Raw genomic sequence first — 217,201 nt, 5'->3', positions numbered from 1 at the left:
TTAAAAAAAAACAAATAGGGTTGGTCAAAAAATTTAATATTCAGCAAAACTATGAAAACATTTTTACTGTTTTAAGTAGTAAAGAATAAACATTTAAAAAAAGAAAACGAAAAAAGGTATTGTAATTTTATGGCAAAAAAGGTGTTCAAAAGATCTTTGGAAGCCTGCGAAAGCAGTTCAAGCAAACCAATATTTTCGGACCAACGCTCAACTTAATCTATACTTACCTATCCGTCTTTCCCATTTCCTAGCGCCCTCCATGTTACAATAATTCTACGTGTGAGTGCCGGAAAAAACATTATATAATCAGTACACAAATAATATTCTGCGAGTAAAGAGCTTTTCTTTTATCAAAATCTTTCATCAAGTGAGCTGTGCCAGCGTCTACTTAGACCGCCAACTCCATACAAGTTGTGACAGCGTCTCACTACAGCCAGTTTCACCGGCCAGGTTCCAGCACTCATCACGCCTCATCATCAGCAGGTTAGTGGAGTTGCGCAACCTCCCTTCTTAACAATACAGTCCAATTACTAAATTTTCCTCCTCCTCAGACAAGGTATTCTTCACACCTCGTCCACTCCTCAACAAAATCTACGTATATTTTTCATATTTTGTGACTTTTATAACCTATTTAGTACTAAAATTGGTTGACACGCTGGAGTTTTAATATTAAACTTTGAAATTTAACTCTTTTCTGCTAAATTAATGGCATAAAATTGCTTGTTCGTTTATTCAAAAGTAATAAACTAAAATTATTGTGCTGGGAGGGGGTACATATTTTACATACGTTCATTTTTCCAAGTGAGTGAGACTGCTTTCATAATTGAAAGCATTTACGCACACCTCTGATACATACATATATATTATTCTTGCTCACAAAAAATAATAAATAATAATCGTTGAGTACCCCTGCGATCACCATAACTGATTTCCATATATCTGCCATGACCAGCGAACCTTTGTTCCATTAGGCACCAAATGACGTCACAGCCTTTCCTTGTAGAGACTTTAACAGGATCATATTGATGAACAACTTTTATGAACACGTTTATTTTTCTATCAAAACGGACAGAGGTACGGAGTTTTGAAAAAGCTTTTGATAAAATGAATTGCTTTTAAATCGAATAATTCTAGAGTATTAAAAAAACAATAAAGATATAAGAGCTTAAAACGTTTTAAAAATATTGTTACAAAGTAAGGAGTTGAACTCAAAACAAGTTGGAAAATTATGAAAACATCACAGTAATCATAAATGCTAACAAAAAAAAACCAGATTAAAAAACGCAAAGACTTATGCAGGACAATCAAAAATACTAAACAATGGCTTTAAATACCTCACTGACTTATTATTATTCTTGGAGGTGGGAGTCAGCGCTGTCCAAGCTTTTGGCGTCACTGCAACCTGTAAAGATCTATTGTGACGGAACTCCGTGAATAGTCCTCGCCCTCCAAGCCTAAGTCTATAAAGAGCCTGGCTACTGTGTGAAAGGCGAGAGTTGTCATTTTGCTCAATCTCCTCTTCCAAGCCCAAATACGTAAAGTATCGGGCTATTAGGTAGGGAACAAGCTCCTTAATATTCTCAAACCAGTAGTCCCTCGAAGATGAGGTTTATGAGACAATGACTTACATAAATACTTGAAAAACTATTCTTCTTCTTCCAAGTCGGTCCCTCAATGCTGAGGATTGTGATCACCATGAACACTTATTTATTTATTTATTTATTTATTTATTTATTTATTTATTTACGGACAAAGTCCATTATAAACATTACAATTAAAAGAAATTTTTACAAAGGAATAAAAAAATATAAGGAACAGAAATAAGCAGCAAAGACAGATGATAGATTTTTTAGATTAAGTAAAAAGCATAGGCTAACTATACAGATTCTTTAGCTGATTTGTAAAGAAAGACATCCTTACACCATAATAATCAAGATCTTGATGATCGTTCACCCGCCTGATCATTCTGGGCAAAGGCGACTGTGCACCATAATTGGTCCTGTAGTGACCGAGGAAAAGCATTTCATTATTTCTTAGTCTACGGGTGGGAACGTTAAAAAGAATCTTTTGCAAAATTTCAGGGGCATCAATGAGACAGTTCATAATTTTATACATGCAGATTATATCTGCAATGCATCTGCGTTTTTCAAGACTTGATATGCTTAAAAACCTCTCCATATCAGAATATGAATAGTCTCCTCTTTCCAATCCCATCTTCCATGCAATTTTTCTTATAAAACGATGTTGAACTGATTCAAGGCGCTTGATATGAACAGCATAATGAGGGGACCAGATTACAGATGCATATTCAAGAATAGGGCGAACTAAAGAGCAATAAAGTGATTTAAGTGTAAGCATACTTTGGAAATCAGACGTAGTTCTATTAATAAAGCCTAAAATTTTTAAGGATCTGTTTACTATATTATCAAAGTGTTCCAGAAAAGTTAGTTTATTATCTAGGATCACTCCAAGATCTCTTATAGAGGTGACAATCGAAAGAACTTGGCCATTAAGTTTATAATCAAAAATAAAAGGATGTTTACATTTATGGTATGAAATAATTTTGCATTTATCGATGTTAAGTTCCATGTTATTAGTTTTGCACCAAGTATGAAATGCATTTATGTCTTCTTGGAGTCTGACACAGTCATCAATATTTTTAATTAGCTTAAGTATCTTGTTATCGTCAGCAAAAAGCCAGAATTTTGTAAAAGAAAAAACATTAGCAGCATCATTAACAAACAGATTAAATAGAAGAGGGGCCAAGTGGGCACCCTGTGGTACACCAGAAGTTACTAGGAAGCTATTTGATATGAAGTTATTGATTTTTACACTTTGTTTTCTATGTGAGAGGTAGGATTTTAAAAACGATAAAAAGGGATCTCTAATGCCTACAGCACGAAGTTTAGCACATAAAATGTTGTGATCAACTTTGTCAAAGGCCTTGGAGAAGTCTGTATACAGTACATCAGCTTGAAGATTATTCTCGAACGCTGTAAAAATAGTATCAGTAAAAGAAAGCAAATTGGTCGTCGTTGATTTGGCTGTCCTAAATCCATGCTGCTCCTCAATCAGCACATTTTTAAATATAGGTGTTATTTTTTTGTAATAATTGATTCGAATAGTTTAGGTACAGGAGATATCATTGAAATGGGTCTATAGTTAGTTACGTTAGATTTATCACCAGATTTGAATATCGGTCTTATTATAGAAATTTTCCAAATATCAGGAAATACACTCGTTGTTAAAGACATATTAAACAGTAAAGACAGAGGCTTGGCAAGACTAGATTTACAATTTGATAGTAGTATTTCAGGAATACCATCTGGACCAATACATTTACCATTACCAAGTTTACTTAGAGCGATTCTGACATCCTCAGCTGACACTTCACAATTATTCAGGTCTACAGTATTAGTATAGCTAAATAAGGAATTAACATTGGAAGAATTATTAACATATACTGAAGAAAAATGCGTTGCAAAAAGATTAGCTATGTCGGTACCATTAGATGCGTGTTTATCTTTAAGAAACATACTTATTGGCAGATCGTTATTGAAACGCTTATTAGAAACAAAACTCCAAAACTTTTTGGGATTTATGGACAACATTGTTACAGTTTCATTGATGTATGATCTATAACAATTGGATGATTCAGACTTCGCAAGTTCTCTTAGTTGAGAAAATTGTTGATAAAATTTGAGATTCCCAGTTTGTTTATAAAGTTTGTGGATCCTTTTCTTTTTCAAAATCAGAGTCTTTAAATCAGAGCTAAACCATTTTGGAAACTTAGGTTGAATAAAATTTCCTTTTGGGATAAATTGTTCCATCCCAATTGCGACTTTATCATTAAATAAGATGACTGCATCATTTATATGAGAATTGCTTAGAATACTGTTCCAATCAATTTCTGAAAGATATTGACTGAGGCCAGCATAATCACCATCTTTAAATTTAAGATACAATGAGTCATTAGGTTTGAGTAAGTTATTAGAAAATGAATGGCAAATATCTCCAGAAAGTGGAGGGTGATGTTTATCGACTGGTAATAATGGATCAATGGATTCAATGACAGTAGAATTAGAATTATTGCTAAAGATTAGATCAAGGCAATAGTTTGAGCAGTTAAGTATAGAATTCAATTGGAACATGTTTAAATATGAGAAAATGTTAACAATTAGAGAAGCATTTACAGATATGGGGTTTGCCACATTAACGCCTTCATTGTCGTTGATCCAAGTTACTTTAGGCAAGTTATAGTTATAGTTAGTTACTTCTGATTAGTCTATTCCACTCCAGTCTGTCCTCAGCCCGACGAACTGACTCATCAAATTTTATCCAACTTTATTTGGTCAGTCCATCTATATGGGATTCTACTTCGGCTTCTCCTACTTTCAACTCGGCCAGACATTATTGCCTTTTCTAGATTGTCTGGCTCACGTCTAGCAATATGCCCAAAAAAATACAGTATCCTTCTCAAACATACCACTGATAGACGATTTGTAATATGGAGCTCTTCCAGTATCGATGCATTTGTCCTTCTGGCTGTCCAAGGCACACGCGGCAGCCTTCTTCAACACCACATTTCGAATGCATCGATCCTCTTCCACTTGTAGGCACGCATAGTCCACGTTTCAGCCCCATATAGGAAAACGGAGAATTCCTCTAGTCTAGTAGTAGGCAAAACTTGCATATCTTTCTTTATCATGTTGAATCTATGGAAATCTCTATTCTTCCCAAAATCATTAATATTTTTATGTACATACATCAAGTTTTCATAACTAAATTGACATGTGACTGTCAATATATTGATTTTTTTAAACAAATCTTAGCGATTTTCTGGGATTCACATTGTAAATTGCTCGGACAGCTCTCTTCTGCAGCAAAAAGACAGAATCAATATCTGCAGCACTTTCCTACAGTAGAATACCGTAAGACATAACGCTGTGTGTGGCATGTCTTTCATTATCTAATACCAACTAAAGACATTTCAAAAAAGCTAAATAATTCAATGTAAATGAACTTTTTCAACTAGAATCTGTAAAATTTGTTAATTGATTAATCAAACATTCATAACCAAATATGTTCATTTTATAAGTTTTGTAAAAGGCAATTTTGCGGTATAGGTTGATAAAATAATATTCATAGATTAACCACTGATGTAATTGTCGACAAAGAAATGAAAATTGGAAAAATTGTTATAAACACGGACACAATACGAGAATATCACGAACAATATACTAAAACGAAAAAAGAACAATCGAGACTAATAAGCGGGAAATGAAATTATACGATTAACTACCAGACAAATTAAAAAAAATACTTAGGCAGGCTTTACAAAAGATGTTTAAAATATTATCATTTGAGTATGGAAAAAATAAAAATATTTTGTCAAACGAATGTATTGGGTGTTGATATAAGCTGTGTCCATTTTCTTCGAAATGAAGAGAAAATAAGGGCGCAACAAAAAAAAAAACTAAAAATGAGTCAATAATGCATATCATTTCCACCACAAACTGCGCTAATATCAAGTTAGGCTGCCTGCCTATAACAAATAATAATAAAAATAAAATTGCGAACATCTTTGGAAGTTTTATTTCCTCGGTTGAACGCGAACAGAAGGAGCGATCAAAAATGCTTACTTTTATCTACTTGGCATTGCATTTTGAATATTTGTAATCAAATAAAAAAAAATAAAAAAAACAAACACAATATCTTCAGGAGCAGAATATTTTCTTTCGAATGACCTATAACCTTTACCATTGTATTTGTACAGCTTATTCTTAAATTTGGAAAAAATGGACTAATCTTATGTTAGCACCTAATAAAAATCCGTAATGGTTTATAAATTAGTTTTAAATAAATAAACAAAAAAATGAGCTGGGATTTTGAAAAGTAGACTGATTTTCGTTTTCATCTAGAAAATTTCAATATTTTCAGATATATGTCACACAAAAATAAATTTGGCGCGTATATCATCACTCCACCTCACAATTTAATATGAAAGTTAGGTGGAATTTCTCAATAGATGTCACGAATTGCTATTTTTCTATGATATTACTCACCTGCGATAGCAATTAACCTGATTGTGTCAGGAATAGCTATTCCGCATCTATATCGGGTACCCTTGGCCCGTTTCTTCATTATCCAGCTCTAGGGCAAAACGTTGCAACCGACAAATTTATCCAATTGATTGATTTAGTTTCAGTATAGTGTCACAGCGGCATTTATTTAAAAAAATAAAGTTGACGAAATCATATTTATATATAGCATTGATGGCTAAAGTTTTAACCGCTACGGGTGACCTGCTTTTGAAATTTTTGGCAGCGTTCTAAATTTAAAGCCAAAAATAAGTTTCAATAAAAAAAATAATTTCATAATACCTTTGCAAATTAAATATCAAGTTATTTTAATGAAAGCAAAAAATGATGACTTCACATCTGAAAAAAATAAAGATAATAAAACAAGATTATCTTTTATTTTGGTCTTGTTAACAAAAACAATATGCTAATTAGCGTTGAAATTTGAACATTTTAATTATTATTACATAAGGGCACGCTGGAAACGTAGTATTGCATATTTTCAGCAAGCTTATCATAATTTGGTTCATAGCCTCTTAAAGTTATTCGTTAACATGCTGCCAAATAGTCATCTGTCAAACGGTACCGATGTTTTATATTTATTGCATCTATCATTATTGCATAGCTATGTGACCGAAGAACTGCAGCATACGTTAGCAGCATATGGCCGATAGGCTAACTTTTATAGTGAGTTCTTCCAGTATAGAGACATTTGTTCTTCTGGCTGTCCATGGTATTCTCAGCATTCGACGCCAACACCACATCTTGAAGGCATCTATTTTCTCCTGCTCACGTGCTCTAATTGTCCACGCTTCTGCGCCATACAAGAATATTGGGAACACAAGCGTAGGCACTATAAATATTTTAGTTTTTTTCGAGATGCCCCGATCTTGCCAAATTTTGGTCAGTCGAGTCGTGGCATTTTTTGCTATTAGGATACGTCTTTTAATTTCTAAAGTGCATGCACCGCCTTCAGAGATGGATGAGCCTAAATAAACAAAATCTTAAACTTTTTCCACTAATCACCTACATTTAAAAAGACAAACATCGCAACAGAGCTAAAGAAAAGAATTTTAATTAAAAAAAAAAAATATTTCTGAGAATAACAACAGAAACTTTTGGGGGCAGAAGATAAGAGAAACGAACGTCACGCATGGAGCAACGAGCGAGTGACAGTCTGGTAGTTCACGTGAGGAGGCTAGCACGTGTGTACACGAGTACGCACCGTGCGCCGCCTCGCCGAAGCGAGTCGGTTCCAACACTGCCACGAGGCATAACTAATAACTTCGTTTCTAACTATTGTAATTTAGAGTTAAAAAACTAACTTCGTAATTAAAAAGTGGCTTGATACAACCCCTGGTATGTCCTTAGCGTAAGAGCCCAAAGATCAATAAGTAAAAACTGGTACATAAATTCAGTTAAAGTTTTTTTACAAATATAAGTGTGCGTGTGCATGTATACGTGTGTGTAATTATACATGCGTGCGCACGCATGCTCATTTGCATGCATATGCATATGCAATAATTTATAAAAAATGTTTAATATACCTTCATTAATTTTTAGAAATATATGTGTATTTTGTACTAAAATTATTAATTTTGTATCCCACAGCAAGCACAATAAGTTGCTTCTTTTTTGGTGTGGTATTCCGTTTCGTTTTTTGTTTTTGTACTTTTGCTTTATTACGTATTTTTTTTTGTTAACATGTTGTAACTTTATATTAAATTAAATAAAAAATATTTAAAAAATAAATAGTAAACGGCGTAACACACTAAGGAAAAATGTAAAATATTATACAAGAAAGCAAAAGGAGAGCACTGTAAGACGGTTGAATAAAATATGAAATAAAAGGAATAACGATTTTCATAAACGTTTTCAAAATAAACATTGTGATATACCCATTTTTTTTATTTTGAGGGCTATTTTTAAGTTGTAAATAACTCGCTATGAGAAAAAGGGAATTAAGTTGGGGAAGAGTGGGAATCGAGCCACGGACTTTTGAGCCGTGAGTCCAAGACATTAGCCACGGGACCACAACCCGACTCTCGATAGTATAATTGACCAATTCGGAGTTTATTTATGATAAATAACACAGCCACATTTTAAAGTACATGAATTAACTATACACAGATAATTATTTTCTTTCCAAGTGTTTCAAAAAGTTTTTAATTGAAGTTATGAAACTTCGTATTAATAAAATAACTAAATTGGAACAGTGTAAGGTGTAATTGAAATTTTGAAATGTATCAACTGAAATGAAAGAATTTTTCAGAAATGTGAGTACCAAGAGAAAAACTTCATGTATCGTGAGATCACCTCACTGGAGGGATGGTACTGTGAGATTCATAGTGCATTAAATATTAATAATAATAATATCACCTGAAATTAAGACCAACGACCGATGAAGATCATCATTTTATATTCAAATATAAAATGATGATCTTATTATTATGATGATCGTTTTAATACGATTCATAATATTCTGCAAGACATAAAAGCAACGTCTTGCAGTACATTCACGCCATGGAGATATGAAGAATAAAGGAACATAGCCTGCAAGCCTGGAGGATTAATGTAACTCCAACTGCTTGGACCTTCATTCTTCCAAATGCTTAGTTAAAAGTTAAAACCTCTATCTATCGTTCCTCAAATAATCGTTTTCCCGGATGTGTCGTTTATTTCTTCCAACTCCGAAATAATTTCATATAAAACTTACAAAAATTGATCGCATTGATCGTTTCTCTATCCACCATTTTACCGCATTCATCGTTTGAATTACGATGCGTATTTGACATATTTTCATATTTTGTGTATGTTCTAATGCGTAGAACGTTCGAAAGAGAAAGAGAGATAAAATGACAATTAGAACAAGTTAATGTTTCTGAAGATGATTAGCTAAGACTCGATACACAGACGAATTTCAACAATTTTGTTACATTTGACGACAATATCCCAACGTGTGGGATAGAAACTATCGAAAGCTCGTGTGACGCGAGGTTAATGGAGACAGCTGAAGAGGTCGATATTGATGAAGAGGAACCGCCGCCGCCGCCTGTACCTTCATTTTCAGAAGCATGCACTATCTTCGAAAGATAAAAAACATTCTACTACTTACATTCAACAACTGATGCCGAAAAAAATATTATTTGCAAAGCCGAAAATACAGTGTTGACTTACGGGAATATAACATTAAAAAACAAACGTCGATAAAATATTATTTCCAATGCAATAAACTTTAATATTTTGTTTGTTTTTGTTCTGCTTTCTAATTTTATTTAAATACATTTATTTACACCTGAAACTTGTATCTTTTTTAGAATTTGAACCTGTCGATGGTAATTATCTCCTTGTGTATTGACCTCTTATTCCCGCATTCATTGTTTTCCCGCATTTATAGTTTTTTTCAATAAGTCTCTTTAAAAACGACAGATAGAGGTTTCACTGTATTACATTTAGTCCCAAAATAAAAAAAATACCTACTTACTATGTGCTCAAAGGTCAAAACCTCCAACGCTCATAATCTGTAAAGGATCTAGGTGTCTTCCATGATAGTAAATTACTTTTCGACGCCCATGTTGTCAGCATCATGAAAAAGTTATCGCGTGCGCTTGGCTTTCTTATGTGTAACTCTACGTCGTTCACCATGGCAAAGTCACTCAAATCCCTTAACTGTACATTAATGCGAAGCAATCTGGAATATGAATCACAAATAAGGGAATCCCATGTACAATGTGCAGATATCCCGCATTGAAAATATTCAAAAGAAATTCGTACAGTATATGTTTTTCCGGTTGAAACTTGAGTTTAAACCCGAACAATTTATTAAAATATGTAAAAAAACATAACTTATTACCTCTGCAAAAACGTCGTGAAATAGCTGATACAATTTGTCTATTAAAAACTTCTTCTGGTTTGGTCCTAAACTACTATGCAAACTCTCTATTAATGTTCCTTCCAAAGTGCTAAGGAATAATCTTATTTTCCACATTCTTCTTGTTTCATTTAATTAGAGGCAAAATTCATATTTATGGCCAACTTTTAATAATTTTAATGTTTTATCGAAATCACTTAACATGAATTGATTTGCAAATAATCATAACGACGTGCGGCGTTTGCTTTTGAAATAATATGTAGTGTTTTTTCTTTTCTTTTTGATTTACATTAGATTACAGTTTATTTTATGTTCGAGAACATTTTTTAACTTACTGCGATGTTACTTGTGAAAACCTGTAATTGGCTTATTTGTAATCTGTTTTGTTTTATATTCTAGATAAATATAGCTGTTGGTCATCAAAATAAAGAATAAAAATAAAAAGAAAATATTTTTTTTTTTTTTAAAAAACAAAAAATAAATAAAAAAAGAGACCAGAGGACGTGGTAACGTCCAGTCAGCCCGAGCAGTTAGCCCAAAGAGTCAACTCAACGCAGTCTCTCAGTTCCAGCATGTAGTTCAAGTGTAGCTTGTTCAACTTTATATCACCGTAACAGTCGGGTGACGTAATTAAATTCACATTTATTCACCATGTAATGTAATGCGTGTGCATCAAACAGCAACCTCTTGTCTTCTGTTAATCTTTAACTAGGGCAGGAGCTCCAACAACCCTCAACTACCAAAATCCTTCCAATGTTGCGATAGATTCCGGTTTTCTGGAAGCCAACTCACCAATCAAGACAACTCACCGAATAGAACTAGTGATGTCACACATGAAGTAATAAAAAAATACAAAACATTAAAAAGTCGTCGCGATTTCAATCGGTCGGATACATAAAAATATTTGTCATAATTTGAATAATTTTTTGACTAAGTTTAATTTGTCTTTTGAAATAAAAAAAAAAAAAAAAACACCGATTTTCCTCATTAATTAAAACAGTTTAATATAAAATCGAGATTTTTTTCAAATCTTATCTTAATAAAAAGTTTAAAATGCCTTTAAAATAACATTATTTGCATAAATATAGTTTATTAAAGAGTGATTTCGAATGTTTTTTAAGCCTCTGTTAATTTGTTAGTGCCGGCCGGTGAACTACGTAAACATTTTGTAAGCCCACGAACAGGCTATGACTTTGTGGGGTTTTTTTATTTCCTATTTTTAATGTTAATATGTTTTTCATTGCTAATATTATCTTTTATTTTTTGAATACTTTGTTTTACCTCTTATGTATATTTACATATTACAACAGAGATGAGGATCATTTAAGAGAAGGTAATATAGCAGTCTAAGCATCGACAGTATGACCTGTCAATGGCTGGTTTAAGTGGCCACTTTACACAATGTGTAACATTCACCATTCTATCAATATTTGAACATCTATATTCCTTCAATTCTTTCATCTGTTGATGTTTGTTAAGTTAAAGAGCTGAAACCTTTATTTATGCGGGTGAGATTCATCTAATTGAATTATTTCACCTACATACTAGGCAACGCCTGAAAATGTTATTTTTTCAATTTCTATACTTCTTCATGGACCAGGTGGATTTATCAACAATATTTTGAGTTTGTCCAAATTTTTGTTGACAAGGATTTATATTGAAAAAAAAAAAAAAAAAAATACGTTATGTGTGGTCAGAAGACTCACTATAACATATTAAATTCAAAACGGTCTATCACGCGCGCATAAGCAATGTTTATTTAATATTTGAATGAGCTGTACTTATATTTTTAATATTTATTAAAAATATACATTGATAATTGTAACATACAATGCTTTAGCCAGACAGCTGAATATTTTGTGACACTAAATTGGCTCGAGCCACAGATCAAAAACGCAGACAATGTTTGCCTAACAAAAACAAGATTTATTTTTGAGGTTTCAGAATATCTAAGTTAAAGATTAAGAGTCGTAAAGTAATTTATTGCTTTTTTTATGTACAAAATTTGACGCCAACGCCTTTAAGCCAAGAAAAAGGAAAAATCACAATTTTTCGTTGGTTCGGTTATATCTTGATCTCCTAAAAACAAGTAAACTTCATAACTTAATTCAGAACAAAGAAATGTATTTTCGTATTGCTAAGAATAATATATATCTAATTTATGCACATAACATTTGTTCGCAATATGCGATCCGATCATTAGAAAAAAGGCCCTTATACTCCATTCAAATATAACCTTTACATGTCATTTTATCTCGGTCTTTGCTTTTTTGTTCGAGCGATTTGTTTTGTTCACATTTTTATAAAATTACTAATTTTGTTTGAAATGTGAGAGAGCGTGGCAAATAAATGGAATTTTGTTCGATATCGAGGAGACTTGAATTTGGATACGCCGCCACAAATTAAGAATAAGAATTGGAATTTTTTTTAGCATTTTCCTTAACACAATTTACTATATAATTTGATAGAATCACACTTACAACGAAAATTAGTTTTTTTTAATTAACAAAAACAGTAACATTGTTAATGTATTATTTTAAACAGGAATGTGAATTTTGCTGTGACGTTTGTATCCCATTAAAAATTATTTAAACTTTATTACCCACCTAAACAATGGAGGCGGATACTATTTAAAAATGATATTTTTTCCAAACAATTATCTAATTCCCTACTATCAAACATTATACCTGCATTTTAAATAACTAATGATACAGGAACATTGTTAAAAAACCACAAACACAAAGTCCATAAATATAATAAATCTGGAATATAGCAATTAAATTGTAATGATTGCGATTCAATTTTCATTGGGAAAATTAAAAGAAACTTTAATATTATAGTAAAATCACTCAAGGTGCTAATAAGGTAACGAGCTATTTGTATCTATCTACCTGTTTCTAATTAACCTAAATTTGTTCAGCGCAGTTAGTATGGTGATATGTAACTCCAGTTGTACACGTGGGTACTGAAATTCTGACACAAAACTTGTAGGAAACGAGTCTAAGTAAGAGCGATGCGTGACTAAAGTGGCCCACGGGGAAATCTATGTTGTGTTTTATCAGGAAAACTTCAACAATCTAAGGATTACAACAATACACACGTAAAGGAAGCCAGATGCAATATTTTACTGTCCTTTGACTATCACTTGAAGCGTAAAACTGATCGCGTTACTTCTAGTAATGGATAGTAGAGATAATAAATCACACAAATAGTGCTAAAAGTTATTCATATTAATAATGTAAAATACGTAATTAACCTGTTAATATTCCATTTTTTATTTTAAAGAATCATGAACATATTTAGTCATGGAGTTACAAAAAGAGATCCCAGCAGCAGGCTTGGCTTGTACGAGGTTTTTCTGTGATTTAAATTATTTAATACCAAAATCACGTACGACTTTTGCCTAGAATATATTTTTTTGTGGTATCAAGAGTTTTCAATGTCCCGGACGAACATATTAAGTTCTCCAAAACGAAAACCATTTTCAGGACAAGTGAACTTATTTGTTTTTTCTTTTTAGAAAAGAGATCATTTCAGGAGACTGCTGCGAGACATTTAATAGTTTTAATTATCATAGTACTATTAATCGTGTCTAGATGTTTATTAAAATTCATGTTCATGTAATAATTTTAATTAAAATTTGATATTTTTATTTATTCAAAAAATGCGCGTTTTAAAATATACTAAGTTTCAACAATAAAATCTTATATTATCTCTAATTATAAAGATATTTTTATATTTTTGACACTTGTGCAATAATATTTATACACATGTCCACCCTCATTCCAATATACCAACCACTCACCCACACTCTCACACACACACACTCACACAAACACACTAGTATGTATTGTAGGTGTATGTCATGTATTTCTGTGAATATCTGTCATTGGTTTTATTCTCTGTATATTTTATTTGTTATATTTTTTAAAATGTATTACTGTTGATATTCCCAATAAATAATATTATTACAACAAAAAATAATAACGTATCCTTAACTCAATAAAGCTAAGAGCCCTGTGTTGAGTTGGGATACAACGAAATAGAAAGTGGAAGCATGCATATTATTAAAAAGTACTCCAAATAAAAAATTATTGCATAAATATAAATTTCAATAAACATCTTGACAACACGCCAAATAGTACTATAATATATAAATATATGCAATGTTTCGCAGCAGTCTTCTGTAATGGTCTCTTCCTTTAGACAAGGTCCAAACTTTTCCTAAAAATGACTTTCATTTTGAAGACCTTAATATGTTTTTACAAGACATTGAACACTATTGGAGTCACAGAAGACAAGTTTCTAGGAAATTTGTAATATTCTTTAATAATATGCATCACTCAACTTGGAAGGCTCTTAGCCTCATAGAGTTAGGGATACATTTTTTTTGTGAGATCTTCACCTGAATAAATAAATACATACCATTGGATGACTGTAATTGGTTTTGAAATTTTATTTTTTATTATTATTTTTGATGATGTACAGCATGTTTCAGAGAGATTCAATAAGTATTGATTTGTGTTTGATTAAAAATTAGGAAAATTTGAATTCTGTAGGTAAATAATTATGTTCATAATACAATCTTTTTATTCTCCTGAAAAGTTGAATTTTTGCTCTTATACGATTATGACCGCCCATCAAAGGTATTATTTTGTATATTTCGCATTGTGCTTGTGAACATATTGTTCTGCCTGCACACGCGAGGGAGAGGATTATTGTATCCTGTTTTCGAGGAAAATTTCTGGAATACGTAGTCCTGTAAGCATGTAAATTTACGTTCTTAATGAGGGCCGAATCAAGTTTGTAATAGGGAAATATTTTTTAAACATGTTTTTTTCGAAAATTATAAATTGATAAGGGTCTATGAAATACTGCCGAAAAAGATTTTTTTTTTACTTATTAGTGGCATGAAAAATATTTTTTATTTATAATTTTGAATTCCAGCAAAAACAGTTAATTGCATTGGCCAAGTCCTTAACACGCCAAGAATTAGTTTAATTTTAACGTCGCGTTTTCGTTAAGTATTTTATTAAAAAAATTATGAATAAAAACATTTTTCCCCTAGATTCATATTAATTTTGAAAATTCAATATATTTTTCCAAACAAATTTCACTTATTTTTATCGGGAGACGTTGTTTGTTAAATTCCACTATTAAAAACAACAAAATAACAAATAAAACGACTTATAAAGTAAACCCTAATATAATATTACTAAGTTTTACAGGGAAAAGAATATACCTATCTTTGTTAACTTTCTCATCCTTCTTACTTTCCACGGCACGTTTCTGCCATCTATCTCTTAACACCTCCTCGATTGTTTTGATTGCGAGAAGTTGGGTAGATAAATTGATATTGTAGTCGGGAAGTTTTATGGCCTCTCATGATTAGATTAGAATTGGATCCTATAAAGAATGTATTCGCATTTTCTGTAGAAAAAAGGTAGTCATAAACGTAAAATTTAATTTTTAGATTGACTTACGACTTTAACAATAAATCAAACACTAAAAAAAAGAATCTAGTGCCCAATGTTGCCTGATCTGCTTTTGTTTTAAGGACTGCGCAGAAGATGAATCACGAATTTCCTGTACGTAAACAAAAAAAAAACATCTTTAATACTAATTACCTAATACGCAAGTTTTTAATCTAAAAAAGATTACATAAATAAGATGCTTACACAAACGAAGAACGACTTATTGGAATTGACCATGTGAAATATTTGGGACTAACAATTGACTCGGACAACTTACACCAATAATTTAATTACCAAAATAGCAAGATTATCAAATCTTTGTTCAAACTTTTTTACAAAATCGTAAATTTTTTTTTTAAAAAGCCAATGTCAAATCTTAAATATGTTATATTTTATGCAACAACTATGGAGAACAGGAAACCAAAATGAAATAAACAGACTACAATGACAGCAAAATAAAAAAAAAGTCTAGTTTTATACCTTCCTTATCTAAAAATCTCTTTGAAAAAATTGAACAATTAAATGTTTATGAACTTTCAAATAGAATCTTTAAGTTTATTCATAAGTAAACCACTGATATCGTTGTATACAAAGAACTAAAACTTGAAAAAAATTGTTGTAAACATGTCCATAATACAAGAATATCAGAAAAATATCGCATACAACATTTCAAAACGAGACAAGGACAGTCAGACAAATAAATTAAGCACTGAAATTATACAATTAATTACCAGACAAAACTAAACAAAAGACTCAGATAAACTTTTCTAAAGGTGTATGAAATATTTTAGACCGCTGGTAAACCACGTGAAAACACGGGACCGGGACACAACGCGTGGTTATATAATCACGTGTTTATACGGCTCCGGGATACAAAATGTTAATATCTTCTCGTACAACAGAATATGAATAAAAAGTAATAGTTTTTGTAAAATGAATGTAATAATGTAAGAGTTAATAAATACATTTCAAATAAATAAAACAAAAAATACAGATTGCTGAAAATACAATATGACCTTAATTCACCACTCAAAAGTAAAGAGAACACTACGGCAACTACTCTATATAAAAAACATATTTAACTTATTAAAAAAAATAGTAGATCCGGAGACTTTACGAAAGTATCAGAACAATTCAATAAACAAAATTTTATTTTACAGAGACAAATTGAAATTAAACATGAAAAGATAACTGTTACGAAACGTGTTAAAAATACTATCATAAACAAAAGAGTATGAATTTAAAAATAAAAAAAATTTTTTGTTCACGTAATGTTAAAATCCGTAAGAGTTTTAAAAATTATTTTCCGATACAAAATACAGAAAACGCCAATTTTGGACTTGTACCGTTATGATCGTAGTAGTGCAAAATGAAAGAGTACGTAATATTATTTTTAAATAAATAATTAACAAAATTTTTTAATCTCGAGAAACACACTTTTAAAAAAATAATTATTAAGTCCATTTTTAGATTGGTTTCATAAATTGTAGCATAAACATAATAATATAAAAAATGAAAAAAGAGAATGGGATACAACTTATAGTTATAGAAAAATATAATTTTTTTCTTGCTACAAATAGCGTTGCCTACTCTATCGACTTTTCGGTAGATCTACCGATTTCGGAAGTAATCTACCGATCTAACGACATCGATAGAAATTCTACCGATTTTTAATCATTTTAAACAATTGGTATTTTTTGTGACATCGGCAACCCCCTGCCTCCGATTATTTTTTGTGAAACCGTTGTAGCTGAAAATGTCTTGAGAAAATTCACAGAATGTGATTTTTCAACCCGCCGTGGGTGGATCAAATGTCTAAACCATTACACCACGGAGGCCACATTATAAATATGAAATTAAACTGACATTAGAATACAGAACACCAATGTCGTTCGTTTTATATTATTTAAAGTAATTATTTTATTCAGTTTGTCTTACTATTTTTACGATGAGATTTCATATTTTTTTAATGTACGGTATAAGTATTTTATTTATGAGATCATTTCAGGGGTTTACAAAACAAACATTCTGTGAGATTTACATTATTCCACTGTGTTTACTCTTCCTTTGGGACATATAAATTGAGAAAGAAATATAGCTTCCGCTGTAAGCCACAAGCCTCTTCACTATTTGTCTCCGATTTCATATTTAAAAGCTGTAGCGACCGTCTCAGTCAGAAAAGTTTAACGGACTATTTGTCTTAGCTTTTTCCCGTCAACTTTTTATATTTGCGACTTTGAAACTTAGGTCACATACGAGTATCATGCCAGATATTCGGAAAACGTCACATACTCAAGTCAGATTGGTTTATGAGGTCAGCATACACTATTTTTCCTCATTTTAAGTCGTAGAATATAATAAAGGCATGTATGATTTTAATTTTTATTACGTCGTAATAAAATGGGAGTATAATTTAAGCTGTTCGTAAAACATAATAATAGACATGTAATCCAATTTTTTAAAACTTAATATTAATGTTATGTTTTTATACTTTATCCCTAATTAGATATTTTTAATGCTAAATTTTGTAATTAAAAATAAAAATTTTGAAAATACTCTAAAATGAATCATCTGTCTATGTGTAAATTAAAAAAAGGAATGTATCTTTAAATAAGTTTATTTTACTATGGTTAGTAAATTTCAAAATAGTTAACCATTTTTATTAGTTGGAATTTAGGAGACAGATTTTGGACATGATTTATCTTTATAAAATAATTCAGTGTAATGTTGATTCTACATTTTGTTAAAATAATGTACCCTGAATGTCCCCAGTCGGCGACTAAGATCGTACACAACATTTTATCTTCCAACCTTCAATAATAATATGGCGCACTTAAATGCATTATTGCGTATGTTAAGATTGTATAATAACGTAGAAAGTAATGCTGATATTGGTATCTTTAACGATACATATAATAATTATAGGAAAACTGTAAAGCAATTTATAAAATTAAATAGTCACTCATGTTAGTTAGGTAAAATAATTTGTAATAACCTGTTAGTAATAATTTATTGTAACAACTTTTATAACAATCATAGAATTCAATTAAGCTAGCTTATTAAAAAAAATCAATAATAAACTTTTTTTCTTTATTTGTGCATGCTGTATTCACACATAAATCTTAAATAACAATTTGTAATTATTATACCAATGTCAAATGTATTGTTTATTGTTTGTAAACCTTAATAAATAAAAAAAATATTACAAAAATCCCTCTCCTCCACTTCTCATCATCAATCTTCTTACAGCGCTCTTCTTTTCTTTCCTTATTTAATATTATTTTGTTTTTTCCTTTATTGTGTAATATGTTCTATCATGATATTAGTGAAAAACTTATTTTGAGTTTTTTTTTTCGTTTTTTAAAATTAATATTTCTTGTCAATCATGTCGGAAATCGAACCCGAGACTTCTTGCATGGTAGTCAAATACGCTGACAACAACACCACGAGGCCGACATAAATACCATAATAAAAAAAGCAGATTTATAATAGTATAATGATTCTAACTGTTCGTTAAACTTAATGCATTGTGCTTTTTTTACCTAAAACAAAAAGTCAGGTATGATTGTAATTTTTCATAAAAATTAATAGAGCCTACGTATGCATGATTAAAATATTTCGAAAAACCTAAAAAAAAGGTATTATGATTCTAATTTTTCGTAAACATCAATAGTACGAAAGTATGATTTTCTTTTCTTAAAATTTATATTGGCATGTACTCTATGTTTTTTCTAAAAATTATTGGACATGTATAATTCAAATATATACTTATTATAAATAAATTAATAACTAATTATCTTATTACAATAGTAGTGTTTGATTCGAATTCAAATACTCAGTTACATTTTTTTTAACCAGTCTAACTATATCAAAATACATATGAAACCGGTTATTGGGCTACAGCAGGAAGTAGATTGAAATAGATTAGTATCGACTGAATCGAAATTGACTGAATGAACACTTCATGATGAATCATTTTTAAATAAAAACTTTTAATTGGCATAATCAAGCTAATATTATTTTTATTTAAAAAAACATCAAATAAAAAAAACAAAATAAAATATTTTCATTATTATTTTAAAACAATTATTCAATAAAAAATGTACCTCCTTAAAAAACATCATACGATGTTTGCTTTTAATCTTTAAATGACAACAGTAGGGTAAATGTTAAATGAAAAATATTAATTTAGTAGTAATAAATCCTTGAATTTATTATGTGTAAAATTTGTAGTTTCTAACTGGTATATTGGATAAAATATTTTTAAAATGCTGAAAAAGAATATGTCTTTTTCCGAGGGAAGAAAAACGCTGAATAATCATTAAATTAACATGAAAGCGGACAATGTTTTGAATGTAATAATAAATTGAACGCTTGGGATTAAGGGATAATTTTAGAACGCAGCGTAGCCTACTTTAGCTGTGGTTCTTAAACAATGAAAGCATCCGCCCTCCCCGAAACTGTTTATAAAGAGTGTATTTCTCTCCGAAGCGTATTTTCTCAGGTTTGCACATTCAATATCTATTTTAATTTTATTTGCTTACGTAGCAGAAAATATTTAGTATTGATTACTATCGAACGTCGAAAAAGATAGAATTTTTTTAAACTTTAATTGTACCAGTCACAGCAGTAAATTTGTGATAAATCAAATCAATTCACTCTATTCAAGTTTTTCCGTATGACAAAAAAAGGAAATTGTGTAATGTAGTTTCAAATCAGGATTACAATCATACTTCTCTGATCCCACTTCGAAAGGAAGAAAAACGTTATATTATAATAAACATGTTATGTAAACACTAAAAATAAGCAACTGATCAAAACCCTAGGCAAATTATGTGGAAAGGTGTATAGATCATTCAACACCCACTCAAATAACGAAAAACAAAGAATTCAATACTAGAAAAACCTTACCATAGTCCTTAAAACGATGCTTTGAAACAATAGCGAAAGTCTAATTAATTTTAGTTTTTTCTTTGCATGTGGACAATATTTCTTTCAGTTTTCTCCTGTCTAGCTTCGAAAATATTGATATCAAATTACCACCCGTGTAAGGAAAAAACTACTTGATTTATTCGGTCTACGTGTAGTATTAAGTAAACATGATAAAAATAAAACAGGAGAGTATTCATTAGTTACGTAAACCTTGACGATGAAGCTTGTTTGCTTTGAAACCGGTCAGTGGAAAAAAAAATTAAAAAATTAATGGTTAAAAACAAAGTTGTTTTATTTATTTTATTAAATAAAAAATGACTTAAATGAAAGAACATGGAGAAGTTTCATTTTAAAAAGCTCTAAAAAATAGCATTCCCCTGATAAATAATTGTCGGTCTCGTGGTGTAATGGTCAGCGCATTTGCCTACCATGCAAGAGGTCTCGGGTTCTATTCCCGACATGGTTGATACAATATATTATTTACACTAGAATATTTCATAGTTCCTGAACTGCCTTACCTTTATGTAACAAAAATGATCAAGATACGCTGCGATTAGTGTACCAATGCAGTGCCCTATGCACCATTAGGTACGGAAAGGGAATGATGATGATGAATAATTATCAAACATACTTTCAGAACAACCCATGGTTTTATTAAAAATGAACCAATGCTGTCACTTTCAACCTCTTATCCTCTTTCTTTCCCGAACCCACACCCTCTCACCCACTCTCTTATACACCACTTAATATTATTAACCTACTGTTAAAAACAAAGTTGTTTTATTTATTTTATTATAATGAATAACCACAAAGTTAGTGCTTCAAATATGAACTTTACATTTTATATTTAATTAAAGTGCCAAAATATTTGAGAACCACTGAGCCAATGGAGACATTTTTACAGCTTACAAGGAAAAGGTGGGAAGTGAGGTGTAGGGAGTTGAAAAGATGAATAAATGTCCCCTAGAAGTGATTTCCATTAACTAGGAACAAAACGTGCGAGAGCTTACGTAAATTTATTTAAAACGGCAAAAAATGTTTGTTATGTTGAATAAATGAAATATATTATAAAAATAAAAAATCGAATTTTTCTTCGCTCCGTTAAATATTTTCCGCGGTCGAGCCAATGAACAATACAGATTTATGTGAGTCATACAAAAAGATCATAGTACAAGTGTTTTAGATAAAATACCGACTCTTAGAACAAAATCCTGAAACTAGAAATGGAGTGAAGATTTATCCACCGCGCCGTGTGGTGCAGGGGTTGGTGCTTTCGCCTACCATGCTTGAAATTAACACAGTTTGAATGGCGAGATCCGTTTTTAATGTAAGGCTTAGATAAACATTATCGATAAAATCAAGAAAAAAGGGCTGCGTTGGTTTGGACATGTAGAGCGAATGGCGAGCGAAATAACGGCCAAAAGGATTTACGATGCGAATGTAGACGGATGAAGAAAACGGGGAAGGTAGAAAAAAGTATCAGAATAATTTGCATAATTGCATTTAACAGTATGAAAGCTGTCTGGAAATCGGATATTCACTGAGTGAAAACCAAATGCCGCCTATATAACGTCTGCATAACATTTATTTTCCTATACAGATGCGAATCGTGGCACCTCACTAGGGCTGAAAATAACAAATTTCTGAGTTTAGAGAATAGGTGTCTCAGAAGAATCTTGGGTGTGCGGTGGTTTGACTTTGTGAGGAATGAAGTAATAAAGGAACGGACGCAGCAAACTTTGATGACAACTGTCGTCAAGCAAAGACGATGTGGTTGGCTTGGTTATATACTGCGGATGCCTCCTGAAAGCCTTAACCACGCTTGCCTGCTTTGCAAGGCATCAAGTTTATGTCAGAATTACAGGACGAAAACCTGACTTGGGAGGACGCAAAGGAGTTGACAGCTAATAGAGATACATAAAGGCTCTTTGTGGATATTGAATGCTTCAACTAAGGAGTGGACATGGTATGTCGATAATAATTTTGAGCATAAGAATATAGATGAATTCAGATTAAACGAGTTTTGTAAGCGAAGATATAGTGATTTGGTGTTCTATTCGCGTGATGGTGTGTATGTTTGTAGTTTTAACTGCCATTTGACGTTTGAATACGTCTTTTATACTAATAAGCCCTTTTATCACTTAGGGGCTTAACTTCTCACATTGTCTAAAGGACATGAGGCCTCATCCCCTTATGCCGACCAGGGCAAGTCCTACTATCAAATAGTCTCGGAGAAAGCAGAAATATATCTCGATTTGTCTGCAGGATCATAAAAGCCCTTTTACAAGATGAAGTATGGAAAGTTTTAGTGTTAGAAAAGTCCTTTGCAGGACTTGAATAATGACGGGAAAATGAACAATTTTCTTTTGTTTGAAAGCTGTTTTCTATTATATTACACGATTAAAACTTTGTTTTAGTTTTGAAAGCAAAAAACATGGTCTGTTGGCTTTTAAGAATATTATGTAGGGTGAAACTTGAAAGTGTCATATAAATAATGTAGCCTTAGGAAACTATTTTCACAATTTCATAGAAACAAAGTAGTTTCGGTAGAATATTACATATCATAGATCTAAAAATTAGTTAAATTGTTTGACCTGATCGGGATTATGCCAAATTGTTTGATTTATAGTCAGCCTCGTGGCGTAATGGTCAGTGCGTTTGCCTACTATGCGAAAGGTCTGGGGTTCGATTTCCAACATGGTTGATGTGAAATATTTTTTTTATCATCATCATCTTACCTTCATGCAACAAAAAATGATTAAGATACGCTTATAATGATAATGATGTTTAATTTATTGATATTTTTGGATAATTTCATTTGTACGTTATCAAGTAAACATCATCATCACATAAGACGAATCAGATTAAGAGTAAGGAAATCATACGATTTAGCTATTTTTAAAAGCTGTTCGAAAGATTCAAATAAACATCCCTTACATCAAAAGAATGTTTTTTTAAGTTATATCTGTAATGTTTTACATAACCAAAATATAATTGCTTTTCGAGCGGGAAATTACTCCTTTTGAATTATGACAAAACCTTTGTATATTGATTATTGTATAAAGACTGTAAGCATATTACAACTTATTACAAAGATGAAGAACATTTAAGATAAGGTAATATAGAAGTCTAGGCATCTACAGGGCTTTCGACCTGACATTGGCTGGTTAAAGTGACCATTTTACACACTGTGTAACATTCACCATTCTGCCAATATTTGAACATCTATGTTCCTTCAATTCTTTCGTCTGTTGATGTTTGTGAAGATAAAGAGCTGAAACCTTTATTTATGTGGGTGAGGGGTATTAATGACCTTCTTTTAAATGTTCTTCATCTCTGTTGTAATATGTTAATGTTGACAGCTCCCCAGGGAGTTGAATCAAGTCCTTGTCTACACAAATTTGGACAAGCTCAAAATATTTTTGACAAAGACTTATTATCATAGTAAAATTTGTTCAATGATTTTTTCCAACAATCGAAAACAAAATATGTATTTATAAAATTGTGTTTTTAATGCTTTACTACGTAACATTTACTTTATGGATTTTTATTGTTTATAAATAAAAAATCCCCTCACTGTATGGGTGGCTCCGAGACTTAGCACTAAAAAAACAAATGACACAATTTAGAAACATGCACTAATAAATATTTAACTCACCTCTATTAACAACATATTGATAGTACTAATATACATTAATTACACTCACGTAAAACGAGAAAATGTACATATGAATAAATAAACGTCATGCATGTTTTCAACAGGAAAGAGAGAATTTAAGGAGAGGAAGACAGGAGTGTTTTTGAATTGTTTATCCTTCTTTGATTTTAATATTACGAAATGTATGAAATGATACAATAAATGAAACATTTTAAAATATAAGTCAATAAAAAATTTCGAGGAATAAAAATAATATTTTCAGTGTATATTTTTAGTTAGTTACCTTAATTAAGTTCACTCTTTAAAAAACTTCATAGTTCCTTTTATAGTTTCAGGAGCATACTCGATCGATCAACTGACAAAATTATTTTTTTACAGATTCATTTGTCATTTTTTTTTTTTTCAATAAAAAAAAAAAATAATTATTGTTTTTTTACAATAAACATAAGTGATAAAACAGAGTATTCAAAAAATAAATACATGGCAATGAAATACATATTAATAGTAAACAAAAAATTCCACAAAGGCATGGCCTGTTCGTTGGTATAAAAGAAAATGATAATGAATTTTTGCTCCTATAATAAATAATGGACAGTTAAAATTTTTGTCTAACATAAGAAAAAAACGTAAAATATTCTGTAAAAGATTTAAGGCATTTTTTTTATAGTAATTAAAAAAAGGAAATAAAAAATATTAAAATAAAAAACACAAAAATATTCTTTATTATTAAAGGGCAACAAAATAAATCATGGAAAAAAAGAGTTCATATCTTTAGTTTGAATCCAGGAAAGTGCATGTTTTTTAAAAGAAGGAAAATTTTGAAAGTTTAAAATCAATAAAATATAATCAGTAAAAAAAGAAAAAAAAAATTTGGGCTAAAAAAATATGCATGTCTCTGTACGAGCATCGTTTTAATGAATAAGCTTCGATAGTTTTAATAGTTTTTGCAATTTCTTTTAACACTTTCTAGTAAGATACGCAGTTTGATTTTTAAAAAAAGATATTTGTAAATACTTTACACAATTTTTATTTGTACTTCAATTTTCATTTTTTCCCCTTCAAAATGATCACCTTCGGACATGATTCACTTATTTCAGTGGTTTTTCTAACCATCAAAACATTTCTGGAACACATTTTTTGCGAAATCCTTTAAATCGTCGTCATTCATAGTCCTCTTCATCTCTGAGAACAGGAAAAGGCGCAGAGAGTCAAGTCCAGTGAATAAAGTAGCTGGAAATCAATACCGTCTGGATTTTTGTAAAAAAAAACGCGAACAAGCCACTAGGCATGAGTTGAAATTGATTTTCAAAATGAATTTTTAAAAATAATCTTGAAAATTCACCTTTCACGTTGGTTTGTCTGTCAAAAACCAACTACGATTCAGAATCACCTAAAATGCAGAAATTAATTATAAACATTTGTACCAATTTAGATAAAATTTGTCATTTTTTTAATTCGATCGATCCATCTTCAATAATAAAGCTTTCCGTAAAATTGTTTTACTGTAGAACATAAATACTTGTATTTTAAGCGTTATGGTTTAGTTTAACAACTTTATGAGTGAAAAGTTTACGACTTTAAAATATAACTTCAATTAGTATAAACATTTGTTCCTAGTCTTCATTACACATCACAAATTAATATGAAAGTGATTTCGCAGTATTGCACATCGTAAATAATAATCTGACATAGTTCCTTTGAGCCAGAACACATGTCACATGGTGTCCTGTTATAAAATTTATCAGAAATAGTTCATTAATATGCCACCGACCTCAGTTGCTAGAGAGTACGCTAAAATAGATTAGTTAATGTTACATTTAGCAGTGAAAATATCATAATGTTTTGACGTACCCGCCGAAAGCTATTGCGGAATTAATACACGTAATGAAGTTACAGTAGCTAATACGGAATTCATACAAACAAATTTTTCACGAATAAAAAAAAAAAAGCAATGATTTCTTTATTAATATTTTAAGTACGTCTAGGTCTAAGCAGATAAATCACAATTTATGTTCAAAGCATTAATTTTGTGGTCAGACATTTAAAATAAATCTTAGTCGATTTTAATATTTAATCGGGTTGTGGTCCTGTGGCTAGTGTCTCGGACTCACGGACCAAAGTTTTGTGGTTCGAATCCCAATTTACCCCAACTTGATTCTATTTTCTAATAGTGAGTTATTTACAACTCGTTGAAAATGGCCCCCGAAATAAAATATTAAGGTTAATCATAAGAACGCAAATATTTCTTTACAAAAAAAAAAATCGCCAACCGACTTTTTATGTCTACTGGTTTCGAGACCCGTCCCTTCGTATTGTAAACTACGGTGACGGTAAAGGTGGAAGTGTATTTTAGTATTTGCATGTTGGTGTAGTGTGTGTCCGGACGAAGAGACGGGAGTCTTTATTCATTTGGACACGGGCAATAACTACGAAAAATACTAGATTTTATATTAAAGAGGCAATACGGTGACAGAGAAATTTTATGAATTGGTATTTTTTATAGTTTTTCAGACGACTGTACGTCGGACTGATTATGCCTAGCTAAAATGGAAAAAAATGAAGTTTTGTTGTCCCGTTTTTCCCAACGTTGGCTGATGCAGCAAACTTCCGCCGTCACCACCAAAGTACTTTCGAAACGACCCCAAGTTTTACCGGACACGGAGCTATGAGAAGTTACCTATACAGGTTTAAATTAAGGAATGATGACTATTGTCCATGAGATGATATTTCTTCGCAGAGTATCGAACATCTGTCATTTCAGTGCCCATTTTTCAGTTAACAACGCCATAATCTTGAAGCTGAATGCATGAAAGATGGAATATCTTTAACAGATATCCAGACTGTCGTTAAAAGTAGTTATCACGCGCCATTGGACTCATAAAGGTAATAAACCAAAATCAGTGATAAAACATCCCGTTTCCAAGACAAACGAAAATGTTTTTTTCCGAGTACCTTAGCCTTGTACATGACAGGTAAGGCTTATTAATAAAGGGGTCCAAATATATATATATAAAAAAATAGATTAAACCAATTGCTTCGTAAGTATTTCAGTCAGATAAAACTTACCGACGTCAATAGGGAATGATGATGTTCGGACATAGATAATGGTGAATGATTCAAGTGTTTAAATGTCACATGACTTTCTCATTGATGGTTTCGAGAACACAGAAAAAGTTTCATCGTTTACCGTACATGAGCGAGTATGAATACTATCCATGGTAGTTTCCATCATTGTTCCTTTTAGGTATGCTTAGCATCACAAGTTTGCGGGCCCAGAAGGAGCATTGCCTCGCTTATGATGGCTTTTAAACTTCCAAACGGGTTTATTTATAATCCCAACATTTTAGAGCGCATAAAATTATATGTACCGAGCAGCACATACCATTTGTTTTTCCGAAATGCAGGACAAATTTACCGTTGTTGATGCCTGTGGGGAGAATGATTGGTCTGTTGAACAACCTACCCAAAGTGGTGGATCTTTTCCTTGCTTGGATGACCAGTTTCAGACTCTTCCTCTCTAACTAAATCAATGTCTATTGGTGACTTATTTGTTTTTTTTTACTATGGTTTTTATGGACTTTATGTTGGACCTTAATAATCTATTAATTTATTTTATTCATTTATTTAATGCACACAATACACAATTTGATCAAAGCACAATTATTTTTTTTTATGTTCTGACTTGTTCGAAAATTCCATGTTAAAACGAGACTCTTCTTTATAAATCAAAACATTTAAAAACGTATAAAACAAAGTAATTAAAACAACAAACAAAATCATTAAAAAAATATACAAGATAAAATTTTACACATGTCAAGAAATGGAATGCAGACAGTTATTTAATAAAACATGGCAATATGTAATAAATAATTAATAATTACTTTATAATTCAATTCGGTAATCAATTGATCGTAAAAATAAATTTAAAAAAAAACAATAAAACGATAATAGGAACACATCAATATGGAAAAGTATGTAATTTAATAAACAGAATAATGAATAATGAATGATGATAATGATAAAATTTATAAATAAACTTATCAATGAAACTTCTTGGTTTAGTTTTACTTTTTATTATTTTGACCAACGAGCGCTTTCGCCTAAGTAGGCATCTTCAAGACTGGTAGTGACAAGAGTGGTGGTCAAAATAATAAAAAGTAAAACTAAACCAAGAAGTTTCATTGATAAGTTTATTTATAAATTTTATCATTATCATTAACTATGGAGTTTTATCAAGAAATATCAACAAAAAACATCAATATTATTAATAATGAATAATTTTATTTATTTATTTATTTTATTTAATTTGGGAAACCAACAGTTCTACATACATATTTTTAGTAAGCAAACAGATATAGTGTATAAACTCAGAACTAATAACAGATTTTCACAAAGTATACAAAATTAGTAAATAATATAAATTACATATTAAATTAATACATATAAGTTTATACAAATAAAAATGTTATTTTCATGTACTCGTAAATATTTTTCTATAATCAAAGAATTTTTTTTTAAGAACAGTAAGTTATTGTAAATTATGCTTCAATTAGCAATAATATTTGTACCTTGTAGTTGGTAGTACTGCCGTATTGTACATTTTAAATTTATATTACCTTACCTTCTCAAAAATATTTCTCCATCTGTATTTACGAGTATATGACGATTTTGAATAATAATTATCTATTAACTTAAAAAATAAAACTGTGTTTTGTCAATAGGAGAGGAAAATAATGAAATTCCTGACGTCTGAATGGCAATGTACGACACGAGCCATTCTCGCAATAGTCTGGACCTACCGACGAAGAAGTTTAATTTCGGATTTCGGACAATTAAATTTAGACTTGTTCAGGCGTCCCAACGCGTCACGCCTTCGTTAAACTTACACCCGCCTTACAATGTTATAAAAGCGAGATGCACAATAACACGCAGACTCACAAAAAAGTTAAGAAATAAAACAGCGTGCCGAAAAACCACGCGTGCAAAACGAAAACCATTTTTTACAACGTCATTTTTACTGTCACAAAATATTGCGTTTAGTCAAAATTACGACTGATCTTCCCCATACAAGTAACGGGAAAAATCGCAACTAAAGTAACGCTACTAGTAACAATGTATTTATAAGTCATTTTGAATCGATTTATTTTGAGTTTTTTGCGGAGTTTTTTTTACGTGGTGGTTACTCGGTTTCAGTCGCGAAAGAGCGGTTAGGTCATTAAGACGAATGAAAACAGCGTCTCGCCTACATCAAGAAACATCGATATGAAGTCGACGGGGACCTACATTCTAGATCTAAGGTGTTCTGATTTTAAATTTTCAAAAAGTTTAAAAAATCGCGTGTTCGAAATTAGAATTTCTAAACGTTTGAACTTCTTCAGTGTTGCGAGTGTAAAAATTTGAAAGGAAAAAGTTTGTGCAGAAAACATGTGGTGCATAAAGTTGAACGCGGCTCAAAAGTTTGTTGCACTTTTGGAAATTGACGCCAAGTTTGGTGAAGTTAGTTGCTGAATAAGAATGTTCATACCCAAAACTGTTTTCGTTGAAAAGCGATTTGAAATTCAAATATTTAGTTGCTACTGTCAAATTAGTGGTTTTTGCTCACGTGTCAACAAATCATCGCAGATGAATACTTTCGGGACCTCTAAAACATTAATTTTTAATATTTAAATCTCAGAATAATTTGAGTCCACTAAATTTGAATATTTTTTTTTTTTTAAACAAAAAATCTGACTATTATTTTTTGTTATTTAGGATCTTTCAAACTAATATCATGATTGAGTTAACAAAAAGTCCTTACAGTATATTTACTATTATTCAAGCCGGGATTCTCACTTAAATAAGAAATTCAATATATTATGCTTGTCGTGTACATAGGTTATAATTATGGGAAAAATTAAAGGTTAAGTGAACGGCCATGATAGGAATTTAAGGTTTTAAAAGTAAGCAAATATTGACGCTGTGAAAATGAAGGTTTATACATTTAGATAATTACTTTGGTAATTCTATGAGTGCTTTGAAAACAGAAAAATACGAAAAATTGTTTTATGGCTTCGGTGCTTAATTTTAAAATAAAGAATATTAAATACAAACAAAAATAACATTTGCTGTTTTGAATTAATATTTTTGTTGTTTTTTAAAAAAAAATTAACGAAATTAGTAGATTTAAATCAATATTAGATTTTGATATTGAAATGAAAATATCGAGTTCTACAAATAAAAAAAAGTTACACTTTGAAAGTAATATTCAAACTTCTTTTACCAGGCTGTCTTTTACTGTCGGCCTCGTGATGTAATGGTCAGCGCGTTTGCCTACATGTAAGGGGTCTCGAGGTTGATAACCGGCATGGTTGAAATATTTATTTAAAAAGGGTGTTTTCGCATGAAAATTTTTCATAGTCCCTGGACTGGTACCTTAAGAGTAAGACTGATCTTCGTGTAACAAAAATGATCAAGATACGCTGCGATTAGATTATCAATACAGTGCCCTATGCACCATTATGTGAGGAAAGGGAATGAAGATGATGATGATTTATCAGGACTTAAACAATGTCAGTAGTCACGATAAAAAAAAAAAATAACTAACAAAAAATGATCAACTTTTTTTAATAAAAATATTTAGCTATTAGAATTCAGTTAGGTGTAAGAAAAACCACTTAAATTGAGTAAAAAACTTTTACTTGACCAATTGCTTACATTTTTATTAGATAAAAAAACGCATAACAACATTCAAATCATTCAATTTATTCGTTACGTTTATGTATATTTGTGTTCTGTCTGTGTCCAGGCGGATTAAGAATACAGTTTTTGAGTCAATGGCTGCACTCACGTAAAAATCTTGAAAAGGAAAATCAAGTGGCGAAAAGTTCACCTTATAGTAGATGTCGCATTCGTATAACATGCTTGAGGTCCCGGGTTTGATTCCAAGGAAGTCAGCATGTTGCATTCAGTTTAAAATGTGGTTTTGCACTGAATTATTTCATCGTCTTTGGACTAAAATAAAGACCCATCACCTTACCTTACTGCAATAGTTGATCGAGATACGGTGCATTTAATATATAAATGCAGTGCCCTATGTACCATTAGGTGCGGATAAGGGTTTTATGATGATGATTGTGTACATTGCAAAACACATATTACAAGGCATACATGAAGTTCAAACAAAATAACAATATAATTTGAATGTGGAAAAGGTAAAATATATTTGGTAAATTATACTTTAAAAAATCTGTCTTCTCTGAACTTTTTTTCAGTAACATGAAAGATGTCAATATCTGAAGAGATACGGTTGAGTAAATACATTGCTCTGGACAATAAATATGTATGTATCAATATTGTCAAGTTCGAAATATTTTGACAACAAATGCGTGATGATATGTTCTTTAAAAGTTAATTTGGAAGCAGGATACAGATAGGCTTATAAGTTCATAAAATAGAACACATCGTTTTATTCCGTCTCGTAGTGTAGTGGTGAGCGCATTCGTCTACCATGCTTGAGGTCCCAGGTTCGATTCCTGCAAAAATGGACCTAAAATATTGGTTTATTAACATACATATTTAGTTAAAGATGCACCACTGGAACCGAAAAGGGGAACAATAATGAATAAAACACAGGAAAAATACTACTACGGTTTTTTACTAACTAGATAAAAATCAAGATTTAAATTTAAAAAATAAAGTAAATTAACTTTTTGAACGACAATCTTTATCGAAATTCATTATACATTTAAAATAAGAACACTTTTTTTAAACCACTTATTAATTATTTAATTACCGACTGCTTTCAGAGCTAGATGTACTCTTTTATAGAGGTATAATTAAAAGTTGAATATAAATCCCATTTCATAATTTTAACAGTGTCTATATATGGAGGTTATAAATCAGATCTTTTTGTCAAGTAGTATTTTGTGTTTGTGGACGCGCTGAGATCAAGTGCAAATAAACGAATTTCTACGCATCTACTCGACTCGTGTCTTTATAGACATAATTTGTTACCTTCAAGACACTGTTAAAATAAAAATATTTCATTGGTAACAGATGTTCTCTTAGGGTTATTTTTACAAACTCTTTACACGGACGATTGAATAAGCAAAGCTTTTTGGATAATTTACATCATGTGAGATAAAATATATGATGAATATTACAATTTATGTTAGAGGAAAGCTTTACCAGTGGTTGATTACAAGCCATCGATCTATCTTCAATGATTTTGAAACAGGAATGAATTACAAACAGATTCGGCGAGCTTCCATAATGTAATGGGAAAGTTCAGTGTTTTTTAATTATTTATTTATTTATTTGTTATTTATTTATTTTTGCACCACAACAGGCCAGGAGGCCTACTTACAGTGGTGAATTACATCACAGAACACCCAGGCTTGAGAAAAATCAGGGTACATGGATTTTTTTTATCACAACAGGCCAGAAGGCCCGGCCCAATAACAGTAGTGAATTAAATCAAAGTACACCCAGATTTGAGCGAAATTGCATTTAATTTTTGTGTTCTCAACGGGAATCGAACCCGGAACCTTTCATGTGTGAGTCAAGTGTCTTGACCACTACACCATGGAGGCCGCCAATTATTATTTGATTTAATTTGAATTTTTTGTATCTTTACTAATTAATAGACTATGGAACTAAAACATTTTTTTTTAAATTTTGTTTTAATGTATAGTACGAGTATTATAAATAAATAACTAATTTCTGAAATAACTCCGCGTGCGTGACGTCAGAGGTTCTTTTCTATCAGTTCTTTCAATTGGTTTGTTAACAATAAGCAAATCGGATATCCTTCACAGGTCTTATTTCATTGGTTGGTTCATATGAACCAGTGACGTCGTTCAAAGTAGTGCGTTTTTATTAAAATATTCTTGATTGTTTTTTGCGTTCATTTTCACGAAACTTTGCTGTACAATTTAATGCTCTCATTTTTCTGGGCGCAAGAAAAGATTTTTTGTGTCCAATTTCTCGTAGGGCGTAAGTTCCTTATTGTACTACCATAATAGTAACCTTCCACAACTTATTTGCAAAGGACGCCGTAAGTAAACTATTTTAATAATTAAGGCAAGGTAACTGTAGATGTCTACTAAGAAAATATTGCGTTTAAAACGTTATCATCACCATCTTCTCCCTAACCACATCCAGTGGTGCATAGGGCACTACAAAATATGTCAGTTTGACATAAAACACTTTTAAAATATTGACATCGTGAACATTATACACGAAATTGAACTGGGGAACAAACAAAGCGATGACATAAAAGTCACTAAAATGCTGACATACACAATTATAATTACAGACAACTCTACCCCATAAAAAGCAAGAACAAATACAGGAGAGTAAAACATACTATACTACTATAGTACAATAGACTTTTACTCTACAATGACTAACTTGACTAATTTAAAAAAAAGTATATATTGGGGACAAATTTTTAATGAACAAAAAAATTCATGATGACTTTACTAATCCAATGAGACATAAAATGACTTGACCATTTAATACATTTTGTTTTAATTTAACGGATTTTCACAAAAAAAGTATTTTTTTTAAATTTCAACCTTTTAACATTTATAATTTTTTAATTTGAAATATATTTCAAGTATTCGAAATATTTTTTATTTATTTTTCTCTCCGTTCATTTATTTTCAAATGTTTGCAATATTACTACTTTATATTGCTATTGCATCTAGTATTCGTGTTTATGTATAGATAAAATATATTTTATTTTAATTCGTGATTAGTATACAATTAATATGATTTACTGTGGAATATGTGGAGAGACTTTTTACAATTTTTAAATTAATTTATAATTTTTTTCCAAACAAATAAGATAAAATAAATATAAAAAAACAATCTTTTTTAAAAACAATCTTTACAAAATCCTTAATGTTTTATTTTATCATTTTAAATAGTGACTAATTTTTGTGAAGATAAAGTGATTTATTTACATTTACTAAATGTTAAAGTGACACGAAAAATGACAAGCTGATTGCTAAGTGATAATATATTGTTAAGTGCTTTTTTCGTCTGGAAGTAAAATTATTCCGAGGAGCGTCTCTCTCAAAGGTATGTTAATTTGTTAAGGTAATTAATATTTATGTTATCATCCAAACACAAACGCCATTACTTATTTTATATGTGTCGCAATAGGCCAAATTGCTTGTTTATGAAAAAGGAATTTCATTTCATGAGAAAACGCGGTCCGACTTTTCTTCATACAAACACATTCCCATATTTTCTCTTTGGATCATGACCCTAGAGCAGCTGTTTCCAACCTTTTACCATGAGCGCCTCCCCCAACATCCCTTTAAAATCTTTTTGCCCACGTCATCATTTTTAATTTTAAGTCAATTAAACCAACGATTAAAATAATAATACGCTTGTTAATTTTAAATAAAATTATCAGTTTACAAAAGTTTGTCATTAAAATGATTGAAAGCACTGGGACTGCACTTTTGGTTCCTTGACTTCATAGTTTGTTACGTGAGTAGTTGATGGGATTGAGTGGTTTGTGGATGGATGGACCGCCAGAGGACGAAGGTCCACCTATCCTACTCATCCTGTGATCTCCCAACATTGATGTTTGTTATTCTCCTCGTCTCTATGACCATGGGTAACTACGGTTGCTATGGGAATTTTTTTCTCCATATTCATAGCAACCAACATCAACAATTACACATTTTTTCTCTCCTTGATAACTTCTGCCAACTACCGCTTGTTCATAATTTTATCTGCTCGTCCTATAATCATCTGCCGGCATCCGCACACTTTTACATTATCTGACCGCCGCTCCACCATAGTCATCTTTATATTTTGCAAATAACTATAGTGAAAGTGACGTGTTCACCAAAATAGGAAAAAAAAACTACCCAGAACTACTGGAAATATCATCCGGATTCCTGTCTCTGATTCCCTTTCCTGTCTTTCTAAAGGTAGGGTTTTTGTCTGCTAAAGTTTGTTTAGCCGCATACCGTTCTTTTCCGCATTTCCATCTCCACGCAACGCATGTTTTATTTTCCTGCAAAAATTAACACAAATCAGCGATTTAGTCAAATAATAGCAACACAAAATTATAATCGCCACCCTAATAGTAATCAGTACATAGCGGAGTTAATTTTCAATATGTAGTATATTTCGTTATTTTGTCATTATTCTCTACAAAATTAATAAACCACGTTCACAAAGATAAGCTTGTATAAACAAAGCTTTACGAGAGTCTCGCCAGCAGTATGAGATTTCTGGTATTTGGATATAAGCAGTGAAAGTTTATAAAATGTGGCGATGGGACTACACCGTGTGTAGCGCACAATGGAATTGATAAATTTAAAACGCCAGTATGTCCTCAAGAATTTATTATTATTTATTATTATTATTTATTATTATTTTTTTTATTTTTTTTTATTCAGAAAACATACAGGCATACATAATAAGTATTAAAAACATCAATTTTTTAACATAAAAATACCAATTAAGCTTTAATAAATTATGCAAAAGATGTAAACATTAAATGTGACAAAAAAATAATAAATAAGAAATATATGTGAGAAAAGAATAATTGTCAACATTTACGTTTTCTACTATATTCACGTGAACCTACTAGGTTCTGAATTGAAACATGGTTTTTTGACAGTGTTTTTATTGTAAAAATGACGATATGTTTTAATTTAAATAGTAGTGAAATGATCAAATATTTTTTCACTACATTTGTAGAACACATACCAAAAATAAATTTGGGTAGAAATACTGGCGTTTGATATTTATCAACTCAATTGCAGTACTACAGTACGTTGAAGTGAGAAACACGCACACTTTTTACTGTGTGGACACCACAAACGTGTTTTAATGCTTTTTACAGTGTGTTTTGTGTTATCGGGCACACTCGTACGATTATAGTCTTTGCGCAGTGTGGCAAATGAAGATGGCCCCACGGTGTAAATTCATAGTACCAATTAAGATTTTTTTGTGCGATAATAAATAATAATAACATTATGATGGATGATATTGGAGGAGGCAATTTGACGGCAAATTTTGCAGATACATTGTAAATTACGACTTGTGTACCTACATCAAAATAATTTAAAATCCATAAAATCAAAATGCATTAAAAATTATTAGTAATATTATCACGTAATACAAAAAATACGAGCATAAGATTTTATAATGAAATTCAAATCTATTTTTAAACGATACCTAGAGGTTACGGTAGAATTACTGATTGCCACAATTAACGACTCTCTACAACTTCATACGGTTAACAACATACTGAAGCTAACTTCATACAACACGATTTTAGTTACTAAAACACCCGCTAGGCGGTCTCTAGGTACCATTATGTGTATACCGGACTCTGAAGCCAACTTCACACAATACAATTTTACTTATTAAAACACCCGCCAGGTAGCGCTAAACATTATACGTTTGTAGGGCACAACTGTCCGCAACAAATGAGTGTGCGTGATGAAGTGCGTGCGCACATTTTAAATTGTGTGATTTTCCATCACTAATAAAATGCTTCAACAAATTAAACAGTTGATGGCCCGAAGGTTCCAACAGTACGTATTGTTCTGAATTTGTTTTGTTTCTTGGCTTTCCATCACCAAATATTCTAGGAAGTAAAATTTATAAAACTATGGTGCATGTAAATAAAAAAAATATTTGTCCTTGCTACGCGAACGATGAATGCTCGATAATTCAGCGACACATCTGCACAGGAAAGAGCACGAAAATAGAACTCATAACAAGGAAGACAGAGACGCTGTTCTGTGGCGGGTGTCATGTTAAACACATTCAGTCGGTTAATGACAGTGATAGGGGCACACGCGCGTAATATGAGCGGCGTATTTATGATATTTAATTTATTTTGTTTTAACATAGCTAAATTATATGTTTATTTGTATACATTATGGAAAAGGAATTATTAAACAGTATGTCCGTCCGTACATTCCGTCTTTTACCAGTGGTAACACGACGTTACATTACCGCACGCAAGGGAATTATTTACCAGTCATTTAAGAGTTAAATACTTCATATTATTTGAGATATAAGTCCCAACTCCACGGGACTAAAAGAAGTTTGCCCCACAAATCGAAAGAACGTAAATATTACTTTGTTTTTAACAAAAAAATAATCATAAAGTTCATACAACAATGTTTTGAGTATATTTAGATTTTTTTGACAACGCAGTTTTCGACAGTCAAAATATTTCTGGTTAAAAATAAATAGAATTTAATTAATTAAATTTAATTAAACTAAATTTGAAAAATTAAAGTGTTTCAGGCGTTGATTAAAAGGTGAAATAATTTAGCCAGATAAATATTATCCACATAAATAAAGGTTTAAGCTCTTCTTCTTTACAAAAGTAAACATATGGAAGAGTTGAAGAAATGTGGACGTTTAAACAATTTCTGAATGTTGAATATTACATAATCTGTATAATGGTAATTTCAACCAGCCAATGATAGGTATTAAGACCTGTAAATTCCTTGATTTCCATGTACCTTTATCATAAATGTTATCCCTATCTGTAGCAATAATCTTTTATAATGTTTTAAAGAGGTTGGTTTGAAATTTAACAAATAAAATAATTAAAATTATTACATTACCTATTTGGAACTTTGACCTAAGGGTTCACATTGGTATCTAAATAGATAAAAGCCTAATAAATGAGATATCTACCATCTGGGTACATAAAATTGAGAAATCTGCTGAAGTCTTGAAGAAAGCGATAAAATATTTACGATCTTCATAATTCCATTTAATAATAATGTGTTGGTAGGCACTATTTTTATGTTCTTCACCACTAGATAAATCTCTGTTACTTTGACCCTAATAGAAAAAAATCATTATTTATAGGAAAATTCATTTAACCCAATCATCTAACTATATTAACATAATTAATTATTTGACAGACACAGATAAAGCGTCACAACAGTACCAATTAAATAATAATTAATGGTTTTCCGCCATTCCAAATATGCTTCGTCACCATTATTTTTGTGTACCCAAATACTAATATATTAAGAATAATTTTATAGTAAAGTAATAAAGTGAAATATGAAAATTAAATTTGAAAATATGTGTAAACATAACCTTTTTCGTTCTTGTATGATTTTATCCAAAAATAATTAATTTATATATTTAATTTTGTTGTGTAATAGAACACATATATACACTGTGTATTAATGTTACGAGTATAGATTTAAATTTTTCAATTAATCAGTTTTATCTTCATTCTAAAAAACAGAGATTTTTTATGGAAAATTAAAAAAAATATATAATAGATAAATAAACAAATGTGGGTAAAATAAATTAATCTAACGTAAAAATACACCAATAAAAACAATATTTTGAGCTCGTCCTAATGTTTGTAGACATGCTGGACTTCCTGCCCAGGAAATTATTTAGATATGGGATTTTTGCAACAGGGAGGGATTTTTTTTTGTTGAGATAGTAATATATTTATCTATGCATTTACCGAGCTTATGAACTGTCATTGGCAGGTTTAATTGACCATTTTACACACTTTGTAACATTCGCCATCCACATGATAAAGGATTCAGCTCTTTTACTTCACAAAAGTCAACAGGTGAAAGAGTTGAGGAAATGTGGATGTTTGTACAAAGGCAGAATGGTGAATGTTAAAAAGTGTGGAAAATAGCCACATTAACCAGCCAATGATAGGTCATAAGCCATGTAAATGCCTTGACTTCCATATTCTCTTCTCAAAAATACTTTCCCACTCTGTTGCAACAAATTTAGAGTCAGGTTGTGGCCCCGTGGCTAGCGTTGCGGACTCATGGATCAGAGGTCCGAGGTTTGAGCCCCACTCTACCCCAACTTGATTTCAATTTTCTAATAGTGAATTATTTACAACTCTTTGAAAATGGCCACCAAAATTGAAATATTTGGGCAAATTATAAGAGCAATGTTTGATTATGTCCAAATGCTTGCAGACTGGCTGGAAACAAACATTGTTGAATTACTACCTGGTAAAAGAAGAAGTATAAAAATTGAAAAATTGTTTTCAGGCGTTGCCTAGTAGGTGATTTGGTTCAGCCGGATGAATCTCACCCACGTGATAAAGGTTTCAGCTCTTTTACTTCACAAAAGTCAACAGATGGAAGAGTTGAGGAAATGTGGATGTTCAAACATGGGCAGAATGATGAATGTTACACAGTGTGTAAAGTGGCCACTTAAACCAGCCAATGACAGGTCATAAGCCCTGTAGATGCCTAGACTTCTATATTACCTTCTCTTAAATGTTCTTCATCTCTGTTATGGCCACTTAAATCAGCGAATGACCGAGCAAGTCATAAGCCCTGTAAATGCATAGACATATTTATTTTTTATTTAACTTTTTAAATTTGTGTATTGGCGGGGGCTTATTGCAAAATGGAAATTTCTTCCAACCAACCAATAAAATAAAAGTTTTATTTTTATAGTTCAAGTAACAAAACATATTTAATAGAAAAAAAAGTGAAAGATAAAAAAAAGAACAAAATGTATAAATTATCTTTAATCAAAACTATTACTCAATGGGTAAAAGGAAAAAAAGGAAACAGAAAAGGACGAGAGATTAAGGAAGAGAAAGGAAAGAAAAATTCTCTTCTCAAAAATGTTTTCGGTCTGTTGCAATAAATTAAGATCTAAAAAACTACCTAGGGAGAAAATTTAGCCTGTCTACAAACATTAAGACGTACTCAAAGCATTGTTGTATTTAATTTAGTTCAAATTATAGCGTTAAATAAGAAAAGCTCGCTTAATAAAAATAAAGTCAACAGATGGAAGAGTTGAGGAAATGTGGATGTTCAAACATGGGCAGAATGGTGAATGTTACACAGTGTGTAAAGTGACCACTTAAACCAGCCAATGACAGGTCATAAGCCCTGTAAATGCCTAGACTTCCATATTCCCTTCTCAATTTTTCCCTCTCTGTTGAAATAAATTTAAATTATAAGAGCTCTAATATTAAAAAAAAAAAAAAAAAAAATTAAATACCAATAAAAAGTTTTATAAGCACAACAAAATGTACAAAATAACACAAGTTCATATTATGAAATATATAAGCTCGTTTGAGTATGTTTTGTGTGGTTCGGCTTGTTCAAACTTTGAGACTGAATTTAAACATTCATAATGCAAGAACTTTAGCTCATTTTATGTTTTTACGGTGAAAATTCGCCTGCATTCTAAGCTACATCCGCGTCCATTCGCCAGACATTACCTGAAGTTGAATTATTAGTTGAAATTCGTATCCACGTACATTGTGCTACGTTTTACTGCAAACATTAAACTCGACTAAGAAGCTTACGCGCAGAGTTTGTTTAATGATTTTCCTAAAATTAGAAGCTTTGTTTAAGTTTCAGACAATTGGTTTCAGTTAAATCCTTCCGAACAAATATAATTGGAAGCAGAGAATGCAATACATCGATTTTCCTTCGAAGAATTATACTTTCAGAAACCAAGCGAGTTCGATTCCCGTCAATTCCAAGAAAAAAATAACAGAAATAATTTTAGTAAACGGAGTTAGTAAATTTTTTAACATGTATTTTAATATTATTATATACACAAATGAACTATGTGATCTTAAAGTACAAGGAGAAATATTTTCATATGCTAATGACACTGCTATTATTGTTTATAATAAAACACGGGAGTCAATCTTAAATAAAATGACAAAAAAATTACCATAGTTAATAATTGGCTTGATACAAATTTACTTAGTTTAAATCAAGAAAAAAAAACGTATATTTGCCTTTTCAAATCTCAAACAAAAGTGGCCATTCACAGAATTGGTCAATTAAAATCCATTATTTAAAATGTAATATAGATATTTGTAATACGTGCTACAAAAAAGGTTCAGGGAAAGGCTGTAAATATTTGGGTATACACAAATATTAAAGTCTAAAATGGGAAAAATATATAGCTAAACTAACAGACAAACTGAGATATTTATCTTATGTTTTCAAAAGGCTGAAAAATGTTTTAACCATAGAAAAATTAAAAATGGTACGTAAGACTTTAACTCAGTCTTCAATAATATGTGGTATAATAGGATGGGGAGAAGTCTCGGACGCGCATAGTCGCTCAGTAGAAATTGCACAGAAAAATATAAAAAATGGCCCACGCTCAGACGCTGAAGTTTTTGTGGGCATTTTTTCCAAATTAAACTATAGCTTAGTTAAATAGTAAATAAAATTCTATGTATATGAAAATATGTATGAAAAAAAAACCGCTTGCTCATGCTTGACGCATGCTCTGAACAAAAAAAATGGTTTTCGTCCGAAAATTACATTTTTTTCTACATCAATAACATCTTGTGTCCATTTTTTGTATTTCTGTGCCCAATTTAATAACGTGACTTTTTATAATAGTTTTGCTATCTAATTGAAATTTTTCAATAAATTATGAATGTTACCTGAATTTTAAATTTTTTTAGACAAAGTTTTTTATCTATGTTTACCGATGTCAGCACCACTAAATATTTTAATTATGAAATAACGTTGAGCTAAATTACGTTGAGATAAAAATGACAGTAAAAATTAATTTCTCAAATTCAATCTACTTGTGATCCTGTGGCTAGTATCGTGGACTCATCGATCAAAAGTACGAGGTTCGCGTTCTGCTCGACCAGAACTTGATTCCCATTTTTTAATAGTGAGTTATTTATAACTCGTCGAAAAAGGCTACCGAATTTGAAATATTTTGGTAAATCGTCAGAAGCCAAATGCATCATTTTATACAAAAATAAAATTAAACAAAGTAAAAGGAGCTATATGAAGAAATATCCACAAATTAATTACTTGAAATTTTCTCTGCTTTAAAGACTGCACACTATTAAAAGGGTAAGTTCAAAGAAATCTTAACTTCCAGAACGGAAATGAGGGGTTTCAGGAAAGAATGCAAAGCCAAATGAATCATTTTTCTTTAATTAATTGACGGGGTTCGCAACGCTTACTCTAAGATATTCAGAAAGATTTTTACGACTGCGCGAGACACATTTTATTTTATTTTTTAATACTAACAGCTGCTTTAATTTGACAAAAATGTATCCGAAAATAGAGTACTAAAATTACATAATAGATCGTTGTTTCCAGTGCAAAAAAAAAACAAAAAATTTATGTTTTAGTTTTGTTTTCAATATTTTTAAGTTTTAAATATTTTTTTTTTTTGAGTGGTAATTTATTTACCAATTTTTTGGCAATGTAACTTATAGAACACTTAAAATATGATTTCATTATTTCTCATGAACTAAAAATCACGAGTAAAATGTGACCACTTACTCACTGTGCAACATTCATCAGACAACCACATTTCCTCAACTTTTCAATCTGTGGACTTTTGCGCAGTCTAAGAGCTGAAACCTTTATTTGAAATATTTATCAAACTGAACCATTTTACCTACTAGACAACGCCTGAAAAAAAATTTTCAATTTGTATACTTTTACACCAGTTTATTTAATCAACAATGTTATGAATATATTCAAATGCTTACAGACAGGCAGGATATGTAATGACATGTCATCATAAGCCAAAAAAATTATTAGACATCCATGTACATATACATTTGTAAAGCTATATTCATGTACCCATATTATATTTTTAAAAATTTCATTGCTTTCTCTTCACTTTTTTTCTAGTTTTTGTATATTTTTGTTAACATATATAATATGTTTTTGGGATTCTTATTTTTCTCTTTAAAAAAAAACATTTTTTCTTTTAAACTTAGTTATTGGAACTTTGTATTTTTGTTTTGTTCAATGTTATTATGATTAATGATAAACCTACCTGTCCCTTTTTATAAAATAACCTTTAAAAAAATAATTTACAAAACGATTTTCGTACTTTTTATTTTTTATATTCCTTTAGATGATTTTTTATTTGCACGTATGATTTTTTTTTCTCGCTTATCTTCTGTTTATTTATTATTTGAAGTGTTTATTTCTACCCAACATATATTTTTTGTAAAGTAAAAGGCACGACGTGCCGTGTTAATTAATAAAAAAATTAATATAGATCTAGACAACTACCAACGGAGAAAATCCAGCCTTCCTGCAAACATTTGGACATACTTAAAATATTTTTAATGAAAATTAAATTTAAATTTACCTCCCTTTTTTGACTTTTACATAAACGTATGTTTTTGTTATTTTGGTAGACATAATAAGTTTTTCTTTTTGCCAACGGTAAAACAAATGAAAATAATAACATCTCCGTTTTAGTGCTGTCGTGAATATACATGTTTGTTTAAGAAACGAACAGGTGTCTCGGTCGTAAATGAAATTCTAAATATCTGCAAATCAGTATTTTGGCCATGTTTCGCTTGCCAGAAACCGAGAAGTCATTAGGTTACTTTAATTTCGTTCTGTTTACAAACTTGCGCCTGACTAATTTAATAATGTTTCGAGTGCTTTTCCGAAATATTTTCATAATTTTAAATAACATCATTCGAATTGTGTAAAAATAACTGACTTTTTGTATTTTGTATTTTACTAACCTATACTTAAAAAACATTATTCCCCTGTAACACTTAATGGTGCATAGGGCTCTGCATTGGTACAAAAATCGCAACGTATTTTGATCTTTTTTGTAAGATAATCAGTCTTACGATCGAGGTGCCAGTCCAGGGCCCCGATTATGATGGGAAACTAAGGACGCCATACCTTCACCATGGTAGTATACTTGAAGATTACGAAGACACACTACCGACCCCCCACCTTCGAGTAGGTATATCAATATATAACAAGGGGAAGCGTACGCCACGGCACACATATCATCCCCGCTTAAGGAAAGTTGTCACTGGTTTGTACGTGTCCTGTAAGAACTCTCTGGGGGTATACCTATAAAGTAAAAAAAAAGATTTAAAAAATAAGATAAAAAATAACTAGAAAGCACAAAAAACTTTCCAAAGTTTGTTACGTTTTAGCAATATTTTGTGTTTGTCCAAATTTTTGTAGACCTGATTCAACAATTTCGAAACAGGCAATTTCTTCCAACCAACCAATAAAATAATAGTTTGATATTTAACATTCAAGTTACAGAACATTTTCAATAGAAAATAAAGATTAAAAAGCCAAAGTTATATAAAAAGAGAAATAAACGTATTTTTTAAATAAATTACCTTAAATCAATACTATTACTCAATGGGAAATAGGATAACAAAGGAAACAGGAAAGGAGGAGAGATTAAGGAAGAGAGAGGAGATATTTTTTCAGACGTGATTTAAACAGATATACTGTAGTAACATCTTTGATGGTGGATGGGAGATGATTCCACAGTAGAGCCGCATGGACACTATATGAGTTAAAGAAAAAAAAGGAATTGTGAATGGGTATTAAGAGAATGCCTTGAGAATAAGTACGAAGAGGTGTATACCATGAACTAATAAGTGTTGAAATTTTTCACGCAGGTATAAAGGAGCGTTAGGACTATGAAGTACATTGAACAGAAGTGAGAGGGAGTGATAGTCTCTCCGCTGCCTAATTTTGAGCTATTTCAGTTGCCTACGATAATCAGAAATGCGGTCATATTTCTTAGTCTAGTTTGCCTAGTTTGAACATTAATGTTTATGTCTTTGTCTATAAAAATTTGCACACATTCAATTTTTTTTACTAAACTAACTTGTCTAAGAAAAGGTGTAAAAATAAAAATGTATTTTCAGGCGTTGCCTAGTAGGTGAAAAATTCTGTCACATAAATCTTACAAGCTTAATAAAGTTTTTGGCTCCAACAGTTCTAAGTTCACAAAAATTAACAAATAAAAAAAAAAAAATGTTTAAACATAGGCAAATGGTAAGTGTTACACAATGTGTAAAGTGGTCACTTAAATCAACCAATAACAGGTTATACATAAGCCCTGTAAATGCCAGGACACCACTTCTCTAGAATGTTTTCCAGCCCTGCAATATGTTAATCTTAATAACTCTTTTGGGGGTGAAATCCAGTTTTTTTCTACAATCACTAGGACAAACTTAAAATATTGTTCATAATATCAACGTCTATTGACCATACTTCGAAAAAATATAGATTTCATAACACAAATTTAACCAACAAATATTTTGTTTAATAGTAAATAACAGAGTTAGTGAAATAAAATTGTTAAAATACAACTTTCGTTATTTATTTTTCTATATTTTATTCATTACATATAAATCTATCCGGAGCCAATTACAATAGTTATAATAAGAAATAAACATTATGTACAAGACTGAAAAAAAGAACATAAAACTATGTAGCAAAGACAAATAAGGGCAATTAAATAAAAGTATTCAATATATTCATAAACACGATCAACATATAAGACTTTGAACAAACCCATGTCAATCCATTTTCATCCCACACTGTGTTAATGAAGATGAGATCTACGAAAAGCCGAAAGATCTATTCTGAATAATTTGTGCGACGAATTGACTAATCTACGCACTCTGAAAATAGAAGCATAAAAACAAAAAAATATCTTAGAAGATTTAATACATAGCAAATTTTGACTCCCGGTGACACGGTTGGGAACATTAAAATAAATTAATTGTAACAGAGATGAGACATTACTTATAGCATTAAGTATTTTGAAAATGCATATAAAGTCCATCTCTATTTTACGTTTCTCCAATGAAGACAGATTGCTTATAATGAGGTAGTTCAGTGATGCGGAAAATTTGTTTTAAAAATTGTTTTCTCTTATACGGAGTAAAAATGAAAGCATTTTTCCAAGCCAAGTTATAAAATATTTATGAATAAAATTTCTAAAAAATGACCTACTTTGAAAGATTATTGGTTCACATGAACCCTTTTAGGTAAAAACCAATCAATTAAAGCGTATTTATGTGTCGTAATGGATTTTCCAGTTTCTGGGAAAAATGCCCTTTACAAAAATTATAATATATAGATATTTGATTTAATTAACGCAAACAATACTTTTTATCAAAAATAAAGAAACAATATTCAAGCCTTAAAATTATAAATCAAAATTAAAATAAGTTGAAAACAATTTAAAAATAAATATAAAATCATATTAAATAATAAAATACTTTAGAGGATTAATAACACAAACTCATAAAGCACTGTTTCATAAAAAACGCACACAAAACTTTTTTTTCACAAGACTTTTCTCCAGATTTAGAAATAAAATCAAACTTAAAAATTGAATAATACGTTCCATAAGAACAATACTCTACACTTAATATATCCAATACGTGGAAATAACTATTGCCGAATTCCTGGAGTCTATTTACGGCATTACAAGTATACACTGTCCGTGAATTGTTACTATTAAATGGTAGCACCTGACTAGTAATTCTTTCAGGCACTCTAAAATTGATGAGAGATAACAGTTTTGGGCAATCCCAAATTGAATTCACAATTTTGAATAAATTTCAAAAGTCTTTATTTTTCTTTTTCGTGTTATTAGTGTATTAGTGTGTTTTGACAGGTACCAGGTTCTCCTATTAAATGTCTTAAAAAATTACCGGCTAGAACTCGAGACGTCACGGGAGGAGTAATTTAAAAATTATAAAACACTAAAAAATCGTAGAAATGATAATATGATACGTAAAATTGAAAAAAGAAATTTGCTTAGCTTGACAAATAAAAAATACCACAGAAATTACTCACTGTAAAAATTCTAACTTCGTTATAATTTGAATCGCCTCAAAGTTCATTAGCAAAAAGCGTTATAAAAAATCTCAAGTCATAAATTTTAATCAACTTCGCAAAACAAACGAGCACCGACCCTATTCACTGTGTTTTCCCGTTGGCAAGTCGTAAAACTAACGTTTATTGGTTATATTACTGTTACAAGTGAAATGATACAGAATCGATAATGATCGTGCTTGCGTATATAATTATTTATGTTTCCGACCGAAGCTTGCGGGTGCATTATTGATCGTTCATTTCGCTACTCAGACAAGTTATAAAAAAGCATTTCTAGCGAAACTAAATTTTCGGACGTAATCTGAATCTTTTCAATTGATTTTAATGTCACCTTATTATCAAAAAGTCCGCATCTTGATTGTTAAAAATAAGTATTAACAAATATTTCAAAAAATATGGAAAATTAGTGTGTGCATTTTTTTAAAAACTTTTTAAAAATGTACATAGGTTCTTTGTTTCTGGTCCCGACTAGCTTAGAAATTCCTGTGTTTAAGAAGGACCTTCTTCTCCATGTATTCTTTTCATTTCATTAAATGATGCTTTAAAAAGTTCAAATAATAATAATAGAAGCGAAAAATTCAAAATAGATATAAATTATAAAACTTACAGGTAAAAATAAAAATTTAAGCGTAAATAAGTAAATAAATTATTAAAAATTAAGAAATAAAACAAAAGTATAAATTAGAAAACATACCGATAATAATTAAATCTAAACAAAAATTAAAATTAGAAACTTTACCAATAATAATAAAATTTAAAGCATAAATACGAATTAGAAAATTTACCACTTATAATTAAAAGTATAAATTTAAATGCTTATAGTAATAAGAAAATTAAAACAAATAATATAAACTTCAAAACATAAAAAGTAAAAATATAGTCAGTACGTATAAATAAAAATAATAAGGAGATATTTGACAATTAAAATCAACACAACTTTTAGTCATAAAAATTATTTACAGGATATGAATTCTCTTCTTATATAATTTCATTTAATGAAGTAGCTCAGTACTTTAGGAAATTGGATATTTATTTATTTATTCCATTGTGTTAACAAACAGTGTGTACAAAATATATGGACTATTTATTTATATATTAGTGTAGGACACCCATACACATACCAAAAAATTGTTCACACTTAAGACAGTAATTTAAATTTTGCTAAATATAACAAATGTAAAAGATAAAAAACGTGTAAATAATAGTAATCATTATTATTCCCTTTCCGCACCTTATTATAGGGCACTTCATCGCTACACCAACCGCAGCGTATTTTGATCATTTTTGATACATAAAGATAAGATGATTACTCCTACGCTTCAGGTACCAGTCCAGGGACTATGAAATATTCCGGTGTAAAAACACCCTTTTAAATAAATATTTTATCTCAACCACGTCGGGAATCGAACCCGAGACCTCTCGCATGGTAGGCAAACGCGTTGACCATTACACCACGAGGCTGACAAAACTCGCTTGAGTTATGATACCTTTATTGCTATTTTATTTTAAATATTGTACGATCGTTATAATACTCGTTCGTTAATTTGGCAAACATTCATAACGCATAAATTTTTGCATTTCACAATTTGAGTAGTGAATCAGGGAAGGGAGAAAATATTTAAAAACAGCATATTCAAATTACGTTTTGATTATTTGATTTCACCAATACGTAAAAAAACATTTTTTTTTCATCAAAAATCTAGTAACTTTAATTTAAATTTAAAATTTTATAAACTGCAAATCAAATTGAATTCAACTCTACTGATTGCATTGCCTCTTTCCTTACTTTTGGCAAATGATATGAAGGGTTATAACTGATATTGTCGTTCTTCCTCATGACTTAGTTACAATTTCTTACATGCATAGTAAGAAAAACTGTTTAATTTACTTTTAAATTCCAGTTACAAAAATCCTAATCTGTTATGGTATTATTTTTTTATTTCATCTCTATTGAAAAAATATCTAGTACTGCTAGATTGGTTTCACCGTAGCTCTAAATCTTTATTATAAAACCGAAATTGTTACGACGATATTAAACTACCATAATGGAATGGCGCAGTAAGAAAAAAAAAAGGTTTTTATTTTTTATTATATCTGCACATGTAAATTTGAAATATAGAGATTTCAGTTTATTGTACTGGACGATTGATTTACCTAGGAAAATATTTACTAATTGATTCAATAAAAGTTTTTATGTATCTGCTTAATATTACAATTGTAAAAATAAGTCATGTTTGAAAGTTTATCTTTCTCATGTAAATAATAAATAAGCTATTCAAAAGGCCTCGTTAATCATTGAATATAAATATTTGGTCATACATCAACTATTTGTTTTGAAATTACTACAATACATACTTAAGTTGTATTAATCTAATTATTATGTTCAAATTATAAAATACAATTAACACTCGCTGCATTATGTTTTTTGTTTGAATCATTTTAGATCTGATAATTAAGGTACCAACAAATGACATGATAATGTTTGATTATGTCCAAATGCTTGCAGACTGGCTGGTAAACCAGCCAATGACTTCCATATTCCCTTATTTAAAGTATTTTTTATCCCTGTTGTAATTTGTTAATACATTTTAATGTTTTTTTAGTAAAAAGATGTACAGATTTATTAATAGTCTGATTGTCTCGAACTGATTTTATCGTGTCTTGGTAGGAGGCTTTAATAAAGAAAAAAAACTGTTTAAAAAACAACAATGCCGAATGTCCCATTAAACTTCTAATTTACAGCTCTTGCAATATTAAATTACGTTGATATTGTTAACTAATTAGCTAATTGACGAATAACAATTTGTAACTGATATAAGTTCCCTATTTACTGAACAAAGCTCTCAGTAAAGCTTTACGATTGATATTTTATAGACTGCAGATTCTAGAACCAATTTTAGAAAACGTGCCCCCGTCACACGGAACACGATCTTTGCAGATCCCTTGGGATGTCGACTGCAGGGCGAGCGAATGTTTTATATATATAGGGATATATATATGTTTTTCTACATAGGGGTATACACACGAGAGTAGGTGATGTAAGGCTTTCCTCAGAATTTCCGCAACGTTTTAAAAGAGAAACCTTTCTGACGTCAAAGCAAAATAACAGAGCGGCGAATGAATGAAATTCTAAAACATTGTTTTAGATTTCTTTAGTCAGGGAAATGACGTAAATTAACAGTGAATTTTGGAATATTTTATTAAATAGTAGTAACTTTTTAACAGATCATCTACTTTTTTTTCATGTTATACGTTATACAATAAAATCGAAAAAAAAACTCAAATAATAACAAAAAAATAATACCATGGACAAAAAAAGAAGGTAAAACAATGCCTTCATATACCTGATACCGTTTTATGGAGCGAGAGTTTTCCTATCGGTTATTTTTTAGTTAGAAGGAATAATTGCGTTCTTATGATTTATCCCCATATTTTATTTTGAGAACCCATTTTCAACAAGTTGTAAATAACTTAGAAAATGGGAATAAAGTTGAAATATAGAAGGGTTTGAACCACAGACTTTTATTGCGCAAGTGCGAGACACTAGCCACAGGACCACAATCCGATTCGGTTTTGGTAAAAAAGATATGTTGTCTAAATCGATGATTTTATTTCGACGAATTTCAATTTCATCGACCTCGATTTTTATAGGTTTGATCAGAAATAAAAAGTTTATATTATTTAAACAGAATATAATTTATATTTAAATTGAAAACGTATATTTATTTTTAAGTTTCCCATTACGTAAAAGAGAAAACAATTCTTGTTAACATTTTGGGGAGTGACGTCTTATAATAATGTGTTAATTTTATTTCATATTTTATTTTATTTATTCATACAAATGCCAACAAATGACCGAAAAAATATAATAATAACGTATCTCAAACTTCATTTATTTTTTATTAGTAAATATTTTTAGTTCAAAATACAACTTACAGAATAAACGGTGTGTTCAATCAGTGCTACATAAAAAAAAATATTAATATAATTTTTGACTTCTATCTTAAATATGTTGTATTCCTGCCTGTACTTTTCATTTTCATTTCATTAAAGAAAAACTTTCCTTAATTTAACGCCTCTGCTTTTATTGCCCCTTTCACTGAGTATAGCAAATAATATAGAAGGCTTACATCGGATTTTGTCATTCTTCTTCATGACCCAATTGCAACTACATGAACAGTTACAAAAACTATTTGATTCACGTGACGTAAGTCAAAATAATGGTAAAAAAAGATATAAGATAAATTAATTAAACAAATATCTCCCTTTATTTCAAAAAAATGTTTAATTTGAGTAAAGAGGTACATGTCACTATTAACACATGTTGCAGAGGAGCCATCTAAAGTTTCTTAGTGGTTTATTTCTTAAACACTCAATTTTAGGTGCTATCTTAGAAAAAACTTTAAATGCGTAAGCTTAAGGATGAAATACGTGGAGCAGTACAAGTTTTTTTTAACGTAATATGTTATTATTATAATTTATTTTCTATTAGATGCTTCATTACTGCTCCCCTTCTGTTATTTTTAAATGACTTAAAATATGTATATTTACATATATGTGTATTTTTTCCCCCCGAAAATGTTTTTTTTTGGCATTTGACCGTGTTTTTTATTCTTATTTATTTAAATTATTATTTTTTTACTACTTTTAGTATTTTTATTTCATTTTGAATATAGTTTCCACTTATGTAAATACTGATTTAATACTTTTAAAATATTAACATTAATTAAAATTAAAATTAAAATAAAAGTACCTATTTACACTGATTTTAATTAAAATGATTTAAAACTACTTTAAGTGTTGATTTTTTCCCGTATAATATTATTGTTCTTGAAAAAATACCAATAATTAATTGATATCCTTAGCATGCAAAATGGAAACATCACTAGTTCATTATTGTTAAGTATTCTTTTGTATGCTTTAAAACTATGTTATTGTACTATTATTGTATAGTTGTTGTGTTACCTGAATAAAAAAATACAAAGATAGATGGACAATATTTTAAATAATCCCACTTCGCCTGTTTATCTAAGAAAGCTCTTCCAACCTCTATCTCTTCGTACTAGTAACAAAAGAACTCTTTCAATACTCTTTCATCGCTTGAATTTTCTTGCCTCCTCTTTTACATCAGTAGCTGCTCGATTGTGAAATAATCTACCCACTTATATTAGAATGGCTTCTTTATTTACATTAAAGTCAATATTGAAACGTTGCCATCTAAATATTTAAGTTTTTTCCTTTATTCTTCTTCTTTCCTTCCCTTACCCTCTCCTCTTTTCATAGTATAGTGTTAATTTATATTTTTTAAATAATTTTTTAGTTAATTTTTATTTTTTTATTTTTTTTAATGATAAAATATGTCCATGTACTTGCAATTTTCTCACACGGAGCGGTTTGAGTAGGTAGAAAAAAATTGCCCTAAGGCAATATGCCCGCCCTTATATGTACATATATATATTGTTTATGTATATAATGTGTTAAGCTATAAAATAAATAAATACTAAAAAAGTCTATTGTGTTTCATCTCATATTTGGTTTTTATATGTTGTTAAAAACAATTATTGTACAAGTTACATATATTAATTTACATTACATTGTCTTGGCATTTTACGACGTTAACCAATTTTATTATTTAAATATTGTAATAAATATTTTTTTTCCTAATTTTTATCTCCTTATACAATTCTCCATATACCTTTTTGAGTGGAACTGCGCACCTTCTTCATTTTCTAAATTTTAGTGACATGTGTCTTTTTACCTTAATGCCAATGAAATATGTCATTATGTATTTCACGCCAAGAAAATTAAAACCGTGAAAAGCATTTACCGCCCTGAAAATTCCGCCGGGAAAAAGCGATAAAACGTCATTATTGATCCGGTGATGACCGAGGAACAGTATTTTCCTTTGTGGGTGTCTAAGCCTTATTTTTTATAAATGTCAGGGACATTAAAAAAAGCTGTTTAAAATTGAAAAATGCAAATAAAATATTAAATTTAAAGTTCGGAATTTATTATTGAATGTGTCATTGACAGGTTTAAGTAGCCAGGTTATAAGCCTTGTAAATGCCGAGACTTCTATATTCCCTTCCCAAAATATTTTCCTTCGGTTTTGCGACAAATTCATATCTAAATAACTCCCTTGTGAGAAAATCCAACTTATCTACAATCATTTGCACATACTAAAAACATTGTTGGTTAAACTAACCGGTAAAAGAAGTACAAAAATTAGAAAATTGTTTTCAGGCGTTACCTAGAAAATGGATTGACTCAGCTAGATGGACCTCACAAGCATGATAACGTTTTCAGCTCTTTTACTTCACTAAAGTCAACGGATGGAAGAGTTGAGGAAATGTGTGTGTTTAAAAATAGGAATATTACACAGTGTCTAAAGTGGCCACTTAAACCAGCCAATGATTGGTCATAAGCCCTGTTCAGGCTTTCAAATTTCCATCTTCAAATGTTTTCCCTCTCTTTTGCAACAAATTTACATCTGAGTTCTAAATAACTTTCTATATAGGATATCCATCATGTCTACAAACATTTGAACATGCTCAAAACATTGTTTCTATTGGTGTTTCTTCACGTCAGATTGTTTTATTTTACCCGCATTTATTTATTTACCTATAGAAAAGGTTTTTATTTTTTTGTTTAAAAACTGTTTTTTAGGATGACGATAAAACTCACAAATTTAAACATTTTAATGTTTATACCCGTTTTATTAATACACAGTCTTTTAAAAATAAATGAAAAAACATTTTCCGTCCAAATAAATCTTTCAGTGCATGCATTTTTACCATACGGAGCAGTTTTTTAATTTGACTAGCCAACGTGTAATCCGTCTTATTCAGCTAATCCAAGAATTCCAACCTGTCTACAAACATTTTGACATACTCAAAACCTTGTTGATTAAATTTATAGTTTAGAATTATCATAATCATAATTTGTATATCCCCACCATTATTCTTTAACTCATATAATGCCCATGCCGCTCGAATGTGGAATCATCTCCCATCCACCATCGAAGGTTACTACAGTATCTCTGTTTAAATCACGTCTAAAAAAACATTTCCTTTCTCTTCCTTAATCTCTCCTCCATTCCTCTTTCTTTTTTTCCCCTTTTTCATTGAGTAATGGTATCGGTTTAAGGTAATTTATAAACAAATAAATTTATTTCTCTTTTTAAATATATTTAGCTTTTTTATATTTATTTGCAATTGCAATTTATGTATTAACTTGAACTATTAAAATAAAATTTTTGTTTTATTGGTTGGTTGGAAGAAATTGCCATTAGGCAATAAGCCCGCTAATGTACAATTAACATTATGTACAAAAAGTTAAATAAATGATTACATGTTTACACTAGATGCAGCACTAACCACTTGTCATTAAGGTTTTTGCACTTTCTTGATCGGTATTTGGTGGTTATTAGTATTTTATGCACAGCGGTAAGTAAATGTGAAGCAGCGTAAAACGGCGCGACACACAACTTTGAATTCACGGTAAACAGTCTTAGACAGTTAGTCTTTTTTACCACTGCGTGTTTTGCACGGCAATGTCGATACGGTATGACGTGACAACGCTCTCTGCTCCCCTTTCCGCTCTCCTTGGCGTTCGTTGATTTTAAGAACACAATTCGAACCTAACGTTGTATGACATACCATTTTTATTTATTTACATCTCAGTGATCTGCAACCAGTTGTTAATAAGGCACTGCATTGACACTAGAGTTTCAGCTAATCTTGATATTTTTTACTGCTTGGAACGTAAAGTGATTAGACTTACGCTTTTGGTACCGGTGGATGAACAATTAATTATCAAAATTAAGAACAAAAAATCCTATGACACGAAAAGAAATGATGACTTTTTTTATTTTATTTATTAAACTTTTTGTACATAATGATATTTGTACATTGGCGGGCTTATTGCCAAATGGCAGTTTCTTCCAACCAACTAATAAAATAAAAGTTTTTTTTTATAATTCAAGTTACCGAACATATTCAATAGAAAAAAAATATTAAAAAGCTAAAGATATATAAAAATAGAAATAAACGTACTTGTTTGTAAATTACCTTAAATCAAAACTATTACTAAATGAGAAAAAGGAAAAAAAGAGGAAAAAGGAAATAAGGAGAAATTTAAAAAAAACTTCAAAACTTTTAAAGACTAAATAAAATTAAAAAACTTTTCGTTGATATTTAAAAAAAAAAAATGAATTAAAAAAAAATAACTGTCTTTATTATTAGTATTTGAAGCATTAACTTTGTGGTCAAACATTTAACTAAATGTTATATTTGTATTTAACCAATTATCGATTTTTCTATGTTTACCAGTTTCGAGACGTACTCGTCAAATTTACATATATATATATTTAAAAAATATGTTTGCAATTAATCAAACTAACATGCAAAACCCACTATACGCCTTCAAAATTGTTTCACAAACATATTTAATATATATATATAAATTAATATATAAATATGACGAAAATACGGGTACGTCTCGAAACCGGTATACATAGAAAAGTCGGTAAGTGGTTATATACAAATATTTAATTACGTTAAGTAACTGTTTCTTTTCAAGCTTAGTTGAAAAAAATAGGGAAAATAGATCTACCTATTTTATAGCGGACGGAAACCCCTGACCGAGTACAGGGTGGCCAATAAATAATTCCCGGGGCGAGATGACTTATGCATTTTTTAACAGCGCGCTCAGCGCACTGGCGTTTTATTGCAGCCCACAGAGAATCCGTTACATCCGCCTCATTCATAATACCAGAGAACGAACGCGAACGTCAAAAGTAATATGTCCTAACCTATATCATCTTCCGGTACCTTTTCTTTGGTACATCCTGTAGTTAAGAATTAATTCCATTTGAATGAAAAAAAAATCGGTCTTTTTATCAGCTGAATATCCTTAAGATAAATATTTAATTAACAGAAACGGAGAACCTCACGAAGAAAATAATCATTCTAAATATTTATAAGGATTTTCATAAAAAAAAAAAAAAAATGATTTCTTATGCTTTATGTTTAATAAATATTTTCTGTAGAGACAAACGAGGTTGTAAACTAAGTAATTTATTTAAAGATGTATAAATCAAAGCATTTGAGTTGCTCCAAATTTATCATACCATTATTTGCGCTAAGATCCGTTGAAAAACAGTATAAAAGATGCCATTACAGTAAGTGATATCGTTTTTACGAGAAAATTTGTAGCCAAAAGTCATAACTTCAAATTTCAAAGTAAATCTTTTCGGTACTAAGGCAAAAAATGATTTGTTTAGGCGTAAAGAAAAATATTTTCCCTTTAAGTAAAATTGCTGTTTGTTTTACTCAAAATGTAACATAAATAAGTTAAACTTACAGAGAAAAGCGAAAAATAAAACTTGAAACTTTTTATGTAGAAGGTGAGTGTTCCAAAACAAGACGCAAGACTTTTCCGGGGGTAGTTTTAATTAACTAATTATACTTAAAAAGATTTCAAAGGAAATTAAAAAGCAAAAAATGTGATAACAGTCACTACAATTAAGGCGTTAAAATAATTTTCCCTCGTCATCATTCCCTTATCCGCAGATAATTATTAATAGGAAACTGTATTAGTATTTTAATATTCGCGTATCTTAATATTTTTTTAAAATTTTTATTTGTAAATTATATTGCACAAAGTATTTTACAAGTATTATACGTAGAATTACATTCTCAAGAGTTACAACAACTTAATTTGAGGCATAAATAATATTAACATTTAGAAAATAATACATTTTAAGAACAACAAAGAAACAAAGCAAGTTTAGCACCTATATAACTAAATATAGCACAATATATATACGCCAAAAACTTTTTCTTACACAAGCAGAATAAATATATATAAAACTCTTTTAAGAATAAAAAAAAGTAGTGAATCTACTAAGAGAGATGAGGTCATTAACGTCACATGCCATGCAGATGATGCTTCCATAGTGATGATGAGAACATATTCATCTTAGTTAGTAAACATCTGGATGCCTAAGAAGTGTCGTATAGTACAATAAACACATGATTATTGGAAATATAATTCGGACAAACAAAACGTGTGTCAGACCAAATCATGGTGTATTCAACAAAGGCGAGGATAGATAGGGAGAAAATAAAAAATACAAAAAAGCAAGTAGAAAAACTTAATAGAAAAACTAAATAAAAAAAACATATAACTGCTCAGAACGTCAGAGATGAAAGTACCAAAGGCCATCGCAGGGAAACTTAAAAGAGGCAGAATCTAGAGTCAAGAAGTTAGATGGAATTACGATACCCAGCGCATAGTAAATAGATTATGGAGAGACTACAGTAATAACTCCATTAATGGACAGCTTCAAAATCCCCAATACTATTGCCTACGAAATCCCGGCCGTTTGCTGTGTGCCCAGAAGACCACCACGAAGAGGGAAGAACAGCTAAACGCAAAGCCTCAGGAGTTAGCTACTAGCTGATACCAAATTAATCGATCTTAACCGAGAAGAAGAAGAAGAAGGTTAAGCTTTCAGAAATAATTTTTACTCAGATCTTCCAATAAAAGGTTTAGGTAGAAGTTCTTAAGAGTCACGATTTGCAATTTACGCATTTTATTTTCTTTCATTTTGGTCGGTAGTTTATTATACAGCGTTCGAGAGAGATATTCTCTAAGGACTTTTTACTAAACTTGGTCCATTACTTGCCTCCAAACCTGACTTGGGATGCACAGGAGCTAGCAGCCGACGGAGATGACTGAAAGATCTTCGTGGATACCATATGCTCCAACTAGGGAGTGAACATGGAATAATGATGATGATTGTCTGATTTATGTTGAATTTGAGTTTCTTCACTTAAACTCCGTTATCAAATTTAAAATTTCATTAAATGCGGTTATGTAAAAATATTCAAAAAAATGTTTCTTAATTAGCGTTTTGGGAGTAAGCCTTGGTTTAAAAGTTATTAGGAGTATTTTATTATATTAACCAACAAAATAGCAATTTCTTCCACAAATTGAGCGTGGAAACATCACATTTCGCGTTAATTCCTTTAGTAAATAACGTTAATCTGGTCTGAGAGTATGTCCCAACGTGACAAAGTCGGTCGTTTTCTCATATTAAGCAGGCGTTTCAAGAAATATCTCCCAGCCTACGCGTTTGTTCTACAAACGACATATTTTATTTTAGTTTTAGTTTTTTTTTAACCAGAGTCGAAGGAACGCGTCAACGTCATATTTTCCTGAGCAAAAAAAATACAACAACGAGTCATTTTTATGAGATTATCGTTTACATAAATACCAAAGTATTTTTTTTTTATTAATTGCCCATCATGTCATACAAAAAAACAGAAATGTAATTCAACAGTATTTTGTGTACGTCCAAATTTTTTTAGACAACGAATAGATCTTATCTCCTAAGGAGTTATGAAGATTTATATATTACAATAGAAATGGCAACTTCCTTCAATAAAACGAGATCGGTCTCTGTTTATTTGTGTTTAAATAATTTTATTATTTATCAACACAAATACTTATTTATTTATTTTATTTTTTGGAGATTTTTGTACCTATGACATAAAAAATAAGTAGGAATATACTAACAACCAATTAAAAAAGTCTTTATTAAAAAAGTATATCTATTACTATATATTATATATTAGAAAAGAATTAACGTAATTGAATGTGTGCATGTTTGAATGAATGGGGAAGGATGCGCGTGTATGGGTGCGTAAGTATAAAAAAAAAAATTAATTTAAATTTTGTATTTATATTGAAAACGGTACAAGAAAGAGCTTTGTAAGAAGTTTGATTAATTTTTAAAAAAAGAAAATAGTTTATTGCAAACCTTTTTGAAAAAAAAATAGTTAAGTAATGTTATAATCGTAATTTTTTAAAGTATGGTTAATACACTTACAACATTTTAATTTTAAACAACGAAAACCCAACAAGCCACATAAAGCAACTAGTTAGTATAAATTTTACCTAAATTTTTAAAAACAGTAAATTTATAAATGTATTTAACAGCTGGAAATCTTTCCGAGTCTAATCTTAATGATATACATTTAAATAAACAAATTACAACAGGGATGAAGAATACCATAAATAAGCGAAAATGGAAGTCTAGGAATTTACAGGGTTTATGGCCTGTCGTTGGCTGGTTTAAGTGGTCACTTTACACACTGTGTAACATTCACGGTTTTGCTTATGTTTGAACATTCATATTTCTTCAACTCTTCTATTTGTTGATTTTAGTAAAGCATAGAAGAATTGAAGAAATATGGATGTTCAAACGTAGACAAAATGGCAAATGTTACGCAGTGTGTAAAGTGGCCACTTAAACCAGCCAATGACAGGTCACAAGCCTCATATATGCCTAGACTTCAATTTACCCATATTTAAGGTATTCTCCATCCCTGTTGTAATAAGCTAATGACTTCCGAGGGAGTGAAATCCAGTCTTTTGTCTACAAACATTTAAACAAATTCAAATATTGTAAAATAAATCAACGTTTTAAAATTATTATTTTTTATTTAAGATTGAAATATATACAAAATATTCGCACAAAAATGAGTTTTATATCTAATTCGATCTCTCTTATTTTGCTCTTGTTACATGAAAAGTTAAATTTTAGTTCTTTTGGCCATAAATTAAAAATGCCCAGAACAAAACAATTAATAGTTTAAAATTATTTTATTTATTTATTTTTATTTAATGCACAAAATACACAATTTTACATAGACACAATAATATGTTTTTTTATGTCCCGACTTGTTAGAAAATTCCGTGTTAAGTCGGGACTCTTCGATATATAAATCAAAAATATTTATTTACGTATTTAAACAAAATACAGGTAATCAAAACAATATGCAAAATAATCAAAATAATAATAGAAAAATAAACAAAATAATAGTAGAAAAATAAAAATAATAAAAAACTATAATACACGTCGAAAATGGAATCAAAAGTTATATAATAATACGTATGACAGAGATGACATACACATATACGATATACGTATATGGATAATAATGAAAACAGCATCGATGTTATGCATTTATTCCCAAAGCAATCTCACACAGTGGTCTCTACCCCTTGATACAATCCAATTATGGATCTTCATCTGAAATATAGACATTGTTTTGGAGAACTTAATATGTTCATCCAAGACGTTGAACACTCTTGGAGCTATATGTGAAAAGTGTCTCCGAGCAAACATCGTTCGCATTCTCGGTATTAAGAAGTTTATGTTTAGGCATTCTGTTGGGAGTTGGGACCTCCTTCCGTAGTCGCCTGACCAGAAAATTGACAATACATTCTTGATATAGATTTGATGAGTTAAATTAGTAGTTTAAAAACCACATTTATTACATATTCTTGCTACTACTAAACCGTTATTATACGTGAATCGTTTATTTTTATTTTTATTTTTTTAAATTTAATTTTATTTTTATTTTGCACCACAACAGGCCAGGAGGCCCAATTACAGTGGTGAATTACATCACAGAACACCCAGGCTTGAGAAAAATCCCATTTTAATTTTTGTGTTCTCACCGGGAATCGAACCCAGAACCTTCCGTGCGTGAGTCAAGCGTCTTGACTACTACACTACGGAGGCCGCCTTTATGTTTGTGATAGATTCAGGAGGAATTTTGAAATTATTATTATTATATTATCGACTGTCTATAAAGAAAAACCGATATTGTGTACCAAAATGAGTATATTTCTATAAACATTTAAATAATCTTTGTCTGTAACTTATAATTGAACACGTTTAGAAGAAAACATTGTATGGATATTCTGCTTTTCACACAGAAAACTTAATTTAACTTTGTAGATACAATTGAAAATAAGTGTTTATATTCCATTGTAATTGGGGCCCTTGTGGGTAAAATCCCAAACTTTTCTAAAACGTTATTGATTTCCATTTGCCATTGGTTTTTTATGAGTTTATTTCTTAAAGTTTTTTGGCTGTAGCATTTATTTTACATTTTATAAGTTTCATTTGGCCGACCTGATTACTCCGCATTTTCTCTCAAATTAAAGGGTAGTGACATTGAAAAGGTGGACAAATCTAAATACCTCGGCAGCATTTTAACAGAGACCTTTATTTCAGATATAGAAATTCATTGCAGAATTGAGACAACAAGAGCTGCTTTTAATAAAATGATATCCCTCTTTTGCAATGCCAATCCTTACTTGAAAATAAGGCAAAGATTGGTAAAATGTTATGTGTGGTCTATATTGTTGTATGGCTGTGAAACTTGGACTCTGAAGGTGAACACGATGAACAAGCTAGAGGATTTTGAGATTTGGTTGCATCGCAGAATGCTTAAGATATTTTAGACAGACCTGATTACGAACTTAGAACTTGAGTCAATCTAGAACGAACAAGAGTGATTGCTAACATTGGGGATACCTGACAGGGCACCACGAGAAGAAAAAGAAGTCCCAAACAATAATTTTATATTTACCTATTCGTAAGGAGTTAAAATAGGTTAATGAGCAGTTAAAAATTGAGTTTTAGTGTTCATCCTTATGATTATAAAGAAGCGAAGTATTGAATAATTAAGAATGAGTGCCGTCGAATTGTAATCTTTCACTCTAATGTGTAGTAAAACTACGTACGATAAAATGTCGAGATCCGTGCATTTTATAAGCCCGAAATCAGAATTTAAATCAATCAAGAAGTTCTGCATTAATTTGAATACTTTAAGCAAATGGACAGAGAAAAAACGGCTAAAAGGGGGAAAGTTTTAATATATTTTGTTTATTTTTTCTTTATTTTTTACTTTGCATTTTACAATAGGCAAAAATACAAGTTATTCATATCAAATATGCTACCTTATAAACAGTAAAAAAAATCCCATTAAGGCATGGCCTGTGTGTAGGTGCATATTTAATTTTAAATTTCAATCAAGGCCACAGGAAAAATATGACAGATATGCAAATAAAAAAATAGTGGTAATTTTAGAAAACATTTTTTTTGTCCAGTAAAAATGAGAAAATTGTAGTAAAAGTAAATGTTCTTCATTCAAAAGAGATGCTATTTGAATTTAGTTTTTTGATCTAAATTTCAACCAGAATTTAAATCGAAAAAAAATCAAATAATTATTCTATAAAATATTGTTTTTATGAAACGCATTGAACAGTTGTTATGGAGCTATAAAAAAGAAGTGTCTTTGCCTGAGTCTAATTTTGTAATAAGAGATTTCAATGAAACTGATCAATCTTTGAATCGACCTATGAAAAATTTTAGGAAATAAATGTTGGCGCTTAAAAACAGTTTTTATAAGGATAAACATGATACAAAAGAGACGCAGAAAATTTCAGAGAAGGAAAAAAGTATTTATGTATAAAAAAATCTAATTTTTAAATAAATTGAATTGAGACATTTTTTTTTTAAAACAAATTTTATGAGTATATTCATATTATAATGCATTTTCAAAACAAGTTGTATAAAATAATAAACTCACGTGGAGTCTTACTACACAAAGCGACTTGTTATTTTAAGTCAAGTCTTATTTATTCCAAGAAAAAGTAAATAAAAGGGCACATTTTTTATCATGTTACCAAATAAAATGCCTGCCTTAATTTAGCTTATTTAACGTCACGTTACCCGGTTAGTAGTTCTGAGAGACGCAGACGTGATCTTTATGAAAAAAAAACTATTTCAAATATATGAGTGAACGTTCACCCGGTCACGTCTTGAAGGTGGCGAATGCTCGGTAGTAATTTCTTCTAGAAAATTAATCTAAACACACGTGGTCTTATTGGTAATATTTCCTACACAAATAATAAGAAAATAACGAATAATATTTTTGCTCGTAAGTGAACGTCACACGATAAGAGAAACATCGTTCTATGAAATTCGTAAACTAGGAAAAAAAAATGTTTTTAACATTTATTTCGTGCCTGTGCAGATGAAAAATACAGTTCTGTGTGTGAAATATAACTAGAACCCTGGACGAGCGTTTCCGACTCGATGACTACTCTCAGGTGACAATCCTGAAAAAGGATATCAAACGGTTATAAGTCGGCCTCATATCGAAGTGTTTGGCGCATTCGCCTACAATTCTTGAGGTGCCGGGTTCCTTGCAATATTTCACTGTCTCTGGACTGGTTTTTGAAGTGTAAAACTGATCACCTTGTACACAATGATCTAACAATAATGATCTAGATTGGAGTGCCAATACTATTCCCGATATACCACTGTCTGCAGATAGGGAAATGATTCATGTTCGTAAAATGGAATATCTCCGCAACGGACATAGACTTGGAAAGCGGCTGAGTGACGTAAGGGTAGTGGTTTGTGTAAGGGATGCTTGTTCAAAACATTAAAAAACTTTATTAAATTTGAAAAAAGTTTACAGTGAGGAATGTTCCTCTAAAGTTTCGCGGTCTGGCCCTGAAGCACCGTTAACACACCACAAAATTCGAATGTTTCAAAAGCAATGCATTTAATTTTTATTGTTGAGTAAATTTGCTCAAAGAAGTTTTGATTAATTTTCAGTAACTTGAACATTTTCAGCTTCAAAATGAATGACGGGCGTCAAATTAAGGATTAGTTGAATTTATAAACGTTCGTATTATATTGTTTTCAAGTCATTTACTACCCCCAACAATGAGCACTGTTCTTCAGTTTAGAGCCGCAGCCGCAATTGAGCTTTATTATAAACTTTATTTCACTTCACAACCAAAGTTTGCAGATGGAGCCTTCAATAAGTAGTTACATCGTTATATTTTCTTCAAAATCCAGTGATAAATTAATTTAAGATGAAAGACACTGTTGATCGCAAATCAGAATAATGTTCAAAAAACTCACAAATCGTATAAATAAAAAGATAGATATTGAAAGTACAGTCAGGAATACAAAATATTAAAGAAAAAAGTGAAATATCTATCTATAATTCTTCTTTATGTAACACTGATTTAAACCATCGTTTATTTCTTTTTTGTAATTTATTTGTGTTATCCTAAAAATATTATTAATTAAAATAAAAGAAACTATTGTATGACGTCACAACTAATTGGGACATTATGTACACACTAATTGTTTATTTCTTTTACGTAATGGGAAACGTTAATGTAAATATATGTATGTGATTAATGTTAAAATTTGTATTTAGTTGTAATATTGTATTTTTATTTGTTATTAATAAATATATAAAAAATAAAATGCTGTGCGTTTTTAACGATCATGACAGTATCGAAAAATTGTTTCGTTAAACGCTTAAGAATATTTTATAATCGACTGTTATTTTAAAACCTTCATCCGGGTGTTTTTTAAGCGTCATACAACCTTTAATTTATATAGAAGCAAACATTTGTAGAAATAAATATTTTTGCTAACAATTTATTGAATATGTCCAAATGTTTGTAGACATGCTAAGTTTCCTTCCTGGGAAGTCATAAAGATCTAAATTTATTAAAACTCAAAGAAAAGGCATTTTTGAGAATGGAATATAAAAGTCTAGGCATTTATAGCGCTTATGAACTATCATTGGTGAATTTAAGTGTTCACTTTAAACAGTGTGTAACAGTCATCATTCTGCTTATGTTTAAAAATCAACACTTTAAAAAAAAAAGACTTTATGATGTTTAAACATAGGCGAGTGGTGAATGTTACAGAGTCTGTTAAGTGGTCACTTAAACAAGGCTATGATATGTCACAAGCCTTAAAAATGCCTTTTCAAAAATGTTTTTCTTTTTGTTGGAATAAATTCAGATCCTAACAATCTGGATTTTATCCCTAATCTCTAGGGATAAAATCCAGATTGTTAACAAACATTATTTGGTCATACTTAAAACACTGGTATACTTTTAAATTAATTTTTTAACTTTAATTTTAACTTTTAAACAAGTTCCATTAATGTTTTTTTTCTTTCTCTTTTTTGTACTTTCATTGATAACCTCACGTATCATTATTATATATAATATGGAAACTTTACTGGTCCATTAGAGTTAAGTCTGACTGTGTAAAATATAAAACTATGTAACTGTACTGAATGTTTCCTGCATAAAAACAAAAAAAAAAGAAGAAGCATAAAATTGATAAGTATTTTCAGGCGTTACCTAGAAGGTGTAATAATTCAGTCAGATGAATTTTACCACATATATAAAGGTTTCAACTGTTTTACTTCACAAAAGTTCACCTCATAGTGTAAAAACATTTAAGTTTGTAAGTGAAAATTCTTGATGGAAGTTCATTGTAATTTATTATATAAATAAAACACGAGTGATACTTTAATCCACAAATTTGGAATATCCAGTGACCGGTTTTATCGCTTTCGCGACATCTTTGAAACTGGTATCTTTATTAAAAAGTTAAAAGTTAAATTTATACAGAACAGAGGTAAGGATACATAATTCAAAGTTATATGTAAGTAAATTAAATAAAGTTATTTTTATCTTAAGGATCATTATCAACAAATTTTCTATGGGTTAACTAATGAATTGATATAATGCTATTTTAATGAGTTTAAGTATTTTATTTTATTTTTGGTGTCTCATCCTTCGTGAGTGTGGTTTTGTAAATAATGATTTCTGAAAAACAAAGGGTAAAAAGTCATTAGTAAAATTATATTACAATGGGTAAAGTAATGGAGAATGCACATGTGTTATCTGTTCATAAAGTGATTCTAATAAACCCGACGTTAAAGTTTCACTCGTGTTTTATTTATATAATAAATCATAGTGTAAAGATCGGCGCGTTTGCCTATCATGCAAGAGGTATCAGGCTTGATTCCCGAAATGGTTGACTTGAAATATTTACCCTAGAATATTTCATAATTCCTCGTCTGGCAACTGAATCGTATGACTGATCATCTTATCTTCATGTAGAAAAATGATTAAGACACGCTCGATTGGTGTAGCAATGTGGTGCGATATGCATCAACAGATGGCAGAGTTGAGGAAATGTGAATTTTTTAACTTAGTCCAGACTCCCATATTCCTTTTTCATAAATGCCCCTCTCTGTCACGATAAATTGTTTAAATGAATACAGCGCATTCTGATGGTCCAATTTTTGGCCACTTTTCAATTTAATTGTTGTATTATAGAAATCATACAGTTTTGAACAACATACGAGGTACAAGATAACAATTAAAAGAAAATATGTAATTTACAGATTTCACATACATATGTACATGTATATATTATTAGTACTGACATTTTAAAACAATTCGTTAGATGTAGGTAGTATATGTAAAAAAAATAAGCAAAAGATACATTAAGGATCTCTAAAAGATCGGATGAAACTATTGTTTTTACCGTCTAATATATCAATGTCACTAAAACTGCCATTGCGACTAGTCTGTATTCTTGGAAGAGTGCTGTTTTTCATGTAATTAGTCTGTGAGCTCGTAATATATATATATATATATAGTTGGGTAATTTATATAGTGTCATTTTTGTGAAAATCACCTGAAAGGCGATTTACAATAAATAAACACCCCAGCACGTCTCGCAGCTACAGAGCACATGAACAGTTAGAAATTTAGCCCCCATTTACACATTTTAAATATTGACAAATAAATTTAGTGTACTATTGATATTCAATATGAATAATAAAAAGTGGTATGATTACAACACGTCTTGCAGCTACTAAGCGCATAGACGATTGGAATTCTAGACCCCATTTACAAAATTTTGGTATTTTATAGTTGATATACGAAAGCTAGATAACCAATCATCGTGCAGTTACTTAATAAATAGAAATACCGAGTGTACACTCCGAGCTATCCACGCACACACATGAACGCACATATAAAACATACACAAACATATACATTACATGCGGCACATATACATAGCATAAACCACTCACGATGCACATTCAGCAACTATCCCAAACAATCGACTCCATGAAGAAATTTTCTGTATAAATGCAACGTGCAGTTAAAAATGTCTACATCAATACTGAGTCCATTATAATTTCTACAGGTACGTCTAATGAATGAATTCGAGGTGTAATTGTTTTTACAAGTTGGTACTCAAAAAAGGGAATTGAATCTGGCATAGCGAAGAGGTCAACGGAAACCAATATTTTGTAAAAGATACGGCGAATCAATTATATTATTGAGAATTTTGAAAAGAAAAATTACATTACATGTAGGCGCCTTTTTTGAAGTGATTCTGTATTTAAATTGATCAAAGATGCGCCATAATAATTTTTAATGTTGCCAAAACGATATTCTAGGCTCCTTATAAATTTCGTTTGAATGTTTTCAATTTGATAAATATATATATATATTATACTGAGGGGACCATACTAATGAAGCGAATTCGAGTTGACTACGCACATAAGTATAGTGAAGAAGTGTGAATGTATTTGGTGGTGAGAATGGCTTAGAGATTCGTAAGATAAACCCTAGAAATCTATACGCCTTATCTACTATTGTACAGTCGTAGCTATGTGCCGCTTGAAAAAGCTGTGTCCTTTCATAGTTTACGCTTTTACGCGATTTCTTAACTGAGTACGAGGATAGTTTTAATCGCATTCCATAACCTCTGTTTATACCGTCGAAATGTTTGTAAATAACTGCGATATATTACAAATCCTACGTATATATATGTCTTCACCAGCTGGGGTTTCGTGGAAGGGTCAGAGAGGCTCCTAGAGTTAGGAGAAGGCTATCAAGGTTCTGCTTCCTTTTGTAAACATACCAATATGAGATTGGATTTTCAGCTTATGCCTACACTAAAAACAAGGTCAAACTACACTGGATGCCGCTTAAGAACTCCATGTTCAATTGTCATATATTAACCCTAATTTCAGTGCTATTATGTGAAAAAAATTCATTCTTGACATTAAATACGTACAGTAAATATGTTCAATTAAAAATATAGTCTTTGTTTTCGGGTATTTTTTAATCAAGATAAGGTTCCGCTAAAAACGGGTAGATGAATTGGCGGCCTCCGCGGCGTAGTGGTCAAGACGATTGACTCATAAACGGAAGGTTCCGGGTTCGATTCCCGCGAGATCATTAAAAAAATATTTTTCTCAAAGTGTTCTGTGCTGTAATTCACCACTGTGATTGGGCCTCCTGGCATGTTGTGGTGAAAAAAAAAGTGAAAAATTGATTCACAAATTTGATGAAAAAAAAGCCAAGACAATGAGTCTTCCAAGCTATCATATTTTCAATTTAAATAAAGTAGAGCAAAAATAAATTGGAACCCCTGGTCTACACAAAAAACATCAACCCTGATGATGGATGCTGTAACGCGATCCGAAATTTCGGATAAGAGTGCGAACAACGCACGGCATGATAACCCAAAAAACTCAGTATTAAAAAAAATATTTTTTTAGAATATACAAGCGTTGTTCGAGCAAAAGGCGATCGTATTAATTTGAGTATTGTTACAAAGCACAAATGTACAAAAAAAGTTATGTTTGACAAGAGACAGCATTTCCAACCAAAAATTCTATCTTTACAAAAAAGCACTTGTTTCATTTATTATTTTTTCATTAAAAATATAAAAAAACTCAAACAAGTAAAAAAGCTCTATCCATTAAAAGTTGGTTTCATGTTTTAGTAAAATATCTTTCTGCCTCACGTTACGTCGTAGTTTTTTTCCGCTGAAATATTTTACTGTCATTTTTAGGCATTTACAAAATTTTAATACTTATTTTTCCTTAATTAAACAAATACAAATCCCAATTCCGACACGATTCGTTAAGAACGTTAAATAAAAAAAAGGAGATGGTCTGTAATAATAATTTGTTTGGTGAAATTAAATAAGATTAATGGACTTGGTTGTCATGGCTACAAACTCCCGTGAGCTTTAAGCACGCTTAAGTAATGTGTCAGGTTTTCTAGTCCTGGACGTCCACTGCATAATGTTTGTTGGCAGTTCATGTCTAAACTACGAGACGCGTTCATGTCTAAACTACAAATATAGTTTAAAGCGATTTGTCGACATTGCAATATTCTCCACAGGCAAAAAATACATGAAACTCTTTACAGGAGTTAACGTCTAATTGAATAGATACTTTACAAAAGCGTAAACTGTGGCGTTTCGATTCGTGGATAATTTTTTTCCTTGCATCTTTTTCAAATATTTGCTCGCGTATCCGTAATTTGCCAGCTCTTTTTTTTTTTTTAAATAATAGAGGGCAATGTAATATTTGCTTAAATTGGGATGAATTTACTACGGATATTTGTTGATATCCTATTATACGAGGGTTGTGTAAAAAAAAAGGTTCTCAATTTTTTTTCAGGTTTAAGGCATTTAATTTTTAACTGAAAAATACATTATTAGAAAGCTTAATTTCTTAACTATTTTTCAACATAACCACCGGATTTTCCAACGCATTTTTGTTGAAGACTAATCCACTTTTGGAATCCAGCTTCAAAGAAGTCCGCCGCCAGTCCGTGGAGGAATTTGGTGACCGTCCTGTTTGTTGAGTTAATGACTCGAGGAACCACAATAAATTGAGAAAATTATTGCCAGACCTTGAAAAAACTCAGAAGAGCCATCCAAAATCACCGGAGAAGAAGACTGACAAAAGGCGTTAGACTGCACCACGACAATGCACGCCTGCTCGTCTCTCGCCAAACCGAGAATTTAGCCGAAAATTTTGGCTGGGATCTCGTTGAACAGGCTCCCTACAACCCTGATCTTGCACCGAATGACTTTCACTTGTTTTCAAAATTAAAGCAACACTTGGGTGGACAACGTTTCAAGACTGATAAAAGAATGCAGGAAGCGGTCACCAAATTCCTTCACGGACTGGCGGCGGATTTTTTTGAAGCTGGATTCCAAAAGTGGATGTGTTGAAAAATCTGATGATTATGTTGAAAAATAGTTAAGAAATTAAGCTTTGCAATGATTTTTTTTTCGGTTCAAATAAAAAATGCCTTGAACCTGAAAAAAAATTGAGAACCTTATTTTTTATACAACCCTCGTATAATAGGACTTTTGGCTTAATTTGAACGTATGAGCATGGATGACACATTACAGTAAATAACCATAGGAAAACATAAACAGTTACATTTTTATACATCTCATGAATATATTTCTGTAGAATAAACATGATTGTCTTTTAAAATTTTAACACTCCGGTAATTAATTACAAGAAATGAATTATTTAACAATGAATGTTTTTGGATTTATTATAATCATATGGTTAGTGAATAAACAAAATTGTTTTAAAAGAAATTTATGGCGTAGCCGTAACACTGTAATAAAAACAAGGATGTTTTTGTTGAGTGACGTTAGCAGGCGCTATTCTGAGGCGACTTAGCGGTGTTACAAAATTGAACAGTGACAACTTAATAAAAACATTCTGATTTTTATTACAGTATCTTGGCTTCGCCATAAATTTCTTATAAAAGAATTTTGTATATTAACTAACCACATTGTCATAAAAAGTCCCAAAACATTGATGAAAAGGGTCTTAAAAATCTTTAAAATTATACTGTTTATTCCTTTTAAAATATGAATCAAAGCTTATTATGTTTGTTTTTCGTTATGTCTACTTTAATTATCATCATTCCCTTTCCGCACCTAACGGTGCGTAGGGCACTGCATTGGTACACCAATCGCAGCGTATCTTGATCATTATTGTTACATGAAGGTGAGGTGATCATTCTTACACTTCAGGTACCAGTCTAGGGATTATGAAATATTCTAGTGTAAAAACACCCATTTAAATAAAATTTCATATCAGCCATGACGGGAATCGAATCCGAGACCTCTTGCATGGTAGCCAAATGCGCAGACCATTACATCACGAGACCGACATTGTCATGTCTGGTATATTTTGTCATATCCAGTCATCCTTATTCGTTCAACATAATAATTTTTTAGACGTAAGTGTCAACGGCAACTTTTTGTATAAATTAACAGTTAATTGTTAAGCAGTGCGCTTAATCCAGGAATTTACTCTGATGACGGGTGTCAACTTTTGAAACGAGTGAATTCCACAAAATATATTGGCGTTATCATGGATAGCAATATGCGATGGGAGGCTTAGGTTCAGTCACTGGCTTCTACGTTGAGGAGACTGTTTGGTCTATTCAGCTTTCACAAAGACATTCTGAATATTGGCACTCTCAGAAGTAGCATGTTTCAATCCTCTGCAACCTGTGGAATAGTTAGCTAGAGGGATCATACGGCATCTACCTTAGAGTTTTACATAATTTCAAAGGAATTACTGCTAAGATTCAAAGTCGGGCGTCCCTTTAATAATCCTTCAAAGCAGTTGTTCCAGTGCAAAAAGGAACTGTATTCAAGACAACTTTACCTAAGAAAAGAATTGACACAAATGTGGCCAAACAATAGGGAAAGGTTTTAAAAAAATGTTTGCACGAGATTTTCCCACTGCATAAAATATGTTAAGCCCAAAATCCCCACGTTTTTTGCTCAGATGCACTTCCTATTATTGTTGTGCTATGTTGTTTACGTATATTATTATTTTCAACTCAACACAGGACTTGGATCTCATGAGTTGGGACTTCTGCCTCTGTAAATATATTTTTAAAAATGTTTATGGATGTGTTTGAAATATATAAGATATGGTTTTTATAATAGTTTTTTTTTCTGTACCTACGTAGAAAAGTTAAAACTCCCCTATTTTAACATGTAATTAAACAAACATTAACATTTTAATTTCAATAGTGCCAACTTTCATTTAAAATTATTCCACTGAAAACGGAATCTGAAGATAGCTATTAAATTTATGCTAATCTATTAAATATTCATATTGTGATTGTAAAAGTAATAAAAAGTCCGGACTTAAAGGGAAAAAAAGATGGCTGAAAAATTATTTGACGGTCAAGAAAATGGATGCAAATTCGATTTAATTAAAAACGCATAGTAAGAACATTAATTTAATTTTCATTATTCCCTTTCGGCAGCTAATGGTGCATCGAGCACTGCATTGATACAATAATCGCAGCGTTACTTTATCATTTTTTGTTACATGAAAGTAAGATGATCGGTCCTACGTTTAAGATGCCAGTCCTGGGACTATGAAATATTCCAGTGTAAAAATACCTTTTTAAATTAATATTTTATCTCAACCATGTCGGGAATGGGCCTGAGACCCCTTGCATGGTAGATAAACGTGCTGCAATTTTTGACATGGCTGGCATGAAATATTTGTTTAAAACATGTATTTTTACACTAGAAAATTTCATAGTCTTCATGTAACAAAAATGATAAAGATACACTGTTATTGGTGTACCAATGTAGTACCCTATGCATTTTAAGTGCGAAAAGGGAATGTTCATGAAAACAACATATTATTTTGGTCAAAAACTAAAAAACTTTATTTAAAAAAAATCAATGTCATAAACCGTATTTTTAATTGAATTAAACTGTACTGCCTTATTGCCTATTTAACTTTATGTTTAAAAAAATATGTAGAAGTCTTATGTCAGATATTGTCAATAAGGTATATAAATCAATTGTCATTCTTCCTCGTGACCAAATTCCAATTACATATACGAAAAGAACACTTGCAAAAATTGATTAATATACTTGAATAATAATAATATCTAATAATCTACGTAGTTACAAAAATCTAAGTTATTATGGTATTCAATAAAATTCTAGCAATATCAATTTAGATTACATGTTATTCAGCCAGGAAAAAGCATTTTTTTCCTGTCACATAATATGTATGTCCCCACATTAGTAGTCGGACGCCAAAAAAACTTTTGGCTAATTATGCCAAAGTTAAAGAATATTTCAAAGTTTGAAAACTGTTCGTGGCATTGATTGGCGTGGCCATTTTTAAAAGTTTTTTTTCTAGCGAAAATAATAACTTTTCCGTTATTACCATCCACTTAGTATTGGAATATTTGTATCATTTTATTAAATTATAATAAATCGTTGTTTTTTTATTTTTTTATTTATTTTTAAAAAATATTTACAAAATAGTCTTAAATCAAAGTCCTGCTGAGTTCCATACATACAACTCGTCAGCAGGTTCTTATAAATTACATCGATAATTTACACTTAACCTACATTAACAATAATTTTACTTGAAAAAGATTACATATTACATTATGAAAAATTAAAAACTATCACCATTACAAAAAACTTTTTTCTAATAACCATAATTTGAGCAAACGTCTCACTCCTGTATTTAACTCAGTATTTTTAATATTGTTTGGTGACATTTTAAATATTTTAGGGTATACTGTATTGCAGTGTCATTTTGCCATATTTATTCCAATATCTAGGAACAGCTAGCCCTTTCATGCTAGTTAACCTGGTGTTATAATCATGTACCAACTTGTGTTTATACTCGGAGTGCGACGCATGCTGACAAATTAATTTGTACATATCACTCATTATTCTAGAGAACACATTCCGCTTAACATATTACAATAGAGATCGAAATTATTTTTAAATGGCCACATTACACACTATATTCTGCCCATGTTTAACATCTAGACTTTTTCAATTTTTCCGTCAGTTGATTTTTGTGAAGTTAAATAAAAAAAACGGATGAGGGTGAGATTTATCAAAATTATTTCACCTACATACTAGACAACGCTTGAAAACATGTTATATTTTGTATGCTTCTTTTTGGACCAGTTAGTTTCATCAACAATATTTTCAGTTTGTCCGAATGTTTAAATACAAAATATTAAATTTCACCCCCTGGGAGTTTTAAGAATAAACATTTCACGTTTACCTGGACAGAAATCATAATTAACGAGGGCGTCCATCAATACATTACGATGTGAATATATCTCCACCCGATTTCCTTTATCTTTATATATATATATTTAACTAAAATGATACTCACTTATAGATTTAAAAACTACTCTTACTCAAATGAAAGACATAACCCCCACAATACATCACAAACAAATAATATTTTTATTATTTATTTATTTTTTCATATTTTTTGCTTACAAACCATAATTAATAATAAAAATAATAAGACCTCACTGAAGTTTCCCGTGCCAAGGACACTTAACAATATTCCGGTTTAAAATTACATTTGAAAATAAACAAAGAAGACTCACTTTAAAAACAGAGATAATTAACAAATATTTAGGCAATTTTAAAAACAAGTACATCTTTATTATTTATATTACAAAACACACATTAAAAATAACTAAAACCTAACATAAGCTATACACTTGTGGAGCAGTTGATTCAATATTGGTATGGGCAAATGAGACAATCCATTTTACTTTTACCTAGCTTGACTATCCATTTTTTTATAGCCTTTTTAAACATTTTCTCGTTACTTATTGTTTTAATAGATAGTGGAAGTAGGTAATAGATTTTAATTGAACAATACTCAAAATCCCTTTGTCAGAAAGTGGTATTAGTATGTATTTGTTTAAGTTGTCTATGTGTTGAGGATCTAGTGATTATATTATTTGTATGTTATGTATTGTGGGGGGGTTATGTCTTTCATTTGAATAAGAGTAGTTTTTGAATCTATAAGTGAGTATTGTTTTAGTTAGTTATATACATATAAAAAATATATATAAATATAAATACATGTATTTGTATGAATAAATAAAATAAAAAAAATAAAAAAAAATAATAATAAAAATAACTAATTACTCCTGATTTGAACTCATACCACAAAAATGATGTAATGAAGATTTCTCTATCTAGAAATTCCTAAAACTTTTGTTTGTTATTACATTTATCCTTTGAGGATCTAATACCAATACGGAATAAAGGATTTATAGCGTAGTTAATACCGTTTTGAGTAATTAAACAGCCTACAAAAGCGTTTTAAGAAATGTATACAATGTCATGTGTTCATGACGAAGGTACTAGTCCTGAATCTGCTTACCAGTAGATTCATTTGCGATTTGTGGAATTTCTTTATATTCCTCCCAACTTCTAATACAAAAAGGATGGAATTTATTCCAAGCCTGAATCCACGTTAGAAAGACATACTTAAGGTTCTGGGGAAATTTGGCTTTGGATTTATATTGTATTATATTACCGAAGGCAGAAATATTTTCGAAAATTTAAAATAACTTCTTTGAGCAAAATATTTTGCTGTAAAATGTAGAATTCAACTGTTTCTTTTGAAATGCTGGGAATGTACGGACAATTTTAAAATACAAGTATTATTTTATACATTTATTAGATTTATATAAGCGTCACTTTACAGTAGTGGGTCAAAGGGTGTCACGGAACAGACCGTAATATAAAGGTTGCATATATATTTATTAAAATATCCTTTTAAGTTATTTTATATCTCAGATGGGGAGGAATTACTTTGGCAGAGTTAATAATACTTAACCCTTAAAGATTTTCAAACCTTGCCAATTCTGAATAGGTTGACCGCGGTGTAAAAATATAAATATATTATAATTTATTCTTTACATTATTTACTTGAAATTTTGAACTGAACATAGAGGCACCAGGTAATAAAGCAACAATGTAATAGATGTCTGATTTCAAGTCTGAGAGATGCGTTTAATATAAAAACGTAGACGATATTAGTATAGATTCAAGGCAAGGGAACATTTCAACAAAATATTTCCGTATTACAACAGAGATGAAGAATGCTTTAGAGAAGGTAATATAGAAGTCTAGGCATCTACAGGGCTAATGTGCTACCTGTCATTGGCTGGTTAAGGTGGTCACTTTATACACTTTGTAACATTCACCATTCTGGCCATATTCGAAAATTTAAATTCCTTCACTTCTTTCATATGTTGATGTTTGTGAAGTTCAAGAGCTGAAACCTTTATTTAAACGGGTGAGATTCATCTAATTGAATTATTTAACCTTCTAGGCAACGCCTTGGAACATTTAATTCTTATTTATAAAAAATTAAATACTTCTTCATAGACAAGGTGATTTATCAACAATATTTTGAATTTGTCCAAATTTTTGTAGACAACGACCGAATTCAACTCAACTTAAACCAGCCAAAGACACGTCATGAACCCTGTAGATGCCTAGACTTTTATATTATCTTGTCTTAAATGTTCTTTATCTCTGTTGTGATATGTGAAGACACTATTAAGTTATTGGATATTTCAGATGGGAAAAAAATACTTTAGCAGAATTTACAAAACATCACCCCTTCAACCCAAATGTTCATACACGAATTTAAATTTATTTGTTACTCTCGTACATATAGAAATTCTATATATTTTCACAGGAATTAATTCAGGCCTGAAAGGGATAACAGAAGAGAACAATTATATCAATTGAATTTTTTTTTTTGTGAATTGAATAATTTAATTTGGACTTTTTTTTAAAACTGTACTGAACTGAGTACTGAATATTATTCAACAGTATATATTGAGAACGGTAGTGGTTACACACATAAAGAGAGACATTTACCCAAGCGTCAACCACAACCATAATACAAGATACTCTAATAGGGATCTGATACTAAGTGAAGGGGTCAACACTGTTCTGGCATTGAGACAACACTATAACGTAGGCAAAAAAAAAAAACGGTCCATAACCTTTTGCCAGAATCGTGGAAAGACGGGAGTGTTGTCAAGTTACGGAAGGTGTTGACCTCGCTCTTTCATGACATTGGTCGTAGGGAGTCAGAAAAGTTGATGCATGCCACGGATTGGAGAACCTTACTGGATGTCAAAAATAAGGAATAATTTAAAAAAATATATTTATAGATGACAACCATGAAGTTTCGCATAAATAAATTGTCTATGTTTTTATGAATGTATGTATGTGTATGCGCATGGGTGTATGTACATGTGTGTGTATGTACATGTGTATATATGTGTATATTTATATATTTGTGTATGTCTGTATGTATATGAATCAAAATGTGTATCCGAATAAGTTTATATTTTGTTTGTCTGTGCTCTATATTAATTTGTTAACTATTATAATATATTAAAATGTAATTGCCTAGCTTGAAACGGGGTATGTACCCTTGTTAGCTGGGCAAAGTGAACATGGAATTGTATTTTGATAAAGAGTGTAAATAAATAAAATTTTAAAAAAATAAATTAATAAAATAAATTTAAAACTTTGAATGGTAAAATGATGAAGTATTTAAAATTAAATTGCTACTTAGCAGATTATTTAAAAAAAATGCTTAATTGCTTATTGAATTTACTGAACAAGTTTTATTTTTTATTTTTATGATGATTTTAATCAGAAAAAAACTCTTACACAACATGTTCATAAATAGTTCAATGCTTTTAACAAACTAAAATATATTTTTATGTTTAAACGATTAATTTTATAGACTCAAGGAATGCTTCTAAAGCTTCGTGTATATTTATAATATTTCTTCTCAGTATAAGCGGATGTAGTTGTCAACTAATATTTTTTTAAATAAATGTTTATTATAAATGACGTAAAAATACTCTTTGAAGTAAGCTAATATATTTGATGATTATAAAATATTTTTTGTATTTATTCACTTAGTTAAGTGATTGTGTAAAGACTACAAACTTTTATATCTGTAAAATTGCGAAATATTTCAAATAAAATTCGGATTTTTTAAATAGGGTAAGGTATCCAAAATATTATGTCGACCTCGTTGTGTAATGGTCAGCGCGTTTGCCTACTATGCAAAAGGTTTCGAGTTCGATTCGCTTCATGTTTGAAATGTAATATTGATTGAAAATGGTGTTTTTACACTAGAATATTTCAAAGGACTGGTACCTGAAGCGTAATAAGACTGATCATCTTGCCTTTATGTAACAAAAATGATCAAGATACGATGCGATTGGTGTACCAATTCAGTGCCCTGTGTACCATTAGGAGTGGAAAGGGATTGATGATGATTCAAAAGAAAACACTTTGGAATTATTTTGGAGACCTTACCAAATTTTAATATGGAATAGCACCAATCATCTGCATACAGAATATACATAATTTTGATCTTTATAAGTGAAGAATAATTTATTAGCATATTTAAAGATATCATATTCCGATGACTTCAATTAAATTTTTTTTTTTTTTTTAAATAACATATATATTACAAAAATATATTCAATACGTACATAATATAAAAAAGAAGAAAAAATACACAAAAGAGACTCATGTCAAAGTAGTAGGAGAATCCTGCTCCGGAAAACCCCTTCGGACATATGGAACAGCTCAATATCCAGAGCGATGTTGTTCAGCATAGCGGTAGCCCTTCCAACAGGCATAAACATAAGCAGGTTGGTCCTGAATATCGGAATATGAAACAATCTATGCTGACGCTGTCTTAGGTAATCATCTGGAACGTTTGTGTTTAGTAACAAAAAAAATCAGCAAATTTTAAATATATAGCAAAAACAATAAAATAGATAACTGGTTTATCGAAATGCTTGTTTTTGGGTATCAATCGTTTTAATTCTTGTACTTAATTACGAAAAACTTTTACTAACGAATTTCAAACAACGGTTTTCCGCTTTCTTGAAAGGGGGAAGTCAGAATGTCAAACAGGTAAACAAAGCATCTTAATTTAATTACTTAAGCATGGGAGTTTCTCAGGGTAATGTTTATCTCAATTTCTATTTGTATTCGTATGAAGACGGTGATTTTTCAATTCTTATGATCTTCAGATTTATTTAAATAGTTATGTATATTTTATAATACATACAGTTTTTTGTTTACTTTGCCCAGTTAACAAGGAAACATACCCCGTTTTAAGCTAGGCAATTACATTTAAATACAGAATAATAATTTACAAGTTAATAGAAAGAACAGATAAATTAAATATAAACAATATATAAAACAAAATATAAACTTACTCGTTGACACATATTAAAACATATATATTTACATGTAAACATAAATAAATAAATACGCATACTATACCAATGCACATACATACACATACATACGTAAAAGAAAAACAATTTATTTAATATATGTGAAACTTCATGATAACCATGTTTTTTTTTTAATTATTCTTTATTTTCGTATTTTATTTTTAACATCCGGTTAGAATCTCCAATCCGCGGCATTCACCAACCTCTCTGACTCCCTACGACTAATGTCACGAAAGAGCGAGGTTAACACCTTCCTCAACTTGACAACAATCCCGCTTTTCCACAATTCTGGCACAGAGTTATGGACATTCTTGTTAACATAATAATGCTTCCTTGTTTACTTCCATTCTGATAAAAAATGCTGTTGAAATGCTATACTCTCATCCTTATTCAATTTCTCGATGGTATAAAGATAACGGTATATCGATCAAGCAATCAAATCTAACATGATTATAATTTTCATCTAAAGACAAATCTAACTTCTGAATTTCCCTACCATTCCTCCTCTGGAAATCGACAATATAAAAATTAGTTACAAATATCAATCTGTTTTGCTTTAGTTGAAAGATATTACTTAAAGTGTTATTCACAAGCTCGGTAACGTAATTGCATTATTAAAAATACTCCACAAATATTTCACGTATGTGTATATTTTAAATTGGTTTATTTTTAAACTCAGTAAATATTATAAACTTAGTGAATACAGAATAAAGATTAATAATTAAAGTGATTTTAAAAAACCACCAACATTCCCAACAAAAGATTTATTTCGCATTTTTAATGTTCCATTAATTGACAAAATATTTTTAAAAAAAATTACAAATCTACAAAGATAATCAAACCAAAAAAAAATATGTATGTTAAGTTATTCACGTAGACGCCAATTTTATATTAATTTGACAAAATTTTACACTTAACATTTTGAAAAAAGTTATGTATATCTGGGAATAAATTTCTATAACAATTTGCCTGACGAAATAAAAGTTATCGACGTCTTTACAAAATTCAAACTAAAGGTAAAAATATTTATTGTAAAGTTTATATTTGAAGCACTTACTTTGTGGTTATTCATTATTATAGAATAAATAGAACAACTTTGTTTTTAACCACTAATTTTTATTTTTCACCGACCGGTTTCAAAGCAAACAAGCTTCTTTGTCAAGGTTTACGTAACTAATGAATTGATTCCTGTTTATTTTATTTCTATCATGTTCACTAAATACTACACGTGGACCCAATAAATCAAGTGGTTTTTTCTTACACGGGTGGTAATTTGATATCTTTATTTTCGAAGTAAGCCAGGAGAGGACTAAAAGAAATATTGTTAATTTGGTTTATTATGAATAGCTTTTTTAATTTCTAAATTTCTAAGTTGTCTAATTTTAATATTTTATTTTTAACATGAAGTACTTTAAATCCAGTGTCTTTATTGAAGTTATGATTATTTTCTATGAGATGATTTGCGAATTCAGAAAAATTATTATTATTTAAGCATCTTAAGGGTCTTGTTTGATTTGAAACCGGTCAATAAAAAATAAAAATTAGTGGTTAAAAACAAAGTTGTTCTATTCATTTTATTGTAAAAATATTTGTTTATAAACCTGCTCTATTAAATGCTGCATTTTCACATTTAAGTTTTTTATTTTAAAATTAAGGAATTATGTTTTTTAATGTTTTTTTTCGATTCAATGTTTTTTCTATAGTACTTGAAGTTTTTTGCTAAGTAACTTGAAAACCTTATTTTATAATTTTCTTCACCATGTTATAGTATGTATGTGTGTGAGTGTATATGTGCGTGTGAGTGAGTGTGCGTGAGCGTGTATAAATGTGTATAATTATACATGATGCACACGCATGCGCATTTGCATGCAAATGTATATGAACTTATGTATAAAACAAAATGTTTCATATATCTTCATTTATTTTCGAAAATATATGTGTATTTTGTACTTAAATTATTAATATTGTAATCCCACAGCAAGCACAAGAGCAAGAGCTTGCCTTTTTTTTAGTATGGTATTTCATTTCGTTTTTTGTTTCTGTACTTTTGGTTTATTATGTATTTGTTTTTGTCAACATTTTGTAACTTTATTCAGAACTACAAATTTAACACAAAAGCAAATGAAACTATTTTGTTGTAATGAAACCTTTTGTGAAAACTGACTATGTAAGCACCGTAAATAATAAACAAATGGTAATTTTAATGTGTTTTCAGAAATAAAACCAGCTGATGGTGATTTGTAGATACTATTAGCAAAATTAAATGCATTAATTTCGCACAAACGTGTGCATACAAACGTAGTCCACATTTTACCAACGAGTTAGTGAATGCACTAGATGTTAGGTATTATTATCCGTTATTGCTAATAGATCTGTCGAAATTAATGAGTACGTAAACAATTCCTCATTTGGTTTGTGGAGTTATTAACTGATTTACTGTCGAAATTAAGTAAAACGTAATTCTATAATATTTGGGCAGTGGTCAAATCTTAAATGCTCAAAAATAAAAATTTGTTATTTTAAAATTTAGGTCAGTTTTACACATTGTATATAAATATAGACAATAGATCTTGTTTACTACACACCAAAATAAAACAGGGACGAGTTTGAGTTTGAGTATCGTCTATTGTCTTGTTAACCTTAATAATAAGTTAAGGAATGCTATCTATGTATAGTTTTTTATATTTTACTTTTTGTGCTGTTACATGTTCACTTAATTGCCATACTTACTAGTTCTTTGCTCAATGTATTATTATTGCGTTTTTAAAAATGATTTTTTATTATTAACTTTTTAAAATCATTCTTATGTTGTTGAAATTCCATTTGTAGATGCGTTTTGAAGCTGCAAGACTTTTTGTGATGTTAGCTATCATATTATGTAAATGTTATCAACTATCAAATATCTAAATTTAGTAAATGGGGTCTAGAATTTCAACCATCCATGCGCTCAGGAGCTGCAAGACTTGTTGTTATCTTAATTCTAATTTATAAATTTGCTTTTTATTTCGTTTTTAAAATTTCACTTAAACTCTAAACTTAATTGTCAAATAATAATTTAAAAATAAAAATGTAAATAGGGGCTAGATTTTTTATTGTCCATGCGCTCTGTAGCTGCAAGACGTGTTGGGATATTTATTTATTGTACAGCGCCCTTGAGGTGATTTTCACAAAAATGGCGAGTATCAAGTTGCGGCGTCTTTCTTCCACACTCATTTAGGGCAGGACCAAATATTTTGATTCGGTCTGTCTTCTTTTTTTCATTCATCCTTCTTCTCTAGTAAAACTGTCAATGCATATCTATTAAATTTATATTAAAAATAATGCTTCAAAAAAAAATCGCACTTTTCCCTCTTTCCAATTGTTCCAAGAAGCTAAACTTTTAGACCTAAGACAAATAAATGTTTTCAATGTTTAAAATATATATTTAAGAACCAAAATTTATTTACAAGCAATTCAAATAGATCAAGTCAAAGAAGGAATCGTGTGTGAGAAATACCGCATTTAAAACGAGGCTCTCACAGAGACATGCATATTTTATTGGGCCAAAAATTTTTAATTCTTTTTTTACTGATAATATTTTAATGATTCAAAACTTTTAAAAAGTTCATTCTTTTAAAAACATGCACTATCCTGGATTCAAAACATAAGATATGAACTCTTTTTTTTATGATTTATTTTGCTGCCCTTTAATAATAAGGAAATTTTTTGTGTTTCCTTTTTTAATTACTTTAAAAAAAGAAATGCCATGTAATCTTTTACATAATATTTTACATTTTCTTTCTTTTGTGACACAAAAATTATAACTGTCTATTATTTATTATAGGAGCAAAAATTCAATAACATTTTCTTGTATACCCACGAACAGGCCATGCTTTTGTGGGATTTTTTTGTTTACTATTTTTACTTTTAATATGTATTTCATTGCTATGTAATTATGCTTTATTTTTTGAATACTCTGTTTTATCACTTTTGTTTATTGTAAAAAAACCAACAAAAAAAAATACATATTTAATTGTCATTCTCCTTTCTTTATGATCCACGTTTATGTGCCGTACAAAAATATTGATAACGCTTACGTCATAAATAAATGAGCATTGCTAGTTTTTATATTTTGGATAATTCGTTCATCTTCTTCTTCTTCTTATCAGCCCGTTTCTCTCCACTGCTGGATATAGGCCTCTTCCTAATTTTTCCATGTTTTTCTGTCCTAGGCACTCTGTTTCCATCCATGGCCCACGACTTCGACGACGTCGTCAGTCCATCTTCTTTGTTGTCTCCCTACTTTCGTAGGGTCTCTTTCTCTTGTCTAGTATTTTGGGGGTCCACCTATCGACTTCTTGTCTCGCCACATGACCCGTCCACTGCCATTTTTGTCTTTCCACTCTTTCTGCGATATCATTCACCCCTGTACGGCGTCTTATCTCCTCATTCCTTATTCGGTCTCTTAAGGAGACGCCCAACATTTTTCTTTCCATAGATCGCTGAGTGCACTTTATTTTGTGAACACGGCCAAACCAAAACCCCCCTAGATTTTGTTTACTCAACTTAATTAATAATTTTACTTAATAAGTTAAGTAAACAAAAGTATTTTATATTATTATTAAGCTTGGTCTAAGCTATTTTGATCTCACCTAACCTCACTCAACAAAATAAAGCAACTATTATTTCCGGCTTAAAATTTAAGAAGCTAAACGACGCTCAGCCCTTTTGCTTAATTTAACGCATTACAACAGAGATGAAGAACATTTTACAGAAAAGTATGTTGAAGTCTAGGTATCTACAGGGTTTATGACCTGTCGTTGGCTGGTTTAAGTGGCCACTTTACACACTGTGTAACCTGCACCGTTAGGCCAATATTTGAACATTTTTATTCCTTCGATTCTTCCATCTGTTGACGTTTGTGATGTTAAAGAGCTGAAACCTTTATTGTTGCGGGTGAGATAATTATGTTTGAGTAATTTCACAATTTTTATCCTTCTTCTTGGACCAGGTGGATTTATCAACAATGTTTTTCGTCTCGTTTATAATATGTTATTATTAACAGCTCCTTGGGGGGTTAAATCCAGTAACTTATGCCATTATTATAAAAATTGCATACATGTTTGATTTTTGATTTAGTTCGTAACAACATGCACCTTGTAACAAGTTGCCTCTATGTGGGGCACATTGTAACATTTTTAATATATTGTTTTAAATCCTGTAATTATTTTTGTGGACTTTGTATGAACACATAAAAATTGTTTTATCATATTTTAATATATGCACATTAAGATATAATCAATATGATGAGTCTCAAAATAAACAGTTGTCAGATATTCAACTTTTTATGTTTTTGTAACAACTAACCCCCTCTTCCCCTACTTTCGTTAAACGTCGCTTTCCACATTTTGGTTAAGCGTCCGCGCGTCCGTTAGCCATGATTGAACGCCATTATTTTATGAACAGCCTAGCCGGAGCTGAGTGGCTGATGTAACTATTTGGCGGCTGTATAAATAAACCGAGTATTAATATCTGTTTTAAATTTGTACGAGTAATCTCTACACATAACAAAAGATGAATGAAAAATGAGTTCTGATAACGTTCGGAATCCTCTGTAGTTCGTCTTTGTGAACGCGTGGAAAGTAACAAGACGAGTCTTAGTATTATTTGTTTGTTTGCGCAGGTACGGGTAGTGCGACACCCCCGTTAATCTTATTAACTCCCTTTGTCTATAGAGCTCAGTAATGTTTATTGAGGGTTAAATTAATTACTACATATTCAAAATAGGAAAGCCCCCAAATATCTCCACGCTGAAAATGTTCATCCAGTGTACACACGTTACGTACCTAGTACCATTATTTACTAAACATGAGTTGAAACGTCGAGTTGCGGCATGCGCCCCTTGTAACGAACTATCCCAGTTTTTGTTTTTAATTATTTTAAATACCCTTAAAAAATTATTTTATTATAGCCAAATAATATGAAAAGGATCTCACTTTACTCTACAAAATTATTAACAGTCTAACTGATTCGTCCCAGCTCCTAAATAAAATTCAAATTAACTGTCCATCACGTGCCCTACGAAATCATCTAGCCTTTCGAATATCTAGCGTCAATACGAACTATTGTCAGAATTTGTTTTCAAATAGATTGTGTTCCACTTTTAACAGCTTTTTTAAAAGCTTTTGAAAGCTTTTGAATAAAACTCCCGTTGATCCTTTTTTCTCTTAAATTACTTCACATTTCATACATTAATTTTGATAATTTTTATCAAGTTTTTCTACTGAAATTTGTATTACTGCGAAAATCGCCTTACTGAAATTTTATCAACTACCTTTGGTTTAAAATCTTCTCATTATATTGCTTTTTCAAATTTTAAATATTACTTGCTATACCTGTTATCCTTTCTTTTTTCTCTGCTGCATTGACATGTTTTTATACTTTTAAACTACTTTTAATTACTTATATTGTATTTGTATATGAGATCAATATATTGCTGCTCTTACTATGTGTCATTAATTTTGAAGATGTTTTTTAAATTGACTTAAATTTATTGACTTATATTTCACTTAACGATTCTTCTCATCGTTTCTTTGAATCCCTTAAAATATGTACGTGTATATTTATGTTTTTCCTTTTTAAAAAAAAAGTTATTATTTTATTTTATTTTTACATCTCTTTTAATACTTAACTTTTACTAATTTTCTTCATTTCTAACTTTAATTTTAATTTTTAAACCACTTTTGTTTTTGTTTATTTTCCTTCTCTTTTTTGTACTTCAATTAATAACCTGACATATAATTATTATCTAATAAGAAAACTTCACTGGTCCATTAGAGTTAAGTTTAACTGTGTAAAATATAAAACTATGTAACTGTAATGAATGTTTCTTAAATAAAAGAAAAAAAAATATAATAATAATAATAATATTCAAACTACTTTGTTTATATTTAAATTTGTTGCAACAGAGAGAAAAAATATTTTTGAGAAGGGAATATAGGAGTCTAGGCATTTACAGGGCTTATGACCGGTCATTGGCTGGTTTAAGTGGCCACTTTACACACTGTGTAACATTCACCGTTTTGCCTATGTTTGAACATCCACATTTCCTCAACTCTTCATTCAGCTGACTTTTGTGAAGTAAAAGAGCCGAAACCTTTATCATATGGGTGAGATTCATCCGGCTGAACCAATTCACCTACTAGGCAACGCCTGAAAACAATTTTCCAATTTTTTATACTTCTTCTTTTACCAGGTAGTTAATTCAACAATGTTTTGAGTGTGTTTTGAGCTGAATGTTAAATTTGAACAGCTCCTTGGGGAGAAAATTCAACCAGTCTGCAAGCATTTGGACATACTCAAAACTTTGTTGTCTTTTGTTTATGATCATATTTTCAACATCTTTTGTTAAGGTTGTCTGAGTCTTTTGTTTAGTTTTGCCTGGTAGTTTATTGTACGATTTCAGTCCCTTATTTATTAGTCTGGATTGTCTTTGTCTCATTTTAAAATGTAGTGTGTGATATTGTTCTGATATTTTCGCTATGAGTCCGTGTTTATTTTCATTTTTATTTTTTTTTATTCTTTGTCTACAATAACATTATAAGCTAATTAATTCGCTTCCCACATTTGATGGTGCATAGGGCACTGCTTTGATACACCATATTTTAGTCATTTTTGTAACATGAAGGTAAGATGACCAGTCTTACGTTCCGGGTGCAAGTCTAGAGACTATGAAATATTCTAGTACAAAAACACTTTTAAAAATAAATACATTATTTTCACCACGTCAGGAATCAAACACGAGACCTCTTGTATAGTAGGCAAACGCACTGACTACTACGCACATAGTACGCGCCAATCACAAAACTACGAGTTGGACGTTTCTTCACTCGATTTTCTTTTCCAGGATTTTCAGCCGTCGAGTTAATAACACTCGTTAAGGATTCTGGTTCGATTTCACACGCACAAGTGTGTTCTCAACCCGCCGCCTGTGCGGTAAACGGCACGTATTACGTTGCTGCCATATGATTGTAGCGGGCATGAAGTGTGACTTCAAAGTGACGTGACGCCAACTACGAGGCATTTTGTATGTGCTCATTTTTAACATCTTTAACGAAAACTAGTTTTTTATTCATTAATAATTAAAGTGATTAAAATAGTAAAAATCTGCTATTAATATTCAAAGTTATTCCTAGTCCGTGAAAATTCTATATTTATTTTATGATCAAAAATTTAAATTCCCATATAATTGCAAAATACCACCAAAATAATGACGTCGAACAACATCAAAATTTAATGGTGATATTGATTGCGTCATTTTAAATACATTTCTTAATGTCTTACGAATAAAGTATATTTTTTTTTATGTTCAATGGAAGAATTAAAGAACACGAATGTTTTAACGTGATAACAAACCTATTGATGACATATTACTAGCACTGTAAACGCCCATAGTTTGTTCATTCATATTCCTTTTTCGAAAATACTCTCTATCACCTATCACGTTTATATCAATATTACATGTTATTTTCCTCTATTTTTAAATAAATATGTGTGAAATAGAACGAGTACCCTGGACGCGCGTAGTTGACCCGATGGGTGACTTTGGGGTAAAAATCCAGGAAACGGAAATTAAGTGGAGATAGGTCCACCCAGTTTAGCGGTTGGCGCGTTTGCTTAACATTCTTGAGGTCCTGGCTTCAATTTCTAAACGGGTGGATGTGAAACATTATACATTGCAATATTTCAATGTTCCTGGACTGGCAACTGAGGTGCAGGACTGATAACCTTACCTTCCATGTAACAAAAATAATCTCGATGCACTGCAATTGAAGTTCTAATACAGTATTTTATATATATACAGTATTTCCTCTACAGTATTTTTATATACAGTATTTCCTCAGAAAAATTGGTCGCAGAGAGTCTGAGGGGTTGATGGTGGCTGTTAGATTGCCAACACATGTTTTAATTTGAATTGTTAATTTATAGTTTTAGTTTTTTACTGATCTAATTTTTTAAGATCCTTATGACTTTTAATTTGTTTTTACAATGTATTTTTTTTAATTACTTCTTTTACTTTATTTTTTTTATACGTTTTTTTTCCCTTTTTGCTATGTTTTTTTAAATACGCTTTCCGCTTTACATGTGCATTAATTTTTTTTTACAATGACTTTAAATGTGTTTCATACCATGTATTCTGTTTTTATTTTGCATTTTACTGAGTTTTAAAATATTTTTATAAACATATTTATATATTTTTAACGTTTTTTACTGTGTTTTCACTACATTTATGACTTCGTTTTTACTATGACTTTACTACATTTTTTTCCATGTTTTAACTCCATTTTTCACATTGTTTTTCACTTTGTCCTCTATCTTTGTAACTGTTTCTATATATTGACTATTTTTTAAAATATTTTTTTGACTGTCTTAGAACGAGGTAAATAACCCTAATTAGGCAGTCAAATCACTTTGTATAAATTATAATTTTGTGCATGTAATACAATATAATAATAATAAGTATCTAAGGTACTTGTGGGCGCGGATAGAGAAATTATAATCATGATGAAAGTTATATTGCAAATACGTTCACACGTGTATTATGAACGAGCAAAATTTAATTATTCATGTGTCGATAATAGGAGTCAACAAAGATGTTGAATAAAATATATGTACATTGTGCCTTATTATGTATATTCATGTATATGGGTTAAATGAGGTTATCCACATTCCTCTAAAATTGTTGTATCACTCTGAATTGATATGTTTATATTATTTGTGAAGATGATTCAATGTAACAAAATTCACGCGGTTGAAGAAATTCCGTAATTAATCAATTAGTCTGAGAGGTGTAAATTCGATTAAAAGCATTTAACAGTAATAATGAGGTTCGCGACTAATTTTCAATGAGGAAGTTCAGTGGTTTTTTAATTTTTTGTTATTTGAATATTATTAAACTAAGTAAAAAAAATATTTTTTATTTTTTATTAGCGCTTCGATTTTTTAAAGTTTTGTATTTCTAAAATAACTCCGCATGTAACGTCAGAGGTTCATTTCCGCTTATTCTCATTTAGTTCTTCCCATTGGTCCAGAAGTCATTCAAAGTAGTGCGTTTTTATTAAAATATTTTTTTATTATTTATCATTTTCTAGAAACTTTGCACTACAATTTAGTGCTCTAATTTTTACCCCGCGCAAGAAAACATTTTCGTATCCAATTTTCCGTAGGGCTGAAGTTCCTCGTTGACTTGGGTTAACAACTTTGGTCTTGCCCAATGCTGAGCGCCGTTGTCGCCTGCAGTTCAATCACAATGGCACGACAATGGTCGGTAATTACCGACGCGACAAAATTTCGCACCGTGATGTTTTACATTTTTAAAAAATATTTATAATATAAAAAATACATAGGTGTAAAGTTTTAATCCACTTTTATTTATTATTTTTAGCAGATACCGAGTTTTATTGTGACCGTCATTGTCAGACTGGTGGGAGACTAAACAAATTTCTATGTTATATACAAGTGCAAGCAGGGGTTGTAAATCATGATTTTATAAAGGCAAAAAGGTCCATAACCTTTTGCCAGAATCGTGGAAAGACGGGAGTGTTGTCAAGTTAAGGTGTTGACCTCGCTCTTTCGTGACATTGGTCGTAGGGAGTCAGAAAAGTTGATGCATGCCACGGATTGGAGAATCTTACTGGATGTCAAAAATAAAATATAAAAAATAAGGAATAATTAAAAAAATATATATTTATAGATGACAACCATGAAGTTTCGCATAATTAAATTGTCTATGTTTTTATGAATGTATGTATGTGTATGCACATTGGTGTATGTACGTGTGTGTGTATGTACATGTGTATATATGTGTATATTTATATGTATGTGTGTATATATGTGTGTATATATGTGTATGTCTGTATGTATATGAATCAAAATGTGTATCCGAATAAGTTTATATTTTGTTTGTCTGTGCTCTCTATTAATTTGATAACTATTATAATATATTAAAATGTAATTGCCTATCTTGGAACGGGGTATGTACCCTTGTTAGCTGGGCAAAGTGAACATGGAATTGTATTTTGATAAAGAGTGTGAATAAATAAATAAATAAATATAATTATGAGAATACAAGAGTTTAAATTAAAATAATGTACATAGGTATTAAGTAACAAAAATTGTTCAAATTAAAATTCTGTTTGAATGTTTATAATGAAATCAGATGTAAATTGAATAATTTTACGTAGTCTTATTATAAAAATGTAAATGAATTATATGTTTTTGAATTTTATTAAAACTATAACAGGGGCTGCTGGTTGGTAAATCCTTCGAAAGTCATACAAAATTATCAATAAAAGTGGAATAAAACGATATACGTATTCAAGAATGTTTTAGTGTGTCCAAATGCTTGCAGACTGTCTGGATTTTCTGCCTAGGGAGTTATTCGTGTTTAAATTTATTTCAACAGAGAGGGAATATATTTTTGACAAGGGAATACGGACGTCTAGGCATTTACAGGGCTTATGACCTGTTATTGGCTGTTTTAGTTTCCATTCTCAAAAAAAAAAATCCCTCTCTGTTGAAATAAATTTAAATCTATATTCGTATTTTTATTATTATAATGAAAATTCAGTTTCACCAAAAAATGTCAGTAGAAAAACTTAATCTATTTTGTTTTATTCACGTGAGTACAAATAAATATATTTAACAAAAATATAATAATTACGTATACCTTACCTTATCAAGCCAAGAGCCCTGTGTTGAGTTGAAATACAACATAATGGAAAGTGGAAGCATGTACATTATTGAATAATAGCAAAAAGGAATATTAAAAATTATTACACAAACATATTTTCATAAACATCTAGACAACACGCTAAATAGTAAATAAATTTACGGAATATCATGCAGCAGTCTCCTGTGATTGTCTCTTCCCTTAGACAAAATCCAAACTTGTACACTTCTTCTGAAAACGGTTTTCATTTTGGAGTTGGATTCATCCAGGACATTGAACACTCTTGGAGCCTTAAAAGAGAAATTCCTCAACAAAAGAAGCACGTGTTTTTGGTATTAAATAATTCAAATTACAGGTAAACCTCGTACGATCATTCGACTGGGATCTATTCATGTAACCGCGTGATCAAAAATGTGTCACTGACTTTTAAAAAAAAATTTGTCTAATATCTAGTATGTACTTTCATGAATTAAAACAATGTCTTAGATGGAAAAGTGGGGGGATATCGAAGCATCACTTAAAATAATAATTTTTAAACATTTATTAGAGGGTTCATTGTTGATTGCTTTAGTGATTCCTTAGAAACATCAATTAAACTTTATCAATCGAGATTATTGACGAACCAAAAAACTTCTTAACTTTTCGACCAATGTTTCGAACATGTTGGTAAGAAACTTCCGATTTAAATCAGGTTGTGGTCCCGTGGTGGTTTTGTGGACTCACGGATCAAAGGTCTGATTTTCACATTTCTAACTACCTCAATGCCGTTCCCTTTTTTCTAACATGGTAACTTCTTAAAAAATAAAATTACATGCGATGTCCGATCACGATGTTAGATTTCTCAAGCAGGACTTTCGTTTTTTGAACGAGAATTTTAGTTAGTTTAATATATTGAAATAATTAGTTCCTTACCAAATTTGGCAGTTAATTCCCAAAATGGCGTGGGGGGTGATTTACCACCGCTAACGCCAACGCCATCCGCAACCCCGTCTGGTGGGATGTTGCGGGGATATAGCCGATGTGGTTGTCAGGATGCGGGTTGGGGCAGAATCACAGATAAATTACACATCAATCACATCTTGTACTGGCACACTCACCCTTGTAACACTTCTCGGCAGCAGGTGCCATGATAGGGGTGGAGGCACCGGTATTAGAACCACCTAAAGAAAAAAATACAATTATTATTCCGGGTTGTTGTTCCGTGGAAATGCAATTGACTTGATCAAAGATCTGATACATAAATACCGTTAAACAATTATTCGTAAAGTGTCATTATCGCAATTATCATCTCAAAGGCACAGTACAATAAAAAAAAATCCCTAAATTTTGTTGAGTTTGGATCCTAGTTCGATATTTCCAAGAATGATCGATTTCAATAATAAGTTATACCTAGATTACATCATATCTTGCAGCTACAGAGCATATGGACGCTAAGAAATTAAGACCTAATTTAAGTGCATTGTTTTTTAAATTGCCTATGAAATGTAACAGTTCTTTTTCACATTTAGGGCTGTATTCTTTTTCTGCCCGCACAAACAGAAATAATGATGTACTTGGTTCTAGTAAAAATGATTTTTGAGCGAAATCATAAAGATATTAGTTATAAACTAACCTGACAAATAATCACAAAATATAAAACTGATAAAATGTAATTATGGTTTTATAATATTTACAACAATAAATAATGTAGTAAATGCATTATACATACAGAAAATAACAAAATAAATTAATTTAAAAGCACTTACCTAGCGTAAAATCTGCAAATAACGTAATATTGTGGAGCACAAAGAAAAACAAATGTCTCGAAATGTCACTGGTATTGTTACAAAACGCTGCAAGTTCAAGGAATTGTGTGGTTTGCATCATTTTATTTATTTGTTTATTTATTTGACATTTTATATACATATACAATATATATACAAATAAGGGCGGGCATATTCCCTTAGGCGATTTCTTCCTACCTACCCAAACCGTTCAGTTTGAGAAAATTATAAATACATGGACATATTGAATCTTACAATTTTATACACAAATTAAAAGCAAGGATAACAAAAACATATATATTTTTTAAAAAAATAACACTATACTATGAAGAGAGGAGAGGGGATAGGAAGGAAAAAAGAAGGATAGAGGAACAATTTAAATATTTCGATAGTGACATTTCAATTTTGACTTAAATGTAAATAAAGATAGGGCGTCTCTAACATTAGTGGGTTGATTATTCCACAGTCGAGAGGCTACTACTGTGAAAGAGGAGGCAAGAAAATTAGAGTAATGACAGGGTATTAAAAGGGTTCTCTCGTTACTAGAACGAAGAGATAGTCCGTGTTGTGAAAGAGGTTGGATGAGCTCTCTCAGATAAACAAGCGAAGTGGGATTATTCAAAATATTGTGAAGAAGTGATAGAATGTGAATGTTTCTTCTATGCCTGATACTGAGCCAGTGTTGTTGCGTGCGATACTCGGTTATGTGGTCAAATTTGCGAAAATTAAAGATATAACGAATTCAAATATTCTGCAATCGTTCTAACTTATCTAGCAATTCAGAGTTAGCATCTGGATAACATACATCCCCGTAGTCAAGTCGTCGTTTATATGTCATAAGAAAAAAAATTGAAATTGGCTTCTTAATCTTGAATTTTTATATGAATGTTTAATAAATAATGTGTTAAAATTTGGTTTTTACTTAAATATATTTTCCTTGATATATTTGTTATTCTAATTATTTTTTTATAATTTTTTGATTAAGTGGATACAGTTTAACTAATGCTCCTTATTTGATTGTTGTTGTTTATGTAAATATATTCATTTTATAGTAGTAATAATATTTATATACTATTCGGTAAACTTCACCAACAAGCCACAAAAAGTGGCTTGATGAGGTTTTTGTATTTATTAGGTGTATTTCTTTGTATGTATCTTCATTTTTAATGAGGTGTAATTATACAATTAAATAAAATATAAAATAAACTAGAATCGTGAAATCCACTTTAAAAATAAACTAACCATCACGCCGTTTCCCCGTAGGGATAGGCAGATGATAAAACAACACTTCACTCTGTCTACATTTATACATCTTCTCACGCATGAACGCCGCTTATTACTACTTTTGACATATCCATTTAAATTGGTTTTAAATTATAAATCCGCCAGCGTCCGTTACTGTGACGTAACCGGGGTTGCAAACTGCATTTAATTAATGACAATCATAGCAACTAGTATGAATATAACAACAGATTTTTTTATTACCTTTAAATAAACCTTCACATATAGGGAACACATTGTATCACATATTTAGGTTTATTATATTGTAAAGGGCATCACCAATAAGCCGTGAAGTTGGCAGAGCCGAGCATTGATTTGGCCTGCAACGCGTAATCCGATGCAACGTCAGCTCGGACAAGTTATTAAACGTCGTGCTTTGGAACATTCATATTTCATCTTGGCATTTCGTGTCGCCCGTCCATCAGCTCCTCGCCAGGGTTCACTTTTGTAAATTCCTTCTGTACAAAACTTTAAGGATGTAATTCGTGTGTATCTACTCAGTAAATAACTTTAATTGTTATCCATCTTTCTTATTTAACCTTAAATCAATTCACGCGCACCCATCCATACAATATAGTTTTATTAGACGCTACAAACGCCCAGTTGCATTCTTCCGGCAGCACTACTGATTGGTCAAAATTCGTTACCGTTCACATCGCGAAATCTGAGCAATGGGATCACACGCATAGCGGTATGATTGCAGCAAATAACGAGACGATAAAAGGCGAGTTTCTGGCGCCCCCAAACCAGAACCAAACATCTAATCGAAGGTAACCCCGATATAAAATTTCACCAAAGAAGGCAACGGAAAACCACTCTGCTCATCTTTTCCCGGGAATCAATACGGCGAGTACATCAATAAGCAGTCGTCCTGGATGCAAAATATAAGAGTAGCGCAGAACGAAAATGATTTTGCTGCAGTGGTCGCCAACGTTGGGGAGACTCGAGAAGGCACCGAAAGAAGAAAAAGATAATTTTAAATAAAACATTTTGTCCATCCGAATTTCCAAAAATGATAAATTATCGAGTATCTAGAGACAAATATGTAAAACATTCATTTGAGGGAAAGATTTGTAATCTAATTAGATTACTCAGCAAGATATATATAATTTTAATGAGATAAACAGGGACAGAGATTATCAGGACATCGTTTCCTAACCTCAGGTTACCACATAGTGACTCGAGGGAGTTTTTCTATATTGTATAATAAAGGTTTACATATTTTTAACGTCACTATGGTTGGTCAGCGCGTTTGCCTACCAAGCAAGAGGTCTCGGGTTCGATTACCGACATGGTTGATATAAAATATTTATTCCAAAAGGTGTTTTCGAACCAGAATATTTCATAGTTCCTGGACTGGTACCTGAAGCGAACGACTGATATTACCAGCATGTAACTAAAAAAATTAAATCAAGATACGCTGCGATTAGTGTACCATTCAGTGGGAAAAGTCACTTCCGATTAAAAAAAAACCTTTTACACCTCACTAATAAAATTCTTTATAAATACAAAAGACTAAAAATTTGCAGAACTGATACGTGATATTGAGAATTATTATGCCGTAAACTTATCAAATATCACATTTAAATCTTGCGTGCGTTTGAAAAAAAATATTATTTGAAAATGTAAGCCCCCGCGCGTTTGTTCTATATTGGAAATGTAATATGAGAAAAAATTCCAGTGGAATTTATTGGAATCATTATTTAACACGATGTCATTTGGACCGTTTCACACGGTTAATTTTACGACTGAAGGAAATAAAACTCACATGATCATTACACATCGGTAAATTTGGAATAAATTGTACGGATTTCAAAATCGTTGATCAATTTTTACATACATAATTCCACGCGAGTTACATTTTTTTAAATGAAATGAGGCGCGCTAAATGTTTAGTAAACTTAACGATTTAAACTAAGCTAAAACTAACTTATCATTATCATCATCATTTTTTAAAAAAATATACATAAAAATGTTGTAACTTTCAATTACATTGTATTCCAACTCAACACAGAGAATTTGGTGTAATGGATTTTGGGACGCGCTACTATTTTGTGTAATATATGTACTTTTGATGACAAACTATTATTAAATAGTTTATCGGGGCAAAATACATTTTATATTTAGTTTTTTTATTTAATTTAATTTTTTCAATTCATTTTTTTGTCGTTTTACAATAAACATAAGTGATAAAACAGAGTATTAAAAAAATAAAGCATAATTACATAGCAATGAAATACATATTAATAGTAAAAAAAGTAAACAAAAAATCCCACAAAGGCATGGCCTGCTTGTGGGTATACAAGAAAATGTTAATGAATTTTTGCTCCTTTAATAAATAATGGACAGTTATAATATTTTTGCGTAACATAAAAAAAAAAAAAATATTATGTAAAAGATAATATGGTATTTTTCTATAGTAATGAAAAAAGGAAATAAAAAATATTTAAAAAAACACAAAAATATTCCTTATTATTAAAGGGCAACAAAATAAATCACAAAAAAAAGAGTTCATATTTTTAGTTTGAATCTAGGATAGTGCATGTTTTTTAAAAGAAGGAACATTTTGAAAGTTTGGAGTCAATGAAATAATATCAGAAAAAAAAATAATTAAAAATTTTTGAGCCTATAAAATATGCATGTCTCTGTGCGAGCCTCGTTTTACAATGTGGTATTTCTAACACACGATTCCTTCTTTGACTTTTGACCATTTGAATTGCTTGTAAATAAATTTTGATTTTTAAATATATATTTTAAACGTTGAAAACAATATATTTGTATTAGATCTAAAAGTTTAGCTTCTTGGAACAATTGGAAAGAGGGAAAAGTGCGAGTTTTGCGAAGCATAGTTTTTAATATAAATTTTTGAACAGTTTCTAATGGTATAATATGATTGTTGTAAGTTCCCCCCATTTAATTATTCCATAGGAAAACGATGACTGTACAAATGGAAAATAAACCATTTTAATCGTATTTAGCTGGGCGTAAAAACTTAGTCTTTTGAACACACACATTAACACATTTCGTTATAATGTATTAATATTGTAATAATGTGTATATTTTATTGAATAAAGACTATGAATACTAAAAAACGTGATTTTTGTTGCTTAAATATAATTGCTGAAATATTTTTTGTATCATTATTGTTTATTTTATGGATTGATGCAAGAGGTCTCGGGTTCAATTTCCGACATCGTTGATATGTAATATTTATTTTAAAGGGTGTTTTCATATTTTCTGAACTGATACCTAAAATGTGAGACTCTTTTTCCGTTTAGAATAAATGACCAGAATCTTATGCGGGCTTCAAAGGTTAGATCTGGGAATCACTTTTGTGAGATTCCTGACATTTCATGATCAGATCAAAACAGTTTGTAGTAGTTCGTTGAAGATGTTAGGATTCGTCTTGCGTACTGTCAGGGTTTTTGAACTCAAATTTAACTAATTTATAAACTTTTCAATTTTTTTCTATAAATTAAATAACAAACATTTCTGTTTTTTCCGCAGATCGATCGAAACAGCATATTGTGAGAGAATAAAAAAGGAAATCGCTTCAGGATAACTTCTAAAGCTACACATATTTTTTTCGTAAGTAACTTAACTTTTAATATGAGCGCTTATAAGAATTATGTCCATTTTTTTAAAATTAAAAAATGAGCACAAAAAGTTTTAAAAATATCTTTCTCGCTACATTTCTTTCATGATTTGTTCATTCGTTTTATTTTAACGTTTTGTATTGCAAAGAAAAACTCAAGTAATGCTTAGTTAGTAAAAGTCATGATGGTGAGTTAGTAAAAGTCATGATAATGAGTTAGTAACCCCAAAACCGGTCTACGTTTCACTAAAAATCAAAGTAGTAATTACAATTTTTAAAATAAATACTAACAGAATGGTTGTCTTATAATTTATATTTTTTCATGGTCTTTATTCAATAAAATATACAAATAATTACAATATTTGTACATTATTAAGATAACAAAGTATTAAAATATATTTTGTCCCGATAAACTATTCATTAATATAATATTTCATTTTGTCCAAATGTTTGGACAAAAGACTGGATTTCACCCCCTCGGGAGTCATGAGGGTTAACAAATTACAATCTTAGGTCATAAGCATTTTAAATGCCTAGACTTCCATATTCCCTTATAAAAGGTATTCTCCATCCCTGTTGTAATTTGCTATTCATTAATAGTTTGTCATCGGGTGCTCAGACATAAGTTTTAATTCATAATCAAATAAAAAGAGTACGACTTAATACTGTATACGAATAAAATTATAAAAAAATATAATTTTGTTTTGATGCTTTGAAAAATATTATTAAGAAGAAAAAAAACTCAACAAAACCAGATAAAAATAGTCTTTAATTATTTTTTATTTTTTTTAAGTACGAAAGTAGAGTAAAATAATACAATTAAAATAAAAGAAGAGCAATTTACTTGAATATATTTTAAATATATAAAAAAAAAATACATAAATAAATAGTGTGTGCTCATAAATTTAATCAAATCGAGATAAAAAATAAAACAAAGTAAATCAAAAATTTCACGTCTACAGGAAAAAAAAATAATGAGAAAATTAAAAGTACCTATTAAAATTAAGATCGAAAAAATGTAAATAAAATAAGAACGAAATAAAAGAAAAGGTTAACCTAATAAAATAACAAAAATATATTTAATTGTATAAAATTGTAAAATTTTATTAAATTTTATTAATTTACGTTATGTACGGGTACCAAAATAATTCGAATGCTTAGTGCGTTGGAATGGAAAACGAACGAAAATATAGGGATAAAGTAGAACGATAAATCAAGAGCTCGATTCGGGAAGTTATGTATGAGACTAATGCATATATCGACATAGTGATACATCGGCATAGTTAAACTTAATCCTTAGCCATTTTGTCAGATTCACACAGCTCTGAAATGGTCGCTAGCAATAAAATCGAGATATTGCCTTCAACATGTTTGAATGCATTGCTTTGGAAAATGCACACAAAACTAATAAAAAAATCACGATTTTTTGTTGTTTAGATGATTTATCGTATAAAACTATTTATCTCAAAGATCAAAACCTAATACCATGGGGAAATTACTGTTTCCAGGTAACTTCAAAATCAAGAATTTCTACTTGACCACTAAAACACGTTTTAGTTTTATTTTCTTCTAAGAATGCTACAAATAGGTAGGTCGTGATGCATCAAAAAAATATGATGATGATTTGAATGCATGGCTTATTTATTTGTTGCGTTCATGGAGAAATATGCACAAATAAACATTTTTTTACGCAGACTTGAATAAGTGTTTGAATTAATATAAAGTTCCTTACTCAAATAGAGTTTGACAAAATGAACGCGAACTCTATTAATTCAGAAGAAATATAAATTAATAATTAAAATAACAACGGAGACAGAAAATTTACGTTTACGTTACGACAGAGCGTTTGCCTACCAAGCAAGAGGTCTCGAGCTCGATTTCCGACATGGTTGACATGAAGTATTTATTTGAAAAGGTGTTTTTACACTAGAATATTTGATAGTCCCTGGACTGGTACCTGAAGCGCAAGTTTTTTCCTTTTTTTATAATTGCAAATAATTTGTTCATTGCTTTTGAAATATGCAAGGTTTTATCGAATATATTTATCTTGAAGTTATATTCAGTTGACTTAAACCTTTTTTATTACCATAGATAACAATACTAAAAGTAAAAGCAGAAAAATAATAAAAAAATAAAAATTACACTTGAAATATTACATAAACAAATAATAAAAAATAGAAAACAAAAAAAGTAATCAAAAGTAGCTAAATAATATTTAAAAGCGCAAGATTGATCATCCTCCCTTCACGTAACAAAATGATTAAGATACCAATAGCAGTCCCCTATGCACCATTAGGTGCATAGAGGAAATGGATGATGACGATTATAAACAATCCAAACGTGAATCTTTTTTCCTGTGGGTCGCCTCAAAAGAAAACTAAATTTTGTTTTCCACGCGGACTGCAATAAATTAAAATCCCCGTTATAGATCACCATTAAGGCTTATTTCCACAACCCCATCATAACTTAATGTAAGGGATTTCCTGATCCCTGATCCAACACATTTCCATCGCATTACCGTTATCCCCAGGTAGTTGAATTACCGAATATGTCAGAATACATCCTTCTTGCAATTAATGGGGGTCAAAGAGAGGAACCTTATTACGCCACGCTTGATAAATTAAACATGAAAAATAAATGTTTTCTGCATTGCGCATTTACTATATTTTATATATATATTGTCTTAAGTAATTACAAAAATACATTTGGAAAATATAAGGTTGATTTTAGTAGAAAAACTATTTTTTTGATATTTCTCGGCAAAACTGTTTTTTTTATTTAAACAAATAATGCGCATTGTACAATGTAAAGTATTCTCAGTACTTTTTTACGGCGTTGAAACGTGGACACTCACCCAAAACACTTAAAAAACGCTTGGATAAAATCGTTTCTTGTATTATATTTTATATCTAATAAATTTGTGTATTACTTGTGAAAAACTTTAACTCGGTATTTGATATGATCTATTTTTTAAACCTATTTATTTATAAATTTTATGCTGTTTTTTGAAGTAAAAAATACTTTTAATTTATGTATAACCTAAATTACCGTTTTATTTTTTGTGAAAATAATAATTCAATTATTAAAATAACTGCAACCGACTACTCTTTTAGAGATAACGTCTTTGTCGCTAAGGGTGATTATGGTAAATCACAATAATAGCCATGTATTGTAGTAACGGTATGAAAGGGTCCCGTTCTCGCTATGTAAGGCGCAGGCTGTAAGCATTTCCCCTACAAATGCATTCACACAACTTGTAGCGCACGGGACTGTAAGCTTTAGTGACTTTGTACAATATGGAGACTTAGGGTTGCAGCTACAATAAATTTATTAAATTCATTAATTTTTTCTGAAAACAAAATATTTTCAGTAACTAAAATAATACAAGAATAGTGAACCGCTTCTAGTAATATTATGTCAATCTATTGATAATTACAGAAATATTAGTTTTTTAACCCACTAATTAAAATATTTATTTTTATAAGAAAATTTTTTCTCTAGTTTTTTAATAAATAATCTTTTTTTTTTAAACGTGCTTTAAGAAAATGTTTTTCAAACAGTTTTAATAAATAACAAAGTCATAATTTTAAAGAAAAAAATGTTTTTGTGGGCGAATTAAATATTATTCATGTATTCTTAAAAAGCTCTTCATTTTGCTTTGCGCCTTTCGTATTTTCATTATTTTTATAATAGTTTGTAGGTAAAAAAGTTTTTTTAAAAATATTTAACATAAATTTATCTTATTAATAACTCTCGTTTAACCGACATTATAAAACATAAGTATTTACAACGAAATATTAAATTAATGTAGTTATTTCTCTATGAAATTAGGCTCTGTTTAAAGTTTTCGGGGAAAATGGGAATGTAACTGTATTATTTTGATAATTGTTATTTTATTCATATTCTATGTTTTGTTCTTGAATCATAAAGTTACATAATACAAAACAGTTTAACAATAAACAGACTTCATTAATAATTAAACAACGCGTGTAGAGTGGCACATTGGTGGAATAAAAATATATGAACTTTTAGTAATAACTAGTAAAATAAACACAACCTTCTGTAATATTCTACTAGAAAGTAGGACAAGCAAATATAAAATCATATATTAATTTATTCTAAAAATAAAGTTCTGTTCGGAATAGAACCAGAACTTTGCTCGAGTGTTTTTGACTCAATGGCTAGTCGAGCAAGAGTTTAAGAGTTTTATTTCATTTTTATTTATCATTTATATCAGCCAATGGGTTTTATCATGACCAGCATCGTCAGACAGAATGCCGGTAAAAATAAAAAAATAATAGTTGAATATTGTATTTTAAGAATAAAATTGTATTCACTCGATTTTATATTTCAAGACTCTTGCATAAAAGTAGCAATGCAGTTTTAATCAAGAAATTAAAAACTCAATATACTGAAAAGTGAAGATAATTTTGTCTTGTTGTGTAGTGGTAGGCGCGTTTAATTACAATGCTTCCGAAGCGGCACTGTATTCCTTCGCTCTCATATAGAGAAACTAGAATAATAATAATGTACTGACCACGTGTATTTAAATAATAAAAAAAAACAAAACAGCAGTTAAGAAAATAATAAAACAAAATTTTAAAGTTTCTACGTTTGTGATTTTTGCAGTTTGATTGTAAAAAAATATAATATTTTCACATTTTTTTTTTTTTATGATAGTAAATAAATATGTGAAATAGAAAAAAGACACTAGTCAATAAATAGTTTTGGTTAAGGGATGGGTGCTTTTATTCTAATGCTTAAGGTTGTGATTTCTGCTAGAAATAAAATATTGGTTCTTAGAGTAGTTTTTCAACTTCACTGCATTATCAACAATATTTTGAGTTTGTCCAAATTTTTGTAGACGAGGACTAGATTCAACTTCCTGGGGAGCTGTTAACATTCACATATTACAACAGAGATGAAGAACATTTTAATGAAGGTAATATAGAAGTCTAGGCATCTACAGGGCTTATGACCTGTCATTGGCTGGTTTAAGTGGCTACTTTACACACTGTGTAACATTCACCATTTTGCCCATATTTGAACATCTATATTTCTTCAACTCTTTCATCGGTTGATGTTTGTGAAGTTAAAGAGCTGAAACCTTTATTTATGCGAGCTACTTTCTTTAAAATGTTTTTCATCTCTGTTGTAATATGTAAATGTTAACAGCTCTCCAGGGAGTTCAATTCAGTCCTTATCTTCTAAAATTTGGACAAACTCAAAATATTGTTAATAAATCCACCTGGTCCATGAAGAAGTATAGAAATCGAAAAAGTAAACTAGTATGTAGGTGAAATATTTCAATTAGATGAATCTCACTCGCATAAATAAAGGTCTCAGCTCTTTAACTTCACAAAGATCAACAGATGAAATAATTGAAGGAACATAGATTTTCGAAGAAGATAACATTCACTAGATATGTGTCAAAGTAGTTGTGTTTATAATTTTACAAAAACTTGTACTTTGATGAAATTCCTGAATTAAAAAAAAATAAAAATATGGACAGAACGGTGAATGTTACACAGTGTGTAAAGTGGCCACTCAAACCAGCCAACGACAGGTCATAAATCCTGTAGATGCCTAGACTTCTATATTACCCTCTTTAAAATGTTCTTTTCTGAATGATTTTTTTTTATAATGGGCTCTCTTGCTGTTTCGGTATTTTTAGGTCGTTATTGAATAAAATTTACACAGCCTTAAGCCCTGATATTGTTCATGGTATGTATGAATAACAGGAAACCTACACGCGGACTACTGCTGGTAGGAAAACCATTCACCTATTCTGTATTCAGTCGCCGAACATGTCTGGAATGGTAAATGATGAGCGCCTGGCAGTATGCAATCGGCGTGACGCGCGGTACACGACCTTATTAGTCGACTCCTAAAATTTATTCGAATGATTTTATTTAACCTATTAATTTAAAGACTAATGCAGGTTTTTGATTAATTCGATTTATTTTTTTAAACCGATTCAGTCATACAAAATTTAACAATACATCAAGAAACTAGTACAGTTTTTTAAAAATATAATTAAGCCTCTATTTTCATTATATACATGACGACAATAAATTTTTTTTTTGAAAGAAATTCTTCCTTACTCATAGGCCTTTTTTTAGAATACAGAATAAAAGCATTATAATAAGAAGAAAATCAAATATATTAATTATCAATTATGATAAAATTATAAATAAACTTATCAAAGAAACTTCTTGGTTTAGTTATACTTTTTATTATTTTGACCAACGAGCGCTTTTGCCTAAGTAGGCATCTTTAAGACCAGTCTTGTAGGCATCTTCAAGACCAGTTTTGAAGATGCCTACTAGGCGAAAGCGCTTGTTGGTCAAAATAATAAAAAGTATAAATAAACCAAGATGTTTCAGTGAAAAGTTTATTTATAATTTTATCATAATCATTGACAACGGAGTTTTATCAAGAAATATCAACAAAAAACATCAATATTACATTAATTATCGTTTCTCTATTTGCACTCAGTGGTACACAGATCACTGCATAGGTACTCCGAGTGCAGGGTTCCTAAATAATTATGAATACTTTAAGGTTAACTAGATGGCTAAGGTATATGTATGTATTGGCGGCCCCCGTGGTGTAGTGGTCAAGACGCTTGACTCACGCACGGAAGGTTCCGGGTTCGATTCCCGGTGAGAACACTAAAATAAAAAATGTGATTTTTCTCAAGCCTGGATGCTCTGTGATGTAATTCACCACTGTAGTTAGGCCCCCTGGCCTGTTGTGGTGCAAAAAAAAATGTAAAAAAAAAAAAATGTAATGTAAAAAATGTAAATGGGTCTTTTTTTCTTCAAAACGAGCGATTTTACGTGTTTATATAAATATATGTTTATTTAAATATTGTATTATTTTTATTACGGTGTACCTTGCACCGTTTAAAATTTTTTTTGTAAAAAAAAGAAAAATTTGCGTTTTTACGATTCACCCAAATACGAGTATTTCCATTTTGGAGCCCCTTTTCAGAGATTTGTAAATAATTCGTAATTTAAAAATAGGAATCAAATTGTAGTTGTGTGGGATTCGTACCTTGGATCCATGGGTCCGCGCCACTAGAAATCGGCCGTAGGAAACACTTTTATCTCGCGTATTTTGTATGTAAATTCACGAGATAAAAGTGTTTTCTACGGCCGCAAAAGCGGTTCAGAACAGCATCGCTGTTTCGTTTCATATTTGTATCCGTTTTTTACAGGTGATTAAGTCAAATATAAAACTTATATTTTAGCACCATTGATGGCAAATTGCTTGAAAAGCGGTTTATCGGGACTTATACGTGTTTACATGTTTTTGAAATAAAAACTGAAAAATCAATTTTACGCTTGAGTACCAGATAAACAATAAAATAGGGCCAAAATATTGTCCAAGCTAACCAAATGCATTAACCAAAGCACTGCAAAGCGAATCAACTTTGAAATTTAAATTCACTTGTTATAAAATGTTTTAAAACAACTACTGTCAGTATACAAATCTAGCAAGCTGTCTTACGGCACGTACATATTTGCAATTGAGCTAATAAAAACACACTTTTAAACTATGAATACTGACATTTGTCACGTATTCTTTTATTTAATATATCATGTCTTTAAAAAAATTCACTTTATTTTATTTACGATAAATAGACATGTTTCACAAAAATGTCAAATGGATCTTTTTTTCAGTTTTTTGTTAGAATATGTCCATAATCACCGTCATTCTCATACATTCATCCATACCTTAAGGCTTTTAAGGCACCGTATTGTTACTAAACATCAGTTGCAGCGTATTTAACAGTAATTCATTTATTTATATTTAAATAAATAAAATTTGTGGGTGTAATTTTTTTACTAATGCTAGAAATTATAAGTATATAACCACTTACTTTAGACTTTTTATATCTACCGATTTCGAGACGTACAGGTCTTTTCGTCAGAACCCCACACCAACGTGCAAATTCTAAAATACACCTTTACCATCATCGTTGTACATTCTAATATTGATGAAAAAATACATAAATTACACGCAGAGTAAAAGGAGATGCCAACATCACTGTGTCCGAACATGCACCAAAAAAATAAACTAAAAATATTCAGTGATGTTTAGGAGAATGAGTTGGGGTAGGGTTTGAAAGGGGTGGGGCTGTGAGAATAAAAGTAACACGATCGTTTCAAAACCAGAGTCTCGACAAAAAAGTAGGGTATATACTAATATTTACTAAAATTAGTTAATAATTGATTTCTTTATATGAAACAAACATTAAAATACCATATAGATACTAAAACAAAAAACCTTTTATTCTCATTTTCCTACTTGCAACCAGTGATGCATAAAGTACTTCATCGGCACTCCAATCGCAGCGTATAAAGATAGTTTTTGTTACATTAATGGAAAGGTGATCAGTCTTACATTACAAAACAAATATTTATATTTGAACCTGCCAGGCGTTGAGCTTGAGACCTGAAAATAAAGCAAATGCACCAACCAAAACGCCACAAGGCCGACTTACCCCAGCTAGATATTTTTTTCAATTTTTTTTATGTAAGTCACCAAGTTCAAAACGTTCGTCCAGGTTTTTTATTTCTTTCACACACAGAATTGTATTCTTCATCCGCATAGAAATGGAATTATTAATTAAAAAAAATATTATTGGTAATAATATCTTTAAAAAAAATGCTAACTTATTTAAAGAGAGCCGAAAAAGACTTTCCAAGAACTCAAAAACTTTCAATATTGGGAGAATTAAACGTAGCCTCAAATTTAAAATACACAAAGACCATGAATTGTTGCATTCATACAAAACTTCTGATAGATAATCTATTATCTTAGTTTGCTCCTTAGTTGTGACATTTCTAAGGTAGATTGAGAATAAATTCAACATACAGAAATCGAACGATTTTGTTATTTTTTATATTATAACGAAATTCATTGCTATCCTAAGAGGAGAGGTAAATGTTTCAGAGTCCCAGAATCACGGCAACTCAGAACTATCTGAACCACATAGGTGAAGTTTAATGAGCAGTAGAATGAAATTTGGATGCTTGGTCTATCGCATATTTTTGTGGGATAGCAATGTGGTTAAGAAGTTTGATTTGATATAAACTTATTGCATATATGTTTAAGTTAAGAAATAATGTAACCTTTTTTTCTGAAAAAATACATTACGTTACATCGCCTCATTGACTATGTGATGATTCGTTTTTTGATTAATTTATTCACCTAGTTCAAAATATTTACACAGTTTGAAAATAAATTCAATGATTTTCTTATTTTCAAATATCTGTAAACAAATGTTAGTTATTAAGCTGAAAAACTGAAAATAAAAGTACTAACAAACTCAACAGGCAAATATAAAGGAAACATGTAAATAATTACAAGTTGTATACCCATTCACGGTTTATTTTATAATTAAAGTACTATTTTATAAAGCTACGGATATTTCATTTGGACAAAATAACTTTTCCAAGAAAATGAAAATTCAGAACACAAAGGACGCTATAATCCGAGGCGTTAATTTAAGCGTTGGAATAAAGACACATTTAAATTCTCGTTAGGAACAAATTATTCTGGTATCTCAACTCGAATTTGTGATCAAATTAGCACGAGGAAAAAAATAACACAACGAAAGCGAAAGGGACGAAAAACTTCCGCCATTAAAGTTAGACGCCGAAAATAATATTCTAAGCATTTCATAGCGACGCCGACTCCGCGCCGACGCCTGTAAACTTGGAAACAGTTATGAAAGTATGAAAGCCTACTAAATTGTTATCACCACCGGATTACACGTTCCAGCATGAAGGCTTTAAATTTTAATAATCAACCTTTTCTCTTTATTGCCTTAACAAAGGTTTTTGTGAAAGCTTGCTCGAGTTAATTTCGTTCGTTTCAGAGCCATTAAGACTTGCACATAAACGTGGATTTCACTAATGAATCTAAAGGAAAAATGGTCACGTGTCTTGATCGGTGGAGACTGATAAATGATTCTACGAGCTGCAGTAACATAAATGCAAAGCCATTGTGCATTTTGGGGTATTTATCACTGCATTACATTATCCAAAGCACCCCGTTACCGAACATTACTGCAAGTAAATAATCACAAAACTTAAGAAATTTAAAAGCTTAAATTATTTTTATCTAACTAAATTATAAAATAAACATTATTCTAAATTCTTCAAGAAAATAATTATAAAATACGGTATATTTCAAAAGAGGTGCTAGTGTGAAAAATTACTTTTTTTTCTAAATCAAAAGCAAAATTAGTAATGGTTCTGTTTAATTTCTTATAGCTGTAATAAGCATAAATGAAGGTACTATTTGCAAACCCAATAAAATCCATCTTTCTTATCTTTCTTTATTTTTAGCAAATCTAAAAAACTGGTATTATAATAGCTTCAATTTGTTTTTGTATTTAATTTTTTATTATAACTATTTTATCTTTAATATTCAACAAGGGATGAAATATTTATGATTATGCTAAGAAACAATAGTAAAACAAGAAATTTATTTTAAAGACTGCCAACATTACAATACACCCAATAATTTAAAGTTCCACAATGTTTTGAGTATGTCCAAATGATTGCAGACTGGTTGGATCCTCTTCCTTGGGAGTAGTTCATATTCAAATTTGTTTCAAAAGAGAGGGAAAACATTTTTGAGATAGAAGTATGGGAGTCTAGGCATTTACAGGGCTTACAACCTGTCATTAGCTGGTTTAAGTGGCCACTTTACACACTATGTTACATTCACCATTCTGCCTTTGTTTGAACATCCACGTTTCCTCAACTCTTCCATCTGTTGACTTATCCGGCTGAAAACAATTTTCCAATTTTAGGCGTTACCTGGTAGTTGAATTGTTTCAGCCGGATGAATCTCACCCGCATGATAAAGGTTTCAGCTCTTTTACTTCACAAAAGTCAACAGATGGAGGAGTTGAGAAAACGTGGATCTTTAAACATAGGCAGAATGGTGAATGTTACACAGTGTGTAAAGTGGCTACTTAAACAAGCCATTGACAGTTCATAAGCCCTGTAGATGCCTAGACTTCTATATCACCGTCTCTGAAATGTTCTTCATCTCTGTTGTAATATGTTAATATCATGTATATGTGAGAACGAATAAATTGTAAGCGATTGTTAATACCCTGGCTTAACATTAGATAGAACTTTTAACTCCGAAAAATACCTCAATATTTTTTGCACGAATCGTGAAGTGTGTAGTAGAAAGCTTTACGAGGTGTAGAAAATACTACTTTTTCAATTGCTTAAGTAAGTTGACATAAGTCTTGCAGAATCAATTCTTTCATACGGAATTCTGTCTTGGGAAGGAATTTTCGAAACAAACGTCTATTGAATATACAATCTTCAGAAAAAACTCCACAAGATAATAGTAAAATATAGTAGTATTAAAAAAAACAAAATAAGAGTATCATTGAAATCAACTGAAAAACAATACATATAAATATATAAACATAATTGAAATGACAATTGAGATATGTTTTCTAGAAACTCACTCAATACTATAGTAAAAAATATAAGAAATAGGAGCAATAAATCATATATTTGAAGTGATGAAATCAAAAACATTAGCAAATTAGATGATACAATCCTATGAAGCATTGTAGGTTACTTTCAGTAAAGCAACTATACCACTATAAGCTGATAATTAAGTTTTTTGATGAGGAAAAAACCTTGCTCTGTCACCAACATCAAACAAGAGTGATTTCAGCCATGAAGCTGGTAGCGTCTAAAGCACAAAGTTCTTTGGAAGCAGAACAACAGAATTTATATTACCAAGACTGTTTTATAAGCTTCCCGCTCAGGTAAAGAACTCCACTAGCTTGGAACAAAGAACCAGACTATTCAAGAACTTCCTCATCGAAAATCAAAAATTTTAAATGATAAAATGTCTGAACGTTATTTCTCCTTTTTTAATAATTCACAGTATTATTTTTACATTATTAAGTACTCATGGTTTTAATTTAAAAAATACATGTTTTTTTTTTTAATGTGTATCATTCAGTATTTAGCAGCGTAAGATACAAGTAAAGGGTTTGATCTTGTGCGGTAAATTGACAACAAATGGAAGGCCAAAATTTATTTATTAATTTATTTATTCATTCAAAATACACTAGTTTAAATATTAATGAACTTATTAAGGCTTTTTAGGCTATGCCCGTGTCAAGCCATAATAAATAACAATAACAATACAAAGTAAAATAATTTAGATCCAATTATAATGACATAGAATAACAATCTAGAAAAAAAAGAAAAATGTAATAAATAATAAAATTCCAAAGAATACAATGCAAAAAAGATAATCAGAAATAATTTTTAAAATATTTATTATACAAACTAAGAATCACAGATAATCAAATATACAAAATAATGGTATCATTATAATCAACAAAATAATAGTAAAATATAGAAGTATTAAAAAAATCAAATAAGAGTATCATTGAAATCAACAGAAAAACAATACATATATATAAAAACATAATTGAAATGACAATTGAGATATGTCTTCTAGAAACTCATTCAATACTATAGTAAAAAATATAAGAAATAGAAGCAATAAATCATATGCTTAATAATAGTACGTACTAAATTGGACTATACAAAAATACATAATGAAAAAAACATAAAATTATCAAGATATATAAAAAGCAAATAAAAGTAAAAGCATAGAAGGAAAGCAGATTTGTAAATTTTTGCTAATCTCGAACTTTGAAAAATTTTTACAACCTCAAATATTGAAATCGCCAATATTTTTCTATATTGTATTTGTTTACGAAGTAAATCAGAAAACAAAAACTAATTTTACTCAATACTCAAATGTGAACGCGATTAAATGTATGCAATATTATAAGGTAATGTGAAATGTTCTTAGTGAAGATTCTTTTAAAATTAATTTGAGAACATCTACAGATAAAATAAATAAACAGAATGAAATTTTCCAAGTATGCATCTGACAAGGGTCGAATAACAACAACAACTCCCATAACAGTAATAGTTTTAACTATGAAAATAAACTCATTTCTCAAAATAATAGGATAATACCTGCCTGTTTTCAGTTTGTTATTTGAGGCAGCCATTGTTCAATTGAACAAATTAAATTTTAACATTAATTAGCTTCTTAACAATCACTGTGTTCGCTTTTGAAAGCGAATGCCTAGACTTGAGTTAGAGAGTTGGCCAATTTCATAGCTCTGTTTTCATTATTTAAACCCGAGTCAATAAATCTCTTCAAAGTTCATTAAAATCCCCGTAACTGCACGGTGCAGCATTTGTTTAGAGCAATTAATGTTCTAATTAGCCAAAGCAATAAATTCACGAAACGAACAATGTTTGCACTCATGTCATATTATATTGCAGGAACGAAAAAATGTGAATTCAGTAGATTATTGTAAATATTCGTGACATGTCTCCGAATGAATAAAAATAAAATATTTTTTTATTTTTTTATCAATATTCCTACAGAGATGAGGTAGAATTTGATACTGTACTAGGACTGTACTGTACTGTAGGAATATTGATAAAAAAATATATACCTACTTCCCCTCGGGAGAAATCCAGATTTGTGTATGTACAAAAATACACATATCAAAAAAATAATGTTGTGAAAAATAAAATAGTTATGTTTTGAGGATAGTTAACATTGAGTAGGTAAGAAAAAATTGAATAAAGACAAAATGCCTACCCTTATATGTTTATTTATTTATTTATACTTTTACATTGTTTGTATTCTTTTTTTTATACAGAATGTTCCCTCACTGGGGTATCCCGTGCCGAGGAAAGCAGTTAACAAAATGTGAAACATGCTTTAAATTAGCTATTTAACAAAGTTAACTAAATGTTATTAATCCAATTAACATAATTAACAATAAAAAACTAAAATAATCACAAAAAACATAACCAGTTTATATAGACCAATAGAACAAATTTCATAAACAGAACACACATTTTACCTATTTAGCTTGAACCACTCATCGATCCGTGTGCAAACCCCCTCCACTATTAATTTCTTAATGGCAATTTTATATTGTCAGAACTTACTAATTGTTCTTATGGATAATAGATGTAGATTGTACACTTTAACTGAGTAGTAGAAGTAGTAATATAAATTAAATATGTACATATATAAAGCGTTAAACAAATAAATAAATAAACATTGCACTGAAACATTATTTTTTTAATGGTTACCTTTGTAACAACTAAACATCGCACGGAAGTCGGAACCTGTCAACAGAGGGCTGCTGTCAAAATATTAAAAAACGAAAAACATCACAAAGCCCTCTGCCGACAAGTTAAATTAGTCCTTTTAATGCTCCATCACAATATGGACTATCTCTTTGTTCTAGTAAATAGAGAACCCTTTAAATGCCCTTTCACCGTTCTAATTTTCTTGCCTCCCTATCACAACACGGACTCTCTACGTTCTAGTAACTAAAGAACCCTTTTAATACTCTTTCACCGCTCTAATTTTCTTGCCTCATTTTTCACAGTAGTAGCCACTGACTTGTAGAATAATCTACCCACTAATGTTAGAGACGCCTCTTCTTTATTGAAATTGAAATTGAAATGTCACTTTCTAAATTTTTTAGATGTTCCTTTCTCCTTCCCATCCCTTCGCTCTATTCATAGTGTATTGTAAATTTTTAGTTAAGTTTTGTTTTAAATTAAGTATAAAACTATGAAATTCTGTATAATTCAATAAAATATACCTAGTACTTATTTTCTCAAACTGAACGGTTTGGGTAGATAGGAAGAAATTGCCTTAAGGCAATATACCTGCCCTTATATGTGTATCAATTGTTTTTGTTTATAAAGTGTTCAATAAATAAATGACCTCAACTTATTGCAACAGAGAAGGAAAACATTTTTGGGAAGGGAATACCTATGGAAGTCTAGGCATTTACAGTACTTATAACCTATCATTAGCTGGTCTTAGTGGGCATTTTACACACTATGTAAACTCATACAATTTTGCTTTTTTAAAATGAATGTTTTTTTTTAATCGCGCAATAATAAAAAAATGAGAATAACAAAAATGAGACATAAACGATAATTTTAAAGGGTTTTCAATAAAAAAAATTACTTAAAAGTTTAAAACTAAAATATAATTATTATTAATTACTATTAAAACGGCAGAATACGCCATTTTAAATTAAGACTAAACTAAGGTATCTAGGTTCTCATATAAAGACAAAGTATTGAACTAAAATATGTTGCAATAATTTGATGATAAAAAATTAAACATGAAAGTGGCCGAGGCGAAATCTTACTTTTTTTGTTTTTGAAAAGAAATTCAAGCATTTTAAATCCCATACATTTTTGTGACCTTTTCCTGATTTTCGACGTAAAATTATGTCCTTGGTATACTTAATAATAAAAGTAGAAAAATGACAAAACTGGATGACAGATCACACACTGAGTCTAATGAGAGAAAGAGCAGAAAATAAAGATGATCGTGCGAGATATCATGACCTAAAAATACTAATTAAATCAGAAATAAAAAAAGCTAAAGAACGCTGGCTGTGAGGAAATGGAATTATTGGAGAAAAGACAAGATAATTTTAATTTGCATAAGCAAATAAAGGAAATGGCAGAAATCACAAGACAACCGATGACGGCAAAACTTTTAAATGAACGGATTAACTTAATAATTAACAAAGAGAATCAGGCTTAAGTTTTGAAAGCATACTCAAACAACATTATTTGTGATAATAGATTCGTAATCAATATCTCTGAGGAACAAAATGGTCCAAGTATGATTTAAGAAGAATTAAAAAAGGCAATTTTACAAGTAAAACGTGGCAAAGCAACAAGTCCAAACCTTAAAGAGGGAACCATTTTAAAACACTTGGATTCATTTGACTCAGGACAGATAACAACAGAATGATTAATATCAAAATTCAAAACTCTGATTAAAAAACAAAAAGTCATGTTACGATTACAGATTCAATTTTTTTTTTTTTTTTTTTAATATATTTGGACCCCTGTATTTAGTAGCCTTACGTGTCATGTACAAGGCTAAGGTACTCGGAAAAAAAAAGTTTTTGTTTGTCTTGGAAATGGAATGTTCGATCACTGATTTTGGTTTATTACCTTTATGAGTCCAATCACCATTGTTGCAAAGTTCAAGAACAATGGCGCGTGATAACTACTTTTTACTACAGTGTGGATATCTGTTAAGGATATTCCATCTTGAAAAGCTGGATGAAAAATATGTACAGATTCATTAGTTTAATGAGTCACGCTCTTAAGGTATTTTTATAAATCTTGGAGAACAGGTTCTAGAAAATGATTGATATTAGATGAAAGGTGATGATTAATAAACGAGATGCAACATGATTTTCGCAGTGGTTTTGGCACAACGGAGGCCTTTTTTTCTATTCAAATGCTGACTAAAAAATGTTTTTACCAACAAAGAGATGTCTTTATATGTTTAATTGACTTTGAGAAGGCATTCGATTATGTAACACACGATAAATTGCTAGACTTTCTTAACAAAAATGGGCTGGATGAAAAATATATAAAATTAATCTAAAACCTCCATTGGAATCAAACTGAACACGTCCGTGTAAATGACATTAAAACTGATAACATGCATATTATGAAAGGTGTGGCAGGTTTGGATACTTTTGTCATTTGTATTTTGAAAGACCTTGCAAGACGTTGAGATAGAAATAAAAGTTAATGGTAAATTAATCAATAGTATAAGATACACTGCTTTTACGTAGATACATTTAGTGTGGTTATTTCGTGGGTACGTAGTTTATTAGCTTTTTCATATTTTTCTGATGGTTACTTTTATTAATGATCTTCAATTTTCGCATCTGAAGGATATATTTATAATCTTAGACGAAAAACTAACAAGAGAAATAGCTGTTCATCATTATTAATTACGCACCTTGAGAAGATAAAACGATTCTAACAAATCACCCTCTCTGAAATTGATAAATGGCACATATTTTTATCAACATTCTTTTCATAGATAGAAAATCATAATTAACTCAAGAATTATTACATTATCAACAAATCAAAAAAAAAATTTTCGTATGTAATTAAAATATGGTAACTTTTTTAAGCATTTACTTTGTGGTCAAATATATAATTAATTTTATTAAATCTTTATAAATAACCAGATACAGAATTTTCTATGATTACCGGTTTCGAGATGTAATCGTTTTATCGTCAGGACATTTATAAAAATATATATTGAACAAAAAAAAATATTTGTGTTAAATAAATATTTAGATTTTGGGGCCATTTTCAACGAGTTGTAAATAACTCATTATTAAAAAATGGGAATCAAGTAAGAGTAGAGTAGGGTTCGAACCTTGGACCTCTGATCCGTGAGTTCACAACACTTGCCACGCTATCACAACCCGATCCATTCACATGAATTAAACCAACATGTAAATCGCAGTATATACTTTCATTTTCGTAGTTTCACATAAATATTAAGTCAACTTGGTGATTTTAATACTTAAAATTTTACACCAACATGCACTAATTGAAATTTTAAAAAACCATATATTATTGTGAATTTTGGTGTAACCTTCTTATAGAATGTGTCCCACCAGCACGTTGGTTTAATATTCTTGTGTACTCAATGACCTGATCAGGAGACGGGTACGTCTCGTTGCCGGTAGATATATAAAAAGTAAGTAAGTGGTTATTTACTAGTGATGAAACAGATAGTGGTGTGGCCGGATACCGGATATCGAATATCCTGCAAGTCCGTAAGCCAAATAGACGGATACCCGGCATATTGTCCAAAAAAACAATAAAAACACCCCATTACCCGAATTTCTCTCATAGTTAAAAACAAAAGTTTAAATGTCCATAAAATAAAAAGCTTTAAAAATATTTTTTATGATCACTTTTCAATCAATGAATTGCATATGAATACGGTTGAACAGATTATAAATTGAACTAATATTACGGTTTTTGATAATTTCCCCACTTGCGCTTTATTTTTTTAAGAAAATATATTTTTATTAAAAAAAACATTTTTGAAAAACATATTTTATTTGCTAGTCAGATTCATTTTTTGAGTGTTTACCTAACACTGATAAACACTTTTATAAAAAAAGTTAATTTTTCAAATAATTATTAATTATTGGTGCCGATTTCGTGATTTTTTTGCAATTAAATGAATTTTGAGTATCCGCTGGACAATAAGCTGCTACCAGGTATACGGCCGGATTTTAAGCTACTATCCGGTATCCGTCCGGATAGTAAAATTAGGCCGGATGCCGTATGTTTACCGGATATCCGTTTCATCTCTACTATTTAAACATATCAAATAAAACTTCTATAATTTCAAGATAAAACAATATATTCATTTGGGAAATAAATTTTTGGGAGACTGAAGATTTGAAATATTTTTGAGAAAAAGCATTTGTTTCGACTCAAAAGAATGATCTCAACTATTTTTCGAATAATTTCAAATTAAGAAGGGCCTGTGAAATACAATCGAGTATGTTTATTTTTTTAAATTTCCGCGTAAACGGTTTATTGCATTTGCCACGCGTCACATTCCGGCTAAATTTTGAACTTTGTTTGAGACCGTTCAAATTTCAATAGAACATCGTCACGAATCTTGACGTCACAATTGTCAAGGCCAAACATGTCGCGTATTTGTGAAGACACATTTCTTAACAATTTTGTTTCAAACATTTCTACACAATATCCTTATATATTTATGTATTTATTATTTTACGTTGTTTGTATTCTTTTTTTATAAAGAATAATGTTCCCTCACTAGGGTGTCCCGTGCCGAGGGAAACATTTGACAAAATGTGAAACATGCCTAAGATTAGATATTTAATAAAGTTAACATAATAATAACAATTAAAAAAACGTAATTAATCCAATTAAAATAATTATCATTAAAATAATAAACAAAATCAACTAAAATAACCATAAAAAACATCACCAATTTATAAAGACCAATAGACCAAATTTCATAAACAGTACTCACATTTTAGCTATTTGGCTTGATCCACTCATAGATCCGTATAAAACCCGCCTCCACTATCCATTTCTTAATAGCAATTTTATATTGTGAGAACTTACTAATTGTCCTTATGGACAATGGAAGTAGATTGTACCCTTTAACCAAGTAGTGGGCCAATCCTCGTTGACCGAAGGTTGTATTTATTTTTTAATTTTTTTCCAGTATCAGGATGGAGTATAGATCACTAGAAGTGACTCTTGTATTTGTAACGGAAGGTAGAGAATAATGTTAACGTGCGTGTAGTAACAAAGCTTTTACATTAAGTTGTTTGATAGGTTTTACATTAAGATTTTCAAATTACCCGAAGGAGCCAGTTCTGATTGGGACTCTTAAGATAATTTTTATTCAAGCTTTTGATTTTGTACAGTAAACTTTTCTTAATACATTTCACATATTTTTGTTGGAATTTCCACACAACCATTTGTATTGTGTATGTATTTTATGAGACTGTTTTCACAAAAATATTACTAAGTTTAACTTTTAATTGCATTTTATATTTAAATTGCAATTAGAGTTAAACCTATTTTTTAAAACGGTGAATAATATTATTATTTATAATCATTTTAAGCGAGCAGCTTAAAGCTGATATGCTTAAATTTATTTGAACGAAAGTTAGCTGTTGTGTTAGTTAGTTAACAATACTTTAATTTCCGTGAGAATGGATTATCTTATTTATGATCAATTTAAAAAGCAACCAGTATAATGGATTTGTACTGTACAAGTAACAGTTTGGACTGTATTCCACAATCCTGTAGCAAGGGGTAGGTGTTGGCCGTGTCTCGCTGCCGTCGTCGCTCTCGGGGTCGTAAATCCCGAAAGTTATGTAGTCTCGAAATTCCTCTCAAGTCCGGTGTCACTGCGTAGGTCGGTGGAAGATACTGGTTCGTAGTCCTGGGGTGAAGCGATGGTCAAGTCCAAGGTGTAGATCCAGTAGTAGAGCGGGAGGTCGGGCGGGGTGACGAAATGAAACGATCAGACTAACTTGATGTCTCGAGGCGAACTCAATATTTATTCTTTAAAATGTACACATTATATAGGGCGTGTTGCGGGCTCCCGCTACCTGCGTCCGAACCGGCGTTAGGCCAATACGGGAGTGGGGGGGGAAATACCGCTCCCACAATACCCGGCCGGCGCGCCTCCCCCAAAGTGCATATAGGGAGGTGCCGGCGCTCGGCCCGGTCACTTCGCTGGGAGCCGCCGCACGCGCCACATCAATTACAAATGCCTTTTTTAAGGCAGTCCTTAGTCTTTATACAAATAAAAATATGCATGTTAGAGCAATAACGCGTCAAACGTCTAGATTCAGGCCCTTTTTAGGGCCTGTAACACAAATTCCTGCTCTATAGTACCCCGGTATCGCTAAAGTCAGACCCGAAAGTGGAATATTCATCCTTTATTGTGGGTCCAACATTTAGCCTACAGATACCGGGGGCCCTAACTATATTATTGCATTTTCATTTACATATTTAACCGTCCGTTACAGGATTGTATGAGTGATAAAATTAATAACCCTAATGTGCTAAAATAAATTTCAGGCGGATGAAAAATACAATCACTTTAACTTGTTTTATAAAACGGAATTTGCTGAAAGCATTTTGCGGTGCTATATTCAATTGTAGATGAGTAAATCATAGTAGTGGCAAAAGGGGTTAAATGGAACCGAAAATACTATCATCTCCCATTAACCAATATAGTGTTAATGTGCCAGTAGTATTTATACATTAGGAGCAACGAAACATATAATTTGACTTGAATAATCATTAAGGGCCTAGTTGCCCAAAAAAGGAACGTGTATGTAGTTTTTTTCCGTTTTTGTACTGATATTATTATTTTTTATTTGACACAAGTGGACCCGACAGACGTTGTCCTGCCCAAACGTTAACTTGCCTAGTTGAACTGGTTGAACTGGTTGAACAACATTTTTTTCGTAATTAATTACACACGTTTTTATTTTAAACTTTTTAAGCTTTTTATTTATACGTAATAAGGGTTTGTTTTTTGTTTTATCTCCACGTGAGATTAGCTAAGAGGTCTTATCATGCTCAAATCAAAATCGTGCAAAAATCACTACTCTAGTGCCACAATCTATGGAGAAAATACGTGAAAGCGTGTTGATGAAGAAAAGTCGGATAGCATCTTACCCTGAGCCCTCTAAAATTATGACACCCAACCCATGCCTAACGCGAATTTAGTATTTTTTTTATCGTCAGCCGTGTTTTGACGTGACCTTGACATTTAATTCGAAACCAAAAGAAAAGAAAGAACTAAGATAGACCAGGTCTTGTCTTGAGGTAGTATTTTTTAATTTTTTTTTTTGTTGAAGCTTTAATTTTATTTCGTTGTATTTTATTTCATTTGTACCTGTATTTAGTATTAAGAAATGTATTTACCATTGTTGAAATTGACTATATAAGTCCGTCAATAAATAAATCATGATAAAATAAAAATGACTGTATCGTGAAAACGTGCAAAAACTTTCCAGATAAAAGCAAAACTAATTTTCATTATACGTAGGTACCTAAGTACTTGTTAATGATTGAATTCCAAAATTTAACATTTTTAATATTCAAATATTGGATTAAATTACAAAGGAAGGTACTTTGGTACTTGTTTGTGGTTTAATTCCAAAACGTGAAATAATATTTTTTTAAATAAAGAATTATTTTTGCAAATGTCAAACTATGCGCTACTTATCGGCAGTGGTGCATTCTGTGTAAGAATCCGTTTTTCAAAAATGACTCAAATGTCTGATAAATTTTTTCAAACATTACCTAAATCTGTTAAAAATATGTGAACATGTAGAAATTAAGAAATTGTTAGGAAATTAATCAATTTAGTATCCATTGAAAATAATTAATGTTTGTAAACGTTAAAATATTCAAATACTTTATTATTATTTCGTATGTTTACTTGAAGACTACAAAAAAAAATGTGGTAATTTTTTTTTTTACGAAATCTCGGTCTCGGTATAAATGATCTCCGATTGAATCACTAGACTAAAATTGCATTTCTATCACCTTTGTAAAGCTTTCAGGGAGCTTTTTCCTGTCACGAGGTGCAAGTGAATAGCTCATTTTTGCCACTGAAGTCTGAAAAAATCCAATTTTGCCTGATATTTCAATTAAATAAAAAAAAATATTTTAACGGCACCTACACAATTAAACGCATTTATGGGTATTTAAAAATGCGTCAGGTCACTAGCTATACAAATGCCATGACTTTTATATTCGTTCTCAAAATGTCCACTATCCCGGTTAAAAATTGTTAATACTATAACGCCTTTTAAAGGATTAAATCAAGTCTTTTATGACGACATATTTAAAATCTTGTTGATTGATAATCAATGGAAAAAAAACATGTAAAAATTAAATAAAAACTTATAAATATGTGATATACTGATTTTTACCTGCAATGAAATTCCTTTCTGTACTTAGATGGATGATGAATACAGTTATGTGCGTAAAATACAGTCAAAACCCTGGACTAATTTCTTCGACTCGATTACCGCTCTCAGGTGAAAATCCTGAATAAAAAATCGATTTGAGATAAATCTACTCCGTGTTGTCATTGGCGCGTTTGCCTTTCATTCTTTAAGTCCTTGGTTCGATTTTTGGTAAAGTGTATGTAACATATTGGTTTTCAATGTTGTTAAAATTACATAAAATATTGAATTATTCCTGGTCTAGCACCTGAAGCGTAAGGCTGATCGCTTTATTTTCATTAAAAAATTTATTTATTTATTTAGTTTACAAATGCAGTGCCCTAAGCAACTCTTAGTGCTGAAAGGGAAATGATAAAATAGAGAAATTAAATTTAAATATTTAACACGTTTCATTGAGAAGTTTTTTGTGCAACGACAAGCTTGTTTAAAAAAGTGTCTTTACTTTCGAAAAAGTCTGACGGTGTATCATAATTCATCCTTCGGGAGTTTTAATTATCCTTCGCTAGTTCCCTAAGAGACTGTTCAACACCTCGTCTGGATAAAATTACAATTTGAATATCGATTCCCTTTATCAAGTAAAACAAATATTAAAATAGATTGGGTTTTAATTATCCCGTTGATATTAACAAGGTTGACATAAAAGGGTTTATAAAATACTGTATCGCCGATTTCAATATTTATTAATACATTAAGAGCTATGTATATCTATACATATAAAAGACAATGTTTGAATGGTTGTCCTGAATGGACTAAATAACTACTGTACCGATTTACGTGCGGTTTTCAGATAAATGGTACATCTTTGCCACAAGAAGGTTTACAGCTCATAAAATCTTTAATTCATTAAGTACAAAAAAGTAAGGAGCGTAAATGATTTTTTTATCCATCACCAGGGTTGAATTTGCCGAGAATGCGTGTACAAAAAAAATGGGTGGATGTTATTTTTTTTGTGTATAAAAAGAGTTTGTTTTATCTGGGAGGCATCTGAAAGACAGTGATAAAAAACAATGTTCAAACACCTATTTATCAAAATTCTCACAATTTATCTTAACCAAAAAACAAAAATAATAATGTGCACGTACATATCTTATATTGACTATATACTATAATTGATACCAAACTTTCGATTGTGTTTATTTCATCTATTTAGCAAGAACTAAAATTTAGCAATAGCAATGCATTGTCGGGTTTAGTTCATTATTTAAACATATATACACTCTCAGAGTTTTTACGCGCTTCAGTTAAAGACTTGCCAATTCGTTCTTGCATAGAAAAAAAACGTCGCAAAATTTTGGTTTGTTTTTTTTTTTTTAATTTTTTTTCGTTTTTATGATTAATTAATTGATTAATTAATTTTTATGACTAAATATTTAAATTTTGGATCCGTTTTCTACTAAAAAATAACTCACTCTTATAAAATGGGAATCAAGTTAGTCTACGTACGATACTACTGTAAACTACGAAGTGTAGGTACAAACATGCCCGACTTTATATAAGGCTGAGAAAAGCATTTTCGAAAAGATCAAGAAAGGAGTTCTGAATTGGTTTGGACATGTAGAGCGAATGGGCAGCGAAAAAATGGCTAAAAGGATTTGCGATGTGAATGTTGAAATCGAGGAAATCCGAAAAATACATCCAAACCAAACCAGACCAAATCCAACAAACAATTATTGAAGACCGGCATGTCAGAAATTGGAATTATCGGCGGCGCGCATGAGAAGATGTATAAATGTAGATGAGAAAATGTTTAAATGTAGATGAGAAGATGTATAAATGTAGATCTGTGTGCTAAGACAGCGTAATATGGCGTTCTATCCTCGTTCCCTACCCTTACAGAGGAACGGCATGATAGTTTGTTTGTTTGTTCATGTATAAGTATTTGCTTTATATATTTTTAGCTTTGTAATTTCCACATACGACCAAATATTACTTTTTATTAAGTCATTGCGCTCGACTTTCGGTCGGTTTTTTTTTGAGTTTTTTCTTTTATTTATGTATCTTTTTCTTTCGGTTGTAATTCTCAAAATACTTAAGTATATTAATGTTATGACGCCAACGGATTGACGAACTTGCTTAGAACATACTTTGGATAACGTAAGTAATATTTCTAAAGGCAATAAAATTGAATATACCTGTTTTTACCTGTCGGTGGAGTAGCTTAAAGCACTCAATACGGAAACTACATAGTATAATAATTATAACAGTTATATATTATACTTTACAGTATGCAAGCTTGTGGTTGATGCAGCTGGCTGCACCTAACGCATAACTAAAGGTTCCATTACGCCTCAAATTACCCTTATAATATGATAGTGCCATAACGTGGTTGTTCTGAATCAGAATTTAATTAAAATTCTCATCATTTTACACGAAGTCTGCTTAAGTGCTCTGTAAAAAGCCAACAAATCTGAAACACGCAGTGAAAGATGTTTGTAGTAATTGAATAATTCACTTTGACCGCAGGGTTCGCCAGCCGTACCTTGGTTCAAAATATTACTTATTTTATTTTAATCTGTGAATAATGAGTATGAAAAATTATTGTTAGCGAGCGTTTATTTGACGGTTATCCAGTGTGTTAACGTCAAACGGACTGTTTTCAATCATTTTTTTTTTCATTTCGGTATCCTTAAAAAAAAACTATTTTGTTAATTAACAGTATGTTTTTTTAATGAAGGGCCGTTTACATGTAAATAAAACAATAAATATGACAATATTGTATTTTTCAGCTTCGTGAAAGGCCTCGACCGATCGGGGCAGAACGCTGGGATAAACATTCCAATACAAAATGTGAATTATGACTATTTATTAACACTGCTTAACCTAACAACACTTTCTGAAATAAGAACTATTAATGATCTCACTGTACTGTATAAAATTGTAAACTCTCTTTTTGACGCACCAAATTACTTGAATTGATTAATTTTAGAGTACCCGCTGTCAACACTAAGAGTACTTTATTGTTTCATTGCTCCAGTACTTCTTCCAACCAACAAAACAATTCATTGATACCGAGACTGCATAGGTTAGGTAACACTTATGGAACGGCTGCAGGCATTCTGTCCAATTCTTTACTATCTTATAAGTCCACAATATAAAGTTTATTTGTAGCTGCTCGTCAAACTATTATTGACAATTCCACAAATTAAAAAAATACTTACTTGTTTATTTTTATTACCATATACTTGTTTTTTATATTTTACTATTATATCAAATTGCATTGTAGTATTGGCAAATACGCATTTCATAGATACATATTTTTATTTCTTATTTTTTCGTGATAATATATGCTTGCTTGTTTATTAATTTAACTGAAAAATGTATTTCTTGCTTACCGTAACACTTATTTATTTATTGTTTGCTTTACATAATTTATTTCATAAGTTAATATCTTTGCATTTTTTGTTTATATGCTAACTGTTTTTTCTTGCATACTTTTGTTATTATTGTTTTTTTTTTTTTACTATGTAAAACTTTTTATTATATCCTTTTTAACTAATTTCACTTATTTTTCATGTGTTTATTATTTATAATGTTAGCTTTTTTTTTATTTCTTTTTTTTGTAAATGTCTTTTGGGCGTTAATGAACAAAATAAATAACACGAAAATACAGTTCACACGTGAGCGCTGTAAAAATAAATACACTACAGCGTTTAACACTTTGTATCCCGGAGCCGTGTAAACACGTGATTATAATCACGCGCTGTGTCCTGGTCCCGTGTTTTCACGTGGTTTACCAGCGGTCTAAAAAAGTGCATTTTATTGAAATCTACTGATTTTTATTAGAACTTTTTCACTGCTGGTAAACACGTCAAAACACGGGACCGGGACACAACGCGTGGTTATTATAATCACGTGTTTACACAGCTCCGGGATACAAAGCACAAAGCACGAAAAAAGTGGGCCCTGTATATGTGCGAACATTTCAATGCGCAAAGTGGCTATCTATTAAGGCTAATGTTGGCAAAGCTATCATACAAAAATGACTTATTTAATTGTTTTAAATAAATATGAGAAGTTAGAATTGATATAACCTAATATTTTCATAACTATGACAAGTTAAAGAAACCCTTCACAAAGAATGAAATTTCACAAAAATGGGCCGGGCACATGGTAAATTCTATGTGTATTCGGCCGGTACTCAATGTGTTAATACGAGCGAGTTCAAGAAAAATGATATTTATTTGATGTCAAGATGTATTGGAACTGTCAAAAGCTGAACTAAATAATCAAATGATAATTATAATAATCAATCACCGCCTTAACATTTTGCTATTTCTCTCTCTCTATTTTGTATATTAAATCTTCTTTGTATATTCTGACATGTAATATGCGAGAGCGACATTAAGGAGCAAATCGCTATCATCACAAAGTACTATCCATGCGTGTTCACACGAGGACAATGCTGGCGGCCACGTGCGGAGGGGGAGTGTAATTATTACTTCACCGAGAGAGCCGATGCCGATGTTTCGGAACAATGATTTATCCTACAAATTGCTGTTTACACATGGACAATGGTCGGGTCCAGGGATCAAACAATATTGTGTTGTCCAAGTGAAAACTGCCTTTAGAGGTCGTAATAACCAGTAATTATATATTATTTTTTAAGTTTGTAAGTGAAAATTCTTGGTGGAAGTTCATTGTAATTTATTAAATAAATAAAAGACAAGTGATACTTTAATCCACAAATTTGAAATATCCAGTGACCGGTTTCATCGCTTTCGCGACATCTTCGAGACTGGTATCTTTATTAAGTAGTTCAATGTTTTTATACTAAACAGAGGTAAAAAGAGAGAATTCAAAATTGTATGAAAGTAAATTAAATAAAGTTATTTTTATCTTAAGGATCATTATCAAATTTTTTTTGGGGTTTACTAGTGAATTGATATAATGCTTTTTTAATGAGTTTGAGTATTTAATTTACTCTCACATAATATTTAATTATCTATTCTTACCTCTGTTTTGTATTAATACATTGAACTCCTTAATAAAAGTAAGGAATCATTTTTAAAAATATATTTATAGATGGCAACCATGAAGTTTCGCATAAATAAATTGTCTGTTTTATGAATGTATGTATGTGTATGCGCTTGGGTGTATGTGTGTGTGTATATATGTGTGTATGTTTATATTTATATATATTTTTATATATATATATATAAATATATTTGTATATATGTATGTGTATATATGTGTATGTGTGTATGTATATGTATCAAAATGTGGATACGAATAAGTTTGTATTTTATTTGTCTGTGCTCCCTATTAATTTGTTAACTTTTTTCATATATTAGAATGTAATTGCCTAGATTGAAACGGGGTATGTACCCTTGTTAGCTGGGCAAAGTGAACGTAAAATTGTATTTTGATAAAATATGTAAATAAATAAATAAATATACCAGTCTCGAAGATGTCGCGAAAGTGATGAAACCGGTCACTGGATATTCCAAATTTGTGGATTAAAGTATCACTCGTCTTTTATTTATATAATAAATTATATATTATGTCTAGTCTTTTAATTAAGAATAGGCAGTAGGATAATGACCACGCGTGAGTTTGCTGTTTTATAGGATGCACAAAAACACGTTTTTCGTAGATAGATGTGTCAACAACACCTCAAATGACCCGCCGTCTATCCAGTTCCTATGTTTATGTCAGACTTAATTTCTAAAGATTAAGTTTGCTGTCAGCAGTTCTTCTCTCGTTTCAGACCACACAATTGGATATGCAAGTCGTGCACGGCAAAATTAATGAAATTTAAAATGAAAATAAATCAACTTCGTTTTTGACCGCAAACGTTTATTTTTATTTTTTTACCGACCGGTTTTGAACCTACTAAAGCTTCCATTTCAAGGTATACTTCACCAATGAATATTATCAACAAAAAAATTTAACAGTGCCATAGCATTATATCTACCCTATGCGGTATAATAAGTTAAGTCTTTTTGTCATGTAGTGTTTTGTTTCTGTATAGTCAAGAGGTGTGGGGTGCAGACCTCGACACTCGTCCAGGACTCTGGTTTTATTTCACACACATAACTGCATTATTCAAATGCCTGGACACATAAACAAATCGTTCTACCTCCCATGAAACGAAAATGATCTAGATACGCTACAATTGCAGTATTAATGCAATGCCCTAAACACCACTTATTTTGTTCAGGAAAATCATGAACACGGTTAAACAACAATATTTTGAGTATTTCCAAATGTTAACCGACAGGCTGGATTTTCTCCGTAGAGAGTTATTTTGATTTTTATAGAAATTTGTTGAAACAGAGAGGTAATAACCCTTTTAAGTGCTTAGACTTCCATATTCCCTTCTTAAAAATATTTTCCCTGACTGTTACGACAAATTTAGATGTAAATAACTCTCTTGTAACAAAATCCAGCATGTCTGCAAACATTATACTTTACTATACTACATACATTTTTATTTTTCTTCTTATACCAGTTAGTGAATTCAACAATGCTGCAAGTAAGTCTGAATATTTTATTTATAAACAAATAAATAAAATATTAAGACAAACTTGAAAGATTGTTGTATTAACTAACTGCCATAAAAAAGTATAAGAAATGGAAAACGGTTTTCAGGCGTTGCCCAGTAGGTGAATTGGTTAAACTGAATAAATCTCACCAACACGATAAAGGTTTCAGCTCAATTACTTCACAAAAGTCAACAAATAGAAGAGTTAAAAAAATGTTTTACACAGAATTATAAAACAGAAAAAGGTATGGTTTTGCTAGATCATAAGATACGCCCGTACGCCTACAAAAATATATTTATTTATTCAAAACAAACATATTTTATTTTTGTTTTCATTGCGAATTAAGATGCTTTCACCATTTTTCTTAGCCGTCATTACGCTCACCCACATTCTAAGCCTTCTGATGACATTAGCTTTGCGAGTCTTGAAAGATGATGCCCGCATTAATATGAATTAGCGCTATAAACTTCTATTCAAGCTCACTCGGGAGGATGAAGATAGATTATGTCTCCACCTTTACTTGCCACAGTAGCCAGCACTAACAACCCTTACCCGTAAATTTAAATAACTTTTTTATCTTTTACAGTACTTATGATAAAAGAGACAGCCTTGCTTATAAATTATACTTACTAGGTTTAACGCATGAAGCTTATTCTCGTCGTTAGAATCCTGCAAAAAATACAAAAGTAATTTGTATATACTCGTAGATCGTCGGAGTTATGACGTTTAAGAGCTGCTCATACGCCTAAATATTATTTTTGAATTCACACAGTCAAAAACTTTTTTAAAAAGTCAACAGTTAGTTATAGTTTACAGCAAAACAATGGGTCGTAGGTGTTAAAGTGGAGAAGCCCTAAAGTAGCGACAAGCGTCCGTTACACGTCTGCTGTTAAACCAAAAACCGAACAAAAAAAATGCAACACTTTTGTTCCATGCAAAAGAGCAAAATGGCATCTCTAGAGCTGTGGCACATTACCACTCTGAGCGTAGATCAATTAAGGTAAACCCTTTCACTAGCTGTTAAAATGTTTTCGTATGGTCCGTCCCAGTGCGATAATTTCAGGTCACCCAAATTTAAGCTACGTTTTTTAGCATTTGTAATTAAGGGCAGCCTCTGTGGTGTAATGGCTAAGACCCCTGGCTCACGCACGAAAGATTCCAGGTTCAATTCACGGTGAGAAAACAAAAAAAATGTGATTTTCCTCAAACCTGGGCCCTTCAGGCTTGTTGTGGCGGGGAAAAATTATGTTTTCTTTGACATTTATGTACTCTTCTATAGAGGTATTTATGTTTATGAAGGTTTTGAAATATTTCCACCCAAAAAAAGGTTTTTTCTGCGCTTACTATATTGATTTGAATAGTTTTTCCAATCATTTGTTTACTGTTAAACTTGTTTCCAATCTTATAATTTTCTATGGAAATAACACACTTACATAACGTGAAGAAAGAATGTTGCAATTTTTTATAAAAATATAAATAAGATATCTCATTAATGTTTTTACAAGAATATTATTATTATTTATGACTTTTAACGAATAAATGTATTTATTTGACATCTCCGTTTCATGTTCTATACTATAACAATACCCAGATATCTAATTTCATTGCGTTTTTGTACAAATTCGTACAAATAAATTTACCTTTTTTAAATATTTTTTTATACAGTATTGCAATATCAAAACTCGAAGGGAAATCATAGCAGTTTATTGAAAATATTACAAAAAAAGTTTTATTGCTACTTTACATCAAATCGTTTTTTTTTATGAATGTATTTTATAAGCATTTTCTTTGATTCCTTCCCAAACAGGGCAGTTTTATCAAAATATGATGTAACGTAATAAATAAAATTTGATATGAAAATTTTATTAGCACAAATAATAATAGACCTAAAACGGTTCATATGCTAAAATTAAACGTTTCACAATGATTAGTGTGATTTAATATGCTCATTTTCTCTGTTGGATTAGCCAAATACTTATTTACCAACAAAAATGCTTTTCCCACTTAGGAGCAGCGTTAGCGTCTTAATAGTTTTTTTTAGGTGATGTGCAGTTCAAATAATGCTTTTCAGAGATTAATAAAAAAATAAATGAGTTTTACTTTTTTTTGCGTTATTAATGATTGTGTTGATTCTTTTTTTATTCTTTGACTTAGGCAAATAAACATTTGTTAAAAAATAACTTTTTTAAATTCTTGATGGAATTCCATTGTTATGATATAATACAGTTAATCATTACATATAAGTTATTTTTTTTTTTCAAAACGATTCAATAATTTGCCCTACTTGTTCCATTGAAATACTGCGTATTGTATCTCTTCCAACTAATTTTTAAATGTACCTACACCTAAGATAATATTTAGTTTTATTTAAATTATCTTTACACTATAATATTCATCAGTCTGAAGATGCCCACTAGACGATGAAAGTGCTTATTGGTCAAACAGTGTAAGTGTGCCAAGTATTTTTAAATAAGCTACTTATATGTAAATATAAGTTATTTCATCATTAAAATATACTTTAACAATTATTTTTAATTTGATAGATCGTTTCGTATCTCTTAAGTTTAATACAACAGATTAAGACATATATTACTGAAGAAAGTTTTTATGAATAAAACTAACGCTTTTGTAGTATGGTAATTCGAAATATACATCAATAACTTTCACCTTTTCTTTAACCTACCTATCCTTAACCTTACTGACAGAGGGGCTTGGAGGCTCTTTATGACTATGGAGCGGACATGAAATGATTATGATAATTAAAAAAATCACGAAGTTCAATACATATTCTTTATCAAATTTATTAGCTGTGGAGTTTTATTAAGAAACTAGCGGACCCGTCAGACGTTGTCCTGCCCGAACGTTGGCTTCCCTGCTATTAGCTTGGAAAAATACTTTTCATTGAAAAATAGGTACTTAACTACTTGTTTGTAATTAAATTCCAAGACTTAAAATTGATAATTTTAACGATGTTTGATTATGTCCAAATGCTTGCAAACTGGTTGGATTTTCTCCCTTTTTTGTGTACAAAAAAGTTTATTTTTGAATGTTTACAAACAGCATTTGTTTTTTGTGAATCTAAATCGGATTCTTTCCTTAAATTCCTTAAAATTATTACTTATTTGTTTCTTTTTATTGGATTTTTGATAGCACTAAAATAATATCAAATTCAAAACATTTGAAAAAATCGTATTCCTACATAAGTACACACCTTTGTTGGTGAGACGACCGGAGTTTGACGTTTGCAAAAAAATGCTATATTTGAAAAAACATTTATTTTATGTTTAGGAATTCAACTATAAATCTAGGTACCTACTTAAATAAAATATTTAAATTCATTTCAACAGAGAAAGAAAACATTTTTGAGAAGGGAATACGGAAGTCCAGGCATTTACAGGATAAAAGAAACAAATGAGTAATAATAATAAGGAATTTAAGGAAAAAATCTGATTTAGATTCACAAGAAACAAATGCTGTTTGTAAACATTCAAAAACAAACTTTTTTCATAAAAAAAACAACATCTTTCCATTTTTTTGCAAATGTATTCTCCTCGAATGCAACCCTGGTAGATCGATGAATTAAACATTTATGTTCCTCACTACCTTTTTACATATTCGATTGAATATTTTAATATCTTTAAACACGCACTGTGCAAAGATCTGTGTTTCTCTGAAAACCGCACGTAAATCGGTTAAGCCGTTTAGGAGAAGTATGGTGACATCACACGTACAGAGAAATTATAAATGTAAAAGATATAAATTATACAACAAATATTAAAAATATATATTCATATTTATTGTGGATAACTTATATAGCGCCATTTTCGTAATAAAATACCTCAAGGCATATGTATTCTGTTTTGTAAACATCGTATTGTTTGTATTTATGTACATAATATTATATTATGTAGTATTGCATATTTGTAAAAGCCAAATAATGGTATAAGGACTTGCTTGTTACATGACTGTGTAGTATTTGTTAGTTCTCTGCGGGCCCAAGTCTGGTACACGTTCGATTGATTAGATTAATTATTGGTATATCCAGATACATTATGTACGCAAATAACCCATCAGACAATATTGTTTTAGTGCGGACAGTATAAATACACCGAAGTAAAACTCTAAATGGTATTCATTATTGTTAAAACATTATTTGTCACAGATTTTGATTTAAAAAAATCATTTTAATTACTTGACTAAGTTTTAATCGTATTTTATTTTATTTGACTATCAAGCGCTTTCGCCTAAATATGGGTCTCTAAGACTCATAAACAGTTAACAACATTTTTAACTTTTCCACAATATTTTACAAGTCTTTGGGGAATAATAAAATCAGATAGGTTTGTATTTTTCACATTCTAATACCAATCAATGTTTTTAATTTTACGTGTTTGACGACTTTTTCAAAAATACAAAAAGGGAAAAAAAGATAGTTTAAAATATATTTATTTGACATTCTACGCCACGATTTACATATTACGAAGAAAAAAAAGTTTTTAAATAGGTTTTTTACTATCTTGAACAATTTTCAGTTCAACAATATTTTGAGTTCGTCCAAATTTTTGTAGACAATGACTGGATTCAACTCCCTGGGGAGATGTTTATATTAACATATCACAACAGAGATGAAGAACATTTAAGAGAAGGTAATACAAAAGTCTAGGCATCTACAGGACTAATGACCTGTCATTGGCTAGTTTAAGTGGCCACTTTACACACTGTGACACATTCACCATTCTGTCCATATTCGAACTTTTGAAGGAATTTTGAATTTCTGATGAAGATATGTTAAATAGGGCTTTTAAAAAAAATTGGAATTACGCTTAAAATATTTCAATATTTACAGCGGATTATTAAAAATTTTATATTATTTATAATTATCATGTGTGAACATGATGTAAACAAGTCTCCATTCATAATTTTAGGGTTTGAAAACGAGTAAATACAAAATGGATCGCAGTTGGCGTCACGTCACATTTACGTCATAATTCAGGCACGCATGGTACGCTCCTAACAAACATTGCAAATAAGTATGGCGCGGTAACGTAATAGGTGTCGTTTTTTCCATAGTGCGCAAAACGTCTCGCTTTTAGGAAATTCAATATATGTGTTGAAACCATTGTCGAAAATTCATTCGACCTCGCACGTAAAAAATAATAACACCGTTTTCATCCTATTTATTTTCACATTTAAAAATAATATTTTTAAAACTTGTAACCTCATTGCGTAAGTTAACAAAATAAGCAGCGTTACTAGAAAAATGTATAGTAAATAAACAAATAATAAACTCGTGAATTCGGAAATGCCTCTCCCCTTTTCATCCTTTTTAATCATCTTTCCCGCCATAAATCTCCGGAGCGCAGCTGAGATTATCGGTGTTCTCAGTTTGAAATTATTTAACCGACTTAAGCTCCCCGCGGGTGAGTTAATGTGGAATTTCGTGATTAATAAGATAATTCTTTAAAATTAGAAATTCTTACCGCGGCGTAAGGATTTAATGCGCACAGATAAGTCCGCCATTTTTTATTGGAAGTGAAGCATGCTTCGCGTGGCGGGAATTGTCGGACGCTGATTTTATTACCCCCCTGTCTGTAGCCCTTGATTCTTTACATAAATTTCAAAAAATGACGAACTTACTACTTTGCTAATTTTTTTAAAAATGTTTAATTATTTTTAAAAAATGTTGACAAAATAAGTATAAAATTGCAAATGGTTTGTACATACATATTTAATGATAACGTTTCTACATCTTTAATATAGTGCAAACTCGCATTTAGTTCGTTGTACATTTTTGGTATTCTGGATCGTAAATCTTATACTTATTTTGACTCGTACGAAGATTCTTCTTCCTTTCATAGTTTAACTTTCCTTACTAAACGTAGAAGTCTTTCTGATCTGTCTTTCCTCTTTAAAATTTTAATCAATTTTATCTATAACCCATATTCCTTTGAGCGTATTTCAATAAACTGTCGCGTAAAGTCAACACGACAAATATATTTTTTTTATAGTCCGTTGCTCAGAAAAAAAATATGTATAAAACTCGTTTATTTATCCTTGCTGCTCCAAATATAACTTACTTTGTTCCCATTTAGATATTTTAAATATTAAATTTTGTGACTTAAAAAAATTTTTTGAAACTCTGTAAAATTATTTATTTTTTATTTATTTATTTCACCTTTTGTACATTATGTAAATTGAACATTGGCGGGTTTATTGCCAAACGGCAATTTCTTCCAACTAACTAAAAAATATTAGTTTTATTTTTATTATTCAGGCTAAAACATATTCAATAGAAAATTATGATAAAAAAAGCTTAAGATAGTTAAAAATAGAAATAAATCTATTTGCGTATAAATTACCTTAAATCAATACCAATACTCAATGAAAAAAAGGAAATCAGAGGAAACAGGAAAGGAGGAGAGATTAAGGAAGAGAAAGATGTTTCTTCAGACGTGATTTAAACAGAGATACTGTAGTAATATCCTGATGGTGGATGGGAGATGATTCCACAGTCAAGTCGCATGGACACTATATGAGTAAGAGAAGAAAGAGGATTGAGGAATTGTGGATGGGTATTAAGAGAGTGCCTTGAGAATTAGAACGAAAATTAAACATTTGGCAGTGTAAAATACGCTTATGTTCCTTTAATTGTATTCAGGTAATTATCATATAAAATTTTTGAATCGGTCTATTTTACTATGAAAATCCATCTTCTCTCCTCTACTCTATTTCCTCATCCCTTCTTGCTCTTTTTTCTCTTGTCTTATAAATTATATTATTTTTTCTCTTTATTGTATAACATGTTCTCCCATTATATTTGTGAAAAACTCTAAACTGGATGTATGAACTATATTGTACATGCTTATATGACAACTGTTGTTTTTCCTAAATAAATAAATAAAAATAAATGTTTTTATTTTGCAAATTAAAAAAAAAAACATTATTTAGTTGCCAGAATTCCGATTGTCCATACGTTTTATAGCGGCAAGACATTCGGTATTTTAAGCTTCCATATGCAAATGTTATCAACTTTTAAATTACCTAACTTTTAATTAAAAACATAATTTCAGTATCTTGAAATGTTTTTGAGTAAGCTAAATTTCACTCCCCATGGGTAGTCAAGATTCAAGATTTACATTATTTATTGTAACAGACACAAATAGTTTTTGAGAGGGTGATATTATTTTTGTTGCAATAAATGTCAAGCTTAAAGTATTTTGGATATTTGTTGTACTAATTTTGTGATTCATTGTTATATTTTAGAGATATATACTCGTACATATAAAATGACATTTTCAAATAAATAACATCTACAATGTTATTCTGCTGCACCACTTAAAACAATACGGTTAGTGACATTCAGTGTTCAATGTCGCCATATTATAATGGAGAAATGAAAACGCCATTTTGAGGTCTTTTAACAATAAATATAAAACATAATCCAATAAAAAAGCCAAGTTATGAAAATAAGTTAAATGCCGCGGAAACAGATTAGTTAAAGTTATTTAGCGGAAAGTCGTTATTGTTATGTTATACAATAGCGGTAGAGATGACGGAAAAGATTGTGGCAGGGTTAAAACGACCTTTAAGTTAGTAAACTATATTCAGCTAACGTTAAAAAGTTAAAAAACAATACTCAATAATTAAATACTGATTATTTGTATAAACCACATTAATTTAGGGAATTCAGAACACAGGAATTCCTGACGATGAGGTAATAACCTCGAAACCGGTCGAAGTATAACTCTAAATTAAAGTGGTTTATACAAATTTATAAACATGTAAGTGTAAAATGTCATATCTCAAAGTGAAAAATGTTTTCAACAATAATAAAATACCGATTTATTCAGACGAATCTCACATCAATAAAGATTAAACAATGTTTCAGTATGTCCAAATGCTTGCAGACTGGCTGGATTTCCTTCCTAGTTTTACTCTTTTACTTCACAAAAGTCAACAGATGGAAGAGTTGAGGACTTGTGGATGTGGACTCAAACATGGGCAGAATAGTGAATGTTACACAGTGTGTAAAGTGGCCACTTAAACCAGCCAATGACAGGTCATAAGCCCTGTAAATACCTAGACTTCCATATTTCCTTTTCAAAAATGTTTTTCCTCTCTGTTGAAATTAATTTAAATAAAGATTTAAGCAATTTAATTTTTTAAAACCAACAAATTGAATCTAAGAAACGTGGATGTTCAAACATAGGTAAAATGGTAAATGTTACACAGTGTGTAAAGTGGCCACATAAACCAACCATTGACAGGTCATAGGCCCTATTAATTCCAAGACTTCCATATTTTTATTTCTTTAAGGTTCTTCATCTTCGTTTAAATATGTAATTTTTTGGATAGGTATGTGGTATTTTTATCTATTTATTTTAATGGCGACTTGGTTTCTACGTTTGCACAGAGAAAAAACACGTTTTTTATGTCACTACTGTTTGTCATAAATCAACAAAACGCAGCACATTATAATTATTATATTACATAGTAAATTACAAAATAAAACAAAAAAAAATTTCATTCACCATTTTGTCTATCTTTGAATTTGCTCAATCCTTTTAATTATTCCTCTTTTGACTTTTAAAAAGTTACGTAGTTGAAACATTCATTGATGTGGTTGGTACTTATCTGACTGAATTATTTTACACAATCGGCACTCAAACCAGCGAATGAGAGGTCATATGCCCTGTAAATGCCTAGATTTTTTATACATTATATTCCCTTCTCGAACCTTTTTTTCCTTCATAGTTAAAAAAAAATGGCTGTTTGGTCGGCAAAACTTCATTGGTACTAGACTGGCACCTGAAGCGTATGACTGACCACTTAACCGTTAAACTACTGTTAACAAAAAGGCGGACTGTAAATGAAAAACGAATTTCATTCAGTTTTGTGATGGGGAAATATTTGAGGAAGGGATAGGAACATGGAATGGATACCTACATTTAATACGATGTGAATGTTCTTCAATTTAGGGCACTGGATGACTAAATGCACTATAAAAAGTAACAATGTTTTCAACGACGCGCGACGAATCCAACCACTTTTTTTTGCAATTTTTCGTGAAGTAAAAAATGTTGTTTGTTTTCGTTCTAAATCCGAATCTTCTAATTTTGAATTTCTTCTATCTTGATGTTAAGTAGGTACCATAAGGATGGGTCAAGGGAAGGATGGGAAAGAAAGGTAATCGGCCAGGAACAGTATCGATAAATGCTGTTATTTCCTTAACAACTACAGATTTTGAAATTATGCAGCATTTGGTTTACTAATGCACCACGGGATGTGAAAGGGGTATGATGATGATGAAGTTGGAATAAATCTCAATAATTTATTTACGTAAATTTAATTTAATAGTTTGGGTGTCAATAAAAGTTTTGTCCTTTTTTTCCAAATTCAAAAATTTGCACCAAAAGTTAAAATAATGTTAAAAATTATATGTCATTTAAAATAAATTTTGTGGTTCTTCAAGATGTTGTATTTGTTTAAACGATATGTGCATTTTTTTTTTATTGCAAGCCTTCAAAATCGAATGTCAAGTAAGCGAAAGTGAGCATTTTCAAAACCTTCTTTTGTTCGCGTTTAATCAAGGGAACACATGTTAAACGTACAGACGAGCCGTCTTTTTATTTGTCGTATACTTTTCATACACTGCGAAAATGTCGCGAGCAGTTTTGACCGCTTTATTCCCTCGATTGAACGCGATCAAAAAAAGGTGTCAAAAATGTTTACTTTCGTCTACTTGACAATCGATTTTGAATGTTTGTTATCAATAAAATAATTACAATATAAAAACCAAAAGAATACATTGATTTCGTTCCAAATGACGTATAATCTTCACTATTTTGTTTTATTTTTGGAGCTCAATTTTAAAATGGACACAAGTTATATTAATTGCATGAATATATTAATGCTTTTAATTTTTTGAGCATTTTTAATTTTACATTTGAAACACAAAAAAAATGTCTTAAAACTATTTTTAACGTAGACATAAAACATCCTTTAGGCAGGTGATAAGTGTCTAGATTTGCTTTCATAATATTAATACCTGCGTATGTGTATGATAAATAAAACCACTTTGTTTCCAGTATTAAATTTGATGTCCATATGACTTCTTTCATACAACATCAAGGCAAGATATTTTTACTTCTTTATGCATTTCAACACAACATAAGCGCACATTAAAGTGCGAAGTGATGTTTAATTTTCAGCATTTACTGAATAATGAATTTTATTTTTTTAACCTTATAATGCCCAATGTAGACGATTTGCTACATACCGATAATCGGCGTACAAAAGTAATTTTAAATATGTTTATCACTCGACGACTAGTTTATTATATTGTATACTTGTACTGTACATACTAGCTTTTATAATTCATTTTAAAAAGTTGCCACCAGGGTAATTTTTTTCTTTTTATAGAAATTTGAAACACAAAGTCAGTTACACGTATTTTGTTAAAAGTGTAATTTAGCTAAAGTTTAACGAGTGATTTCTTTGTTTTTTTTTTTAGATTTGAAGTTATAATTGTTTCCGCAATTTTCATTATTATTTTATTTTTATTTTTATTTATTTCTTAAGTTAGCTTATATTAAAACTAATATAAACTATTATGTACATTTACATCATCTATATATATTTACATTTCCTTACAGTAACTTATACATTTATTTTTAAATTCTTTCAGACACTTTTCATTCTTCATACATTCAGGCATCTCATCATACATTTTCAAACCCATTTTAAGATGTTCAGAAAAATAATTATTTCTTATTTTCTTTACATTCTCTTATTTTTCAACCTTTTAGTGCCCTATGTAGCATACTTTCCACATAAACTAACATATGAAATTACTGAAAAAAAAACTTCTTTTTAAAATTATTTTTCCCAGCATTTGCATAAAAAAAACAAACATAAAAATATGATTTTAGTAAGAATTAGAAAAATTAGGCATTGAAGGGTTAACTGTTGTGTGGTTTTGGTGTAAAACGAGTTTACATAGTACAGAGTATTTGATATATCTCTCTCATTTATTTAAATGGTGAAATTGAATTTTTTGCAATCTTCAAAGAAACATTTTCATACCGGTTTTGGAAAGCAAAATTTGAATAAATATGCTGGATTTTAATTTATTCGTATTTGGCAAAAAATAATACGAATAAAAGTGATGCCAATACCACAATTAATCTTTTTTACTGTATGTTTTTTTCTTATACGACAATAGATATTATAACAAAGAAGACAGAGACGCTGTTCTGTGGCTGTGAAAGACTTAAAAATAAAAAATGAAACTCGTTCAATCAGTCGGTTATTGGCAGTTAGCGGAAGTGGACGCTAGTTGTACGACCAGCGTATTTATGATTTTTAATTTATTTTGCTAAAATAGGCCAAAATAATATATATTTTTTTTATAAATTATGGAAGAAGAATTATTTGACAGTGTGTCTATATGTTGTTTTTTTTTAAATGTCTAAATTTCAGAAAATGCTGTCATTTGCTTGAGAGATAACACGTTGTTACATCACTGCGTGTTAAGGAAAACTAGAAAGAGAAATAGACGACTCCAATCAGTGACCTTGTTCTGAAAAACAATTCGTTTCGTATCGAATGAGAGGGAACAAGAGCGAAATACGATTTTGATTGCGTTAGAGTGAGATGGATATATGTATATAACGAACGAACGATCTTACGAAACGAAATTGTGACAGAATTCACTACACTGCAGATTCACTACACTCTAAAATACTACTTTATAAAGTTTACTACATAAAATCTTCTTATAAAGTATTACATAAAGTCCACTTATAAGAAAACATTCTGTAAATTATTGTTAAAAACAAAAAGATGACAAAAAAATACAACAAAATATTTTAAACATTATATGTGATGTTTTTGTGTTTCTGTGTTAAATTAAATTAAACACAGAAACAATCATGAGACAGATCTGAAGATAATTATTATGATAAATGAAGAGATTGGATCGAAGGATTTGTAGCGACTTTGGTGGAATTAATTATACTGGTGAGGAAAGTTTACGAAAAAAAACAAATCAAATTTTAATAAGAACATTCATTTTGGGATAAATTTCTATCAAAATCTAGGCGAGTTTTATATTACATAAAACTAGTCCAAAGCAACAGTGAAATAACTCTGAAAAACATTTTTTTTTATTAATTAAAAGAAAACAACAGCCATTAGAACAAAAAGATAAATATTTATAAATAAACCAAAATTATAGGCTAATTTTAGTTTTCTATTCAATGTCAAAAAAAGAAGAAAAAAAGCGTACATTTAAATAGCCACTCCGCATTATTCCACACGTAAAAAACAAATAAAATATTACAGTAATAATGAAAAAAAAAAAAAAAAAAGAAGTCTGGGCATCTACAGGGCTTATGACCTGTCAATGGCTGGTTTAAGTGGCCACTTTACACATTGTGTAACATTCACCATTCTGACCATATTCGAACATCTATATTCCTTCAGTTCTTTCATCTGTTGATGTTTGTGAAGTTAAAGAGCTGAAACCTTTATTTATGCCGGTAAGATTCATCTAATTGATTTATTTCACCTACATACTAGGCAACGCTTGAAAATGTTATTTTTTCAATTTCTATACTTCTTCATGGACCAGGTCATAAGCCCTTTAGATGCCTAGACTTCTATATACCTTCTCTTAAAAGTTCTTCATCTCTGTTGTAATACGTTAACATAAACAGCTCCTCAGGGAGTTGAATCCAGTCCTTGTCTACAAAAATTTAGACAAACTCAAAATATTGTTGAGGAATGTTTTATATTACTAAATTTCGTTTTGTCATCAATGAAATAAATAAAGTAATTCTATCTTGGAGGAACGTATCAAATTATATTTATTAATTGTATTTTATATTGGTTATATTGTAATAGAAGCGTAGAATCGTGAATAAGTGTGTCTGTCAAGGGCATTGATATTTTTCAAGTCTCTGAGGGAGTTTATCAACAGAAGATTAAAATATTCTCAATATTATATGTTTAGAAGTTATGCTTGAAGATGCATGGGAGCTCCTACATATATTGAATATACTGAAAGAGTAACTACGGAAACTTTTTACTGGAATAAATAATTGAAAGTGTACCTAACGGTGCTACAACTTAAACGCAGTTATTGTCAAGTGTTCACTTTACTTCCTAGTAGGATATAAGGTTGTATACTTTCTTAATTGCGCAATAGTTTTGTTTTACATCACAACATGCCAGGAGACTTAACTGCATTGGTAGATTACAGAAAAATATACCCAAATATTAGAAAAATCCCATTTAAACTTTGTGTTCTCACCGCAAACCGAAACCGGAACTTTCCATGCGAGAGTCAAATGTCAAGTCATTACACCACAGAGGTCGCGGCACGTTAAAAAATGTAAAAAAAACATGTACTAATACCACTTGTTTTAACAAATACAGTTTTTTTTCAATAGGCATTTTCAGACTGGTTTGAATATTGTCTTTAATTCTTCCATCTAGTAATTTTGGTGAAGTAAAATGCATAAAAACCATTATTGATATCGAAGAGATTTTTCTGTATTATTTCATTTATGTTCTAGGCGGCATCTGAGAATATTTATTTGTGTTCTATTGCAATTTCAGTCGCAATCAACTCCCTAGGTGGTAAAATCCAGAACTTGTCCAAAAATATTTCTTTTTTCTTCTTGCGGTGCCTTGTCAGGTCCCCCCGACGTTGGCGATCACTCAAGCGAAAGCATCTCGGTCCTGCGCTACTCTTGTATTCTACAGCCAGGACAACTGCTTATTGGATGTACTAGTCACAGTGATTCCTGGGAAAAGATGACCAGAGTGGTTTCTCGTTGCCTTCTCTGGTGAATTTTTCTGTCGGAGTTACCTTCCCTTAGCTGGTTTGTTCTGGTTTGGAGTCGCCAGAAACTCGCCTTTCATCCTCTCGTTATCTGCTGTGATCACACCGTTATGAGTGTGATCCCATTGCCCAGGGTTTGCGACGTGGACGCTTACGAGTAGGACTAGTCAGTAGTGTTGCCGGTGGAATGCAACTGGGCGTCCGGAGCATTTTATAGAATCACACCCTCCAGCAAAATGTGACTCACTGCAACCCTATTGACAGTTTGAACCCCTAATAAACATTTGGATATACTAAAAATATTTTTTAATACCCTCCTAAGGTGATAAGGCCCAACTGATTCTCTATCTTATAGATGGTCTTCTAAGCGGACGCTGCCTAGATGAGATTTTATTGACTGCAGCGTAAACCCACCTGGTATTGCTCAACCTGCCTACATGGTTCCTCCAGTATTTTCGTCTGAATCTGCTTCATCGCACGATATCCTTCGTTTTACACATATCCTTAATTGTAGTACCTATTCTGGATTCAGTCATGGAGCGCTTTTCCTATAAAGAGATTTTAAAACCTTCATTTCAGCAGTTCTGAGTAGCTCCTTGATACGATCAGTGGCAGTTTGAGCTTCCACAGCATACGTCATGATGGGTCTCACACGTATTTTGTATATTCTAACCTTGCTATCGATATGCATATCCTTATTTCCCCATATTAAATTTTTCAGATACTCCTACGATGCTTTGTTAACATGTTTTCGGACTTCAGAGTACAAATCGCTTTGAATTGAGATTTTTACTTTCTGAACACAAAAGCGGGAGAAGAAAACGCATTTTTAACATTTTCCTCACAAAGCATCCAAAAACTACACATGATTCGAGCTGGGAGACCAAAACTCTCTAGCACCTACTAGCATATAGCGTCACGAAAGTAAATAGCTGGAAGTGTTTATGATCGTGCAATAATGTATTATTGCTTTCACGCACAAATATTTTACTCATTCGTGTATTTTATTCATTTTCGTTAGTTTGCCGAATGCTTATGTACATAAAATGAAATGGACCCTTGTTTTATTTGCGTCTTTTTTTGTTTAAATATTAAAAATAGATTTGAAAATTTAAAAACAAAAACAGGGAAATGCTTATTTCTGTATTATTTATCGAACCAAAGGGTGGTATTTGAATCCCCCATAGACCAATTTTATTTCGATAACTCAAGTATTATTAAAGTTATTTGCCCTATATTTTTTGTAATCATGAAAATAAAAGAAAGAAGCGTTTTCCTGTTTTTGTTTAAAAATATTCAAATTAAAAAAAAACCTAAATAAAACAAGGGTCAATTTAACATTATGTACATAAGCATTTGGCAAACAAACAAAAATGAATAAAATACACGAATGAGTAAAATATGTGTACGCGAAAACATGAATTAATTATTGCACGGTCATAAACACTTCCAACGTTTTTTCTCCTGATGACATATACAAGTAGGCGCTGGGGTATTTTGGTCCCCCCGTTCGAATCATGTGTAATTTTTGAATGCTTAGTGACGTAAAGGTAAATTAACAAAATAAATAAAATAAATATGAAAATAAATACATACATAATTAAAAATATATTTTTTAACGTGAAATTATGTAAATTAAAAACACCTTTTATTTAATAGGTTGTTTGGAAGAAATTGCCATTTTGCAATAAGGCAATAATGGTACGGCCAATAATTGACAATAATACGTATGTGTGTCTAAAAAATAAAATGAATAAACATGTCCACAATTAAATTATAAAATTATTCACAATTTTTTTTTTTATTGCTTTATTTTGGATTCCATTATTATATTGTTATTAAAAACATCATTGTCTTAAAGGTAAGATTAATTAAATTCCAATGTAGAAACTTATCAAAAAAAAATTTTAAAAATAATTAATGAAATATGAAATAGCAGAATAAATTATCGTTAACTTGCCCGTTACTAGTTACTCGTTACCCTTTTGCGAATAATACTGAGTCAGCCTTTTTGTAACAAATTGCGTATTTTTAGAAGACCCACAACTTGTGAAAATTTATTAAAAACCTCGGGATAAGGGTTCCTTGAAAATCTCATATTTTTGGCCGGAATTTATCACCTATCCATTAAAAAGCGAAAGTAATTATGTTTTCATGATAACAAAACAATTCGTTTTGATTTAATTTTGATATATTGTTATCGTTTATTTTCCTCTTTCTCATTAATAATAATCTTCCTACCCTTTTCTCGTTCCCTATCACCTTTTGCCGTTGATACGATTTTCACTTTAATCTAAACATGAACATCTTTTGAAAATAAAAATGGCGCCGTGGTACTGTCGTTAAGACGCTTGAATTACGCACGGGAAATTCGGATTCGATTATTGTGGAGATCACAAAAGTGAGCAGTGTTCTTTTTTTAAATTATAAGAGGTGTTTTAAATTCATTTATTATAAAGAAACAAATAGTCGACAATGATACGAAAACATTAAAAAAAATACAGTTTAAAGACAGACCAGCGAAGTTTCTAAATAAGAATTATAAATATAATTAAATTCTGTTACAACAAAAGGGTGTGTATTTGTATGAGAGTAAGTGAAGATGTGTGTTAATGTGTATTTGTGTGGGAATAAGTGTTCAGTAAGTGTATTATGCTTTGTTTTCAAACAAATGAATATATTTATTAAACCACTTTTTGACTAACGAGATTATCAAGTCAACCTATGTCGGGAATCGATCCTGCGACCTCTTGTAAGGTAGGCAAACGCGCTGACCACTACACCACGAAGCCAACGTTATAATTTGAGGTATTTTATACGTTGCAAAATAAAAATTTTTGATGGTAGATAAATCAACAATACATCGAACGACGCGATGTCCGTCCGACTTCAATATTAAAAGACTGAATTTTTATTTGGTTTTTTTAGGGTTTATTCAAATCAAGGTTCATTAAAAAAATCAAGTCACCTCCTTAAATAAAATTATAAAACGTTCGATAAGTTTCAAGGAATTCTTGATAAAAAATATACTTAATAGTTTCACGTAATTAAAAAAAAAACTTTTCAACCGGCAGTTTATGACTTTTTAATTAAAACTTTAATTAAGGAGATTAGTACTAGCGTAAAATCAAAATATAATAATAAAATTTGCTTAATAATTTATTAATAATAGTATGTTGAACAGGAAAGTTTTGGAAATAAATAAATTATGATTTAAGCAATACATAAATGTACTTAAAACATGAGCCCGATGGACCAAATGCTCTAGCTAGTTGAGAAATAATAGTCTGTATAGTCTTAACTTTCGTTTTCTAGCGTACCTTCGCATATTTACATTATTTAAAATATAACATAGATGTTCGTAAATATTTGTATATAAATACTTATCGACATTTTAATGTACACTGGTTTCGAGATGTACACGCCCCTTGATGAGAACACTTATTATAACAACAATATTTTGAGTTTGTCCAAATTTTTGTCGACAAGGACTGGATTCAACTCCCTGGGGAGCTGTTTATATTAACATTTTACAACAGAGGTGAAGAACATTTAAGATAAGATAATATAGAAGTCTAGGCGTAGATTGGGATTTGCATGTTTGTGTAATTAGTGTCCTGACGAAATGATGAGAATGTCTCTTAACAGATAGACATATAAACGTCAGTAAGTGTTTGTGTATAAATGGGAAAGAATATTTATTAAAAAATTTCTAACAATTTAATAAAATATCTTTAAATTTGGACATAAATGATTTCGGAATCTTGCCGACGCGAAGTTTCCTCCAAGGTAAACCTTATATTCCCCACAATGTATGATGGCAGTTGTTCTCCTTGACAAATCCAATATTCTTCCAGCGAACCTTATAAGTTTGCGCGGGAAATAGGTCACTCGGGAAAGATGCACATGGCACACAATTGCTTGCACTGCGCTATTGGTGGCGTGTCATCGCGAGAAATGACGTCACAGTCTATTCAAATTTATTGAAAGAAACTTTATTCCATTTTTCAAATCACCATGAAAGAAAAATGGAATGAACTTATAACTGGTTGAAAGATTTATTTTATTTTTATTTGATTTGTTGTACATTTGATTTATTTTTAAAATTGGTTATAAACATATTTCGTCTTATAAGAGTAACATATCCTCCATTTTAGTTAGGAAATAATATTTTAGGGTTAGTTAATCAGTAAAAAATAGAAAAAAATAATTTCATAACATATATACTAGAGATGGACAATTCGGTTATTTAAAAGGAATAGCAGTAACAGTTACTATTGCACAAAGCAAACTGTTTAACAAAACTATTTCTAAGTAACAGTTTGCAGTAAAGTAAGCAAAAATTTAGTAAAAGCAACCGCTAGAACAGTAACACAAAATTTTATTTAAATGTTACTTGTTATGAGCCATGGTACTCTAAACTGTTATTTAAGAAACAATGAAAACTGTTTTTAGAAACCATTTTATCTAAACAATTTTTTTTCATGGCCATGGATCAGAGTGGGGAAGTTAGCCATAGTTTCATCACACGCATCTTAAAATCTGTTTTTTTAGAATCAATTTATTTTAATAGCTTAAAACGGTTTCAGATATTTTAAATGAATAACTGTTTTAAAATAACAGTTTAAATGTTTGTGACACTGTTTTAGTTAAACAATATTTTGAATATGTCCAAATGCTTGCAGACTGGCTGGATTTTCTCCCTAGGCAGTTGTTAATATTTAAATTTGTTGCAACAGAGAGGGAAAACATTTTTGAGAAGGGAATATGGGAGTTTAGGCATTACCAGGGCATATGACCTGTCATTGAGTGGTTAAGGTGGCCACTTTACACACTGCGTAACATTCACCAGTATGCCTATGTTTGGACATCCACATTGTGAAGTAAAAGAGCTGAAATCTTTATCGTGTTGGTGAGATTCATCCGCCTGAACCAATTCACCTACTAGGCAACGCCTGAAAACAATTTTCAGATTTTGTGTACTTCTTTTTTTACCAGGAAGTTTTTTAGTTATTTTGTTTATTTTTACCTCAACGGTTCAAAGAACCCTATACAAAAAAATGATTTACAGAAACAATCACAGTAGTGCACAGCAAACATTTAGTACATAGTATGAAATAATAGAATAATTCAAACTAAAAAAATTAGTGAACATGAACGAAAAAATTTAGTATCCAAATATTTAAATTGTTCCTTTATCCATTTTCATTCCTTCTCATTCCCTCTTCTCTCTTCATAGTATAGTGAATTTTTTTTTAATGTATTTATAAGTTTTTCAAACTGAACGGTTTGGGTAGGTAGGAAGAAATTGCCTTAAGCAAATATGCCCGCCCTTATATGTATATATATATATATAGTAAATATATATAAAGTGTCAAATAAATAAACATTGATACAAAAAACAAAAAGTAAAAAAGAAACATCAGATGTCTAAATAAAAGAGAAGAAGAGATTTATAGAAGAAAAAGTTATTTTTTTTTATTACTATCTTTAAATTACACACATAAACAAGAAACATGTAAATTATTAAGAATAAACATCAGCAGATAAAAGAATTGAAGGAATTTAGATGTTCAAATATGGGAAGAATGGTGAATGTTACGCAGTGTGTAAAGTGGCCACTTAAACCAGCCATTTACAGGTCATAAGCCCTGTAGATGCCAAGACTTCTGTATTACCGTCTCTTAAATATTCTTCATCTCTGTTGTAATGTGTTAACAAACATTAAATAAAAATTGCAAGACGTAATTGTATGTAAAAAAAATGCAGGCGATTTAGGTAGCAATAATTGGCAACGTAATATATGTATATCTTACGCTCCTAACAAAGCTTGTTTCAAATGTAAAACATCCCCTTTCCAGCCGTATAAAGAAACAGCAATAATTTGTTCAGTAAGTTAGTAGGTACTTTGTGTTTGAACCGTTTGGATCTTCGCCAAATATCTTCCACGTTGCCGCCAAACCTACTTTTTGCTAATTTATTTTCGATTTTTATTCGCGCCTTTTCTTGGGAGGCAGTGCTGCCAACCTTGCGCCGTAATTGCGCCAATTTATTGTCCGTAGTTACGTGGATTCTCGCCATATTCAGGAAGGTGTTTTCTTACATTTACCTCAAGAAATCCAACCTCTTGATGCCTACCTTTATTCTCCCCCTACTCAAAAAACATTTAATATCGAATAAAAAAATAGTTTTTATTAACTGGATAATATTATGTTATATTACAATTTAAACCATTGTGGTCAAATATAAATGATAGTAAATTTCTTAACAGTAATTCTTCCAAGAGTTCTAATTCAAAACTCATAAATATCAAAGTAAAAATGCCGCAGCAATCACAATAAATTGCAGTTAATAGTTGTATAACCAGCAACAAAATTTGTTCACTAACTGTCCTTGAATCCGATATTTTATGGCTTAAAAATTTAACGTATTTTTCTCAAAATGTCCTCAAAAATGCTTATTTAAATAAGAATGTTGATGATGGCAAATTACTAAAGTGTATTCAAGTAATTTGATTGCATGACTTGAATCTAACACTTTAACTTGACATATAAAAAAATCACTTGATCTGATAAAAACGGACAACGCACAAATAACTATTTTTCTAAAAATGATATTTTTTGACTCGGAACACTTTGAAAAATCACTTTTCATATGTATATAATCACTTACTGAATTTTCCATGCTTACCGGTTATAAAACATACCCGTTTCTTCGTCAGGACATTAACTAACATGCATATCCCACTATACACCTTCACCACAGTAGTTGCATAAAATAACGTCCTTGTAGGTAGCATGCTATTAGAAGCAATATCAAAGTGCACTGGTTGTGGTAAAAAAAAAATTGTGTTGTGAGAACATCGGTTGAAAAAAATGTGACTAGAAAAGGAAAGGTGGAGTTTGAATTTACTATCGATAGGGTGACGACAATATTTAAATACAGTTTAATGGGCCTTTAAGCGCGTTAGTTTTATATTTTATGCAACTACAACCTAAACGGTGAAGCTGTATAATGGGCCCTGCATGTTAGTGTAAAAAAAGTCCTGACGAAGAAACGTGTACGTCTCGAAACCGACACAGATAGACAAGTCGGTAAGTGGTTATACATAAATATTTGTTAACATTTATTTATTAAATCGAGTTGAATCCTTTATTTAATCAGGTTGTGGTCTAGTGGCTAGAGTTGCGGACTCACGGATCAGAGGTCTGAGGTTAGAACTTCACTGAACCTAAATATAAATATTTATAACTCGTTGAAAATGATCCTCGAAATTGAAAAATTTGGGTTAATTATAAGAATGGAAATATTTATTTTTATTTTTAAAAAATATTTTTTTTTAACATGTGCGCCCTGTAAATATATCAAAGACACGTGTATTTACATTAACAAATTTTATGCTTATTTTAACCGGGTTGTGGTCCCGTGGTAGTATTATGGACTCACGGGCCAAAGGTCCGAGGTTCAAATCCCACTCTTTCACAACTTGATTTCCATTTTTCCAGCACAAGTTATTTACGACTTTTAGAAAATGATCTGAAAATTTAAACATTTGAATAAATATTAAGAACTCATATGTTTCTCCTTTTTCGAATAAAAAAAAAATATTGAATAAAATCTTAATAAATAGACAGAATTAATGTAAGGTAACTTTTAATCATCATTTATTGAATATGGTCCAACCAGGATGTGAACAATATTCACAATAATAAGTTCCTAGGAAAATTGAGTTACCAAAAGTTTTATACATATTTTACAAACTTATAAGGGCCTTTAATTATCATTTTGTTTTTTTAATCGGTAGCTGCTTTTTCGATTTTGTACTGATTTTAATTAATACTAATTAACGCTTACTGGAGATAAGTATTAGACACAATAAAAATTACAATACAAAATAAACAAATTATTTGGTCCAAGATTTAAAAAAAAAATTATAAACTCTGGCTACTTTTGATTTTACTGGCAATCAGTAATAAGAACTCTATTGCAATTTAAAAACTCTAGGGAGTTGGACAATTTTTCTGAAAATATAAAAACATTATCTTTCCGTAGTGATTATGTTTTAGAATTGAATTTGAAATATTTTTCTAATTTTCGGACAAAAGAGGTTATAATAACAGATTACATTTAAGATGGCGGATGGTTCGACAGTTGAGTTTTGGTTAAACCTGTCGCTTGGTAATGAAAATGGTCGGAAATACATTTTGGTTGTAAGACCCAATTCAATTTGAAGGTAGAATCAACACAGAGGTAACGAAATATGAAGAAATTGATCGAAAGGAACAGAAAGGGTAAGATTTCAATCAACCTGAACAGATGAATAAAAATATTGTTTTAGCGTTTTATTTTTCTGAGGGACATAATTAACTGATTTAAATAGATTTTTTATTAAGTTCAGGGTTTTTTTAGTTACGGTATTTTAAAATACAAATTAATATTTATTAACAAATGTAAGTATTAAGTATGTCAAGAATGTTAATACATGGACAGGACATACCCTGAGCCGGCTAAAAAAAAAATTTCGAAGAAGAACCTTTTATAGCTTTATGCCTCAAACGACGTTACATTGAAGAGTTATCACCTTACTTTGTATTTCCGGTTATTTTATTTATATAAGAAGGTAAATATGAACAAAAAACATAAAAAGAAAAATAATGAGACCCACTAAACCGCGAAACCGGCTTGTCAGCTTGTTATAAACAATAATAAAATTCAGAAAAAAACTTTCAAACTTTTCCTTCTATTAAAAAACACGCACTATCCTGGATTCAAACTTAAGATAATAACTTTTTTTTCTATGATACATTTTTTGTACTTTTATAGTAAGGTTTTTTTTTCCTTTTTTAATTCTTATTAAATAAAAAAGTACATTATATATTCAGAATATTTTTTTTTTCTATTTCTTAAAAATAAAAATACATTATACCTGTCTATAGGAGCAAAAATTTAAAAACATTTCTTTTACACCCACAAATAGGCCACGTCTTTGTGGGATATTTTTGTTTACTATTTTAACTGTTAATATGTATTTTGTTGGTATGTAATTATCCTTTATTGTTTGTATACTCGGTTTAACCTCTTATTTATATTGCGAAAAAACTTAAAAATATGTATAAAATACTTATATAAATATACAAAAGTATGGAAAAAAGAGACATTATTTTAATGTTAGATTAGATTTCTACAATATTTTAGACACAAAACACTGTCTCCTGAAAAGTAACACATTTTGACTTATGTATGTTATTGTTCCCCCCACACATAAATTTGTTCATGAGTAAATAACAAAGCTTAAACCATTTTTTTTCGTAAACGTCAAACTACGCCTGGTGGCGTCATTGCAAAGCTCTCTATAGTAACAGTGGTGCACTGATTCAGGAACTTAGAGCTATTAAATAACCCTGAAGAAAGCAACGTATCGTTGCCGAAACAAGTCGGTTGAGTCAATGAAAAGTGGTTCACAAAAGAAAGTAAATTCATTTATATAAAAAAAATCATCACTCGATTTGGCCGATGATGAGTCATAACCCCTTTGATTGACTGGAATTACAAATCCCTTAAAGCCGAGTGAACGCTGTCAAAATGCGATCTTTAGGACGAATGTATGGGAAATCAATGTATGACAGGGTAACAAATGATTAAATTAGGCGAGAGTGTAAATCTAAGTAAGGTAAAATTGATGAGATAAAAAAGGGTCTCTGAGATGGTTTGGTCATGTAGGACAAATGAATGACGAAAAAATGGTAAAACAAGTGTGTATGGCAAAAGTGAACCGTAACGTAAGACGAAGATGACCAAGGAAGACGTGGCATGATCAGAAAAACCAAAATCTTAAGTCTGGTCGTGTCAAAAGCAGATAGAACCGAAGGGCATGTATGACAAGATGTATGAATGTGGAAGAAGAAATAAATGTTTGCTAGAATAGACGCGTGTGCCGGTCCATTCTCTCTCCTATCCCAACGGGAAAAGCAGTAATGGTAGTAGTAAGGTTTTCCATCTCAGTTGAATTTTTTTTCAAAAAGTGCTATTTCTCCATTTGTTTTTTCTTACAAAATAAAATTTAAAAAAAAAATTGAGCTCTTAAGCTTTTATCAATAAGTATCTTTTTTGGGTAATACCGTGTAGGTTAGATTGGTTCCGACGTTTAGGCTTCCATTGCAGGAGCCATCTTCAGGGTAAACTGTATTTTTTGCAGAAAACAACATGTGTTCATGTACTAGTAATTTGTACCGTGTCACAGTCGTCAGCAGGCACTTTCCTTGTCATTTTTGTAGTGTTTGGTGCCGGCAACCATGTTTTTTTTATATTTCTTTTTTAAAAAGATTAACCCGCTAAGTCAGCAGGTAGGAAAGAGTGGATATGGGGGAAGTTGTGAAAAATACACTACAACACCCAAACCAATTGAAGAAAAGATCCTTCTTGAATTTTTTTCTTGCAACTGGCGGGAATCGAACCCGCAACGCCAGTTTCATAGTTAGTCGTCTAACCAACTGAACCACTACGCCTGTCGAGTTTGATTTCAGCCAGTCGTCTTTCTTTATGTTATTTAAGTGTTTGTGTATCACTTTATGTCTTTCTTTATTTTATTTGGGTGTTTGTGTATTTCGATTGCCTCCTTTATTATTCGTGAACTGTAATTTCTAGGTTTATGCAAAATCTTTGGTTAGAAGGCGAAAATATGCCCTGTATCCATGAAGTTTTTCGCTATTGCAGATTTTTCAGGGTGCCGAAGTTACAAATTAATGCGACATTATATAAATTATATGTACATAAACACATATTTTTTCCTACAGAACACACAGCTGACCCTAAAAATGGCTCTTGCAATGGTACCTGAAGCGTCGAAACTAAGCCTTTGTTTTTTAATTATTATTTGTTCCCACAACGTTTTGCTTTTATGAGCACTACAAATTAATGATCCCCAATTGTACCCCCCGCCGTTAGTCGCGGATAAGTGATAATTGTTATAATATTCCTACGGCATGAAAGCTTATATTATTTTAGGTGTATGTTGTACTGTATTTTCCCGCTAGAACGCATTAATTATTCAAATAAACTAACTAGCGACCGACGAATTATTAATGTCTCATTATTAACAGTATCCTGTCAAAATCCCGCAAGTTTAGCGGCAAAAAGTCAACTTCCGGCAGCCATTTTAATTAAAGGATAACCGAGGTCGTTTTGCTTAAGTAGGTAACCTGAAACTTCCACAACATGGCCGACTGTTTCTAATTCGATTTCCCCGGAAGTTGCTTTCGGTTCCACTGTGGTACCAGAGATCGAAGGTAAAGGCGCGCTTTCGAATTCTTAAAGTTTACACCGACATTGAAATTTGTCGGGGAGAAGACTCGATGAAGAGTTGACAGACAGTTGACGAAGAGGTTTGACAACGGCTTGGAGAACGCAACTGTCTAAGCCAATGACGTTTTTGTGAGAACTACTACAAATAACATTCATTAAAGATCAATAGTATCACTTAAACAGTTCAATATTCGATATCGTATTTTAGACTGAAGCTGTACGAAAAATCATAGCTCTAAGCGAAAGTGTGGGTTATAAAAATTTATTTATCGACGCTGAATAAATTATATGATATTCAAATAATTTTGTAAACTGATTATGCTCTAACAGAGAATTCTAACAAAATTGTTGCCGACGTCATAATGTCTTAAATGTAAATAAATTTAGGAACTGCTTGTTGCACTCATTCGTCAGTAGTGTAAAAGATTTTTAATAAATAAATTAATTAAATAACCAAATGACACAAATTGGTTTTATTTTTGAGTAATAAAACTATAAATGTAAATCCGTTTCATGGTGTAGTAGTTAACGCGTATGCTATTTAGAATAAGTAACTCAATCACAAATATTTATCGACGTGCTAATAAGCGTATAATATTTTCAGGAAAGCATTGGTTCCATCCAATATATGGACGAACCGCGCATGCCATACATATTTTTCCTACCTACCCAAACCGTTCAGTTTACGAAAAATAAGAAGTATATGGACATATTTTATTAATACAGATTTTTATAATTTCAAACAAAATTTGAAACAAAAACAAACTAAAAATTTTGATTTTTCTATGAAGCGAGAAGGGAGTTGGGAAAGGAAAAAAAAGAGAAAAGAAACACTGTAATATTAAATTTTGATATTTAAATCCCGATTTAAATGTGTATAAAGAATGTTTTTGACACAAGTGGGTAGATTATTCCAAAATCGAGCAGCTACTACTGTGAAAGAGGAGGCAAAAAAATTGGTACGGTGAATGGTATTCAAAGGGTTTTCACGTTACTAGAACGAAAATATCATCAAGTGATAAAGGTTTATAAAGCTCTCTGAAATAAATATCTGAAGTGGGATTATTAAAAAAAAAAAAGTGGTAGAATGTGAATGTTTCTTCTATGACTGGTACTGATCCAGTGTAGTTGCGAGAGGTATTCGGCTGTGGTAAAATTTTCGGAGGTTAAAGATATTACGTAAACCGACATTCAACAATCGTTCCAACTTATCAAGCAAGTCAGTATAAGCATTTAGGCAACATACACCTGTATAATCAAGAAGTGGGAGGAGAATGCTCTGGACTAATGTTTGCTTAACAATGATTGATAAGAAATTCTGCAACCTTTTAAGTGAGTTTAAACTGCTTTTAAGTTTACGACTAACTTCGTTAAACTGATTGTGCCACCCTAAATTCTTATGTTCATAAATACCTTAGTTTTTAATGGAATAATTAGGTTACAAAAAACGTTATTTTACTCTCCTGAAAAGTAACATATATTTTTTGCACCACAGCAGTCCGAGACGCCCAATTATAGTGGTAAATTATAACACAGAACACCCAGGCTTGAGAAAAATCACTTTTTTTCCATTCCGTGCGTGAGTCAAGTGTCTTGACCACTTCATCACGGAGAACGCCAGTTATTATTTTTTTTTATTTTATTAAGCCAATCAACAGGCTTATGAAAGCCCTAACAGATTGGCATTATTGACTAAATATTATAAAATAACTCTTAATCTCAATAATCTTAAAGTGTATTTAGATTTACAAAGGTATAATTATGGCATAATCTAGGCAAACAAGGCAAGTGTATCATCGCAAGTCAGGAGTGACAACACCGCTTGCTTCTTGAATGCTTGCTTTTGCTGTTGGAACACATCGAGAGTACTGTTTAATGAGATTATGTTCACTGTTCTGAGGATCTTTGGCAGAGGGGAAATAACTCGTTGTTGGTTTTATAATTTTTCACAGCAACGACAGCATTGGTACGTAATTTGCGGTGAGGTACATTGAGGTTAATTTGGTTAATTTCCACAAGAATATAAAACCAGCCAAAATATTTCTGAATTTTAAACCGAAAATACGAAATAATTCTAGTTATACTCAGTATACTCATAATTTGTAGTTATTAGTTATACTCATATGTTCGCCAATCAAAGATATGTAATGAACAAATTGAATAATATTCTATTGATCTGGCTTATGGGTGAGTCCATAGAGATAAAATGTACAACACGTTTTGTTTTATTTTTTCCTCGAAAGATATAAAAATATCTATCATATATACGAGTAAACTTGTAAGTAATATATGTGTTCTAGTTTAGCAAGTGCAGTTTTACTTGTATTCTTTCACAGCTCGCTATCCAGCAGACCATCAGCAAAAGGAACACGAAACAATTCCGAAGTTCTGAAACATAGCTTTGGGTATCCTTATTGCTTTATTCTTTTAGTTTAATTTCCTGAAACGTTAAAACTTTATATTTCTGGTGTTTGCGTTGGCGTTGGTCGCTAAACTTCTTAGTTGCGTCGACTCTGGCCAACATTTTCGATGGTACCATGCTGTGTCATGTCCAAAAAATTTTTTTTGTTATTAAAATGTTTAAGAAAAACGCTTATAATATTATGGATTTCCAAAAAATACTAACATTTATATTTTCTGGCGCCTTAACTTTATAATTTATTTATTTATTCATTTGACACTTTATTTACATTTAAAAAAAAAAAAAAAAAATTAAATTTTAGAGCAATGACTGGTAAATAATCGATTGAGTATGGAAATATCGGTACGTAAAATGAATAACAATGCTATTAAAACTTTACTGCAAATATAAAAAGTTAAAAAAGATAAAAACCTAGCTTAGGAATTCGAATCTACGTAATTATATAATTATTATGTACCTAAATAAGTATTAAAAATATTTCCTTTTTTCTCTCTTTAAAAAAACAACTGTGGAGAAGGTATAAAGTGGGATTGCGTGTTAGTTTAATTGGTGTCCTGACAAAAATACGGAAACGTCTTAACCGGTGGACATAGACAATTCGTTCAGTGGTTAGATACAACAATTTTTAATTTCATTAAATGTTCGATCAGAAAATTAATGCGTTAAATATCAATAATATTATTATTTCCGTCGGAAGTCATGCAGGCCCATCTGTCGCACAGGAATAAATGTAAAAGATTAGTTTTTGTATTTTTTTTCCAGTACAAACTGTATCTGCTTATACGGGACGAATTGTTATCTCAGTAATTAAATCCCTGCAAAACTATAGGAACGGCTATTCAATCAAATCGAAAAAGTTTAGATTCAGTCAAAATGTTTGAAAGATTTGTTGACCCTTTTTACTTATTACCCCATGTTACACGTGTAGTGTAGTGAGACATAAAAAATAATCCATTAAAAAAAATCTCAGTTTTTTTGTATTTTTACAATATTTTCGTGGCGCTTAATTTTTTAAAAATAAGTTAAAATATACATTCTTTAAAGATACATTCTATAGATACATTCTATATTTTTATTATTTAAACAAAACATTATACCACTAATTAATATTTCAATTGAGTAATTAACATATTTTTAATTTAGTCAAAATACATTATTATATCTTCCAATCATAATTCAGGAATACTTTTACAAATGCCAATCAGTTTTATTATATTTTAAATGTTAAAAATGAAATAACGTACGACTTTTGTTATTATAATTATTATGGATATCTTTTAAAGCTTAAAAATTCAAAAATATTGATTTTTATTTCTATCAAAAATAACTAATATAGTGCGATTTCCGACTAATTAAGACCCTTAGGGCCAAATTTAATAACACGTAACAGTCGGCGACAGCTGACCAAATTTTTTACGTAGATATTTTGAATATATATTTGTTAATTTTGTGTGATTTTAATAGCATTATTTTAAATGAGAAATTCTTCTTTACTACATTAAGACCGCTTCAAAACGTAAATAAATTTTGAGCCCCAAAAGGCCGATGTTTTAAGGTGCCAGAGATCCTAATCAACCGAGACCAGAAGGGCCGAGTAAACAATGCCAATTACACAAAACCTTATATCTTGGCATGTAACTGTTGACGATAGCCGGTTGTTGCCTGCTAATTAATAATATGAAAAAAATATGTTTTAAAATATACAAAAGGCTATGGAGATGAAACAGTCTCAAGTCAGCTTGCCCTTTTCTGGCAAAGTAGCAAATTGTCTTAACTGTTAAAATGCACAAGAAATCCCCGTTCAACAACACAGATTCTAATTTTTGTTTGTTTTAAAATTCGTAACTACGTAGATACTGTAATAAAATAAACTTTATATATTAGACATTTGCAATGTTTTCAAAAGCATAGAAGTTTGCCTATAAAGTAAGTCGGTACATTGCGTTCGAATGTTTAATGGCCTATAATTATGTGTATGTGACAGTCGGTAAACCAAGTTAGCATACCATTTTAGTGAGTACGCACGCTACAATATTTAAAAAAAAAATTAACTACCTCCTATAACACATAACACAAATACAAGAGAAACAAGAAAATCCACTCTGATGTTCAAAAATCAATATCGAAGTTGTGTGGTTTTTTTATAATTTTATTGTTAATCTACTATCAAAATTAATTCATTTCATTATATTATACATTTGTCAGAAGCCATTTGGAATACGCCTCTCAGATATGGAATCCTCAGTATGCCATATATATAAGTAGAATAGAAAATATTCTAAACAAATTTATAAAGTACCTTAAATACAAAACCGGTATTTCTTATGAATCTACTCTCACTGCCTCCACCTTCCATAGATTCATTTCTTTACAATACCGCAGAGTGTGTGCGGACCAACTACTGCTTTACAAAATTATGACAGGAATGGTTGACTGTACAAAGCTGCTTGGTTTAATAACAATACATGTGCCAGCCAGGATTTGTAGACGGTACCACTTGTTTCATGTACCAATAAGTAAAACATCGTATGTTCAAAATGATTTTTTTTCGTAAGACTTTTTCAATGTACAATACAAAATTTAAAAATATAGATTACACAAACATCACTCTGTCAGATTTAAAATTTACACTAAAAATGTATTATGTAAATATGTACATCTACCCTCCCCTCCTTATCCTCTCTTCAAGCATTCTTGTCCTTATCCCGCCCAATTTACAGTAACTTAATGTTCTTAAAATAAATATTTAAAAAATCTTGGATTATTGAGTACATGAAAATAACATTTTTATATGTATAAATTGTATGTATTTATTTGATATGTTATATATTTTCTTTACTAACTTTGTATACTATGTGGAAATTTGTTATTAGTTCTGAGTTTATACACTATATCTGTTTGTTTACTAAAAATATGTATGTAGAACTGTAGATTTTCCAAATAAAATAAAATAAAATAATCCAAAATTAAAAAAAAAAATTTTCATGTATCGTTTTATCAGCGCTATGATTTTTTAAGGTTTTTTGATTTTTAAATTACTCCGCCTGTGACGTTTTCAGTTCTCTACGTTGAGTTTTCTTGATTAGAGGGTTGGCTTTCGGGTATCTGAAAATGAGTCACACCACTCTGTCATTTGTTAATTTGGAGATCTAGTTACGTCGTTCAAAGATGTATATTTTCATCAACATAATTTTTTTAATATGTTTTCGAGAAACTTCGCCCTAAAATCAATTGCTCTTATTTTTACTGAGCGTAAGAAAACATTTTTTAAATACAATTTCCTAAAGCACTAAACGTTCTCATTGAAAATCAACACAACCTTCTGTAAAAGAAAATTGTTCTTCTTTTCATTTAAAATGTACCTACTTCCATTTTCCATAAGAACAATCGGTAAGTACTCTAATTATTAAAATTCCCATTAAGAAATGAACCATGGAGGTGGTTTGCGCACGGATCGCTGAGTGAACTAGGCCAGATAGGTAATAAATGGTTTTGTTTGTAAGTTTTATATTATTTTATGATTTTAAATATGTGTTTAATGCATGTCACAAAATGATGTAAGATGTTTTGGCATGCGACTACGCTTTGCTTCATAAATGGCCACACTAATGACGTAAAAAACAGTTTTACAATTGACATTTCATAGTTCGACATTAATTTATTCTTTTTTTTAACATTATAAACAACGATTGATAATTAATAATGTAATCTCTTTTCCAAAGACACTTAATATTTACTTCTAAAAATATTTTTACATTTTTTGAACATACAAAAAAGACTAAATATACATCGAGGAATAATGTTCAGACAGTTTTGAACACTGCGTATTTAAGACTAACAAATTACAACAGGGATGGAGAATACCATAAATAAGAGAATATAGAAGTCTAGCCATTTACAAGGCTTATGACCTGTCATTGGCTGGTTTAAGTGGCCACTCTACACACTGTGCAACATTCACCATTTCGCCCATGTTTGAACATCCATATTTCTTCAATTCTTCCATTTGTTGAGTTTAGTGAAGTTAGAATTGAAGAAATGTGGATGTTCAAACATGGGCAAAATGGTGAATGTTGCACAGTGTGTAAAGTGGCCACTTAAACCAGCCAATGACAGGTCATAAGCCGTGTAAATGCTTAGACATCCATATTCCCTTATTTAAGGTATTCTCCATCCCTGTTGTAATTTGTTAATCTTAATGACTCCCGAGGGGATGTAATCTAGTCTTTTGTCTACGAAAATTTGATAACTCAAATATTGTACTGCGTATTTAAGTTTATATTTAATTTATGTATACCTGTATATTACCTGTATATTATTTACGTAATAAAACGCACAATGAAAGAACAAAAACTTAAAATGAACTACATTTGTGTGGAGCAGGTGATTCAATATTGGTTTGGGCAAATAAGACAATCCATTTTACTTTTACCCAGCCACACTATCTATTTTTAATGGCCTTTTAAATTACATTACATTCAAAATAATAATATCGCTTAAATGTATAGAATATGCCACAAAAACATAATTGTTTTCATAATATTAATATGGTACACAAAATATTAATTGAAGTTATTAATAAGCGGCCTCGTGGTGTAATGGTCAACGCGTTTGCCTACCATGCAAGAGGTCTCAGGTTCGATTCCCGACATGGTTGACATGAAATACTTATTTCAAAAGGTGTTTTTAGACTAGAATATTTCATAGCCCCTGAACTGGTACCTGAAGCGTAAGACTGATCATCTTACCTTCATGTAACAATGGTGTACCAATGCAGTGCCCTATGCACCATTGGGTGTAGAAAGGGAGTGATGATGAATTAAAAAAAATAATAAATAAGTTTTACAATTGAAAAATAATACTTAAACATTTTTTATAGTCATCTATAATATAAAGAGTCTCAAAATAATTGATTTAGTATGTCATGTACGGACCTGTTTCACACGTATCGCGCCAATAAAATCGGTCCGGTAAAATTGAGTGGGTGAATATTTGTTTATTATTTTGTTTATATTTTTTTAGTTTTTACTCGCGGGTTTAAATTTTGCTTAAATAAATCGAGTGAAGTTAATATGATATTTATACGAGTAGGTAGTGAATAATACTACGTTTTACGTTTCTAATACTATATTTTCTTAATATTTTGGATTGCACTAACTGATAAACATAACGTATTGTTACAAGAATGTTTCATTATTATGCACCGTCGCAAATTAGTATTTTATAACTTCTGAGGGTGTAAAAGGTTGTAAAGTAACTACATGTTTTATTAAATAATAATAAAAAAAATGTAGAAAAATTATCTTGATTGTAGATAAAAGTCTATAAATGTTAATTTGCAATTGACTTATTTAGACATTATATATTACTTAAAAAAATGCAGAAAACACAATAAATAATTATATTGATTTAAGGATAGCTTTTTTAGAAATGAAAGGCTTTTTTGTGGTGATCAAGTTAAAAAAATCATTTCAATTTGTTCGCTCGGTAGGGGGTAATAATATCTGAAATAGAAATCTTTGCTCTGCTACCGCAATTGACCCCCATATTTCGTATATTGTATCAGGAAGAGATACACGATGCCGTTAATCTGAAAATCTCTTCCCTTTGCTTCCCATACGGGCTCCGGAACACGGTCAAAAGGGTTGTCTCATTACTCGTTGGCAACAAGAAATATTATTTAAAAACCCTTTTTACGAATATAAAGGTAAAAAAACAAAATTATTGTTAATGTTATTTTTAATATAAAAAAACAAAGCACGTACGATTAATGTATTGAAAGCATCCACCACATCCCGAATCCATTTTACAGACTGTGTAAGTACTTCCTCCACATACCCAGAACCGTTTTAAAGACCGTTTATGAATGCAAAAAAAACAATGTTTTCTTTTGTCAGTAAACTAGTGACTCTTTTAAAATATTAAGTTTCATACATGACGATTTAAATTAAATTTAACTCTACTGTTTTCACTGCTCCTTTCATTGTAAGTTTGGAAAACTATTTGGAGGGCTTTTGTCAAAATTGTCATTCTTTCTCACAACCAAATTGCAAACATGAATGATAACAAAATCTTTTTTGCTTATTTCGCAATAACTTATGTCCATTATTATAATGTTTTTGATTTAACAACGCTTTTTATGGTTGTCGCCAAATTATAAATCTCATAATCATGCATGTAGCACTGCTTATATAAAGGTTATTTACCTACTTCAATTTAATCGAGTCATGGTGAAAAAAATGTTAGTAGGTAGGTGCTACGTTTGACAATTTCAACACCAAGGCTTGGCAAATCTTCTTCTGTTTGATGGGAAAGAACGGCACAAAGCATTACTTAAGTTCATTTTAAAAAACATTAGCTCCCTGGACAATACAAAAAAATTTCATTTCAATTTGCCAACTATTCTGCGCACCATCTCAAAGACGAAGACATTGCAAATATCTGTCATTATATTATGGGGCAACCATAAAAATCTTCCATTTTTCAACCCATGACTGAATGTCTTTATTTGGATTCAATCATACAAGTAAACAATTTGTATATCTTCTTCTTCTTCTGGTGCCTTCTCAGGTCCCCCGACGTTTGCAATCACTGAGCAGAGAAAGCTTTTTCGTCCTGCGCCACTTTTATATTCCGCATCCAGGACAACTGATTATTGATGCACTCGCCGTATTAATTCCCGGGAAAAGATGACCAGAGTGGTTTCCCGTTGCTTTCTTTGGTGAATTTTTATGTCGGGATTATCTTCCCTTAGCTGGTTGGTTGTGGTTCGAGGCTCAAAAAACTCGCCTTTCCACGTCTCGTTATCTGGTTCAATTACACCATCATGATTTTTGGGAACATACAATCTGATCTCTTTCAGTATATTTGGATAATGTATGTATCTACCTCAGAGGCAGACGGATGCAAATCCAGAATTTGATGAAATGACATTTTGACATTCGTAACCAGTATATTTTTTTTTTTTTTTTTTTCTTTTATTTAGGAAACATACAGTAATGTTACAAAGTTTAATATTTTACACAATTAGACTTAATTCTAATGGACCAGTGAAGTTTTCATATTATAAAGCAATTATATGTAAGATTAATTATGAAAGTATAAAAAAGAGAAGGAAAAAGAAAAACATAAATGAAAGTTGTTTAAAAATTAAAATTTAAGTAAAAAAAAGATATTTTATAGTTTGTAGTTTGTAGGGAGTATTTACAAATGGAAATAATATTAATAATGAAGAAAATTTGCATGAGTAATTAAAAATTAAGAATTAAAATAAATAATTTAAAACATGCTCAGGTTGGGTGATTTCGTAGGGCACGTGATGGACAGTTAATTTGAATTTTATTTAGGAGCGGGGACGAATCAGCTAGACTGTTAATAATTTTATAGAGGAATGTGAGGTCTATTAATGTTCTCAGTGAAATGTAATCAGTTTGTGAAAACGTGCAGATAAGTCATGATTCGGAAATATAAGAGAGCATCGGAAATTCAAATGTTTTAAAAATTTGTTTTGTAATTTCTCCAGCCTGTCAATATAAGTAATGTATTGTGGATTCCAGATGATGATCATATGATCCAAATGATGATCATATGATCATATGATCATGTTCATTCATTTTGAAAAAAAGTAAGTGTTGTTATGAAAGAATCAATGTATTAAGTTACTGAAAATACAAATAAATGCTACAAATGATTAGAAATCCCTTAGAGAATTAAGATTCTTTAGGCTCTTGTGAACCATTTGACGTTTGGATTTGCATTCATCTGCCTCTGAGGTACAGATATACTTCCAAAAATCAGCTTATAGAAATGTTTCCCAAGAAAAAATTGTCAACAAGATTCGAGAATTATGTAATCTAGCGTCCCTGCTAGAAATAATGATGGATACAAAAATAGATAACTATTATTTTCATACGATATAAGTATGGCAAAATCTCTATTGAACCTTCTCTATTTCAAGGATGTTGTTTAATTCAGAAGGATTTGGTAGGATATTCAAAAATTTTAATGTTAAACCTATAAAACAACTTAATGTAAAAGCTCTTTTACTATACGCACACAAATATTTTCTACCTTCCATAACTCCTTCCACAAATAAAAGAGTTACTAGATACTCCACCCTGATGCTGCAATTTTTTTTTAAATTAATACAACCTTTGGTCAATGAGGAATGGCCTTTTACTCGGTAAAAGTGTACAATCTACTTCCATTATCCATAAGGACAATTAGTTAGTACTCAAAATATAAAATTGCCATAAAAAAATGGATAGTCGAGGTGGGTTACGCACGGATCAATGAGTGGATCATGCCAAATTGGTAAAATATGTGTTCAGTTTATGAAATTTGGTATATTTAAATTGGTTATGTTTTACATGATTATTTTAGTTTATTATGTTAATGATCATTAGGTAAATTAGATTAATTACGTTTTTTACAAAAATATTATTGTGTTAACTTTGTTAAACAACTAATTTTAAGTCATGTTTTACATTTTTTTAAATGTTACCCTCGGCACGGAACACCCCAGTGTATAAAAAAAGAATACAAACAATGTAAAAGTATAAATAAATAAAAAATAAAAATATGTATTTATGTATGTGTGTATGTTATTTGTATGTTTATATTAGTTTATAGTTATTTTTGCATTGTTTTATATTTACCTACTCTTTCTTCTGCCTTTTTCGCTTCCTTTCCTATTTTCCTATCCCACTTCCGTTCACTATTAGCAAACTGTATGTTTTGTTTTTTATATTTTTTTTCCTATGCGAAACCTGTAATTGGCCGTGTTATTTGTTGTTATTCTGCATGTATTGTTTATTTATATGACCGTGTTGGTTTCATGAAAATAAATAAATAAAAAATAAATAAAGAAAACCTTAGACGACTGTTTGAGACTCAATGGTAGTGAGCTGCAGTGAAAAGCTATAATTATCATTCTAGGTGCATATTTTATCGAAGTTGGGAAACAATGGCGTCTTATTGTACTTACAAGTGATAATTTACACTTACAAGTACAAGCTTTCAGCGCAGCGCAGCGTCTAGTGTCTAAATGCACTTCTGTTTATTGCACTTTCGTGTTTCTTTTCGAATCAGTTTTATTTTTATCGATTCCCAAATTAACTACTTAAGTGGTTTTTTTCTTTTTGAAATCGATATATGTTTTCTTACTAATCACATCAAAAAGAACTGGAAAAGCGGCTAGAAGTTGCAGGAAGCATTTAAAAGTATGAAGACTGTCTGGAGATCGGACATTTACTCAGTGAAAACCAAATGCCACCCGTATAACGCCTGCATAACACATTTTCTCCTCTATGGATGCGAATCGTGGCACCTCACAAAGTCCAAAACAGCGAAACTATGAGTTTTGAGAATAGGTGTTTCAGAAGAATCTTGGGTGAGCGGTGGCTTTACTTTGTAAGGGTTGAAGTAATAAGAGAACTAACGCAACGGCAAACCTGACTTGGGAGAATGCACAGGGGCTAGCAGCCGATAGAAATACCCGGAGGATCTTTGCGGACACAATATGCTTGAACTATGGACTAGGCATGGAATGACGATGAAACAACTACAAAGAAAATGCAAGAACCTTTAATGGCAAATAATAGTTGAAAGTTACAATATATGAAATCAAACACTGATTTGAGCCTATTGAACACTTCATTTTATTTTTACAAATATAAAAACAAAATTTTATTTACAATTGTTTCGCCTCGTTAGGGCATTTTCCAACGAACGTGAAGATTAAATGGATTTAATGTCTTTACAAAGTTATTTAATTCGAGGTGCTTAAGTAACAAACAAAAATAATCTTATGAACCATAGCATGTACATCAATCATAATTGCGGAGAAAGCCAATAGTTAAGGGCAAGGCTAAGTGTTTAATTGGTAATGGGGAATTTAGGTATTTATATTTGAATTTCGGAAAAATTTACCACGAAGTATTTATTGACATACATGAATGTATTTTAAGATAATTAATGAAGTTTTTTAGTTTTATGTATGTCTTAAGATAATATTGTGGAAAATATATAGATAATATTAATATCGGTTGGTGTTTTTTATAATTTTAATACATTTTTGTTTTTATTTCGGAAGTATACAGTTTAATTACATACTTTTATAGTTAACAAAATAAGACCTATCAAACCAGTAAAGTTTCCGTATAATATAACATGCTAAGGTTATCAAATAACTATTAATATTTTTTAAGTTCAATAATATTACATGTGGAAAAAACATAGATGAAAGTAGTTTAAAAATGAAAATGAAAATAAAAAAAGTTATCTTAACAGTTTCTGGTTATTATTTACATAATTATAAATAATATTCAAATGAGAGAAAAAAACTAAGTTATAGTAATTAAAAAGTAAAAATTAAAATAAATAGGAATAAAAAAATATTTTCAGAATGGAAAAATATAATATATATATAATCTTTTACATATTGTAGTATGCAATCCTGTAACAGATGATTAAGATACGCTGCATTTAAATAAATAATAGTTTTCCCTATGCACAAATGGGTGTATGATGATGATAGGTTATCAAATATATCAAGGTAGAACAAAACAAAAAGTAGTTTTGTTGTATTCTGTGCAGCTACGGTTAATGAAGGAATTTTGAGCGAAGTTATTGGATGGTGCAGGATTTTACAAAAGTTGGACTTGTCTGGTAAATCTGGTAAGGCAGTTTAGATTGATGTTTTCCAAGACATAAGTTATTTCAATCATATTATTCAAGATCTTAAATAAGAAGCACATGTCAGAAACAGTTCTTCGAGTTACTGAGATATTTGCGAAAAACTTTGAAAAAAGAATTGTGAGATATATAATTATGCTTCACTGAGGTGTCAAGAAATATAATTAAAATGTGTTTTAGCAAGATTTATAGACGGTTTTGAATTACGCTATTATTTTTTTAAGATGGTTTTTATGAATATTCTTTTTTCGCATCAATAACCAATGTTCCGTTTTTGGTGGAGATTTTTAAGTCTGCTTCTAATAAGCTTGTTCTCGTAGTATGATTTTAATAAGATGAAAAGAGACAGTGATTACTAAGCAATCATTCGCTAATTTATAGTTACCACATAGTGACATGGGGAAGTTTTTTCACACAGGATGTAAAGGAAAATAATAACTATTTTAAAATTAAAAGCATCGCATTGAATAAGGATGACCTGTTTATTTTGACTGATATTTACTTTTATTTTATTTAATAAAATGAAATAAAAAAAACCAACAAATATAATCCTGTCTATTTTGCGTAATTCTATAATTCAGGATATATACGCACGTGAAATTTTTAAGACTTATACCTAAAAATGATATGTTTTCTATTATGTGTCTTTGTTGAATAAAACTAGCACCTACCTACGTACGTAGGTAGTATATAATACTTTTAATTATTATTCTTACATTTTGACGAATAAAAGCCTTCAGAAAAATGATGGTCCAAACTTTTTGATACATGGATATAAAAACAATTTTTTGTTGCGAACTGTAAAAACAACTTTTTTCTGAACTGTAAAAACAACTTTTTTCTGAACTGTAAAAACAAAGTTTGTCTAAAATAAACATTTTAATGTGTTTTTTTCTATTTGTTCCAGATATTTCATCAGAATTAAAAACGGGTAGCAACCCCAGTGCTGTGCAAAATCCATTCACCATTTACTTCGCTGCAGCTCGCCATGATATCAGATACCCAATCGCGCAGTGAGTTTTCATGACACAAGTCAACATTTTAAAACAATGTTAGTTCGAAAAAAGAACAGAAGGAAACTAAGCAGAAAATATTTCGCGCAAACTGGCGCCAGAAAGCGGCGGGTACACAACTCACCAGCGGACAAGTCTGAAATTCGAACGGACCAGATTAAAAAATGAATCATTGAAAATTATAAATTTCAAATTGAAAAATTTTAATTTCGAATTTCGTAATTTTGAATTGGAGAAAACATTTTTAATTCAAATTTGATATGTTTTGAAATTTGGAATTTGGAATTTGAAAATTGAATATGGAACGGAAGCGTTCCATGCGTAGGCGTCACGTGTACAAAGAGCCTTTTGTGGAGAAGTTGAAGGAATATGCCAGGCAGTTTATTGCTTTTATGTTCAGTAATGTTGGCATCATTGGACTTGTCGTTGGATACACTATAGCAGGTAAAATTTAATAATCATTTACTATTGGTATCTGTGGTGTAGTGGTTTGTGAGTTTGGCTGTAAATGTTTAAACACTTTATATGCATATACAGTTTACATACATACGCATAAGGGTGGGCATTTTGCCTTAAGCCAATTTCTTCCTACCGACCAAATCGTTTGATTTGAGAAAATCAGTGGTATATGAACATATTGTTGGTAAATTATTATTTTCATTATATAAAAAAATATTGATAAACAAAAATTGATTAAATATCTACACTATACTACAGGAGGAGGTAAAGGGGAAGGGAAAAAAGGAGAAAGGAAACACTCAAATATTTAGATAGTGACATTTCAATCTTGACTTATATGTGAATAAATAAGGCGTGGGGTGTCTCTGACATAAGTGTGTTGATTATTCCATAACCGAGCAGCTAATACTGTGAAAGAGGAGGCAAAACAATTATAGCGGTGAATGGGTATTTAAAGAGTTCTCTCGTCGCTAGAACAAAGAGAAGTGTCATTAAAATATTACCATACTTATCATCCTTATACCTCTGTCGGAATCCGATGGTGCAAATAGCACTGAATTAATACACGACATGAAAGTAAGATGGTCTACCAAACGCTTCCAGTGTCAGTCTAGGGAAAGTCAAATATTACAGTGTACAAAAATCACTAATTTATTAACGTGGAATATATTTTGTAGAAATTTAAATCAAATAAAATAATTAATATTTTTTTTTTGCGTTTCAAAATTAAATAAGCTGTTTTAGTAGACTCAAATCAATGTTTAATTCAAATATCAAAATTAAAACAAATATTTTACATCGATCCTGATACCTCGAGCATGGTGGGCGAACTCGCAACCACTACACTTTGAGGCGGACTCATCTCCACTTGATTTTGTTTTTTAGAATTTTCAAGAATTGCCACCGAGTCAAAAACCCTAATTCGGGATGCTTATTGTATTTAACATTCAATAAAACCTTCCATTCATAAAAGTGAACCTTCTCAGAAATTAAAGTTGCCAAGCAAATGCGCTAACCGCGAGGTGAACAAACACACGGTGTATATATTTATTTCATCTTTAACCTTTATACCAATACATGGGGTATTAAAAAACACACTTGATGACAAACACACATAATGTACAACATAGATGAAAAGCATTAAGGAGAAGGTAATATAAAAGTCTAGGCGTCTACAGGGCTTATGACCTGTTAATGGCTGTTTTAAGTGGCCATTTTACACACTGTGTAACATTCACTATTCTGCCCATATTCGAACATCTATATTCCTTAAATTCTTTCATGTGTTGACGTTTGTGAAGTTAAAGAGCTGAAACCTTTACTTATGCGGGTGAGATTCATCCAATTTAATTATTTCACCTGTATACAGACTTCTATATTACCTTCTTTTAAATGTTCTTCATCTCTGTTGTAATATGTGAATATAAACACCTTATCAAGGAGTTGAATCCAGTCTTTTTCTACTGGACAAACTTAAAATATTGTTGATAAATCCACCTAGTCCATGAAGAAGTATAGAAATGGAAAAAAATAAGAGTTTTAGGCGTTGCCTAGTATGTAGGTGAAATAATTCAATTAGATGAATCTCACTCGCATAAATAAAAGTTTCAGCTCTTTAACTTCACAAACATCAACAGATGAAAGAATCGATGTAATATAGATGTTCAAATATGGGCAGAATGGGGAATGTTACACAGTGTGTAAAGTGGCCACTGTAACCAGCCAATCACAGGTCATAAGCCCTGTAGACGCCTAGACTTCTATATTACCTTCTCTTAAATGTTCTTCATCTATGTTGTAATATGTTAATATAAACAGCTCTCCAGGGAGTTGAATCCAGTCATTGTCTACAAAAAATTGGACAAACTCAAAATATTGTTTATTTTCAATTGTTTTGTATTTTTTCAGGTGCCTTCATGTTTATCGCAATAGAGGCCGAACACGACCGGGACCTTACGAATGACGTTTTGGCCTCTAGAGGTCAGATTGCTAGTAGATTATGGGAGTTGACCTGCTGTCAGGTCAACGTCTTCAACGACACTGCCTGGTTTGATTTGTTAGTAGCATAAACTTAATTGAACACAATTTATATTTTTCGTTAATTTAAAACTAATCGGGGTTTTGGTACTTCTTAATTTGATTAAAAGTATAAATTAGAGTTGATAAAAGTAGGGAAGAATACATTTAGAAATAAGTGAATAAAGATACAAACTGTGTTCATTTTTAATGTTTTGAGTCAATCGTTGACAATAATGATAATGTGTATTGAGAAAAAAATATATTTTGCTGATAATATATACAAGATGTAAAAAAAAGGCTTTTTTTACATCTCGTTGAAATACTAACCTTGTTTTACGAGCGGAAACACATATTTTTCTGTAAGATTTTCCAGACATCAATAAAATGATAAAAATAATCATTGTACATGAACGAATATCAAAAGTGGAAAATCCACTTGCAGACATTATGATTCAACTCAAGGTTTATATTAAAGTTATTTATAGAATTTAATATGATTAAACTTATGTATTTAAATGATAATAATATGAATTTGAGTCGCAAAAATGTTTATCAGAAAGGGGAACGGTTTGAATTTCGTTTAGATTTCCAGTAGAAAGGCTACAAAAAAAAACGGAAAACCTTTTTTCTTTGTTAGTCGAAATTGACCGTAGCACTTTTATTATATTTCTAGAATTCAAATAACATTATTTTGAATTCTAAATAGAAAATGATAGGGCCGTGAAAAAACATCTGAAGACGAAAATTTTACCGTAGGGTTTTCATACATTTTAGAAAGATTTTCACTAGAGACTGAATAAAAATATTTTTTATTGTTAGACACTTTAAATGTTAATAAAAAAATCAATCAAAGGTTTCTGGGGGCTCAGCAGCCTAAAAAAAAATATTAAATATGATCGACAAACATAGAATTTAGTCAGCCTTAGTAAAATATATGAATGGCAAAGAAGCTAGGAATGTAAGAGTATATCAGTTGTTTTTTTTGTATAAAAAAAATGGGTGATTGTATTCCTTTAAAGACTTAATAAACTTTTCGATCCCAGGTTTAATGCTCTATATATTAGTAAAATAAAAATATAATCTATAAAATCGTCGGGTTACTGGTAACTACACATTTTGGAAAAATATGATGGCATCAAATAATCTTTGTTGAAAAAGTAAATAAAAAATCTCAAGCTTTATTATTAAGTATTTTGTAATATTCAACCTGCAGTTTGATTTGAATAGTTTATTTGAGATTTAATTAATAATTTTTTTTAATTTATAAAATAGAAAATGCATGAGCAAGATATTTTACTCCCAAAAGATATAAAAAAAATAATTTGGGACGGTATATAAAAAAAAACGTGTTTGTGGCAATACATGATATTAGTTTATACAATTCAAAATAAAAGGAAAACATAGTATTAGAAACATAAAACACAGTTTTTATAAATTTTAATTTAACTTCGAAAGTGCAATATCTCCCAACTAGTAAAATGTATTTACCATCTTGTGCCAGAAACCTGATGAAATTACACATTCAAGTAAATGGAGCTCAGTTAATTGTTAAAAAATATTATTATTAACCTGTTAACCAACAATTTTTAAATACTCAAAAAGTGGAAAAAATTAATAAAAAGGAAAAAAAAAAAACTAAAAATAATGAAATGCAAAGAGAAACTTTGTTCAGTGAATTTACCAAAAGTATTTTTAAAATGAAAGTACTCAATTTAACTTCAATTTTAATGTATCAATATAATTTATGAATTTTTTGCTTCAATAAGTATTCATATTTATATTACTAGGGAATCTTTATAAAACTAGTGAGTGAGAAAATTAATACGGAACGTTCTGTGGTTAGAATAGTTTCCATCTTACGCGGCTCAGCCTGTTCCACGAAAGAGGTTAGTATGAAAACTGCAGGATAATTGGATTGAAATATTATGGTCAGTGTTATTTTATGAGAAAGTAATTTCACGGAATGCGGAGATAGAAGATGCGAATAAAATTGACAAACGGTATATAGTCAAACAAACTACAGTAACGATAAAAATCCTGCCTTTAAGTAGTCAGGAAGGGTTTATGATTTAAGGTTACAGGAATGCGAAAAATCTGTCCAAATCTTCTCTCGAAAGTAATGCTTCGAATACTTGATAATGGGAAAGGAACACACGAAATATTACTACAGACTAGATGCTAGCTAGCTCAATAATGTGTGAAAAAACAATTCGCACTATAAAAGTGCGGTTTTCCTTATTTGAAAAGAATTCGTTTATGACATTGATATACTGAACACCCGACATTTGTTTCATTCAAACTAGGTTCCAGAACTTAGCTCGTAGTCAGTAAATATGAAGCAACGTAAATAAATATACAGTCAAATTTACAAAAGGTGAAATAAATATACAGTTTTGAATTCACAGTAAACTGACATAGACCGTTGGTCATTTTTATTCTACTACGCGTTTTGCCCGGAAATATTTCTGCGACAACGCTCTTCTGATGCGAGAATATAATTTCAAACTATCGTTCAATGAAACATCATCTCTACTTAATTATACCTCAGTGGATGATGATAGAAAAACCGGTGATATTCGTTGCTAATCGTATCTTGGTCATGGCAATGAAGAGGATAAATAAAACATTTGGGGATTGACGGGATGGTAGGAAATGACACGAAGACAAGGAATGTCTGAGGGTGGGCGGACCTTCATTTGCCGACGTCCATCCAGCCACAAATTATTCAATCTCATCAACCTCTCAGAGGAATATTTAATAATTTGTTTTTTTTTAAAATAACTATTGAATATAGTAAACAGAAAACATTATCGGATAAACAAAACAAACATAAATTTAATTTAAATACTTTGTTTTATAATTTGACGTGTCATCAGAGTGACTATATTTTTTTGACGTAAATATATTGTGGATGAACTTTCTTCTTACGAAAGATATACTGTAAATATCTCAATCTTGTAAAAATAAACTAGTTAATCTGCTAGCTTAGAATATTTCTGACCCTGTAATTCAACGTACGATTGCAAATAACTCTCAATTTCGCACGATGGAGACCAGCATAATTGCTGCAGCCGTAGTTAATAATTGTAGCAATAATGCAGAGCCTCCAGATTTAAATTTAAACTAAATAAATTGACAAAGAAAAAGCAAACTTATTTATTGTTAATTCATCAAAATATTTAAGGCTTTTTCGGCAAAGAATTAGAAATACAATCATTTTTAGAAAAATATGAAGTTGATATTTTTTGAGGTACAGAGCACTGGTACAAAGATTATAGAATGTTGTTTTGTTTCAATAATTATCAAGTAACCAGTGCATTAAGCCGGAAGTCTACGATACGCAAAGGCTCTATGAAATTTGTGATAAATTATACTCAGTCAAAAATACAGATAAAGAATAAAATAAAATGTATAACTAAAAGTGTATATTAAATAATAAAAAACATCATTCAATAATAAAAACAATAAACTAAAAAGTGCGCAAAGACATTGTTGGACTTTCGGTTCAGAGAAACATTGAGTTGTCTTGTATTGAACTCGAGAAACATATTATAATTTGTGTTTATAGGCTCCCAAAATGTCAAACTTCCAATAGTTTAAATCAGTAATGGAACAAGTGTTAAAATATTTTTTTAATACCAAAAAATAAATTATTGCGTGTGGGGATTTTAATGTCAATTTGTTGGAAGATACCTCATACAGAATAAGTATAATTTGTTTATTTGAATCGTTTGGTTTGAGACATGTTTTCACAGAACCAACTTCAATAACAGAATTGACGGCGACTTATATAGATAATGCATTTTGTAATTGTGACTTTTTAGAGAAGTCTGTTTTCAACTGTCTAATGTCAGATCACAGCGAAATAGGGGTAAACTTCCCCATTGCAAAAACTAAATCTGTTGTGAGAATCCAAACGCGACCTGTCACTTTGGAACGGATAAATAGGTACAGATACGCCTTTTATTAATGTATTACAAAATAAGTGAATAGCTTTTTGTAGAAGAGAACTTAGAAGTTTAGGCATTTACAGGGCTTTTTACCTGTCATCGGCTGGTTTAAGTGGCCAATTTACACACTGTATAACATTTACAATTCGGCCCATGTGTAAACATCCATATTTCTTCAATTCCTCCATCTCTTTATATTTGTGAAGTATGATAATTTAATAAATAGAAAAATAGATATAACCTTTATTGCTGCGGGTAAAAAAACTAAAAAATTGTTCATTTAATTTTATTTTTTTTAATAAATTACATTTACTGTATTCAAAACGGGGTCTTAAAGTTCAAATCAATTATGATTAAATTTACCCTGAAGAAGCAACATTCTGTAATATATGGATCAGAGTAATAAGGCGCCACAGCAGTAGAACCGCCCATACGGACTAACTAAGATTATCAATCGCGAAGTTAGCTACAGTTTACGGTAAAACAATGAGTTGGAAGTTTTAAGGTCGAGAAATTCTAAGGCGTAAACCATAACCGTCCATTACCCGTTTGTTGTTAAACCAGAGATTTTGCAACGCTTTGGTTCAAAGAATTCTTTTAACAAACTAAACAACTAAATATAACCAAACGCTGTCAACTGGTATCTTAAGGTGTTATTGTAGACGAAGAACTAAAACTTGAAAAAAAATAAGCAAAAATGGACACAATACGATAATATCAGAAGAAAACTTTCCTTCCACACTTTTATTTGCTTTTTATATATATTGATATTTTTATGTTTTTTCACTAATAGTTTTTGTATTATTTTCAATTTAATTCAATTTATTTATTTCAAATATAACATATACATTATAAAAATATATTCAATACGTACATTTTATAAAAAAAAATACACGAAAGAGACTCATGTCAAAGTAGTCGAAGAATCCTGCTCCGGAAAACCCCTTCGGATACATGGAACAGATCAATATCCAGAGCGATGTTGTTCAGCATAGCGGTAGCCTTTCCAACACGCATAACCATAGGCAGGTTGGTCCTGAATATAATAACAATCTATGCTGACGCTGTCTTAGGTAATTATCAGGAACATACAAACCAATGCTCATCATAATTTCAGAATTATCGATCATACCGCGCAACAATCGATAAAAATGTGTGGTCAAATACACATTCCTTCTAGTCTCTAAACTGTTGTAGCCAAGCATACCCTGGAGAAATTCGTTCGGGTAGAGCCAAGGATAATACCCGCACTCTCTCATGTAGAGATATCTCAGAAATTTCTTTTGGATTTTCTCTATCATAAGAGAGTACTTCAGTTCATGTGGCCCCCAAATCATCGAGCCACTATCGAGTCTACTTCGCACCAAAGAGTTGTAAGGAGTTCTCAGTACGCGGGTATTTTCGAAAGCCCTGGCAGTACGCAGAACAAATCCTAACATCTTCAATGCATCACCACTGATTGTCTCCATGTGTTCATGAAATGTCAGAGTGCTTACAAATCTAACGCCCAGATCCTTAACATTTGATGTTCGTATCAGATTCTGGTAATTCATTTTGTAGCGAAAAAAAAGAGTTTTTTGGGCCCTAGTGAAGGACGTGACCGAACACTTGGAAACATTAAACCTAAGTTTGTTTTGCCTTCCCCATTCAGATATATTAGATATATCCGCTTGGAGAAGACAAAAATCGTCAGAATTTGTCACCTTTAAGAACAGTTTTAAGTCATCCGCAAACAACAGAAAACGCGAGTTAAAAATTACATTTTTAATATTATTAATGAAAATTGAGAACAACAATGGATTCAGGTTAGAGCTTTGCGGGACACCTGAAAAAGTATGGAAACACTCTGACGCGAATAAACCGTAGGAGACGTATTGGTTTCTGTTTTGGAGGTAGCTCGCCATTAACTTTAACATACCATCCGAGAAACCGATCTCATACAGCTTATTTAATAAGACATCATGGTCGACAGTATCAAAGGCCTTGGCGAAGTCATTATATGAACAGTCTACCTGATGTCCTGCATCCAGAGCTTTAATTTAGTCCTCAATATAATTTGGCATGTAAGTTATTATTCTAATTTCATACTATAGTAAAGAGTAAATTTATAGAAACCATATCTCAAATATCATTTTAATTATGTTTTTGTATTATTTTCTATTGATTTCGACGAAACTATTATTTTGTAGATTTGATGATGTATGTAGTAATATGTGTATAATTTAAATTGGAATATTTATATCAAATTACTATTTTAGGTGGTTTTCTTTGGAATTCGGTTATTTATAATTTATACTTTGTTTTTTTGCATTTTTTTTCGATTACATCAAATGTTGTTATAATTTAATCAATTTTACTACGTATTTTTAATGATTATGGCTTATCACGGGCACAGCCTAAAAAGCCTTTATAAATTCATGAATACAAAAACGAAAGTAATTTTGAATGAACAAATAAAATTAACAAATATCATATTTAAAATTTTAAAACGAGACAAGGACAGTCAAGAAAAATATACAAAAAAACAGTGAAATGCCGTCTCTTTAGCTGCGCCTGAAGGATAATAACGATATGTTTAAAAAACTAGAATTATTTTGTACAATCATGATTGCTATTTTTATTTCTTAATGTCATATTTTTTTACGGGATTTTGTAAACAGAAGGCAATAACGCGTTTTTTTTAAACGACTGATCTTTCTCCTTTACATTTAGAGCATTTTGTTTTTGATTAGTGTAGCTAAAGAACTACTGGACTACCAAGGCACCATAATCAAGTCGGTTAGAAATGGATATGATGGGATAGACGATCCAGAAGAATCCAAGAAATGGCGATTTTCTGGAGCTTTTCTCTACTCCCTCACCGTCATCACAACTATTGGTAAGTATCATTGATTGAAAGCGATTTTTTTACGCACACTGCACATTTTTTTGCTAAACAAGATGTAAAACAACACATGAAAACTTAATTGTTTTTTTCAGAATATTTTGAGTGTGCCCAAATGGTTGGTTTAAGTAATGGCTACACAATCTGCAAATGTGAATATTGCGTACTGAGTTAAATTCTTTTGATAAACATTTTACCTGTTCCGACCCAAATTGAAATTTGCGAATAATATTTGTTATTCTGTATATAATGCCGTATTAAATAGACCTCATGAACTGAGAAATAGTTATTCCCACGTATCTGATATATTAAGTGTAGGGTATTGATCCCATAGAACAAAACTTTTGAACTAACTTTTTCAAAGATGGTGAATGGTAATTATATTTATTTATTCATGCATTAAATAATAAATATATTTACAGTTTTTTGCTTACTTTGCCTAGCTGTGTGAAACAGTACTTATGCTTTTCTTGTTGTTTTACTGAAGAATGTTTTATTATTTAAACTTTCTACTGAATATGCTGTATAATTATGAGGTAAGTTTTTTAAATATATCTTGTATTATTTTTGGTTTAATTTTTTTTTTTTATAAATCTTGGGTTTAAGGCATGTTTAAAAAAAATATTAAGCCAAATATGTTAATATTATAAATGTTTGTTAAATGCAGATTTGCCGTTTATGTTTATAAAATAAATAAATAATATCAAATCAATTTTAGCATCTAATTTTTTAAATTTAATTTTTAATTTTTTAAATTTAATTTTTTATTTTTGATATTTTTTATGATCCATTTTTTAAGTCCACTGATATTTAATCGAAAAAATTCATGAAACATGTTTTATTATATTATAATATAAACGGTTTGTTTTTTCGATCAAATTTATTTCATTTTGGTGAAACATATTTTTAAAATCGTTAATTATGTTTTTTAGAAGGGCAACAGGAATTCACTCTTAAACAAACAAACTTGTCAGAAAGCAGCTTTCAAACTGAAAAACGTAGTTTTATGTGTAATGATTACTGCCATAATTAAGTCATAACCCTTGTAAATGCCCAGACTTCGACATCCTTTCTCTCAAATGTTCTCTGTCTCCTTTGTTATATATTTATAAGCAATGTAAATTTACAAATTTTAAATATACATGAGTTTTTACTTCAGACAATAGAAAAAATGCAATTGCTTACTTTCCACAAACTCAGATAATGACAAGATCATGAGCCTTGTTAATCCATAGTGTAAAATAAGATTGTGATGGCTCGCATAAGAAAATTTCGCTTTTAAATGGTTGTAGGTTTGACCGTACTTATTCAATAACTATATTTTTTTTAAATATGAAAAAGTGATCTATTTACCTCTTATTCTTTTGCATTAAATTAATTAAACTGGAAAAAAATGACCCTTTATTTCAACAATACAAAATAGCTTTAAAATCACAATGATTGCTTACTATATATCGTTTCCGTTTAAAACAATTCAAAGAATCGTATTTTCAACCCAAAAAACTTAACAAACGAAACGAACAATACTCACTATAATGTCAGTATTAGGGTCCAACAAAAAAAAAGCAGATCGACTACCGGTTAAACATTAACTTCTCTAACCGTGCTGAAAGTATGCAGTACCATGGAATAAACTATCTTAAAAATCGAAGAATAATGTTAGACCAGTTATTTTTATTCAAATTAATAAATAATAAAATTGATTCACCTAACCTACTTGAAAGACTTTCATTCCGTGTGTCATCTAGACCGACAAGACAAAATCTTCTGTTTTACACAGAAAACGCGTCAACAAACTATTTTAAACAATCTGCAATTTCTAGAATATGCGATCAATATGACAATTTATTTATCGAGGCTGATATTTTTTGTGACAATGTATGTAAATTTAAGTAAAAAATTATAAACAATTTGAGAGAAGCAGACATTTAACTTTATTATTATATACATATTTTTCAATTTTATTTCTTTTCTATTTATTATATTGAACATCATTTAAATTAGTGTATTAGTGTAAACATTTTTTTGGTGTGTGCATAAGTGTCTTATCCTAATATACAAAGAAATTGGCTATATTTAGGTACATACTGTTTGTTAACCTAATAAAACTAATAAATAAATAAATTTTGATGAATTATGTAGATGCGTTATTGAAGAAAAAACTATCAAAGTGATAGCGGGCAATCAATATAGGTAGGGCAATCATTACCTATTTTACCCTATTTTTTTAATAAGTTTTGAAAAATGCTCTCCATCTATATTTTAATAAATCATGTTTTTCATAGTTTCGAAGAATAAAAAATATTTCAATTCTTCCCACCAGACCCACCAGACCCATCCCGTATAACTCGTAACCATAAAAATATAGAGGGTGGTTTTAAAATCCACGGCGTAAGCCATAATAATACCGTAATGAGATCAGTTTGCAGCTGGTATCGAGTTATAACACACGTTTTAGTCGACCAGCTTCTAATTGATTTATCTCCGTCTGGTGCACCCCTAACTCTATTTGGCGGACATCACAATATTATCGACCCCGACTTTGACAAAAATACACAATTAAGCGACGCAAAATGGGTTTCAATTATAATTATTTATACACTTAACTGTGACCAAAAAGTTTTTTTTTTTTGGTCAGCGCGTTTGTTTTCCATCCAAGAGGTTTCAAGTTCGATACTAAATGGTATAATCGATGTTCCATTATTACTGGGAAAAGTAAAATGCAATATTCCGACTCATCAATAAAGAACTGTTTATCGATCAACATAGAACAAACTATGGCCTTATTTATACAATGTCTCGTATTTGTCATATTTTTAACTTAAGACGAGATCTTGACTTTTTTGGTTTAAGTTTACAGTGATTTAAACAAGCACTAAATAAATAGTACAGACGTGTTATTAAAGAAAAAACTATCAAAGTGAAATCTGTCTGTTAAAACGAATTTTTCAATCGTCGTTTAATTAAATTATTTTATTAAGTATTTAGTTCGAATAAAATACATTGAAAATGCCAAGTTGTTGTCCACATAGATACCCTTCTAGATAAACTACAACATACAGGAGTTAAGGGACAAGCTCGCAAAATATTTAAAAACTATCTACAAGGAAGAAAACAGTTTACGAAAATTGAAGAACACAAAAGTGAAATAACAACAATGCAATTCGGAGTACCTCAGGGATCAAAATTAGGACCATTGTTTTATATAATATACATTAACGACATAATACACAGTGACATAATGGGAAAAAAAACAATCTATGCGGATGACTTAGGAATTTTATATGAAAACAAAAATGACATTAAAACGACTAAAACCATCAACAATGACTTGCAAAAACTATTAGAATAGACCAATAAAAACTTTTTAACACTAAATGCCAAGAAATGCAATATAATACATTTCGAAACACAAAAGAAGAACCATAACATGAACATAAAAATAAACAACGAAACTCTTCTTTAAGAGTAGAACATGTGATTTACCTAGGACTCACAATGGACAGACAATGAAAATGGACAAAACACATAGACGGACTCACTAAAGTAATGGCATCACTACATAGCCTCTTCCACAAAATTAAAGATTTTATACCAATAAAGGAAAAAATTATGATGTACGAAGCCTATGTCAAAAGTAAATTGAGTTACATGATCGCCTTCTGGGGAACTGGTAACAAGACAGACATAACAAGAATACAAAGACAACAAAATAACATTTTTAAACTAACAAACAACCTACCCTACCTGACCTCTACGACTGAACTGTACAAAAAAACACACCAGTTTGACATAAACCACTTGACTAAAATTGAGACCTTAAAAATTGTGTACAAAATAACACTGGGAAACATACAAGACGACGACATAATATTAGCCAAAAATGCTGACATACACAAATATAACACCAGACAACAACAACACTATCATATTGAAAAAGCAAAGACAAACACAGGGCAGTTAAAAATACTATATTATGGACTTAAACACTACAACGACCTACCTTACTACTTGAAATCTTGTACTGGAGACAAATTTAAAATCAATCTGAAAAAGCACATGATGACTGAACTAACTAGACTAGACGAGACATAAAATGACTAGACAATATTAAATTTCTAATGTAACCCTAACGGGTTTTTTAAAATTGTAAATAAATAAAAAAAAAAAAACTATAAAAATGCTTAGCGCAAAGCTAATTATTTTGCAAAAAATCATACGTAAATCAGTCCAACAGTTTTTTAGTCTATCGTGGACACAAACACAAACATTGTCCTTATATAATATATAGTAGATACAAAATAAAAATAAAAATAAATAATAATTAAATTATTCCTTTCTTAAAAAGGATTTCCATCATATGTTGAAAAATCTGTTAATGAAATATTTCGTATCTTGAAGGAAGTCAATATGTTTACTAAACTTACATACATAATATTACCTCCAATTTATCTCCCAAGTTGGTGTATAACGATTGAGCCAAACAATTGACAAAATTAATTCAGTTTCCGAAGACAAATAATGTCGCTTTGATACAAATTGCTGTCATATTGATGTATTCGCCTTTGAAGCCTATAATTGAATTGGATCTTAAGATTGTCTTTCGTAGAATTGTAATTATAACCACACACATCACGTTTTGATGATTTCGTAACACGAAAAATAAAACATACGAAGAAATATGACAAATATTTCAATTAATTATATTTCATATTATTGATATTTAAAGCATTTACTTTGTGGTCAAACATTTAACTAAATGTTATTAAATATTCAAAAATAAACACTTACCGAATATTCTATGTCTACCGGTTTCGAGACGTACCGGTCTTTTCGTCAAGACACCAATAAAACTAACATGCAAAACCCACCTTCAACCTAGTTGTAGCACAAAAATATTTATTTATTTATGCTTTCTTAAGTTAGTTTATAACATCTTAAGGAATAATATAAACTTTGAATAACATTACAATTTTTTTCAAAATTTGTTAAGAACATGTTTTTTTTAATTTTTGAAATATTTAAGTGCTCTTTATTTCTTCATGTAACTCATTGTACAACTTTTCTTCCTTGTACAATAAGTTTTGAGACTTTATTTTTCCCCTCATTCATAATCTTATATTTTTAATCCCCAATTTTGTATGTATGACATCGTTGGTCAAATTCGATTACATTTTTAAATTTATTTATCCGTTTTATTTTATGTACATTGTATTTTACTTGTTGCTTTGTGAGCAAGCCAATTTTATTGTGCACCCTTTCTTTATTAGAATACATATTAATTTTGAGTTTAATCCTTATCGTCTTATTTTGATGAATTTGTATGGGCTTATTTTATTTATTTATATATATATATACGCCCAATGGGCATTTTTATGGACACATTTGTACATAGAAAATTATTATAACAAAATAAGAAAGACTCAATGGTTTATAGTAGACTTTGTGGTAGTGGAAGCGGGAGAGAGTTGTTTATAATTGAATTTGATTCAGTGATCGTTTGAAAGAAGACAACTTGTTATCAAAGAAATCAAGACTGGTATGTTTGTTGGCATACCTAAGAATTCTGGGCATAGAGAAATGAAACCCATAGTTAGTTTTATGGTTATCGGTATGAAAGAGTGAGTTTTGTCCGAGGTTTCTAGTTGGGATATTTAATTTTATTGAGCTCAGTAGTTCAGGCGCATCAAAGAGTGAGTTGAGAATTTTAAATAGGACTTTAAGGTCGGATTTTCATTTTTTTCATAATTTCCATTCATAACATAAAAAACAAATGAAAATACAGCTATTTATGTGTGGACATATGATTGTTTTAAACATAAGAACACGACTTTTATATCTTATCCATTTCTTAATCATCCAATAAATAAATATATTTTTTATTGATGTAATAACTTATATTTACAACAAAGTTATTAATTTAAAAAATTCTTGGTACTCTTCCACTTATTTATTTTGACCAATTAGCGCTTTCACTCTCTAATGGGCATCTTCAGACTGGTCCCATTAGAGAGTGAAAACGCTAATTGGTTAAAATAAATAAGTGGAAGTGTACCAAGTATTTTTAAAATTTATAACTTATATGTTAATATAAGTTATTACATCATTACAATGGAATTCCATCAAGAATTATCAATAAATAATTTAAATGAAATATTTTTTATTGTTTAAAACCAATAAACCAATTTGAAACCACATGTTTTGAGCAGGTAATCCTTGCATACTCTGATCACAATTTATGAAAATGATTGATGTTGAAGGAAAAATAGTAGTAAAAAGAAGGAACGGATAAAGGAAGGGGCTTGAGTTTAATAAGTATAAGGTGACCATTACGATGGAACATCGTATTTGATCATTCATCAAAGGAACATTATTTTTAAAAGCCTTTTTAATGTGAAACATTTCCATATCATTAACATTCATTCCGTTATTATTGTGAGATTTGAATTCCCGTATCTTCATTAAATTCATTAGTGAAATTGATTAGATAATTTGCGAATTCGGAGAAATTGTTATCGTGAAGACGCCTCGTGTGTTCTTTAACACGAATATTAAAATTTGTTTATGATCTTCCAATGTAAACTAAAAAGCAAAGTAATCACCCGAGTTATTTAAAGAACTCTTTTATTATTATATAATCATTATTTGTGTTAGAGTCATATTAGAGTCTGGATTTTAGAACAATTTTTTGTTTTTGAAATTTTTTTTGTGTATATCTATTGTTTATTAGTTAAGGTATAACTAGGTGCTCAAATTTTATTTGTACAACTATCTCAATTAATAAATTGCAAAGGTTAAGTTGCAAAAGTCATTTATATATTTTTTAATTATTTAATCAATAGATTCGTATATCTGTAACCTGCGAAGTAATAAAACATACAAAATAATGCAAAAATACAAACACAAATATTTTCTGAACAATATTTTTAGTAGGTATGTCCAAATGTCTGTAGACAACGGCTGAATTTCACGTTCTTGAGAATTATCAAAACTTTAATATTTTATTCAAACTTCAAAATTTGAAGTCTTGCCATTTACAGAATTTCACCGAAACCAATAAAAATTTCAGATGAAAGAGCCGAGTAAATGTGGATGTTCAAATATTGGTACTTAATCCAAAAAATGATACGTGCTAAGCCTTGTAATTGCCTAGACTTCTGTATTTCCATCTAAAAAAAGGTTCTCTCTCCATCTCTGTTGCAATATATGTCAAATTGATTCTCTTTGTTCTAATTAACGCATTAATTTTTTTTAGCTTGTTTTCAATGATTTATTAACCAATTCGGTAGAACGAAAATATTTGCGCCTTGATTGTATCACCAAATAAAATGGTTTAACTTTGTTCAATATATTATGTAGTTCCGCTGCACTGACCACTACAGCCAGTATTAGCATATTATAAACCTGACAACCAACATTGTAATTATCCGTATTGGTTCTGAATCAGGGGCCAGAATTTCTACTAGACTTCAGTTCTGCAACGAGTTTTTGAATTCGTTATATTCTGTCCGAAAAAGTAAAAAAAAAAAATAGTTATCTAGCGATTAAAATTAATATAAATAAATCTACGATTTGCGTTTTCCAAGATGGCCGCTGGTAACATCCGCAATCCATTTCCCGCCAAACCTTTCAAGGCGCGAATTCCCAAATTAACGTTTCCCGACGGATGTCAATTTTTTTCCGAGAAGTCTAGACTTAGCACGGAAACGCTCCAATTTTCATCAGTCAAGTTTTTCTTCAGTTTTTCATAATTTCTCCCGAGCGGAGGACGCCAGGATATTGGATAGCCTACAGTTCCGTGCTGAGAACATTTTTGCGTCGTGTCAAGAAGAAAATTGAATAGAAATTCAAACACTTTTTCCGCTGTTTTTACGTAGGCTTAAATTAAACCACTTTGAAAGTGCTGATTAGTCAATTCGTAATATTAGTTGGGATTTTCGCAATAAATTTTTCTGCTCTTCATAGACGTTTTCACTATTAACACAGTGTGGGATGAAGATGGATCGCCATGGGTTGGCTCGAAGTCTTTTATTACGTTGATCGTAATTTTGAATATATTGTAAACCATTATTTTGTTGCCCTTGTTTGCCTTTGCTACATAGTTTAATGCTCTTTTTGTTGCTGCATAATATGATGTAATCTAGATTCTATCTGCAAACGTTTTTTATTATTTTTGATTAAAAAACTTCTTAGTATATTTTATTGTAAAATGAACATGGGAGCTAGATTGTAACCATCCATGCGCTTTGTAGCTGCAAGACAGGTTTCTTTTTAGCTCCTATGTATTAAAAAAGTATTCAATTGGAAACGGGTTACTAAAATCTAAAATACCTTTGTACTTTGTGCAGGGACATTTATTGTATAGCGCCTTTGGGGTAATTTTCCGCTGAAATAACGCTATGAAAAACTATTTGGAATAAAACTGTTGTTACGTGGCTTGGGCCGTATATTAAATAAATATATTGTGAGGATACACGAACAAGTTTGTTTTTTTTCTAAATTTATTGCAAATCATGTTTAGTGAGATTTGAAAAATCTTTGAAACTAAAGCATGATTTTGAAATTGTTGAATTGACGCTAGCCACTCGCTCAGTAATTTCATGTTTCCTTTTTGCATTTTCAAATTGAAATATAAAAAAGTATTTTTTTAAATCTTTTAATTTACCTTTTAAGCAGTTTTTATTCAGTTGTCGTGTGAAAGTTTTCAGAAAAATCAATCAAATTTAATAATCAACCGGTGTTATCATCAAAGTTATGTACGAAAACCAGAATTTAGAGTACAAACATACACAAAATCAGAACAGGAAACGCAAGCGATTTTTTTAATTCAATACAAGTCTACCTAAAAAACGTTGATGAAATAAGGCAGGAAATAACGTTTTAAAAGCATTTTGTACTAAATGACCAGAGAAATCAAAAGAAACATGGAAGATTTTTCGGGTCCTAATGTAAACAATAAGTTTTATATTTTATTTATTTTTTCCTCATTAATATGACGTAAAAAACCGAAACACTGCTCGGATAAATGGCAAAGAGCCATTCGTATCAACCCATGATAAAAAAACAAAGAAGTTCTTATTAGGAAGCGCGGGAAAAAGGAAGTTTACCTTATTACCGACATGATTATCTAGTGTCTCTTTCCAGAACTTCGCTTCTCTTTTTCTCGCGGCTTTTTCTTAGATTTACTTTCTTAGCTTTTCAGAGAAGAAAAGTGAGCACCCTTTTCCTAAAAGTAAAATTCCCGCAAAAGAAAATAGACTGGAGATTAGTCGGTCTCATGGTGTACTGGTTATTGCATTTGTCAGACAATTCGTTAGTAAATAATTGTACAACGATAAATATCGATCTACCGTATTGTATTTTATCATGCCGTATAGATTTTTGCCGTGGTGTGAAATGGGCCAATCATGCGATATCACGCAGTGGGCTCGTGGTTTGCACGTGCACAGCGGTCCAGTCTCCGTGAATGTACGGTACACATATTTTTTTGTTTGAGTGCCTAAACTTTTTGGAGTAAAACAATTATATGATTATTAATAATTGATTATTGACTTAAAAAAAAAACGAAAAAAAAAACAATACGCTGAAAATAAAGGATCGTAATGCGTTTAATTAGCCAAAATCAGGTAGTTGCGATTTAATAATTATTTAACAAATCGTAATGCTACGAACATTTATAGCTACTATCATCACGCCATTTCCTCGTAAGAGTAGGCAAAGAGGATGGACCACCACACACTTCTATCCAGACATACATTTCTAGCTTCTTCTGCATTCATACATTTTGTCATACATGGGTATCAATTCTGTCTGCTTTTGAATTGACTTAACTTAAAATTTTGGTTTATCTGATCATGCCACGTCTTCTTTGGTCACCTTCGTTCCATGTTATCTGTTTTACCATTATTTTTGCATACATTTGTCCTCCATGACTAGACCATTTCAGAGACCTTTTTTTTAATCTTATCTCTTATACCTGACTCAGATTTACACTCTCGCCTAATTTCATTATTTGTCACCCTGATTATTTGTCATATATTGATTTCCCACACATTATTCTAAGAGATCGCATTTTGATCGCATTTCATCCTTCCTATGCTAGTTTTCTATTTTTTTCCAGACATAAGTGTTGGGACTAAAGCTCCGTTGTGCTCTGCCAATTTAGCTTGAATAGACATATTTTTATTAGAAATTACTGTGCTTAGTGTGCTGTTCATTTTGTTGTCCGTATTCACTCTCTTTTCAACATCTTTTTCTTTTCTTCCCTCTCTTGAAAACACACTTCTTAAATAAATAAATTACTATACTTGTTCAAGACATTCGTTGTTTACATTTGTTATGCAATCAGTGAACGTTTATGAAATTCAACAATCAATCAATAAACTAAACATAAGATAAAAATGATATCAACCTTACTTATAGATGTAAGAAAACCGGCTCCTTAGAAATAGCACAATAATACAATGCATTTTAGTACTTAAAGAAAAAAAACTTGATTACTTTGGGCATGTGTTGAAGGGCGAAAAATATAAAACTTACAAGTCAGTCAACAGGTATAAATTGAAGGAAGACGCAGTGCAGGTAAAAGCGTATCTCTTGGTTAAAGTATTTACTTGACTGGTTAAACAACAAGAAAGCGAGTATTGCCGCGATGGTTTCCGACCTCCATCGAGGAGGGGAGAGATAAAAAGGTTTTCTTTAATTTAACGTGGTTATGCAGAAAGCTACCAGACCACAACTTTAAATTAATTATATATTGGTGTTATTGTCAAATCAAGGCTGCTTTCATATAGTAAACTGTTCAATCAATCACATTCTAAAAATAGTGTTGATCACAAAAACAGCATTTCTCAATAAGTTGCTATATATATTATAAAAAATTGTATGAAAGAGACAGAAAAATGAAAGAAAGAGAGAGAAAAAAGATAAAGAAGAACGAGAAAAAGAGGTGGCCTCCGTAGTGTAGTGGTCAAGACGCTTGACTCACACACGAAAGTTTCTGGGTTCGATTCCCGGTGAGAACACAAACATTGAAATGTGATTTTTTCAAGTCTGGGTGTTCTGTGATATAATTCACCACTGTAATTGGGCCTGTTGTGGTGCAAAAAATAAATAAAATAAAATAAAATGAATTAAAACGGGAATATTTTTAAAAGAGTTAACTTTAATTGATTATTTATTATTTGAAGTTTTTGATCAAAAGCTTTACTAATTTCTAATCGTTCTAAATTATCTAAACGAAAACCATTTTTATTGACATGCAAAATTTCTACACCCATTTCTTGATTAAAATCATGGTTTTCGGATATAAGATAATATGCAAATTCTGAAAAATTATTATTACTGAGACATCTTATATGTTCTTTGTTTCTATTTTTAAATTTACGTGAAGTTTTTCCAATGTAGAAATTTGGACAATTAAAAAAAAAGGTTTTTTTAAATTTCGTATTTCTGAAATAAATTGTATGATGTCAAGGGTTATTTTTCGCCTATTCTCGATCAGTTCTGACCATTGGTCCATTGACGGTAAGCAAACTGGAAAACTTCTCCGTTCAATTGTAGCTGTTGCTGATTCCATTCTAAGGGTACATAGTCTTAATGTGATTGTCAAAGTGCATTCTTTTTTCATATCATTTTCGCTGTTTCTAATGCTCTTAAAGAAAAACTTCATTTCCATGAGTTAATTAAGTTTGGATTCCATCTTAACGAGTCCTTAATATCTATTTAAAGTTTATTATAATTCCTTCACATTTCATTTTTTGGTTCCATTTTATACTAGTCAATGAATTAGTTAGAAGATGAGGATCAGGTTGTGATAGAACGTGGTTTGAATCTCGGACATCTGATTCGCAAGTCTGTGATACTTTCACGGGATTACAACCCAGCTTTACAGATATAGATTTACTGAAAAATTATAACATATTATGAATTCAATATGGCGTCAATGTTTTTTTTTATTTTTACGAGATATCTCCGTGAATACCTTTCATTTTTCCTTCTGCAAGAGTCACTGATTAGCTTCCGCTGTATCTTGACGAAAAGAAACTCTTTAGAAATACTTTTTCACTATGTATTTTTACTCCATTTTCCCCTTCCGTTCCATTTCCACCTGCCTTTTTTTTAAGGCGTTCAATTATTTTTTCATTAGAAAAATAATTGAGCTGTGTTGTTTAAACTTTCGAATAGGTACTTTTCATTGGCGGAAAATTAACAGAGGCGCAAGAATGAAATGATCGCATTTTGTAGTTTGCGGAAATCGAATTTTTCGGCTTTGAAATTTTCTCTATTGATTGTGTTCACTTCAGTGGAGAATTTAATTTAATGTTTTAATAAAAAATCTGGTTTTATTACGTCAAAAAGATATTTGTAATACTGGAAGGACAATGTTGAAAGATATCCTCTCAAATTAAAATTTCATCAAAAAAAGTATTTTAATAAAAGTGAATTGCTTTGCGATGTAAGGTTTTACAAAAATAAATATAAACAACAAAAAAGATAAAGAAAAAACATTCTTGAAAAATTGAAGAATATTTTTTTAAATTATACATCTTTTTAAAACAAATTATGGTTTCCGGTCACCTTTAATGATTAGTTTTGTTGAGTAAAGACAAGATCTGAATTATACCTGTCGCGTATAATCAACCCAGACCCTAAAGATATTTGTAATACTGAAAGGACAATGCTGAAAAACATCCTCTCAAATTAAAATTTTATCACGATAAGTATTTTAATAAAAGAAAATTGATGAAAATGTTTTTGTTTATTTTTACACCACAACAGGCCAGAAAGCTCAACTACAGTGGCGAATTGCGACACAAAACATCCAGGCTTCAGAAAAATCACATTTTAAATTTTTGTGTTCTCACCGAGTGTTCCGTGCTTCAAGCGTCTTAGCCGCTACACCACGGAGGCCGCTGTTTGTCCATTGAGTTTATTTTTCAATTTCTAGTTTTATGTAACTCACTATATATAATTGTCATTTTCGTTATAATGGATGTTTGAAATGAACTTTGTCCGTAAATTTATTTAAATAATAAGATTCTAAATATGAAATGTTTTTTTTTATTAATATCAAATACCTACGGTAGTATACGGTAGTATACAATACCTATTAAGATTTAAATAAAAAAAATGTGGGTTACATATTCTTTTCACACTCAATGCTATGCTACAAAATATGTTTGCTTATCTCGTACAGTTTAAATAATGTAAGATTTCCTCTTTTGCCACTCGCTACTGAATAAAAAATAAGTTAAGGCAATGTAAAAAAAACGTTAGTGATAGTGAAAATAAAAATAAGTTAATGTTAATGTACGTTACCAAGAGACCACAGACCTTCGATAATTATATTACAGTTTGATTTCCTTATCTTCTTTACCGGAAATGATCAAGTTATTCTAGCAGACAGGAAATAAATAGTTGAGTTGGTAAATTACTAAAATGTAATATGAATTCATATAGAAGACTTTGAAATCAACTTACTCAGGAACTTTGATGTTATGTATTGGTTAATTTAAGTATCTATTCACTTATGTTTGTAGTCAATAGCGCTTATGTTTTGGTTCAACCAACCAAAAGTTTTGGGTCTTATTTATGTAAGACCTTATAATATTAAACTACGTTGATTCATTTGCGTACCAACATTGATATTAAACAATATTTTGAGCGTGTCTAAATACAAATTTATCAATATTTAATTTTACAATTTTTGCAATTTACAGAAGATACTTTGTCTAAAACATTTAAATTTGTAAGTGAAAATTCTTGATGGAAGTTCATTTCGATTTATTATATAAATAAAAGACGAGTGATACTTTAATCCACAAATCTTAGATTTAAAAAAATAACACTTAAACCTATTAAAATAGCATTTTATCAACTTGTTAACCCCAAATTTTTTTTAATAATGATCCTTAAGATAAAAATAACTTTATTTAATTGACTTTCATAAAATTTTGAATTGTTTATCCTTACCTCTGTTTTGTATAAATACATTAAACTCCTTAATAAAGATACCAGTCTCGAAAATGTCGCAAAAGCGATAAAACCGGTCACTGGATATTACAAATTTTTGGATTAAAGTATCACTCGTCTTTTATTTATATAATAAATTAGAAGGTACCTTGTTTCCGGTCTCTAGTAGCTAGTAGAGTTTCCTGTGTTAAGTAAAAAGCTTTTTTGATACACGTATTTTTTCATTGAGTTGTACAAAACAATCTTTACCAACAATATTATCGATTGAAATAGAAACGGAAAGAACAACATCCAAATTTTAAACTTTTTGGACTTTCGGATTATTTTTTTGCACCACAAACGCCAGGAGACCCAATAACAGTGATGAATTACAGCATAGAACACCCAGGCTTGAGAATAATCACATTTAGTTTTTGTGTTCTCCCCGGAAATCGAGCCCGGAACCTTCCGTGCGTAAGTCAAGCGTCTTAACCACTGTACCACGGAGGCCGTGATTTAAAAAATAACAATAACAAGTCATGTATTTTTACCTTTTAAATGGCAAATGTTTGTAGACAAGGCTCGATCCCACCGTCTAAGACGTTATTTTACATTTGTAACGAACGCAAAATATTATTCATAAAACGACTTGGAATAATAAATATTGGTAAGAATGTTGGTGTTTATGCATACCATAATTTCAAATGCGATTGTTACCACCGAGCATAAATTATCTTTTATTTTGCCAAAATGCACATAACGGATTGTTTATTTATCAAGTAGTTTATAATATATCCTCTGATTTTACTAATGTCCGTACAATCAAAACTCTTTATTGCTCAACTGTTCGCCCTCTTCTTGAATATGCCTCAGTGGTCTGGTCTCCATTCTATGTCAATCGCATAAATCACATTGAATCAGTCCAACATCGCTTGCTTCGAAAAATAGCGTGGATGCTTGGACTAGAGAGAGATAATTATTCTTATGCCGAAATAGAGTCAATGTTAAATATTTCTAGTCTACAAAAACGTAGAACTAATATTGACTCCATATATATGTTCGGCATACTAAATGGTATAATCGATGTTCCATCATTACTGGGACAAGTAAAATTCAATATTCCGACTCGTAGATTGAGAAACAATGAAGTACTGTTCATCGATCAGCATAGAACAAACTATGGCCTAAATTCTCCAATGACCCGCCTTTGTCGTATTGTTAACTCAAGACAGGATCTGGACTTTTTTGGTTTAAGTTTACAACGATTTAAACGAGCACTAAATAAATAGTTCAGATCTTGTCTCGATGTCCCTTATGTTTGTCAATGCTTCTTTCTTTTTTCTTTAAATGTTTTAAACTACTCTTTTATTTGTAATATTTAAACCTTATAAATTGTATACATGGACAATGTCCGTTAATAAATAAATAAATAAATAATGAGGGATATGATAAAATCAAGAAATCATTAAAGCAAAACCGATATCAAAATGATTCAGGGTCTTCAGTATTTTATCATTAAGAAAGTTATGCCACAAAAAATATTCAAACAGAGATAACAAAAGCCTTCTTTACAGATCACTTAAAATACTGCCAGTTAAGGAATATTGCGACTCTTTATATTATTTTATAAAAACAGAACTGTATTTTTTAAAAATTTAATAAACTCATAATTATAACAGACGCTTTATTTATGATTACGGTTTAGTGATTCCTAAAGCTAGTAATAAAAACGGTTGTAGAATATTACTAATATTTGAAGCATTAACTTTTCGGTTGAATATTTTACTAAATATAATTAAATATTTGTGTAAAGCCACATTTCGAATTTTATATGCCTACCGGTTTCGAGACGTTCCCGTCTCTTCGTCAGGAAACCATTTAAACCAACATGCAAAATGCACTATCCACCTACACCATTGTTTTTGCACAAAAACATAAAACCAACATGCCCATTTGAAACGATATACTTTTCGTAGGCAATCCTTACCTGCACTGATTATAGTTTATAAAAATGTTTGATGTTGTGGGAGTAATAGTTGAAAAAAGAGGGAGGGGGTTAAAAAATGTGTAAGATGCTAAAAAAACTTTAAATGAAATTGCGCTTTATATTTTTGATGTAATTTTAACTGACCTTTAATAAAAGTTGTAACAAGACTAATATGAGGAATTGGTTTTGCTATTAAGAGTTTTAATATAAATGGAAGATTATAAAATAGCGCATATGTTAAAAGTAGATGTTTAAATATGCATAATAATATCTTTTACGCATAGTTTTTTTAAGTTAACCAGGTACAGATAAAGGTCATATTTTTTATTACTTTGACTGTTATTGAGTTGATAAAAACATAATATTTTTTACGTGTCTGATACTATCATCTGTTCTCATATATATCTATAAATATCAAAAGTATTTTCAGGCATTGCCTTGTATGTGAAATAAATTATAGGGATGAATTTAATCCGCATCAATAAATACTTCATATCTTTTACTTTTCAAAAGTCAACACGTACGACGGAGTAACTGAATTATGCTAAATTAAACGCTCAATTTATTTAAATCCTTTTAATAATTTCCATTAAATTTTATGTATTATTTATATCTTTTATGATAATCTAGTAGGACAATAAATATTTTTTTACCTACCTATGGAATGCAAGCCACCCATTTGGACATACTCGAAAAATGAAGAAAGTACATTTTTTTTTTTTTAGAAATTTTCGAGTCCCACATAGACCAACCAGATTTATTTGCTTGTTTAACCCTTTGCTCCCTGACGTTTCAAATTTATCCCGGTGTTAAAATGTATCAAATATCTCTAATACGATAATGCATTCGATTTAAATAATCACTATCGGTAAATATTCAAACATTTTTGACTGATTTCAGGCATTTTTAAGAAATAAGTTCCAAAAAATGGGTCTCAGGGATTAGTTTTGCGTAGAACTGTCACCAGTTTAGTTGTGAATAATTTTAAATGTTTAAAAGTCTACTTAATCTGTGTTCAGAAAACAAAACGTTGAAAGTCGATATTACAATAATTATTAATTATTCATTTCATTGACCTATTAAACATACATAATTATAAGCAGTTTGGAAAATCAATATATTGATGATTTGTGAATACATATTATATTATGTATTTTATACGTTTTCGTAGATGGTAATTAAGTTTTTTTTTTAAATCCTGAATTCAGATACAATTGAGTATTTAATATTGCTTTGTATTTTTATATTAAAAACACACATACCATGTCACACATATGCGTTTTTAATCTGAAAATATAATATTCGTTTATTTATCCATACATAAATCCTTATGGGTGTTATGAATAAGTAAATATCGTTTAATCTTAGCATTAAATTCCATACATTTTGAAACACGCACGTAAATTATTATGGCATTGTGTCCACCCACAAATTTATGTAAAAACCTACAAATAATAAATTTATTTATATACATATTTTGCCAGTTGTATTTAAGTTGTTTATTTATGCAGTGCCGTGGTTAATCGTAAGAACGCTTATTAATCATAAAAAAGGTTTTATTAATTATTTAATTTTGTTTTCAGGATATGGAAATATTGCGCCTAGAACTAAATTAGGAAAGGTGATGACTATTCTGTATGCTATCATAGGAATGCCATTATTCCTTTTATATTTATCAAATATCGGTAAGTTTTTTTTCAAAGCCTATTTTACTTATTTTAAAATATAACATTTAAGTGTGTTCTAAAAATTCTCGGTGGAAGTTAACTTAATTTATAATATAAATGTGACTTTGACCCACAAATTTAAATTGGTCGAACATCTTCAAAAATAGTCTCTTTATTATTAAATTGAATGTGTTTTATCAAAAGAAAGGAAGGATCATATATTCAAAATAATATAATTGCAATTTAATTAAATTAGGATCATTTTACTAAGTGAAGTTCCAGGGTGAATAAATAATATTATTTCTTAAATTTGGTGTATTTTTATTTACTATTTAGAAAAATCATAACAAAATTATCATCATCATCAACCTCTTTTTGCACCTTATAGTGCATAGGGCACTGCATTTGTATACCAATCGTAGCGTATCTCGATATTTTTTGTCATATGAAGGTGAGACGATCAGTCTTACTCTTCAGGTACCAGTCCAGGTACTATTAAATATTCTTGTGTGAAAACACCTATTTAAATAAATATTTAAAACAAAATTTATAAACAATTCATATTATAATATTATGTGTGACTCTATTTAAAGTTTTTCACGGCTAAATAATACTTTTGTAGACATACAGACAAACGGATTAAAAATATGTATGAGTATATAAAAATATTTAACAAATATCATACGAGAGAGTTGAATTAAATAATAATGATTTCTGATATTTGAAAGACTTACTTTGTGGAAAATTATTAGTTGATATATTAAAATAAAATCACTTTGTTTTTATGTACCACTTATATTTTCATAATTTGACAACCAACTAGTTTCAGCAACACTATGCCTTCTTCAGGTTAATTACAAACTAACAAAACATAAATAATTTTCCCAGTGAGGGTAGAGTGGGCGTGGCTACGGGCTACTTACGGGTTACGGGTTACTTATGTTAGTTTGTAATTAACCCTAAAGAAGGCATAGTGTTGCCGAAACTAGTTGGTGGTCAAATTATAAAAATATAAGTAGTACATAAAAACAAACTGATTTTATTTCAAAACATTAAAAAATGATATCGTTCCCAAAGCAGTAAGAGGGGTAAAAAGGATAAGAAAAGAATGGTATAATATTATTAATATTTAAATCATTAACTTTGTCGTCAAACATTTAAATTAATGTTATTAAATATTTAAATATAACCACTTACCGACTTTTCAATGTCTACCGGTTTCGAGACGTACCCATCTCTTCGTCAGGACACCAACTAAACAAGTGCATGTTTGTCCTAATCGGTGCATGTGCTTATTAAAATACATGTCGTGTTGGTTTTATATTTTTGTGCAACATCTATAGTGAAGGTGAATAGTGGGTTTTGAATGTTGGTTTGCATATTAGTTTATTTGGTGTCCCGACGAAGAGACGGGTACGTTTAGGTACGGGTTCAATGTTTGAATTCCTTTTTTATCCTTATCACCCCTCCTAATGCTTTGGGAACGAAATCATTATTTAATGTTTAAAAATGAAATTACTTTGTTTTTATGAATTACTTATATTTTTATAATTTGACCACTAAGTAGTTTAGTTTTAATAACATTTATTAAAATGGTATAAAATTGGAAAAAGGAGGGATTTTGTTAAAGAGATTACCCTTAAAATGTCTATAAAGAATAGAGACAGGAGAATAACGTGATAGTGACACATATTTGATTAAAGCAGTTAAAAATATTTAAAAAAAATAAATGATAAAGATTCTAATCAAATATATTACGGTAGGAACAAATTTTTGTCATATTATGATGCATTTTGAACTGGATATTGACTTAAATCACAATTGAAGACTGAAAAACACTTAGAATCCACCCACTGGAACAGCACGGGCTTAAACTGTGCAACACGGTAAAGCTTAGACTATACCCTATCCGCGTAATCTTTATGTATAGAAGAACAACGATTAAGGGGAGTAGACCAGTCGTGGGAAAACAAATAAATAAAATCTTTTCAAATTACTAACGCCCACATTCGCACTTTTTGAACACATACTTTGCACCGAGGGTCAAATAGATATTTACTTACACGGTCAAGTCAATTAAAATGTTTTTTTTTATACAAAGGAGACATCTTGGCTAGATCTTTCAAGTGGACATATGCAATGTGCTGCTTGTGTCGCGGGTGCCCAGGAGTAGCAAGACGAAGAGCTGAAAGACTGAGAGCCAGAGCGTACAGACAACAGGTAGGAAATAATTTTTTTCGAATTTTTCAATTTTATTTTTATTGAACTAAAATAAAAAAACAACAAATATAACAAAATATCAATGGCATTAAATTGGAACAACGTATCAGGCCAGAAATCCTTGAGCAATGGCTCAATGTTATGATGGTTTAACTCTCTCCAATAGCAAGAGAATTTGTCTTTTAAGCATAGTTTCATTGATTTGAATGATGTCGATCTAAAAAGCGATCATGTTCAGCTGCCTGGACGCTCTTCCAATTAGCATGACTAGAAGCAGGTTAGTTGTAAAAGCCGGGAGGTAAAACGGTACCTGTTGACGCTGTCAGGTATACAATGACATATCCATCAGAAACATACAAATTGGTACCGTCTAAAATGGCCGAGTTCCCGATGTTACCTCTTATCAGTCTAAATAAATAGGCTACTGCTACCTTCTAATTGGCAAACTGTTAGTCCACATCATGCCTACGTATTTTGCCATCCAGGTTGAACTTTTTATGTGAAGTGAAAGATATTTGGTGAAAATAATAGCAATCGCAATTTTTTATTCTTATTATTATGAAACTAAAAAACATTTTTTTACTGTAATGCCGACTTCCAATATAAGCTGAAAAAATTAAGACGTTCAACGTTAACACTGGAGCTGAAAGGGTTAAATGAGAAGTGAAATAATAATGTTTTTAGTATGTTCAAATATTTGCAGACAGGCTGGATTTCCTCCCCAGGGAGTAATAAAGATCTAAATTTTTTGCAACAGAGAGGGAAAATATTGTTGAGAAGGGAATATGGAAGTCTGGGCATTTACAGGCCTTATGACCTCTCATTGGCTGATTTAAAATGCGACTTAATACTTTGTGTAACATTCACCATTCTGCCCATGTTTAAACATCCCCATTTCCTCAACTCAGTGACGGTGTTGACTTTTTTGAAATAAAAGAGCTGAAACCTTCATAGATGTGGGTGAGATTCATCTGCATGATATTTTCTTAACATGTTTTCATAAACTTAACTTTTTGACATTTGTACAACTGCTACCTATTTTTCTTAATAAACTTTATTTTGCATTTTATAAGAAAATTTGTAAAGTAAAAGCCCTATGGGCGATTAAAGTATAGAAAAAAAAATGAAATTCGAAATTACAAAAATTTTCTAAACGCATTGTTCTTTTAATTTAAAAGCTCACATAAAAAATATTCCAGTGAATAAGTATTAAAAGGTAAAAATTACACAATTTTCAATTTCTATCCACCTAAATATAATATATGAATAAGTGTCAGTTTGAAATAAATATAATTGATACTGTCTCAATTCTCACTAAGGAAATTCCTCAACAAACGTGCCACTAAATGTATTTCCGTTTGAATGGGTGGCCATTTATCTCGCCAAAATATATTCTTTCTTCCGCTCTTAATTAATAATCGCGTGGAGATTTATTCTATTGCCTCCAGATGGGGATGTTTTCTCTAAGGGTTGAGGCTTTCAGTTCTAAGGGATAAAAGGACGCAAAATCCTTATGGAAGGATTAGCCGCGAAGGTCTTTATCGATTTTGATTGAGTAGGAAAGGCCAATCAGACAGAGAAAGGAAAATAAGACATTGGGATTTTATTATCAGCCCCTATGTAGAAATTGCGAGTCTTAAAAAATGCGAAATACGTAAAAAAAATCTGCCGTATGGATCTAGATTAGATGTAGTAGTAAGCTTGTTCGCTAACCATGTTTTTAAAAATATTTTTTTGTATTTTTTTTTACCAAAATAAATAATAATACAAATAAAATAAATCAGTGAAAAAGTTTTCAAAATCTTAGAACCGGCTAAGCTTTGGAGGATGCTCACTAACCTTATCGGAGGATACTCTATATTAACGTTTTCTATATAAATATGCAATAAAATTTATAAATAAATGAAAATAAATAAGTTACATAAACACCTAGACACCCATATTCCCTTCTTTAAAAAGTTCTCCATCTCTGTTGTAATATGTTAATCTTAGTAACTCCCTAGGGCGGCCTAGGGGGTTAAATCCAGTACTCGTCTAAAAAAAATTGTTTCAAGAAGCATACAAATTGAACAATATTTCCAAGCGTGCTTTAGTAAAATAAATCAGTAAAATAATTTATTCAGATGAATCTCACCCACATAAATATTGGTTTAAGGTCTTTATAATAACAAAAACAATATTGAAAATTCCACTCACGTGCCCGGATCCATTTTACAGGTTTTGTAGCCTCTCTTCAGATCCACACATTATTTTGTTTTTTTATTTATTCATTTAAAATTACAATAGTTTAAATATAAATGAACTTATTGGGGCTTTTTAGGCGCAAAAAAAATATTTTAGCATTAATAATCAATATTTAAAAAAAAAACTTTTACAAAAATTTTTGGCATTTTTTTTTGAATTTTTACATTTACTGCAAAAACCAAATGAAGAATTGAAGAAATATGTATGTTAGTGAATTGGCAAATTAGTGAATTTTAGACAGTGTGAAAAGTTATTACCTCTATAAATGCCTAGATTTCTATCTTTCCTTCTTTAAAATATTTCCCCTCTCTGATGCAATAAACTTAAAACCAATAATGATAATTATGTTTTTTTAGTTAGCGATAGGAGGCTACCCTGACACCAGTGCGAATCCCGCGGTTCATATAGAGTTATACGACATGGCTCCACCTGGTGGAGGAATCACGAGGATGGACGCGGAGTTCAGTGAAGAAGAGACAGAGGATTCGTCTGAGGAACCGAGCACTGGATATACTGAAGATTACGACCCTCAAACAGTCACAGTGCCTATTACTCTGTGTCTTACAATAATGGTTGGGTAAGTTCATGGAGGGTTTGAAGAATTAAAAAAAAATGTGATTCGATCAATACATGAATTTTAAATAGAGTAAATTTTAACTTAATTGATACAATCAAGAATTAAAATGGTTTGCATGGTGTTGACGAGCTAGACAACAATACGTCAAAACACCAGGTCATCAATCGGAATGGCCTGATGGCCCGCTGGAGTACCTCAAGGTAGAGTTTTATAATCATTACTATTTTCCCTGTTTATCAACCCGATAGTAGAATGTCTCAATTGTTCATATCATCTCTATGCAGATGATTTACAACTTTATCTTCATAGCAGACCTGAAGCAATAGAATCAATGTCTAATACACTAAATTACACACTAAACACTAATTATATTGGCGGGTAGTAAAAAAAATATTTGTTAGTTAGACGTATCTTCACTTAATCCTATTAATGTCAATCGTACGAATATTCAACAGAAGGAATCTATTAAAAATCTTGGAGTACAAATGGATGAATATCAATGCTAGCGAGCTCATACTCATGAATTAAGCCGTAACATATTTTTCAATCTACACTCACTTAGAAGGATGCAAAAACTCTAACCAATTGAATTACCTCTTACAAGTTTAATGTACTTCATATTTCTAATGCTCATTTATACCTCCGTGAAAAATGTCAACGCTTATCAATTCATAGTTTATCTCTTCGTTCTAATTCTCAAAGCAATTTCTTAATACCCGTTCACAATGTCTCTTTCTTTTCTAACTCATATGGTGTCCATGCGCCTCGATCGTGGAATCATCTCCCATCCACTATCAGATTTGTTACTACAGTATCTCTGTTAAATCACGTCTAAAGTAATATCTCCTTTCTCTTCCTAAACCTCTCCTCCTTTCCTTTTTTCTCTTTTTTCCTCTTTTATGTTGAGTAACAGTATTGATTTAAGGCAATTCATATACAAAAAGAGTCATTTCTATGTTTATATATTTTTGGCTTTTTTATTTTTAGTTTCTATTGAATGTGTTTTGTAACTTAAATCATAAACGTTTTGTTGGTTGGTTAGAAGAAATTGAAATTTGGCAATAAGCCCGTTTGTAACGTACGCGTTACCACGATGAAAGTTTCGCCGGTTCGTCACCCGCGTCTGCCGCAGTCAAGCTTCCCGGCGTAAGTGGGAAGCCGCCCTCCCAGACAGAGCCAAAGACAAAGTCGGAAGGTAGGAGCACAGCTGCGCCGACCGCAAGTCAACCTCAATAGCCCTGAAAAGGACTTTCCACCCGGTCCAAGTGGTGCAGAGAGGCGAAGGCAGTCAGCAGGCAGAGCGGAGCGAAGAGCGAAGTGCAGGAAGGCGAACAGGACGGAGAACGGAATAAAACACGTGTGAACTGTTCAGAGTTAGGAACTCAACTGCTTTAATATTTCTAATTGACCGCCTTATAAAGCGGTGCGCGTCGGGCTCCGTGAGTCGGCCATCCCACCCGCGCCGGCTGCCTCGGAGTGGTGGGGGTAATCTTTCCCCGCCACTCGCTACATGCCGCCGGCCGCAGGTGGCGTAAATACGGGCGCTCAATGCCCGTACGGGCCATTTCGTCGGCAGCCGCGACGCGCGCAACATGACATTTACATAATATATTTTTGTACATTTTATTCATTTTAACCTAGCTATTTTTCCCCGGTAATACTGAGGCCAGGCTCGAAAGTGACCATTTTATCTTTATTGAGAGCCCAGCCATCAGTTCTATACATTTACCGGGGATCCTTTCTAATTAATGTATTATTTTAATTTATTCGATTTTACGCGTCCGGAACACTCCCCCCGTGCAGCTAGTCTGTACTATTTTCCTGCTGGGCGCGTTGTTCCTCTTCCTTCATTAGTACGGCGATCTTCACCGCTGGTCTGGTGTAGGTGCCGTTGGTGGTCCGCACCTCGACGACTCGTACTTGTCCGTCAGCTGCTGGTTCTGCACGGGTGACTCTGCCGCGAGGCCAAGAATTCCGCGGCAGATTTGGGTCCATGATGAGCGCGAGGTCCCCGACCTGTATTGGAGGCGCGGGCTCGCGCCATTTCTTCCTGTGCGCCAAGGTGGGAAGATACTCCTTCAGCCATCGGCGCCAAAACATGTCGGCCATTTTCTGGGCGATCCTCCATTGCTTATGAAGGCAGGCCCCTTCTTCCTTTTTGTTATAATATGCCAGAGTTGGCTGTGTATTGGCTGACCCGAGCAAGAAGTGGTTCGGGGTCAGCGGTGCTTCGTCGTTGGGCTTGGTTGACACATGCGTGAGCGGGTGATTGTTCACGGTGTACTCTGCTTCAGCCAATATGGTTTTGAGGGTCTCCTCTCTTGGAGCCTGCTCGTTGAGGGTTGCGTGGAGGGCTCGTTTTACAGATCTCACGAGTCTTTCCCACGCTCCCCCCATATGAGGTGATGAGGGCGGAATGAATTTCCACTCAATTTTGCGAACTGTAAGTTCGGCGAGCATTCTGGGGTCCGCCAGGAGCTCGTCTACGGCCTGTTTCAGCTCTTTGTCCGCTCCCCTGAAGTTGGTAGCGTTGTCCGAGTATAACGTGTGTGGGCAGCCTCTGCGGGCGGCCATCCTTCTTATGGCCATTATGGCGGAGTCGCTTTCGAGGGACGACGCTAGCTCCAGGTGGATCGCGCGTGTGGTGAGGCAGGTGAACAGTGCCCCATAGCGCTTTTCTTTTCTTCGGCCGTTGGTGATCATCATCGGTCCGAAGAAGTCAAGCCCGCAGTGCGTGAACGGCGGCGTCCTGAAGGCCAGTCGGGCCTCAGGCAGTTGCCCCATCAGCGGGGGTTGGGGCCGGCTGCGCAGCATTTTACACAGCGGGCACCATCGTGTTATTTTCCTCACAGCCCCGCGGAGTCGCAGGATGAGGTAGCTGGCTCTCAGGTCGGCGATCGTCCTCTCGACTCCCGGGTGGCCACCCTTCCGGTGGCTGTGCGTGATCAGCAGCCGGGTGTATGGGCAGGTCCCGTCCATGATAGGCGGCGCGCTGCAGTCCTCTGCGAAGCTCTGTGCCGCTTGGATGCGCGTTCCCATCCGGATGACTCCCTCTTCGTCTAAGAAGGGTGCCGCTGCATGGAGGCGGCTGTGCGGCGGGATAGGCGCCTTTCGTCTCAGGAGCTCCAGCTCTTCTCCGAAAGCCGTCTCCTGGGACCGCTTCAGCAGCATGATTTCTGCGGCCCGTGTTTCTGAGGCGTGAAGTTCAAAGGTCCCCCCTGGGGACGGCAGGGACTCGTGGCGGCGGCATCGTGCGATGAATCGCAGCACCCATGCCGTCGCCCTGACGAGTCGGGTCCACGACGAGAAGCGCTGCACCTGGGGTAGGGCCTCCGTCCGTCTGATGTGGCCCACGAAGTGGCGGGGTTGTTTCCGCTCCAGCGTCTTCTCGTCCGGTTGTTGTAGTAACTTCTTCTCTTTCGGCCAGTCGGCTTCCCCTTTTCTCAGGAAGCCGGGGCCTCCGAACCATAGTCCCGACCTCGCAAGGTCGGGTGGGCCCTTGTCGCGGGTCCCTATGTCGGCTGGGTTGTCCTTGGTGGGGACCCATTTCCAGTCCCGTACGTCTGTGAGCTCGTCAATCTCGCCCAGCCTGTTTGCGACGAACGTGCTGTACCGCAGTGGGTCGGTTCGCAGCCAACACAGGACCGTGCTCGAGTCCGTCCAGAACACGGTTTGGGTGATGAGAGCTCGACTCTCTTTTTTTATGGTGGCGGCCATCCTTGCCGCTAGTAGCGCTGCCTGGAGTTCTAGTCTAGGCACTGACAGAGGCTTTAGGGGGGCCACCTTGCACTTCGCCATTGCGAAACTTGTGGTATCGGCCCCCACAAAGTATGCCACTGTGCAGCATGCCTGCTCTGACGCGTCGCAGAACACGTGCAGTGTCACGGGTTCTTTCTGCCCTTGCAGCGAGCATCTCGGTATTGTACAGCCGTTCGCTGCCAGCAGGTCGCGCCATTCCAACCACTTTTCGGCGTGGTCCGGTTGCAGCGGTTGGTCCCAACCTGTGTTTGTCCTCCAGATGGCTTGCAGCAATATCTTCGCCCGTATCGTGAGGCACGCAATGAAGCCTACTGGGTCGAAGATACTCATGGCGGCGCTCAACATGCCGCGCTTGGTGGGTCGCTCCGGGATGGCTGCACTTTCGGCTCCGTGCCGAAATATAAATAGGTCGCTCTTGGGATCCCATACGATCCCGAGGACCCGCTCCGTCATTACTTCTTCCCCTATGGTGACTGCTGTATTGGCCCGGTCGTCGGCCTTTACTTCTTCCAGGACATCTGGTTTGTTTGAAGCCCACCCGGTGAGCCGGAACCCGCCATTGCCGAGTACGAGGGTAACATCTCGTACCAGGCTTGCAGCTGTTTCTTCGCTGTCTGTGGCGTCTAGGTAGTCATCCATGTACATATTGTGCTCGATCGCCTCTGCTGCGGCGGGAAATTCTTTCGCGTGTGCTCGTGCGACTGTGTTTCGCACGAATTGCGCGCTGCTGGGTGAGCACTTCGCTCCAAACATCATGGACGCGAAGACAAACGTGTCGGGCTCCTGCCCGTCCTGCGTCCGCCATAGGAACCGCTGCGATTGCTGGTCGGCTTCCCGGATTCTTATCCGCAGGAACATCTCCCGTATGTCGGCCGCGATGGCTACTCGTCCCTCTCTGAAGCGGATCACGTTTCCGAGGAGGGATGAAAGCAGGTCAGGTCCCGTCAGTAGATGGTCGTTCAACGCCGTCCTCTGGAACTGGGCGGCGGCGTCGAACACGACCCTTATCTTGCCAGGCTTGTTGGGGTTTGTCACCGCGAAGTGGGGCAGGTACCATTTGCGCGAATGGTGGGCGTCTACCTCCTCGCGGCTTAGTTTGACGGCGTATCCCTTTTCAATGTAGTCCGCCATCTTGGCGCGATATGCGATCGCCAGTATCGGATCCTTCCGTAGTTTATTTTCCAGGGAGTGCAGCCGCTTCATGGCTGCTTGCCGGTTGCAGGGCAAAGAATCCCCGTCTTTCGCCCACAGTAAACCGGTCTCCCATCGTCCGGATGGTAGTTGTGTGGTTGAGCTGCTCATGAGCTCCGCCGCTCGCACATCTGCGGCGCGGCAACGTTCCAGGGTGGTTACACCTAGCGAGTCAACGGCGAAGCTCTTCTTTACCAGTTCCGCTAAGTCCCTTTCACCCTGGCCGTCTGGGGGTAATTCAAAGGCGGGGTGCACAGCCCCGCCGTAGGTGACGGCTCCTAGGGCCGTCTCGATGGTTAGCCGCCCGTCCTCTTGTAGGACTGGCGGGCCTGTAGATACCATTAGGGTGGCGTAATCAAGACCGATTAACATCTTCGGCTTGATGCCTGGCCCGTGTGTCTTGGTGCTCTTTCGGTTGCGGTGCGGCAGATCCATGACCCGCACCGTCTGTGCCTGGACACCAAATTCTTTGTTTCCTTTAACGAGGATTACGGATACACGCTGTGATTGTAGCGTGTCCGTGTTCCCACTGGCACCGATGAGTCTCAACTCCTCGCAGGCCCCGGTGGCGCCCACTGCACGGGCGACATCCTCCTCGAGGAGAGTTACCGATGAACCCTCGTCTAGTAGTGCGTGGATCTCCATTGACCCACGCGGGCCCTTCAAGGTTACTGGCACTACCTTGAAGGTCACTGGGACTTCTGTTCGCCTTGTCAATAAGACTTGCTCGTTCGGCGTACTGTCCACTCTCTCGCGGTGTAGCGACCGATGATGCCGCCCGTGGCACTCGTCGCACTTCGCCGCTTCACAGGTGGTCGTTTTGTGTCCCGGTTCCAGGCATCCGTAGCACACGAACTTGGCACGCACAATTGTCCACCTCTCCTCTACCGTTTTCCGGAGAAACTTCCGGCATTGTCCGAATGCGTGTCCACTCATGTCGCAGAACAGGCATTTTTTGTCCTGAGTGAGAAACACGTGCCTTTCTTGGGTACGCCTTTTCTCCACTCGGGCGGGTTCCGTGCTGATCCCGATGCAACCCGCATTCGGTATTGCACCGGTCAGTCTCGCTAGCCACAGTGCCAGATCCCTGGGGGTAGCTTTCCTCACGGTATCCGCTCGTGACATAATCCACATCATCCTCTCGACTCGTGGCAGCTTCTGAGTCATCTCGGACAGAAGCTTCGGGGAGGAGAGGTGGCTTCCATCGAGGCCCTCTACGGTCGATACGACGTTTCTTATCGCGACCGCGTAGTCCGTCAGGGCCTCCAGGGATGCGTTGTCGGCCAGTTTAGGGAGTTTTCTTATCCGCTCCAGTACTCTGTCCACGACGATCTCCGGGTGTCCAAAGGCGGCCTCTAACATCTTCACAATGTCCGGCACATTTCGGGGATCTACCAGCAAAGACGACACTGTGGCCTTGGCCCGTCCTGTGAGGGCTCGTTGCAGACGGAGAATGTTCTCCGCGTTTGTAAGGGAGCACATCTGTGTCGATTGATCAAATTGCGCCTTAAATATTCGCCATTCTAGCGGGTCGCCGGAGAATTGCGGTAGATCCCTAGCGCCGGTTTGCCTCGCCATGAACGTGTGCCACTCCGGCGGCTGTCTGTATTTCGTCACAGGCTCGCCGGTGGCACCCGGCGGCATGTATTCCGTGGGTAGCCCCTCTTGTACCCACGCGCTCACCGGGTCACGAAACTCGTAGCCCCCCAGTGGTATAGTACGTGCCGCTACGGGCTCGCCTGGCCCGGCGGCGTAGCGTACGTCGGCGTCCTCCCTTCGGCTGTGTGCGGGTGGCGCCTCATTGTCCCGATGCCGCTCATTGTAGCGGCCTTGTAAATGTGCGTTTGTCGCTCCGGCGTAGGCCGGCTCAGCGGCGTAGGCCGGCTCAGCGGCGTAGGCCGGCTCAGCGGCGTAGCGTGTGTTGGCGGGCTCCTTCATCCTGGAGTCCGTCTCTGCGACCGGGTGCCTCCGTGGCACCCCGTCTCTCACCCGGCCGCTGTCGTAGTGGCTCGGCGGAAATGTGTACGCCGCTCCGGTGTCCTCCGGATCAGCGGCGTAGCGTGTGTTGGCGGCCTCCTTCGTCCTGGAGTCCGCCTCTGCGACCGGGTGCCTCCGTGGCACCCCGTCTCTCACCCGGCCGCTGTCGTAGTGGCTCGGCGGAAGTGTGTACGCCGCTCCGGTGTCCTCCGGATCAGCGGCGTAGCGTGCGGTGGCGGCCTCCCTTGCTCTGAAGGCTGCTTCCGTGTCGGCGACAGGGCGCTTCCATGCGGCCCCGTCTCTCACCCGGCCGCTGTCGTAGTGGCTCGGTGGATGGATGTACGCCGCTCCGGTGTCCTCCGGATCAGCGGCGTAGCGTGTGTTGGCGGCCTCCTTCGTCCTGGAGTCCGCCTCTGCGACCGGGTGCCTCCGTGGCACCCCGTCTCTCACCCGGCCGCTGTCGTAGTGGCTCGGCGGAAGTGTGTACGCCGCTCCGGTGTCCTCCGGATCAGCGGCGTAGCGTGCGGTGGCGGCCTCCCTTGCTCTGAAGGCTGCTTCCGTGTCGGCGACAGGGCGCTTCCATGCGGCCCCGTCTCTCACCCGGCCGCTGTCGTAGTGGCTCGGTGGATGGATGTACGCCGCTCCGGTGTCCTCCGGATCAGCGGCGTAGCGTGTGGTGTGGCGTGCGGCGGCGGCCTCCCTTGTGCTGAAGGCTGCTTCCGCGTCGGTGACAGGGCGCTTCCAAGCGGCCCCGTCTCTCGCCCGGCTGCTGTCGTAGTGGCTCGGCTGCTGGATGTACGCCGCTCCGGTATCCTCCGGATCAGCGGCGTGGCGTGTGGCGTGGCGTGCGGCGGCAGCCTCCCTCGTACTGAGGGCTGCGTCGGTCCTAGACGCGTCTGACGTCAGCGGCAGCGGCTTGTGAGCCGGTTCCGACGTCCCGTGCGATGTGAGGTCCCTCTCGATGGTGGGCGTGAGGGGGGTTGCCATGTCTCGTCTGGCGTCCTCTCTCGCGTTGGCGGCCTTCAGCGCGGCGATGATCTCGTTGAGGCTGCTCACCTGCCTCTCGTGATGTGCCTCGCGTTCCTCCATCTGTCGGCGAAATGTCGCCGATGAGATGGACCGCTCCGAGGGTGCGGATTCCTCGTCCGAGTCCTTTTGTTCCTCCAGAAGTCCTTGATGAGGCTCCTCCTGGCAGTCGTGTGAAGGCCCTGGCTGGGGCTCCTCCTGATGTGCTCGTACAGACCCCGGTTGGGGCTCCTGAAGCTCCTCTTCGTGCTCCGTGCCGGCGTCTCGACGCGTTCCCGAACGCGTCGACACAGGCGATCTGTTGACCGGCATGCTGTAGGTGTGTTGTAGACTGGAGACCACTGGCGACGATCCTTAGCTCCGAAGGACCAAATGTAACGTACGCGTTACCACGATGAAAGTTTCGCCGGTTCGTCACCCGCGTCTGCCGCAGTCAAGCTTCCCGGCGTAAGTGGGAAGCCGCCCTCCCAGACAGAGCCAAAGACAAAGTCGGAAGGTAGGAGCACAGCTGCGCCGACCGCAAGTCAACCTCAATAGCCCTGAAAAGGACTTTCCACCCGGTCCAAGTGGTGCAGAGAGGCGAAGGCAGTCAGCAGGCAGAGCGGAGCGAAGAGCGAAGTGCAGGAAGGCGAACAGGACGGAGAACGGAATAAAACACGTGTGAACTGTTCAGAGTTAGGAACTCAACTGCTTTAATATTTCTAATTGACCGCCTTATAAAGCGGTGCGCGTCGGGCTCCGTGAGTCGGCCATCCCACCCGCGCCGGCTGCCTCGGAGTGGTGGGGGTAATCTTTCCCCGCCACTCGCTACATGCCGCCGGCCGCAGGTGGCGTAAATACGGGCGCTCAATGCCCGTACGGGCCATTTCGTCGGCAGCCGCGACGCGCGCAACATGACATTTACATAATATATTTTTGTACATTTTATTCATTTTAACCTAGCTATTTTTCCCCGGTAATACTGAGGCCAGGCTCGAAAGTGACCATTTTATCTTTATTGAGAGCCCAGCCATCAGTTCTATACATTTACCGGGGATCCTTTCTAATTAATGTATTATTTTAATTTATTCGATTTTACGCGTCCGGAACACCCGTTAATGTACAATGAGGAATCCCACTATTTCTATATTTTTTTTCTATTAGAGTACTATTTAACTAAGCAAACATATATTTTTATTTTTTTTTTGCGTTTTTTACAAGGATATGATTTTTTAAAGTTACATTTATCAAATACCGCGCCAAATGACTATAATCAGTGTGTCACTTTTCAGTAGTGAGGTCATGAAACGGTTAGCGTTCTTACTTTCACTGACCGAGGTAAGTTGTATTTCTCCAATCAATAACAAAACTGACAAGAATCTATGGAATATTGCTTTGATTACTTCATTAAGTTGATCGTAATTTGCTTATTTCCATGTAATGGTTGTTTTTACGAACGTTTCGATTTAGAAAAACCTAGAAAGTTGACATAATCTCTGGTTAAAATGTCAAATTATACAAATTATACTATTTTTTTCTATAGTCAAAACGCTCCTTACAAGGTGCCGGGGCTTTAAAGCGGAAACTGGAAATACTGCACGTAGATATAAGGAGTGACGTCATTATTTACGATTTTAAAATAAATACTATTTTTTACATTTTTTATTTATTTTTGCGTGCGTTTTTGAGATATTTCATCCACTCCAAAATTTTGAAATATTCACGTGTACACGAAAACATTTTTAAAATTAAATTCCGGGTTGAGCTGGAATTCCTCATTAATATTATGTAAAAAAAAAAATAAAGCTTTTTAAACAAAAACGAATCGTTGTTTTTTTTTGTTCTTAGTGTTTGGGTGGATTAAGAACACAATTTTGTGTGTGAAATAGAACCAGAATCCTGGACTAGTGCTTTTGTCACGATGGTAACTCTCAGACAAAAATCCTGAGTAAGAAAATCAAGAGGGGAGATAAGTCAACCTTAAAGTTCAGCGGTCGGCACATAAGCCCACCATGTTTGAGGCCCTGGGCGCTATTCCTGTGTTGGTTAAAATAAGTGTACATAAAATATATTGCGTTAACTGCAATTTATTGGTACAAATGTTAGTAAATATTTGTGTGTAACCACTTACCAACTTAAATATGTCTACAGGTTTTGAGACGTCCTCGTCTCTTCGTCAGGATGATAATTACACTAGCATGCAAATCTTACTACACAACTTCACTATGGTGGTTATATAAAAATACAAAACAAAAGTACTGTTAGGACCCTTGATATTAGAAGCTAAGAGCAACGTGCACTGAATATAACACAAAAACGTTGAATTTTGTAGGAGTACTCGTATAAAATAGTACTAGTATAAAAAAACTGTGGAGAGAAGGAAAAGGTAGTTTGAATTTACTAAGTATAAAATGCTTATTATACATATATATATATAATACATATATAATAAACTTTATTAAAAATTATTTGATAGTTAATCAATGGACGTTGGTAATATATATGTTTTTTTTTTAGTTTTAAAAATAAACATTTTTAAGCAATTTTTCACAATGCTCGCTTCCTAATTCTGACGAATCTAATCTTATTAAATAACTGTGGATAGTAACGAGATTATGAACTTACATCGCGCCTTAAAATTTCGATTTCTAAAATGATTAACTCGTTTTACTCTAAAGTTTCATTTGCTGAAACAATTTGGAAAGTAGATTCGAAATAAGAAGGAAAATTTTAAAAGAATCACCTACTTTAGTTCATGTAACATTCAAAAAGGTTTATTTTGTGTATTAATGTTTAAGCGAATGTGCGGAAAAACAATGTATGATAGGTGCCCTAATGTCGAAATTAGAGCAGAATGCAAGGCTGAGTTAAGCATTATCGACAAAATTAAGAAAGGTCTTTTGCGATGGTTCGGTCATGTGGAGCGAATGAATGATGAAAGAACGGCTAAAAAGATTTATGATGCGAATGTGTCTGGTTGTAGAAGTCGAGGAAGGCCGAGAAAGACATGGCATGATCAAGTACAAAAAATTCTTGAAAGTGGTCATGTGAAAAGTCGGAATAATCGACGTGCGCGCATGAGAAGATGTATGAATGTGAAGGAAGCAAAGGAAGTGTGCCAGGACAGAGTGGTGTGGCGTTCTATCCTCTCTGCCTACCCCTCCGGGAAAATGGCGTGATGGTTAGTTAGTTAGTTAGTTAGTTATTAGTGTTTTAGGGAAATACATTTTTTTTACAATTTTAAAGTAATAAGTGTCTTTAAAATACTGTCGAGTAAAACTTTATTTTTACTACCATTTATTGGTAGCATAAAAAATATTTTTAAATTTTAATAATGAATTCTCACGTATACGGCCATTGCATTGGCCACGACCCTAATACGTCACGATTCATGTTGATTTTGAACTTTTTAAAAAAACTTTGAAATTTTTATACAACATCGTCACAAATCTTGACGTCATAATTATCAATGCCGAACGTATCGCGTTTTTTTACAGACATATTTTTTTTATATATTTTTTTTAAGTTATAAATTAAAACATTTTTCCAATATTTTTTTAAAAATCCATTTCATGTATTTTTCTCGGTATGCGTAGTATGTGATATTTCCCTATTAACTTTAATGTATTTATATTTTTAGATACATATTGTTCGGAGCCGTACTGTTCGGAAGATGGGAATCGTGGAACTACGTAGACGGGTCATATTTCTGCTTTATATCTTTGAGCAGGTAACAGCTCAAGTATTTATTAATGAGATTTATTTAAAATACGGAAACTTCGCGTTCCTTGAAAATCTATTCGCAAGTTTATCAAAAGGTTATTCCTTGTTTTGTTCAGTATTGGCTTTGGAGACATCGTCCCAGGAAACAAGATCTTCGCAGCGAAAGAAATAGACCTAAGTTTTATTTTCTGCTCCATGTACCTGATGCTCGGAATGGCACTTATAGCCATGTGCTTCAACCTTATGCAGGTAAATATTCAAATAATTTGAACACAAAAAATATTATAAATTGGTTGCAAATCGAGAAAAAAAACATTTTTGAGAAGGGGATGGAGAAGGGCTTATGAACTGTGAGCATTTCACCATTCTGCCTTTGTTTAAATATCAAAATTTCCTCAGCTTTTTCATCTATCGACTTTTGTGAAGTAAAAGAGCTAAAACGTTCATCATGTGGGTAAGATTTATCTGGCTGAACCATTTCACCTACCAGGTAAAACATTTTTTAATTTTTTGTACTTCTTATTAGTTCTTGTACTTTTTAATTATTCTTATTAGTACTTTTTATTAGATTAAGGTGATTCTAAATGAAAATGTGAAATTAATTATACATAGATGGCGCTTTTATCATTTTTATTTCAAAATGCCATTTTTACGTTAATTTTCGATGGAAAATGTACAAAACTTGGTTTGCGGAAACTTTACACTATATTTATTGTATCAAATACCATAACGATATAATTTAGGTCCTTTTCACAAAGAAGTGTACAAAACAAAAAGTAAGAAAATTTTCTATTGAAAATAAACCTTAAAATAGCATTTTTCAATAAAAGTTATAAAAGCGCCATCTATTAATACATACTTTATATTTTCGTTAATTTATTATTAAGGAAATCATACAGTCTTTATATGAACAAAAGGTAAAAAAGAACAATTAAAAAACGTGAGAACAATTACAGATTTCACATTAGTTTATTATGAATGCAGGAGGAGACGGGAAAAAATAATTAAATTCTATAAAAATAAATATATGAAAATTTAAATATTAAATAAAATTATTATTTATATCACTACAGAGATGGGTAGAATTTTTGTTTCAAGATTATGGATATTCGAGCGTTTACAGGGCTTATGACCTGTCATAGGTTGGGTTCAAGTGGCCACTTTTATGTAGAATTCTACAACATTCCCCATTCCGCTTATTAGCGAATATCCATATCGGTGACATTTTTTGGTTTTTAGTATATATGTCATGAAACAGGGAAAGCTTTCGCTAGCGCGTTTGGAGCGCCATCTATGTATTTGATATTGAGGTTAAGTATTAAAGCAAATTACTTTTTATAATTAATAATATACCTACTCCCCCTTGGGATAAAAAACCCAGAATTGTGTGTGTATAAATATGTAAATATATATACGTACCAAAATAATATTGTATTAAATAAAAAGTACATAAAACGGAGAAGACATTGTATAGCTCCAACTCTACTTTACTCCTCTCTCTCTCTGCTTCCATGAACATTTATATTTCTTAGTAAAAATTCACAACCGACAATAATTAATTAGATGCAGTTAGTAGATGTACATATTTATAAGTAAAAATTAAGAGTTGAAAAGTCTAGAATCACCTTAATCAACAATGTTTTAAGTATGTCGGAATGTTTGTAGACAGGCTGGATTTCCTTCCTATGGAGTTTTTTCAAATCTAAAATTGTTTCAAAAGCAAAGAAAAATATTTTCGAGAAGAAAATATGTAAGTTTGAACATTTACGAGGCTTATGACCTGTCACTGGCTGGTTTTAGTGGCCGTTTTAGACACTGTGTAACATTCACTATTTTGCCTATATTTAAAACCTTCTCAAAAATGTTTTACCCCTCTGTTGCAACAAATTAAGATTTAAATTACTCCCAAGGGAGGAAATCCAGCCTGTTTGCAAACTTTTGGACATACTCAAAACATTGTTGAATTAATTAACTGGTAAAAGGTGAAGCAAAAAAAATGGGGAATTGTTTTTAGGCGTTGCCTAGTAGGTAAATTGGTTCAGCCGGACGAATCTCACCAACATGATAAAGGTTTCAGCTTCTTTACTTCATAAAAGTCAACAGATGGAAAATTTGACGAAGTGTGGATGTTTTAACATAAGCAGAATGGTAAATGCTACACAATGCGTAAAGTGGCCACTAAAGCCGGCTAATGACAGGTCATAAGCCCTGCAAATGCCTAGACTCCCATATTTCCTTCTCAAAAAGGTTTTCCTCTCTCTGTCGCCGCAAATTTAAATCTGAGTACTTAGTCAAACAATGATCAATCGAAAGGACTTGACGAAGTTCAAGGCAATTATCGTTTAATTTAAAGCAACCTCAATTTGAATGATTAATCAATAAATATATCCCATAACATCACACTAGTCCATTTCTATTTGAAGTGGGATAATCCCAACTTCTAATTCAGCTACTACCCTCTAATTACTTGGAACACTCCAGTAAAGGTGGTCAAGGGGTGTGAGTGCACCCCTAAATGGAATCTATTAAGAACCAACTCGCTAATAAACGCTTAAAGAAGGGATGTTTGCTGGGAGAAAGGAGGATTGAAGAAACAGATTACGGTTAGAAATTTACCTCAAATGGAAAGAATTCTATTTGGAGAGCATTGCTGCCAGAATTTCAAATCTTACCTATTCATACAGGTATAAAGGTGGAAATTTTATTAATAGCGTTAAAAGCCTTTAACTGTGTTTACATTTATTCATTTCTACTACATTTTAACTATCGCAAAGGAACGAAGAAGCCCTTAAAGATAGACAAGAGGAAAACGACCGCCTTTGTCGTGTCTGATGTGTTGATGCAAATGTTTCTCGTGGCTATACGGCACAGTTTGAAAAACGTATGATAATATTAGTAATAGAAAATTTTAAAAAATAATGTTTTTGTTATGTATGCAAAGTACTGAAATTGAGTTTTTTTATGCATAATATTATGTAAGGCTGAGACATGTTTTATTGGCAAAATTAAGAGTTCTGCTTTGGTTTAGACATGCGTGGACTGCGAAAGAACAGCTAAAAGGGTTTACGATGCGAATGTTGATGGATGCTGAAAACGAGGAAGGCCGAAAATAACATGGGATAATCAAGTCTAATATATACTCGAAGATGGACATGTCAATAGTCAAAATAATCAGCGTACGCGCATGAGAAGAGGTTTAAATGTAGGGAAGATTGGTATGCTTGCAAAGACTGCTGGCTTATTATTTATGTTTAAAGCATTAACTTTGTGGTCAAACATTTTAATTAATGTTAGTAAACATAAGTGTAAAGCTACTTACTGACTTTTTTAGTCTACCAGTTTCGAGACGTACCCGTCTCTTTGTCAGGACACTCACTACACCAACATGCAAATACTAAAATACTCCTCCACCTTCACCATCACCGTAGTGTATAAACAGTATTTCCAAAAATACATAAATCAACTGTAGATTTATAGAGATGCGAACTCCACCATGTCTAGACATGTACTAAGCTTAGTTAAAAAACATTAAATCTTATATTGAAGAATTGGTAGAGTTGAGAGGGAGGGGGGTAGAGGTGGGGTTACGAGATTGGTTAATTTTTAATTCGTTTCTTTCATGTAAAAAAAAATATAATTTTGCACCACAGACAGCGCAAAAGGCACAGGCCTCATTATAGCACACATACACCTAGTAAGCTCAGCCAAAATCAAGTACAGGTCATCACCGGAGCTTTTGCAGGGTACTGCAGATTGAACACTTTGCTCGAATGAATCATTTTAAAACTTCTACATGTAGGTTCTGTAGTGCAGATAATTAATCTCTTTAACATAAATATATAATATAACATGAATGTGATGCTTTGTATTACGAAAGAAGCAGCATCTTTGGTAACCTTTCGTTAAACCTGAGGATAAAAAGCGCTCGCTTTTCACCTTATAGCCCGATACTTTTAGGACTCAGGCTTCGCAGAGAAGATTTAGTAATATACGTGAAAGCACTCTCGTGCATTCAGTTACCCGGCTTCAAAAACCTAGACGTAAAGGGGGGGAATTCATTTATGGGAACCCAACACAAAAAATCTACACAGGCTGTATGTCAGGAGCTTGTTTGGCACTGACCCCTAAATTTGTAAAGTTTTTTAATAAAAAGTATTTGAATCTAATGTATTCAAATTGAACACAAACTATACAACAGTGACCGCTGGTTGATAGTTTAATGCAAGCTCAAGCCGCGTAAGGTAATAAGATAGTTTGCAGAATGAAAAATTCCCCGCAGTTCAATATTATCGAAATGCATCATCTTTATATATATAATTCCTCTGTACGCGTGTTGTCACCAAACTTATCCTAAACAGCTTAGCCGATTTACGTGCGGTTTTCAGAAAAATGTAAAAAATTGAGCTGTGCGTGTTCGCAGGTATTAAAATCTTCAATCGAATATGTAAAAAAGAAATTAGGAGCATAAATGTTTTATTCACGATCTACCACGGTTGCATCCGAGGAGAATGCATTTGCAAAAAAATGGCAAGATGTTGTTTTTTTTTGTGTATAAAAAAGGTTTGTTTTTGAATGTTTACTAACAGTATTTGGTTTTTGTGGATCTCAATCAGATTCTTTATAATTTCTCCCCATTTATTTCTTTTTATTGGATTTTTCGTAACACTTAAAAAATATTGAATTCAATACCTTTAAAAAAATCGTATTCCTACATAAGTACACCCTTTTGTTGGTGAGACGACCGGAGTTTGACATTTGCAAAAAAAATGCCATATTTGAAAAAATATGTATTTTATGTTTTTGGAATTCAAAAAGTACCTATTTAAATTCAATATTTTTTAAATATTTAAAATTTTTAGTTTTGGAATGTAATCAAAAACAAGTATCTAGGTACCTACTTATCAATGAAAAGTCTTTTTCCAACGTTCGGGCAGGACAACGTCTCCCGGGTTTACAAGTTTTAAATATATATATAAACTTTTCAAATAAATAAACTGTTAGTATTTTATTTGATCGTATAATATTATTTAATCGAGTTGATTTATTAAACAGCTTATTTCCAGAATTAAAACATTAACTTGTTATATTTCTAATGAAAAAAAAAAAGACGAATTTGAAAATGTTTATATGAAGAGAGACTCAACTTTATTTATTAGTTATTTGTTTTTCAATTTATAATGTATCACTGTTTTACAATGTACAAAAGTTCGTTGTTTCTGGCCCCGCCTAGCTAGGGATTTGTGTCTAAACACAGCTAAGCGGGACCCTTTTTGTTTAATATGTTTTTCTTTGAAAGATGCTACGAAAACAATAAACCCTACAATGCGCAATGTAGACGATCTGCTACATACCGACAATCGGTGTATAAATATGATTTTCAAGATTATTATATTATTTACAAACTAGCAATTATAATTTATTGTAAAAAGAGGTATAATTGCATACTTCTTTTTATTTAAAGTTATAATATTGTTTCCGCAACTTTCATTATAATATAAAATGATTTTTATAAAAATCGTAATTTCTTGTTTTTCTTACATTCTTGTATTCGTTAAACTTTGAATGCGCAATGAGGCATATTATCCAAATGAACTAAAATAAAAAATTAAAACTGATTTTTTTTAAAAAAATTACTCGTACTTTTCCCAGTATTTGCATAAAAAAACATCAATCAAAAAATGTTTTAAGCTAGAATTAGATAAATTGGGCATACAAGAGTTAAAATGAATGCCGGTAATCCTTAAAATTTAAACATGAATCTACATTACATAACAAAAAAAAATATTTTCTCAAATATACAATTTACAAAATATTAAAAGGTCTACTTTTTATCGACTGGTTTTTTTTTTTTTTTATCTTACATGTATTGCAACTGGCAGACATCATTAACTCAGGGTCTAATATGTTAAAAACATGGGGCGCAATACTCTATATTTAAAGGGCCTTACTCATGAACTTGGCTTAAAGTTACGCCTAAGTACAGTGGAAAATTTCAAACTGGAATACCATCCTTTTTCTACTATTATAATAAGGATGGTATTCCCATCCGAATTATACTACCTTACTAATGAACTTGTCAAAAAGTTACGCCCAAGTATAATGGTATAATTTGGAAAGGAATACCATCCTTATTATAGTGGTAGAATAAGGATGGTATTCCCATTCAAAATGATTTACTATACTTGGGCGTAACTTTATGCCAAGTTTATTAGTAAGGCCCTAAGAATTTAGGAAACTTGATCTAATTGTATTTTTTTTTCAGGAGCAAGTTATTTACAAAATGGGTGTAGCTAAACGAGGACTTCGAAGAGTTTTCCGGTGCAATAGATGACATTGGTGTCACAACGTAGGAACACAATATTTGAAAATTAGTTTAATTAAAAATACCGATCTTAAGGTGAATTTAAATATAATAAAGTGTGCATATTGAAAAAACTTGAAATTTGATTTGCTGTGGGTGTAAAACAATGATTAAGCATAATATTTATATAAGAAAATACTTATTCAATAAAACAATGAAGTGGTGTTAATGATTTGAACTATAATAATATTTAGGTTACTGTAAAAATAGTAGGCATTTGTTTTAAAGTGGAATTGTAAATATTTATCTTATCAATCTTCAAAGTAAATCTTGTAACTGAAATTATTGTTTTAATTTACATTTATGAATTTAACCACAAATTAGATTTGAAAACTTTATTTGAAATATGGATTTGTAGATGAACAAAATTATTCCTCAGGGACTTGAATATATGAGGGCATTGGAAACAAAAATAGCAAACTCCCGTTTTGGTGTTTTTGAGAAAAATAACAAAAACTGCTACACCAATGCCAAAGAGAGTTTTTATGTTAGAAAAGTTATTTTCACTGAACTTAAACTTTAAGATAGTAATAAATAAGCTTTAACACTTTGAGTACCGTCCGAGAATACACATATAGGTGGCCTCCGTGGTGCAATGGTCAAGAAGCTTGATTCACGCACGGAAGGTTCCGGGTTCGATTCCCGGTGAGAACACAAAAATTAAAATGTGATTTTTCTCAAGCCTGGGTGCTCTGTGATGTAATTCACCACTGTAATTAGGCCTCCTGGCCTGTTGTGGTGCAAAAAAAAAAATAAAATAAAAAAAAAATATATAATTCACTATGTGCCCGGCCCATTTTTGTGAAATTTTATGTTCTGTGAAGGGTTTCTTAAAAGTATCATAATCATGAAAATACTGGGTTAAATAAATTAAAACTTCTTGTATATATTTTAAACAATTTAATAAGTCATTTTCGTATGCCAACATTGGCCATTATGGAGAGCCACATTGCAATGTTTGCACGTATACAGGGTCTCATTCCTTTTTTGTGCTTTGTACCGGAGCCGTGTAAACACATGATTATAATAACCACGCGTTGTGTTTCGGTTCCGTGTTTTCAAGTGGTTCACCAGCAGCAAAAAAGGACTCATAAAAGTCACTAGATGTCAATAAAATGCACTTTTTAGTCAGCTGGTAAACCACGTGAAAACACGGGACCGGGACACATTACGTGGTTATATTATCATGTGTTTACACGGCTCCGGAATACAAAGTGTTAATAGAAAAACGAATTAAAAAACTTTCTTAATATTTGTATGGCAAGGTCATTTTGAAAATTTAAATCTTAAGACTTTCATTCGTCGAATAAAATGGCTGATGGATATTGCTATGTTTACTTACCACTATTTTCAAACAATCAGAAGTATGATTTTAAACTACATTTGCAACTCAACTCATGATTTTAATTTAAAAAAAGTTGATAAACTACAGAATGACATCATAACCAAAAAAAAACTTTTTTTGGAGGTTGCTATCTTTGCTTCCAATACCTTCATATATATCAGGGGCAAAAGATAATATCACTGTCAATATTCCTCCCTCTAACACAACATTTGGTGAAAGATACAAATATTATTTCTCTGCCTAAACCTCCCCATAAATTAAGATTTCAGGAAACAAAAACTATTTCTGAAAGTAAATCGAAATCTGGCTGATGCTAGTAAGCGAAAACAAATAATAAAATATTTGAGTGGTATTTAAATAATGTAAGTTGTATTTTTAAGACTATTCAAACCTCCTTGGAACATATGAAGAGTATTCCTAAATGCAAATTTAAAAAAAATCTTATTGATGAGGATTCTTAAATTATTTATGTGTGAAAAATATTTATATAATGGTGAAATAATAATAAAAAAAACTTTCTTATAAAATATAAAAATGGTTTTAAATTTGCTTTATACTTTTTTTTTTTTCACCTCATGGTCAAATGGCTAGCGAGTTTGCCTACCATGAAAGAGATCGACGTAAAATATTTATTTAAAAATGAAAATTTACACCAAAATGTTTTAACGTAGTTATGTAGAAAGCAGCCAGTCTACAATTTAAAAAAAATAGATATTGGTGTTACTAGGTACAGTAAGATCAATTCTATGTATATAAAGTTGGATAATTTATATAGCGCCATTTTTGTGAAAATCACCTCAAGGGCGCAGTCAATGTTCTGCTAAAAACAGCGAGATCGCTTTTCTACAAAAAACTGTAATAATCACCTTCTGAAAATAGTCTATCACAATAATGGCATTTCTCAATTTGTAGAAAACACCTACGGTACTATCATTAAATCCGGTCGAATACATCATTAGA

The 217,201-nt window shown here is 31.6% G+C and overlaps 1 protein-coding gene across 8 annotated transcripts; it reads left to right on the top strand.

The window, feature by feature from the left end:
* Positions 1–29,206: 29,206 nt before the first annotated feature.
* sand (potassium two pore domain channel sandman) lies at positions 29,207–215,178 on the top strand. Of its 8 annotated transcripts, none has more exons than XM_088242927.1 (12): positions 29,207–29,312; positions 33,927–34,080; positions 96,600–96,680; positions 164,815–165,364; positions 167,288–167,435; positions 174,081–174,226; positions 191,756–191,857; positions 193,941–194,059; positions 196,660–196,880; positions 208,453–208,542; positions 208,652–208,784; positions 214,798–215,178. In XM_088242927.1, exons 4-12 carry the CDS (start codon positions 165,220–165,222, stop codon positions 214,864–214,866), a joined length of 1,173 nt encoding a protein of 390 aa, XP_088099053.1. In that variant the 5' UTR covers positions 29,207–29,312; positions 33,927–34,080; positions 96,600–96,680; positions 164,815–165,219; the 3' UTR covers positions 214,867–215,178. The 8 variants fall into 8 exon arrangements, with proteins under 8 accessions (XP_088099053.1, XP_088099056.1, XP_088099057.1 ...); XM_088242926.1 differs by having other exon boundaries at positions 29,257–29,312; positions 33,845–34,080; XM_088242928.1 differs by having other exon boundaries at positions 29,265–29,471.
* Positions 215,179–217,201: the final 2,023 nt, after the last annotated feature.

The sequence above is a fragment of the Micrasema longulum genome, unplaced genomic scaffold, assembly GCF_059751315.1.
Source record: "Micrasema longulum isolate JH-2025_06_02 unplaced genomic scaffold, ASM5975131v1 h1tg000177l, whole genome shotgun sequence".
Classification (NCBI taxonomy): Eukaryota; Metazoa; Arthropoda; class Insecta; order Trichoptera; family Brachycentridae; genus Micrasema; species Micrasema longulum.
The sequence above is the reverse complement of the archived record's forward strand: the minus strand, read 5'-3'. Positions and strand labels throughout refer to the sequence as shown.

Bases quoted from the DNA above. Each gene is read 5' to 3' on its own strand.
- sand (XM_088242930.1), top strand. From the start codon at position 165,220: ATGGAACGGAAGCGTTCCATGCGTAGGCGTCACGTGTACAAAGAGCCT. The intron at 165,365-167,287 runs GTAAAATTTAAT...GTATTTTTTCAG, and splicing joins CGTTGGATACACTATAGCAG to GTGCCTTCATGTTTATCGCA. The intron at 208,785-214,797 runs GTAAATATTCAA...TTTTTTTTTCAG, and splicing joins TGTGCTTCAACCTTATGCAG to GAGCAAGTTATTTACAAAAT.